Source organism: Heteronotia binoei, chromosome 21, assembly GCF_032191835.1.
Source record: "Heteronotia binoei isolate CCM8104 ecotype False Entrance Well chromosome 21, APGP_CSIRO_Hbin_v1, whole genome shotgun sequence".
NCBI classification, from domain to species: Eukaryota; Metazoa; Chordata; class Lepidosauria; order Squamata; family Gekkonidae; genus Heteronotia; species Heteronotia binoei.
The window spans coordinates 175310732-175558206 of NC_083243.1; the positions used below are offsets into that span (position 1 = coordinate 175310732).

Genomic DNA, 247475 nt, shown 5'->3' on the forward strand with positions numbered 1-247475 from the left:
AGAATGGAAAAACATCCAAAATTTTTCTCCATCAATAGTGTACCATTCAGTGTGATATTAAAAATACATCTTACCCAACCCTAAACCAGACCCCAATTTTAAACCGAAGATATGGGTGTCCTGAACTCTAACCCTAACCCTAACCCTTACCATGTGGGCCCATTCATTCTAATGAATCTCATAGGCTATAATGGAGAATGGAAAAACATCCAAAAATTTTTCCCATCAAGAGTATACCATTCAGTGTGATGTTAAAAATACATCTTACCCAACCCTAAAACCAACCCCAATATTCACCCAAACATAAGTGTGTCCTGCGCACTAACCCTAACTCTTACCATATGGGCCCATTCATTCTAATGAATCTCATAGGCTATAATGGAGAATGGAAAAACATCCAAAATTTTTCTCCATCTATAGTGTACCATTCAGTGTGATATTAAAAATACATCTTACCCCACCCTAAAGCAGACCCCAATTTTAAACCGAACATATGTGTGTCCTGAACTCTAACCCTAACCCTAACCCTTACCATATGTGCCCATTCATTCTAATGAATCTCATAGGCTATCATGGAGAATGGAAAAACATCCAAAGTTTTTCCCCATCAAGAGTGTACCATTCAGTGTGATATTAAAAATAGATCTTACCCAACCCTAAACCCAACCCCAATATTCACCCAAACATAAGTGTGTCCTGAACTCTAACCCTAACCCTTACCATATGGGCCCATTCATTCTAATGAATATCATAGGCTATAATGGAGAATGGAAAAACATCCAAAAAATTTTCCCATCAAGAGTATACCATTCAGTGTGATGTTAAAAATACATCTTACCCAACCCTAAACCCAACCCCAATATTCACCCAAACATAAGTGTGTCCTGAGCTCTAACCCTAACCCTAACCCTTACCATATGGGCCCATTCATTCTAATGAATCTCATAGACTATAATGGAGAATGGAAAAACATCCAAAATTTTTCTCCATCAATAGTGTACCATTCAGTGTGATATTAAAAATACATCTTACCCAACCCTAAACCAGACCCCAATTTTAAACCGAACATATGTGTGTCCTGAACTTTAACCCTAACCCTAACCCTTACCATATGGGCCCATTCATTCTAATGAATCTCATAGGCTGTAATGGAGAATGGAAAAACATCCAAAGTTTTTCCCCATCAAGAGTATACCATTCAGTGTTATGTTAAAAATACATCTTACCCAACCCTAAACCCAACCCCTATATTCACCCAAACATAAGTGTGCCCTGAACTCTAACCCTAACCCTTACCATATGGGCCCATTCATTCTAATGAATCTCATAGGCTATAATGGAGAATGGAAAAACATCCAAAAATTTTTCCCATCAAGAGTCTACCATTCAGTGTGATGTTAAACATACATCTTACCCAACCCTATACCCAACCCCAATATTCACCCAAACATAAGTGTGTCCTGAGCTCTAACCCTAACCCTAACCCTTACCATATGGGCCCATTCATTCTAATGAATCTCATAGGCTATAATGGAGAATGGAAAAACATCCAAAATTTTTCTCCATCTATAGTGTACCATTCAGTGTGATATTAAAAATACATCTTACCCAACCCTAAACCAGACCCCAATTTTAAACCGAACATATGTGTGTCCTGAACTTTAACCCTAACCCTAACCCTTACCATATGGGCCCATTCATTCTAATGAATCTCATAGGCTGTAATGGAGAATGGAAAAACATCCTAAGTTTTTCCCCATCAAGAGTATACCATTCAGTGTTATGTTAAAAATAGATCTTACCCAACCCTAAACCCAACCCCAATATTCACCCAAACATAAGTGTGTCCTGAACTCTAACCCTAACCCTTACCATATGGGCCCATTCATTCTAATGAATCTCATAGGCTATAATGGAGAATGGAAAAACATCCAAAAAATTTTCCCATCAAGAGTCTACCATTCAGTGTGATGTTAAAAATACATCTTACCCAACCCTAAACCCAACCCCAATATTCACCCAAACATAAGTGTGTCCTGAGCTCTAACCCTAACCCTACCCCTTACCATATGGGCCCATTCATTCTAATGAATCTCATAGGCTATAATGGAGAATGGAAAAACATCCAAAATTTTTCTCCATCAATAGTGTACCATTCAGTGTGATATTAAAAATACATCTTACCCAACCCTAAACCAGACCCCAATTTTAAACCGAACATATGGGTGTCCTGAACTCTAACGCTAACCCTAACCCTTACCATATGGGCCCATTCATTCTAATGAATCTCATAGGCTATAATGGAGAATGGAAAAACATCCAAAAATTTTTCCCATCAAGAGTCTACCATTCAGTGTGATGTTAAACATACATCTTACCCAACCCTAAACCCAACCCCAATATTCACCCAAACATAAGTGTGTCCTGAGCTCTAACCCTAACCCTAACCCTTACCATATGGGCCCATTCATTCTAATGAATCTCATAGGCTATAATGGAGAATGGAAAAACATCCAAAATTTTTCTCCATCTATAGTGTACCATTCAGTGTGATATTAAAAATACATCTTACCCAACCCTAAACCAGACCCCAATTTTAAACCGAACATATGTGTGTCCTGAACTTTAACCCTAACCCTAACCCTTACCATATGGGCCCATTCATTCTAATGAATCTCATAGGCTGTAATGGAGAATGGAAAAACATCCAAAGTTTTTCCCCATCAAGAGTGTACCATTCAGTGTGATATTAAAAATACATCTTACCCAACCCTAAACCCAACCCCAATATTCACCCAAACATAAGTGTGTCCTGAACTCTAACCCTAACCCTTACCATATGGGCCCATTCATTCTAATGAATCTCATAGGCTATCATGGAGAATGGAAAAACATCCAAAAAATTTTCCCATCAAGAGTATACCATTCAGTGTGATGTTAAAAATACATCTTACCCAACCCTAAACCCAACCCCAATATTCACCCAAACATAAGTGTGTCCTGAGCTCTAACCCTAACCCTAACCCTTACCATATGGGCCCATTCATTCTAATGAATCTCATAGGCTATAATGGAGAATGGAAAAACATCCAAAATTTTTCTCCATCAATAGTGTACCATTCAGTGTGATATTAAAAATACATCTTACCCAACCCTAAACCAGACCCCAATTTTAAACCGAACATATGGGTGTCCTGAACTCTAACGCTAACCCTAACCCTTACCATATGGGCCCATTCATTCTAATGAATCTCATAGGCTATAATGGAGAATGGAAAAACATCCAAAAATTTTTCCCATCAAGAGTCTACCATTCAGTGTGATGTTAAACATACATCTTACCCAACCCTAAACCCAACCCCAATATTCACCCAAACATAAGTGTGTCCTGAGCTCTAACCCTAACCCTAACCCTTACCATATGGGCCCATTCATTCTAATGAATCTCATAGGCTATAATAGAGAATGGAAAAACATCCAAAATTTTTCTCCATCTATAGTGTACCATTCAGTGTGATATTAAAAATACATCTTACCCAACCCTAAACCAGACCCCAATTTTAAACCGAACATATGTGTGTCCTGAACTTTAACCCTAACCCTAACCCTTACCATATGGGCCCATTCATTCTAATGAATCTCATAGGCTGTAATGGAGAATGGAAAAACATCCAAAGTTTTTCCCCATCAAGAGTGTACCATTCAGTGTGATATTAAAAATACATCTTACCCAACCCTAAACCCAACCCCAATATTCACCCAAACATAAGTGTGTCCTGAACTCTAACCCTAACCCTTACCATATGGGCCCATTCATTCTAATGAATCTCATAGGCTATAATGGAGAATGGAAAAACATCCAAAAATTTTTCCCATCAAGAGTATTCCATTCAGTGTGATGTTAAAAATACATCTTACCCAACCCTAAACCCAACCCCAATATTCACCCAAACATAAGTGTGTCCTGAGCTCTAACCCTAACCCTAACGCTTACCATATGGGCCCATTCATTCTAATGAATCTCATAGGCTATAATGGAGAATGGAAAAACATCCAAAATTTTTCTCCATCAATAGTGTACCATTCAGTGTGATATTAAAAATACATCTTACCCAACCCTAAACCAGACCCCAATTTTAAACCGAACATATGGGTGTCCTGAACTCTAACCCTAACCCTAACCCTTACCATATGGGCCCATTCATTCTAATGAATCTCATAGGCTATAATGGAGAATGGAAAAACATCCAAAAAATTTTCCCATCAAGAGTATACCATTCAGTGTGATGTTAAAAATACATCTTACCCAACCCTAAACCCAACCCCAATATTCACCGAAACATAAGTGTGTCCTGAGCTCTAACCCTAACCCTAACCCTTACCATATGGGCCCATTCATTCTAATGAATCTCATAGGCTATAATGGAGAATGGAAAAACATCCAAAATTTTTCGCCATCAAGAGTGTACCATTCAGTGTGATATTAAAAATACATCTTACCCAACCCTAAACCAGACCCCAATTTTAAACCGAACATATGTGTGTCCTGAACTCTAACCCTAACCCTAACCCTTACCATATGGGCCCATTCATTCTAATGAATCTCATAGGCTATAATGGAGAATGGAAAAACATCCAAAAAATTTTCCCATCAAGAGTATTCCATTCAGTGTGATGTTAAAAATACATCTTACCCAAGCCTAAACCAGACCCCAATTTTAAACCGAACATATGGGTGTCCTGAACTCTACCCCTAACCCTTACCATATGGGCCCATTCATTCTAATGAATCTCATAGGCTATAATGGAGAATGGAAAAACATCCAAAAATTTTTCCCATCAAGAGTATTCCATTCAGTGTGATGTTAAAAATACATCTTACCCAACCCTAAACCCAACCCCAATATTCACCCAAACATAAGTGTGTCCTGAGCTCTAACCCTAACCCTAACGCTTACCATATGGGCCCATTCATTCTAATGAATCTCATAGGCTATAATGGAGAATGGAAAAACATCCAAAATTTTTCTCCATCAATAGTGTACCATTCAGTGTGATATTAAAAATACATCTTACCCAACCCTAAACCAGACCCCAATTTTAAACCGAACATATGGGTGTCCTGAACTCTAACCCTAACCCTAACCCTTACCATATGGGCCCATTCATTCTAATGAATCTCATAGGCTATAATGGAGAATGGAAAAACATCCAGAAATTTTTCCCATCAAGAGTATACCATTCAGTGTGATGTTAAAAATACATCTTACCCAACCCTAAACCCAACCCCAATATTCACCCAAACATAAGTGTGTCCTGAGCTCTAACCCTAACCCTAACCCTTACCATATGGGCCCATTCATTCTAATGAATCTCATAGGCTATAATGGAGAATGGAAAAACATCCAAAATTTTTCGCCATCAAGAGTGTACCATTCAGTGTGATATTAAAAATACATCTTACCCAACCCTAAACCAGACCCCAATTTTAAACCGAACATATGTGTGTCCTGAACTCTAACCCTAACCCTAACCCTTACCATATGGGCCCATTCATTCTAATGAATCTCATAGGCTATAATGGAGAATGGAAAAACATCCAAAAAATTTTCCCATCAAGAGTATTCCATTCAGTGTGATGTTAAAAATACATCTTACCCAACCCTAAACCCAACCCCAATATTCACCCAAACATAAGTGTGTCCTGAGCTCTAACCCTAACCCTAACCCTTACCATATGGGCCCATTCATTCTAATGAATCTCATAGGCTATAATGGAGAATGGGAAAACATCCAAAAAATTTTCCCATCAAGAGTATACCATTCAGTGTGATGTTAAAAATACATCTTACCCAACCCTAAACCCAACCCCAATATTCACCCAAACATAAGTGTGTCCTGAGCTCTAACCCTAACCCTAACTCTTACCATATGGGCCCATTCATTCTAATGAATCTCATAGGCTATAATGGAGAATGGAAAAACATCCAAAATTTTTCTCCATCTATAGTGTACCATTCAGTGTGATATTAAAAATACATCTTACCCAATCCTAAACCCAACCCCAATATTCACCCAAATATAAGTGTGTCCTGAGCTCTAACCCTAACCCTAACCCTTACCATATGGGCCCATTCATTCTAATGAATCTCATAGGCTATAATGGAGAATGGAAAAACATCCAAAATTTTTCGCCATCAAGAGTGTACCATTCAGTGTGATATTAAAAATACATCTTATCCAACCCTAAACCCAACCCCAATATTCACACGAACATAAGTGTGTCCTGAACTCTAACCCTAACCCTAACCCTTACCATATGGGCCCATTCATTCTAATGAATCTCATAGGCTATAATGGAGAATGGAAAAACATCCAAAAAATTTTCCCATCAAGAGTATACCATTCAGTGTGATGTTAAAAATACATCTTACCCAACCCTAAACCCAACCCCAATATTCACCCAAACATAAGTGTGTCCTGAGCTCTAACCCTAACCCTAACCCTTACCATATGGGCCCATTCATTCTAATGAATCTCATAGGCTATAATGGAGAATGGGAAAACATCCAAAATTTTTCTCCATCAATAGTGTACCATTCAGTGTGATATTAAAAATACATCTTACCCAACCCTAAACCAGACCCCAATTTTAAACCGAACATATGGGTGTCCTGAACTCTAACCCTAATCCTAACCCTTACCATATGGGCCCATTCATTCTAATGAATCTCATAGGCTATAATGGAGAATGGAAAAACATCCAAAAATTTTTCCCATCAAGAGTATACCATTCAGTGTGATGTTAAAAATACATCTTACCCAACCCTAAACCCAACCCCAATATTCACCCAAACATAAGTGTGTCCTGAGCTCTAACCCTAACCCTAACTCTTACCATATGGGCCCATTCATTCTAATGAATCTCATAGGCTATAATGGAGAATGGAAAAACATCCAAAATTTTTCTCCATCTATAGTGTACCATTCAGTGTGATATTAAAAATACATCTTACCCAACCCTAAACCAGACCCCAATTTTAAACCGAACATATGTGTGTCCTGAACTCTAACCCTAACCCTAACCCTTACCATATGGGCCCATTCATTCTAATGAATCTCATAGGCTATAATGGAGAATAGAAAAACATCCAAAGTTTTTCCCCATCAAGAGTGTACCATTCAGTGTGATATTAAAAATAAATCTTACCCAACCCTAAACCCAACCCCAATATTCACCCAAACATAAGTGTGTCCTGAACTCTAACCCTAACCCTTACCATATGGGCCCATTCATTCTAATGAATCTCATAGGCTATAATGGAGAATGGAAAAACATCCAAAAAATTTTCCCATCAAGAGTATACCATTCAGTGTGATGTTAAAAATACATCTTACCCAATCCTAAACCCAACCCCAATATTCACCCAAATATAAGTGTGTCCTGAGCTCTAACCCTAACCCTAACCCTTACCATATGGGCCCATTCATTCTAATGAATCTCATAGGCTATAATGGAGAATGGAAAAACATCCAAAATTTTTCGCCATCAAGAGTGTACCATTCAGTGTGATATTAAAAATACATCTTATCCAACCCTAAACCCAACCCCAATATTCACACGAACATAAGTGTGTCCTGAACTCTAACCCTAACCCTAACCCTTACCATATGGGCCCATTCATTCTAATGAATATCATAGGCTATAATGTAGAATGGAAAAACATCCAAAAAAATTTCCCATCAAGAGTATACCATTCAGTGTGATGTTAAAAATACATCTTACCCAACCCTAAACCCAACCCCAATATTCACCCAAACATAAGTGTGCCCTGAACTCTAACCCTAACCCTTACCATATGGGCCCATTCATTCTAATGAATCTCATAGGCTATCATGGAGAATGGAAAAACATCCAAAAAATTTTCCCATCAAGAGTATACCATTCAGTGTGATGTTAAAAATACATCTTACCCAACCCTAAACCCAACCCCAATATTCACCCAAACATAAGTGTGTCCTGAGCTCTAACCCTAACCCTAACCCTTACCATATGGGCCCATTCATTCTAATGAATCTCATAGGCTATAATGGAGAATGGAAAAACATCCAAAATTTTTCTCCATCAATAGTGTACCATTCAGTGTGATATTAAAAATACATCTTACCCAAGCCTAAACCAGACCCCAATTTTAAACCGAACATATGGGTGTCCTGAACTCTACCCCTAACCCTTACCATATGGGCCCATTCATTCTAATGAATATCATAGGCTATAATGGAGAATGGAAAAACATCCAAAAAATTTTCCCATCAAGAGTATTCCATTCAGTGTGATGTTAAAAATACATCTTACCCAACCCTAAACCCAACCCCAATATTCACCCAAACATAAGTGTGTCCTGAGCTCTAACCCTAACCCTAACCCTTACCATATGGGCCCATTCATTCTAAGGAATCTCATAGGCTATAATGGAGAATGGAAAAACATCCAAAATTTTTCTCCATCAATAGTGTACCATTCAGTGTGATATTAAAAATACATCTTACCCAACCCTTAAACCGAAGATATGGGTGTCCTGAACTCTAACCCTAACCCTAACCCTTACCATATGGGCCCATTCATTCTAATGAATCTCATAGGCTATAATGGAGAATGGAAAAACATCCAAAAAATTTTCCCATCAAGAGTATACCATTCAGTGTGATGTTAAAAATACATCTTACCCAACCCTAAACCCAACCCCAATATTCACCCAAACATAAGTGTGTCCTGCGCTCTAACCCTAACTCTTACCATATGGGCCCATTCATTCTAATAAATCTCATAGGCTATAATGGAGAATGGAAAAACATCCAAAATTTTTCTCCATCTATAGTGTACCATTCAGTGTGATATTAAAAATACATCTTACCCCACCCTAAAGCAGACCCCAATTTTAAACCGAACATATGTGTGTCCTGAACTCTAACCCTAACCCTTACCATATGGGCCCATTCATTCTAATGAATCTCATAGGCTATAATGGAGAATGGAAAAACATCCAAAGTTTTTCCCCATCAAGAGTGTACCATTCAGTGTGATATTAAAAATAGATCTTACCCAACCCTAAACCCAACCCCAATATTCACCCAAACATAAGTGTGTCCTGAACTCTAACCCTAACGCTTACCATATGGGCCCATTCATTCTAATGAATATCATAGGCTATAATGGAGAATGGAAAAACATCCAAAGTTTTTCCCCATCAAGAGTGTACCATTCAGTGTGATATTAAAAATACATCTTACCCAACCCTAAACCCAACCCCAATATTCACCCAAACATAAGTGTGTCCTGAACTCTAACCCTAACCCTTACCATATGGGCCCATTCATTCTAATGAATCTCATAGGCTATAATGGAGAATGGAAAAACATCCAAAAAATTTTCCCATCAAGAGTATACCATTCAGTGTGATGTTAAAAATACATCTTACCCAACCCTAAACCCAACCCCAATATTCACACGAACATAAGTGTGTCCTGAGCTCTAACCCTAACCCTTACCATATGGGCCCATTCATTCTAATGAATCTCATAGGCTATAATGGAGAATGGAAAAACATCCAAAATTTTTCTCCATCAATAGTGTACCATTCAGTGTGATATTAAAAAATACATCTTACCCAACCCTAAACCAGACCCCAATTTTAAACCGAACATATGTGTGTCCTGAACTCTAACCCTAACCCTAACCCTTACCATATGGGCCCATTCATTCTAATGAATCTCATAGGCTATAATGGAGAATGGAAAAACATCCAAAATTTTTCTCCATCAAGAGTGTACCATTCAGTGTGATATTAAAAATACATCTTATCCAACCCTAAACCCAACCCCAATATTCACACGAACATAAGCATGGGGGGGAGGGAAATATCTACTGGGTACTCTATTATTCCCTATGAAGAACGATTTCCATAGAGAATAATGGGGAAATGATCCATGGGTATTGGGGGCTCTGGGAGGGGCTATTTTTTGAGGTAGAGGCACCAAAATTTTAGTATAGCATCTAGTGTCTCTCCTCAAAACACCTCCCAAGTTTCAAAGCGTTTGGGCCAGAGGGTCCAATTCTATGAGCCCCAAAAGATGGTGCCCCTATCCTTCATTATTTCTTATGGAAGAAAGTCATTTTAAAAAGTGTGCTGTCCCTTTAAATGTGATGGCCAGAACTCCCTTGGAGTTCAATTATGCTTGTCACACCCTTGTTCCTGGCTCTACCCCCAATGTCACCTGGCTCCACCCCCAAAGTTTCCCAGCTCTGCCCCCAAAGTCCCCAGATATTTCTTGAATTGGACTTGGCAACCCTAATCTATCGAGATAAGGCCCTGAAACCTACAAAAAATAGCTGGTTTCATATTGAGTGGAAGTGTCTAAAACAGTTTGCTATCAGACAGACACTTATGGAATACAGGCATGCTAACCCTTCAATTACTCTACAAGCTTTTTGTTTTTGGACAAAGTACACGCAAGAGTAAAGAAGAAGCTTGCCTCACTAATCAGCAAAAGCTAATCAGAGCTGCCAGAAATAATAGCCCAGGAAAAAATGTAATGCTGATTAAACAGACATTCTGCCCCAAGTAGAATGGAGGGATTATTGATAACTCAGAACTCTAGCACACCCACCTGGTGAAGGCGGAGCCTCTGAACAATTAAATACCCATATAATAATGAATATAAGGAATAAGAGCATGCTTTGCCCCCCCCAAAATTAAAATGTCTGAGGTAACTTTCTGTTAAAGTGCTGGCCACAGCATAGTGGGTGTATGCCCAAGCTGGCTAGCTAGGTAAGAGAAGTGACCTCTTAGAGGCGACTTGCTATAATAGATAAGTGAAGGAATGGTGTCATGGAATTTTACCAGGGAGAACTCTGCGAAGGAGGGATCTTGAAATCAGATAAGCCTGCTTGCTTGCCTGTTAAGAAAACTGTCTGTATGCAGAATGATTTTAACTCAGTCTTTGGGGCAGCCAAGCCCGACTGAGCTCTACTTTTGGTACCAGAAGTAAAATACCGCGCTTCATACCAGAAATTCTGTGCGGACCTCGTTATTTCTCTGCTACACTGGCTCCTGCCTTTAGCTCAATCAATGCAAGAGAAAAGCCTCCGTGAAGAAGCACAACGTTTGCAAGCAAGCCCCCTTCAGCCAGCAAACTTCAGCAAATAACTCTAGCAGACTCACCTGGCTCCTTAGCTCAATGAATACAAGAAAAGAGGGCTGGGAAGCACAAAATTTACAAGCAAGCCTCCTCCCCTTCAGCCAGCAAACTTTGGCAAATAACTCTAGCAGACTCACACAGGCCCGGTGCATGGGGTTCTGGCGCCTGAGGCAGAACCCCAATGCTCACCCACCCCCAACCCTGGGAGCAAACTAATCTTGTGTGCACTTTGCACGCACACAGTGTGATAACGTCACCCAGAGGTGACGTCATTGCGCCGGGCACTCAGCACATCCCCTGCTCAGCATTTACTGAGCTCAGAGCATGCTGGGCAGGGAAAGGCTAGTTCTTTCAGGGCTTTGGAGGATCAGGGGAGCTACCCCAATCCCTTAAAGCCCAGAAAGAACACTCGGCACCTTCCCCTGCCTAGCATGCTCCGAGTTTGTAGTGCACTGGGCAGGGGAAGCTGCATTCTTTCTTGGCTCTGAGAGATCGGGAGAGCTCCAACTCCTCAGAGCCGAGAAAGACTCAGGGACGGTGCAAGCAGGGACAGGGAGGGGGTGCCCGCCCCCCGTACCCACTGCGAGCTGGCACCCCAGGCGGTCACCTAGTTCGCCAACTTCCACACACTGGCCCTGGACTCACATGGGCACAGGAAAAGTCAGCAAAGACAAGGGAATTTTGGTAGCTCGGCCCTCTGCTCTCTGCGCTCCCAGGCAGCTCGAAAGGGCAAGAATAGGTGGGGGTAGGGAGTGGGGAGAGAAGAGAGCTGCAAGCAGGATTAAAGCCCTGGGTGGGCTGATTCAGGACGGCAGGTCATGTGCTTGACACCCCTGAGGTAGATAGATGTACTCCAGTGGATCTGCTACTGTACATACAGAGGTTCCTTCTTATTCTCTCTCACACACCTCCATTCTCTTCTTAACATACAAGGCATAATCCAATTGAAGTTAATCGCAGCTAAATTAGTCTTGTGGCTAATAGCCCAACCCTATGTACGTATGTTTATTTGGAAGTAAATTTTTAATGAGTTCCATGGGGTTTGCTCCATGAGAGAATGCATTAAATTTCTAATTGAAAGTCAATGGGATTTATTCTCAAGCAAGTGTGCATGGGATTATGGCATAAATCCCATCCTATTACTTTCAGTGGAATGTATTGGATTGTGCCCATTCTTTTTCTTCTCTTCAGCCACAATTACAAGTACTCCGCAGTACGTAGTTAATCTTAAATGTAGTAGTTTTTCTGGTTCTACCAATACTCCGTTCATGAATCCTCTATTAATTTAAGTCACGTTAAAAATGAGATATGCTGTTGTTTACAATGCTGCTGGAACTATAATCTTCAATAGATATAAGTAATACATTTGAGTAATGTAATTAAACAAACTTGCCCATATTTAATATCATAGACCAAGTGTGAACTATATTTAACGTTTCTGTCTCTTGTCTTCTTAATGCCTAAATATTAAGATGTCTTGTCTTCTTAATGCCTAAATATTAAGATGTCCTGGAAAATAACTGGACTACTGTCATTGCCATATTTTTAATGCTTCCATATATCATGGTCAGCAGATAAATGAGGCATGAGGAAGAAGAATATAGATGGCCTCAGGACTCAAGAGGAGCACAGGTTTCGCTAACATGGGTAACTAATCCAGAAGTAATTCCAGGTTTTGCATTCTTCCCTGTACTTCCTTCCGAGGTCGGTAAAATGAGTACCCAGCTTGCTGGGGGGGAAAGTGTAGATGACTGGGAAAGGCAATGGCAAACCACCCCGTAAAAAGTCTGCCGTGAAAACATTGTGAAAGCAACATCACCCCGGAGTCAGGAACGACTGGTGCTTGCACAGCGGACCTTTCCTTTTCCTGTACTTCAAATAAATAAATGAGTTGATGATAATGTTGGATTTATTAAGACTTATTCTTATATCATCTTAATCCCTCTCAAGCAGACACTGAAGAAATGAGATGTGAGAGAATTTCAAGTAAATACATGACTGGGAGCAGCAAATACACTTGCATTGGTGGCCATTTGAGGTAGATCCCTGTGGTTGAATGGACAAACTTCATGTTACATAAAGGAAGCCACAGCAATCATTTTTAAAATGAACTGCAGTTTAGGAATGGGGCAACTTTGAGCTGAGAATCCACAGGCAAGGGGAGATTGCTCCTGTCCCTTCCAGCCATTTTTCCCCCTGACAAGTCTCATCCCCACAGGGCTTACAGTTACCAAGTCCAATTCAAGAAATATCTGGGGACTTTGGGGGGTGGAGCCAGGATACTTTGGGGGTGGAGCCAGAAGACTTGGGGGCAGAGCCAGGAACAAGGGTGTGACAAGCATAGAGAGTTCTGGCCACCACATTTAAAGGGACAGCATATCTTTTTAAATTTCTTCCTTCCATAGGAAATAATGAAGGATAGGGGCATCTTCTTTTGGGGCTCATAGAATTGGACTCCCTGGTCCAATCGTTTTGAAACTTGGGGGGTACTTTGGGGAGAGGCACTAGATACTATACTGAAAATCTGGTGCCTCTACCTCAAAAAACAGCTCCCCCAGAGCCCCCGAAACCTCCAGATCAATTCCCCATTATACCCTATAAGAATCGATCTCCACATAGGGCTTAATGAAGTGCTCAGCAGACGTTTCCCTCCCCCCCCCCACCATTTCTGGCGACTCTGAAGCAAGGGATTGGCTTCTCTACTCACAAGTTGCTGCCAACTTCTTCAAAGTGACACAGACACACCATCCCAAGAGGAAGCCTTTCCAGCAAGCAGAGACTGAAGCCTCCGGAGGTGGAAAGGCACATGGTCCTCTGGGGGTGGGGCTTCCCCCCACCGGCCAGCTGACTGGCAGCAGGAAGGAGCCTGGGAAAGCGGAAGAACCCCCGCTGGGACCTGGGGATTGGCAAGCCTAACAGGGCTCCAGGTGAATCTTTGCAAGGAGAGCAGAAACACATTTCCAGTAGATCAATACTGGTTCCCATTGACAGGTGACTACTGTTTCACAATTGTAAGAGACTTCTTACCTGAGCAGAGGCATTCTATGTGCTGCTATTTCTCTTTTCCACTACCTAATGAGCTACTGGAAACCACACTATAAGTTCATTGCGTGATTGACCAAAACTCCTTCCAGATCCCAAGTTCACCCCATTATTTCGCCACGTTTCCCATGCCATTAAATTCAGTTACCAGCTTTCGAATCCTATCCAACACCAAGTCAATGATCTCCTTTCCGATGGTATAGTGTCCACGGGCATAGTTATTGGCAGCATCTTCCTTTCCAGTGATCAGTTGTTCTGGGTGGAAGAGCTGACGATACGTGCCAGTTCGAACCTCATCTAGAATTCATAATATACAATGGGTCAGCTTGCTTACATATTGACAGTCTCCTTTGTCTCATCATTTTGAAATTTGTCTTCTGATTTTCTGTATCTACAAGGACTGCCCTAGTTTGACCAAGGCCCACTAGGAATTGGGTTTTGTGGTTATGAACAACACAGCTCTGATATGAGAATTTCTCCAAGAGGTGTTGAGCATTCATAGATAACTTCCCAACACACATATACAGAGAATGGATACTTGGGCATGAACCAACACAATCAAAGTCACTGGAGAAAGCTATGAATGCAGCAGTACTTTCAAGTTGTTGTCCTCTATCTGTTGCTGTCACTTTGAGCCACACTTGTGGCATGCAGTAGTTAAAATTTATTTGTTTGGGAGGGGTTGCAAATACAGTAGAAGACAGAAACAGGATACAGGATGATCCTGACAGGCTGGAAAACCAGGCTAAAATGAATAACATGAATTTTAACAGGGATAAATATAAAGTTCTGCATTTAGGTAGGGAAAATCCAATGCATGGTCATAGGATGGGGAAGACTTGTCTTAGCAGCAGTATGTGCAAAAAAAGGATCTAGGGCTCTTAGTGGACCATACACTGAACATGAGTCAACAGTGTGATGTGGTGGCTAAAAAGGCAATGCATTTTGGGGCTGTATCAACAGAAGTATAGTGTCCAGATCACGTGAAGTAATGGTATTGCTTTACTCTGCTCTGGTAAGACCTCACCTGGAGTATTGTGTTCAGTTTTGGGCACCACATTTTAAGAAGGATATAGACAAGCTGGAACGGGTCCAGAGGAGGGCGACAAAGATGGTGAGAGGTCTGGAGACCAAGTTCCATGAAGAAAGGTTGAAGGAGCTGGGCATGTTTAGCCTGGAGAGGAGGAGGCTGAGAGGTGATATGATCACCATCTTCAAGTACTTGAAAGGCTGTCATCTAGAGGATGGTGTGGAATTGTTTTCTGTGGCCCCAGAAGGTAGGACCAGAATCAATGGGTTGAAATTAAATCAAAAGAGTTTCTGGCTCAACATTAGGAAGAACTTCCTGACGGTTGGAGCAGGTCCTCAGTGGACCAGGCTTCCTCAGGAGGTGGTGGGCTCTCCTTCTTTGGAGGTGTTTAAACAGAGGCTAGATGGCCATCTGACAGCAATGAGGATCCTGTGAATTTAGGGGCAGGTATTTGTGAGTTTCCTGCATTGTGCAGGGGGTTGGACTAGATGATCCTGGAGATCCCTTCCAACTCTATGGTTCTATAATTCTAACATAGAGCTCATAACAATATCAGATGGGTACCCTTCACCAAAATGGATGGTTTTCTTCACCACTGCTACACAAGTAACTTAAATCAGCCAGGTCCCATGTGGCCCAGATTCATTTATTGGCTTTCCAGTCCAGGAAAAACAGTTGCAGTACACATTATACTTCTCAAACCATGGATGCAACACTGCAAGAGGACCTGGTCCCGGTCTGGCTCTGAACCCGGGGAAATGTAGATGCCAGGAAAGTAATTGTTCCGGCAAACACACCAATTTACAGTTGGGATCTGAGAGCTCCGTTATATAATAGCATATAGTTGATACACAAGAGAACCAAAGGACACAGCAATTCTTCTCACGTGCTCAGAGAGACAATATACAACTGATGCATCGACTTTCACTAGGCAGATTTCATAAACCTGTTCATGTCTACATCATAAAAAGTATAGAGAAGGAATCTGGATTCTGAATCAACTGTGGCTTATAAGGTATAACTGAAGGAAATAATTGAGGGAAGCCTATACACAGTTCCCAGGTCAGGCCTGAACCCAGCTTAGTATAGTCTGAAGTGCTACCATTGGATAGTGTCTTTAAGGCACTGAGTTTCACTTTGGACGCTCTCAAATTTGTATGCATGCCCATACCTTCTATCAATTTTCTGTAGCATTGTGCTTTCAAGGGCTTCCCCCCTTAGAAAATGGGCATCATGGATTCCTAGAGCTTTTTTTATTTAGACAGATTGACTAGGGTTGCTAAGAAATATCTGGGGACTTTGGGGGGTGGAGCCAGGAGACTTTGAGGGTGAACCCAGGAGACATTAGGGGTGGAGCCAAGATCAAGGCTGTGACAAGCATCATTGAACTCCAAAGGGAGTTCTGGCCATCACATTTAAAGGGACCGCACACCTTTTCAATGCCTTCCTTCCATAGGAAATAATGAAGGATAGGGGCGCCTTCTTTTGGGGCTCATAGAATTGGACCCCCTAGTCCAATCGTTTTGAAACTTGGGGGATATTTTGGGGAGAGGCAATAGATGTTATACTGAAAATTTGGTGCCTCTACCTCAAAAAACAGCCCCTCCAGAGCCCCAGATACCCGCGGATCAATTCTCCATTATTTTCTATGGGAATAAATCTCCCTAGGGAATAATAGAGTTCCCAGCAGACATTTCCCTCCCCTCCCCCCGCTTTCTGACGACCCTGAAACGGGGGGAGGGCCTCCAAACCTGGGGATCCCCTGCCCCCATCTGGGGATTGGCAACCCTAAGATTGACACAGAGCTGGCATTAGACTGTCTGATGCACAGGCCCATAGCCAGAAAATTCTAGTTAGGGGAACCCACAGAAAAAAATTTGGGGTGGAGGGCCCCCCCTCTGGTGGCTCCTATCTCCCCACCACTCTGGCGGCCCTGCCCCCTCCACACGGCGTCTCCCCCTCCCTCCCACTCACCTGGTGAAGCAATATAGAGTGGGCTCCTGGGGCTCTTTCAAGACCTGCACTGAGGTCGGCAGTGCCTATGCCAGCTTTCTGGCGTACTCCGCATGTTCAGCACTGGGGCAGCCAGCGCTGAACTTGCTGAGTGCTCCGGAAAGCCAGCGTAGAGAACCACCGGCCTCCATGTGGCTTTTCCCGCCAATCACATGATTGGCGGGGGCGGGCACACTGAAAGAGCCTCAGGAGTCCACTCTATTGTTTCGCTGGGTTGGAGAATGGGTGGGTGGAAGGGGGGAGGTGTTGCATGGAGGGGAGCAGGGCTGCCAGAGCAGCGGGGAGATCGGGGCCGCCAGAAAAGTGGTGGCAGAGAGAGCAGGGGCTGGGGAAAATAGGGGACCCCTGGTGATGCAGCCTAACACATGCAGCTGATTGGGGGAGAAGGGGGAAACCACTGAAAAGCACCCAATTGTTAAGCATTTAGTATATTTTTCTATTTTTATCCCCAAAGCACCAAAATGACTTAAGCTATCTTTGAATTTAGATAAATATCCTACCAAGGTAGGTACACCAAGACCTTTCTCAGGACAGTCTCATCCCTCTCCTGTGTTGTGACACTCACCAATCACAGTAGGTTCTAGGTCTACAAAAACAGCCCTAGGCACGTGCTTCCCAGCTCCTGTTTCACTGAAGAAGGTATTAAAGGAGTCATCTCCACCTCCAATGGTTTTGTCACTGGGCATCTGCCCATCAGGCTGAATCCCATGCTCCAGACAGTACAGCTCCCAGCATGCATTGCCAATCTGCACACCAGCCTGGCCGACATGGACAGAAATGCACTCACGCTGGGAAAAGAAAGACAAATCAATCACTGTTTAGAAGTGACAACAATGACTAGATGTTACCACTTCTGCTCAGGTTTTGAGAGTAGCAGGCTTTGGTATTCTTTCTCAGGGCAAGAACAGAAGTCTCTTCCCCCAGTCTTAAAGGAGATGTGTGCCGCTCTCTCACAACAGATCATCCAAAATATAAGCATCAGACTACCTTCTTTTTCACAGCTTTTATAAACTGCCCCATTCCCAGTCTCATGCTTAATGGTAAAAAGAAGCCATATATCTGCTTTTAAATTATATGTACTTCATTTTCGTTATTGTATCACATTGGTATCCCATTCTACTTTCTTCAAGAAGCTCAGGATGGTATATATGGGATTATCCTGTTTTATTAATTATTTATTTTAAAGACCGTAAGCCTAAGCATATAAAATGGCCCTGTGTCCAGTGCACAGGAACTCATGGAGTCCTGCCATTGGTCCACCACTTTTACTACTGTCTGCTCTGACTGGCAGGTGAGTCCCCTGGATCTCAGACAGAGAAAGATCTGCACAGCAAACGCTCTGCTACTTAAATGGCTTTGAAGTCCATTTAATTAGACGTTCGTTGAAAAAGCCTGTGTGCGATACCGCAGCCAACATATACCATCCTTCTATAGCAGGGCAGTTATTTTCAGTGGCAGATATTAGATATTATGCTCAGAACTACCCTGAGAAGTAGTTCTGAGTTTGGGGAGGGATGGTGGCTCAGTGGTAGAGCATCTGCTTGGGAAGCAGAAGGCCCCAGGTTCAATCCCTGGCATCTCCAAAAAAAGGGTCCAGGCAAATAGGTGTGAAAAACCTCAGCTTGAGACCCTGGAAAGCTGCTTCCAATCAGGGGAGGGATGGTGGCTCAGTGGAAGAGCATCCGCTTGGGAAGCAGAAGGCCCCAGGTTCAATCCCTGGCATCTCCAAAAAAAGGGTCCAGGCAAATAGGTGTGAAAAACCTCAGCTTGAGACCCTGGAGAGCCGCTGCCAGTCTGAGTAGACAATACTGACTTTGATGGACCCAAGGTCTGATTCAGTATAAGGCAGCTTCCTATGTTCCTAAGTAGCAATTTGAATAAGGCCACTACATGTTTGGGAAGGGATCTGAATCCAGGCCTCGCTTGTCCAGTGCTAGCACTCTATTCACCATGCCACAAAGGCTTTTTTTTTTTTTTTTAAAAGCAATAACATTGACATATATTTATATGGTGGAGAGTATGCAAAGACTGTGAGCTTTTAGCATAGCAGGCATCCAGAGCTCCCTCAGACTATTTCAGTTCATACTGCATTAACATTGCCTATTCTTTAGAACTGAGGCTGAGTCAAATGGTGGACCAAGTTGAGGGAAAAACAACCATGTTCCCACCATCTTTACAGCTGATTCATTCCATTATATGTTGGTTCCCTCTTTTATATATCTCATATTCTGAAATACTCCCCGCCACAGATGTCTAAACACAGCAGCATTCGCAAAGGAAGGACATGGGGATGGCAAGAGGGAGAGATGGAACGGCATTGATGACTAGGAAGAGTTTAGCTCACTCTCTCCTTCAGGGTAGCTAACTAGTCCAGGCAAGACTCACCATCTTGCAGAAACTCTCTTCGACCCAGCAGCAATGAACTCAGAGAACGAAGGACAGGAACGGAGGTGCTTTGCTGTGGCTGTTTTTATAGTTTTCTAAAGCCCACCCCCATGCAAGTGAGGTCATTTGTTGTTAGAGACGGACACAGGGGGGGCCCTTTTCTGAATAGTTCTGAGCTACAGCCAAACTCAACATGCACCAACTGTGAAAGCAGAGCAAGCCCCCCCCCCTCCCCGAGTCCTTGGTTACACTAAACAAATCCATAAGCAGGACGCGATGTACATGTGTCTGTGTGCGTATTGCAGGATCCCCAAAAGAGTCGTGTGTGGCACAGAAATCTTGTTTAGCTAAGCTGACTAGAAAGCTAGTTCTGAGGTCAGGGGACTTTAAAATGAGGCACTGGATGTCTGGAAATGAGTTTCTCCATTATCTGCCATGATGCCAGCTGAGCAAGTTACAGTGGCAAAAAAGGTTAGAGGAGAGAATGAGGGCAAAGCAGGGAGGAGACTGGGCTGGTGAAGAGTGGTCTAGGCTCTCTGGGCAACCAATAAGGAGGAATGACTCAGCACTCCTGTATCCCAACAGTGTTGCCATGGTTGAAGCTTTGCTAAGTAGACCACAATGACCATTAAGCAAACAAGATGGAAACCAAGCCTGGGTGTGGGTCAGAGTCCTCTACTTAATGAATAACATCAGCTGTACTCCCCCTGTGCTGCCCTTGCAGGGGAAGGGATTATACCAGCATGGTCTCACGCCATAGTAATAGAGTGCCAGCCCCCCCCCCCCCCCCGCTCCTTTAGTAGGGTTCAAACTTTAGCTGGCAACAGTTGAGGGCCAGGTTTGCCGAGGCAATACTCAGAGCGGGTACATGGAGAAAACTGTTGTGACAGTCCCATTGTGGGGCACAACTCCTCTCCCTTGCTTATGTGTGTTGGGTGCACTTTTCTTCCAACCCAAACTGGGGGGTGCAGAGTCTCGCCTTCAGTGTCTTTGTCCTGATACAGAGTTCTGAGCAGAGCAGCATTAGACATAGGCAACTACAATATCTGTTATCTCCCTTGGCTGTTTGTACTCAGTGTCCCACTGTAGTGTAAAGTCCTAGGGAGGGTTCTATCAGTAAAGTACCATGGTGTGTGCATCATGGCTGCAAGCTGCATACCAGGCACCACTGCATGTCTTCTTGAAGGGGACAGTGTCCCGAGCATGGGGATGTGATCTTGGGGTGCTCCAGATATTGTTTTGGCCCCAGTGTCTGCCTGTTTGAGTGTCCTGGGGGCACCTTGCTTTGGAGCTGCTGCCATGAGAACCGCTCCTTGGAACATGAGGCAGCACATGTCCTCTCGAAGGGCAGAGTCCCCTGAACATGGGGTGTATAGATGGTGCTCTAGACCTTATTTTGGGGTTCAGAGCTTTCAAACTCTCCTCAGTGTTTTTGGTTGTATTAATGAAGAAGAAGGATTGAAGAAGAATTGCAGATTTATACCCCGCCCCTCTCTCTGAATCAGAGACTCAGAGCAGCTTACAATCTCCTTTAACTTCTCCCCCCACAACAGATACCCTGTGAGGTGGATGAGGCTGAGAGAGCTCTCACAGCAGCTGCCCTTCCAAGGACAGCCTCTGTGATAGCTATGGCTAACCCAAGGTCATTCCAGCAGGTGCAAATGGAGGAGTGGGGAATCAAACCTGGTTCTCCCAGATAAGAGTCCACGCACTTAACCACTACGCCAGACTGAATAAGTATGAATAAGTAACAAATAAAAAAACTGCAAAAAAGGAACCAACCAGCGTCCTACTAAAAAGCCAAATAAAAACCTGGCTCCTTTCCAGAACCACAAAAAACCCTATCCAAAAGTAAAAAAGGTTTATTGGCCTTTCTTCAACTGAGGCTGGCTCATCCCCACACATCTACTGGAATTTTATGGCCTCCAATTAGCTGACAGTCACTTTTGACTGAGAACAGACAGGCATTCTGGGGCGGCTGGGAGGTGTCTGGAATTGGGACGGCTCAAAAAGAGCTGTCCTGGAGCCTCCAGACAGTCCCCGGCGACGCGCCTCCACACGGGAAGGCACCCTAGAAGCTGGATTCCCTTTTTTCCCCTTTCTGGGGCAAGCGCTTGTGCACAGAAGCGCACCAGCGCTCTGATTGGATTCCTTAAAAAAAAACAGAACAGCTTGGGCCAACTTGGCAGTTCCACGCCGCCAAGTCGCCTCACTTATGCCCTTCCCCGTCCAGACAACGGGGGGAGGGGGGTGACTGACAGCTGGCTCAAATATTTGCTATCACTTTGGAAGTGGTAGCTTTTTGAGCCGGTCAAAGGAGCCTGGAGGGCGGGGTGAGGACAGGAGGAGGACAGCCGGCAGATGTTGCTGTCTGCACAGATTTTTTGGGTCGACTTCAGAGACGTCTCTGAGTCGACCCAAAGGGCAGGCCTGTAAGCAGCCTTCAAATCACATGAGACCTTATTCACAAGGATTGGTTCAAAGCCCTAGAGGAGAGGTGGGACTTTTAAGGATGCTTGCTATAGAGCCCTCCCCCCCAAATTGTTTGCAACCTTCTGCTGAAGAATCTCCATTGTCTTTCAAAGACTCAGCAGCTTAACAGCAAGTGCTGTTCCCTGCTAGGCTACGTGGCCAATTAGACATGCTTTGGTTGCACTGACAACAGGCAAGACAGCACAGAGCTAAGGAAGAACTGAGAACCCTTTTCAGCAGCAGTGATGGACTGATTGGAGCAGGGCAGAGAGAGATGCCTTCGAGGTTGCTGTTGAGAAACCAAGCTCATCTTGCCTCTGAGCCTAGGTTGCTGATGTTTTAGTTTCTGGAGATTGGTAGCAGATTTCAAAGATTAATCTCAGGAACAAGTCCAAGTGGTGTAATCCACTAGACCAGTGTTTCCCATTTGCAGGGTCGTGACCCAGTACCGGGCCATGGAAGCCTCAATATTGGGTCACCAGGGGTGGCTCAACAGCCCCCTCTCCCCTCCCCTCTCTATTCATCTTCGGCGCTGCATGCTGCGCCATGCTCCAGCCCCAGGCCCCCAAGCTGCCACCGCCTGTAGCACACAGAGAGCACTACAGACACTGCACGCTGGCCAGAAGCCCTCCCTTGTCCCTCTCGGATGTTCGGAAACATCAGAGAGGGCGGGGAAAGCTCCTGGCTGGCACACAGTCTCTGTATCGCTCCCTGAGCATCCTCAGCCCGGACCACGGGGAGAGAACCGGGCCACGGAGGCGAAAAGTTTGGGAAACCGTACACTAGACCATCCTGCCCAGAAAAGAGTCTTAGCACTGGCTGTCAATTGCACAAAACTGTCAGTTGCAGGCCCCATCCACAAAACTCATTGTGATCAGCAGTGGATCCAAGATGCCCACGAAGCCATGCCCAGAAGCAGAGCTCCAATACAGAGACTGCAAAGGAGCAGGGAAGAGCCTTTTGCCAGCATAGCCAGGAAAGCATAACAGATACAATGAATAGGCATTAGGGATGCCAGCCTCTAGGTAGAAGCTGGGCCCCCCCTAAAATTACAATTCATCTCCAGACTACATAGATCAATTCCCCTGGAGGAAGTGGATGCTTTGAAGGGTGGACTCTATTGCACCATGCCCCACTGAGGTCCCTCAACTCCTCAGGCTCCACCTTCTAAATCTCCAGCAGTTTCCCAAGCTGGACCTGGCAACCTGATCCCCCACCAGTGGCCAGGGGAACCTGGCAAACCTAATAGGCATGGAAGATGGGAGCAGTGGCTATAGGCACCAATCGAGGTCTTACTTCTCGCCACCTCACAATAGGGTTTGCCAAGTCCAACTCAAGAAATATCTGGGGACTTTGAGGGTGGAGGCAGAAGACTTTGGGGGTGGAGCCAGGAGCAAGGGTGTGACAAGCACAACTGAACTCCAAAGGGTGCTCTGGCAATCACATTTAATGGGACCGCACACCTTTTAAATGCTTTCCCTCAATTGGAAATAATGAAGGATAGCGGCACCTTCTTTTGGGGCTCATAGAATTGGACCCCCAGGTCCAATCTTTTTGAAACTTGGGGGTTATTTTGAGGAGTGTCAATAAAATGCTGTGCTGAAAATGTGGTGCCTCTACCTCAAAAAACAGCCCCCCCCAGAGCCCCAGATACCCATGGATCAATTCTCCATTATACCCTATGGGAATCAGTCTCCATAGGGAATAATGCAGTGTGCTGCAGGCATTTCCGTCTCCCCCCTCCCCCACACTTTCTGATGACCCTGAAGCTGGGGGAGGGCCTCCAAACCAGGGGATCCCCTGCCTCCAACTGGGGATTGGCAACCCCACCTCACAACTATGCAAGAAAAGTTCCAAAATGCCCCATCTGTTTAATCTAAGGGCACCTTCCTTACCATTATAAACAACGTTCTACCTGTGCTCCATAAGAACATGCTATCTTTGGCTCCTTCTTCAGGAGACGCAGGAAAGGAAGACATCATGCAAGTGGACCTTCTGTCATGTAAATACCCATGACTGAATACAGTCTAAAGATGCATACAAAAAATCCAACTTCTTTCATCTCTCCAGCAGGAAGTTTTTAATAATAATAATAATAACTTTTTATTTCTATCCCGCCCTCCCCGCCGAGGCAGGCTCAGGCCTGTGATAACTTGTTTTTGGGATAACTTTCTTCTTTACAACTGAATTCATGTAGCAGTTGGACTGAATCCCTGTTTTGCCATAACAGCTCACTGTGCCCTCCCCAAATACTCCAGTTTCTTGTTGGGAGGACTTAATAGAAAGTGCCTGTGAGATCTTTTGTATGCTGAGCTGCTAACACCCCCTGGTGGTAACATATTTGCTGCAACTTCAGGATAGCATGGCCTGGTAAACTCTTGACTACCCAGCTGCAGAATGAAGAATTCCTGGCGTCCCAAAGGGGGTAGAATGAACAGTACCACTTCTGAATGCAGGTGTGTGTGTGTGGGGGGGGAGGGTTAGAAACCCGCAGACAGCTCCCGTTTTAAAATGTGTGCTTTTAAAGTTGGGCAGGATGCAGGAAACAGAAAGCGCTTCAAGGGGAAGGGTCAGCAGGAGTTTCATCAGAGCACAGACCCTTCCCTTTGTTTTGCTTTTTTTCAGAGCAAGTAAAGTTGTGGAGAAACCAGACCCTGTAAGTGTGTGAGTGTGTGAGAGAGAGAGAGAGAGGCAGGGAGCAGGGGATTCCCTGGTTTGGAGGCCCTCCCCTCACTTTAGAAAGCTTTAGAAAGTGGGGGGGGGGGGGGCGGGAAGGAAATGTCTACTGGGCACTCTATTATTCCCTATGGAGAACGATTCCCATAAAGGATAATGGGGAATTGATCCATGGGTATCTGGGGCTCGGGGGGGGATGTTCTTTGAGGTAGAGGCACCAAATTTGCAGTATAGCATCTGATGCCTTTCCTCAAAACACCCTCCAAGTTTCAAAAGGATTGGACCAGGGGGCCAATTCTATGAGCCCCCAAAGAAGGTGCCCCTATCCTTCATTATTTCTAATGGAGGGAAGGCATTGAAAAGGTGTGCAGTCCCTTTCAATGTGATGGCCAGAACTCCCTTTGGAGTTCAATTGTACTTGTTCCAACCTTGCTCATGACTCCACCCCCAATGTCTTCTGGCTCCACCCCCAAAGTCTCCTGGCTCCACCCCCAAAGTCCTCAGATATTTCTTGAATTGGACTTGGCAGCCCTAAGGATTGAGAAGTTTATTGGAAGAAGTAGAAGACTGAAGATTTATACCACGCCCTTCTCTCTGAATCAGACACTCAGAGCAGCTTACAATTTCCTATATTTTCTCCCCCCACAACAGGCACCCTGTGAGGTGGGTGGGACTGAGAGGGCTCTCACAGCAGCTGCCCTTTCAAGGATAACATAGTGATAGCTAATCCAAGGCCATTCCAGCAGGTGCAAGTGGAGCAGTGGGGAATCAAACTGGTTCTCCCAGATAAGAATCCCTACACTAACCGCTACACCAAACTCCTTTCCTGGCTTCTGTTGAACAAAAAAGAACAGTCAACAACCAGCAAAGGAAAATGAAACTAAACTACAGCACATGCTTTTTGGCCCTAAGGGACCAGGGAAAAAAACCTAAATAATTCAAATAAGGGAACATCACCAAATTCACAACTTGTCATGATATAACATTTGTGAAAGCAAAAGAAAAACTTTCCTTGTTCAACATGCTTCTGGCACTTGGGGAGGGGGGTTAATTGCTGTAATGTCTTATTTCACTGTTATTCAGTTATTTTGTTTGTCTGCTTGGTTTATAGTTTTGTGAGCTGCACTGTGAATTATTTTTAAAGTTGATTCAGGTGGGCAACCGGGATGCTCTGAAGCAACAGAACAAAGACCAGTGGCACCTTTAAGACATGCCTTTATGCCCTGTTTTCTGATTGTCTGCTGTTTGGCCATGGTGCGCCACTGCTATGCCACTGAGCAATACCATCTGAAGGACCACTAACAGATTAACAGAAGAACTGACATCAATACAATCTGATCCGCCTATGTTAAAAAAAATCGTTCCATAGCACCAAATATCTAGTTTTAAACTGTTCATACATGTTTTTTTTATCATTTTAAAACTGTAATTCAAATTGTTTTTACCACGACTGTTAGCCACCCAGAGTCCGCTTGCGGAGTGGGTGACATATAAATCCAAATTAAATAAATAAAGTGTGAGACAGGATGCTGTTCTAGATGGACCATTGGTCTGATCCAGCAGGCTTCTTCTTCTGCTTCTTTTTTTTTGGGGGGGGGGTAGGGTTGCCAATCCCCAGATGGGGGTAGTTGCACTACTGTAGCATTTTTCACCAGCTTAATTCTCCAATCTGCCTTCAAGGGCAAGTCCAAGTGGAAAAAACGTTACAGGAATTTGATCTGGAGGTCAAGATGCCTTTTAAATTCACATCTCTTTCAACAATCTTCAGGAAAGAAATTGGCTGTTAAGCTTCTAGCAGCAGCTCTCACCTTTGTCTGCCATGCCTGACCTCTAGTCATAGTCGCAGAGTAAGAAAAAGAGTCGAGTTTGACACATATGGTCTGAATTTCCAATGGAAAACCACAATTGGCCATGTCACTGTGTGCACCAAGGGAGGGGCATCCTTCTACATCTGGATCTCTATAGTGCAAGGCATCAGACATCCAGCTACATTTATTTATTTGGCATATTTGTCTTCTGCTGTTTTCCCAAGGAGCTTGGATTGCTAACTTTTCTACCGACCCCGCTATTGTTTCTTTAGTATAGCAGCCTGACATGCCAATGAAGCTTTTTCCCATTCGTGCGTTAAATTTCTGTGTTTAGAAGTGCATGAGTGGGTGGAACTTAGGGCAGCGTTTTATTGTCACAACAGTACAGAGAGGTAGGTTGCACTGGGAGAAAGTCTTGAGCAAAAGATTTGAATCTGCTTCCTGCATCCATGCCAAGTCACTGTCTGACATTGGCACCTTAGGAAGAACTTGCTGGATGGCAATGGAAACTCAGTGTAGTTATAATATAGTGGGTTCGATGCATTGAAGAGATGAGGTGATGGTGATAATCAGCTCTTCATTAGATACAGCATGGTAGGTGCCTGCTCTACAAAGACTGGAGAACTGGGCCCACAGGGCCAACTATATACAACTATGGGATCTAGGCCTGCCAATCCCCAGGTCCCAGTGGGGCTTCTTCCACTTTCCCAGGCTCCTTCTCGCCCCCAGTCGGCTGGCCGGTGGGCGGGTGGAGGTGGGGAAGCCCCACCCCCACAGCCACCATGTGACTTTCTACCTCCGGAGGCTTCTTTCTCCGATTGAAAGGCTTCCTCTTGGGATGGCGTGTCTGTGTTACTTTGATGAAGTTGGCAGCAACTTGTGAGTAGATAAACCATTCCCTCGCTTCATAGTCACCAGAAACGGGGGCAGGGGAGAAGGGAGGGAAATATCTGCTGGGCACTTCAGTGTTCCCTATGTGGAGATCGATTCTCTTAGGGTATAATGAGGAATTTATCTGGAGGTATCAGGGGCTCTGGGGGGGGATGTTTTTTTGAGGTAGATGCACCAAATTTTCAGTATAGCAACTAGTGCCTCTCCCCAAAATACCCCCCAAGTTTCAAAACGATTGGACCAGGGGGTCCAATTCTATGAGCCCCAAAAGAAGGTGCCCCTATCCTTCATTATTTCCTATAGAAGGAAGGCATTTAAAAAGGTGTGCTGTCCCTTTAAATGTGATGGACAGAACTCCCTTGGAGTTCAATTATGCTTGTCACAGCCTTGCTTCTGGCTTCACCCCCAAAGTCCCAGATATTTCTTGAATTGGACTTGGCAACCCTAATGGGTTCCCACGCAAGCAGGTTATTGGATCATTCAAACCAGCAGGGGGCAGTGTTTGATGCAGGGCAGCAGGGATTTGGATCCTATTGCCTATTGTTCTCAAGTCCCCAAGCTCAGTCCTTCAGGCTCCATTAAGCCAGGCAGGAACACCATAGATATCTATATTAATTCACATACATAACAATAGTGACTGGTGGCATCCTAAGCAGAGACAGACCCTTCTCAATCTATTCAAGACAATGGGCTTAAAAGGGTTTCACTCTGTTTAAAATGGCACTGTAGATTAGTTTATACCAACACTACAAGCTACTGCAAACTTATTCATCTCAGCTCACCAGAAAACAGAACAGTAGCAGCATTAATACCATATAAATTTATTGTGTAATTGTAGTATTTTTATTATTGTCAATACCATGAACACATATTCCCAGCCATACTGTACATATGAACTATGTATTAGATCAACCCCAAGTTTAACAATATACTAATGCATATCCCCCTCCCCAGAGTTAGAAGACTAACCCAAGGGCAGGAAAAGCCCAAGAGTTCTTGTTTAAGGTCATAACCTAGCTGCTTTTAAAACGGCTCCGGTTACAGTAATTTATCACAAGGAATTTTTCAAGTAACTCTTAACATCAGCAAGGAGCCATTTCAAGTGTTCATACTCAACATGCAAATGAAAAACCCTGACTTTTTCCCTGCAGGCAAACTTGACAACTTTGGGGTTCTTTGCAGGTTAAAAAACTGGCACAGTCGTTTCACCAAGATGAAAACAGTATACACTTTTAACAGCCAAGGCTGTCTGGAAGATTTTCTGGGCGCAATAAAAACCGTATTCCTTACCTTTTCATGCCATGTGCTGTCGAAGGTTAGCAATTGATGTAATGTTTGTGGACTTCACAGAAACAGTTGCCTGACCACCAGGATACTGGATTAGATGGTCCTTTAGTACTGTTTTTACATAGTTCTAAGCCAGTGTGATGTAGCAGTTAAGAGCAACAAACTCTAATCTGGAGAACTGGGTTTGATTCCTCACGCCTCCACATAAAGCCAGCTGGGTGACCTGTAACCTTCAGTCACAGTTCTCAAGAACAGTTCTGGAAAGAGCTCTCTCAGCCCCACCTACCTCAGAGTGTGTAGGTTGTGGGGAGAAGAAGGAAAGGTGACTGTACACTGCTCTAAGACTCCTTCAGGTAGTGAAGGGCAAGGTATAAAACCAACTCTTCTGGAATTCTAATAAGCTGCAAAAGGGGCTATTAGTGGAGAGAAACCAACTCTTACAGTCTAGAACCTGAGCTAGTTCCTCTGCCACTTCTGCTACCATACAAAACATTTTTAGAAGCTATAGTATAGAGATAAGGGGGCTGAGAACCCGCAGTAGGTTTGAGGGATCTCAGTATTCCACAATGGCAAGTACTTAAAAGGCTAAAGTAAAACAATCCCGCCCCCCACCCTCCAAAAAAAGCCATTGGCAGGAGAAAGAAAAATAAAAACATTGTGGAAGTCTGTGAAAATGTGCTTACTTGTGTATTAGGAAAGATGACAGCCTAGTCCTGATAAGGCCAGCAACTATTCTCAAGGAGGCATTCAACGCAAGGCACAGGGTTATAAAACATTCCAGTTCTGCAGTTCAACTGTTCAGCTGGGCTAATCAAGCAGCCCATATGACGCTGTGGCAAAATTGCTTGCTGAGGAATGCTCTGCTGTGTCCAGGGCCTTGGGAAACCAGTGACGTTGTCCGTCGGTAGGCTTAACGGGACAAAACAGAGTGGAAGAGCTTTAATCTTTCCGCTCATAGACCAACACAGCCCAGCTAACTCTCATCAGCCATTTCCCTTGCTAAGTCAGTGCAAAACCTGGAGTGGATTCCTCCAGAACGGTTGCTACTTTGCACACCCTTTAAAACTGGCTAGAACGATAACATTCTTTTGTATGTATTTTAGCTCTTGTTTTTAATTGTTTTAACGGTGTGTGTTTTATTTATTTATTTATTTAATTCGATTTATATCCCGCCCTACCCCACCGAGGTGGGCTCAGGGCGGTTTACAATATAAAAACCAACAAAATCAATTTAAATACATTAATAATACATTAATAATTATAATTATACAATAAAATACATAAAATACATATAAAATATATAAAAACACATAAAGCTCACTTCAGTATGTACTATGCTACCTTCTTTAAGTCAATTCTTCAACATTCCAGTATTAAATAATCTGGTGTTCGAGATTGAGTGTTCAGGCATTCCGATAACAATTAATTGTATGCCAACTGGAAGTAGGGTTGCCAAGTCCAATTCAAGAAATATCTGGGGACTTTGGGGGTGGAGCCAGGAGACATTGGGGGCGGAGCCAGGAGCACAGGTGTGACAAGCAGAATTGAACTCCAAGGGAGCTCTGGCCATCACATTTAAAGGGACAGCACACCTTTTAAAATGCCTTCCTTCCATAGAAAATAATGAAGGATAGGGGCACCTTCTTTTGGGGCTCGTAGAATTGGACCCCCTGGTCCAATACTTTTGAAACTTGGGGGGTATTTTGGGAAGAGGCACTAGATTCTATACTGAAGATTTGGCACCTCTACCTCAAAAAACAGCCCCCCCAGAGCCCCCCGATACCCGCGGATCAATTCCCCATCATTCCTTATGGGAATTGTTCATGGAGGTGCATAATAGCTGTGGGGGTGGGGCTTCCCCCACCGGCCAGCTGGCTGGGGGAGGGGGGAAGCCTGTAAAACCGGGGGATCCCCCGCTGGGACCTGGGGATTGGGAAGCCTAACCGGAAGAGGGCTGTTTTGCAGGCCCTGCGGAACTGTTCAGGGCCCTCACCTCCTCCGGGAGCTGATTCCACCAACAAGGAGCTGCAATCGAGAAGGCCCTGTCTCTGGTCACTTTCAGACGTGTTTAGAGTGTGGTTTTATCATATACGTTTTAAATCGTTAGCGGTCTGGGTGACCCTTGAAAAGGCAGAAAGATGGAATAAATTTTTTTTTTAAATAAATAAGCATTAATCCACAAATTATAGGCCTCTCTCTAAACAAGCATCCAGCTGCTGTTCTGCTTCAACTGCAGTTGTCCTCTTACTTTCTGCTCCTGGTAGCAAAGGCATATGGACGAAAGTATCGCCTAGCCTTTTCTGGCAAAACCTAGAGAGGATCTCTGCTCCTACCCCTCAACACAGCCTCTATTTTCCCCAGATGTTTATCATTTCAGCAGGGTGCTTCTCAGTACAGGCAATAGAAGGTAGTGCTTCTACTCGCTTGTTAACTAAACAAAATTCTCTAGCTAATCAATCATTTCCTCATGGAGCCCTCCCCTTGAACTTGGCAGCCTGCCCAACCACTTCTTCTTTTCCCCAACAGCTGTGTGCTCGGGCCTCTCAGGCAGGCAGGGCTGGCGGAACGGGCATAGTTTCCTCCACCCAGCTAGGGGTGAATAGACTGATCACAGTACACTAGATTCTGCACATCTGTCAGCTATGGCCCGGGTGGTATAAATACACCCATCAGGGAGGAAGGTCATTTCCTGCAAGGTTCCCTTTGCTTATTCAGAACTGACTACAAACCCAGACATGCTTAAAATGGCTTTGCAGGTAAAGCTTTGAGTGGATGGCTACCTGAAAAGGAGCTTTGCGCAGCTAAAGAAGCTCACAGGCAACCTTACAGAGGAAGTGTTGTCAGTGAGTCCCTATTCCCCCTGCTCCACAGAAGCCGGTGAGCAATCGCCATCCAAGATCCACTTACCTCTGCATGCTGTTCAGCTCTTTGTGCAGCCTCCTGAACTGCCCTGCCTTGTAGTTTGTAGTTATGAAGCCACGGCAGCCTTTCCTCCCTGATATTGCCCTTTCTCTGAGATGGGGGGTGTGTGTGTGTGTGTTTCCGCCATCCACTGGTAAGTTACAGCTACCATGTGTCTCACCAGACTGCTTTGTCCTCTGATAAAAAGAAAAAGCATGATAAAATTCAAATATAGCACACACGGGTATACTCACAATGATGCTGCAATTTACCAATCAGGTATCACAGCCAGTGATGAATCCAAAAAAAGGTCTAAACTCCTTTTTGTATTATCAGTATAGCAAAGTTGCACCCACTGAATTCCTGACAGTCATACAGCTAGGGTTGCCAAGTCCAATTCAAGAAATATCTGGGGACTTTGGGGGTGGAGCCAGGAGACATTAGGGGTGGAGCCAAGATCAAGACTGTGACAAGCATAATTGAACTCCAAAGGGAGTTCTGGCCATCACATTTAAAGGGACGGCACACCTTTTCAATGCCTTCCTTCCATAGGAAATAATGAAGGATAGCGGCACCTTCTTTTGGGCTCATAGAATTGGACCCCCTGGTCCAATCTTTTTGAAACTTGGGGGGTATCTGGGGAGAGGCACTAGATGCTATACTGAAAATTTGGTGCCTCTACCCCCCCCCAAAGCCCCCCCCCAGAGCCCCAGATACCCGCGGATCAATTCTCCATGATTTTCTATGGGAATAAATCTCCATAGGGAATAATAGAGTTCCCAGCAGACATTTCCCTCCCCTCCCCCTGCTTTCTGATGACCCTGAAGCGGGAGGAGGGCCTCCAAACTGGGGGATCCCCTGCCCCCACCTGGGGATTGGCAACCCTACATACAGCGGGGATTGGCAACCCTACATACAGGATAATTGCCAGTGCCTTGAGACATTCCTCATGGGAATTGTATTGCCTAGCAAAACAACGCTGAAAATGTTTACTCTACATCCCTGGAATTTAGAGTAGATTACTTTTTCCTCTTCTTTTTGACAAGGCCCCTAGGTGAAGCTCTTTCCAGCACACAGTTGCAATGACAGGAAAAGCTGCAGTTGTTGCATTCCTCTTTCTTAGGTATTTCTGAAATGTGCAGGAGCCTCCCCCCTCCCCTAAAAGCTGACAACCATACAAGCATCCTTTACTGCAGTGCAACTCCTTCCCTCCAGATACACCAGCACTGGTAGAACCCCTCACCAGAGAATGCCATCAGGCAATGTAGAATGTATATTTTGTATCTACAGATTTGTTCGCTTTCCCCCGATACATGGTTACATGGTAAGATGCCTGAAATGGAACAGCAGTGAGAAGTGTGGGCAGGGCAGAATCAAGGACAGAGTCCCATTTAGGGTTGCCAATCCCCAGGTGCGAGCAGGGGACCCTCCCCCCGCTTCAGGGTCCTCAGAAAGCGGGGGAGGGGGAAGGGAAGTGTCTGCTGGGCATTCATTATTCCCTATGGTGACTGATTCCCATACGGAAAAATGGAGTATTGGTCTGCGAGTTTCTGGGGCTCTGGGGGGGCTGTTTTTTGAGGTAGAGGCGCCATATTTGCAGCACAGCATCCAATGTCTCTCCTCAAAACACACCCCATGATTGGACCCAGGGATCCAATTCTATGAGCCCCCCCCCAAAAAAGGTGCCCCTATCCTTCATTATTTCCAATGGAAGGAAGGCATTTTGGTGTGTGTTCCCTTTAAATGTGATGGTCAGAACTCCCTTTGGAGTTCAATGATGCTTGTCACAACCTTTCTCCTGGCTCCACCCCCAAAGCCCCCAGATATTTTTTGAATTGGACTTGGCAACCCAGGTCCAACTTCAGTCTGCAGCAATGTCCACTGTAGGCACATGAATGCAGCAGGCCTTTGCCTGGGGATGGTGCACAGAGGATGGCAGTCCACATCCTAAGTGTCAAGTTCCCTTGCCATTGTTTTCTTATTTCCAATGCGTATGCTTAGCTTTGTCTTGTCTCTGAGAAACCAAAAGTTACATGCCTCCTGAGAAAGAGCCTGGCACTCAAGGCCAGGGATATCTCTTGGTGTTTCACAGAATGCTTTGTAGTGTGAGAACGCTTGAATTGTAACAAATGCTTTTGAATTAATCTCTTGCAAAAAGGTGCTCATGTAACAGCCACTATGATAGTATATAACTAACCCATCTGAACCTGTATATCCAGTGTCACATTTTCCTGTCTTACAATAAACACTAATCCTGATAATTAGGGTTGCCAATCCCCAGGTGGGGGCAGGGGATCCCCCGGTCTGGAGACCCTCCCTCTGCTTCAGGGTCGTCAGAAAGCGGGGGGAGGGGAGGGAAATGTCTGCTGGGAACTCTTATTATTCCCATAGAAAATCATGGAGAATTGATCTGTGGATATCTGGGGCTCTGGGGGGGGGGGCTGTCTTTTGGGGTAGAGGCACCAAATTTTCAGTATAGCATCTAGTGCCTCTCCCCAAAATACCCCCAAGTTTCAAAAAGATTGGACCAGTGGGTCCAATTCTATGAGCCCCAAAAGAAGGTGCCCCATCCTTCATTATTTCCTATGGAAGGAAGGAATTGAAAAGGTGTGCTGTCCCTTTAAATGTGATGGCCAGAACTCTCTTTGGAATTCAATTATGCTTGATCTTGGCTCCACCCCTAATGTCTCCTGGCTCCACCCCCAAAGACCCAGATATTTCTTAAATTGGACTTGGCAACCCTACTGATAATGGAGAGTCGTTATTATTGAAGATGGAGCTAGACCTGACACTAAGTACAAAAGTAGTTATATCTAAGTGGTATTGGGCCTTTCCTATGTTCTATATGAACCAAGGATGTACTTAACGCACCAGAGAAGTCTGTGGTGATGGTGGGTAAGCTATCTTTAGGGAAACTTGCTCACCATTACTGATGTTTCCACTGATCAACCCCCTGCTTTAGAGAACACATATGGTGACATGTGGAATTGGCTCACAAATCACCACGACATTTCCTTGGCAATCTTTGGGATGAAAAGCATCATAAATCACATTCCTGTCGTCTATAACTTTGTTTAGATTTTTTAAAAGCAACTCTTCAGTTGCATGATTCTTAAAAAGACAAGTCCATGTTAAAACCAGAAATGGAATGGGCTTCTATGTGTTTAGACACATTCCTAGAGAACAAAAACTACTGGCAATTTTATTCCAAGTCTCTCTCTCCTTTCTTTCTCAGATTATAATTTTCTTGGCTATACCCTCACTGCTAAACATTACTATTTTTTCCTAGGCCTTCCCTGGTATCCTGATTTCTCTCAGATATGTTTTGATGGTTTTACAAGCACTTTTGCCCAGACTTCAACTCCCAGCATGTCCTCAGAGAAGCTACATTTCCTGCCATGCTTGATGCCCACAATTAACAAGCATTCCTTAAAGGGATATTGTGCTGTTTACAGACGTACTCCCTCTTTAACATCTCAAATAGGATAATTAATGACAAGATAAAATTATCAGAGATATCAAACAGCTTGCATATGAAAAAAGATTGTTAGAAGTCTATCAGTATTGAAAAAGAGGCAGCTAAAAAGATTTTATTTCATTATGTATTTATTTATAGTCCACCTGTTTCACCAAGGCTCAGAACGTATTACAGAATAAAGCAATCAGGGTCCAGTTTGGTGTAGTGGTTAAGTGTGTGGACTCTTATCTGGGAGACCCGGGTTTGATTCCCCGCTCCTCCACTTGCACCTGCTGGAATGGCCTTGGGTCAGCCATAGCTCTGGCAGAGGTTGTCCTTGAAAGGGCAGCTGCTGGGAGAGCCCCCTCCAGCCCCACCCACCTCACAGGGTGTCTGTTGTGGGGGAGGAAGGGAAAGGAGATTGTGAGCCGCTCTGAGACTCTTCGGAGTGGAGGGCGGGATAGAAATCCAATACCTTCTTCTTCTTCTTCCATAAAATGTCTTGGCATTGCATTTAAACAATGTAGCCTTGTAGCAATGACCATTTTGTTTCTCTGTTCAAAGGACTAGTTAGTAGAAGAGGATTGTCGAATCGAAGCTGGGAGATGTGTACTCATTTTACTTTATAGTCTGCTTTCCTCACTGAGACCACTCAGCCCATCAAAATAGTAAGTCCCATTCTACTCAGTGGGATTTACTTCTGAGGAAATACGCACAGGACTGAGTTGCATGGAAACATGAAGTTTTGACCCATCAAAATAATAAAGTTTGTCCCCCTCCTCTTCCTGTGGTCTGCTTGCCAGTCTTATAGTGAAATATTACTGCAAGAATAAACAAGTGTTTAAACAACTACTGAGTTTTAATTTCAGCTTGTTTTGTCAAATGCAGTGGTACTTATTAGATAGATATAGTTGTGGGGGGGGGGATGGTTGTAAATGCAGTTAAAGAATGATGCTGCAGCATGCTTCTGCACCCATATGAAGAAACACACAGAGGAAGTGGTTATGGTGATTACAGAACAATTGCGAGGGGAGGATTAACAGTTGTCTTTGGACTGAAGCAATTATGACACCTAAAAAGGAAAGTCTGCATGTCCACAGGACTGGGTTTATGAAGGTTTTCTGAAAGCATGCTTCATACATACATACACACACACACCCCAGTCGTTCCATATTTCTCCTCAGCACTACCTAGCTTAGAATTTCAGAGTAAGGAAAGCGGAAAAACTGGTGCCCAGCCCAGGGCAGGTAGAGCACAGCCCACATCTGGAATGCAGTTCCTGCATGGCTCAAAACATACAGGTCAGGGCAGCTTTAACTCTACCCTTGCCTAACTGCAGCTCCATAAACAATGGAGAGCATCTGCAGCCCCATAGGCAGAAAATGTTGGGGGGGGGGGGGCCCAGGGGATAAAATTTTTGGTGTGGGGGGCACAGGGCTTGGCTACTTCTTCCCTCCAGCAGCCAGCCTAGCCCCAGCAGCATAAGCTGCCAAACAGAGAAGGGGGTTCCCTTTCTTCCCCCCCCCCCCACTGTTAAACTGAACGGACTTGGGGTTTTCTTTTTTCAGAGGGTGGATGTTACTGTTTCCACTGAACTAACCACCAGAAGAATTTCAGGGGTGGGAGAGAACAATGAAGCCAGATGCCCAAGACTGGAGTTGGGGTGGAGGGGGTTGTCCAGTTCCCACCTGGGTTTAGGGTTGCCAATCCCCAGGTGGGGGCAGGGGATCCCCTGGTTTGGAGGCCTTCCCCCTTCTTCAGGGTCATCAGAAAGCGGGGGGTGGGAGGGAAATATCTGCCGGGCACTCCATTATTCCCTATGGAGAATGATTCCCATGGGGAATAATGGAGAATTGATTTATGGGTATCTGGGGCTCTGGGGAGGCTGTTATTTGAAGTAGAAGCACCAAATTGCAGCATAGCATCTGATGCCTCTCCTCAAAAGACCCTCCAAGTTTCAAAGGAATTGGACCAGGGGGTCCAATTCTATGAGTCCCAAAAGAAGGTGCCCTTATCCTTCATTATTTCTAATGGAGGGAAGGCATTTAAAAGGTGTGCTGTCCCTTTAAAGGTGATGGCCAGAACTCCCTTTGGAGTTCAATTATGCTTGTCATTCCCTTGCTCCTGGCCCCACCCCCCAAAGTCTCCTGGCTCCACCTCAAAGCCCCCAGATATTTCTTGAATTGGACTTGGCAACCCTATATGGCCTGGGAGGGCAGATAGGGCTCTCTCTCTCTTGCTCCCTCCCTCCCTTTTCCTCAGGTCCTGTTTCTGGCCGCATGCATTAGACTTACATATTGGAGGCCCTACAATGGAGGGGCCCTGCAGAGGGAAGGGAGATTTAACCAGAGTGGCCTTCCCCCCCCCCCCGGGCCCCACTGCAGCTACGGGCCTGAGCATCTGGGGACCCTTTTGTCCACCACTCTCTCTGGTGAATGAGTTTTGCCTTCTTGTGTAATTTAGCTAAAAACGAATCTATTTTTTTTTCCTTTACAGATTTCACTGGATATGGCTTTCCTGAGAATCTCCCTGGTGAGCTAGAGGGCTGGTGTGTGTGTGATACTCTGCCCACAAAACGAAATATAAGGTCCTATCTGTTCTAAAATATGTGACTGTGACAGGATGATTAACGTCAATTGGAACAGCTTCAAAAGTTTCTGAACCAAAATCTTTAATTAGGACTGCTCCAAGCACTTGAGCACTCTGGATCAAGGTCTCATACAACCCCCCCCCCCCCACACACACACACACCATGATTGCCACCCATTGTAAATCTTTTCCTGGTTCAAACAGAGCCATTGTGGTACAGCGGTCAGTGTTAGTCTAGGACTCGGGAGACAGAGTCAAAGACCAATATTGCTGGCACAAAACTTGGGTCAGTCACTAGCTCTCAGCCTAGCCTACCACACAGGGTTGTTGTGAGGATAAAATGGAGGACAGGAGAACAATATAAGCTTCTTTAGATTCCCACCGGACAAAGAGTTGAGGTATAAATGGAATAAAATATGTAAACAAGAAAACAGCTGAACACACAGAAATAGGGTTGCCAAGTCCAATTCAAGAAATATCTGGGGACTTTGGGGGTGGAGCCAGGAGACATTAGGGGTGGAGCCAAGATCAAGGCTGTGACAAGCATAATTGAACTCCAAAGGGAGTTCTGGCCATCACATTTTAAAGGGACGGCACGCCTTTTCAATTCCTTCCTTCCATAGGAAATAATGAAGGATAGGGGCACCTTCTTTTGGGGCTCATAGAATTGGACCCCCTGTTCCAATCTTTTTGAAACTTGGCGGGTATTTTGGGGAGAGACACTAGATGCTATACTGAAAATTTGGTGCCTCTACCCCAAAAAACAGCGCCCCCAGAGCCCCAGATACCCGTGGATCAATTCATCATGATTTTCTATGGGAATAAATCTGCATAGGGAATAACAGAGTTCCCAGCAGCCATATCCTTCCCTCCCCCCACCCCCGCTTTCTGATGGCCCTGAAGCGGGGGGGAGGGCCTCCAAACCGGGGGATCCCCTGCCCCCACCTGGGGATTGGCAACCCTACACAGAAACTAAACAGAGAGAAACTTGACCTGGCACAGAGATAATAGTGTGGGGGAAGGAACTTTTCTCTCTTAGTGTCTGATTCAAGCATTTGGCTGCTTTTAAAGATACAGGAGCAGAACCAGTATAAAATAATACACTCCTGGTGCTAGGGCACCAAGAGAACAATATTAGCAAATCTACTCAGAAGTAAGAGCCATTTTATTCAATGGGACTTACTTCCTGGAAAGGGTGCTTGGGACTGTCGTCCAGGCCACTGGGTGGAGTTGTCCATGTGGCTCCTCAGCAAGCTAGGCCCAAATTCAGGTGGGGCAGTTCTGAAGAGGTTTTCTGTTGCTGCCTCTTAATTCCCCTTGTCTTCATAGTTATACCAGGAGATTCTTCTAACTCTGGAAAGCTATCACTTTTTTACAGCTCTGCTGTTTTTAGCATCTACAGCTTTGCAAGAAACGCTGGGAGATACCAGCTAAGACTGGAAAATATCTCAAGACTCAAAATTCGTAGGGGGAAAATACAGAGCACCCTCACCATGGCAACTGCTCTTTAACTCTCTTTTACACACACACACAATATCCCACAGCTTCCAATTTGGGAGCTCTGGCCTGTGGTTTTCTTTTAGCACAGCTAGTCTTGGAAGCCCAAGAAACCTGTTCTTGCTGTTTCGATAAAAATGTCAACAGTCTTCAACTCCCACTATCTTGACTTCAGACCTTGCTTGTAAGATGATAAATCAGGGGAGGCTCCTTTCACAGGATGTCTTTTGCACAAAGACAGTGCCCCAAGGAAGTGCTACCTGTCCTAGCAGGCACATCTGAAAAGACCCAAGAGACAAGGCTCACGTGCCTAGACCTGTCATTTTCCACAGGCACAGCTCCTCTGCAGAAGTGCTAAGGAAGGGAGGGGCTTCTCTGGCACTGGGAATGAATGCTAGTCTTAGTGAAGAAGGAATTCTGCTCACAGTCATCGTGCCCTTTGCCCCTTTCTGCTTCCAGAGGGCTCCTGTATCTTGCACGGAGGGAAAGGTTCCACCGGGTGTGAGTTCTAACATCACTGCAGCACTTTGTGGAGGAAAACCCCACCTGGTAAAATCATTATTTCTATGCATTCCCCCAGCTGCTAGCAGATGTCGTTGCAGCAGTGCTGACTCCGAGTCAGGTCTCCCTCTCTTCTGATGTTGCTGCTCTCTGTGCACATCTAACAGTAGCTAAACTAGGCAGAACTAGAGTTTTATACAGCTGGATGGTAGGCATGTTTATTCAGACGTGTCCAACTGAGCTCAGTGACTCCCAAGGATACACGAGCTAGAAGGATACAGCTGGCACAGGAGTGTCGTCCAGGCTGCAGCAAGGGCACTCCGTCTGAGTGATTTTGGGGCTGTGGGCCAAAATCCAGGATGGACGAGAAGCCCCTTGTAAAGTACTGGGGTTGGTGCAGTAAGAGACCAGAGTCGGAGAGGGATTTCAGCAAGCTTTACTTCAGGAACACAAACACAGACTGAGCTCTATTCAAACCTCCCGCTCCTTTATACAATTCTTGCCCCCTTCTGATTGGACCTTAACTATGTACATGGATTGGCTATTTACAGAGGCCTAAGGGCCTATCAGGGTACCGTATGAGCCTAGATGTTGATTGGCTACTTATGTTTCAATCCTTCCCCTGATTGGGCACGCTTAGGCCTTCTCTGGAACCCTGGTGTGGAGTACAAGCTTGGCTTGTTCAGCTTCCCTCCAAAAGTAACAGTTCCCTCCAAAAGTAACAGTTCTCCCATTTGAGCCTAGGACACAACACCCCTGCTGCTGCTGCTGCTGCAAGGGAGCAGCCAGGTGGGAGAAGCCTTCCCCATACTGAGGCATTCACTCTCTCCAGCTCTCACCTAGCCCCTTCTGGCCCCCTGGAGCTCAATGTAAGCTTCCCATCCAGAGATAAGAGAAGACAGCACCCTGTCTCAGTCTCTCACTGACCTTATCCCCTGTCCCACCCCCAGCTGTAGGAATGGGCCCTGGCTCATTGGTGGAGCATCTTCTCGGCATGCAGGAGGCCCTAGGTTCCCTCTCTGGCATCTCCAGTTAAGAGATCAGACAGCAAGTGATGAGAAAGACCTCAGCCTGAGACTGTGGAGAGCTACTGCCAGATATTGACCTTGATGGACAGATCGTCTGATTCAGTATAAGGTAGATTCCTGTGTTCATGTGACAACTGATTGCTGGCCCCTGCCAGGCTAGCTGCTGCTGGTGACTCACTTGATGCCCACCCTCCTTGCTATGGCAGTGGCAGAGAGCTGCCCCTCCCCAGCACAGGGTTTGGGACAGCTACCCCCTATGCCCTATGGCTAAGGTTGTCCCTGACTTGTAAGTTGTCTAGTATTCCATTCTAGAAGTAACTCCAGTGTATTCCCCTCTTTTCTCTGGTGTTTTTGTCTTCTTTACTCACAGAAAAACACCATCATGCCGGGATCTCACCTTCTTTTCCATTCCTGGTGTGTGAGGGAAAAAAAGCAGCTTAATCCAAGATCATGGACCTTTCCAAGGACAAAGCTGGCTTTACTGTGAGCCTTTGTTTCAGCAGTACCAAGTCTAACCCAGAGTGATACACTTGTATCAGGGATGTAGCCCTCTTCTGGGAAGACATCTTTCACGTAGAGTTCTGCTCCTTACTGTTGTTCGTGACAGATGTGGAGATTGCTAGGAGACAGGCAGGGGTGAAAGCAACCTGGTTATTGGGCTGGTAGTCAGTACAAGCAAGAAAGTGGCTGAAGAGGTAACTCCTAACTTCTGCTTTGAGCCCCCCTCCCCCCGCAAGATACAGTACCAATTCGGAATTTAACACTGCAGTCCTATGCAGGTCTACACAGCATCCTACTAAAGTGTACCTAGTGGAGCTTACTCCCAAGAAAGTGTTCCTAGGATTACCCTTTCACTTTTGGTGATAGGGATAAGTCTGTTACAATTGGCTAGGGAGCTGGTGAGACCTGAGCCTGTGCTAGGATTGCTACCCTTTGCTGATATCGTCTGCTCTGTACCCGCACCCTTACATGGCTGCCAGAAATAACCAAGTGAAGATGCCTGTCTTAGAATGGAGCTGTGTGTGCGTTATGTGCTCTCAAGCTGCTGCTGAGTTATGGTGACCCTATGAATTAGGGTCCTCTAAAATGTCCAATAATTAACAGCCTTGTTCAGATCTTGCAATCTGAGGGCTGTGGCTTCCTTTATTGAGTCACTCTATTTCATGTTTGGTCTTCCTCTTTCCTTGCTGCCTTCAACTTACTAACCTACCCAGTGAGCCCTGTGGGACCAGAGTACTTATAGCCCCCGTTTAGTGACTTTAGACATGGGGCTACTGAAGTCGAAAACCCTGAAACTTTTTTATTTTTTTTCCTGAAATTAAGCTGCTAAAATATGTCTGGTATAAAAGCAGATAACTCTCACAGTAGGTTGATTAGATAGCCCTTTGGGAGGGTGGGGGAGAAACTTGGGTACCGTGTTGTGGGAAGAACTTTAGCAAGCTGCTTCTGATAAAAGCCGCTCCTACCAGTGTTCTCTCTAAGAAGCGAGTAGAGGTCGGAAAGCCCTGTCCTCCGTTGGCTTTCTCTGGCCACCCTACTGGGCAGCGCTTAGTCCGGCAATGAAAAAAAGTTTGAGTCATTAACTTAAATTGAAATCTAGGTTTTTTTTAATATGACCATATAAATTTAGAAAGAAGGTTTTGTTTGGCTTTGAATTCTGCAAAGTAATGCACATTGGGGCCAAGAATCCCAGCTACAAATACAAGTTGATGGGGTGTGAACTGGCAGAGACTGACCATGAGAGAGATCTTGGGGTCGTGGTAGATAATTCACTGAAAATGTCAAGACAGTGTGCGTTTGCAATAAAAAAGGCCCACGCCATGCTGGGAATTATTAGGAAGGGAATTGAAAACAAATCAGCCAGTATCATAATGCCCCTGTATAAATCGATGGTGCGGTCTCATTTGGAGTACTGTGTGCAGTTCTGGTCGCCGCACCTCAAAAAGGATATTATAGCATTGGAGAAAGTCCAGAGAAGGGCAACTAGAATGATTAAAGGGCTGGAGCACTTTCCCTATGAAGAAAGGTTGAAACGCTTGGGACTCTTTAGCTTGGAGAAACGTCGACTGCGGGGTGACATGATAGAGGTTTACAAGATAATGCATGGGATGGAGAAAGTAGAGAAAGAAGTACTTTTCTCCCTTTCTCACAATACAAGAACTTGTGGGCATTCGATGAAATTGCTGAGAAGACAGGTTAAAACGGATAAAAGGAAGTACTTCTTCACCCAAAGGGTGATTAACATGTGGAATTCACTGCCACAGGAGGTGGTGGCGGCCACAAGTATAGCCACCTTCAAGAAGGGTTTAGATAAAAATATGGAGCACAGGTCCATCAGTGGCTATTAGCCACAGTGTATGTGTGTATATAAAATTTTTTGCCACTGTGTGACACAGAGTGTTGGACTTGATGGGCCGTTGGCCTGATCCAACATGGCTTCTCTTATGTTCTTTAGATGAAATATAACACGGTAAGTTATAAAACAGAAATAGATATCTAGGGGATATCGTATTATTGACGCTTTTTATATACCGCGTAGAATATAAGTATAGTGAAAGATAATATATTTGAAATATGAATTGTAAATGCAAAACTACGATTTAATAGACTGTAAGAGTGCTCTTATTAATATCGTTTTATGTATATTACATGGATTTATTTTCTGTTGTTTACTTTGTTTAATGTTTGTGGATATTTTTAGAAAAAAATAATAAAAATTTAAGTATGAAAGAAAGAAAAAGTTTGCACTCCATTGTGGGACATGAAGTGTGTGTGTTCACTACAACGGACTGATAAGCTTCCCCCACTGGAATCCGTAATTTATCGTTCTGCATGCTTTCTAAGGGAAACCACCACCCCCCCCCCCCCATCCCATTCCCAGGTCTCCCCTGTAAACAATCACTAAAGGATTGGACTCGGCCAGTATTTAGGCTCGTCCTCCTCCACCGCGAGGCCCCGCCCCCTACTTTATAAAGCCGCTGCGGCAGAGTGGCTGGCAGCAAGCGCAGCTGCTTCTCACGGAGACTTCGTCGCCCCGACTCAGTGTGAGAGTCTGCCCCTGCTGCTCCCCACCATGGTAAGGGGAGAAAGGGACGGGGGGGGGAGCAGGGTGGGAGTGTGATATCTTGAGTGCCCCTTGGCTGTCACAGTAGCAAATTTGTCGGGAGCGAACTCCTCTTTAGCAGTCCGCGCGGTGGGTGGCTGCCCTGGCACGGCGTGTTCCTTTGGCAGCTCTTTGGCGCTGTTGGCCTGGGCAGTTCTTGGGCAGCCTTCTTCCTCCCCCGGGCCGTCGGACGCTTCCTACGAGTTCCGAGGCTGGCTAGCTGTGTGCTGCGTGACCTCGGGGGAGCAGGGGCCCACTCTCGGCCCTTCTCCGCACCCCCCCGCCCCCATCTCCCGCAAACATGGCGAGAGCACAGGCGAGCCTGTCTGCAAGGAGGAGTGCAATTGGCGAAGGTGCTGCGTAGCGCTCTGGAGACGGGAGTCTGCACTGCAGGGCACGTGAACGCTTTGGCAGGCGGGGTTGCGCTGCACGTGCGAGGGGAGCAGCAGAACAGGATAGGGCAGGGCCAGGCCTGGCCTTTACTCCCGCTGGAGTTGGCCTCTTGCCCGGATCCGCTCCTCTGCGCGCCTAGTCTCCCTACAGCCACGTTAGAGCGACGAGCAATGACAGCTGGCTTGGGGCGCGGGCTGGGAAGGAACGCCAGGCGGAGAACTGGAGAATCGAGGCTGGGCACCTTCTCGTGCCTCGAGCGCTCTCGGCGCCCCAGGAGATTGGAGGGCGAGCAGACTCGACTGGCAGCGCTCTGAGCAGCGCAGCGCCCTCGGCCGCTGTTCTGTTCTCTTTCCCCCCCCCCCTCCCCCAACAGTGCCACCCATCAGTGCTCATTTACTATGGGGGAGGTGGTTATTAATAGGCCGCTGGCAGGAAGAGAGAGAGAGTTGATCGAGGGCGCTTCGATGTGTCCCGCCGCCCCGCTTCCAAACCAAATCCCAGGGCTGGAAATAGCTGGGCCAGCGGCCGGGCTGCAGTCCAAAGTAGGTAATCGCATCTCCCGTCTCATCTCGGGGGAATCTTTGGACTTTGGGGGAGGGAGACCTATTTTTAGAGTTCCAGGCTGGGCTGGTGAATGTGCCGCGCCGGTGCCGCCCTCAAACCGACGGCGCCACCTCAAACGTTCCCCCGAGGCAAAGCCTTTGCCAACGTTTCCCGGTGAATTAGACTCGTTCTCCGGGCTTCAGGAGCCAACTCGCGAGGGTCACTGTGGTTTGGGAGTTCGGTGCGCTTCCTTGTGAAAGTGCCCTACGTTGAGGAGGTGCAGAAAGCGGAAGAGAGCCCCATTTTGCAATCGGGAACATGCACGCTTTAGGTGACGTCTTCTTCGAACTTCAAAAGGGGAAGTGCCAAAAGACACAGCAGCTCTGATGTCAGCGTCTCCATCTTCGGCCCTTGGAACGCCTTGAGGAGGGGGGGTAGACCTGGCTCGGCACTGTGGTGCATTTTCATGGGTTATATATGCTGTGCCAACAATAGTGTTCTGTCTTGTTCCTTTTTAAAAACATAGCTTTGATTAACTAACTTGCTCTCCAACCCCCCCCCCTCCCACACACACACACCTCAATCCCTGCAGTGAGTATCCTGTGCAGGTAGCTGAGCAGGGTATTCTAGTCTTGGTGAGCTGACAAAGCAAGAGAGAAACTAAGCCCTGCCCTGTCACTCCTGCTGAGGTGGAGGCAGCTGGGCTAATATGCCTTTCCTAAGTTCTCATAGAGGAGTTTAAAGGAGAAGTCCGAATGCTTTGTCATTACTGTCTGTATAGATACCAGAGCTCAGCCCTGGGGACATGGTTTTGAGTTTATTCAGTGCCCCCTTTCTCCCATCATTGATTTTGAAATCAGCTGCACATCTGGTGCAATGCCTGATTTCCCGGCTGGCTTCAGCTTTGACAACTCTCGTCTTGGAAATCTGGTGCTTGTTGTTAAGCCTATGCAGCGAGGGAACAGGGAGACTAGTTTTTCTTTCCTTCCTCCCACGTCAGGCAACAGTAGCCAAAGGGGAGGAGTTTAGCTCAGCAGACAACAGTTTGTTGGTTTTATACTAACCTTTGTGCACAGACAAAAAATCCAGTATATTCCTGCATTGGGGGGGGAGAACTGAAATTAACGGTGGCTGAACAGGGATTTGTTTGAACTAACAATATTTGACATTTATGAAGCACTTCGGAGTGCTCAGTACTTCAAATCTCAGTAGCCCTTATAGCAGCTGACGTGATAGGGACACACATATTTACACATCCGTGTCCTGTTTTGGCCTATTTATTTGCTTCACTGTGTTCTCTGCCCCCCCCCCCCATCAGATGGTGGTGACCATATAAACTAAGCTTGTTATTCACAGAACAACCAGCAAATTCCACAGAACAATCAGCACAGTCAACAACCATCTTCCTTTTCTTCACACCCCTTCCAACCCTCCCAGCAATTAACGCAGAACAATGGTCACATTCAACAGCCAGTTTCCTTATCACTACCCTTCCAGGAAGCCCCACCAAACAATGGGCACATCCACAAACCTATTGCCCTTTCACCACACCCCCTCCAGCCTAGAAATAGCAGCTCTCCAGCAGCCCTGGCCTCACTCAGTGCACAGCAGCCAAGAAGGTCAGAGCGCCTGCTCCGGCTGCAACGCCACTGAGGATGTTCTCCGCAGCCGAGAACGAAACGTCTGGAAGAAAAACTTTCTCCAGTAGAACATGGCACTTGAGCCCGAAAGATTCTACAAACCCTAATCTTGTTATTCCTGTTTGGCCCTTGCATCTGTTAAACGCTTTCATTATAGTATGCTAATTTGCTGCTCACCCTCTACCTATATGTATGGACTGGTAATTTCCATTTCACTGCATCTGAAGAAGTGTTCGTGCACACAAAAGCTAATATGTTGAATAAAACTTCGTTGGTCTTAAAGGTGCCACTGGAGTCAAATACTATAGGAACTGACTAGTGTTCAACATAACCATTCTCTACCTATAGAAAACTAATACTTGTTTAAAACATTTCTAGCTTGCCTCATTTCCTCCGACTCAAGGCAGCGTAGTAGGGTTCTGAGCATAACACTGGTTTCTCCTGACACTCAGTATGGAAGAAATCGTGTTGTGAGGTGGAAGAGTTCAGTCAAGTAAGCGATTTAAAGTATAGTTCAAACGGAGGCTTTCCACCTCTGTGAGAACTAGGTTTCATTTGTCAAGGCTGTAAGGATGGGCAGGGCAACCTCTTCCCACCTTAATTTCTTTCCTCCCCCACCAGTCCTAACATGCAGCTTTACTTTTGAGTCATAAACTCCCCAATCTGCCCATATTGCTCATTCTGAGGCACCACCTGATTCTTTCACTCTGGTGTGATATGGATAATTTACTAGTGCTGGAAGGGGAGACACATGGCCTCAGTCTGAATGAAAGCACAACATTGTATCTGCCCAGGCCAATACATCCTCTGCCTTGAGTGCTGGCGCAGCAAGAAGCTTGCTGCTTCCATGGGCTGGGTTGCCAAACAAGCTGTGTAGAACTGCAGAGAATTATCCGTCCTCCCTCTGACCCATCTGTGGTGGTGATGAATGACTGTCTACCTGTTGGATTAAGCTTACAAGTAAAAACTTTTGGAGGGTTCCCCCCCCCCCGTCTTATTAGCAATTCACCACTTGGTCACTTCTTACTACAGTCTGACTTATTTTATTTTAAATGTTTATATGTTGCCTTCTTCCCCTGATAAAAAGGGGCACGGTGGCATGATGTTCCCATATAACCACAACCCTCTTGTGAGAGGGTATGTTCGAGTCATTCATCCGGCATGAATTTCTTGACCCCACATCTGTTCATGGAAATGGTAAGCAGCTCAGTTAATTACTCCCACACCACTCCTGCCTAGCCTTGATAGTTATGCCGTTGGCTAAGTCCTCCTAATCATTCTGATCCCATGCTGATGCAGTGAACAGTGTAACAATACTGTTGCTGTTATACTGACTGACCCACAGGAACGTGGGAGGTGACAGTATGTAAGCACCATTTGGATTCTGATATCCTTGCCCCAGGGACAGGGCGGTGAGTAGGGTTGCTAAGTCTGAGTTAGAAAATTCCTGGAGATCTTTGGGGGGGGGGGCGGTGTGGATTTGGGAAGGGAGAGACCATGTTGAGTAATGCCAGAGTTCAAAGCGGCTGTTTTCTAAAGGAAAGTTTGTAGTTTGGCTATATCAGTTATAACTCTGGGAGATCTCCAGGGCCCACTTAGTGGTTGGCAACTGTTGAGAAGAATGATGCTCACATTTTGCCCTGATCTGCTTCCCTAGCTGGGGTAATATTCATGTGCCAAGGTATGTGTGGGCCTATGAAGCTTACTTTGTGGAGGCCTCTATGCATTTTTGTAACCTGCAGAGGCTGGGCATACTGAAAATGCTGTAGAACGTGTCCTTTGCAGTGAGTGGTGGAAATGCACAGACTGGCAATTCACATTAATTGTCTTCTGTAGCTTTTGTGTAAAAGATTCCTCAACGATGGCACTGCACGACTTCTTATTTTAGGTATTGCCACACTCTAGTGTCTGAAGTGGCCAGGTAATATGGAGTGAATAAATTGGGATAAAATCAAGGCTCCTGAACATCATGGTGCGTCTCTTGGCTTCTTTACCTCCCAAATCTTACTTCGCCGATACATGAAGATGTTGATTTTGAAGACCATCCTGTAACTACTTGCGGCTTGTCTGCCACAAGAAATGCATATTAGGGTTTGGGGGGGGGGGTTGGCACTCATGGAGCCTAGGATTGTATGTGTGTCGGTAGGTCTATGTCATAGGCAGGGCGGGGGTTTTTTTGTAGAAAAAGTCCAGCAGGCCCATTAGGCCACACCCCCTGCTGCCAAGCCAGCTGGAACTGCGTTTTCCTGCGTTCCTGCTTATAAAAAAAAAGTCCTGGTCATAGGGAAGCTTCTACTTCTCTTAGCCTGTACTGTTACCATTCCTCTCTCAGTGAACAGATTTGCATATGCAATATAGTACGCACTAGAGTGCCACTGTGAAATATTTCGGATTTCTGGAACAAAAGGCTGGCTGCTGCTGACATGGCAAATCCCCAGGACGTTTGACTGGGGCTTGGGCTGATAGCTTTGACAAAACTCCTCTCTCCGCTATGCAAATATGAACTGCCGCCCTGAGTCTGCTTGCGGAGAGGGCGGGATATAAATGTAAAGTAATAAATAAATAAACTGCCATGTATATATATTCTGTCAATGCTCATGACTTTGAATCCTCCTGTACTTTGCTGCCTCTGTAATCTCCTTTTTGCCAGAGAAAGTTCACCACTCTTCTCTTTCCACAGCGTGAGTGCATCTCAGTCCATGTCGGCCAGGCTGGTGTCCAGATGGGCAATACCTGCTGGGAGCTGTACTGTCTGGAGCATGGGATTCAGCCGGATGGGCAAATGCCAAGCGAGAAGACAATTGGGGGAGGGGATGACTCCTTCACCACCTTCTTCTGTGAAACTGGAGCTGGGAAACATGTGCCCCGCGCTGTCTTTGTAGACTTGGAACCGACTGTGATTGGTGAGCGCACAATACTTAGGGCGCAAGTCCCCAATATTTTTAAGCCTTCAGGCACCTTTGGAATTCTGATAGAGTAGTAGGTACAACTACAAAATGGCGGCTGCAGGAGGCGGAGCCAACCCTAAAGTGTCAGGAAATGAGGCTTTATATAGAACTAATATTCAGATAGAATCTCTGCTTAATAGGATGCCTTTTTAAAATTTGCATATTGTTTAAAAATATTTTTGCATACGCGCAGCTTATTTCTAGTCACGCAGTGGTGACAGTGGCTGTGAAAGCAGTGTTTTCAAAATCTGCACAGCCAGTCAGCAATCCTGCTGGGACCCACTTTCTAAAAAACACTTGACTGGCACCAGGAAAAGTTTTGGGAGGCGCCATGGTGCCTGGAGGCACCATGCTGGAGACACTGTTGTAGGGTCTGAGCCGTCTGTCTGGAACTTTGTTGCCCCCTTTATACACTAGTTGCAGTCTCCTCACTGGTCTCACTGAGACTTTGTATCCATTCCCTAGAAGAGTCAGACTTGGGGGAGGCCTTGTGTTAAAATGGGTTATGCATTTTAGTACACTGCGTATTGGCAGCTGGCACCCTCCAAGGCCAAAGTGGACACCATGAGTGATGCTGTTTAGTTTCCTGTTAACAGTCTAGCTAGAGGATTGTGAGAGAGCGGCACCTGTGGCAATGGGATTTGACAGCAAGCCAATGGGGTAGCTTGGACTGCTGTTTTCCATTAATGTCTCATTGTCTCCTATCAAAACTAACTACTGACCAAGGCTATACTTTCTTAATTTAACACGGTTAGCAAGGTGATGCCTGGTAAGGAATAGATGTTGAGAAGACTTTGACCTGTCGAATTCTGAACTGGTTGCACCTAGGCATGCCTTGCAGATATTGCTGTTACCCAGTATGAATTTAACCGAACACTCTCAACCAACAGTCTTCTGCAGTTAAACATGGCAGGGGAAGAGTAGCCATGGAAGGTGGAGTGCTCTTCAAGGAAGTTCATCTGCCCTTTTTGATCTTAAAGAAATCCTTGTTGTTAGATATACCCTAGATGCTTTGGTTGAATTCTCAACTTGCTTGCTCGGCCTAAGCCTCCGAATTTATCTACCACGCTGAACCTTTTTCTGGCATCCCACCTCCTTATTTCTTTTCCAGATGAGGTTCGTGCTGGAGCTTATCGTCAGCTTTTCCACCCAGAGCAGCTGATCACTGGAAAGGAAGATGCTGCCAACAACTATGCTCGTGGACACTACACCATTGGAAAGGAAATCATTGACTTGGTTTTGGACAGGATCCGGAAACTGGTATAAACGTGGGGGCAGGGGGTTTGGTCTCCCTTATGGGATTAGCAGATAGGCTGGGAATGGCTAATTCTGAACCTCAGTAATAATAATTTACTGCCACATCTGTCTGTTTTAGTATGTGGCAACTGGCAAGTAGCTTGACCACTCCCCATGCTGCTTCTCCATGTGTTCCGTTTCTTCGTTTCACGCCTCCTGTTAAACAAAGTTGAGCTTTAGAGCCTGCGTTAGAAGTTTGCAACCAAAGAATCAGCTGATTGCTTCAAGTCAGCATGCTCCCTGCCTTTACTACCTGGCCAGTGCTGCAATGAAAGTAGAAGCCACCATTGTAATAATCACCTGTCAAGGTCTAAACTAGTAATTTTCAAGCAATATATTTTAAGGAACTTCTTTCACGTGTATTCATCAGCTGATGAACACCTGCTTGCCATGCAAGCCAGTACGTTGTTGAGGACTTTTGCTGATTTGCTTCCTGACAATAACTCACAGTTCTTCCTGGACCTTTGTATAGTTTCTGCCCCCATTCCCTTTTCTACTTGGCTGCTCTTTTCTTCAGCTAAACCATTTCAGTTCAGTTAGATCACTGCTTTCTTCTAACCCGCTTTCTTTAACCAATCCCCCAGTAGTCTTTTCTGGCATTCTCATCAGCCAGTTTGGTGTAGTGGTTAGGTGTGCAGACTCTTATCTGGGAGAACCGGGTTTGATTCCCCACTCCTCCACTTGCACCTGCTGGCATGGCCTTGGGTCAGCCATAGCTCTGGCAGAGGTTGTCCTTGAAAGGGCAGCTGCTGTGAGAGCCCTCTCAGCCCTACCCACCTCACAGGGTGTCTGTTGTGGGGGAGGAAGAGAAAGGAGATTGTAGGCCGCTCTGAGCCTCTGTCCTTGAAAGGGCAGCTGCTGTGAGAGCCCTCTCCAGCCCCACCCACCTCACAGGGTGTCTGTTGTGGGGGAGGAAGGGGAAGGAGATTGTGAGCTGCTCTGAGACTCTTCGGAATGGAGGGTGGGATATAAATCCAGTATCTTCTTCTTCTTCTCTTACAAAAATAACCTGCTCTAATATTCAACACCTGAGCTTCCTCCAGCATCACCTTTCACCTCACTTACCTTTCCACAGTTTCTTTCTTGCCCCACTGTCTAACCTTCATCCTTCAGACTCCCAACCCCTGGGCTCTCCATGCATTCCTGAACTCAAGGACATCTTCCCAGTTCTCATCTATCCACCCTGTAGGTTATTTCAAACCCCCGTCAGATGGGCAGTGTTCCTTAAAACACTTCAGGTCATTACATTGGCTCAGCCAGTCAGCTTTATTGCCATCAGTCCAATGGAATCAAAATGAAATCCCGTCTTCTACAGGTGCAACCCACCTCCTGAAGTTCTCTGACCCAGAACTCCACAAGTCAAAAAATGTCATTTGTGTGTCGAGGCCTTGGAAGTGCTACTTCTAAAATAAGGCAACACATTATTTGTAAGCAGAATAAAAGGAAATCCTGTTACATTATGTACATTGGAGTTAGAGGAAGGAGAGGAATTGAAGGTCACTCCTCCAGAGCAAGTAACACATTCCCATTTCAAGGTTTCACAGCTACAAATGCAATATAAGTGATTGCACTGTCCTGGCTTTTAAGAGCTCTTAGATAGGACAGAAGCTCCATTCATAGTAACATGTGAAGTATGCAAATCAGATGAAATTTAAAGTTTATGGATGAATAAATACCTGATATGTGCCTAAATAATATATTGGTGTGCAAGCAGAAATTGTCCGGTATTCAGCAAAATTTTTCTTGGGGTCTTCAACAGGCTGACCAATGCACAGGGCTCCAAGGATTCTTGGTCTTTCATAGCTTTGGTGGAGGCACCGGCTCAGGGTTCACCTCTCTGCTGATGGAACGGCTTTCTGTTGACTATGGCAAGAAGTCAAAGCTGGAATTTGCCATCTACCCGGCTCCACAAGTCTCTACAGCTGTAGTAGAGCCCTACAACTCCATCCTCACCACGCACACCACCCTTGAGCACTCAGATTGTGCTTTCATGGTCGATAACGAAGCCATCTACGATATCTGCCGCAGGAACCTGGACATTGAACGCCCAACTTACACAAACCTCAACCGCCTCATCAGCCAAATTGTGTCCTCCATCACTGCCTCCCTACGATTTGACGGAGCTCTCAATGTAGACCTGACGGAGTTCCAGACCAACTTAGTGCCCTACCCACGCATCCACTTCCCTTTGGCCACGTATGCCCCAGTCATCTCTGCAGAAAAGGCCTATCATGAGCAGCTGTCTGTGGCTGAGATCACAAATTCATGTTTTGAGCCAGCCAATCAGATGGTGAAATGTGACCCCCGCCATGGCAAGTACATGGCATGCTGCCTCTTGTACCGGGGTGATGTCGTACCCAAGGATGTCAATGCTGCTATTGCAGCAATAAAGACCAAGCGCAGCATCCAGTTTGTGGACTGGTGTCCCACGGGCTTCAAGGTGGGCATCAACTACCAGCCCCCTACGGTGGTTCCTGGTGGAGACCTTGCCAAGGTGCAGCGGGCGGTGTGTATGCTGAGCAACACCACAGCCATAGCCGAGGCCTGGGCCCGCCTGGACCACAAGTTTGACCTGATGTATGCCAAGCGGGCCTTTGTCCACTGGTATGTGGGGGAAGGCATGGAAGAAGGAGAGTTCTCTGAGGCACGAGAAGACATGGCTGCCCTGGAGAAGGACTATGAAGAGGTGGGCATCGACTCCTATGAGGATGAAGATGAGGGAGAAGAGTAGCTGCAGGTGGCTTACATTGCCCAATGGACCCTCCTGTAATTAAATACTTAAAATAAAATCTTTTTGGTTTTAATCTGAATCCCTGTAGTGTGCTGTTTTTTTGGCTGCTCTTAATCTTCTAGCAGCACCACCTGCTGCTGACTGATCCTCCGTAAGGGGGCAGAAATGAAAGGGGAGCTGCTTTGATGGTGAGGATGACTTTTTGTGGAACGACGACTTTTACACAGTGCTTGTCTGTTCCGGCAGGGGAATGGGAAAGCGGGGGGTCAGATTCCCTCTTCACGTGACCGATGCCTAACACTGTTCAATGTTGTTCTTGGGGATCTGCCTGAACAGTGGGGGCATCTCAAGAGTGTATAGTGAGCTGCAGGAAAACACTCGTTTGTAGATAAAACCTGCTAGTATTGCTCCACAAAATCAGTTTATCCAGTGCTAAGAACATGGGTAAGGAGACATCAGCCTGGATTGTAAGAACTTAATTCCGTATCATAATAATATGCCAGCTTTGGAAAATCTTCAGTGGCTGGCCTGTGCCCATGAATGCGATGCCTGCAGAGTAACAGCTCGATGAACGACAGTTACGTGCAACACTGTTTTCAGTGTTAAGGAAACGATATAGTATGTATATATTTTCCTACCATAACTTGCTATATTGGTAAGCTGCTACTAAATGTTGGCATCGTTTCCCTTTCTCCAAAATCCTGTTTGTTTTAGCTGCGCGCCACATTTCTGAGGTAGATGTTAACATCTAATGCTGCTCAGTGAGTTTCACAGTTGAATAAGGATTTGATTCTGAATGTATTGCAGTATCCCAGTTTTCCCCCTTTGGGTATGCAACTGTGGTTTATAGGAGACAGCCTGCAAGCTCTGTTGAGACACAGTCCAGGCTGAGACCTGCTTAGCATCAATTACGTGACTATTTATGAACTCAGTAGAGATGGGCTTCCATATTGCCAAAACTGCCATTACAGGTTACAACATGCAAAGCAGAGGTACAACTTTCATCTGTACCATTCATGGAGAGTTTAGGTTTCTGGCTAAGGATCTGGAAAAGATATCAAGTTAAGCCTGTGTCTGCATGAAGCTCGCTCACTCTTTGAGTTCTTTTCCAGCCCCAGCCACCCCGCACAGCATCCCAGATGTTCCTATGTGTCTTGTGCGGTCTTCACGGCATGCTTTAGTTCTTATTTAAAGACACTGCCTTTTTGGTGTTTTTATTTAGGTGAGTAATCTTGGGCTGCAAGGAGCTTAAAAGAGAAGGATTCCCTTTGTGGTGAATTGGAGGAGTCCGCATGTCACAGAAGACCCTTAGGAAGATGGTGAACTGAATTAAAAGTGATTCAGATGGGTAGCTGTGTTGGTCTGAAGCAGCAGACCAAAGCTTGAGTCTCATGGCACCTTTAAGAAAAACAAAGTTTTATTCAAGGTATAAGTTTTTGGGTGCATGCACACATCAGAACTGAAGTACTGTGCATGCAAACAAAAGCGTATACCTGGAATAAAACTTTGTCGGTCTTAAAGCTGCCACTGGACTCAAACTTGGTTCTGATTTTCTGAATGAAGAGTGTCACTTCCCCCGTGCAACTTGTCAAAGCAACCATTTCCTGGTATTTCACAAGCTCTATTGATGGCAGAAGAAGAAAGTCAGTGGCGACACCCAACTTCATATACCAGTGCTAAATGAGGATTATGAAGACATTTCTAAACAAAGCCCCACCCTGTACCTGCCAGAGAGTTCTTTTTTTTTCTTTGTACACTCTACTGTAGGAAATTATTCAGTGCTTCTAATTATGGCTAATTATGGAGAGCCAGTTTGGTGTAGTGGTTAAGTGTGCGGACTCTTATCTGGGAGAACCGGGTTTGATTCCCCACTCCTCCACTTGCACCTGCTAGCATGGCCTTGGGTCAGCCATAGCTCTGGCAGAGGTTGTCCTCGAAAGGGCAGCTGCTGTGAGAGCCCTCTCCAGCCCCACCCACCTCACAGGGTGTCTGTTGTGGGGGAGGAAGGTAAAGGAGATTGTGAGCCGCTCTGAGACTCTTCGGAGTGGAGGGCGGGATAGAAATCCAATATCATCATCTTCTTCTTCTTCATGCTGTGCCTACATTGGTGACCTATCAGTGGACATCCCAGTCCGAGGTACTTCCGTATACTTCATGGTGGGAGAAGTAAGAGAATTTGCTAGTTTTACGTGGACTCATGAGACCCTTAATTTTTCTTCCTAATACTCCCTTTTCCATGCTTGTAAGTATGTATTAACCTTGAGCAGATAAAACTCTTAGTATAGGATGACACATCGGTGAATTTTGTGCCATATATACACAGATTAATACAAAGAGCATATTCTGTGAATCTTAGGTACAAACTTTTTTTTTTTGCAGAAGCTGAAACCTCCCATGCCAACTATTAGAAGCACTGAATAATTTCCTACAGTATTAGCAGATGACAAGTATAGACAGGGGGAAAAATAATTTATAAGGATTTGGCTCTTCTAGGCACAAAAAATAGAGGAGCCACCTGCTGTGGAACAGGAAAAGGCCAAACGAGAAGTCAGCGTTGAAAAAACATGGAGAAGCGACTCCACGGCTGTATTGTTTCTCTCTGCCCGACTGTAGGCTGCTGTTCTTTTATCTTGTTCAGAACAATGAGTTAACGTGTATGTATTGTGAAGACTTTATTCAATACGGAGGCATTGAGGACTTGCCTAAGCCTACAGGAATTGGGCACCAGCCCTTCCTTAGTAACCCACTAGGTACTGTAGTTGAATAAAAACTCACAACGGGTTATCTTCTCCCCACCCCTTTTCCATTGCTGCCATAATATATACCTCAGCAACCTTTCCATAGCCAGCTTCCACATACAAACTGAGCAGCCGTGACATCGTAAAATACTTGGGATGCATGCCAAGGCAACAGTGGCAATGACAGAAGAGCTCTAAGCAAGCTGCAAACAGTACCATAAGGTCCAAGAGCGGAGATGGGTCCACTGTAGGGAGTGCCTGGAAGATGGAAGCAAGCACAACACAGAATCCACTCCCAACGAGGACCTGCGCAAACATACAGGCCTTATCAAGTCTCTTCAAGAAGCAGCTTTTTTGCTGTCCATCTTCACCGCCCATTTTGTTGCCTTAGATGTGTGTGGTGTCCTGTCCAGGGGGAGCTGGCTGTATCTCTTCAAGAAGACTGATGACGTTGGCAATGTATGGACGCTCCTGGGGATTTACCACCAATGTAGAAGAGAGGAGATGTTCCAAGGCAGGTGAGTACCTGAAACTTGAGGTGCTTAGCATCAACTCCTCCTTGGACTGAGGGCAAGTTACGAACCCATATTGCTCCCTTCCCCAACTTACCTGGTATTCTGGGGCACGATGACATGGTTTTGAACAGCCAAGGCCACGCTGTCGCCCTTTTGGAAGATCATGTCATAAGGCCCCTCGCCAAACATCATGCAGTACAGAACACAACCTAAGGACTAAGATGCAGGGTGAAAGATTATGGAACAGAGCTTTGGCCCCAGAATGAGGATATACATTACTGGCACAAAGGTAGGATCTCCCACCCCCTTGAGAATTTGCTGGTTCTTACCCAGATGTCAGTACGTTCATCAATAACACATTCACGCTCAACAGTGAACAGCTCTGGTGCTCGGTATGAGATTGTGCAACGCTGGGCAGCCCAGTCCTGTGGAGTGGGGGGTGCAGGGAGAACAATCTTGAGACTCCAACAGAGCCACAGAAGAGCAAAGCTTTAGTCCCAACTCTGAACTGTTCCTGCAACTTTTGCAGGATGATAAGCAGCGGTAGTATATTTTTTTTAAAAAAAAAACTTTATATGGATAAAGCAAGCTTAAACAGAAAAGGACAGAAGAGACCCAAAGACAGGCCTATCTGAAAGAGTGAGATCTCAGGCTCCCTCCTTGTCCACAAGACTGTCAATTCAGAAAAATTCTGAAGACTTGAAATTATGGTTTGCAACTCGTTAATACAGTCTTGTCTTCAAAACATATGCTGCTGTTACTGTCTTACTGATAATTTGCCTTCTGTTGAAACCAAAACAACACTATAATGATGTATCTAGAAGGAAGGCAGAAGATACTGTAAACAGTTTCTTCTCTTGGAACTAGGCAGAAATCTGCATGGCATTTGAGACCCACCCCTGTGGTTAAGGGATGCAAGCATAAACAGCTGAAGGGAGCATACTAATAGGCAAAGTTGCCTTATAGACTATTGGTTCATCCAGTCCAGTACTGTCTTATTTCTTTATGGCAGAATCTCCTTTTATGTCTCAGGCAGAGCTTGTTCCCAGCCCTGACGGTCAAGATTGTTTGAACTGGAGAGCCTGGGACCTTCTCCATGCAAAGCATATGTTTTGCCACTGAGCTATGACCTCCTCCTCCTCTGAGATTTTCCACATTGCAGAACAAAGAACTGCACAGTGTCACATCTATCATGAGCACAAAGCATCTACCCATAGTGAACAGACTACCTGAATGCCTGCTGTTATAATTAATCTACTCTAGAAGGTGCCCCCCCCCATTTTTGTTGGAAAGAACCGTTCTGCCCTAAGATACAGCGTGCTTATCTTTTTACAATACGTCACTTGTACCTGAATAGCCATGGCCTCCCGGGAATTCCGCACCTCAATGCGTGCCTGATTCATGGAACCCAGGTCCATCAGCAATGGTTGGTCATCGTCATCAAGTAGAACATTTGTAGGTTTCAGATCTCTGGAAAGGGAAGTTAGGAAATGACTTATCAAAGTCTTCCTGGGGTCTCTGCCTGCTTTAAACTGAACCTCAAGTCTTTTGTGACCCCAACTTGGCCTTCCCCTATTAATAACACTAGCAGCGATACTCAGTGCCAACCCATGGTTCTTTACCTTTGTAAACTCCTCTTTGCAATGCCCTCACCGCAACATACAGTCAGTCACTCATCTCATCTCTTCTCCTTTCCTCTTCCACACACACACACAAGCTATTGTGTTCATGCGAACATCCCGCACAGAGTACCCGCACTCGGGCTTTCTCTGTAGTGGCTCCACACCTATGGAACCAGCTCCCGGAAGAAACGCGGGCCCTGCGGGACTTTGAACAGTTCCGCAGGGCCTGCAAGACCATCCTTTTTAGGGTGGCCTACACCGATTAAAGAGAGAGACTGCTAAGGAAATAAAAACTTACCATCGGTTTAATAGCACCAGGATGTCAATTGTATTAATTTTACTAATTTTATTAATTTTAGAATTTTAATTAATTTGTTAAATTAGTTATTACTTCGAACATTATTGTACTCAATGTATTAATTTAATGTTGTTAGCCGCCCTGAGCCTGCTTCGGCGAGGAGGGCGGGATACAAATAAAATGATGAATGAATGAATCCCAGGATTTTCATCGAGGTTAGGGATGTTAAGAAGGCTGGATCTGACATAAATGAGACCTTGTTGGGCTCGGCCATGTGTGTCATAAAATGTAATGCCAGGTAGCGGAGATGTAAACTTTATAAAGTGCACAGACAAACACAAAGATTTTTTTTTAAACTGAAAACATGCTTAAAACATTAGCACTCTTGCAATATTTTGTTTATTTAACAGTCTCTGGTAAGTGACACCACTTGGCTCTGAATTATTGCATCAAAATCTGGAGACAATGTCTGTGTTGTAGCAATACTGAGAATGCTGTTCAGATGTTGTTCAGTTGTATATCTGTAGGTTGTAGACCCAGTTCTGTGAGGCAGTGCAAGAATAGAGGACAGCAATGTATACTGGAAAATCCCCAGCCTCCACATCACTAGCCTCTTGTTATTCCTCATCTAAACAGTTCACGTAGTTTTCCTACTGAGAAAGATTGGATCATGAGGGCATGAATACAGTGAAAAGGAGGAGGGAACCCAATTGCTCCCAGGAGAGCCCTGGCAACAGAGAGAGAGAGAGAGAAGCAAGGTAAAGAACTCTTACTTACCTTGAATAAAACTGTGCTGGTCTGAAAGGTGCTTTTGGTATGTCTCCTGTGGGATTGAGGCAGCTGAACAAAACTGTGTCTCTCTCTTCCCCAAGGGAGGATGAGGGTGGAGGAGGAGCTTGGCTCTGTAGCTCTGCTGTGTGATTGAGAGAGCCTGGCACAGCTCCAGCTTTGATTGAGAGCACTCCAGCTGTGCCAGGCTATCTCAATCACACAATAGAAGGCAGCAAAGCTCACAGTAACACAAACTATTTAAATTATGCAATATAAACAATAATCCAAGAACAATGTATACCATATTTCACAAAGGTTCTACAAGAATTCCAGTAGGTATACAATCATAGCTAATGCATAATCCACTGCAGACTCGAAAGGCATGCACATATAATGGAATGCCTACTAAAATTAGTCAATTTCCAGGAAACTCTTGTTCCTTTCAGTAAACTGGTGTTGCACTTGATATGTAATCTAAATGGTCCCCACACACAAAATTAATGCGACGGATCGTTAACAGTACCATGCCATTTCCCAAAAGGCTTCTTCAGGCATGCATACTCTCAGGACACATTTCTCCACACTTCTCTGATGCTTCGAGTCATACAAATGCTGGTGTCGGTCAAACTTTGCTGCCTTCTATTTCGGGATTGCACGGTTTCCTCTTTTGTTGGTTTTATCTCAATCACACAGCAGAGCTACAGAGCCAAGCTCCTCCACTGGTTGAGACTCCTCCTCCCTCGGGTTAGAGGGAAAGAGCAAGGAGAGGCTGCTTTGTTTGGCTGCCTCAATCCCATGGAGGAAAAAAAATGGTAACAACAGAAGTAGGAGAGAGGGAGAAGGAAGCAGACCATAGCAGGCCACAAAGAAGCCCTCTGGGGGATGGATAAGGCCCACGGCCAGACATTTGACACCCCTGATCTAGCTTCTCACCTGTGTGCATAGCCCTTGTTATGGATGGCCTGCAGGCCCCGGCAGATACCATGAAGGATGGCAAGGATCCGCTCCTCAGGCATGAAGACACCTTTATCTCTCAGAACTTCAACTTCTTGCCAAAGGGTCCCTCTCTGTCAAAAGAAGCTTGGGTGACTGGGATTGCATACATTTTTCCAAAGTCCTTAAGGAAGTAGAAGATCACCTACTAGCAGACATTACCATCTGCCAAAGGCAGATTTAATATATGGAGGAGGCACAGGTCATACAATCCCCCTCTTTCAGAGATGTGAAAAAGAGTTGTTTTCCTACGCGTTGGCACCCTGCTCCTTCCCCCACCCCATTCCAATACCAATATGCGGCTGTATCCAGGACTTTCTTACACACTGTTGATGCTACCACTTTCCCCAGCACTCACCTTATAGAATGGTAACAGGAGCCAGGCCTCATGTTTGGATCCCCTCTCCACCATGGCATGCGCACACAGGGGCAGGATGTTGTGATGGTCAAAAAGCAGGTGCATCTCCACTTCGTGCATGGCCTCCTGGCGATCATCTTTGTCGTGGCATATGATGCGTTTGAGTGCATAGAAATGCCCATTATGCATTCCTTCTACAAGGTCCACATAGCTAAAGCCACTGTGTGGGGTGAAGGGAATGTCAAAAACAAAATGGACAGCTTGACAATAAAATAATTATTATAGTGGAAACTTACAGAATCCAGACAGCTTACTTTCCCATTCCTTATGCGCCTAATGAGTCAGCTAATAGTTAAAACAAAACCTCACAAAAACATTAAAAAAAACAATTGAAAGCAAAACTGAAATACATATTAAAGCACACAAAACAATTTTTTCCTTCCCCTTTATCCCTTCTCAGATGTTTGCTTACTGCCCCCGGTATGGATTTTTATGCCATCTTGAATTTTACAGAAGTTGTTTTATTGATTTTATTGTATTTATAGAATGATTAACTATATTTGTATATTAAATTGTGTTATGTAAATTGTATATCTATACGCTGTTGTCATCTGCTCTGAGCTGAGCTTGGGGAGAGCCGGATACAAATTTAATACATAAATAAAACACAGGGCAGGAAGGAGCCTGAGTGTTGTGGAACAAGGGCATGGCTCTTCTCTGCCCCTTAAGGGAGTTTTCAAAAATAGCTCAAAAGGATATTGCAATTTAACAGGCCTGTCAATAGCCAGGGAATTCAGTCTCGCACTGGATCTCTCTCTAGTCCGCTGGGGACAATGACTGTTTGACAAACCACCCCAGATCCTGAAACGTCATACTGTTTAAAAGAAAAAAAACTACCAGCCACTGTCAGACTCTTGTAACCATCAGATTCAAGATGCTGGGCTGCAAATATTGTTTGACAGCTCAGAACATTTTGCATATCAAAAAATTGATTTAAAGATGAAGAACTCTTTGCCAGAGCTGCTCAGGGAAAATGAGTAGCAGTAGGTTCGATTTCAGCCAAAGCAGGATTTGATGACACATCATGAATTAATTTTCTAATTGTAATGAATGACTTTGCAGTGGAATGAACTGCCCGGGCCAGTTGTGGCATCATTGCCTGTGGAAGGATCTGCAGCTCAATCCTATGCATGTTTACTTAGAAGTAATATTGAGTTTAGGAGGAAAGGCAGCATGGTATTGTCCAGTCTCATTAGATCCTGGAATGGAAACACCAAGAAAAAGTCTGCTTAGGAAGGCAATGGCAAACCACCTCTGCTTCTCACTTGCATTGAAAGCCTCCTGCTGGGATTCCCATAAGTCAGCTGCAACTTGATGGCACTTATGAGTAAGGACACTAGGAATAGGATTGTAACCTTAAGAGAAATATGAACAGCCATATGCTGGGGAAGGTTTCCCTACAGCAGACAGGATTAGATGATCCTTGAACTAAATCATTTATAATAAAACTCAATGTCCAAGACAAAATGTGTGAAAACCCAAATCTATACTCACCCCTCCCCAAGCCTATGGATTAAAAGATAACGTTTGTTATTGATGGTGATTGTTCCCCTGGAGCAGGTACACAGGGCATGGCCCATGATGGTTGCTTCAACATCCTTTAGGCTCTACAAAGGACAAGAGAGCAAACTGCAGAAATACAGAGATGGAAAGGACCAAAATGCATACTAGTCCAACCCTTTACCCCAAATATAGAATTGTTAAACCACCAACTTCCCCATACCAGTGTAAGGACATAAAAAGAACCCAAATGGACCAGATCGGTGGCCCATTTAGTCCACCATCCTGTTTCACACAGTCACCAACCAGTTGTCCTGGAGCACTGACAAACAGGTCACAGAAGTCAAGGTCTTCCCTAAATAAATAATATTACCTCTTAGCTCTGCTGTTCAGACGTTTACTGCCTCTGGATGTGGAAGCTGAATAACAACCTTGATTTCCTCACTCACTATAGGTGCTGATGTCTCAGCATGACCCCCACTTTACAAATGTTAATTAATTTAGTTGTATCTTTATATGGACTCCATGCTGCCCTAATGAATCTGCTTAACATGTCTCACGCGGTATTTTCCATAATTGGATTTTATGTTAATCCTACCTTGCTTATCTATTAACAGTACAGACTGGTTCTTAGACTGGCCTCCAACTTTCACCCACCCTTTTTCTGTTGCTTGAACTCTTATGTGTAAATATAGCTGCTTGAGATGGATACTTTCCAAGCATCTGATGAAGTCAGTTCTGAATTATGAAAGTTTATGCTGGAACAAATGTGTTTCTTAAGTGTATGTCACCTGGACCATTCAACAAAGACAGTTTAACAGGCAGCGTCCACAATACTGACACCGGCAGAGCAAACATTCTAGTTTTAGGTTCAAGTAAGTTGATCAAGCCACCAGTGAAGACAAACTCTCCACTGTCACTAGTGACTTGGCCTGATTGGGGATGGGGGACAGAAGGCTTGGATTTGTTTCCACCTCCAAATACAGCAATCAGTCAGATGATTAATAAAAGCACATTCTAAAAGCAAATGGCAAGGCTGTATGTTGATGGAGAACAGAACATGACTTCAGTCTCCCAGAATCTTATCACTAGTTACAATTGTTCTCGATGCCCTAGACCAAGAGGAGTAGAAAGGGAAAAGGCATTATTCATATGAGCAGGAGAAGGTGTGGGATCCCTCCTCTACCCAAGTGGAAATGTCTAACCCAGTCAGAGGTATACTGTTCTTTACCACTTTTCACAACAAAAATAAAGCTATAATGGCAGCATTTTTGTCAGCTTCCCAGAAACCTTGTAAGCTCCTTTTTAGATTAAGCACTGGTAAACACTAATGCTGGTAATATGAATCAGAGGTCCTAAAGGACATTCCACCCTTCCCCTCAGTGACAGTTGATAAATCATTTCACGGCTTCCCCACCACAGCAAAATAAAGCCACTTGCGGACCCTGTTAGGGAAAAGGATTATTATCAGACTCTCTGTACTTATCAAAGATTTCAGGTTTTCACGGCTGGTAACATCATTAGGGTTTGTGGAATCTTTCGGGCTCAAGTGCCGTGTTCTACTGGAGAAAGTTTTCCTTCCAGACGTTTCGTTCTCAGCTGCGGAGAACATCCTCAGTGGCGTTGCAGCCGGAGCAGGCGCTCTGACCTTCTTGCCCACTCAATGCACAGCAGCCAAGAAGGTCAGAGCGCCTGCTCCGGCTGCAACGCCACTGAGGATGTTCTCCGCAGCCGAGAACGAAACGTCTGGAAGGAAAACTTTCTCCAGTAGAACACGGCACTTGAGCCCGAAAGATTCTACAAACCCTAATCTCTGTACTTATTTTCAGAAAAACGGGCGAATCCCTTCCCTCTGATTCCAGATGTAGAAATATACTCTCTACACATGCGCAGAGGCACAGTCACTTGCAAAATATTATGTCATGCCCTCGCCCTTCCCCGAACTAAGTTCCGCCAGGTATTCGAGTTAGTTTCCGGGGCTGAACCCCGGGTCTAATGAAGGGAAAGCAGTGCCATGAAGGACCCCTCCAGCCTTGACCCCGCTCAAGCACCTCGAGGCAGGAATACGACCCTGCAACCTCTACTGCCCCGCCCACCTGCGGAGAAAGGCAACCGTGGGAGGGGAAAGCACTCACCCAGTCCCAGCCTTGATCAGAGGCGTGAAGCCTTCCTGGGGAGCGTCGACGCGACAAAACCTGCGCGTTCTGCCAGAAACGTCATTATTCTGCGTCGCTTGCGTGGCCCGTAGCCTGCTAACCGCGAAAGGTTGCCTAGCAACTGAGGAAAGGGGAAGGAAGAAAGGAAGGGGGATTGGAGCGTGGGAGATGATTGAATAGGAAGGATAGCGATGGAAGCATAGGTGGGGTGAGAGCAAGCAAGGGACAAAATGTTTTGGGTTAGATGAAATGTTGGGCTAGAATGAGGGAGAGTTAATTGACTCCGCTTCTGTGACTGTTTGTTTGTTTTAATATGTGCCACATCTAGGGTTGCCAAGTCCAATTCAAGAAATATCTGGGGACTTTGGGGGTGGAGCCAGGAGACAGTAGGGGTGGAGCCAAGATCAAGGCTGTGACAAGCATAAATGAACTCCAAGGGAGTTCTGGTCATCACATTTAAAGGGACCTTTTCAATTCCTTCCTTCCATAGGAAATAATGAAGGATAGGGGCACCTTCTTTTGGGGCTCATAGAATTGGACCCCCTGGTCCAATCTTTTTGAAACTTGGGAGGTATTTTAGGGAGAGGCACTAGATGCTATACTAAAAATTTGGTGCCTCTACCCCAAAAAACAGCCCCCCCCCAGAGCACCGGATACCCGCAGATCAATTCTCCATGATTTTCTATGGAAATAAATCTCCATAGGGAATAATGGAGTTCCCAGCAGACATTTCCCCCCCCTCCCTCCGCTTTCTGATGACCCTGAAGCTGGGGGAGGGTCTTCAAACCGGGGGATCCCCTGCCCCCACCTGGGGATTGGCAACCTAGCCACATCTCCACCAAAGAGGCGTTTACGATTATCGATGACAGATTCGCCAGAAGAGGGAGCCTGGTGGAATTGTTCTCCTTCTCTGGTCTCAGTGGCAATTCTGGATGTCTTAATGGGGCAGAAAGCCCATTTAGTGTTACACTAGTGGGGTAGTGGTTAAGTGTGCGGACTCTAATCTGGGAGAACCGGGTTTGGTTTCCCACTCCTTCACATGCAATTACTGGTATGACCTTGAGTCACTCATAACTCTCTCAGAGCTGTTCCTCTCAAGAGCAGTTCTCTAAGAGCTCTCTCAGCTCCACCTGTCTGCTGCGGGGAAGGGAAGGGAAAGGAGGTTGTAAACCACTCTAAGACTCCGAGTGAAGAGTGGGATATAAATCCAATCTCTTCTACTGCAAATTGTCATGAATATGGATGGGAATATATGGGACTCGTGCTGGTTTTGACTGAAAAGATGTTGGAGACTAGAAACAGTTTTCCTGATCTCTGAACTAAACGTGCCAGATAGGGAGTTCAAAACCCCAAAACAACAGCTTTGGTTAAGGACAAAAGAAAAAGTAACAGATGAATATGGGCTCTGACCTGGATGGCCTAGACTAGCCTGATCTTGGAAGCTAAGCAGGGTATTTGGATGAGAAACCACCGAGAAAGTCTAATATGAACCAAAACATTGTTGAGGTGTACTTCTTGCCAGGAGCTTAGTTTTCTTATACAGGAAAGCTAACTAGAAACAGAGGGCTTCTTAAGTGCATGCCTATACTGACTCAAGCCTGACCGGAATAATCCAGAACAAGATGATAATGCCAGGGTTTGGAGGCTCGGGACTGCTCCCGTCCCATAGACAGATTATTTCCCGCCAAGTCCAACTTTTCAATAAGTTTCTGGTGGTAGTGTTTGTGTTGTGGAACTCTCTCTCTTATTTAGACCTTAACACTCAACTAATAGTTCCTAAGCAATATAAAATAGCAATTAAAACCAATCCAACAGTAAAATAAAACCAGCAGTAAAAATTATATGCCAGTGATCAGCAGAAAGTGCCAGTTGAACAAATGAAATGCAAGGAGAATTATGTAAGACAGCAAAAATCCTTGGTAACAAGGGAACATGTTAATGATGCCTAATACTGGATAGGCAGAAGCTTAACACCAGATGAATGAGGACTGAGTTCAAGAGAGAAATTTATTTACTCAGAAGTAAGCCTTATGGTGTTCAGTGGGCTTATCCCTAAACAAATGTACATTTATTTATTATATCCTATTTCTAACCCAACCTCCCCACAAGTGGGCTTAGGGTGGGTAACAACAAGCAGCATACAAAAACAACATTGGAAAATAAAATTAAATAACAATTGAAATATATTAGGGTTTGTAGAATCTTTCGGGCTCAAGTGCTGTGTTCTACTGGAGAAAGTTTTTCTTCCAGACGTTTCGTTCTCAGCTGGAAGGAAAACTTTCTCCAGTAGAACACGGCACTTGAGCCCAAAAGATTCTACAAACCCTAATGATGATGCCAGCCGTGAAAACCTGAAATCTTTGATAATTGAGATATAAATTGAAATAGCAGTTAAAATGATCAAGTTGGTGACATAAAGTATCATCCCACATAAGACCCCACAGCTTGAAAAGGCTGATCAGATAGGATCGCTTCTGCATGATATTAATACCCTGTGGGCAAAGAGGGGGGGCATTTTGAGCAGGGAGGCCATATAATTATAGTTTGAGACATGAGGTTTTTTGGTATCCCTGGTTAAGAATGTAAGAGAAGCCATGTTGGATCAGGCCAATGGCCCATCCTCTCCAACACTCTGTGTCACACAGTGGCCAAAAAAACCAAGTGCCATCAAGAGGTCCATCAGTGGGGCTAGAAGCCCTCCCACTGTGTCCCCTCCCCAAGCACCAAGAATACAGAGACTGTCCCAGACAGAGAGTTCCAACAATATGCTGTGGCTAATAGCCACTGATGGACCTCTGGTTGGTCACCTTTGCCCAAAATACTTTACCTCAAAAGGTTGTTAAGAATATACAATGAAAAACTATAGGGCACTTTCAGTGTAATTCTGTGCAGAGTCACTGTCACTATTCTACAATATATATGTACAAAGAGCAAAAAGAATTTCCATTTTTACCTTCCCAAAAACACCAATCGGCAACTTGGATGAGGTCCAAATTCCTTAGAACATTTTATCCCCATTGTGAGGTAGCATAGAATGTCGCTATGCCAAGTGTGATTTAGCCCTGGCATGGATGTTACACTTGGCTGTGTATGGAATTCCTATAGCTGAATTAACATAGTCCCATCCCAGGTCTATTAAATCTCTACAGATGAGTTGCTGTAAGTTGAATCAGGACCAACGGGGGCCTTTGTACTTTTTAAAAAGCTAATGTTATTACCTTTTCAAATGATGTATGTGTGTTAAGTGCCCTCAAGTTGCTTTCAACGTTTTGTGACCCTATGAATTAATGACCTCCAAAATGTCCTGTCGTTAACTGAGGGTCATGGCTTCTTTGATTGAGTCAATCCACCTCGAGTTGGTACTTCCTCTTTTCCTGCTTCCTTCAGCTTTTCTTAGCATTACTGTCTTTTTCAATGAGTCATCTTCATTTTAGCTTCTAGTGAGCCATTTTAGTAAAGCCATTTTAGCTTCTAGTGAGAGTTCAGGCTTGATTTGAATGAGAACCTTTGGCAGCCCATGGCATCTATTTAAAAAAAAGTCTCTAATGCATTTCAAATGAGTCAGCTTTCTTCATTGTCCAACTTTCAACTCATGTATAGTAACAGGGAATACTATAGTATGAATTATCTTGATCTTGGTTCTTAGCAGCACATCCTTATGCTTAAGAATCTTTTCTGTCTTCATGGCTGACTTTCTCAGTCTTTTGATTTCTTTGTTGCAGTCTTCCTTTTAGTTGATGATGAAGCCAGGCAATAGAAAATCTTGAGCAATTTCAATTTTTTAATTGTCAACTGTAAAGTTGTGTAATTCCTCAGTAGTCATTTTGATGTTCAGCTGTAAACCTGCTTTGGCGCTTTCTGCTTCATCAGAAGTCTGAAATAATTTAAAGTCTTCACTATTTTCCACCAGTTATGTGATATCATTTGCATATCTCACTGTTAGTTCATTCCACTAGTTTTTACTCCAACTTTACCTAGAACTAATCCAGCTTTCTTTACAATGTTCTCTGCATATACATTTATATCTTCACTATATCTTCATATATATCTTCACTATTTTCCACCAGTTATGTGATATCATTTGCATATCTCACTGTTAGTTCATTCCACTAGTTTTTACTCCAACTTTACCTAGAACTAATCCAGCTTTCTTTACAATGTTCTCTGCATATACATTTAATTAATATTTTATTATGTGTACATATATCAACCTGTTTATACATCTCATATACATTTTGTTTTTTGTTTATTGTATTCTGCAAATCAAACTGAATACTAACAACAAATAAATAAATTCCTTCCTCTTTCTATTTCCTTTCTTTACCCGTTTCACCCGATCCCCCTACCACTTTTCCTTATTCTTGTTCTAATCCTAATTATATTATTTCTTTTTGTTTCCAAAACTTCTTTACTTTGTTCACATACTTACATCTTTACACACCTAATTTTTAAAACTTTAAACTATCTTCTCTTGTGCCTGCAAAAGAAAGCTGGACAGTTTACCTCCAAAACTGGGTGCTGCAGAAAAATCTCTACAGTCAGAGGTCTGGGGGGGCACACCCATCACCTCCTTGCTAATACATTTAACAGGAAAGGAAAGGTCCCCTGTGTAAGCACCAGTCGTTTCCGACTCTGGAGTGACGTTGCTCTCACAATGTTTTCATGGCAGACTTTTTATGGGGTGGTTTGCCATTGCGTTCCCCAGTCATCTACGCTTCCCCCTCCCCGCAGCAAACTGGGTACTCATTTTACCGACCTCAGAAGGATGGAAGGCTGAGTCAACCTTGAGCCGGCTACCTGAAAACCCAGCTTCCACCGGGGATCGAACTCAGGTCATGAGCAGAGCTTAGGACTGCAGTACTGCAGCTTTAACACTCTGCGCCACAGGGCTCAACGTTTAACAGACAGATAGATAAAATAGTTGGTAGAAAAAAAACAGCAGAAACTCAATTGCATATTTGGCCATACCCCCATACTGTGTTCCTGTGCATTTCTGCTAAAAAAAAAAAAAAGCCCTGGATAAAATACATTGTTGTAGAGAAGGTAGAGAAAGAAGTAGAGAAGGTACTTTTCTCCCTTTCTCACTATACAAAAACTCGTGGGCATTCAATGAAATTGCTGAGCAGTTGGGTTAGAACTGATAAAAAGGAAGTACTTCTTCACCCAAAGGGTGATTAACATGTGAAATTCACTGCCACAGGAGGTGGTGGTGGCTACAAGCATAGACAGCTTCAAGAGGGAATGGATAACCATATGGAGCAGAGTTCCATCAGTGACTATTAGCCACAGCTTATTGTTGGAACTCTCTGTCCGGGGCAGTGATGCTCTGTATTCTTGTGCTTGGGGTGGGAGGGCACAGTGGAAGGGCTTCTAGCCCCACTGGTGGACCTCTTGGTGACACTTGGGTTTTTTGGCCACCATGTGACACAGAGTGTTGGACTGGATGGGCCACTGGCCTGATCCAACATGGCTTCTCTTCTTATTATGTTGTCTGACACCTTTGCCAACTGGAAACTTCTGCTTTTCCATCTACTGTCCTAACAGTAACCTCTTGTCCAGAGTATAAGTTGCACATCAAAGTCAGATATTGTGGTATACCCATTTTCTTTTAAAACCAACTATACATTTTCATGATCTACACAGTCAAAAGCTCTGCAGTTATTGATGAAACTACAAGCTGATTTTCTTCTGAAATTCTATTGTATGGTCCAGTAACCAATGTAAATTTGCAATACAGCCTCTAGTGCCTATTCCTTTGTGAATCCAGCTTGAACATATGGCATTTCTCATTCCACATATGCTATAGTCTTTTTTGTAAGATTTTGGCCATGAGAATTTAACACAATGTTCTAATAGTTGCTCTGGTCTATGACATCTCCTTTTTTAGATTGCAATGTTTATTGAGGATTTCCAGTCTGTGGATCATAGTTTTGTTTTCCATATTTGTTGGCATATTCTTGTGGTGGACTCTGTTTCTGTGGGTTGAAATAGCTCTATTGATAGTCCATCTACTCCTGGTGATTTGTTTCTCTTAATTGCTTTGAGTGCACCTTTCACTTCACTTCATAAAATTGCAGGTTCTTCTTCAAAAGATTCTTTTTTTGAGCAAAGCTGTCATCTTTTCATATATTCTGTATGGTTCTTCCTTGTATTATTCCCAACTTTCATTTGTTTTGTCCTGTTCAGTTCCTAACCATGCTTTAAATTTCTCCTTGATTTCTTGTGGAACAGATCTCTTGTTAATCACATGAAATTTAGCACAATAATGAGAGTAGCATAAGTGGATAGGGTGTCATAATAGGATCTGGGAGCCGCAGATTTGAATTTCCACTCTGCCATAAAAGCTTGCTGGGTGACTTCGGGCCAGGCAGATAATTTCTGCATTTACTAGCTCCCTTCTTTTGTCATTTGTAGATCAGATAGTTTGATCTGTTGGGGCATTGGTACTTGGATAGTTCTACCTTGGGCAAAGGGATGGAATGAATGCGTCCCCCTCCCCCATTTCCTTAGACCTCTATTTCCTATAATTTGATTTACTGTAGAATTCTTCTGTGAAGAGGTCAGTGTCACAGGGCACATCTTTGTATAACAACACTCCTCACTCACCTGTGAGTATTTCCAGATAAAAGCACATCAAATAGCAGGGCTGGGAAAGACTTCTGTCCGCCACTCTAAATTCACAATTCTAGGCCAGATGAAGCAATAATCTGACTCAGAATAAAGCAGCTATATATGTGCCATAGAAGAGGAGCTATATCTCAGTGGTGGAGCATCTTCGTGGAGTGCAGAAGGTCTCAGGTTCAATCCCTGGCATCTTCAGTTGAACAGGCCAGGTAGTAGGCGATGTGAAAAGACTTCTAACAAACTGGTGAGCTGCTGTCACTCTGAGTAAGCAACATGGACTTGGGTGGGACAAGAGTCTGTTTAAGTAATTAGGCAGCCTTATGTATGTGTTCGGTATGGATTCTGACAGAGGTGATCTAAAGACAAAACATGCCCTGATTCTGGTAAATGCAGGATTGAGAGAGCAATAGGAGCAGAAATGTTGGGGAAATTGTGGGAAATCATACTCTTTGGGTTATTAAGTATGTGATCAACTAGAACAGGGGTGGCCAACAGTAGGTCTCCAGATGTTTTTTGTCTGCAGCTCCCATCAGCCCCAGCCAGCATGGCCAATGACTGAGGCTGATGGGAGTTGTAGGCAACAAACATCTGGAGCGCTACCGTTGGCCACCCCTGAACTAGAAGAAGTGATTGCAACAATCATTTTAAAATATCCAGATAGTACAAGAGACTAAACAAACAATCTTATCACTTTCCTCAGAGAGAAAATAAGCAGGATGGAAATGAACAAGGTCCTTTAATTGAACAACTTGTAAATTAAAACCATACTTAGCCATTTTAGAAATCACTTCCCAGAGAGGAGATTAATCTATATAATGAACTGCTTGGGTGACAGGAAAGAATTTGCAATCACAACCTTATGAGATGGTTTTACATGTAACGGAATCTGTTCTGGTACTAAATCCAGTGAAATCTAGAATATTTAAGGGAAGTCAGGTTAGTAGTATTGGAACTGACATGGTCCTTTGCTCCTGTAGCCTTTGTGGGTGGGTCAAGTCTTGCTCCAACAGGACCTTAAATCAATCCGTTTGGCTCAGCTGTTTTACTTGGCCACCGGTGAATAGTGGTCCACCGTCCTCTTCCTACAAAGGAGAATGAAAAACGAAAAATCCCTGACATCTTCCGCACAGTGCAATAAGATCCTCGTGCTTATTCATCATCAAGTGCGCCTTCCTTCTGTTTTCTTAATGAGCAGCTATTCGATCGCAAGGATACTGTTTGAGGGAGTCTATGTTTCTTATACCAGAAAAGGAAACTCTTTTCGCGTTTCTCCTCTCCGGATTTGGAGGCTGTTTTACTCTTAGGAGTTCCGGCCCCTGGGATGTTACCCCTTTCACGTTCCCCGTGACGCTTTTGTGTGTGCTCGTGTTTGCCTCCCCCATCACAGTGACGGTGCCCGAAAATGGGAAGACGCTCCGGGTTCTGCCCAGCAGCTGATCATGTGACGTCTCCCTCGGACGCCCTTCCCCGCGTTGAAGTTGCGGCCAGAGAAATGGGAGTGGAGCTGTGTGTCCTACTGCTGGTGTTGGGGGGTCTCCCGCTCCAGGTGAGGCCCAAAGGGAAATGAGGGAGGGGAATCCTGGAAGGAAGCAGCAGAGATGGCTACAGCCTTCCGTTACACGTTATTCCTGATGCACCCTCCCCACAAGCAAGTTAAATTTGGAGTTTGCGTTGGATCTCCGCTGTCAGATCACTGCAGAGTCGACCACCAATCCCATCCGAATATGCACGGGATTTCAGGGGCACGCAAGAAGGGGGAAAAGTGAAGGAAAGCAATCAAATCTATGTTTGTGGTAGGGCAGAGTTGATGTGGGAATGGCAAATTATGCACTGTGTAGGGTTGCCAATCCCCAGGTGGGGGCAGGGGATCCACCGGTTTGGAGACCCTCCCCCCGCTTCAGGGTCGTCAGAAAGCGGGGGGAGGGGAGGGGAATGTCTGCTGGGAACTCTGTTATTCCCTATGGAGATTTATTCCCATAGAAAATCATGGAGAATTGATCCGCGGGTATCTGGAGCTCTGAGGGGGCTGTTTTTTGGGGTAGAGGCACCAAATTTTCAGTATAGCATCTAGTGCCTCTCCCCAAAATACCCCCCAAATTTCTTTGAGCCCCAAAAGAAGGTGCTCCTATCCTTCATTATTTCCTATGGAAAGAAGGAATTGAAAAGGTGTGCCATCCCTTTAAATGTGATGCCCAAAACTCCCTTTGGAGTTCAATTATGCTTGTCACAGCCTTGATCTTGGCTCCACCCCTAATGTCTCCTGACTCCACCCCCAAAGTCCCCAGATATTTCTTGAATTGGACTTGGCAACCCTAGCACGGTGTGATTGAAGCAGATATTTGGGTGACTCCAGAATATGATTCAGCAAGAGGGTCCCAGGAAGCCAGTAAATCATTAAACCTGAGGGGGTGGTATCTTTGAGGCTGGATGGGGGAGTCAGGCCTTAGCCTGGGGTGTAACCCTGACTGGATACTTACCTTCGAATCTGAGAGATCTGAAGCAGGGTGGCATGAGCTTTCGTAAGTACTTCTGAGATAATGATTTACCTGTTCTTCGACTGTACTTGCCTGTCCTGAATGGCCCAAGTTAGCTGGTCTCATCAGATCTCAGAAGCTAAGGGAGACCACCAAGCAAGTCCAGGGTTGCTATGCAGAGTCAGGCAATGGCAAACCACCTCTGAATGTGTCCAGCCTTGAAAAGCCTACAGGGTCCCCATAAGTCTGCTGTGACTTGATGGCATTTCCACCGCCAGACTGTACTTAGTCTGTATTTGTAATCTGAATTCTGTGGTGTTGGTATTAGGTGTGCCATAAATCCTGGAGACCTGTACAAAAGGTCACACTGCAGAAAACGATCATGAGCAGTGTTCCCTCCAAGCTGAGTGCGTGTGAGCTAGCTCACAATTTTTTAGCCTCCAGCTCACACATTTTTGTCTCAGCTCAGGAAAAAATTGGGCCCTAGAGCAAACTAATTTATGCAGTAGCTCACCACTTTAATGCCGGTAGCTCACAAAGTAGAATTTTTGCTCCCAAGAGTCCACAGCTTAGAGGGAACATTGATTATGAGAACTGTCGATTTTGCTATCCGGGTATATTGGCCAAGAAAATAACATCTGTCGTTGTCTCCTGCTATGGTAGTTGGACAAGGGACACAATGCTCCTTTGCACCTATCAGCAAAGGCTAACAAAATGCAGCAGTTTAATATAATCATGCTTCCCCGCCCCCGAATACTAGGTCACTTCAGCAGCTCGCTCTTTCAGCATCGATTATGCCAATAACTGCTTCCTCAAGGATGGTGTTCCATTCCGCTACATCTCAGGCAGCATCCATTACTTCCGTATACCTCCCGGCTACTGGAAGGATCGGCTCCTCAAGATGTACATGAGTGGTCTTAATGCTGTGCAGGTGTAAGTGATCGGACAGGGATGGTGAGCTTTGTTGGGGTTAATTTTTGCTGTGGTGTAGTGGAGGCTAGAGACCCTAGATGACAGCCCATGGATGTCCCAACCTTTGTGGTGTAAAGTCCTTTTTGCAAATATCAGCCAGTCCTCCGAGCAGAGGAGCTAATGAACATATGAGCATATGAAGCTGCCTTATACTGAACCAGACCCTTAGTCCATCAAAGTCAGTATTGTCTTCTCAGACTGGCAGCGGCTCTCCAGGGTCTCAAGCTGAGGTTTTTCACACCTATTTGCCTGGACCCTTTTTTGGAGATGCCAGGGATTGAACCTGGGACCTTCTGCTTCCCAAGCAGATGCTCTGCCACTGAGCCACCGTCCCTCCCCATGTTTACTTGGCCCAAATACTGAAGGCCTGTCTGTCACTCTTCCATTTCAGCCCCTTATGAGCAAGAAGAGCACACTGCAGCTGGTAGCTGTAACGGACAATACAGAATGTGGAAAAAAGAGGGGACAGCATATACCAGGCAGTCCATACATACAACCCCCCTGCAATAAAAACAAAGCCTGTGCCTATCACAGCCCATCTTCTCTGTGAGACTGGGAGAATAACCTTTGCTCTTATCTCCAGTTTGAAAACTAGAGGAGAAAGATCTCTGTTCTCCTCCCCACCCCTGTAGTTATGTATTACTCATTAGGCTGAAAACCTTGGTGAATTGCAAAGAAGGAGTATTGGCAGCATTAGGGTTTGTAGAATCTTTCGGGCTCAAGTGCCGTGTTCTACTGGAGAAAGCTTTTCTTCCAGACGTTTCATTCTCAGCTGCGGAGAACATCCTCAGTGGCGTTGCAGCCGGAGCAGGCGCCACTGAGGATGTTCTCCGCAGCTGAGAACGAAACGTCTGGAAGAAAAGCTTTCTCCAGTAGAACACGGCACGTGAGCCCGTAAGATTCTACAAACCCTAATGATGTTACCAGCCGTGAAAACCTGAAATCTTTAAGTATTGGCAGCGTTTAGGTTTTGTGGCCACAGGTATGACAGATACCTCTCCTCCTTATGAACACGTATCTCATGGGAAGTATCCTTCCTGCCTTAGCCCCAGACTGAAATCTGTATTTTCACCCTTTAGCTATGTGCCCTGGAATTATCATGAGCCATTGCCTGGTATATACAACTTTGCTGGCGATAGAAACTTGGAGGGATTCCTGGACCTTGTGGCACAGTTAGGCCTGTTTGTGATCTTGCGACCCGGACCCTACATCTGTGCAGAATGGGAGATGGTAAGTGCTGAGCAAAATATCCAGAATGGTGGGGACCAGAATGCAGCATTTGAATGCAACCCCGCCCCCCCCTCGCAACATGGCTGCCCTGCCTTGTGTAAGTGCTTGATCATCCTATCCTCCTTTATTGGGTTTTCTTCTGTTTCATTGACCTGTCTTTCTCTAGTTTCCTTCCCTTCATATTTCCAGATTTTTGCTCTTTATACCGCTTGTCTTGTTGCTACCCATCGTCCTTCTGGAATCAGCTACTGCTGTAAACATTTAAACTCAAATCTATTTTTCCCCATCCTGGATTCTCACCTTGAGACTAGTGCCGCCAGTTCTAATTGATCAGGACAGGGGGGTGAAGCGACTACACATGGCAATGTTGTTTTACCCTCTCTCTTTCCTAGGGTGGCCTTCCTTTCTGGCTGCTAGCACAGCCAGATATTGTCCTGCGCACAACTGACCCAGGTAAGGCTGTAACCCTAACCAAGGTGCACTATGCCCACTCTGTTACTTAGACAGTTGGCTTGATGTCTTTATTGCAACGGCTGTGGTTTATTCACATCTAGCTTCTACTAGGCGGATGTTGCGTTAAGCAGAGAGAAAGTAAATCAACAAGAGCCATGCTGCGTGTGGGTGAGCTTAAGGTAAAAGTAGTCTTTATCTAGGGGTGCATTCACACTACACAGGATAATTGTTAGGGTTTGTAGAATCTTTCGGGCTCAAGTGCCGTGTTCTACTGGAGAAAGTTTTTCTTCCAGACGTTTCGTTCTCGGCTGCGGAGAACATCCTCAGTGGCGTTGCAGCCGGAGCAGGCGCTCTGATCTTCTTGGCTGCTGTGCATTGAGTGAGGCCAGGGCTGCTGGAGATGTGGCTGTGGATGTGCCCACCAAACAATGGGCACATCCACAAACCTATTGCCCTTTCACTACACTCCCTCCAGCCTAGAAATAGCAGCTCTCCAGCAGCCCTGGCCTCACTCAATGCACAGCAGCCAAAAAGGTCAGAGCGCCTGCTCCGGCTGCAACGCCACTGAGGATGTTCTCTGCAGCCGAGAACGAAACGTCTGGAAGAAAAACTTTCTCCAGTAGAACACGGCACTTGAACCCGAAAGATGCTACAAACCCTAATGATGTTACCAGCCGTGAAAACCTGAAATCCAGGATAATTGTGTTTTGCAACTGGATTTTTGCTATTCTTACACAGTAAAAAATCCATTTGCAAAACACATATGCAGTGTGAATGCATCCTAGTTGTCAGCACTTCAGGGAGGAGATATATTTGGATGAAAATACATTGTAAATTTCTAGAGCTCCACTCGAAGGGTTACTTAGTTAAAGGCTAAGATGGCAACTCCATCTTTGCTCACAACTTCCAGAACACAGACATAGAACTTCAGCCCTAAAACATCAAAAAACGTGTAACTGATTAGAGGCACATCTTCAAACCAATGCATTGATCAACCAATGACAATATTATATAATGGCCAAACGGACGCGGAACTCTTCTTTGTGTAACTGTGTCACTGCCTCCAACTCTGCCGTAGCGCTGTGTTGGAAACTGTGTAGGGGAGTTCCAGTTCTTAGCTAAATCCAGTTCTTAGCTAAATCCCTTTATACTCTCAGATTACTTGCAGGCTGTAGACACGTGGTTGGATGTCCTGTTGCCCAAGATCAAACCCCGTCTCTACCACAATGGAGGCAACATCATCAGTGTACAGGTGCGTATTTATTTATTTATTACTTTACATTTATATCCCGCCCTCTCCGCAAGCGGACTCAGGGCGGCTCACAACATCATAAAAACAATCAATTCAATAAAACATATAAAACCATAATTTACTTATCAATTTAAAACTATTAGCGCTGTCTCAGTCCAATCTAGGCGGTATTGACTTCTGCCTATGCTCGCCAGCATTCTGTGGGATGTCCGGTGGCAGCCCATTTTCAATCAACCACAAAAGCCTGTTTAAACAGTTCGGTCTTACACTGCAGATCCTGTTCAGTGCTGTCTCTAGTCTTAGTATCCTATTTCCGCTATGCTTCGGATGGGCACTCGGTATGAGGCTTCTACCAAACCGAGTCCTAAGTCGCTAACTACAGGAGCACAAATCGAGGCGATTGCACTAGAGCGAGTGTGCCCATGCAGCCTTCGGGTTAGCAGAAGAAGGAGGCTCCCTACTGCGTTGCCACTTCCATATTTTCTGTGGAAGGGATCGAGCCAACAAAGATGGTATTTCATCGGGAGGCTGTTCAATACTTGGATCATGTACAGCTGGTCTTGGCAGCACGCCTGTGACGGAAAGCAATGGGTTAACCATAAACTGAAGACGCACAGGGCTGCGTCAGGTGACCTGAGGGTGGGGGCAAAGTGCTCAGAGCTCTCAGGGAAGGAAAAGAAGTTGAGTGAGAAAAACTGCTGAGGCAGGAGGTCAGTCAAGTTGGTGTCTGACAGAGTTGGTGCCTGTCAGAAGTCTGTCAGTGTTGGGGCCTGACAGAGACTGAGTGGGTCAGTTCGTGCCTGACCGAGGCTGAGAGGACAGCTGATCCTGTGAAGGAGCTTGAGGCAGAGACGGGGAAGTCTTCCAGAGGCTGCAAGCTCGACCAAAACCAGCCAAGAGGGCTGTGTGTGTGTGAGTCAGTTAAGACCAGAATGGTCACAGACACCTAGAGACTACTCTGAAGATCTAGTGAGGAGGTTGAGGGAGTGGATGTGGGTCTGAGACACCAAGAAGGGCTGAGAGGAGAGACTCCAGTCGAGGGGTGAGACTTGACACATCAATCCCAAGAGGCCAGACCTTGGCTAGAGGTGGAGAGTGAGTTAAAGGGAAACTGTGAACTGTGTAACTGTGAGAGACTCAATAAAAGATAAAGTGAATGTAAAGCCTGAAACAACTGAACAACGTATTAGCCTGTGCAAATATCTCCCATATCCCCAAGTTAAGAACTTTGTGTTACAATAAATCTGTGGTTTAAGTTAAAGTTCTCAAGAGCCTATATTTTGTGGGAAGAACAAACAAAGCTGCTGTGGTCCCATCAAATAAACAAGTAAAACACCCCGAAGAGACTGAAAGAAAGAGGTCCAGAGAGGCCGTGAGGCGGGCGCTGCGATAACGCCCTAGGAGGCACTCTGACTCTCATCAGTCAACACAGAAGCATGTATGATATGTAGACAAAGCCTGAGGAGATACCACCGTTATGCCTTAAACCTCTTGCTTCACGCCTGGTTCAAGCTATTAAGCAGAGGAGACATTAGTAGTAGTAAAGCCCTTCAGACACGTAAGGGACCTGGGGATTTCAAGAATAGCCCACGTCCCTCTTTTGCAAAGAGCAATGATTTTATTTTTATTTTATTCCATGACTTATATCCCGCCCTTCCCATAAAATGGCTCAGGGCGTCTCACAGCAAACAATAAAACAGAGTTTAAAATATTATTACATATATAAACGTTTCAAAAATCAGAGCATTTAAAAACCTGAGCCTTAAAATCTTAACCTCACCTCTATACAGTATGATTCACAGAAGTCTAATAAGCTACATTTATCTCCCAGTCAGGCGTAGGCTAGCCGGAAGAGGGTTGTCTTACAGGCCCTGCGGAACTGAGCAACTGATGTGCCTAACTTGGTGACCTGCCTCTGATGTGAAAGAGAATGGGCACCGCTAATATTTGACAGAGGAGATATCCATGCAAAGGCATATTGGAGACCTGCTCTGTCAAGCAAGGCGAGGTGACTGAGCCACCACCATCCTTTAACGCCTGTTGTTTCTCAGGCAGGTGGAAAATGAATATGGGAGTTACTATGCCTGTGACTATGACTACCTTCGCCACTTGCTGTCTGTCTTTCGTGCTCACCTGGGAGAAGAAGTTTTGCTGTTCACCACTGATGGCCTCAAAGACCCTGAACTCCGGTGTGGGACTATACAGGGCCTGTATGCTACTGTGGACTTTGGACCAGGTAGTGGGAGGTGGGGCAATCTCTGACTGGATTGGCAGGAGTGAGGCAGGAATCTGTTTTGACTCTCATTTCTCTTCTCTTTCACAGGTGTCAACATGACACAGGCATTCAAACAGCAGCGACTGTATGAGCCAAAGGGGCCACTGGTGAGAGGGGCCTGCTCTTGCCAAGTGGGAGGATTGTACCCCATGTCTTCAGTCACACTCACTTTTCCCTTTGCAGTAGGGTTGCCAGCCTCCAGATGGGGCAACCCAAGAGAGAAGTCACTATAGACTGTGCAACAATAAATAACTCAAAGGGTTATAGTGACCAAAAATTTACTAAGTGTAATGTACTATAAACCTATAACTTCTATAGATGAACCATAGTTCATATTAACTCATCAACAATCACATAAGCAATCATAATGCAAGATATATTTCTACAAAAATACAGTACGAGGTAGAGTTCCAGCGTACTGGAGGTCGGCTTGATGTCCTGCTTCGAAGGCAACTCTAAACTCTTCCTCCTCCAATAATTTATAATAACATCTCCTTTAGTACATTTACAATTAGACACGAAAAGTCTTCATTCTCTGCTTATAAACTGGCACCAGCTCAAAAAACGGCCGTGAGCCTTTTGTAAGCAGAGAATGAAGACTTTTCGTGTCTAATCATAAATGTACTGAAGGAGATGTTATTATAAATTATCGGAGGAGGAAGAGTTTGGAGTTGCCTTCCATTTGGAATGTAGTTATATTACTGGAGTTGTCTCCATTGAAGAGGGGAATGTAGAGTTTACCTTTGCTGGAAGAAACTCCGAAGCTGGACATCAAGTCGACCTCCTGTACGTTGGAACTCTATCTCGTACTGTATTTTTGTAGAAATATATCTTGCATTGTGATTGCTTATGTGATTGTTGATGAGTTAATATGAACTATGGTTCACCTACAGAAGTTATAAGTTTGCACTACATTACACTTAGTAAATTTTTGGACACTATAACCCTTTGGGTTATTTATTGTTGCATAGCCTCCAGGTGGGGCCTGGAGATCTCCCACTTTTACGACTGATCTCCAGCTGGCAGACTTCAGCTCCCCTGGAGAAAATGGCTGCTTTGAAGGGTGGAGTCTATGGCATGTTACCATGCTGAGGCTCCTCCCCTTCCCAAATCCTGCCCTCTCCTAGACCCATCCCCAGAGTCCAACACAGACCTGGCAACTCTACTTTGCACCTGTCTCACCAAATAACTATCTGACCACATCGGGGCCAGTCCCTGCCTTATTTCCAGCTATATTTTCTTCCTGACCTCCACCTCCATGGGACACAATTCAAAAACACCCATAAAGGCCAAATCCTTGTTTGACCTAGTGCTTGCTTGGCTGGTGCTGGGACCACAAGAGTAACAATTCTGTGTTTGACAATTCAACCGCCTCCAAAGTCTCTGATTGATAATGAGTTTCTTATCTTCTTGAGTGAAAGCTAGTAGTGCCCGACCCATTTGGTGAGGACCTCTGCGGGCAGGCCTAGCTGGGAGGTGTTTATTTTTTTAGTGTTATAATTAGTTGTCACAATGCTTAGCCTGTTGTGGGCATTCATGAGATGAAGAGATTTTCCCCCACCCTCTGCAACTTAATTTCAGTACAGGGGAGACAGTAGCATTGCTGTTTCCCATCTTGCCAGGTGTTCCGTCACAAGTGCATTGAAAATGATCTATATACTACTTGTTTGTAGATATCTAATTCTGCCTTCCTCCTAGGTGAATTCTGAGTACTATACAGGCTGGCTGGATTACTGGGGTGAGCCGCACTCCACAAGCAGTGCTGAAGAGGTGGCTCAGGGCCTACAGAAGATTCTAGAAGTGGGAGCCAACGTCAACATGTAACCATGAGGTCATAGGGAAGAGGGGTTTGCTGGGCAGGGGAATACGGGGAGGGATGGTGGCTCAGTGGTAGAGCATCTGCTTGGGAAGCAGAAGGTCCCAGGTTCAATCCCTGGCATCTCCAAAAAAGGGTCCAAGCAAAAAGGTGTGAAAAACCTCAGCTTGAGACCCTGGAGAGCCACTGCCAGTCTGAGAAGACAATACTGACTTTGATGGACCAAAGGTCTGATTCAGTATAAGGCAGCTTCATATGTTCAATACAAGCATTGGAAGCAGTGGGGCTGGTTACACTCTAACCACCCATCTCTTGCCTTGCCCCTTCCCTCACATTCCTGTAGGAACAAGATAATTTTTACAGTGATATTTGATCTCCCTACAGGTATATGTTCCAGGGTGGCACCAATTTTGGTTACTGGAGTGGTGAGTTGAAGTCTTCCTAGGGTTGCTGTCAAAACTACAGAGGCCCAGCTTCTGGCCAGGGATTGGAACCATCCAGAGTGGGAAGGAAGAAGTCTAGCTGTCTGCTGTATCTTCATAGCCTTTTTTACCCAGGTGCTGATTATAAGAAGATATACAACCCCATCACTACTAGCTATGACTACGATGCACCCCTCTCAGAAGCTGGAGACCCTACTGCCAAGGTGTACGCTATTCGGTCTGTCATTGGGAAGGTAATAGTCCATCACACCAGTGGGTGGGAGGTGGTCCTACTTATTTGAAGAGGACTGTTGAGCTTAGCATTAGCCTGCAGCATTATTGAAGCATTGCTATATTTTCTTCCACCGTCTGGTAAGCCAGGACGCATGTTAGAATTTAGATCTACCCTATCCTCAATGCAGAATATTTACTGCCCGTGAAGATTAGGAGACATGGGTCAGTTCTGTTCATCATGGTTGCTGAGAATGGAGGAATAGGATGGGCTTGGTTTATTTCAGAACAGTAGATACGTCAACCATAAAGTGCTGCCAGGCTGAAAGAGGCATCCGGTTCCCCTCTTCCATCAGCCTGACCACGTGGATTTTATTTTATCTAGTTTCAGGCACTGCCTGCAGGACCAATGCCACCACCTACCCCGAAGGCTGCATATGGCTATGTGTCTCTGCCAAAGGTGAGTCAGGGCTGGAAGTGTGTTTTGTTCTTCCGCATACTCTTTCCAGCACCTGTGTTATCATTTACATGGGGCAGCCATGCAATCCTCAGTGTTCCATTCCTGGGGACCAGTGCACCCCCAGGATAGTATAACTAGAAAAATGGGGGTCTGCAGAGGGAGGGGGGAATCAGCAGAAATCACCAGCCCCTTTTCCAGAAACGCTATATGAACAAATGGTAAAGCAGGAGAGAAGACGAGTTCAAAGGAAAAGGTGGGAGATGCTGGGAAAGACAAGAACTTTTGTGAATGGTATAAAGGATATCCTGCAGTCACACGGAACATTATTTTATTCTTTCCTGTAGCGTGTAAACCTGCTGGATATTCTAGGTCTGCTCTCACCTGTCCAGCCCATCCGTACCCCTTCACCACTGACCTTTGAGGCTATGAGTCAGGTACGTGTAAGGCTAAAACCTGCCACAGCAAAAGACCCACATTTATTTCTACCAGTAGATATATGACTGACCATGGAGGATATAGTGGTTTGAGTGTTGTTCTACGATCTGGAGGATCTGAGCTTGAATCTCCATGGGATCTCACTGGATGACCCTCTTGTGCAGTTATTGTGAAGGTAAAATGGAGAGGAGAGTGAACAACTTGTTTTGGGCACCCACACAGGGTATAAATATCTAAACCTGAAGAAATGAGCGGTGACTTATATCTTGCCACAGATTTCGTTCCTCTTTTAAGGCGCTACTGGACTCTTGCTCTTTTCTACTGCTGCAGACAAGACTAATGCAGCTACCCACCTTGCTATGTTTCTCTTCTGCTCTGCATGTCAAACCCAAGATTGGTTTTCATTCTTTATTGCAGGCCCATGGCTTCATCCTTTACCGGACCCTCCTGCCACATGACATCATAGAGCCTGCCTTGCTTAGTGTCCCTAATGATGGAGTCCATGATCTTGCCTACATTCTACTCAATGGAGTAAGGTGGAGAGGGAAAGTGGTCGCTTGCTGAAGTTAAGAGCACAATCTTCCTGTAGCCCACGGCAACCTTACATGATGGGGCCAGAGGCTGCACAAGGACAGATTTTTTGCTTATAACTCAGTAAGGGCTTCACAGTTAAGACTGTCTGTTAATCCCATTCATTTACTCTCTTCAGCAATACAAAGGGACACTGGAACGGGACAAAGCGAGTGGAGTGAAGATGACTGGACAGGCTGGGGATGTTCTGGATCTGCTAGTGGAGAACATGGGTCGTATCAACTTTGGGGCCAATGTCAGTGACTTTAAGGTACATCTGAACAGTGGCACTAGGTCTGCTGTCTCATGGTTCACAGGAGGCATAACGGGTCGGGTTGGTGTGTGTTTAAAGTGATTTGAGTTGGAAGTTTGGCCCACACCATAAGAAAAAGAAGAAGATATTGGATTTATATCCCGCCCTCCACTCCAAAGAGTCCCAGAGCGGCTCACAATCTTCTTTACCTTCCTCCCCCACAACAGACACCCTGTGAGGTGGGTGGGGCTGGAGAGGGCTCTCACAGCAGCTGCCCTTTCAAGGACAACCTCTGCCAGAGCTCTGGCTGACCCAAGGCCATGCTAGCAGCTGCAAGTGGAGGAGTGGGGAATCAAACCCGGTTCTCCCAGATAAAAGTCCACACACTTAACCACTACACCAAACTGGCTCTCCATAAGAGCATAAGAACAAGAGAAGCCATGTTAGATCAGGTCAATGGCCCATCCAGTCCAACACTCTGTCACACAGTGGCAAATTTTTTATATATATATATATATACACACACACACACACACACACTGTGGCTAATAGCCACTGATGGACCTGTGCTCCATATTTTTATCTAAACCCCTCTTGAAGGTGGCTATGCCTGTAGCCGCCGCCACCTCCTGTGGCAGTGAATTCCACATGTTAATCACCCTTTGGGTGAAGAAGTACTTCCTTTTATCCGTTTTAACCTGTCTGCTCAGCAATTTCATCGAATGCCCACGAGTTCTTGTATTGTGAGAAAGGGAGAAAAGTACTTCTTTCTCTCTGAACATTGATCAGTAATGGGCAATGGGTAAGAATTAGCAACTAGAAGAGCAGGTCCCATTCTGTCTCTCCGTCTTCCTGCCCAGGGTCTGATCCACAACGTCACACTGGGAGCAGCCACTCTCAAGGACTGGTTCATTTACTCTCTGGACATAGATTCGGCAGTGGCACAAGCATGGCCCCCAGTTGCTCCAACAAGCAGGGCGACCACAGGGCCAGCTTTCTACACTGGAACCTTCACAACTCCTGGCATCAACTGGGACTCTTTTGTGAAGCTCCCCGGATGGACCAAGGTATTACAATCCTTAAGACTGAGTCCAGTTTTATGATTAGGTCATTCTGCTACTAAGCAGCCGTGGCATTTTTTTCCAGCTTGTTAATATTTCCTTCATATCACATTTTGTAAGTTATAGCTTCTTTACTACACGGACCATTTTGGTATTGTTCATACAATTTGTAGAGTTACACCGATTCTTCTCTGTTTGAAGGTGATCGAAACTAAAGAGGCCTCGCAGAATGCATCATTAAGCATGCTTAACAGCTGAAACGACCAAACAGAGGCTATTGTACTTCAGTCACATTATCAGAAGACAAGATTCATTGCAAAACACAACCATGCTAGGAAAAGCTGAAGGCAGCAATAAAAGACAACCCAACATAGAATCACAGAGTTGGAAGTTAACCCCCTGCACAATGCAGGAAATTCACAAGTACCTCCCTTCTACACACAAGATGGATTGACTCCGTCAAGGAAACCACAGCCCTCACTTTGCAGGGCCCAAGCAAATCTGTTAATAGAACATTTTCGAGGTCATTAATTCATAGGGTCACTAGAAGTCTCTCACACACATCCAATAGGACTTGGTTTAGAGAACATATGCTTAGGATGGTGGTGGTGGTGGTGTTGCTCTTGCCACAGCAGACCCTTCTAGCATATTTGGTTATGTAGCAACACAGAAGTGACCTTTTCTCTTACGAGAATGGTACTTCAGGATATCAGAGTCAACAGACGCAATCCTTACGAAATGCCCTTTTGTCTTTCTGCTTAGGGCCAGCTCTGGATCAACGGTTTCAACCTGGGCCGTTTCTGGCCAGCTCGTGGTTCCCAGCAAACCCTCTTTGTGCCTGGCTTGCTTCTCAATTCTTCAGCCCCCAATGTCATAACAGTTTTGGAATTGCAGGGAGCTCCACAGGAGCCTATCGTGCTCTTCCTTGACCGCCCCCTTTTTAATTCTACACGCAGCTTCAACAGGAAAGACATGGAGTAACAGGGACTACCGGCCAGTTGTAAACTGCCTTCCTATCCCTCTGAGATCTCAGTTTGTGCGCCTTTTAATTATTAAATGTAATATTAAATAACACATTGAATATACACTCTCCTTGCAGAGTCTGCAGTATCACTTTTCTCCTCCGTGCATAGGATGAAGGGACGAAGTATTAGACGGAGATCTATTGTGGAAAGCTATGTCAATCTTATGAACAGGAGAGTTGGTTTTAAATGCAGCATACTCATGTTTACTAAAGGCAAGATGGTGAAAAAAACATGAATCTGTGCTCAAGTGCTGGCATTAAACAGCAAACACTGGCCAAATTGAACCCTGAGAAGGAGAACACAGAGCCCTGACTTGGATAGTCCAGGAAAGCCTGATCTTGGAAGCTAAGCTGGGTAGACTCTAGCAGGTACTTGGATGGGAGATCTCCTGGGAACACCAGCAGTTCGGAGGTGGGGGCAGTTTTATTTAGCCACCTCCCTGAATATCTTCCAGGCCCCCAGTAGGGGTCAGTTACCAGAGGTCACCATGACTTCCAGGTACACACACACAAAGAAGGAAAACACAGGAAAAAAAGGACTACAGTTTTATTCTGACCCAAAACTCATGTTTTGCAATGTGCAAAGTGATAAGATTATAAAAACGCAACACGGCAAAAGAACCAGACTTCCAGCAGCCATCTTTTCAGTGACGTGATCACAGCGCATACATCCATAGGAAAATTGTCCTAATTTTACTGTATTTGGAGCTAACAGTAGGAAGTGGCTTTTCTTTCAAAACAGGACTTTTTCACATTGAAAAGGCTGCTTATGCGCCAACCTCAGGAAGGGCTTGTAACAGCACCCGATTTGAACTTGATGCCTCATGGAAGAACAGGCACCACTGATGAGTGGCAGTGGTTTTCTTAGTTAGCTTCTTCAGTGGAGGGGACGCAATGGAAACAGCTACTCAGTAAAGGCATGATAGCACGCTTCCTCCTCTCCCTGCAGCCTGAGCTAAGACTGGATAGTCTTCCCTTTCCGATGTGCTTGCAGACAGTTTGTTGAGCAGAAGGAGAAGTCCAGGTAATGGAAAGGAATACGGCCCAGCAGTGACTCACCGCACAACCAGCAGCGTCTGCAAATATTGAAAATCAATACGAGTATGTTGTCACGTTGCCAGATGATGTCAGAAAGACAACACTCTGCTACTGTACCTGGTATTGGTCATAGTCGCAGTGGAGTCTTTTAACTGGGCAGCAAGTCTCCTCTCCGCTGCCAGAGCTCGCTAAGAATGAACAAACCAACAATGAAGATAGAATGAGGCCCCAGGATTTCGTGTGTGTGTGGCACTACATCCCTTTCTAGACAGTGCAATATGAAACAAACCTATTTAGGAGGTCCCGGCCAACACTCAGACTTTAAGGGGACTCTGCCAAGGGGTTACAGGTCAGATTATGGGGGGGGGGGGGATTAATTGCTATTCTTTCAGAGTAGCAAACTGGCTGCAACTTTTCAAGGAGAATCCAAAAACAGATTTCGTCAGAAGACCTTTGGGCTGGACAACCCATTTTATTAAAATATTGCACTGCTAGGACAAGGGTGTAAGTCCTGGGGGGGGGGGGGAGGAAGAGGGGATCATCTTGCTCTACAATAATCATGAAGAATGTTTGTTTTAAGCTAGAAAAAAAGTTCCTTTGCTTGAAACAGAAATATATAGCATTTAGGTAAATAGGCAAAAGAAACTTTAGAACGAATATTGGAATGCTCCCTCTAAGCTGAGTGAGTGTGAGCTAGTTCACAGATTTTTAGCCTCCAGCTGACACATTTTTGTCTTGGCTCAGGAAGGATGACCCCAGAGCACAATAATTTATGCAGTAGCTCACAACTTTTATGCCAGTAGCTCACAACTTTAATACCAGTAGCTCACAAATTAGAATTTTTTTGCTCACTAGACTCTGCAGCTTAGAGGGAACATTGGAACTAATCTGTTGTGTAGCGTTTTTACTTGCTCAGTGATTTTTATTTAAAACTACTGACTACTTCTCTATTTAGCCCAAGCAACTTGGCTGCAAAGTCCTATTAACAATAAATATGGCACCGAAGTACAGAACTGGAAGTTCCAGATGCAGCCAGTTGATCATTAAAATGTTAGCATGGTGACAACTTTTGATATAAGCCCATTCAAAGAAAATATTCCAAGGCATACAAAGGCCAGCAACATACCTTCCAGACCATCTCTCAGAGGCCATTCTGAGTACAGGGGTAACAATCAAAGCCCAGAAATGGATTAAGGCAGAATGAGCTACAGAGAGATAGGGGATGGGGGAAGAAGAACTGCAAGGATGGTAATTAACATATGGCTAGTACATGAAAGAGTCCTGGGTTGTTAAGAGGCTTTAAAGGTAAATACCAACTCATTGCAATGAATCTGGAAGTAAACAGTGTGGAGGTGCCCTAAAATTGGTGTAATAGACACAAGGTTTGTGCCCATCAGAAGGCACACAGCTGCATTCTGTGCTAGTTGGAGCTTTTGAGGTATCTTGGGGTGGTCTGCTGTACAGATTACAGCAACGCGGATCAGTGTGGCTGAGTGAGTTGAGACTAGTAGGGACAATGAAAGAAGGCATTCCTGCTTACTGAAGTGTGGGCTTGGTTGGTGACATTACTGGATTAGTACAAATGTTAATTTTTTTAGAGCAGGGACAACAGGCTGCCTTGAGCTTGGTGTTCTGAATCACTTCCCAAAATAGCTCTGGTTGCCAAGGGAAAGCTCTGGAGGTAGGACAGGCCATCCTGGAGAACCACCTAGATTTAGGACAGGCCCTTTTTTTGGTAGCAGGTGTACGTAAGTGAGGAAAACAGACTTGCCTCCTTGGGATTAAGGCATATCCTAGCATGAGGATACAGTGGGTCCTCATAGAATTTGTTTGTTAAGACTATTAAGGAAAAGGATGTCTCTAAACGTGTGTACTCAGAAAAGTCTGGAAGATACAAAAATCACTGATAGTGCCTGACAGAAGGCAGCAAAGTGATGTCCGGTCCTTTGGCACAAGGAACACATACTGGAAATGTTGAAATCCAACTGTCATAAGAGGTGAGGACTACAGGATCTTTCACAAGGAGGCACCATCAGCTGGGCTGAGCTAATGGCAGCATGACAAGCCAGGAGGACAGAGAAATGCTTTCTGTTTGTGATGCCACAGCGCACTCTTTAGCTTTACACAGTTTGTAGGACAGCGCTTCTCTATAGTCAGCACCAACAGAAGATGCCTTTGTGTTACACAGCAGCCACTGCGTAAGCTACATTAGAAAGCTTTCGCTAGCAAGCTTTAGTGGATGGGAGTACTAAAACTGAGAAGACCATGCACTCAGCTGATGCCATCTGTTGAACCAGCCTTAGCAGAAAATAACCACATGCGATGGTTAGGCCCTCACCTTTTCACGGTCACTCAACAGGACAAAGCGCCTTTTTTCATCCTCCTCTTGCTTCAGCAGCAGCTGTGACTCTCGTTCTTCTTTCTCACGCTGTTTCCGTTGGGCCTTGTGTGCTCGGCGACGCTCAGCCTGCTTGGCTTCCATCTGAGCTGTTAGCGGTCCAGGCACCTACGGTCATACTGTAGATGTATACCAGGAGAGACAGGGCCAGGGCCCAGCCGCAGCCTCCAGGCAAGGAGTCCTTGAAAGGAGTGCAGTCTTCCTCTTGCCCTGGGCACACCGTCCCACCTCCCCTCCCTAGCAGCACGTTCTCTCTTCACAGCACGTTTCAGAACTGCACACAAAGTCATTCTCCGTTCAGAATGCCCACCAAGCAACAGTCTGATAAACAGAACTGAAGGATGTCTCTTGCACGAGGGCGTGAGGTACCAGAGCGACTATCCTCCAGTGGAAGAACCAAGTTGGAGGAAGGCTTCTGACTTGAGCCAAAAGGAAAGATGGGGTATAGATATGTCAAATAAACTTTGCTCAGTTTGAGAGGGGTAGGAACCACCCCATCATCTCAATTAACATAGGGTGGCTGTACTATAGAGTGAGGGAGGCAAGTCCCAAAGGGGAGGAAGTGAAAGCAGGAACACATTCCCCCTAGCCTCCTACTGGGTTCCCTTCTGAGCTGTGTCAGCAATGCCCCCCCCCCCCAAAAAAAAAAGAACCAGTAGTCAGGAGAGCAGGAAGGTGGCATCTCCAGGCCTGAGTCAATTGCCTACAACGCACAAGTTGTAGCTGTCCTCCCATTCAGGGAGACGGCTCCTTATCCCAGCACCTGCTGTTCCCTCCCACCTGCACTCAGGAGTCTCTTTTCACTCACCTGGGCTTGGATGTAATCATACTTTTCAGGTTGCTCGCCCATGAATCTACGGAACTCATTACGAGTTTGCTTGTCAGCAGACACGCAATATGGTGGCCGTTCTTGCTTGTCTCTACACAGGAGATACACAGGAGTGTTTCACTGGTGTGGATTGACCCCCCTCCAAGGAAAACTAAACAAAAGCGCATCACCATCCAAACACTTCCTTGCTTCCAGAACTGGACAAAATGGATGAGGGGGAAAAAGAAGCCAAGACCAATCTAGTCAGCCCCTAATTTGCTCTGGGAAGGGGAGGGGTGCACAAGAGCTTTCTACATTCCCATGGGAATGTAAGTAATTCTCAAGAGTCCTGGTCTTGAAACAAATCAGTGCTTCCTACATCTGAAAATTCTGGACTCACACAGTACATATGAACATATGAAGCTGCCTTATACTGAATCAGACCCTCGGTCCATCAAAGTCAGTATTGTCTTCTCAGACTGGCAGCGGCTCTCCAGGGTCTCAAGCAGAGGTTTTTCACACCTACTTGCCTGGACCCTTTTTTGGAGATACCGGGGATTGAACCTGGGACCTTCTGCTTCCCAAGCAGATACTCTACCAATGAGCCACACAGTACTTTGTGTTGCAGGGACTATAAACATGGTATTGCAGTGACAGGCGGTGGTTCAGTGGCAGAGCATCTACTTGGCATGCAGAATGTCTCTGGCATGTCCAGTTGAAAGGATCAGGTAGTAGATGATGTGAAAGATCTCTGTCTGAGACCCTGGAGAGCCACTGCCAGTCTGAGAAAATACTAACCTCTCTGGCATGTCCAGTTGAAAGGATCAGGTAATAAGTGATAGGTGATGTGAAAGACCTCTGTCTGAGACCCTGGAGAGCCACTGCCAGTCTGAGAAAATACTAACCTGGATGGACTACGGGTATAAGGCAGCTTCATGTGTGTTCATTAAAGCAGCTTACAGGCTGGGCAACTGAGCTGGGGGTGATGGCTAACCATAAGGAGGCATCTGCTGGCCGCCTGATAAAGTACCATCAGTCTGACATGCGGAAAGCAAGTTTGCTTGAGCATCTCTTTCTCCCTCCTCCACTCTCTCACGTGCTGGGCATTACCTGACAGCAGGGTCAGCCCCAGCCTGTAACAGCAAACGCACGACAGCACTCCTCCCCGCTGCTGCCGCCACATGCAAAAGGGTCCAGCCGTTCTCATCCAGGGGTGTACTGAGCCAACGGTACAGGTTGCTGCTGCAACACTCTTCTCCCTCCTGTGCTCCCCCATCAGCCATCCCCAAAAGGTGCTGCAGCGTCTTCAGGTCTCCCATCTTGCAGGCTGTGAACAAGACATCCTCCACGGGTATGCTGGGAGCTCCTGGCAAGGAGAGAGAGGAAGAAAGAATCCGGCATTAACCTTGTGAACCAGGAACAGCTACGGCTTCAGCCTTTCTACTGAGGGCCCACTGAGCTGCAAAGCACATCACAAAAAGTTGCATGATGTCAGGATAATCTCACTAGTAGCAGGGCTGGGCTGCAAACAGGAAACACGAGCCGAGTACCAGGATAGGCACTGCAGCAAGGAACAAGTCAAGTGCTGGAGTTATGGAGGAATTCTCTCTTCAAGCAAGTGATCCTGCCTTGCCCTCTTACTGCCTGTCGTTTAAATGAAGCCCAGCTCCCTTGCTCTACTAGCAGCAAATCCCTCGAAACAGCAACAAGGGGGGGGGGGGGGCAGCTTTATGGAGAATCGCACTCCAGCAGCTGCGACTGCACAACCAGAGGCTTGTGACCCACGCTATCTGAAAGAGATGAGATCTGCCAGTCCCGACCAGCAGTTCCTTCAGTAGGACAGGCTCCCAACCAAGACAGAGACCTAGGCGGGGATAAGTCTCCACAGGCCCCCTTTTTAGTTGAATAGGGCATGAGATGAAAGTACAAGCTAAGGGATCTCGGATGGTATGTATTTCAGGACACGGCCTTACCCTGAGGCTCCAAACATTCCTGGGATTCAGTTGACTCCTCTCTGTTCAACAATAAGGTCTTAGACACTTCAGCACCCCCGCAGGACTCTTGATTCAGGGGAGAGAGAGAATGTGGGGGGGAAATAAATCAACCACCTTGTTGGAACATTCTTTATCTGTATTTGTTGATCGTTTATCCTCCACCACCCCCCATTTTATATCTCAGTCCTGCCCCAATATAACCTAGAGGCTATACAGAAGCAATAACAGACGATGGCAGGCCCACTTTTCTATGCCTAAAGTAAAGGTAAAGGTAGTCAGTCCCCTGTGCAAGCACTGAGTTGTTACCGACCCACGGGGTGACGTCACATCATGACGTTTTCTTGCAGACTTTTTACAGGGTGGTTTGCCATTGCCTTCCCCAGTCATCTACACTTTCCCCCCAGCAAGCTGGGTACTCATTTTACCAGCCTTGGAAGGATGGAAGGCTACGAGTCAACCTTGAACTGGCTAATCGAACCCAGCTTCCGCCAGGATCAAACTCAGGTCATGAGCAGAGCTTGGACTGCAGCACTGCAGATTACCACTCTGTGCCACGGGGCTCTGTTTTCTATGCCTACCCCTACCCCATCCGTAACTGTGCAAAAAGCACCAATGGCATAATATCTGATGAGATCCAAAAGGGGGAGGGGAGGCTCTGCCCTTCCCCCACATAACAGGGTGATGGTGGACAGAGTGCTCTTCCTCTTTAACTAAAACAAAAAAGCAAAAAGATTTATATTCTGCTTTTTTGACACTTTTATTAATTTTACCATTCTATTTTAAACCAGGGATAATGTTGCCATTCGACATTTAAATTTATTTAATTATTAGGCTTTTTTGTTGGCTTGGTGCCGTATGAATAAACTGTACTGTAAATTTCTATTCTGCCCTACCCATAAATGGGCTCAGGGTGGATCACAAGTGAATATACCTAGAAAATACCGATCAGGGTGTTTTGGGGGATATTTTCAGGTCAGGTAAACTCAAGTGCACATCCCTACCTGGGACCTTGTGGTCAGAAACAGGTGCCAAAAAAAGGGCAGAAGCTGGGGTGCTCTGCCTTGAGCCCTTCAAGACAGGCAAACGGCCAGGTAACTGTCCCTCTAGAAAGGCTATGCACCTTATAACAACTTCATTACCCTCAAAGACCCACCTGTCAGGGCTTTTGTTTTTTTCCTTCTCGTCTTCCGATTCCGTTTTGGTGCCATTTCAAATTCACGCAAGTCCAAAGTACTCAGCGTAACCTCTGCAAACTCCAACTGATATGATGGACTTTCTTCCCCTTCTTTTTCTTTGTCGTCTTCTGACCTTGTGGGGGAAGCTAGGAAAGAAAGAGGCACAGCTCAGCTCATATTCTTACCTCTAAGGGAAGAACCCTGGGGACAAGGGCAAAACTATCACTTTACCACTTTCTGACAGGACCCAGGAAGCCCCGTGTGCCTCTCATCTGAGATAGCAGCCACTGCCTTGGCTTGATTCCTCTTCCTTCTCACAGCCTTCTTTCATAGAAAGCACCCCATGATTTGCTGCTCTCAGCAGCTGATGGTGGCTCTGCCACGCTAGAACTCAAAGAGTCAGAAAACAAAATGCTAACGGCATCCACATGGGACCAGGCACAACTAGAAGGGCACAGAAGGCAAGAGTTGAAGAAGAGTTGGTTTTATAGCCCACCCTTCACTACCGGAAGGAGTCTCAGAACAGCTTACAATCACTTTTCCTTCCTCTCCACTCAACAGATGCCCTGTGAGGTAGGCGGGGCGGAGAGAGCTCTGAGGGAGTTGCAACAGTCCCAAGGTCACCCAGCTGGCTTTATGTGGAGGAATGGGGAATCAAACCCAGTTCTCCAGAGTCTGCTGGTCTTAACCACTACACCACACTGGCTCAAAGACACCCTGCAGATTCCTGTAGCTACAAGATGATGCCTTCTAGCTCACCTTGACGTTGTGGAGATGGTTCTTCCCGATCAACTATTTTTCTCCAGGTCTTGCGAGCAGAGCCGATAAGATCTTCCACGGCTGTGTCCTTTCCTGTTCATGAACCAGAATGGTGATGTCACTCATGGGAAAATCTCTTGGTTCCAAATTAAAGTGTCAATTTTGGTTTAAAAGTGACATACTCCCCCCCCCAGCAGAAGTGCAGCAACACAATACACAATGGTAACATTCAAGAGGCATGGGGAAGCAGCCACAGTAAAGTGAGCAGAGCTAAAATTGAGCAAAGTATGGTTAGTGTCAGCAAATTAGTCTATGGAACCTTCAAAACAGTTTCAAGAACTATGGGGAGAATTTTGGGAAAAGAATCGTTCTATGCTCTTACGGAACAGGACCAGCAAGGCTATGAGTGAAAGGCAGTATCCTGGACTGCTAAAAGCCAGCAACAGAAACATCAGAGCTGGGAAGGAGAAGTCCAGTCTATCAATATGGATAAAAGCCATGCTTACCATACACTTGCAGACTGCTCAGAGCTTTGTGCACCCGCTGCACCTCATGGAAGGTAGCTCTCCGGGTGCTGAAAGGAATGCCTCGGATTCGGGGATCATTTTGCTGAAGAGGGCCATTTCTACTGCCAAAGAAGCGGGCTCGGTTGGCGCGAGGGGCACGGAGGAAGATGCACTCTGTGTCTTGTAAATGCCCTGCCCAGCTGGCCAACAGCTCCTGAATGTCCTGTACAAAACACAAATTCAGTTGATACTTTTGTGTGCACAAGACTGCCATCTACAGGCATGCCAGTGTAGCGTTTGGGCACTGCCACAAAAGCTATGGTCATCCAAATGCACAATCAGCCACCAGGAGGTCAGCTGTCCCATGAAACCCCTCAATACTCTCCTCCCCTGTCAATCCTGATTCTCAACCAGGTAAGGGAATATAAAACATTCCTATGTTCTAGAAGAGTCTCACGTGGTGATCAGTGAATCCTGCAAATAAAAATAGAATAGACAGACGATTGAAGATAGACAGACAGACAAAGTAGCCTACAAGCTGAGGACCCGCAAGGTCTCATTTTCCCCTCCCCCATTATTTCCTCTTTCCTACCCTGAAAGCCCCCAGTCCTTCTCCCCTTCCCACTCACCTGCCTTCTTAACTCCTTTCCATCCACCAGCCAACATACATCTGCCCCCACCTTCATTTTTCCTTCATTTGCCTTCCCCGAGAAAATTCTGCTTGATTTCAGTTTACTTGGGAGGGCGGGCAATATTGTAGTTGCCTAGCAATAGCCACTGAGGGTATTCTTTTCTTAAGACTACAGGGGCTGCTTCTATTATTGGAGGGAGGAGTATTGACCCCTCAATGCATATTTTTAGATTTCAGATTTTTCTGCAAACCTGGGACTTTTCTGATTTGCAGAAAGATCCATCTTGTCTGTCGATGGCTCCAATCTCCCGATTTAAGTATCCACAGATGTGGTCACACGAAAAATTAAATATATCAATGCCCCCTCTCTCTTCCTATTCATGCTGTTCTGCTATTGACAAGCCTCTGTTAAGACATATGAACATATGAAGCTGCCTTCTACTGAATCAGACCTTTGGTCCATCAAAGTCAGTATTGTCTTCTCAGACTGGCAGCAGCTCTCCGGGGTCTCAAGCTGAGGTTTTTCACACCTACTTGCCTGGACCCTTTTGAGTTGGAGATGCCAGGGACTGAACCTGGGACCTTCTGCTTCCCAAGCAGATGCTCTACCACTGAGCCACCGTCCCTCCCCTGCTCTCCAGGGTCTCAAGCTGAGGTTTTTCACACCTATTTGCCTGGACCCTTTTTTGGAGATGCCAGGGATTGAACCTGGGACCTTCTGCTTCCCAAGCAGATGCTCTACCACTGAGCCACAATCCCTCCCCTGCTCTCCAGGGTCTCAAGCTGAGGTTTTTCACACCTCTTTGCCTGGACCCTTTTTTGGAGATGCCAGGGATTGAACCTGGGACCTTCTGCTTCCCAAGCAGATGCTCTACCACTGAGCTACCGTCCCTCCCCTGCTCTCCAGGGCCTCAAGCTGAGGTTTTTCACACCTCTTTGCCTGGACCCTTTTTTGGAGATGCCAGAGATTGAACCTGGGACCTTCTGCTTCCCAAGCAGATGCTCTACCACTGAGCCACCATCCCTCCCCTGCTCTCCAGGGTCTCAAGCTGAGGTTTTTCACACCTCTTTGCCTGGACCCTTTTTTGGAGATGCCGGGGATTGAACCTGGGACCTTCCGCTTCCCAAGCAGATGCTCTACCACTGAGCCACCATCCCTCCCCTGCTCTCCAGGGTCTCAAGCTGAGGTTTTTCACACCTCTTTGCCTGGATCCTTTTTTGGAGATGCCAGGGATTGAACCTGGGACCTTCCGCTTCCCAAGCAGATGCTCTACCACTGAGCCACCGTCCCTCCCCTAATTGCCAAATAAGACTCAACTGTACACCTCTAATTTGGGAAGGCAACTGTAGCTCTCCGAGAAAAAGCAACCGTCGAAAGGATTTCCAGGTCACTGGAGCAGTCAAGCTGCTTCCACTGTGGGGGCTAATCTAGGGCTGCTTTAGTTACTGCACTCACCTTAAGCAAGGCAGACTCATTGTGGCGCCGTAGGGAAGCCCCAGCAGATTTTGGCATAGATCCCTGAGCATCCTGCACCCCTTGGGCTGTACCTCGGCGGGCTCGCACTGTGTACCTGTGGAAAGTCTTGTGCACCAATACTTCATTCCTGTGAAGAAACCAAAGGCAAGCCTGTGGTATAAAGCTAACGCCCAGGATGATAGTTCCGATTCAGAGTGAGCATAATCAAAGTGCACTTGGGTCCCATCTACAAGGAAAATATGACTCAGCAGCTCAGGGAGAGGGGCTGAGAAGCAGCCAACAATCCACACCCGTCTCCTCAGTTCTCCACCCCCATGTGAAGTGAGGGACCATAAAATGAACATGAATGCTGACCTGTAATCATAGCTTTTCAGGCCCACATTCGAAGGTAGATTCTGCAGCTCCAATAAGACCCTTCCCTCCTGGCATGAAGGGGCCCCAAGTGAAAGCCAGTCACTCTACCCATGGATTCTTACCCCTTAAAGACAGCCGCTGCAAAGTGTCCCCCACCAGCCATCAGGATAACCCAGGAAGTGCCTGGGCTTTGTCTCTGAAGGGAAGCCACGAGCTCTCCGGGTTCTCCCACACTGTCCTAGAGATACATAAGCCCTCAAGTCAGTGAAGTGTCATGGACTGAATGATGGGGGTTACGCTCAGCATGGCTAGAATACAGGAACTGGGGACAAGATGGGGGAGGATTTTATTGTTTATCTGGACCTGTGGAAGCTAACTCACATAATGGGTAAATTCTACAGGTCCCCGAACAGGAGACACAAGTGAACTTCGGCAATGTCAAGCATCCTGAAGGCTGCCCCTCTAAGCAAATTTTGGAAGTTGGGAAAACTGCCATTTATTTTAGCTTCTAATCCTGTGGACAAGGCAACTTCATTTTAAAATTTTTGTACCACACCCAGGGCCGGCTCGCCCACTAGGCAAACTAGGCAATTGCCTAAGGTGCCCGGAGTGAGGGAGCACAGAATTTACCCCCCTTCCCCAAGGCAAATGCCTCGTTTACCCCCACCCCGCCTCACTGCCACCTCTTTCTTTCTCCCCTCCCCTTCTGTGCCGTTGGGAAGGGGCGGTGAAGAACCACTTCCCAGCCTCTTTAAAGCACCCGCCCCCGGCCGATCACCTGTAAAACGCTGCTGCTGCCCCCTCCCTTCCCTTCTGCAGTGCTCTGCCCCTCCCCCATGCATTGTGAACAGCTAGAATCGGCCCATGCCTCTCAGCGTTCTGATTTTAAGGGTAGTGCCTCTCAGCAAGCCGATTCTAAGGGTAGGGTCGATTCTAGCAGTGCTGAGTGCGGGGGAGGGGGGGAGGTGGCGGAGCGCAGTGCCAGTGGAGAAGGGAACAGAAGAGGGGGCAGCAGCAGCAGTGTTTTACCACCAATCAGCTGATTGGCAGGGGAGCACGGCAGACAGCGTCTGCCTGGGGCGCCATGCACCTAGGGCCGACCCTGAGCACACCTATTGATTTTTTGGGAAACACATATATACACATACATACTCATGCTCTAAAAGCTCTAGGCGTTCTTCCAGAAAACAGATGATGAGACCATGCTGGGACAGCTAGATTGGCTGGTGACACATTTCAGATGAATGGACAGGGAAATGATCCAGCCAGATGAGTAAGACAACCGTGCAGGACTTGAGATACAATCTGGCGTGTTAAGCACCAAATGGTGTCGGTAGTCCAGGGTTTAGGAGCAATTCTAATTCACTAAGATTCTGACACTAAAGGTAAGGGTGCCAGAGAACAAGGTCTGGAAGTTATAGGGGTATATGATATGTGGGTGGAATACATGCAGCAGCAGAATCTGGAACACTTCCTTTGAAACCTGGCCACGATGTTGCTCTCTACTGGTATCTTGTCAGACAACTGGAAAAGCACTTTTACTGTTTGGGGATGGGCAGCTGGGTACTAAGTCAAGGAAAGGGAGACAGCAAGGAGGCCCCGCAGACTGACATGCCTTCGTAGTGTTCAGTACACAACGGTAGACTGAGAGGAGCTGGCCTTGGGAATTTCTGAACAGGACTCGCTGAGAACGTGGATAAGGTGACGTCCTCGGAGAGCTGCTCCTTCTGCCTTGGCAAGACAGGGAGTCAGGCTCGCTGTCTGAGTCAGGATCGCTGGAATCGGAACCCGAAATGCTAGAGACATCACCTGCGTATCAAGAAAGCAGCAGAAAATCACAAAGCTGCAGGGTTATGCTCCGAGATCTTACTTCCCGCCTGCACACCATAGGAAACAGAACCAGCTGCTGCACAGGGAGGAGAAGCCCAGTTCTATAAAGCTAGAAAAAACCCCCTATATGTAATAAAACAGATCAAGAGAGCAGCGAGTTAGAATTGCATATTCACCTCAAAAAGACTGAGCTTCTCTGGAGATACATCAGGCAGACAAACGCAAAATGAAAAGGTGTCGGGTGCTGCTACAATCTGCTGCATCTTGAAATGTTCCTGCGCGGTGAAATAAAAGTGTCCCGCAAACTAGCTAGCCGCTTTCACCTGCCCGCTTAGGAAACTCTCTGAAGCTGGCGCACAGAACCTTTTCTCTGACCCAGAATAGAGGGGCAGCTCCGCAGGACCACTAGCCATAGCAGCCTCAGTGCCCAGTCTGTCTCACCTGCTTGAGTCTTTGCCTCAAATTCTTCAGCCGTGAGCATCCGGTGTCCCAGCAGTCGCTGCTTTAGGTTAAAGCGATGCCAATCAAGGCGATAATGCTCGGTCTAAGCAGGAAAGAGGAGGGACAGAATGGGGGCCCATGAGAGCAGCTATAATGATGGGTTCAGTGTTTAATGTAACTAGTTCAATCCTAACTTGATTGCCAGCTACATGGGACAGATGACAGGCTTTTCACTGCACTGGGTAGGAAGTACCTGAAGCTTGGGTCAGGACACATAAAAGCATTCATATCAGCCAACATGGATGTTACAGCCCCCCAGAAAAGCCTGTGTTCCATAGTGTTCCAGGTCCAGGGAAATTCAAATTCAAATCCTTACTTTGCCAAGAAGCTCACTGGATTGTTGTGTAAGTGAAGAGAAGGAGGGGAGAACCATGCATGAGCTCTTGGAGGAAGGGCTGGCAAAAAGACAACTGTGGAGAAACGCCATTTTAGTCAGTGGTGGTGCTTCATATGGCAGGGGTCAGTAAATCCCTCAGCCGGCGTTGTAGCCTTCCCCTCACTCCCCCCCTCCCTTCCAGAGCCAAACCAACAACGCTAGGGGGAAAATCTCCTAGAGAGGCAGGAAGTGCTGTTGTTCCTTGCATGTGTTAGGCAGGAAGAGAAGCCAGATTTGAACTGGGGCTCGAGCGAGCATGTGGTGAGCAATGGAGGCTCCTGCCGGGGAGGCCCCCAGGCAGGCAGACTAAGTAAGTAATTCTCAAGACAGGACAAGTTTAGATCAGGGCCAGCAGGACGCGTTTATAAACACCTTTCCTTTGTCATGCTGTTTGCTGTGCTGTGCTGTGCTACTTTTTTAGATGCAACTGTTTTTGTTTTGTTTTTCTTTCCCTATCCTTTTCCCTTTTAAATAAATGTTTTTTCTGTTTAAAATGCTGGCAGTCAAACTCTGTACCACATAGATCCCCAAACCGCTTTAGACCACGCTGTTTTTGAGAAGGGGGCCCCGGGGAAGGGGGAAGGCATGCAGTTGGATAAGGTGCCAACCCTCCAGGGGTGCCCCAAAGATGCGCTGAGGTCTCTGTGAAACCCAAGTGCAGGGTGGCAGAGGACCTGGAGGCCTAGCCTCACAGCTGGAGAGGGGGATTGGGAGTCCTGTTCCTCTCAATCTGAACCCCGGGACTGAGCAGGTGGTGGCAGCGAGCCCAAGGGGCAGGAGGAGAAATAGCTCCCTCCAGGAGTTGGCGACTCCATAGGGAGCTGACGGGACCGGGCCTGAAGGCAGAATCGGGCCGGTTCCGTCACAACAACTCTCTTTACTTTAAATACGAAAGCAAAGATTCACATCACAAATGACCATCTTTGCAGTGATTCTAGGGACACGTAATCCCCGGGTTCCATCTGAGGGCAACAGACCACGATGCTTGATCTTCTGGCAACATAAACAAGCCATTTGACCAATCCTATTCCCACAAAACACAGCCTTCACAATCAAGCCCTGTCCACCTACTGCCTACCTGCTCCTCTCGACTGTCAAAGGATTTCAAGCAGGCAGAACAAAACATCCGGTCTGACACCTCCAAGACACCGCGTGATCGATCTGGACCATTAGTCACTGCAGCAAGCGTGATTGAAATAAGAAAAATGTCATTTGGTACTGAATATTGTCAGTGTGCGTGGAAGTTCTGCAGGTATGAGTGCCCTGATAAATGCAGCCCCCAGTAAAAGTTCTATGAAGACAAAAACTTCAGCAAGCCAGTTGAAACAGTTGTATTTGGTGTAAGGCAATAGAGTAGTAATAGTCAGTCCAGATAGTCAATACACAGTAAGTTCAGTCCATCCAAGTTAGCAGTACACAGTCACAGTCCAAGAGAGTAGTCTACACATACCAAGTCATCATCATCATCAATCAGTCCGACAGAGTAACAGCCTCTGATCAAAATAGCTCTCCACACCTCTGCACGTCCTCCGTATTCATCAACCCACAGAGAATGAGAGTTAGGCTCTCTGTTGATATAGTGCAGCTAGCCAATCATGTTACTCAATTCTTAACTAGCTGCACATGATTCTCACATGCATTTCATTAGCAGGTATAGTAGGAGTTACATAACAGTGCATCAGCACTTTTCCCCTTAAAGTGCCCAATGCTGTCAAATATAAAATAATATACATGCACCAAATATTTAGAGGGACTTGGGAAATACAGAAGTCGTGATACAAAACAAATATTCTACTAGTATTAGTTGTGGGTAATCCTTATCATAAGGGCTATGTCTGTGCCACATAACTGTTGTGAAGATAAAACAGAAGAGGGGAGAACTATGTACACCACCCAGAGCTCCTGGAAGGAAGGGTGGTATCAAAATACACTAAAATTAAAATTAAACCTTCAAAAGATGGCTGTTAGCTTCCTAAACACATTTTTTTTTCTTTTTGGAAAGCAAGTTTCTAGCTCTTTTACCTAAGACATGCTTCCAAGTGTGTAGGAAGCATGTTGGACTATGCCCTGCCAGCATCTTCTGAGTTATGCAAAGCAGAAGAATCACATTAAACAAACAAAAAAACTTAAGCAAATGTAATGATATTGAGGGTTCATGGAGTTTAGACTGCTTAGGTGCAGAATAGGAAATTAGACTTGTCAAGAGATTCTTACACATTTTATGGAAGGGAAATGGAAAAGCAAAGGGGCTGAGCTACCCCATTAACAGAACACAGAACAGTAAAAGTGATGTCCCATCTGAAAAGGAGAACCCATTCCAGTTTTCGGATGTTGATTAAGCTGAGAAAACAAATATTGGGTCTCCAAGAGTGCAATCCAGAGGGGGTGTGTGTGGAAACTCTTTTGGAAGCAGACGAGCCGGTATGTGGGCGCAGGAAGGGTTTGCGCCGATGTACGACCAGCGCCACCAGAGCGGAGGGGAGGTATGTGGGCGGCGGGGCTGCCTGAGTGGTGCCCCACCCAAGGGCGGCTGCGCCTGAGGGCTGCGCCTGAGCGCGGGCGGAAGTGAGGCGGAGCACGGTGTTCAGGCGGAGGAGGGGGTGGAGTTGGGGGTGTGGCCAGGCTTAGGCGGCTTCCTGAGCACTTTGGCCCATGGCACACACCCCCGAGAGGTGCAACTGTACACCCGCAAAAACAGCGGCGTGCCCCATAGGCACTCATTGAAACCGAAAACAAAGGTCGGCGCCGCCACGGTCGAAGCTCGCAAACCTCTTAGGAAGCGGCGTGATTGCCTCGCCAATCCCCTCGGGCTGACGAGCCCCCACCCCATCACCCAATCGCGGTCTCCCCCCTCCTAGAAATACTTCCGCTCTGGCCTCGCACGACTCAGTTGTTAGGGAAAGGATGGCAGAGTTTTGTGTGCGTAGGAAGGTGCCCCTGTATGAGTAGGTAGTAGAGTGCAACTCCAGAACACTGTGGTAAGAAACAAAACTCCAAAAGAGTCAAATAAACAGTTGTATTCAGGGTTAACACGTAGAAAGCAGTCTCAGGCAAGCCAATGGGTCATACACATCAAATCAGTCTGTCCAATATACAGTACCAATTCTATGTCCAAGTAGAGAAGTCAAAAGTCCAGTCCATACATCAATTCAGTAGCCATGCAATCCTCCAGAGTTTCAGTATATAAGCAATATGTTCCTCCTTCACTCACAACGTCCGTCTGCTCCTTCTCATCACCCACACCCACACTAGGCAAGGCTTTTTACTGATATAGTACAGCCATCCAATCATAACTCTGATTGTTACATTAGCTGCACCTGTGCTTCTCGTGACTCCTGTATAGCTTAGTTACATAACAAATGATTCAGCAGTTTTTAGTTCTCTTAAAGCAACTTAACACTGTCAAAGGAGCGCATGGCAGAAAGCTCTGCCGGCGAGCTCCCGGCCATACGGACTTAGAGTGAGGGGCAGGCAGGCACGTTGGTGACGGGTTTTGCACCTCGCCGTTGCTTTGACAGTGTCTTTGACTTGCGAGGGGGAGAGCGAGGTCGCTCCCCTGGGGCTAACTGCTCGCTTCCAGGTCTCCACAGGTTCCAGGCTCCTGGAGGCTCTGCATGCGAGGACTGTCACCCATGGCTGGGTAAGTTTCACTGCCCCCCCAGCCTCCCCCCGCTCCTCGCTCTTGGCCGCTCGGTGAGCGTCACTGGCACTTGAACCAGGCAGTGGGCTCCGGCAGGGGGCATTTGCTGACCTCGCTCCCCTGTGCTGCCGCCTGCTCCCTGCCCTTGGTCTGCCCTCTGCCGCGTTCCCAGCCCCTAGCAGGGCACGGTGTGTGTGTGTGGCGGCTGTCCTGTTGCGGGGAGGTGGGTCAGAGACTGTCCCTTTCAGAGAGTGCCCAGCTGAAACACAGCCAACTCTTCCTGCAGGTGCTCTTGATCTCTTATCTCCGTTTTGCAGGTGGGACTCCAACACAGAGGCTTCTGCGTGTGCTGCTCCACCGCCCCCCCCACTCCCTCAGCTGTTTCTGCCCACCACTTGGAATGGAGCCCCACCCATGGCGGGACTACCCAGCGCGCACCAGGGAGATTGTTGCTCTCTGTTCCAGAAAAATAAAGTCTGAGCTGTGCCCTCTGTTTCTCCTGCTTGGCATCTGCTGCACGTTCCCTGGGCAACCCCCCCCATCAGTGGCCTCTCTGAGGGAATGCCTGGGAGGGTGGGCAGACTTGGTTTGGGGGGGGGGAACGGTCCATGAGCCGCCACATTGCCCCCCGCATGGCTGGACAGGGGAGGGGAGTGCCACCCCTCAGCCTGCCCGGATTGACAGCCTACCCGACCCTACAGGGCTGTTGTGCGCAGGGCACTAAGGGGGGGTTGATGAAGTGGACTCAGAGTTCTGCAGCTGATGCACTCGCACTCTCAGTTCTGTGGCCCCCGGGGGAGGTGTTCCATGCACATGGCAGGAGGTATCAGGGCAACACATGGGGTCTCTGGGTGGGGGGGTGTCGGCTGCTGGGCTGCTCACTCCCAGACACACATTCCAGCCGCTGTCTTATGACAATAAGCTCCTGTACTTGGCACTTCCTGCCTGTCTGTCTGCCATTGGCAGAATCTTGGACAGTGGGAGGCAATCTGGAAACCATTGGTCCATACCCTGTCCCATCTTTATGCCCTTAGAAATAAATACCAGAAATTGCTACAGGGGTCACATCCTCTGATGACTCAGTGACAAGGCAAAGTCCATCCATTAAAGTTGCATTCTGGGAAGCCTCAAACAAAGACCATGTCTCAGCTGGCTGCATGATCTGAGGAGAAAGAGAACAAAACAGGAATCATCAAGAGTTGAGTGAGCAGAATTCTGAGAGAGCAGCAACAGCCAGGGTCAAGCCAAAGACAATACTAAGACACACCCCTCCACAGTAATGCGAAGAGCTTCACTAACCGAATTTCTGTTTGTAGCAATGTGACAGTGGGAGGCGCCACCTACATGTTACAAAGTCCTTGAGTTTATTGGAAAACAACAGAACTTTGTACCACACGTGTGATAGGAGTTTTGTGCCTCCCCAGCACACACAATTCCTTTTCTATTTGTGATCACACCAGTGGCACTTGCTTCTCTGGCCCAATTTCACATCCACAAACTGCCCCATGAGGTCACTAGTAGTTCCATTGCAAAAAAAAAAAAAAAAAAAATCACGTTATTTAATTTGCTACAGCTAAGATTCACAATAAAGTCAACAGAAACTCCAGTCTCTCTCCAGTTTGAGAGCCTGAAAATGGCAGGTGTATGGAGAGGCTAAAGCTACTTCCCCTTGCATTCTGTGTCACAGACAGTCAAGAGCCAGTGTGTATCTGCATGAGTGGTACAGAGGTCCTGTATTGCCCGCCTACAGACAGGAGGACTTTGTAACGTGCAGACAGAGAAAGAATGAGAAGAACAAGTCAGCCCACATTTCTACAGCAGCTGCTCTTTTGATGCTTCTTTTTGTGAAGCTGAACTTTTGTGAAGTTGAGGTTTCATAAGTTGTAAATTTCACACAACTACTTTTTTGTGTGTGATTCTATTTTTTACTGTGTATCTCACTTATTGTTCTGTGCCTTTTTGTGGAGTTAGCAACTTCTCAGGAAGCAAAGGGGCAAGTCCAGCAGAACTTTGCCAACTGTTATAGGGAGGAGTCCCTTCCACAAAAAGGCAATAACACCAGAGACTCTTAAACAATTATTCTTCTATGGGAGACCTAAAGATACCACACTAATTTTGTTCGGGTTTTCCACCCAGAAAGAAATAGACAAGACAAAAAGAAGGAGAAATATGATCATACATAATTACAAAGATAGATACGATTCCAGGTTGCAAGAGGGAACCCCGATCTGAAGATCTCGAAGACTACCACAGTAATCTGCTGGGCGCTTTCTGCCATAAGTGATCGTGAGCAAAAAGAAACCAACGCCAGAGGACAAGGAAACTTTTGACTCCCACGTTAAGCAACCTTAGAGGGGGTAGGGTTGCCAATCCCCAGGTGGTGGCAGGGGATCCCCCGGTTTGGAGACCCTCCCCCCGCTTTAGGGTAATCAGAAAGCGGGGGGAAGGGAGGGAAATGTCTGCTGGGAACTCTGTTATTCCCTATGAAGATTTATTCCCATAGAAAATAATGGAAAATTGATCCACGGGTGTCTGGGGCTCTGGGGGCCGTTTTTTGAGGTAGATGCACCAAAATTTCAGTATAGTATCCAGTGGCTCTCCCCAAAATACTCCCTAAGTTTCAAAAAGATTGGACTAGGGGGTCCAATTCTATGAGCCCCCAAAGAAGGTGCTCCTATCCTTCATTATTTCCTATGGAAGGAAGGCATTTAAAAGATGTGCCGTCCCTTGAAATGTGATGGCCAAAACTCCCTTTGGAGTTCAATTATGCTTGTCACACCCTTGCTCCTGGCTCCACCCCCAAAGTCTCCTGGCTCCACCCCCAAAGTCCCCAGATATTTCTTGAATTGGACTTGGCAACCCTAGGAGGGGGAGAGGGGAAAAAAAGAAGCTCCTCGATCCCCGCTAAAAGACCCGGCAGAAGAAATGCAAACTCAGCAGGCCCCACGGACTGGCCATTGTTGAACCAGGAAAGGAGGAGGCTACTCACAGCTCCCGGCGCTCGAGGCCACACACGACAACGTCAACACTGCGCGCCACTTCCTCCCCGCTGCAACCTCGTGCGTCATTTCCACCTCCCTCCCTGAGACGCCTCTTTTCTCCCGCAGAGCTTCCTCCCGCTGCTTCTTTCCCATTGGCCGTCCTTCATCCCACCTCCTCCCTCCATCCTGATTTCCGATTGGTCGGGGACACTTCCAGCCAGGGCGGGGGTGGGAGAAATGGAGGAGTGAGTGACAGTCCGGGAAGTCGCGGCGGCTGTATCCTGGGTCCAGTTACCGGGGTGACCGCAGAGGTGAGGAAGGCACATCGCCCGAGGGAGGAGGTCGTTATCCCACAGGACCCCCCCCCTCCGCCCCTTGTCTTTGCTCCCTCCGCTCCTTCCCCTCCTAAGTAAACAACCCCAGGGCCTCTCCCGCCCGCTCCAAACAAAACCTCCCCGCCCAGGGGGCGGCCGTCATTCACCGAGGCCCTTCCGCCGGTGACCGGCGCCGCATCCAGCCAGCTCGTTCTGATCATGGTCCGTAAGAAGAGGGTCATGACGGCCTTGGTCGACTGGCAGGCAGGGGGTCTGAAGGCTTTCCTCCCTCGACATGCCGCTTGAGCCCATTTCTTCAAAGAAGAAGGAGATATTGGATTTATATCCCGCCCTCCACTCCGAAGAGTCTCAGAGCGGCTCACAATCTCCTTTCCCTTCCTCCCCCACAACAGACACCCTGTGAGGTGGGTGGGGCTGAGAGGGCTCTCACAGCAGCTGCCCTTTCAAGGACAGGCTCAGAGCGGCTCACAATCTCCTTTCCCTTCCTCCCCCACAACAGACACCCTGTGAGGTGAGTGGGGCTGGAGAGGGCTCCCACAGCAGCTGCCCTTTCAAGGACAGAGGCTCAGAGCGGCCTACAATCTCCTTTATCTCCCTCCCCCACAACAGACACCCTATGAGGTGGGTGGGGCTGGAGAGGGCTCTCACAGCAGCTGCCCTTTCAAGGACAGAGGCTCAGAGCGGCCTACAATCTCCTTTATCTCCCTCCCCCACAACAGACACCCTATGAGGTGGGTGGGGCTGGAGAGGGCTCTCACAGCAGCTGCCCTTTTAAGGACAGAGGCTCAGAGCAGCCTACAATCTCCTTTACCTTCCTCCCCCACAACAGACACCCTGTGAGGTAGATGAAGATATTGGATTTATATCCCGCCCTCCACTCCGAAGAGTCTCAGAGCGGCTCACAATCTCCTTTACCTTCCTCCCCCACAACAGACACCCTGTGAGGTGGGTGGGGCTGGAGAAGGCTCTCACAGCAGCTGCCCTTTCAAGGACAGAGGCTCAAGAGTGGCTCACAATCTCCTTTCCCTTCCTCCCCCACAACAGACACCCTGTGAGGTAGGTGGGTGGGACTGGAGAGGGCTCAGAGCGGCCTACAATCTCCTTTACCTTCCTCCCCCACAACAGACACCCTGTGAGGTGGGTGGGGCTGGAGGGGGCTCTCACAGCAGCTGCCCTTTCAAGGACAATCTCTGCCAGAGCTATGGCTGACCCAAGGCCATTCCAGCAGGTGCAAGTGGAGGATTGGGGAATCCAACCCAGTTCTCCCAGATAAGAGTCTGCACAAAGAGGTACCAACTGTCACAGGATGCTTAGGATGCCCCTGCTGAGATCCTGGCATACTGTGCGTTCACTACGCCTTGAAACCCTTCCTCCCCCCACAAAATAGATTTCGCTTTGGTCCTCCAGATGCTGCAATTGGGAGAGAAAAGTCCAGCAGGGATCCGAAGCTAGAGCTACTGCGTTCCAGCTCCGATGTCCAAAGCAGAGCACCGACCTGGTGTCCCTGCAGCAGCGGCCACTGGCCGAACTGGTGAACGTATGTGTGTGTTTTACTCTGAGAGGGATTAATTTTGGCATGTTACAGGTACTGAGGCTTTTTGCCCTCTCTAAGAGTAGGGCTACATGCTTAGCGAAGCTGAATGTATTGCTGTGTGTAATTGGGAGCAGTTCCTACAATTCTGAGTGTCTAAATAAAGGACAATGCTATATTAAAGAAGGGTGTGCCTCTTTTATTTGCACACCTGGCAAGACCATTGCAGCTGTGTTCTGAGACCTGAGGGAAGGACCAATTTGTATGTTACAGAATCCTCAAACAGAAGGTAGATTGTGAATCACTGGGCCAATTTCTCATGGATCACCTTAGCACTGGCTTCATTATTTATTTAGAAAGCCCACCTTTTATTCTCAGTGGGGACCTGTTTGTGTTATACTGGCAGTGCCTTCCTAAGTGGAGTTAGACCCTTTTAAGTCTAATGAAGTTAATGGATACAGTAAAGTGTGACTCAGTTTAAGATGGAGCTATTGATCCATCAAGGTACTATTGATGTTCTTAAATAGAAGACAGCCATGTGCTTACATTGTAGTTTAAATCCCTGTTCTCTTTTGGCAGGTTACTGGATGATCTCGGACCAGGTTCAGCACTCAATTTAACCTATCTCATAGCTTAGATACCTAATGGGGAAAAAGAAAGGCTAATCAGGGGTGGCCAACGGTAGCTCTCCAGATGTTTTTTTGCCTACAACTCCCAACCAGCATGGCCAATGGCTGGGGCTGATGGGAGTTGTAGGCAAAAAAACATCTGGAGAGCTACCGTTGGCCACCCCTGATATAAATGAAGTAAGTAAGTAAAACAAGATTGCATACCTAGGATCACTTCATACAAATTAGCTGAATTGTAATTGTAAAGAGATTTAAAAATGCACAGTTGTTTTGTAAACTTAAAGTATATTAGTGGAGTGTAGAGATTCTGGTTTATTTTAAAAAGTAAAGCCGGTCTGGCAAGACTGAAGTCACCCCACTCCTGTTTGATTGTACAAAAACTGTTCATATCATACAGCTTTTTCAGCAGTGCTAGTTGTGGCCTTAGTCCTGTTTTTCTTCTACAAAATGGTCAGGTTGAATTTACCCCACAGCCCCAGATTTGGTGTCTGAGTCAGAATTTGTGTCCCAAGATGTCCGTCTTCCATTTTACTATCCTCTTTTGTTTTAGTTTCTCTTTTCATTTTGCTTTTTACAATTTTTTTTAATATTGTGTGATGAAATTGAAGGATGTTCTCTTTATGTTGCGTTTCTAGGATTTTAATATTGTATCTTTTACTGTTTCTGTAGTGATGTCTTGTAAAGGCAACTTGTAGCAACAGCCCAACCACATGAAGTGAATTTATTAATAATTCCAGAAAGGATGGGGGGGTCACATTGTTTGGAGAAATTGTTATATGTGTTGAGTTCATATTTTTTGCTGTTCGTGAAAATGAAACTAACTAGTGCAATCGTAAGCAGAGTTACTCCAGTCTTAGCCCTTCCTGTGTTGCTGTTCTTGCCATAGTAACAGTTTCTTGTTTTGGGGTGCGTTTTTTTGTCCTTATTCTACAATTGTACTATCCTAATTATTTTATTTTATTGCCTTTCTGCCATCTTATTCCCACCCAAGCCTGTCTGACCTGTTATTAATTAAACTAAGATGGAAGAGTTGTGACTTGCCCATTGTTTGCCTTTATTGGCTTTCAGCCATGCCTCATCATGTTATAGTCATGGCGCACGTGTGACCCTGGTGGAAGCCCAGCTCAGTGATACCATGGCTCACTTCGATACAGAGTACCAGCGGCTGGAGGCTTCATACAACGACTCTCCCCCTGGAGAAGAGGACTTGATGGTGCATGTTCCTGAGGGCAGCAAATGTGAGTAGAGCTGAGCTGTCAGGGCCTAACTACACATTACTATTTCTGGGTCCTATCAAACCTAGTGTTTTCAACATGAAACTCCCAGAGGTTGAAATATAAGCACACAGGGGAAGGAATGCTTGATTATAAATTGGACTGCGGAATAGGGGTATGCAGTATTTTCCCCTGTTTAGGTCTATTGGACCCAAAAAAGTTCAGGATTTCCAAAATATCCCAGATTGCAATATCAGCAATGTATTCAGATCCGGTTTTTTGAGTCCAATAGATGAGAGATGGGGGGGGGGGAATGGAAAAACAAACAAACCCAAGAGCTGCAAAGCTGCAGCAGTGGCTCCTGCCTCTCAGCTGTTTCCTGATCTTTTCTGCAGTCTCTTTCAACCAGTCTAGTTTAAAGGGACTGCAGAAGAAGGTGGGGGTAGCAATTGATAGGCAAGGAGCAGCCTCTCAGTTGTTTCCCCAGTCATTTCTGCAGGCCCTTTTACCCAGCCTGGTTTAAATGGACTGCAGAAAGTGTGTAGGGAGAGGGCAGCTGATAGGTAGGGAGCAATGTTCCAGCCTATCAGCTGTTTCCCCGATCTTTTCTGTAGTTCCCTTTAAACCAGCTCGTTCAGAAGAAGCAGCGGAGTGAAACAGCTGATAGGCGGGGAGCAGTCTTGCCACTTCTCAGCCATTTCCCTGATCTTCCTGTCTTGGATTTTTGCAGGGTTTTTTCCCGAAAAATCCTGGATACTTTTGAGGTGTCAAAATATACCCCCAAAGTACCAATAAGGCATTTTTCAAGTATAATTTTGTCTCAGGAAGACCCAAATGCATACCCTATTGTGAAATGTGGGAAGAGAGAGTATAAGCCCTTCTCCCAATGCCGTTTCCCAACCTGAAAGTTTCTGGGGAAACTTATGTCTACTTATGGCTATATACAAGTTTCTCCATTGGGGTTTTCTGGGAGTCCTTCAGGCTGAAAAAAGGGAGGGGAGAATTAAGCTGGCTGTCTTAATTGGTCCCATGTGCTTGAAGATTAAGGTTCTGCACAGAACCCCATGCATGAATCTGGTCTGACAGAACCTGGGGTAGATCTAGAAATAGCGTAGCATGTAATTACGCCCATAATCAGTGCCTGGCACTCTATAGAGTTCATTTGAAGTGCTAAAGGAGCCCGTATCTGAAGTAGAAATGTGGGTATTTGGTTTACATAGTGTCCAGAGACAGTGCACCTCCTATGCAACATGACCCTAAGTATATTTGTTCGGAATTAAGTTCCAATGAGTTCAATGGGACAGGCTGCTCATATAGCATGTGCAGATTACAGCCTTAAATGGTTTTCTAGTGACAGTGAGCCTGAATGGGGCAACAACATATTGTGCGACATATTATTCTAGTTCAAAGGTAGAAAAAAACCACAGCCTTGGGGTTCAGATTCTCTGGCTGTGGCTGGCATCTGCAGCATGACAAGATTCTGACAGTACCAGTCTGAGTTGCCCCTGTCCTGTGATCTTTACCCTTTCTCTGTCTTGCAGCTCCTTGGCACCACATTGAGAATCTGGATCTTTTTTTCTCTCGTATATCCTTCCCTAACAGATGGGCAACAGTGGGTTGGGTTTGGAGGTAGGGTTCAGTTGCAGCAAAGGTGAAAATGCCTTACCAATTTCCGTCTGACTCCATGACTTCTGAATAATGACCAACATAGTCCAGAGACATGAAATTTTAAAAAGTCATGTTTTAGTAAAAATATGGCAAGAACCTCTACAATGTCTGTTGAGAGTATGGGATTGGATTCCAGCAATAATTTTCACTACTGAAGGGTGGTTGATTGTTGCTAATTTTCCCCTCGTGCTGTTTCTGAGAATCCTCTGTTCCCCAGGATTTCAGACAAAACAATGGCCTGCAGCTGGAGGAAGGAGGCAAGATTGTTCCATTTCATGCTTGTCATTAGCAGATATTACTGCTGGAATTCTGCCCATAGTTTGCCAACAGCCTTTGGACAGCATGAAAATTTGACAGGTAAGAAGGCAGCAAAAGGAATATATAGAAGAGGCAAATTTTGATATTCTTTCCCTTGAGATTCCTAAGGCAGAAAAGTTAGATTTGAATCCAATAGCGCCCAGACCAACGAAAGATCCAAAGTAGAAAGTGGCTGGCTGCTGCTTCCTACTGTATTGTAACAGGCTGAACTAGAAAAAGAGGTCTGTATTAGCTGAAAGGATTCTTTGATGAAGCTGTGGCTGGTTCTGCGCCTTGGGTTCAAGTGGTTCTCCTTGACTGTGGTTTTCACGTCTATAACCTGCACCAAAAGAACGGCTTTACCTGCATGCTCATCAGTGAGATCTTTGAGTTAACGTGAGTATTCATTCTAGCCCTTTTCCTCTTCATGTTGTTTGTCAATGCAAGTCCCCATATTCCAATGGAGGTCGTAGTCCTGATTTATTTTCTCTTTCACTGCAATGTGAAACCTCTGTACTTTTTGTTTAACTTAATTTTTTATTTTTTAGGAACAAACAAAAATGAACGCATACACTTACTCACACAGTACATTGCCACAATTATATATACAGTTGTCTTTCATGGATGCAACATAAGCATAGACAGTTATTCATTGTCATTTACTTTGTCTATAACTATTTCTTTCTATTGTAGTAAAACAGAACTTTATTGCATAATAATAGTTTATATATACACTAGATTTTCATTTCTTTTTATCTAAGTTCTAGCTTTTCATTTTACAGCTAACGTTTCATTATCACAAACATACATTGCCTGATTCTGTCTCTTAATCATTCTCCACTTTAACCATTTAGTAGTTAGTTTTCAGCTTTATAGTCAAGGAATACACTCCATTTTCCTTGAAATTCTGGATTCAAGCTGTTATGTAAATAAGATGTTAGTTTTGCCATTGTCATATATTCAATTAATTTGTTTATTCAGTCCATCAATTCTAGACATTTTTGGCCTTTCATTTAAATGCAAACATTACGCTAGCTGCTATTTCCATATATTTGAATAGCTCACTGTGCATTCTTATAATATTGCTTGGTAAAATATTTTATAATTTTTTCCCCCGATCCATCGCAAGCTTAAATTTTAAAACCATGTTGGATCAGGCCAATGGCCCATCCCGTCCAACACTCTATCACATAGTCACCAAGAAAACCAGGTGCCAATCAGGAGGTCCATCAATGGGGCCAGGATACTAGAAGCCCTCCCACTGTTGCCCCCCCCCAGCACCAAGAATACAGAGCATTACTGCCCCAGACAGAGAGTTCCATCTATACCCTTTGGCTAATAGCCACTTGATGAACCTCTGTTCCATATGATTAACCAATCCCCCCTTGAAGCTGTCTATGCATGTAGACTTCCAACCTCCTGTGGAAGTGAATTCCATGTGTTAATCACCCTTTGTACTTCCTTTTATCAGTGCTAACCCGACTGCTCAGCAATTTCACTGAGTGTCCATGAGTTCTTGTATTGTGAGAAAGGGAGAAAAATACTTCTTTCTCTACCTTCTCTATCCCATTCATAATCTTGTAAACCTCTATCATGTCACTCTGCGGTCGATGTTTCTCCAAACGAAAGAGCCCCAAGCGTTTTACCCTTTCTTCATAGAGAAAGTGTTCTAGTTGCCCTTTTCTGGACTTTTTTCAGTGCTATAATATCTTTTTTTGAGGTGTGGTGACCTGAATTGTACACAGTACTCCAAATGATGCCATACTGTTGATTTATACAGGGGCATTATGATTCTGGCTGATTTGTCAATTCCATTCCTAATAATTTCCAGCATAGCGTTAGCCTTTTTTATTGCGGTTGCACACTATGTTGATATTTTCAGTGAGTTATCTGTCATGACTCCAAGATCTCTTTCTTGGTCAGTCTCCGACAGTTTGGACCCCCTCCACTTGTATTTATAGTTAGGATTTTTGGCCCCAATGTGCATTACTTTGCATTTGGCCATAATGAACCTCATTTGCCAGTCCCAGCCTCGACAGATCTTTTAAATATCTTTTGAGGACAAAAGGAGATTGAGGAAGAATCGCACTGCTACAGGACCAACCCTAAATCAGACTTTTCCCTGCAGCCGCTGTGGCCGGACCTGCCTGTCCCACATTGGTCTTGTCAGCCACCAGCGAGCCTGCAGCAAACGTGGACTATTGCACCCTTCTTAAATCTTCGTTCGCGAAGCCAAGCCGAGAGAGAGAGAGTATCTCTTCATGAATCTTTATCTAATATTGTCTTGCTTTATTACATGTCCACAATATATGATAAAATGTTGCACCTGTATATCGACAGTTCCAACATTTTCCCTTATAACTCTTATTAGTTTTTGCAATTCCTTTGAGTGCAATTTAGCGTCTTAAAACATTTAATACCAATTCTCCCTTTAAATTTGGGATTCAGTTAATTTAATTTTTTTAGCCCATAAATTTTCCCTCTGGCTTATAGAAATATCTCTCCAAACTTTTTCATCCATTTAATCATACACTCTTTCACTTGTTCTGTTTCGTATTGCAATAGCATTTTATACATTTTTCCTAATAAATGTTTTGAGTCTCCTGTAATTAGTTGTTCATAGGCTGTTTTTTTCCTTAAGTTACCTTCTTTTGCTATTCTTTATATTTGGATACTGTTTGGTAGTATATTAGCCAGTGGATGTTCTTTCCTTCATTTTGGACTTCTTGCCAAGATTTAATTTTCATTTGTCTTATCATATAATCGTTAATTATATGATCACCTTTGCCCCCCTAATAACTTGTGTCACAGTAAGTATTAATTGGAGATACCAATGGTGAAGTGGGTTGTCGAGCAGCCCAATCCTAACTCCCATGGTGGCTGGCCATGGTGCATGTGTGGTGGTGCTTGTCCACTTCCTAAGGGCTTAGTTCCACTCAAGGGTGGGGGGAAAGAAGAAGCGTAGCTCACCACAAGGGAGACCGTCACCATGGCAACTCTGCTGTAGTACGGGCGTGCGACTGAGGCGTTGGCAGAGGCAGTAGGAAGGGAGGGGCCTTCTTGGCCCCCCCAGATTGGCCAGTCCCAGCGCAGGTGCATGGCACATGACAGGGGTAGGGAGAAGCTGCCCTGGAGAGGCTGATCGCCTGTCCCTCCCTGCCCCCTGACAGAGAACTGTGCCAATCACAGGCAGATGGGCACAGTCAAAGGAGGGAAGTCCCACCGACGCAGGGAGGGGAAAGGAGTGAGGCTGAGCGTGCACAAGAGAGAAGCATGGTTCACTGCTGAGGTGGGGGAGGGGGGTGGGAAGGGGAAGTGCGGAGCTGCAGGATTGGCCAGTCCCAAGGCCGAGCCCACCCACTCTCAGAGACTCGTGCCAATGGCAGGCAGATGAATGGAGGCATGTGACCTCCCAGCCAGCTATAAACAAACAAGAAAGACATAGTGCAGAAATCTGCACGCAGAGACCCCAGGCAAAATGTTTGCATCGGAATGAGCAGACAGAGTCCCACAGGGAAGCCTTCCCCTGCCTGGACTTGGAGTCCCTTCAGACGCCCCCCACTACTTCGGGGAACTCCCCCCCCCCGGGGCAGCAGAAGGCAGAGTGTGAGACACCAGCCATGCTTCCGCTCCATTCACCCCCCACCCGCTGAGGGTTGTGCCGTGAGCATAACAGCCCTGTGGGGTTGGGCAGGCTGAGGTGCGGCCCCTGGCCTCCCTCCCTCTCATGAGATGAGTGGGACAAAGACCCCCCTCCTCCATCCAGCCTGGTGGCTCATAGCTCCATCCTCAAGAAACAAGCAAGCCTGCCCTCCAAGACAATCCCTCAGGAAGCCCACTGACAGAGTGGCACAGGGAGCAGGCAGCAGATTCCAAGCAGGAGAGATAAAGCAGGGCACAACTCAGATGTTATTGTGTTGGAACCGAGTGCAACAATATTTGAGGCACAACGAGGACAGTCCTGCAGGGCGTGAGGCTCCACTCAGGGAGGAGGGCATGAACAGCTGACTGAGTAGAGGGGGGGGGGGGGTTGAATCGCTGCCGATGGGAGCCTCTCTGGTGATTTCCCACCTGCGAAACAGACAGAGATCAAGAGCACCCGAAGGGGCTGCAGCGTGAGACTGTATTTCGTCCAGGGACTCTCTTAAAGGGGCAGTCTGTGACTCACCGCCCCACAGGCATTGGAGCAGCTGCCAGCCCCCCCCCCCCCACACACACACAGTGCCCTGCCAGGGGTGGGAATGAGGCAGCGGACAGACCAAGAGAGGGCCGCGGCAATTCCCCCCTGCCTGAGCTGCCCAGAGCAAGTGCTGGAGACACTGTCACACCGCCTGACCTCGACCAAGGGGAGGGGGAGGAGCTTTGGGGTGCACAGCCGCACTTGCCCATCCATGTTCAACCGCCCTTGCACGCTGAGCCTCCGGTGGCTGGGTACCTGTTGGGACTTGGAAATGACAGAGGTTAGCCACAGAGGAGAGACCTCGCTCTCCTCAAAAGTCAAAGAGCTCGCTCTGTACTGCCTAAGTGCCCTCGCTATGCACCGTCCACCAAAGTGCTGCGGCCCTAGCTCTGAGTCCGTGCGGCAGGGAACTCCATGGCAGATTCCCGTGCCACGCGCCCTAGCCTACCTAAAGAGTTGTGCGGGGCTGGAGCAGAAGCTTTTCTAGGAGATGGGGAGCAATGATTGGGTGATGGGAAGGGGGCTTGACCAGCCCGGGGCATGAGGGAATTGATGAGGCAATTACACGGCTCCCTAAGGAGTTTGCAAGCTGGTACAGTGGCGGCAGCAGACTTTGTTTTCTGTTTCACCAAGTGTCTATGGGGCATGCCAGCCTTTTCCGTGATGCAACTTTGTGCCTCGGGCGGGGGGGGCATGTCTGGTCCCAAAGTTCTTAGGAAGCCGACTAAGCCGAGGCACACCCCTGACTCTGCCCCCCCCCTCGAGCTGGCATATGCCTCTCTGCCGCTCTTCCACCTGCGCTTGGGCACAGGGCTGAGGCGCCGCTGCCCTGGAGCGGGGGCCTGCTCAAGTGGGCCCATACTAATGTAAGTCACCTCTACTCAAACGTAAGTGGACTTACGCTGTTGTAACTCCAACTTCCGTCAACATAGCAGTTAGTTTGCTCCCAAAGCACTTTCAGCCCCCCCTTAGGATTGTGCTGTTATTCTATTTTTAAATTTAAACCATTGTCACGGCTGGGGCCGGGTCAGGCAAAGTCCAGAGGCAGTCCGAGGTCTGTAGCCAGCAAGCAGGAGTGTCTGAGGTGCCAAATCCAAATCGCTGTGCAAGTATCGCAGGTCCGAGGTCCAGAAGCCGAGGTCAGGGAGTCCAGAAGTCAAAAGCCAAAGTCAGGGAGTCAGGAACCAAAGTCAAGCTGGAGTGGATGCTAGAACGTCAGGGAGATGACTAGTTGCTTCCACAAAGCCTCCTCCCAAAGCCCACAGCTATATAGCCCTCTGCTGGCTGTTGCCCATTTGGGCTAATTGCTGGCTCTGGGAGGCAGCCAGGATCCTGTTACAACTCAAGCATCCTTACTCTTAGGAGAGCCAGAATCCTCTCAAAACTCAGGACTCAGGGAGTGTCTTGCTTGTGAGCGTGCCGCCCTCCTCCGATCCCTGAGGTCCTGACGGAGGCGGTCACGCACACGAGCCACCCGAGAGGGCGAGGCAGGGGGGCTGGGATCTTCTTCAGCAGGAGGCAGGGGTACTGGTGCAGGTGGGAGGGGTACAGTTTCCTTGGCAGACTCGTCTTCCTCTGCAGGGTCCCCAGCACCCATGACAACCATGTTCTTTGTTATCCGCCCCTGAAAATATGACAGTCATCTTATTTTTGAATAGTTTTTAATTCCTAATCCATAAATAGTTGTGAATTCCTTCCTTTGTATCAGCTGTCACCAATTTAGTATTCCTTTCATTTGGATTTGTAATCCAATCTGAGATCCAAGCCAGTGTAGAAGCTTGGTGATATACTTTAATATTCAGTACTGCCATGCCTCTTCTTTTTTCTCATCTTGCAATATTTTAAATCTTATTCGTGGTTTCCTTCCATTTCATATAAAAGTGTTTATAATCTTCTGGGTTTTTTAAAAAAACCTTTTCATCTATATCCGTTGGTAGCATTTGGAACAAAACATCAACTTTGGTAAAATATTTGTTTTGATGGCAGAGATTCTTCCTAGCCATGAGATTTTCAATATTTCCCATCTTTGCAAATACTTGCCAGACTTTCTGGTAATTGTCTTTATAGATTTTTACTTTGTTCCGTTACATAGATACCTAGGTATTTTGTTGTTTTTTATTAGTAACAATACATCCTGTTGATTTCTGTATTTCTTCTTGTTCTTGTATCTAATAAGATTGTTTTGGTATTATTTTTGTTCCGTTTATATCCAAAGTTAATTCAAAATCTGGTAATTTGTTCCATTATATATTTCAAAGAAATGCTTGGTTTGTTACTTTACTATTATGAAAACATAATTGTACATCAGCAGAGTTTTTCATCTTGTATTCTTCCTTATCTTCCTTTATTCTGGTAATCCTATTACCTTGTCTGATTTTACTGGCCAATATTTTCATTGCCAGAATAAATAATAGCGGTGATATTGGGCAGCCTTGTTGGGTTCCCTTTGCTATTTCAGTTTTCCCTGATAAAGTACCATTTATTAAAATTCTGGCATGCTAATTGGTATAAATACTCTGAATTTAGTAAAATAATTTATTTCCGCAATTCATATTTTGTAGTACTTTTAATAAAAATGGCCAAAACACATCGTCAAAGGCTTTCTCTACATCCAGAAACAGAAATGCCATTTTTCTGCCTTTTCCTTTAGAATATTCAGTTGCATTCAGCAGATATCTGATGTTGTCCTTCATAATCTTTTTGGGACAAATACCATTTGATCTTCATGGATTTATTCTGGAATACACTTTCTTAGTCTCTCAACCATTATTGTTGTGGAAATCTTATAATCAACATTTAATAAAGAGATTGATCTATAAGATTGCGACAATAATAGATCATTCCCTTCTTTATGTAATAGAGTTATATTCACCTCTCACCAGGTTGGTGGTATTTATTTTCTCTCTTCTATTTCATTCATTGCTTTTTGAAGCAGCATTGTTAATGTATTTTCAAAGCATTTGTAGTATGTTGCTGTCAAACCATCACATCCTAGAGCTTTATCTTTTTAGTTTTTTTATAGGTTGATTGATTTCTTGTACTGTTATTACTTGGTTTAATATTTTAATGTGTTCATATGTATATCTTTTTAATGGTATATTAAGTAGACAGTTTTCCATTTCTTCCTCATCTATAGATTCTTCTTTGTAAAGATTTTTAAATATGTTTTTGTTCCATCCTTTCTGGTTCTGCATAACATTTGATTTCCTTTCCTAATTCTCTTTTCCATTTTTTTTCTTAAACAGTGTGCTAGATATCTTCTAGGTAGGACTGCCAAGCTCCCCAGCACAACACTCTAGGAATCACGGTAAAACTCTATGGTACCATAGAGTTTTATCGTGAGTCCTAGAGCTTCCCTGGCACAATGTTCCTGGCACCATTATGTCATCATGCAGGGCACGTTGCATGGCGACAGGGCTCTTTGGGGGTGGAGATCCCCCTCGGAGGCTTGCTTCCTGCAATGGCAGAGGGACTTGGCAACTCTACTTCCAGGTTTATTGGCAAAATAAAAATGTCTTTTTAAAAGATATTTTAATTTTTCTGCATTTCTTTTACTTCTAACAGATCCAATTGGTTCTTTAGTTGTTTCATCTCTTTCTGTTTGTTCTTGTTTTGTGTTCCTGTTCCATTCCAATAATTCCAACAACCTATTCCAACAATTATTTATTAATAATATTTTATATAAATGCTAAAGTTGATATTCACTATTCCTATATTTTATTATACCATCAAATCCCCCAAATACATCTGCTTATAAGATTATGTATATAACAACTAAATATACAACAAAAACCATACAGTTTTTAAAAAGAGTTTTCAAAATATATTTTCAAAATGTATTGATCAGAGATATATTTCTGGAAAAGTTGCATATCAGCCAGAAAGCAATCAATGACAATAAATAATTACTTATGCAAAAAAAAAAATTGTAACAATTTTCCAGCAGCTGGGAAATTTTTTATGTTCATTCAATCTCCCCTTTTTTTCAATCAATAGACAAAAATAATAAAAGTTTTCTATTTGAATTTCTGAGCAACTAGAGACAACTTTTTAAAACAGTTACAGTCTTCACTAGGGTGGCCATAATGTCTGAAGGCCAGCCAGGGACACCTTGGGGGGGGGGGAAGGCAGGAGTGCGCGCGCGCGAAGCGCGCGCGCCGCCGGAAACAGGAAGTGACGTCACTTCCGGCGACGTCACTTCCGGCGACGTCATACCACCGCCGGAAACAGGAAGTGACATCACTTCCTGTGACATCATTTCCCCCGCGCCACCTGCCGGAAACGGGAAGTGACATCACTTCCTGTGACATCATTTCCCCCGCGCCACCTGCCGGAAGCAGGAAGTGACATCACTTCCTGTGACATCATTTCCCCCAAATGGCATCATTTCCCCCAAATGCCACTGCCGGAAACAGGAAGTGACTTCACAGAACTTCCTGTGACGTCCCCAAAAATCCCCCAAATATCACCGCCGGAAACAATTTTGTTCTCAAATCCTGTATATACTTCATCAGTATATGGGATAAGGCACTTTCTCAACTGTGCTGCATAATGCAGCCTATTTATTTTGTCCTGTTGGCTCTGTTGGCTCTATCTGCGCCACCTTCATCACTTTCGGGGTGTGGATCCCCCAGTGGGGTGGGCTCCCGACTCCCTCCGCCGGCTGTTTCTGATAGCCCTGCGCCCCCTCTTTCATTTGATATGTGTCCCGTGCGGGTGCCACCCTCCTGCCGGGAGATGCCGCAAAATGAGCCCCCTTGAGGCTTATGGCGGCAGGGCTCGGGGGAAGCAAGCTAGACTGCTGTTCTTTTGAGGGGTTATAGAGTGTTTCGAGCCCCTCCCTGTGGCATTGGTCCCATCGTCGTGGGACCCAGGGGGCCGGCGCAGCAGCCTGCCGAAGCAGCCTGTCACTAATAACACAGGTCGAGATGCGGAAGTGACTGACAGGCTGCTTCAGCGGGCCGCTGCGCCGGCCCCCTGGGTCCCACAACGATGGGACCGATGCCACAGGGAGGGGCTCGAAACACTCTATAACCCCTCAAAAGAACAGCAGTCTAGCTTGCTTCCCCCGAGCCCTGCCGCCATAAGCCTCAAGGGGGCTCATTTTGCGGCATCTCCCGGCAGGAGGGTGGCACCCGCACGGGACACATATCAAATGAAAGAGGGGGCGCAGGGCTATCAGAAACAGCCGGCAGAGGGAGTCGGGAGCCCACCCCACTGGGGGATCCACACCCCGAAAGTGATGAAGGTGGCGCAGATAGAGCCAACAGAGCCAACAGGACAAAATAAATAGGCTGCATTATGCAGCACAGTTGAGAAAGTGCCTTATCCCATATACTGATGAAGTAAATACAGGATCTGAGAACAAAATTGCACCAGAAGACACAAACACAAAGCTCCCTTACACTGAATCAGTGCTTGGGTCCACCAAAGTCAGTATTGTCCACTCCAGTCACAAACACAAAGCTCCCTTACACTGAATCAGTGCTTGGGTCCACCAAAGTCAGTATTGTCACATAAGAACATAAGAGAAGCCCTGTTGGATCAGGCCAGTGGCCCATCCAGTCCAACACTCTGCGTCACATAAGAACATAAGAGAAGCCCTGTTGGATCAGGCCAGTGGCCCATCCAGTCCAACACTCTGCGTCACATAAGAACATAACAGAAGCCCTGTTGGATCAGGCCAGTGGCCCATCCAGTCCAACACTCTGCGTCACATAAGAACATAACAGAAGCCCTGTTGGATCAGGCCAGTGGCCCATCCAGTCCAACACTCTGCGTCACATAAGAACATAAGAGAAGCCCTGTTGGATCAGGCCAGTGGCCCATCCAGTCCAACACTCTGCGTCACATAAGAACATAAGAGAAGCCCTGTTGGATCAGGCCAGTGGCCCATCCAGTCCAACACTCTGCGTCACATAAGAACATAACAGAAGACCTGTTGGATCAGGCCAGTCCAACACTCTGCGCCCATCCAGTCCAACACTCTGCGTCACATAAGAACATAACAGAAGCCCTGTTGGATCAGGCCAGTGGCCCATCCAGTCCAACACTCTGTGTCACATAAGAGAAGCCCTGTTGCATCAGGCCAGTGGCCCCTCCAGTCCAACACTCTGCGCCACATAAGAACATAAGGAGGGAAGGAAGGGAGGAGGGAAGGGAGGAGGGAAGGGAAGGGAAGGGAAGGGAAGGGAAGGGAGGAAGGAAGGAAGGAAGGAAGGAAGGAAGGAAGGAAGGAAGGAAGGAAGGAAGGAAGGAAGGGAGGGAAGGGAGGGAAGGAAGAAAGAAAGAAAGGAAGGGAGGGAGGAGGGAGGGGAGGAGGGAGGGAAGGAAGGGAGGAGGGAAGGGAGGAGGGAAGGGAGGAGGGAAGGGAGGAGGGAAGGGAAGGGAAGGGAGGAAGGAAGGAAGGAAGGAAGGAAGGAAGGAAGGAAGGAAGGGAGGAAGGGAGGGAAGGAAGAAAGAAAGGAAGGAAGGGAGGAGGGAGGGAGGGAAGGAAGGAAGGGAAGGGAGGGAGGGAAGGAAGGGAGGGAAGGAAGGGAGGAAGAAAGGAAAGAAGGGAAGAGGGAGGGAAGAAAGGAAGGCCGCCCCCCCCCCCCCGCTTTCGGCCCCCTTACCTGCGGTGGCGGTCGGCGGCGAGTCGGGCGGCGGCGGCGGGTCGGGCGGCGGCGGCGGGTCCGGCGGCGGCGAGTCCAGCGGCGGGGGCGGCGGCGAGGCCAGGGAGGCGTCGGAGAGGCCTTCCTTGGCCGGCGCTGGTCCGGGAAGGCCTTCCAGAGGCTCTGGAAGGCCTTCCCGGACCAGCGCCGGGTGCTCCGCGGCCTCCCCGCGGCCTCCGCTGGTCGCTGGGGGCCTTCCAGACACTCTGGAAGGCCCCCAGCGACCAGCGGAGGCCGCGGGGAGGCCTTCGCTGGCCGGCGCTGGCCCGGGAAGGCCTTCCAGAGGCTCTGGAAGGCCTTCCCGGACCAGCGCCGGGTGCTCCGCGGCCTCCCCGCGGCCTCCGCTGGTCGCTGGGGGCCTTCCAGACACTCTGGAAGGCCCCCAGCGACCAGCGGAGGCCGCGGGGAGGCCTTCGCTGGCCGGCGCTGGCCCGGGAAGGCCTTCCAGAGGCTCTGGAAGGCCTTCCCGGACCAGCGCCGGGTGCTCCGCGGCCTCCCCGCGGCCTCCGCTGGTCGCTGGGGGCCTTCCAGACACTCTGGAAGGCCCCCAGCGACCAGCGGAGGCCGCGGGGAGGCCTTCGCTGGCCGGCGCTGGTCCGGGAAGGCCTTCCAGAGGCTCTGGAAGGCCTTCCCGGACCAGCGCCGGGTGCTCCGCGGCCTCCCCGCGGCCTCCGCTGGTCGCTGGGGGCCTTCCAGACACTCTGGAAGGCCCCCAGCGACCAGCGGAGGCCGCGGGGAGGCCTTCGCTGGCCGGCGCTGGCCCGGGAAGGCCTTCCAGAGGCTCTGGAAGGCCTTCCCGGACCAGCGCCGGGTGCTCCGCGGCCTCCCCGCGGCCTCCGCTGGTCGCTGGGGGCCTTCCAGACACTCTGGAAGGCCCCCAGCGACCAGCGGAGGCCGCGGGGAGGCCTTCGCTGGCCGGCGCTGGTCCGGGAAGGCCTTCCAGAGGCTCTGGAAGGCCTTCCCGGACCAGCGCCGGGTGCTCCGCGGCCTCCCCGCGGCCTCCGCTGGTCGCTGGGGGCCTTCCAGACACTCTGGAAGGCCCCCAGCGACCAGCGGAGGCCGCGGGGAGGCCTTCGCTGGCCGGCGCTGGCCCGGGAAGGCCTTCCAGAGGCTCTGGAAGGCCTTCCCGGACCAGCGCCGGGTGCTCCGCGGCCTCCCCGCGGCCTCCGCTGGTCGCTGGGGGCCTTCCAGACACTCTGGAAGGCCCCCAGCGACCAGCGGAGGCCGCGGGGAGGCCTTCGCTGGCCGGCGCTGGTCCGGGAAGGCCTTCCAGAGGCTCTGGAAGGCCTTCCCGGACCAGCGCCGGGTGCTCCGCGGCCTCCCCGCGGCCTCCGCTGGTCGCTGGGGGCCTTCCAGACACTCTGGAAGGCCCCCAGCGACCAGCGGAGGCCGCGGGGAGGCCTTCGCTGGCCGGCGCTGGCCCGGGAAGGCCTTCCAGAGGCTCTGGAAGGCCTTCCCGGACCAGCGCCGGGTGCTCCGCGGCCTCCCCGCGGCCTCCGCTGGTCGCTGGGGGCCTTCCAGACACTCTGGAAGGCCCCCAGCGACCAGCGGAGGCCGCGGGGAGGCCTTCGCTGGCCGGCGCTGGTCCGGGAAGGCCTTCCAGAGGCTCTGGAAGGCCTTCCCGGACCAGCGCCGGGTGCTCCGCGGCCTCCCCGCGGCCTCCGCTGGTCGCTGGGGGCCTTCCAGACACTCTGGAAGGCCCCCAGCGACCAGCGGAGGCCGCGGGGAGGCCTTCGCTGGCCGGCGCTGGCCCGGGAAGGCCTTCCAGAGGCTCTGGAAGGCCTTCCCGGACCAGCGCCGGGTGCTCCGCGGCCTCCCCGCGGCCTCCGCTGGTCGCTGGGGGCCTTCCAGACACTCTGGAAGGCCCCCAGCGACCAGCGGAGGCCGCGGAGAGGCCTCCCCCACCGCTGCCGGCCCCGCGCGCGGGCGGGGAAGGCGGGGAGTGAGGGAGGGAGCGTCCCTGCGCGTGCGCAGGGGCCCTGCGCAGGCGCAGGGACGCTCCCTCCCTCACTCCCCGCCTTCCCCGCCCGCGCCCGCGGCCCACCGGCTCCTGGGCTGCCTAAACCGGGACCTTTAATGGTCCCGGTATAGGGAGCCCGGGATCCGGGATTGGGTGGCCAGATCCGGGAATGTCCCGGGAGACCGGGACGGTCTGGCCACCCTAGTCTTCACTAAAAAATAGTTAAGCTACAGTCTTATCAATTTCAATCTTATCTAGCAGGTGGCAGCAAAACTTAATTATTTTGTTATTAGGTATTGGATTTGCTCTAAAAAGAAAGTGTGAAACATTAGTCTGAGACGTAGTCAGTATAAGAAAATTCTTAGTCAAGACTTATCTTGCAGCTCCAATTTTGACAGCTTTAAGTTCTTGTTGGTGAAGTATAATTCAATTAAGAGAGTGTAGCCTTTTAAATACAATTCGTTATCAAGAAGAAACAGAGCAAAGAAGTAGAAAGAATAAAACAAAGAATTAAAAACAGAATAAAAAATCATAAAATATGGAAGTGGTTTATTCCATCTTGGAGAAAAATAGGGAAATAAGGGGAAAATTGCAACGCCCAAAGACAAAACAAAGCAAACACAGAACAGTGGCAGTCTTCCAAATTAGTTACACATTATTTTAAATTCCAAAGTTAGCCACTGCTGGGAATGGAAAGGGAAAACAAAGGCTGTTTGTGTCTGATTGTAATTTATTTCCAGTTAGTTATATTAAGTTCTTTAGAGCACCAGAAGTTTGCTGATTGTATTTAGTCCAATTAAGGGTGAAAATAGTTACCTCAATAGAAGATAAATATTGTTTTTAGTAGTGAGCAAAAAATTTTGCTGGCACTCTCCAGTGTTGCCAAAAAGATAAAATAGCAGAGAGAGATTGTTTCAGTTCTTGATAGAAGCTTAATTCTGAAACTCTAGATATTAAGTTCCATTCGGTAATTATAAAAGTTATTTAAGGCAGGCAAACTTGCATAGTAATTCTCTGTACCCACCTGGAGATAGCCATGCTATAGGAGATAGGAGATTTTGAAGTCTGCTAATTAAAGGAGACCCCAAATCCCCCAATTTTCCATGGAGAGTTTGCTGGAGCCCCCCTTAATTGCAGAATGGGGAGGGGCTAGGGCTGTTTCCAACCCTGTCTGGCTTTTAAGTGCATGGTGCAGAGGAAGCAGGAGAACACATAATGCTCTCAGTCAGATGCCATCTTGCCAGCTGAAACCTCTGTAGTTTGACGAGAATGATTATCCCTGGGCCTTTTGCTGGCCGTGATGAGTTTCAAGCTGGTAGGAGGTGGAACGTTTTCTATTCTACGCAGTCAGTTAATGTCTGCTCTTCTTCTTACAGGCAGTTTATCTTTGTTGTGGCCTTCACCACATTCCTCATCAGCTGTGTTGACTATGACATCCTTTTTGCCAACAAGCTGGTGAATCACAGCCAGCATTCCGGTGACCCAGTTAAGGTGACCCTGCCGGATGCCTTCCTACCTCCCAGCGAGTGCAGTGCCAGGTAAAGCGGACAACCGCTCCCTCTGTCCGTATCCAGTAATGTTCTTGCTGATCGTGCTTCAGTTTTTAGATCCCAAAATCCAAAACTGGAAGGTCCTCTGTTTGTAAGCTGGCTATACTCCAGCAATTTTAAATGAGTGCTTCATAGCGGGAGGTGTTGTTTTTGTAAGGCAAGCGTAGCTGTCACTTACGTCAAGAACTGCTTTCATACTTTTGCAGTTGTCTTTAGCAGATCTGGACTCTTCAGTGTTAATTAATTACTTTCATGGGATTTCTATCCTGCCCTCCTCTGGAAGCAGGCCCACAGTGGGTTACAATGTGCCCACTGGGCAAACTAGGCAGTTGTCTAGGGCGCCGGCCTTCTGGGGGCACCAAATTGAGTGCCTCTGATGTGACTCGATGACATTGTCAGAGCAAGGTGGGCACCAGAAGTTAGTCTTGCCTAGGCTGCAAGACAGTCTAGAGCCGGGCCTGAATGTACCAATAAAACAGTAACAATTATACATAAACTCAGTACAATCGGGGAGGGACGGTGGCTCAGTGGTAGAGCATCTGCTTGGGAAGCAGAAGGTCCCAGGTTCAATCCCCGGCATCTCCAAAAAAGGGTCCAGGCAAATAGGCGTGAAAATCCTCAGCTTGAGACCCTGGAGAGCAGGGGAGGGACGGTGGCTCAGTGGTAGAGCATCTGCTTGGGAAGCAGAAGGTCCCAGGTTCAATCCCTGGCATCTCCAAAAAGGGTCCAGGCAAATAGGTGTGAAAATCCTCAGCTTGAGACCCTGGAGAGCAGGGGAGGGATGGTGGCTCAGTGGTAGAGCATCTGCTTGGGAAGCAGAAGGTCCCAGGTTCAATCCCCGGCATCTCCAAAAAAGGGTCCAGGCAAATAGGCGTGAAAATCCTCAGCTTGAGACCCTGGAGAGCAGGGGAGGGATGGTGGCTCAGTGGTAGAGCATCTGCTTGGGAAGCAGAAGGTCCCAGGTTCAATCCCTGGCATCTCCAAAAAGGGTCCAGGCAAATAGGTGTGAAAATCCTCAGCTTGAGACCCTGGAGAGCCGCTGCCAGTCTGAGAAGACAATACTGACTTTGATAGACTGAGGGTCTGATTCGGTATAAGGCAGCTTCATATGTTCATATGTTCAATCCAATACTACAGTTTCCGTGAAATAAATTTCAAACCATGAAATCCAGTTTAAAACCGTGATGGTGAATAATAATGTAACAATTTAACAGTGTCCCAGGTATATCCATCCACAGTTCAGAAAGGGCCAGCGTATCAGGTCTGTAGCTCATCAGGCAGTTGGTACAGTATACATAGGCTGATTAAAGCCGTCTGGTTCGGGCAGGGGAGGCTCACTGCAGCAGTGAGGCCTAGTGAAAAAGTTCCATTTTTCAGGTACTGGGGAATTGTAACGAGAGCCAGTTTGGTTAAGTGCAGACTCTAACCTGGGAGAACCAGGTTTGAATCCCCACTCCTTCACATGCTGAGTGACCTTGAGTCAGTCACAGTTCTTGAAAGAGCTGCTCTCTCAAAAGTAGTTCTGGAAAGAGTTCTCACAGCTCCATGTACCTTGCAGGGGCTCTGTTGTAGGGAGAGGAAGAGAAAGAAAATTGTAAGCTGCTCTGTGACTCTGAGTGAAGGGTGGAATATAAATCAAGTCTCCTCCTCCTCCTCCTCTTTATCTTTTTCACCTTCATCCCACAGGGCCCCGATCTCATTTGGTAGCATGTTCCACCTGGCCAGGGGTGGTGCTGGGTTTTTTGCTGCCCCAGGCCACTGCCCCCCTCCAAGTCCCCCATCCCTGCCCCCCCATCAGGGGTCTTAAAATGGGTGGGAGGTGGGGCTGCTTCTGCCACCTCCTCACTAGGCAGAAAAGTGGCAGAAGCAGCTGGTCTGCCTCCCCCCTCCCATTGAGAGACCTTCGCTGATCAGCTGATCGGTGGGGGTATTTTTATTTAGGGTTTGTAGAATCTTTCGGGCTCAAGTGCTGTGTTCTATTGGAGAAATTTTTTCTTCCAGACGTTTCGTTCTCAGCTGCGGAGAACATCCTCAGTGGCGTTGCAGCCGGCCTGCTCCGGCTGCAACGCCACTGAGGATGTTTTCCGCAGCTGAGAACGAAACGTCTGGAAGAAAAAATTTCTCCAATAGAACACGGCACTTGAGCCGGAAAGATTCTACAAACCCTAATGATGATGCCAGCCGTGAAAACCTGAAATCTTTGGTATTTTTATTTATTTATTTATTTTATTAGATTTATAGTCTGCCCTTTCCCATAGGTGGGCTCAGGGTGGATTACAAGCAGAAATAAATAACAATTAAAACCCAACAATAAAATAATAATAGAACAATATCAAAATGAGAAGCAAACAGCAAAACATAACATAGGTGGTGTGGGCACATTTTACAGATTAAGCCATATGTGTTGGCCCAAGATGTAACGATCAGATGGTAAGATAATAATCACTGTAAGATAATAAATCACGGTAGGGGAGGCCCAACAGATGGAATAAGCAATGACGTAAGGATGCCCGTTTGCCTCAACTGAAAGCCTGGCAGAACAGCTCCATCTTACAGGCCCTGCAGAATGGTAGTAAATCTGGTAGAGTCCGGGTCTCAGTCGGGAGCTGATTCCACCAGGTTGGGACCAGGGCCAAAAATGCCCTGGCCCTGGTCGAGGCAAGCCAGACATCCTTTCGACTGGGGGTGGTCAAAAGGTGTTGATTGGCTGATCACAATGATCTCTGGGGCTCAGATAGGGAGAGGCAGTTCCACAGGTATGTTGGTCCCAGGCCACATAAGGCTTTAAATGTCAGTACCAAAACCTTGAAGTGGATCTGGTACTCAAGTGGTAGCCAGTGCAATACAACATCGGCCGAATGCTTGCCTGTAAAGGCCGTTCAGTTAACAGCCATGCTGCCGCATTTTGTACCAGCTGGAGTTTCCAGATCAGCCCCAAGGGTAAGCCTGCATAGACCGAGTTATAGTAAGCTAATCTGGAAGTGACTGTTGCATGGATCACTGCAGCTAAGTCCTGGGGAGTCAGATAGGGCACTAGCTGTCTGACCTGCCAAAGGTAGTAGAAGGCAGATCACACAACTGCTGTGACCTGGGCCTCCATAGAAAGGGAGGCATCCAGTATCACTCCCAGACTCTTCACCTTCTGAGCTGACACAAGAGGTGCACTATCCAGGGTAGGGCATCGGATGCCCGATCGTAATCCCCCCAGCTCAGGTACAGGACCTCCGTCTTAGTTGGATTAAATTTCAGCCGGCTTAGTGGTAACCGTCCAGCCACGGCTTCTAATGCCCTGGTCAGGTGGTCTGGTGTGGAGTCTGAATGGCCGTCCATCGACAGATAGAGCTGGGTGTCATCTGCATACTGGTGACAACCCAGCCCAAAACCTTGAGCGATCTGGGCAAGGGGGTGCATATAGATCTTAAATATTGGCGAGAGAATAGCTTCCTGCAACACACATTCAAGTGGTTGCTGTTGGGAGGTCTGCTCTCCAATCGCCACCCTTTGTCCCCGACCACGGAGAAAGGACACTGTAAGGCAACCCCCTGAACTCCAATATCGGCAAGGCGGTCATTAGGTCATAATCGACCGTGTCAAACGCTGCCGAGAGATCTAAAAGCAACAGCAGCGCTGACCCACCATGATCCAGATGCCTTCTGAGGTCATCTGTGAGGGCAACCAGTACAATCTCTGTCCCATGACCAGGGTGGAAGCCGGACTGGAAGGGATTTAAATTACAGGGAAGGAGTTGCTGTGGCACTGTCTCTTTCATACACCCAATCCTGGGCATGTGAAAGAGGCAACGCAGTGCTTCTGCTCTGAGGCTGCCTTTCCTTGCAGGGGAGGCAGCCTGGGAGTGAGGCCAAACCTCCTCTTTTGTCCACCTGAGTCTTGGGCAGGTGAAAGTGGTGGCGCGGCACCTCTGCCTCACTCTGAGGCTGCCTTTCCTCCCAGGGGAGGCAGCCTGGGAGTGAGACCAAGCTGCTTCTTTTGTCCACCTGGGTCTTGGGCGGGCAGAAGGGGCAGTGAGGTACTGGGCAGTGTATGGGGAGGGGGTGCCTAGCAGCGACCCATAGGCCATGCAGCACTCTAGGCAGCTGGCTACATGGCCTACTCCCACATGCCAGCCATGCACCTGGTCAGAGCCAGAGCTGAAGAGGCTCTGGCCAGCAATAAGTGTGTGTCTTTTGGGCTTTCCTGAGTAGTAAAGGTGGGGTCTGATGCAACATTATTAATGTTTGCCAACATTTAAGCTATCAGTGCTTGTTGGATTTGTAGTGCACAAGTGAGGCCAAGGATATTTCAAGAAGTCTTTTATGATAAACTTTGTGTTCACTTAAATGGTATTGCCCCTGTTCACCTATTTTCAGACATCTAATCTAGTTGCTCTGGTGTTTTGAACCTTTTGCTAAAGCATTGAAATCATTGCCAGAGTTGTCTGACCTCTAGTAGTTGGAAAAGGGGTATTCTGAAACATATTTGCTCTAATGCTGCTATAATTCTCGCAACAGTTCCTCCGTCCTTTTTTGACTGTATCTGTCTTACAGGATTCAGGCCAATGGCTTTCTGCTCTCTATCCTGGTGATTGCAGGGGTCTTCTGGATCCATCGACTAATTAAGTTCATCTACAACATTTGCTGCTACTGGGAGATACACTCATTTTACATCAATGCTCTCAAGATTCCCATGGTAAACTGCTGAAATCTGAGGACTTATGGATATGTATGCACTCCAATTCAGTGCAAGTAAAAAAGGAGTGTTAACACTTCAGTGGAAAATCATGCCTCTGGTTACTAGATATTGGAGGCTGATAACAGATTAGTATTATTTGCAGTATACTGCTTTTACAAGCTTTTTACATGTATATAATTAGCTGCTGTTGGAGACAAAATGCTGAATTTGCCAAACTTTATTTTGATCCAGTAAGGCAATTCTTATTTTTTCCCCCCAATGTTCTCAGCAATAAGAAAATAGTAAAGATTGCTACTTCCTTCCTTTCTTTTAGTGCTCCTATCGCATTATGTTAGTGTTAGCTTTCTTGCTGTCTCTCACTGAGCTTCTCCAGAGCTGTGCACTGCTTCTGGTTTGGTGCCACTGCCAGTCCCATAGAGCTCAGACTTATCCGTGGGCCCTGTTGGCTCATGACTTGCTGGGTTGGGTAGCAGGGCTGGTATGCTATGCAGTTGCCATGCCTAGATTTGCGAGCGTCTGTTCTTGGTTTCCTGCCCAACAGAGTCAAAAGCTAAATCGCTGCATTCTTCTCTCCCAAGATTTGAGAGTGTTTCGATCCACCCTTTTTTTTTTTAGATCCACACTACAAATTGGGAAATCGTGAAGTAAAAAAGACGATATGAATGACCAGAGTAGGAAAGATCCCCAAGTGCCTCTAGGTCCGGGATACAGAGTCTTCCCTGTAGCCGTCTTCCTTAATGCATATTAATTTCTCTTAATGACCGAGAATTTGCATGTGCTCTTGATGGTGTCCAAGCCCTACAATTCATGTTACCTTAGAAACCTCTGGCTGAGAGGTAGATATAAGTCTTTAAATACGTTAAACGAAATAATGACCTTTCACAAAGCTAAACTTTTATTTTCTTTTTTCAGTTTGAGCCTGTCGCTTGCTTTCTGTTTTTACCACACTTTTAAACATCTGCAAGAAATTGTATGCTACTCAACCTTCTGTGAAGTTATGGAGAACTGGGAAAAAGGGAGAAGATACTATGTTTCATATAAGCATTAGGGCAGGGTCCCCAACCCCCAGGTCGTGGACCAGTACCGGTCCGGTCTGTTAGCAACCGGTCCATGAGTTGTATAATTATTTCATTATATATGACAATGTAGTAATAAGAAGAAGACATTGGATTTATATCCTACCCTATACTCTGAATCTCAGAGCAGCTCACAATCTCCTTTATCTTCTTCCCCCGCAACAGACACCCTGTGAGATAGGTGGGGCTGAGAGAGCTCTTCCAGAAGCTGCCCTTTCAAGGACAGAGGCTCAGAGCGGCCTACAATCTCCTTTAACTTCCTCCCCCACAACAGACACCCTGTGAGGTGGGTGGGGCTGGAGAGGGCTCACAGCAGCTGCCCTTTCAAAGACAGAGGCTCAGAGCAGCCTACAATCTCCTTTACCTTCCTCCCCCACAACAGACACCCTGTGAGGTGGGTGGGGCTGGAGACGGCTCTCACAGCAGCTGCCCTTTCAAGGACAAAGGCTCAGAGCGGCCTACAATCTCCTTTACCTTCCTCCCCCACAACAGACACCCTGTGAGGTGGGTGAGGCTGGAGAGGGCTCAGAGCGGCCTACAATCACCTTTCCCTTCCTCCCCCACAACAGACACCCTGTGAGGTGGGTGGGGCTGGAGAGGGCTCTCACAGCAGTTGCCCTTTCAAGGACAGAGAGCGGCTTACAATCTCCTTTCCCTTCCTCCCCCACAACGGACACCCTGTGAGGTGGGTGGGGCTGGAGAGGGCTGTCGCAGCAGCTGCCTTTTCAAGGACAGAGGCTCAGAGCGGCTCACAGTCTCCTTTACCTTCCGCCCCCACAACAGACACTCTGTGAGGTGGGTGGGGCTGGAGAGGGCTCTCCCAGCAGCTGCCCTTTCAAGGACAGAGGCTCAGAGTGGCTCACAGTCTCCTTTACCTTCCGCCCCCACGACAGACACTCTGTGAGGTGGGTGGGGCTGGAGAGGGCTCTCCCAGCAGCTGCCCTTTCAAGGACAACCTCTGCAAGAGCTATGACTGACCCAAGGCCATTCCAGCAGGTGCAAGTGAAGGAGCGGGGAATCAAACCCGGTTCTCCCAGTTAAGAGTCTGCACACTTAGCCGCTACACCAAAATAAAGTGCAAAATTGTATCATCCCAAAACCATTGCCCCCTCCTCTTCCCGGTCCATGGAAAAATTGCCTTCTACAAAACCAGTCCCTGGTGTCAAAAATGTTGGGGACCACTGCATTAGGGAATGGCACTGCACAGAAGCGAGGACCAGCTATGGAGTGGTACATAGAGGACAGAGGAGAAGGATGGGTGATTGATGAATCATATGCAGGAGCCCAGATGTTTGTTCTGCACAAGTCTTGCTGGTATTGCTGGGGCTGAAGAAACCCGGCAGGGAGGAAGGGTGCAAATAAAATTTGTTGTTGTTGTTGTTGTAGCTGCCTTTCCATTGGTGGTGTTAATCGCACCTTCCCTCTCTGCCCCGCAGTCCAGTTTGCCCTACTACACGTGGCAGGAGGTGCAGGCACGAATCGTGCAAATCCAGAAGGAACACCAGATCTGCATCCACAAGAAGGAGCTCACAGAGCTGGACGTCTACCACCGCATCCTGCGTTTCAAGAACTACATGGTGGCCATGGTGAACAAGTCGCTGCTTCCCGTGCGCTTCCACCTGCCTCTGCTGGGTGATACGGTCTTCTATACACGTGGCCTCAAGTACAACTTTGAACTGATCTTCTTTTGGGGCCCTGGCTCACTCTTTGAGAATGAGTGGAGTCTCAAGGCTGAGTATAAACGGGGCAGCAACCGCCTAGAGCTAGCTGAGAAGCTGGGCACTCGCATCCTGTGGATTGGCATTGCTAACTTCCTGTTGTGCCCACTTATCCTCATCTGGCAAATTCTCTACGCTTTCTTCAGCTACACCGAGATTCTCAAGCGAGAGCCGGGCAGCTTGGGTGCCCGCTGCTGGTCTCTCTATGGCCGTTGCTACCTGCGGCACTTCAACGAACTGGACCATGAGTTGCACTCACGCCTCAGCAAGGGCTACAAGCCAGCTTCCAAGTACATGAACTGCTTCATTTCGCCCCTGTTCACCATCGTGGCAAAGAATGTGGCCTTCTTCGCCGGCTCCATCCTTGCTGTCCTCATTGCACTGACAATTTACGACGAGGATGTGCTTGCTGTGGAGCACGTCCTCACTACAGTTACAATTCTGGGCGTGGCTGTTACAGTTTGCAGGTGAGCTTGGCTGCAGATGAATGTCCTGGTGGCAGAGGTCTTTGTGCTTTGAAGGCATTGCTAGGATGGTGCTGGTGGTGGTTGCTATGAGAAGCACCCAACCGGATAGTTGACAGGTGGGAGCTAAAAGCTTTCTGCTGACTAAAAGTGCATCAGAGTGCAAAAGCTGTTTAACTCTGTCCAACACTAATGAGGTTGCTAGGATACCAGCTGACCGTGCTGCTCTTTTCCCTCTTTAGCAATAAATGATAAGGCACTTCCAAGGTTCATGAGCCTGAAACTTGATTCTGCCTATGACTTTCATGGGCAGGTGAGCCTTTCCCTGGTTCCATAATCTCACTGTTTGTGGTTAAAAGTCATTTTTACTGTGACATCTGTACTGTGTGGGGCTGGGGGATATCACAAAGTAACTTTAAATTCTACCCCCAGGATCAAGTGGAGCAGAGCTTTTTTTTTTTGTGTTAAACAATTTTTATTAGTAACATATGGTAGCAAAACTATATCTACATCTTATAAAGACTTAAAAAAAGAAAAATTCTTCTACCCCATATCTTACTTTTCCCCCACCCCTCCCCCCGTTACTTGACCCCCGCCAGTGTTATTTACTTAAAAAAAACAAATATTAAAGGTACCCTTAACTATTAAAAAACCAAAAGTTATATTCTTATTTTTAAAACGTAATCATTATCAAAGATTGTCCAGTGTCCTTTTATTTTCCACTCTTTTTCTGCGTATCTTCTGAACTTCTTCCACTCCAACTTAAAGAGCTCCAAATCATAGTCTCTTAATTTTCTTGTTAATTTGTCCGTTTCACTCCATGACACTTTTATAAAGTGGAGCAGAGCTTCTATCTATCCATAAATGAGGTCACAGGGTGATCTAGGGGAATAGGCTGGGGGAGACCGCAAACAGCATATGTAAGATGGTTGGACCAGAGAAAACAGTTACCTATCCACATTTGAAATCATTAGCGGACCTCGGAACTAGAAGAAACCCACATAACTGTGCTATATTGGGGCGGGGAGCCTCCCCTGCAGATTAATGACCTCTGTCTCCCAAGTGTAGCTTTGTTGTATGTAGATCTTTTTTTTATGTAAACCTGTCATTTTATATATCATGGTAATATCGACCTGTTGCTGTCGTGACCTTAGACTGACACAGCATTCCGGGAACTAACCTATCAGTTTCACAGGAATCCGGGCTCTTAAGAATATCGATAGTATTGCTTCATCTGTAAAGAACTGCGGTAATTTCCTTTTTGATGAACAGTTCTTCCAAATGAATTAAAAGGCTATGAATCACACCAGAATATAAACAGATTAAGAAATGCCTAGAATTGTTTTGTCATGTTCCATGGTGAATTAATTTGGATGAAGCTGTGACCAGTATCAGCCAGTATCATAATCAGCCAGTATCATAATGCCCCTGTATAAATCGATGGTGCGGTCTCATTTGGAGTACTGTGTGCAGTTCTGGTCGCCGCACCTCAAAAAGGATATTATAGCATTAGAGAAGGTGCAGAGAAGGGCAACTAGAATGATTAAAGGGCTGGAGCACTTTCCCTATGAAGAAAGGTTGAAACGCTTGGGACTCTTTAGCTTGGAGAAACGTCGACTGCGGGGTGACATGATAGAGGTTTACAAGATAATGCATGGAATGGAGAAAGTAGAGAAAGAAGTACTTTTCTCCCTTTCTCACAATACAAGAACTCGTGGGCATTCGATGAAATTGCTGAGCAGACAGGTTAAAACGGATAAAAGGAAGTACTTCTTCACCCAAAGGGTGATTAACATGTGGAATTCACTGCCACAGGAGGTGGTGGTGGCCACAAGTATAGCCACCTTCAAGAGGGGTTTAGATAAAAATATGGAGCACAGGTCCATCAGTGGCTATTAGCCACGGTGTATGTGTGTGTATATAACATTTTTTGCCACTGTGTGACACAGAGGGTTGGACTTGATGGGCCGTTGGCCTGATCCAACATGGCTTCTCTTATGTTCTTATGACCGTTCTCTGTCCGGACCTCCAAAGGTCTCTTGTCGGTATTCTCATCTGCAGGTGCCTCCTTTCATAAGGAGGAAACCTTGGAGCCAAAAGTTAGTCAGCCTGAGCATCTATGCCTTGAGCGTGTGCTACCTTTGCCCATAAGTTGCATGTCTCCTGCTTCCTGTATTGGGGAAGATGCTCTCCTTGACGTGTTTTCCATATCCTGTCTGCCCCGCAGATCCTTCATCCCAGACCAGCACTTGGTATTTTGCCCAGAGCAGCTGCTTCGTGTGATTCTAGCACATATCCACTACATGCCTGACCACTGGCAGGGCAACGCTCACCGATATGAGACCCGGGATGAGTTTGCACAGCTCTTCCAGTATAAGGCGGTGAGGCAGGGTGATTGGTAGGTGGGAGGGAATTGTGTCAAGGCTGTCCCAGGACTGGCTAGAGATTGAGTCCCAGTAGATCTTGTCCTCAGGTTCCACGCTCCTCCCCCTCTAATTGGAATATATGAACATATGAAGCTGCCTTATACTGAATCAGACCCTGGGTCCATCAAAGTCAGTATTGTCTACTCAGACTGGCAGCGGCTCTCCAGGGTCTCAAGCTGAGGTTTTTCACACCTATTTGCCTGGACCCTTTTTTGGAGATGCCGGGGATTGAACCTGGGACCTTCTGCTTCCCAAGCAGATGCTCTACCACTGAGCCACCGTCCCTCCTACATATGAAGCTGCCTTCTACTGAATCAGACCCTTGGTCCATCAAAGTCAGTCTTGTCTACTCAGCCTGGCAGCGGCTCTCCAGGGTCTCAAGCTGAGGTTTTTCACACCTATTTGCCTGGACCCTTTTTTGGAGATGCCGGGGATTGAACCTGGGACCTTCTGCTTCCCAAGCAGATGCTCTACCACTGAGCCACCATCCCTCCCCATCCCAGAGCCTGTGGGTCAAAGACAGGAAAAAGTAAATGATGCTATCCTTAGTTACTCCTGGAGTCCTGACTTCTTTCATGGTCCATGAGACTGTGTTGATGGTAATACCCAGCTGTGGCAATGACTTGTATTCAGTGGCTTTTTTCTTCCACCCTCAAGGTGTTTATTCTGGAAGAGCTGCTCAGCCCCATTGTGACCCCCTTGATCCTCATCTTCTGTCTGAGACCCAAAGCTCTGGAGATCATTGACTTCTTCCGCAACTTCACCGTGGAGGTGGTGGGCGTGGGGGACACTTGCTCCTTTGCCCAAATGGATGTGCGACAACATGGACACCCTGCAGTAGGTCACAGCAAGATTAAGAGCATTTGGGGTGAAGCGGGGATCTCACAGAAAGCCATTTGTTTGTTTGACTTCTTGGATGTGATGAAGCTTTCTACATTGGAGGGAGGGTTGTGTGCGTGTGTGCGGGCCATGGTGACCTCTGGTGACTGACCTCTCCTTGAAGCCTGGAGGATATTCTAGGAAGCCTAGAGGATATTCAGCCTAGAGGATATTCCGGGAGGTTGCTGAATAAAGCCTGCCTCCAGCTCCCGACTGCTGGCATTTCAAGGAGGTCTCCCATCCAAGTACTTGCCAGAGTCAGCCCTGCTTAGCTTCTGAGATCTGATGAGATCAGGCTTGCCTGGGCTACCCAGGTCAAGGCCAATGTGATGTAACTTTCATATTTGCGCTGATTCAATGAAAACATGACAGATGGCTGCTGCCGTCTCTCAAGCCAACCTTGAAGAGACTGGGTTGATGGGAGGTGCTGTGTGTATTTTTCTGAAAAACTGAAACCAATGTAAACATTACACCCAGGCATTTGCACTGAGATTTCAAATTCTCTAGATTGCATTATACCGCTCAAAGATTCATTTCTTTCAAAAAGGGAACGGCTTGATACTGGAAAAAGGAATGACTGGAATGGATGTTTAAATGCGGCAGTCAATTAACAAGGAAGCACGATCTACCTGGACAGAAGCCAAAGTTCCTTTTGCGCTCCTCAGTCTGCGTTTTTCTGTTCAGAATTTTGATGCCCAGTCATTGCTTTTAACCAGGCACCTAAACCTAGCTACTTTCCAATGCTGTTTTAATGGGACAAGAATATTCTGTGAGGTTGTACCCTATTCTTAAATCTCAGTTTATAGTATTATTGATTCTGATTATATGAGCATATGAAGCTGCCTTCTACTGAATCAGACCCTCGGTCCATCAAAGTCAGTATTGTCTACTCAGACTGGCAGCGGCTCTCCAGGGTCTCAAGCTGAGGTTTTTCACACCTACTTGCCTGGACTTTTTTTTGGAGATGCCAGGGATTGAACCCGGGACCTTCTGCTTCCCAAGCAGATGTTCTACCACTGAGCCACTGTCCCTCCCGATTGATTTCTGATCAGAAGCAGTGAGAGGAATCTGTGTTGGTCCTGAAGTTTTGGACGATTGAGTGTTGCAGTGTGTTTATAGCCCTTTGTCTGTGTGTATTTAGCAGTGAGTGTCGGCAGTTGTATATGAATGGAGGTGTCAGATGAAGAGGAGGGCTGGGGGGTGTACACAGTAATAACCTGTAGCTTTGGGTCTCTGTGTTTTGCAGTGGATGTCAGCTGGGAAGACGGAGGCCTCCATTTACCAGCAAGCTGAGGATGGCAAGACAGAACTATCCCTCATGCACTTTGCTATCACCAACCCACACTGGCAACCACCACGGGAGAGTACAGCCTTCATTGGCCTGCTCAAGGAACGTGTGCACCGTGACAGCAGCCTGGCGCTGGCTCAGCAAGCTGTCCTTCCTGACAATGCACTCTTCACTTCCATTCAGTCCCTGCAGTCAGAATCAGAGGTGCCTGGCACAAAGTGGGAGGGAACTGGTGGGTGGCGTAATGGGGCTTAACCCTGGTTATCGTGCGTGAGAGAAGCGGAATGACGAGTGAGCGTTCTCAGATGTGCCTCTTTGTGTCCTGCTCTGAGTAAAGAGGGCTGATGCCTCGGCGATCAATGGGGAAATTTGCATCCCAAAGCACAGAATACTGCGATAGCTTCCCCGCTGTGACCTAATAGCGGTGCCCTTCATTTTTTCACAAATGTTGCCAAATCTGTCTCTTTTTCCCCCTCCTTAGCAGGCCTGCCATTCCTTCTTTAACCTTGGCTCTCCTAAATCGCGTGAAGTCTCCAGCCTCCCTCCCGCATCATTTATTATGATACTTATTTCTTAACATTATTTATGGGCACTAACAAGCTCATTCCCACTGAATTCTTTGGCTTCCTTTAGATTTTGGTAACAAGCCTCCTTACCCATTCAGCTGCAGCACCTCCTTCTCCTAGAGTTGCTGTTTAGAAGGTATTAGAATACTGAAGATACGCTAGCTAGCGTCCAAGCTTTGGAGGGCATTGGATACATTATTCCAGAGGCAAAGTTGAAGCATGCTTGTGGTGGTAGAGCATTGCAGATGATGGTAGAAGGGCCCCTGTGTTTCTGCCTGAGTCATGCTCTCTTGCTCTCCTTTTCTCTTTCTGCAGCCACACAGCCTGATTGCCAATGTGATTGCAGGCTCCTCAGTTCTGGGTTACCAAGGAGTCCGCGATGCACAGGCCTCACGGCATCTTTCCGCTGTTTCCGAGGTGGCCTCTGCTCTGCGTTCTTTCTCTCCCCATCAGTCTGCTCAGCCAACCCATGGGAGTTCCCAGATTGAGGGCCCTCAATTCCGAGGCCCTAGCACAATGACAGGCTCTGGGTAAGGAAATGCATGGAGTAAGGACTAAGAACTGGACCAAAAAAGGTCAAACTTAGAACAGCTGGAGTGCTTTCTGATAGCTCAGCGCAGGCAAGTACGCCGGGGTGAGGAAGGGGGAACAGGCGGCTGAGCTCCTAGAAGGAGGCCTACTTCACACACGCACTCCTCCTTCACAGGTGTACATGAATGTGGGAGGGAGGGGAACCATCTCTTCTATTTGCACACTTTTTAAAAAGTCCCATTCCTTCAAGGAGCTCAGAGCGGCATACATTGTTCTCCCTTATCTTTTTATTCTCACAATAACCCTGTGAAATAGGTCAGGCTCAGAGAGAGGAAGTTTCATGGCTAATAATTTCAAGATGAGAGCAGCCAGGTAGGGTGCATTCTCTTCTGAGCCCACCTTCCCTTGCAAGGGACAGTGGGCTCGGAGGAGAGCACACACCAACACCCCGTCTGCAACCTGAGAAGCTGAGAGCAGCAGGTTTGGGGGGGGGGGGGGTACCTGTGGCACTCTCTTAGGCCAGTGGCACCCTAGGCGGCCACCTACCTCACCTACTGCCATGCGCCGGCCATGAAAGCATCATCGTAAAACAAGTCTTATCTCTTGTGGCCACCCAGCTTGGCTCAGATGCTGATAGAGCAGGGCTTCTATAGCAGATCTTCACCGGTAGGCAGGTTCAAATGGATGAAGGTGCTCAGTAAAGTACCCTGATCTGAGTCCACTTGAATTAACGGCACTTTGAATTGGGCCCACAAGTGAATTAGCAGCCCCTGGAGCCCTTTAGGATTGATGCTGTGTATGTCCTGTAATTTGTTTGCCTGCGGTCTTCTTGTTGCCCTTTTTAATAATCAAAGCCAGTGGTACTGTGACTTGCAGTGTCAGGTCTGAGCTAGACTTGCTAGGGAGCCAGTACATTCAGGGTACTGGGCTGGGGAGGAGGTTTCTTCTGAACCTGGCCAGTTTTGACTATCACGGCATTACTCTTTTTCTCTGTTGTGACTGCAGGGCTGATGCTCGAACAGCTAGCTCCGGCAGCAGTGCCTGGGAGGGTCAACTCCAGAGCCTGATCCTTTCAGAGTACGCCTCTACAGAGATGAGTCTGCATGCACTCTACATGCATGAGGTGAGCTGGATCCAGAAAAACAGGCATGCCTTGGTGTTGGGATGTAGCAGTTAATGTAAATGTATATACTAAAGTACAAGGATCTGAATTATCCCTTCTTGAAGAGGACTAGGTGACGGACAGAGCAGCGTGCTATTAGGCTGATAAAAATGATAAGAAGAGTCTTCACACTGGTTCTACTAAAACTATCAGTGTATTTACAAATATTTACAGATAAGTGCAGTATAATTACAATCCAGAGCTCCAAAGTGCTACGCCAGACAATCATCAATAAAGAGAGAGAAAGTAACCTTGCTAGTTAGCACTTTTATAGCTCAGCCCACCAATCAGCAAATATGCTGACTCACTGTGACTGCAGGCAATTACCGGGCATTGCATCAGCCAGTCCTGTGATCACAGTCACATGACCTCATCACTTTGTCAGTAGATGACAGTAGATGATCTAAGATGCAGTAACTTCTAAGCTACACAGTTACTGACACTAGGAGGGACCCATACATGCTAATCCTTCCACTATAAGGTCCTAGTGAGTTTGGGCATAGTTCTAGCTTGCGTATTAGCTCACCACTGTTGCTCCCTGTTACTCAGTTACATAAGCAGCATGCCCAGCTGGAGCTTGAGCGACACTTGTGGCATCGGCGGGAAAGTGACGAGAGTGGTGAAAGCGCCCAGGAAGAATCCGAAGCTCACCGGAGCACCCCAAGTAGCACAATTCCTCGGTCTGCCAGCTATCCTTTTGCCACGCCTCGCCAGATTGGAGAGGAGACGGCTGCTCTACAAGTGAGCTTTCAGCGCCGATATGGTGGTGTCTCAGGTAAATATAAGCAGCTCTAGAAACATACTGATGCCAGTTATTGGCTCATTTCAGCACATAAGCCCTACAGAGGCTGGGAAGCCCAATTCATGGTAGGAAAGAGCCTGGTTTCTTGCGTATGCTGTCTGTACCAAGGAGCAGTGTTCCCTCTAAGCTGAGTTAGGGTGAGCTAGCTCAGTGTTTTTTTAGCTTTTGGCTCACAGTTTTTTGTCTTAGCTCAGGAAGGATGACCCCGGAGCAAACCAATTTATACAGTAGCCAAATTGCTCGCTCACAACTTTAATGACGGTAGCTCACAAAGTTGAATTTTTGCTCCATAGTTTAGAGGGAGCATTGCCAAAGAGGTGCTCCACAGCCCCTTGACAACATGTCTGTTCTCACACAGAATTCCCGTCACTGCCCAGCCGTGATGGAAGTAAGTGGGCACAATATGTTTAGCATAAAGGTTAGCTTGGGTACAGGAGTAGTGCTGTCAGCTTGAAGGGCTAAAAAAACCCTTTTGCCCTTCTGTCGCAGCCACAGTTGCGGGAGGTGCTATTTGTTGTGAAGTAAATCTTACTGCTTTACAGTTTCTCTAAACTGGAAGGTGGGATATCGCTTAATTGTCGTGGTAGGAGAGGAAGATGGGGATCCAAGGTCAAAAACTAGAGCGGTTGTGAGAGATTTTATTTCTGCTTACATTACTGCAGCCCAGCTAGCTCAGATTGGTGGGTAGCAGCAGGGATAGAGTGGACTAGTAACATGAAGCAGATTTATGAGCAGGTAACTGCTGCCACCTCCTGTTTCTTTTCCTGTTTGTCCCCAGACCCTGGTATGATGCACAGGGCCCCGTCACATTTTGCTCGGATGCCACTTGGAGGCTGGGCTGAGGATGGCCAGCCTGCTCGACACCCAGAACCTGTCCCGGAGGAGAGCTCGGAAGATGAGTTGCCACCTCAGGTACACAAGGTACTGCTTGGTTCATACTTTGGCATTGGCCAGGGGTGGGTTGTGTGGACTGTGAAGCAACAAGAATCTTGAGGTGCCTTTTTTCCTCTTAAGTAGGTGATAAACATCAGTGTATTGCTATCACCAGGGATATTTGATCAGGAATTGCTTTGTGATTATCTAGATTGACATTTATGCACTCTTCCACAGTCTTATGAGATGAATCAAGCTTCTTCAGCTGTCTAGCTGAAATGCCTCTTTTCAGAAAGTACATGGTCTTGTTGAGGTAGGAGAAAAAGGGGCAAGTCTAGGGAGGAAGGATGAGCAGCTGTGTCATTCTTGGTTTCAGAGGCTTCAGTAGGGAGACCGTATGCAAACAAGGCCAAGGCATCTTTGCCATTTTCAGCTTAGAAGATGCACCCACCCAGTGATTAAAATGAGCTTTGGGGGCTCCTGTGCTGCCTTCGTTGGTTTTTGGGTCTAAGCAGATAAACATTAAGAGCAGAGCCCTCAGTGGTGGTGCAGCAAATGTGGAATGCCCTTCTCTCAGTTATTTGCATGGTGTTATCTTTAGTGCCATGTGAATGCATATTTATTTGCTTAAGCACTTTGTTGATTTCCCTGCGCGCCCCCCCCCCCCCAATCTTTCTGTATGTAGCTCAGAGACCATTAATCCACTGGTTCATTTTTGAAATGGTGACTAATGTATAATTATATCTCAGCTGTGTTTTGACCTGAGTTATTGGTTTAACTTCCAGTAGCTTTTGCAGCTGTTTGTTTTTATTCATCATGCTTGGCTTATCGATGTAACTTGAATTTAATGTTAATTAGAAGCTGCCTGAACAACCATCTAGTTGAAAGATAGGGCATGAGAAATAAATTGGAATTAATTTTTTAAAATTTAGAAAAGAATTTCACTAGATGCAGCTTTGTTTACCCTTGCATGGCAAACCAAAAGGTCCTCTTCTCTGAAGCTGTTCAAAGGAGCTGTGCCCTCCTTTATATCTGGCTACAGTGGACTTCAACAGGATTGTTCTCCAGTGGTCCTGATAGTGGGTCAGTCCTTACTACTGGGAATGCAGCTCCTCCTCTTCCAGGATAGGGCCGGCTCAAACTTGATCCTGGAGGGGCGGGGCTTATCCCCTGGTTTCCCAGTCTTAGAGCCAGTTTGGTGTAATGGTTAAATGTGCGGACTCTTATCTGGGAGAACCAGGTTTGATTCCCCACTCCTCCACTTGCAGCTGCTGGAATGGCCTTGGGTTAGCCATAGCTCTGGCAGAGGTTGTCCTTGAAAGGGCAGCTGCTGTGAGAGCCCTCTCAGTCCCACCCACCTCACAGGATGTCTGTTGTGGGGGGAGAAGATATAGGAGATTGTAAGCCGCTCTGATTCAGGGAGAAGGGCAGGGTGTAAATCTGCAATTCTTCTTCTTATCGGCCCTGCGTTGGAAGCAGGATGTGTCGGCTTGAGCTCTGTTGAGCTCGAAGATCCTGATAAGAAGAAAGAAATTGAGGCGACCAGGGAACCAGACAGGCACTGAAGCCTCTCTGATATCTCATTCTTTGCTGCAACAGCCGGCTGCATGGCTCCTTTGACACTGAAACCACAGGCTGGCCCCTCAGTGGGCTTGGAGCTTCACTGACTCCCGCTTTTGCCACCAGTATCTCTCCTGGCTGGTTCCTTCATGATCCCACACTTGTGGAGATTCAAAAGATAGTGGCAGAGTCAGCGCAGTCTCTGGAACTGCGTCGCCTAGGCACGTTAGCCCAGAAGGCTGAGACCTCATCAATCCCATGTAGATAATTTATTCAGATTCGGTGGAGGTCCAAGGCTGCATCCTGCGAACAAGGTGCTAGCCCAGAAGGCTGAGACCTCATCAATCCCGTGTAGATGATTTATTCAGATTCGATGGAGGTCCAAGGCTGCAGCCTGCGAACAAGATGCTAGCCCAGAAGGCTGAGACCTCATCAATCCCATGTAGATGATTTATTCAGATTCGATGGAGGTCCAAGGCTGCAGCCTGCAAGGTGCTAGCCCAGAAGGCTGAGACCTCATCAATCCGGGTTTAGATTATTTATTTGGAGCCGGTGGACGTCCAAGCTGGATGCACCCTTCAAATAAGGTAGGGTTGTGCCCTGGGCACTGATCCAGCATTTTTCCTTTTCTTCTGCCTGGGCCCCAGTGTTACTCATTTGTAAAGGGAACCTGGTGGGCAAATGGCTAAGAAAAAGTTCTCCCTCCCTTCCTTCTGGTGAGGTTGGGAGCCGGAGGTTTGTTGTTTCCCCTGGGTAATGAGGCCCCATTGTTCCCCTCAGGCTGCAGGCCTTCAGGGAGAAAAAAGGAGGGAAAGGCAACCATTTTAGGAGCTGCGTTATACTGAATCAGCCCCTGGGTCCTAGAGGGAGTAAGGCTTCAGGCTGAGGAATTGCTTTCACTTTCAGTTACGGCCCAGAGACTCAACATGGAGGACTCGGCATTCTGACTGAATTCTAACTGCCAGATTCCCATTCATCCAGTAATGATACTCAGTTTGAGAGCTAAACCATGGATATTTCAGGGGAAGGTTCCAAAGCCAATAATCCTCATGGCTGTAGATTGAATCAGGAAGGATTCTTGAGACCTTTGGAAAAAGTGCTCAAAGACAGAGTCAGACTCAAAGCCCAAGAAATGGGGCAGAGATGAGGGTGTGGGTAAATTCTTTAACCCATTTTTAAAAGAGAGAGAGAGTTGAACAAAACAAATTACAGGCCCCCCACGAGATTGCAGTCCTCTGTTTAGTGACCGAAAAGGGGGTTCTGAGTCCTCAGCCTTCTCTTCTGTTAAAGAAGAAGTTGAATTATATGAGGAAGAGGCAGAGGTTTTGCCTACTGCCCTAGTAGCCAGGCTGTTTCCCCAGGAGCTTTATATTAGACTCTCATTGAAGTCTTGGCAACCCTGGGTCTTTCTTATACCCAAAATGGGATAATAGATGAGGATTCTTTGTTTTTCAAGGGCTCTGATAAAATCACTGCCAAAGTCACAGAATAAATTCACCTTGGGTGCCTCTATCAGCCGGGGTTTTACTCAATGATGAAGCCGGATGGGATCAGCCAGCACAACCTGAGGCTAAATCTTTTTTTTGCTAAGTTTTATTCTCTCATACCAGGAGCTTCCAAGAAATCCAGACTTCCAGCAGTGATTGATCCTATCAGTTGTTTTGTATCCTTCTCAGTGCCCCTCATGGGCATAAATGCTGTGCCAAAGGACAGAACAGGTCCTTCAGAGGGTCCCTGAGAAACTTTGGGAAATCCCTGTAGTGACTCGGTCACATGTTTTCCCTTCACTAGAGCAGACCTGACCAATGTGAACAGCACCAGATACTGGGATGCTGTCCCAGCAACAAGAGCTAACGTAGCAACAGTCTCTTTCAATGGTGCTAACAATTTTTTTGTTGATTTTTTTTTTGTTAGATGTGAACCCAGGCCAGGCTACAGCAAACCCTTTAAAGGGAAGTGGCAGCACAAATCCAGAGAGAATAGGTCATTATTTTCCTTCTTCGGCAAACAGGGGAGTGGCCACCTTGGCAGCCTGTAGTTCCTTTCCTTCTCTGGAAGTTATTTGTAAGGCAGCCACATGGAAGTTAATTCATTCCTTTACCAGGCATTACAGGATAGATAAGCTGGTCTCAGCAGAGGTTGTTTTCAGGAGCATGCTGTCTGCCTGTGGAAGCTGCTAAACCCGCCCTGGGATGCACTGCTTTGTTATGTCCCATTAGTAAGGACTGACCCACTACCAGGACCACCGGACAACAGAAGCTTTGTTTCACTTCCCGTGAAGCTTCTTTCTTGGTCATCTTGGAGTGGAGTGGGTCAATCCTACCCACTCTTTGACGTAGGGCAGCTTCCAAGTATGGACGATTTGCTCAAGATCTGTCTAGGTTCAGACAGATCATTATGCTGCATTTCCCCCCCCCCCCTGCAAGTTTCTTCTTCCTGAGAGCAGGGTTCTCTGTTTTTTCTGGGTTCCTTTTAGAGCTCCCCTAATGTAGGTCTTTGACTGCAGAGAGGTAGTCTGATATAGGAAAACCTTTTTTGGGGGGGGGAGTATGTTTTTTTCCTTCCCTGTTTTAAATAGTGGAGATGGGAGGCAAGGCTTGGATATGACTGGGAAACTGGGGATAAGCCCCTCCCCTCCAGGATCAAGCCGGCCCTATCCTGGAAGAGGAGGAGCTACATTCCTAGGGCTGGCCCGACACCCTGGGGCACCCTAGGCAGAGAGCGGCGGTGGGGGTGGGCAGGCGACGGCAGCCAGGAGGGGGCTAGTGGCAGCAGCGGTGGGGAGGGGGGCAAGCTAAGTGCTTGCCTGGGGCACCAGAGTGGGGGGTGAGAGCCCAATTTTCCGCCCCTCGGCCTCTTGGAGCCCCAGGCAACCACCTAGTTTGCCTAGCGGGAGGGCCGACCCTGTACATTCCCAGTAGTAAGGACTGACCCACTACCAGGACCACCGAGAAAGAAGTTTCACGGTAAGTGAAGCAAAGCGTCCGTTTACAGATGCCACATATTCATGAAAGAAAAAAACATTCCTTTAAAAAATTAAGTGAAAAAGTGAGAATTTCCAGTAGGCTAATTTTATCTAATACTGGATTTGAAGCAGCATGTATACAGACCTTTTAATTCCCCCCCCCTTCAGAATAACTGCTTGTCTCTTTGCAACCCCCAACAGGTGTAGCTTTGAAGGCTGAAGAACTTACGGGTGTTCCAGACTCCGGGCCCATCTTGGCTGGTGTGACATTGGGTTACTCTGCCCAGCAAGCCATGGGTTGCCCAAGTGTCTGCGTCTTGGACATCAGCACCAGAGGGGGAAAGGTGTGAGGTCAACAGTGCCTTTGTGGTAGATGGAACTCTATCCAGACATGTATCATGCCAGTGACACTCTAGCTGTGCATAGGCTGGATGTGTGTGTGTGATTCCATTTATACGTCCGTGTCTGCATACGTGTTGCATACATGTCGTCCATGTTGGAGAATCATCCAAGACCAGCACAGAAAGCTATGGAGCACATAAAACAACAAGGAGATTGGCAGGTGCTCACCCTGCCTGAAACGTTCCAGGGTGGAGGAGGACCTGCTCTATGGGCCCCAGTCAAAGGCAGGAACAGCTGTATCATTGTCCAGACCGTAATACAATTAAAGATGCAATCAGGAGAGCGATTTGGACTCAGGAAAAGAAGGGCTCTGAGAGATTATTTTTGTAGCAGAAATGGGGCACAGATTTCCGTCAGTGGCAGAGTTTGCTTTAGTTAAAACTCGGCAGAAAAATGTGTGTATCTCTTCCCTCCGAATCCCAGTCAGAAGGAGAATCCCTGAAGTTTCACCACCGCCCTTTCCCTCTACAGGAGCAGCCTTCCTATGGGTGTGATGGGTTCCACTCTGCTTGGAACATCATAGAGTTCATGTGAATGGCTGGTCTTTCTTACAGTATCAAAGCACAGGCGTACCAGGGTAATGCTCTTAGCAGGGTAGATTGAGCCAGTTCCTGAAATAATATCTATGTTTACCAAAGAACACCTTGCACAAGAACCCTGTTCTCCAGAATGGAGCTTTATTCTGTTCTGAAGAAGTACGTTGCTCTTACTTTGTTCATCTTGCTAGGGCATAAAATGGAGTGTGAGGCTCTGTGCCCTGTTGTATCTTAGTGTGAAGGGGAAGAAGACAGTATTAGTCTGCTCTTCATATTTTCACTTAACTGCTTCCCAGTACCTTAATAGGGTTCCTCTGCCAATGAATGTTACCCCTTTTTGTGTGGGTGCTTTGATGAAAAAAAAATATCCAGCTGTCATGAAAGTGCCAGCAAGAAAAGGGATCTTACATGCCAAAAAATTAAAATAAAACTTGTCAGTATCTATGGACTAAGAAAAAAGCAGACTTCAAATTCTCATGAAGGGAGATGGACCACCACTCTGACTGAAATATTTTTTGTGTGTAACGGAGGTTCGATTAGTTTCACAATAATTACATTTGATCCACTGCCTTTGTACATGTTTTTATGTACTACCTGTCCCAGCACAGTGGCATGCAACCTTCTCCTTGGCATAGCAAAGTTCAGGTGAAATGCTTTCTGAACAGCCTGTAAACAGCATTATATCCATGGAGGGTGTGGTAAAATTCAGCCAATCCGATGCATTAGTCAATGCTAGCTGTCTTTCACAGCTACAGGCTACCACAGTCCTGACGAAACCTGTAATTTAACTGCTCCTATTGTCTTGACCTGAACTTTGAACCCTTTTTACAATAGCTGCTGCCCCTCCCACAGCTGCTTACCAAACCACAAGCTGTTTTGTGTGGGACAAGGGATTTGCTGCTATAGATTAAAAGTAATATAGAAACACAGGTGTCTTTGCTGTAGTCAGGGCACAAGGCTGACTTTTAAAACAGCAGTACTTCTCGTTTGGGATTCAGGACTTCTGGGTTCCTGGAGATTGATTTCAGTTGCTAGTTTTCTGCATCTCAACAGGAGCCTCGCTTCATGGTGTGATTCCTTTCTACTTCTAGTAGTACCTTAAAGATGAGATCCTTGGTGTTTTTAGGGTGGGTGTGAGAGTGTAAAGGTGCTCCAGATTGTTCTGAGAGACACTTCAGGTGAAAAGTTTAAGAATGTAAAAAGATTCCTACTGGATCAGATCAGTGGTCCAGCATTCTGTTTCATACAGTGGCCAACCAGATGCCGTGGAGGCCCAACAAATGGCATAGGTTGCTAGGGCTGTGGGTTCTTCCTTGCCCACACTTCCTTACTGGAGTATCCTGGAGTATTTCCCTATGCACACATTTCATTTGGACCCCAGAAAAGAAGTAGCTTAGCTTCTCAGAATGTAGCCTTGATCTGTGCTGGTCATGATCTACAGAGCACCTGCCCTGGGCAATGATTACCTTGCTCATTCCCAGTGGAAGCACTTATAGCAGGGGTGGCCAACGGCTGGGGCTGATGGGAGTTGTAGGCAAAAAAGCTACCGCTGGCCACCCCTGACTTATAGCCTTGGACTAGCAATGATAAAAGGGAACATTTTGTCCAAAAATGTGGCGTGGGGTTTGCCAGCTGCCCTGTATTGTACTTGTCTTTGTCCCCTCTGCGTGTGCATGGCACAGCCACCTTGCTGCCTTCTGTTTGCGGCACTAGAAAGGCTGGGCGGTGACTCTGTATGTGGAGCAAGTTGGTTTGTAAAGCAGAACTTGCACCTAGCATGCTGTATCTGCTGATTAAAGAGGGGCATTCTGTTTCCTAGTGATTCTGGGCGTGTTTGTCAACTTGTTTTTCTTTGTTTCTGGAAGCATCATGACATGCTACCTGTACAAGTTAAATTGCAGGATCCTGAAAAGCCCACCTAATGTTTTATGATGTTGCTGCAGATTGTACAGTCTCTAGATTACCCATGGGGAATGGGTACATGTTCTTATATGGGCTACATCCCATTTCATTGAGGTTTTAGGATCTGTAGGGGTGTCAAACTCATCTGTTATGAGGGACAGGTCTGACGTAAATGTTACTTTGTGGGGCCAGGCCATGCGCATCATAAACTGTAATGCCAGGTAGCAGAGATATAAACTTTATAAAGGATACAGACAAACACAATTAAAGATATTTTTAAATTTAAAATACAAACATGCTTAAAACTCTTGCGGTGTTTTGTTTAAAGGGAAAGGCAGGGAATAGTGGGATTTGAAAACGTGGTTTTTAAAATAAAGCGTCAAGAAAAAGCACAAAGATCACAGCAGAAACTAAAAATACAAAATGCTTTGCGTCTAGGAAAACATGAAATGGCTGAGCATTGCAAGCTCCCCCTCCCCCACACTGTACACTCAGATTGGCAATGGTTCTCCAGTGTAATATCCCCCTTTGACTGTGAATTCTGGGATTAGAGTACTCACTAGGCTCCAGTTCTCAGGTCCATTCAGCAGAGACAAGCTGGTTCAAAGTATCAATCCTTTATTTGTAAGGACACAGCTCCAGGAAGCAACAGTTTCAGCTGGCCATAGAAACAATGGAAAGTAAAATGATCTCCACACCACTGAAACACATTACAGCACAGACACAGTTGCAAGGGAAATGAGGAATGGATTTTCCATTAAGGTCTCTTATCTGGGTGTAGCAACCTTAATGGAAAATCCATTCTACATTTTCTTTGCAAGCCCAGAAGAGCTTCCTGAAGCCGGCAAAGACAAGGCAAAAGGAGCTGGGAACTTTGCAGCCTTAGAGCAAAAAGTGAGGATGGGGAAGAAAAGAGCCACAAGCCTGATGAAAGCCCTGGGCAGGCTGGTTGTGGCCCACACACTGGACATTTGACACCCCTGATCTAATGTATCAGTTCTGGGCACCAAAAGAGCTTTTGATTTATGTGATTTCTGAAAAGACAGCACTAAATACATTCAGAAAGATTCAGGTGGGTAGCCATGTTGATCTGAAGCAGCAGAACGAAGTTTGAATCAACTGGCACCTTTAAGGCCAACAAAGTGTGCACACTGAAATAAATGTTTGAAGAAGTGTGCGCACATGAAAGCTTATATTTTGAATAAAATTCCCTTGGTCTTAAAGCGCCATGCCACTGGACTTAGTACATTCAGAAGTGAGCATCACTGAACTTTTGGGACCTTGAACTGTACACAGCTAAATATTGGTCCAACTCTATTTTCAATATTTTATTTAGGAGCAGAGATTTTTTATATAATACTTTGAAGAGTGAGAGATTTGTAAGTGTTTGGAGAAATGGGTGTTGAAGAACTCTAGTTATGGGAACTCTTGACTAGGCTGTCTTACCTGGTCCTCAGTTCCATCTATAATATGAAGCACTGGTCTGCTATGCTTAAACCACATAAGGTACTGAGTATCAGAGGCCACAGAAAAGGGGAAAAGCCTGATACATTTAATTGTATACAAGTCAATTAAAATGTTAGGAGTAAAGCCCGTTGTGAAGAAAAATACAACAGGCTCTAGTAGGAGGCTCTGGGCGAGTGCCCCCCCTTACTATCTCCCCACCCACCCAAGTGAAGGCATTGACTTCCCCCCACCTCAAGGGGAGCTGATCTCTGCCACCTAGAGGGCAGTTGTAATTCTGAGTGATCTCCATTCCTCACCTGGAGATTGGCAGCAGTGGTTCCCAAGGAGGAAATGGAATTGTACCTGTCTGAGGTCTCATACCTCCTCAAACCCCACCCTCTCTAGGCCCCATCCCTTAAATCTCCAGGAATTTCCCAACCTGGAATGAGCAACCCTATCTCCTTCCCTTTATATGTCCCTCTGACTTCAGCTTTCCATCACCTCCCCCTCCCTGCAGCCTCTACATAGGAAAAGCAGTCTTTCTCTACTGTGTGTGTGTGTGGGGGGGGAACCAAAGCAGCTTACATCATTCTCCCTCCCCTTTGATTTCAACAACAACCCTATGAGGCAGGTTAGGCTGGAAGTGTGCAACTGTTCCAAAATCATCCAGTCAGCTTCCACAGCAAGAACTTGGGTCTGGCAGACCCTGTTCTGAAACCCTAACTCCTATGCCATCCTCAAACCCCACCACAGAATTTCCAGGGATTTTCCACCAATCTGGAAAGGTATCACTAAAGGCCTCTAGGTGTTTGCCCCCCCCCCACTTGCTGTCTTCCCACACACCCAAGGGAAGGCATTCACTCCCCCACCACCTCCAGACAACATCTCTCTACACATTCTGGAGAAAATAACTGATTTGGAGGGTGGACTGTACGGCATTATATTCCCCTCTCCCTTTCCTGACAAAATTAGTGATGGGCTTGAAGAAAACACTCCCAGTGGGGCCTGGCCTCCCTGGCTATTTCTGTGGCCTCTGGAGGCTGCATGTGCTGGGAGGCCTTTTGTGAGGCCACAGTAGCTCTGCAACCCTTTCTGAGGCTGGTTGACATAGAGGACACAGAGAAGAGTTGGAGATCTGGCTGTTTCTGAGGTATCACAGCTTTTGGCAGTGTGTTCAACATTCCTGGGCCTGCAGTAGGTGAGGGCAGGGGAGTCAGCCAATGGGAGGCCAGAAATGGTGATCAACATGTAATGGGCCAATAATGTGTTCCCACAGTAACTGCCAGAACTAAGGTTGGTTGCATTTTCTGACAATCAGCTTTGCTGGCTAGCAACAGCCACTCAGGCAGAAGAGAGGAGCAGACTCAACCGATGGCACACAAGTACTCTTGATTGTTTGATGGGCCAAAGGTTGATACCCCACTGTCCCACCGAGCCACAACCAATCAGGATGATCAGGTTTGCCACCACGACAGGAGAATTATTACTAAAAGATATGGTGCAAGCAGTACAGTGCAATTAGTGGAAACAATCAATATACAGTGAACTATGACAATCAGGAAAGTATAAGAACTGATGGTCTGCTGGCCAATTAAGATACCATTTCACTATCTTCTCCCGGAATTGTTTTGGTTGCAATCCCATTGAAGAATGGTCTTGTACGGTTGTTGTAGACTGCCTAGAAACGATAAAAGTCAAAACATTTTCATGTATGATGCAACATCTAAGTGGGCTTATTTACAGGAACAAGAATTACAATTTGTATCAGCCAATGATAGAGCGGAAAGGGGGGGCATTTAAATAATATCTGTAATATCAAGTAGAAACCAATTAGTAGAAACCCACGTACAAAGAAAAAAACACGGATGCAGTGAAAAGTGGTTAAAAAAGCTCACACTTAGAATTCCAAAAATTACCTGTGATCCAGTTTTGAGAAGGCAAATCTGCAGCATGGGAATATATAGGTATTATTAGTGACAGTGAGGGGTACTGTGTTTGTATTGTCCAGAAACAATTTCCTATTTAAGCACAAGTCAGGGCTAACAGCAGTTGATTCTTGGTGTAGTTAAGCTGTGCAGGGCCAACAGCAAAAGTCCTCCTGCGCTGGGAGTTAAGGATGGCACACATGGGGCTATGCCACAGCCCTATGAGGTAGGTTAGGTAAAGACAGACTAGTCCAAATCCATATTTTCACCGTTGAATAGGATAATGAATCCTGGCTGGTTTTCAACCCTAGAGTTAAGAACGTAAGAAGCCATGTTGGATCAGGCCAATGGTCCATCCAGTCCCACGCTCTGTTGGTGCATTCACAGTACACTGGCAGCCCAGTCCTAACTTCCATGGCGGTTGGCCATGGCGTGATTGAGGCACCGCTCATCCACTTCCTAAGGGCTTAGGTCCGCTCGCATAGCTCACCGCATGTGGAAAAAGCATAGCTCGCCACATGTGGCACTGTCACCATAGCAACTCCGCTGGAGTGCTCTCCTGGCGCATAGCCATGGCAGAGGCAGCAGGAGGGGAGGGCCATCCCAGGCCCCCGGATTGGCCAGTCCTGGTGCAGGCGCATGGCACATGACAGTCGGGGTGGAGATAGGCACCCCCGGAGAGGCTGACCTCCTGCCCCTCCCAGCCCCCAGACAGAGAAGTGTGCCAATCACAAGACACATGGAGAGAAGTCCTGCGTGCAAGCAAGAAGCCTGGCTCACTGCTGAGGTGGGGAGAGGGAAGGGGAAGTGTGGAGCTGCAGAACTGGCAAATCCCATGGCTGCACCCACCCATTGTCAGAGATCGGTGCCAATGGCAGGCAGAAAGGCAGAGGCATGCACTCCCTGGTGAGCCACAAATAAACAGGAAGCACAAAGTGCAGGAGTCTGCTGCCAAACACACCAGCTGGAATGTGTGTACAGGAACGAGCAGGCAGAGTCCCAGCATGCCACCAAGTCCTGCAGGCAGCCTCCCCCCCAACACAGAGACCCTCCGTGTCACCCTCCGTTTCACGAGGCTGGTGTGGAAGCTTTTCTAGGAGATGTAGAGCAGCAACTGGGTGTTGGGGAGGGGGTTCACCCAGCTTGCGGCGAGAGGGGGTTGGTGAGGCAATTACACGGCTCCTTAAGTGGTTTGCAAGCTTGCGGCAGACCTTATTTTCTGTTCCAACGAGTGTCTATGCGATACGCCAGCATTTTCCTTGCCGTAACTTTACACCTCTCACGGGAGGCATTCCTGGGCTAAAAGGTCTTAGGGAGTTAACTAACGCTGGCCACGCCCCTGGGGCTGCCCCCTCCTGCACCAGCATTGCTTCCTCCACACCAGTTCTGCCACAGGCAGGGCGGGGCGCTGCTCCGCTGGCAGCCATGGGCGGGCATATGCTGAGGTGTCCAAAAACGGCTGCAAGTCCCATTTGCGCTGGCGTGAAGGGAGTTAGAGCGGCGCAACTTGGACTTCTACCGATGTAGCAGTTAGTTTACTTCTAAAGCATTTTCGCCCCCCCTCCCCTTGGGATTGCGCTGTTAATAATGCATTTTACATCTGGATTTTTGCTATTCTTACACAGTAAAATTCAGATGCATAACACATTATATAGTGTAGTGTGAACGCACAATGTGTCACACAGTGGCCAAAAACCAGGTGCCATCAGGAAGTTCACCAGCAGGGCCAGAACTGCAGAAATCCTCCTCCTGTTGCCCCCAAACACCAAGAATACAAAGCATCACTGCCCCAGATATAGTGTTCCATCTACATGTTGTGGCTTATAGCCGCTGATGGACCTCTGATCCATATGTTTATCCAACCCCTCTTGAAGCTTTCTAGGCTAGTAACCTCCGCCACTTCCTGAGGCAGTGAATCCCACGTGGGTGAAGAAGTACTTCTTTTTATCTGTTCTAAGTTTGGGGAGGGACGGTGGCTCAGTGGTAGAGCATCTGCTTGGGAAGCAGAAGGTCCCAGGTTCAATCCCTGGCATCTCCAAAAAAGGGTCCAGGCAAAGAGGTATGAAAAACCTCAGCTTGAGACTTTGGAGAGCCGTTGCCAGTCTGAGAAGACAATACTGACTTTGATGGACCAAAGGTCTGATTCAGTATAAGGCAGCTTCATAAGCCTACAGCTCATTAATTTCATTGACTGCCCACCAGTTCTTGTATTGGGAGAAAAGTACTTCTTCCTTTACCTTCTCTATCCCATGCATAATATAATATAGTGGGTTCAATGCAAGGAGGCGACAACGTTGCAGTGATCACAGCTCTCTTTATTAGTTACTGCATGGTAATGGCTGAACTAGAAGACAGCACAACTGGGCCAATGAGGCAACTATATACAGTTCAAGGTTCCCACGCTAGGACGCCATTGGATCATTCAAAGCAGCAGGGGACCCGTGATTGGAGCAGGGCAGCAGGGATTTGGATCCTGCTGCCCATTGTTCCTGAGTCCTGAAGCTCAGTCTTAAAGGCTCCAATGAGCCAGGCAGAACACTTGCAAATCATAACATTAGTCCACATACACAACATTCCTCCCCCCACCAAGTTTGCAAGTCTTAGCATCCTGGAGGTAGGCAGGCTTGCAGTGCTCCCGCATGGATCACCGGAGTGGGCGGAGGAGGGGTCGCCGATTCAGGCGTAGCGAGGGGAGGGGCCAGTGATGCTAGAGTTTTGGCCAGTGACTCAGAGTCCTAGTGGCCACCAGCTCGATCCTGGGGGTGGAAGCCGGGGCCTCGGATCCAGCCAGCTCGGTCGGTGGAGGTGGCGAAACGGCTGGCTGATTGTTGGGGCTGTAGTCCCTGACCTCATCTACTGGAGCCGTGCGTGACCTCAGGTGATTGATGTGCCGCCTAAGGGTGGACCTGCCATCTGTGTTCACCTCATACAAGACCAACCCTAAAACCCTGGCGACCATGGCCAGGATCCAGGCTGGGCTGCCCCCAAAGATCCTTGCGTAGACCAAGTCCCCCGTATCAAACCCGTGGGGCACCCGGAGCGCCTCCAGCAGCTCCTGTAGGTCCAGGGCTCGGTCCAGGTGCAACTGGTCCAAAAGGGTAGACAACCGCCGGCCCATTAAGATTTCCACCGGACTACAGCCAGTCGTGGTGCAGGGGATAACATGCTGGGCCAAGAGAAACTCGGCAAGACGGACCTCCCAGTCCCCATAGATAATGCGGTGGAGCGATTCCTTAGTCGTCCACACCATCCTTTCTGCCTGGCCATTCGTGGCTGGGTGAAAGGGGGCTGACCTGGTGTGTCTTATCAGGTTCTGGGCACAAAAGTCTTGGAACCCACCCAACATGAAAGCCATCCTATTGTCTGAAATGAGGGTGTCTGGCAGGCCGTGCGTAGTGAAAACCCGATGGAGGGCTCCGATGGCGGCTTGGGAAGAAGTTGACACCACAAGGACCACTTCCAGCCACTTGGAGTGTGAGTCCACGATTAGGAAGAAAGTCTACCCCTAGAAGGGCCTCACAAAATCCAGATGCAGGAGGGACCACGGGTTGCGGGTGGACTCCCAATGTTGTGCGGGGGCGAGAGGTGCTGCTGGTCAGGTCTTCTGGCAGGATTGGCAATGGGCAACCCAAGACTCAATCACATCATCAATCCCGGGCCACCACACATAGCTGTGGTCTCATGCAGCACGGTTAGGACTTGCTGATGCAGGGCTGGGGGCACCACCACCCTACTCTCCCACAGAAGGCACCCCTTGTGGAGAAAGTTCATCCCGGCGGGACGTGTAAGATGTAAAATCCGGGTCCATCCGACTGGTGGGCCATCCCCTCCATGCCCAGTCCAAAACGCAGGAGAGGATCTGGTCCTTGGACGACAGGCAAGCAATGTCCTTAGCATGAACTGGCTGGTCCGGGAGGGACTCAAAGAGGAGGATCTGGTGCGCTGGGGCAGGGGCAGGGTCCCCCAATGGCAGCAGCAGGCAGCTCAGGGCATCCGCGTGACCCATCGCCTTTCCTGGCTGGTACTGGAGAGCGTACTGGTACCTGGCCGGGAAGATGGACCACCACAGGACCTGGGGCAGTCGGGGGTGAATAGTCCGAGCAAAGGTTTATGGTCCATCAGGAAGGACCAGCCATAGAGGTAATCATGAAATTTTTTACCCCCGCCACTATTGCCAGACCCTCTTTGTCAATTTGCACGTAGTTGCGCTCCAGTTTTTGCAAAGTCCTTGAGTAATAAGCCACTGGGACATCACGGCCATCTGGCAGCAGATGGGCCAAGATGGCACCCACCCCACAGGGAGAAGCGCAGGCCAAGACGACAGGCAGCCACTTGTCAAAGTGTGCCAGTAAGCTATTTGAAGTTAGAAGGTCCCTTACTGCCTAGAAGACAGCGGCTTGCAGGTGGCCTCAAACCTAGGGAGCCCTCTTGTCCAGAAACCGGTGAAGGGGCTCGGCCATGGCCGCCTTGTGGGGAGGAAGGCATGGTAGAAATTCAAGAGGCTGAGAAATGCTTGTAGCTCTGCCTTGTTGGTGGGGGCCGGTGCGTCGCGGATGGCCCAGATCTTGTCTTGCGCTGGGTGGATCCCGCTGGCGTCCACTGTGTAGCCCAGAAAGTCAGTTTTTGGGACCTCCAGAAGGCTCTTTTCCCTCTTTACCATCAGCCCGGCTGAGTCGAAACGCTGGAGCACTGCATGGAGACGGAAGGCGAACTCCTCCTCTATGGCTGCGGCAATCAGCACATTGTTGAAGAACGGCTGGACCCCGGGGATGCCTTTTAAAAGAGAGTCCATCAAGTTCTGAAAGATCCCCGGGGCCACGCTGACCCCGAACTGGAGGTGGTTGACTCAGAAAGCACCCTGGTGCGTCACGATTGTTTGGGCCTCGGCCATGGCGGCGTCCGCTGGAAGCTGCTGGTACGCCTGGGCCAGGTCCAATTTCCCAAAAATCTTGGCCCAAGCTAGTGAAGCAAGCACATGGCTGACCACAGGGACCAGGTAGGCATGGTCAGGCAAGGCCCTATTTGTTGTGCATTTGTAGTCTGCATAGATGCGGATGCTGCCGTTCGGCTTCACTGGGGTAAGGATGGAGGTCTCCCAGCATGCGTTGGAGACCGGCTCTAAGACCCCTCATGCCACGAGGCAATCCAGTTCCTCCTCAATGGTAGGTTTAAGTGCAAAGGGGATGTGCCGGGCCTTCAGCCTTATGGGCTGTATGGTGGGGTTCAGCTGCAGGGATACCGGAGGGCCGGTGTAAATCCCCAGGGTTCCATTGAATACAGCTGGAAATTCCCCGCAAATGTGCTGAAATCCATGCTTGCAGGGGCCTGGTGGACGCCGGTTACCCAAATCCCTAAAGGATCGAACCAAGACTGTCCCAATAAACTACAGAGGGCCTTGTTGACGACTAGCAATGGCAGGGTCCCCTCCTACTGTCCATATTTTACCCTGAAGAACCCGACCCTTGTATGGCAAGCTCCTCTTTCTGGAAGTCCCGAACAATTACCAGAGAGGGATATAGGCAGGGCCCCCCTGAGGTGCGGGTCCAGTCTAAGGGTAGGGCAGATTCTAACCATGCTCAGTGCGCGCAGGGGGCGGAGGGCAGAATGCGGCGCCACCACAGATGGGAAGGGCGGCAGCAGCATTTTACTGTCCATCAGCTGATCGGTAGGGGGGGCGCGACAGGTGGCGAGGGAGCAGCGTTATACTGCCTATCAGCTGATCGTGGAGGGGCAGCAGTGTTTTACTGGTGATCAGCTGATCAGCGGTGGTGGGCAGCTTTAAAGAGGCCTGGAAGCCTCTTGTGACATCATTCTGGGCTTCATGCCCCCGCCCCACCTAAAAATTTATCTGCTTCCCCCCCACACCATTTTTTTTCTGGCTACGGGCCTGCCTTAATCGTTTTAGTTGCCCTTTTCTGCACTTTTCCCAATGCAATAATATTTTTTTTTGAGGTACGGTGACAAGAACTGTACACAGTATTGCAAACGACACAGCACTATAGATTTATAAAAAGGTAAAGGTGGTCCCCCTGTGCAAGCACCAGTCGTTTTCGACTCTGGGGTGACGTTGCTTTCACGTTTTCACCGCAGATTCTTTACGGCGTGGTTTGCCATTGCCTTCCCCAGTCATTTATTTATACATAGGCTTCATTATGCAGGGTGAAGGCGATTTGTTTTGAATCCCCTTCATCATATTCCCTGGCATAGCATTTATCTTTTTTATTGCAGTCCCGCACTGAGTCGACCTTTTCAATGAGTTATCTAACAGGACTCCAAGATCTCTCTCCTGGTCAGTTATGGCTAGCGGGACCCCATCAACTTATATTTATAGCTGGAATTTTGGCTCCATTGTGCATTACTTTGCACTTGCCCATGTTGAACCTAATTTGCTACAGCTGTTGCCTACTCGGCCAGCTTCGACAGATCCCTCCCTAGCGCCTCACAGTCCTTCCTGGTTCTCACAGCCCGAACAATTTAGTGCCATCTGCAGCCTTAGCCACTTCACTGCTAACTCCCAATGCCAACTGATTAATGAACAGCAGAAGGGCGGGGGTCAGGCCTCAGCATAGGGTTGCCAATTCCCAGGTGGGAGCAGGGGACCCCCGGTTTGGAGGCCCTCCCCCTGCTTCAGGGTCATCAGAAAGTGGGGGGAGGGGAGGGAAATGTCTGCTGGGAACTGTATTATTCCCTTTGGAGATTTATTCTCATAGAAAATAATGGATAATTGATCCGCGGGTATCTGGGGCTCTGGGGGGGCTGTTTTTTGAGGTAGAGGCACCAAATTTTCAGTAGAGCATCTAGTGCCTCTCCCCAAAATACCCCCAAGTTTCAAAAAGATTGGACCAGGGCGTCCAATTCTATGAGCCCCAAAAGAAGGTGCCCCTATCCTTCATTATTTCCTATGGAAGGAAGGCATTGAAAAGGTGTGCCGTCCCTTTAAATGTGATGGCCAGAACTTCCTTCCGAGTTCAATTATGCTTGTCACAGCCTTGATCTTGGCTCCGCCCCTAATGTCTCCTGGCTCCACCCCCAAAGTCCCCAGATATTTCTTAAATTGGACTTGGCAACCCTACCTCAGCAACCTGTAGGGTAGCCAATCCCCAGGTGGGGGCAGGGGATCCCCCGGTTTGGAGGGCCCCCCCCCGCTTCAGCGTCGTCAAAAAGCGGGGGGAGGGGAGGGAAATGTCTGCTGGAAACTCTGTTATTCCCTATGGAGATTTATTCCCATAGAAAATCATGGAGAATTGATCCGCGGGTATCTGGGGCTCTGGGGGGGCGGCTGTTTTTCGGGGTAGAAGCACCAATTTTTCAGTATAGCATCTAGTGCCTCCCCCCAAAATACCCACCAAGTTTCAAATAGATTGGATCAGGGGGTACAATTCTATGAGCCCCCAAATAAGGTGCCCCTATCCTTCATTATTTCCTAGGGAAGGAAGGAATTGAAAAGGTGTGCCGTCCCTTTCAATGTGATAGCCAGAACTCCCTTTGGAGTTCAATTATGCTCGTCACAGCCTTGATCTTGGCTCCACCCCCAAAGTCTCCTGGCTCCACCCCCAAAGTCCCCTGGCGCCACCCCCAAAGTCCCCTGGCACCACCCCAAAGTCTCCTGGCTCCACCCCCAAAGTCCCCTGGCGCCACCCCCAAAGTCCCCTGGCTCCACCCCCAACGTCCCCAGATATTTCTTAAATTGGACTTGGCAACCCTAGCAACTCGTAGGCTGGGTTGTGGCCAGAGTTGGAACAATCAACGCCGAGCCTGCGGGCGCTGGGACCGAGGAAGAGTCCGAGAAAACGGTCGGCGCTAGGACCCGGCGACCGGGGATGTGGTAGGGCCCGCGGTGGCTCCAGGCGCGCTGCTCCTTTGTCGGGGCGCGCCTTGTTGCGCTGGCCGAGCAACTGAAGGTTGGAAGGGACGCGAGCAGGCAAGTGAGCGTTAGTCGTGCCCTGGCCGAGCAAGGGGCTGGCGGGTGACAGCGGAGGAGAGGGAGGGCAGAGGCCTGGCTGCTGGTGCAGGAGCCAGGACGGAAAGGCAGAGCGCCGCCCCGCCGCCCTCCTCCATGCTGTTGTCCTCAGGTGCCAACCAGCTGTCTGGCTCCTCCTCGGCGTGGGGCCAGGAAAGGCTCCTCTCCATTTCGGGTTGATAATGGCTCCTCTGTTGTGCCCGCCCCTCCACCCCAGAAGCTCCTCGGTGGGATTGAGTCCGTCATCTCCTTTTGCACCCAACAGTTTGTCCTGATTCAGCTGCAGGGCAGAGAGCGATGGGATCCCCTTTCCTTCCCACGCCGCCCGTGGCGGGCCAGCAAAAGGCCAGGCTGAATACAAAAGCCACATCGCTATTTATTTATTTGTGAAAGAAACCAGTATGTGAAGAACACGTGCAGCGATTGGTGCATGCCGGGGCTGTCACTATGTGGACAGTGTCAGGAGCTTAGGGTTGGTCTGGTCTGGTCTCTCGATTTAGCCTCACAGTCCTTGAAGAAGGGCCCTTTGGGCATGTCCCTGCCTTCTTCTCAGTAATAATTCACCGCTTGGGAGAGGGCATGTAGAATAGTTAACCTGAAAAGGTTCTTGGGAAGATGGAGGAGAGGAGATTGCCAAGGACTGCGTAATAGCCTGGCGATGGTTTAACTGCTTTAATGCCCTGCGTCTGAAAGGACAGAGCAGAACAGTGTGAGGCTTAGAGGAAGGCAGGAAAATATCAGCAGTCTTTTTCTGCATAAGTGAAAAATCTTTAATTTAGCAGGGAGAATTGTGATCCTGAAAGGGCAAGAGAAAAAAAGTGGTTAGTTGTCTGCAGTCCAGTATAAAGAATAAACTGGTGAGGTGTAAATAATCACAGGAGGTGGGGGGGAAACTAAAAAGTTACTTAGAACTTGTGGGACTCATTGCTGTGGGATTACCCAACATCATTGGCATGCCTAGGTTAAAAAAAAACCCATGACAAATGCTCTAATAATGCCTGCGTAATGGAATGACCCCCAAGATTATAGAGCTTTATAAAAATTGTAGCGCTACATGGAACTGCTTGGCTATGTGGTTCTTTGCCAGGCGGGAGGACCATTCATTTTTCATCGGCCTACTTATTCCAGAGCCATTTGCCATATGCAGAGACTTGCTTGCAACACAGAAAGTGTCTGCAGAGAAAATAACACCCACAGATTTTAGGGAAAGCAAAAAAAAAAAAACCTCCCCGTAGCTGCTAGCAAACCTGGCCTAGTGAGACATTCCTGTATGACCCCAAATGCTGTGAAAAGCTAGGCCCTGAATATGCATAAAATCCATCCATATAGTCTACTCTGAGAAAATGTTACCAGGACTCAGCTCCTCTGTACCCCTGCTGTACTTGTGGTTTTCTGGAAGCATTTTTGTTGAGGCATTTTTATTGAGGTGGGAAGAAAACGCAAGGTCTGATGTCTGCTCCAGGGGAAAGTGTAAATATCAGCAGCCTGGTTCTCCGTGCCCAGCCTTTTGCCATTGCACTGGTTAGTAGCAGGTGATGTGGAAGAAAGGGTGCCAAGCAATCTTGCTAGCCTTATTAGATCTCCCCCCCCCCTTTTTTTTTTTTTTTGCTGAAGTATCTCTCTCAGCCTCTTCTTGTGGGTAGGGTATTGGCTAGAAGGACAAACAGGATCTTGAGCTAGATGGTCATATTTATGGTCACATAGGTCAGTGTGTATGATGTTCCTATGTGCACATCTACATTTGGTGCCTAAAGACATGGGGGCATGATGAGCCTGTATATTCTTATTTGCATACTTTGGCGCAGAGGTGCTCCCCAGATTTCATTTCTTTCATCAATGTTTTTGCAGCTCTTCAACCGGCAGGATGTTGGCGCTACAAAGCTACTGTGAGGGGAATGAGTCTCTGACCCGAGCATGGGCTCAGCAGGGGTTTCACCCCTGTTTCTACTTCACACTGGTGCCTGCAGTACTGCTCAGCATCTGTCTCCTGTTAGGTGCTCTGCAGTATGTCTGTTACGCCCGGTTCAGTCGCACCATGGAGCCAAAGTATATTCCACGTTCCCGCCTGTACTACATACAAGTCCTCTTCTCCCTGCTACTTGCGCTGCTGCCCTTTGTTGATTTGCTGTGGCAAGCATTGGGCATGCGGCAACTCCATGGTTATGTGGTGCTATATGCCTGCCTTTCCGCTGTGAGCTGGGCCAGTTCAGTTGGGCTGCTGCACTTGGAACGCACCAGGGTGATGGTGCAGGACCGAATCCGAGGCCATGGAGCTATCCTGCTCTTCTTCTGGGCACTGGCTTTTGCTGCTGAGAACCTGGCCTTCGTCTCATGGAACAGCCCTCTCTGGTGGTGGGGCTTAGAAAACACCAACCAAAAGGTAAGTCAGCGGGAAGTTTAGAGAGGAGACCAGAATCATGCTGCCTGTCTGGTGCTGTAGTACAGGAACTTTGCACTGTGTGCATGGGAGACACACCACTGCACTAAAAACAAGGCATTCCCACGCAGATTGCACTGTTTGTGCTAGCCTGGCTGTGGTCTTCATCAGGCAAGTGCATGGGAAGAGGATCACCATGGTCTGAAGGACCCAGCAAAGATAAAAGAGGCGGAAGCATCTCATCTGGTCTCCTGAACAGGCATCCAAGTGGGAGTTGGAGAAAGAGTTGTGAACCAGTGCACGAGTGCGGTGAAGATTCTCTTACCAGTGATAATAAAAACATTTCCCAAGGAAAACTACAGATAATCTAGATCAAATCAAATCAAATTTTATTCTTATATCCCGCCCTCCCCCGCCAAAAGGCGGGCTCAGGGCGGCTCACAGACATGGCGTGCCATGATTTAGTTAAAACAGATAAACAATACTTTAAATATGGTACAGTTACATAAATTAATTAAAATAAATAAAAATAGGTGCTATAAATTCTATCAATCCCAGTTACATCGTATCATACATCAGTTTCAATTATACATAAGATGGCTAAAGTTGCAATAATTTAATCAGTTCGGTCTGGTCCTAATTCAAATGCGAGCTGAAAAAGAGAGGTTTTGCAAGCCCTGCGGAACTGGTTCAGGTCCCGCAGGGCTCGCACCCCCTCTGGAAGTTGGTTCCACCAACGAGGGGCCATTAATGAAAAGGCTTGCTCCCGTGTTATCTTCAGTCTGGCCTCTCTTGGCCCAGGGATTTGTAGGAGGTTTTGGGAGCTCGATCTCAACGCTCTCCTGGGGATATAGATGAGATCCAGCTGTGGGTAAATGGAGAAGAAGCCTTTAGAAGTTGCAGGACCATCCGGAAGTCAGCAGGTGAGGCTTTACTTGCCATGGGGATTCAGTGATTGGAAAAGCCTGACCTGCTGATTTTCTGTCTGTCATGCAGAACTTAAACACACAGAGCCTCTGTCCATGAGAAAGGGTCGACCTCAGTGTGGTGGGCATTCCAATATATATCCGTGTTATCTGTGAGCAAAGAGAAATCTTCAACTACTCCATGGAAGCTCTGTTGCCTTGCCAAACAGAAACAAGCATCCCAGCCTTTCCACTGGGCCCAGCTGTCATCCTTGTCCTGGTCTGGATGATTTTGAAATAGGAAGGAGGGAGTCTAGTCTACAGTTTTTAGAGAAAACAACCTAGGGAAGAAGTTGATAGAATGGTGCAAGCATGCACTAGCTGCTGCTGCTGTTTGCAGGTGCCTGATGGTGCTTATCTTTTTTCCTCCCCGCCTGCTCTGTTCAGCACACTTTTGCTGAGTCACTGTGGGCAAGAGAAGGGCATGTGTGTGTGTGTTTATGCATGCATACTTACATATGCACTCAAGGGAAGATACTGTTTTGCTGAGTCATTTCAGCAGGACTTTTGCCAATGTCTTGGCACAAGGCCCTGGCTAAAACGTTTTCTAGCAATAAGTCTGAGATTTCCAATTTCCTTACACGGATAATCCGTTCACCTGGCCTCCTTGAAGCAAGATGGAAGAACTGATCCCATCCCACAGATTCTTTTAAGATATTACATTTTTATCTCACCCTTTATTTATTTAAAGAACGTGTGTGCTCCTTCTGCAGAACCTGCTCATGGTAGCTCACGTCTAACACAATAAAAACCAAACACGCCAGTTAAAAATGACAGCTTAATAAGAAGAGGTTAGAAAGGCCAAGATGTAAGAACATAATCAATCGTCAAAGGAATTTAGAGCGGCATACCTGGTTTCCCATGTGAGGTAGGCTGAAGGAGTGTGTGACCCAAGGTTACACAACGAACTTCATGGCAAAGTGGACGTTTTCCCCATTTGTAATCTGAAACTCTAAATATGACACCACGGGGGTTCTCATCTAGGTAAGCGATCAGGGAACACAATTCCTCTATGCCAACAAATAAAAATGCCCAAAGGCAGGACTTTTTTTGTAGAAAAAGTCCAGCAGAACTCATTTACATATTAGGCCAGACTCCCCTGATGTCACCATTGTTTTGCACAGGGTTTTTTTTGTAGAAAAAGCTCATCAGGAACTCGTCTGCATATTAGGCCACCCCCACCCACCCCGACACCAAGCCAGCCGGAACCGCATTCCTGTGTGTTCCTGCTCAAAAAAAGCCCTGCACAAAGGGTGCTTTTGACCCTGCATTTGGTGTAAGAAGATGGGTATAACTTTTGGAAAATCTAATGGGGTGGGATTCTGTCAGCATTGTGCTACACCCTCTCATTTCAAATATTTGATGTATGAATTAATTTCCCACTGCTTCCAGCCCTGCTTTATGGTCTCTTTCCCTCTCCTCAATCTAAAGAACAAATGGCTTGACTTTATGTAATTATGCCCTTGTAGTCATTTGCAATCTATTATCACAACTACTGAGGTCCTCTTTCTCTTGCCAAGACCCAAGACCTCTAGGCACATTGGCTGCCTGTTGGTGCAGTCTAGAAGGATCCAGTATATGTAGCCGGCACTGAGAATCTGAGGGTCTTCAGCGTCATCCAGCTCTGTTTGTTTCCAGGCACTATGGAACTGATTTTATATTAAAATATTTTAATTCCGTTTTTCAGTACAAAGCCGTCACCAAGCTTCCCCAGTTTTATCTGTGATGGGTGGTAGAGTCTGGATACTGATGAGTTGCTGACAGTTTGTTAAAATATTTCAGGAACTCCAAAACCCCTTTTGTAAGGTTTTTTAAAATTAATTTTTAATTACCCCAGACAAAAAGAAATATAACAAAAGATTGTAACCAGTGTTCCCTCTAAGCTGAGTTAGCATGAGCTAGCTGGCAGTTTTTTAGCCTCCAGCTGACACATTTTTGTCTTAGCTCAGAAAGGATGGCCCCAGAGCAAGCTAATTTATGCAGTAGCCAAATCGCTTGCTCGCAACTTTAATGCTAGTAGCTCACAAAGCAGAATTTTTGCTCACAAGACTCTGAACAGAGAAAAAAAAATCCCCCTTACTAGGGAGCTGCAGCACTGTCCAAAACCCAAACAGGAAGTCCTCTAAAAAAAAAAATTGTAATGTCCTCAATCCACTAGATTTCTGAAAATGGGCATTTATCCTTCCAGTGTTGTAATAGTCTTTTAGCAACAGTAAGGGCATAGAGGGTCCGTTTTATTTGACCATCAGTCTCAAGGAGACAGGCAAATAGTTTAAAAGTATGTAAACATTCTGAAAATATCAATGAATATTGTAACACAAAACTGATATGAGTAATTATTTGCTCTCCAAAAGACAATAACTGGAGAGGCCCAAAGCATATGTTTAAGAGACATGGTGTTGTATACAGCTCCCACAGTTAGACACTTCTTCATGTGTTTGTTTGTCTGGTTTTTTGCATCTGACCTTCGATCAACTCCCCCAGGTGCAGTTCAGTCTGTGGTTACTACGCTACATCTGCACTCTCACGCTCTTCACCTTAGGGATGAAGGCGCCTGGGCTGCCCCGGAAGCCCTATATGCTGCTGATTAATGAAGATGAACGTGACGTGGAAAACAGACAGGTGGGCTTCTGTTTCCCTAAAAGCCTGTTCTATGTCTGTCTCTTTTATGCTTACCAGCAGGATGGCGTGGGAGCCAAGAGCATCCCTTTGTAAGGAACAGGAATTTTTTGTTTTCTCCCTAACTGCCGTTTTGAAGAAGGCCCTACAGTTGCCAGAGGAAGGCGTGTCAAAAGTCTAGGATGGACTCTAAATCCGGAGCGTGCATTGCAGCTGACAGATATGCCTCTAAAAATTGCCTCTAGTTTGCAAGGGATGCACGCCCCGCCAATTAATCTGTGGCTCTCCCACATGAATCAACATGTCCTACCAGTATTTGTGTGTAGTAAGGGTGTGGAGGACTACCACACAGGCCATTTTTGCAACATCATGGCAGCGACTAGTACGTGCTCTAGTTCTCAGATCTGGAGCAGAAAAAAAGATGGTGGCCTGTGCTGTACTATTTTTGCACATGGAGTCCTCCAGCTTTTCTCTCTCACGTAACCCGTTCCAATTCCTGGGGAAATAATTCCTGTCGTCAGTGGAGCTCCACTGACAGAAGACACCGAAGGAACTGGTTCCCTCCCTTCCCTCTCCAGCCCTTCTGCTTGTATGATTGTTTTTGCAGGCAGCTCTTGCAACCTCAGGAACAAACGTCTTCTGAGCTGAAAGAGATATAGCAGTGGATTGGAAGAGAATGCAGTGAAATCAGTGCGTGGATGATAGGGTGAAGGCCAGCATGTGGTCAGGGATGCCACCCATAGTCTAAAGGGAGGGTGTGGCTTAGTAGTAGAGCATATGGTTGGCACGCAGAAGGGGCCAGGAATTAGATTAGTCCCTGGCATCCCCAGGTGAACAGATCACAAGCAGAAGGGCAGAGGCAGTAGAATCTTCACTGGAGATCCTAGAGTGCTGCTGCCAGAAGAACACATGGACTAAGGGCCTGGTCTGGGGTGAGGTTGCTCAGAAACTCCTGTTGCCAGCCTCAGTTAGGAGAGGGCTAGCAACAGTGGGAATTAGAGGAGGACAAACAGGCAGCATGCTGTAGGAAGAATTCTCTAAAGGGGTGGGGCAAGCAGTACAGAAACTGGCTGATAAAGCCAGTCTAGGAATGCAACGCTTGCTGAGAGATGCAATCAAATTATGTTGAGACGCAACTTTCTGGCAGCTCTCCCCTTTTATATAGGTTTCTGGGAACAGCAACATAATTCAGATCTGTTGCAGTTATTTTTTGTTGTTGTTGTTCAGTCGCACAGTCAAGTCCGACTCTTTGTGACCCCATGGACAAAGTCACGCCAGGCCCTCCTGTCTTCCACCATTCTCCGAAGTCTGCTCAAATCCGTGTTTGTTACATCAGTAACGCTGTCCAGCCATCTCATCTTTTGCCGTCGCCTTCTCCTTTTGCCTTCTGTCTTTCCCAGCAGTTATTGCTGGTATAATATACTGAATACTTAAAATGAACAGTTATAGTGCTGATAGTATTATTTATTAACGGCACTGGATTTGACAGAACAAAATTGGAGTGTAGTGGCACCTTTTTAAGACCAACAAAGTTTTATTCAAGGTATAAGCTTTATTTGTGTGGATTTGACTGTTGTTGTTTTTTTTAAGTTATTGTAGCCAAGGCATGAAAGAAGGGCAACATACCGTAATTTGAGCTAGATGTTAATCTGATAGGCTAATATCTAATGAAGGGGATTTTAAGTATGGGCTAAAGCTGAAAATAGTTGAACATTAATTGTTAGAGACTTTCTTATATCAATGATAAAATCCAGCAGATGTGAATGATCCCCGGCAGGTGGCAGTGTGGCTCTCTGCTGGATTGTGCATTGATTAACCCTTTCAAAGAGGTTGAGGCAGTCCTGTGTTTCCGTGTGAGGCTTCCCTCCAGTCTTCCTTTCCTACTAGACTGATACCTTTACCGGCTTGGACAGTAACCAGCCAACAGGTCACACTGGTGTGAACAGGCTAATTCACTGCTGGGAGTTGGGGACTGTCCCAGGATGCTTTTATAAAGCTTGAATTCTGCATTCAAGCAATCTAGTTTCTGTGCTTAGAAAGAGCGTGTTCATCTCAATATTATAGAAAAATAAAACAGTTTCACATTTTCTCATTATACATAATTCTTCATGGAAGCTCCCTAGGGCCATCTGCCTGACCCCTGTTGGAAGCTGTGTACATTAATTAGTGTCTTAACGGACATTGGAGCAAATCTTACAATGGTAATGATGCTAACCGATGGAGTCAGCAATTCCATGTTAGAAGCCTGGCCAGACTTACAACTCTTCAGTAGTTTTTTCCTTGCACCTGTATAGTTTTAAATACCTGATGGCCTCAAGGTTATTAGTTTCATAAAGTATATTTAAAAGAATCTGGTACTTACAACCTGATTTCTTAATATAGGCTAGGCATTACTAATAAGAAAGATGATCAGCATATATAAACAAGTGTTTTTCCAGGATAATTTGACCATCATAGTAAGCATTGATTGTTGAATGTGCCTTAAAATGGAATCAACTATTTCCATATCTTGAAATAGTTTGAGAATGTTGGGCGAGTGTGGAGTCTCCATGGTTCCAGTGCTGGGGATTATTCTACTTCATGTGGTAGGAGCTGGAGACTGTGTACTCTGCATAAGTCCAAATGTTGGAAGGGGTTTTATAGACCATCTAGTCCAACCCCCTTCTCAGTTCAGGAATCTAAAGCTAGAGTATTCCTGATACATGGCTGTCTAGCTTTGACATGGAAGCCTCCACTAAAGTAGGGCCTCCCCATTGGTTCCAATGTTGGATGGCTCTCGCAATTAGCAGGTTACTCTTAATGTTCAACTGAAACCTACCATGTTGTACCTTAATCTGGTCTCACCTTCAGGATCAGCAAAGAATAAGTCTTTGCCCTCTTCCATTAACACCCTATAGATGTTTTAAGAGCAGGACCACATCTCTTTCTAGTCTTCGTTTCTCCGGGCTAATATACTCAGTTCCTTCATCCTTCCCTTGCAGGAGTTGTTTTTGGACCACTGGTGAACTTGTTGCCCTTATCTAGGCCTGCTCCAATTTGTCTATATCTTTCTTGGGCGTTTTCACACTGACCTTCAAGTGGCGCGACCACCCTCTTCACACCGGAGGATCTGCGCGGATTTCGCACAAGAAGCGCCGGCGCACCCAAAAGAGCCGGCAACTTCCGTCGCGAAACCCGCTCAAACGGAAACCGCCAAGAAGCAGGAAAACGTTTGAGCGGCTTTTGCGACGGAAGTCGCCGGCTCTTTTGGGTGCGCCGGCGCTTCTTGTGCGAAATCCGCGCAGATCCTCCGGTGTGAAGAGGGTGGTCGCGCCACTTGAAGGTCAGTGCGAAAACGCCCACAGTATTCCAGACATGAGGTCTGACCAACATGGAACAGAATGGAACTATTAACATCTTGTGACTTGGAATTGTACTTAATACAGCCTACAATCATATTAACACTACTTGCAGTGGCATCACACTGACAACTCACATTTAGCTTGTGACAGAATGCAATCTCAGGATCTTTTGCCCAAGAACTACTGCCAAGCCAGTTATTCCCAATTCTATATATCTGCATTTAACTTCTTGATTAAATGCAGATGATCAGATCTTTTGTTGTTTAGCCAGTGCTCTCGTTCATTCCTCCACCTTCTGAAAATATGGCACCAGGAGTTTCTTTTTTTTTTCTTTTTTTTTAATTTCAATTTTATTGTTAAAAAAAAGTTACAAACAAGAACTTAAATAACGCTTATACAAAAGTTATATCAAAGTTGCACCAGGAGTTTCTTGAACATCCCACAGTTAGTGGACTTGTCTCCCAGGAGATGTCGGGGAGGGACGGTGGCTCAGTGGTAGAGCATCTGCTTGGGAAGCAGAAGGTCCCAGGTTCAATCCCCGGCATCTCCCAAAAAGGGTCCAGGCAAGTAGGCGTGAAAATCCTCCGCTTGAGACCCTGGAGAGCTGCTGCCAGTCTGAGAAGACAATACTGACTTTGATGGACCAAAGGTCTGATTCAGTATAAGGCAGCTTCATATGTTCATATGTCAGGATAGTTTTTGCCTTCCTGGATCATCTGTAAATTTTCTGTACACATTCTTTCTTTGGTTCAGCAATAAACTCCAACCACAATAATGTTCTTTCTAGTCTTTCCATTTATTTTTACCAAATCCTCCCTACAAGGCAGCCTGTTCATAGTCTTGGATTTCCATGCAGATGTCCACATGTGAGATAAATGGTACTCTTGCATTTAATCTTGTCAAACATTTTATATTGTTCACTTACTACATTCTAGCCACAGGAGTTCTCTACAAGTCTCAGTTCAAGTTCATCTTCTTTATATCCTGTACTTTGAGCATTACTGAATGGATATCAAGTTGAGTCCAGCACAAAAGCTTGTGGAAGATATTTTGTCGGATTCCCCCTCATTGCTTTGTACTTAATAAATTTTGTTTGCAAGGCTACCTGGGGAAGGTGGGGAAAAGATGTGCACTGCTAACTACTTCCACAAGCTTTCCCACTGGATCCAATCTATCAAAAGCCATGACTATTATGCTTTAAGATCTGTCTTGTTATTTTGTTATGTGCTTTCTAGATGACCTACAATTCCCCTAGTTCCTTCTGTAATACCTAGGTCTCTCTATATATTTGAATGTATATTTGGCCTCATGTCTCCATCCGCCACAGAATTCAGGTTAAAGCCTTCCTTATGTTATCAAAGATTTCAGGTTTTCACGGCTGGTAACATCATTAGGGTTTGTAGAATCTTTCGGGCTCAAGTGCCGTGTTCTACTGGAGAAAGTTTTCCTTCCAGACGTTTCGTTCTCGGCTGCGGAGAACATCCTTATGTGTCTGGCTTTTTCCAAATGTATTTTTTTCCTAGTCTTTATAAAGTGTACTCCATCTCTTGCCGGTAGTTCTTAATTAGACTAGTAGCGCCAGAAATTATACCTGTCTTAAGGTACAATTTCTGTAGCCATTCTGAGGCATTCTTCTCTCTTTATAGCTCTCTACTTTTTTACAGGAAAACTTCACAAGACTACCATCTAAACTCCAAGGTCTTACACTTCTTTCCTAGAGCCTCTTAGTACAGTACAATAACTGTGCTTAACCACATCATTCTCACATGGATGAACAGGACAAGATAATGTCAGTGGACTTGAGAAATCTTGGGAACTTGTTTGTCACAGCCTGAATCCAGGTACTGGGAAGAGCTCACATGCTAACCAGTCTGGTTGGCACACAGTTACTAGGGACTCACCAACCACCACCACCCTTCTTGCAGAATGTGGTTAAATCACCTCTGGCCTTGAGGGGCTGAGAGTCTTCTTCCCCATGTAGCATAGCTGTTCTCTCGCAGGAACACCCCTAAAAGCAGTTTCTGAGTTCAAGTGGTTCAGAACATCTTCTGATTCCGCTGCTCCCACAAGAGCTCTCTTCCAATTAATTCCCTCCCCTTCACCCTTGAACGTTTCTTCCCCCTGTTGTCTCTGCTTCTGTAGTCCTAACCCATAGCACACATTACATACAGGTTGCCACCACAGATACCTCACTGGCCATCTTCTGTCTTGTTCCCATCTACCATTGCTTCTTCCTTATTCCACTTCTTGCATGAAGATTGCCAGAAATATCTGTGATGCCCAGGGGTCGTTTTGTAGAAAAATAGGTGGTGGAGCTCATCCAGGGGTTGTTATGCAGCTGCATATACTATTCAATGGACAAGGAGGTGGAACTCTCAGAAAGTAGGAGGTGGAACTCTCAGAAAGGTTCAGGAGCTGTGCTCCTATGAGCTCCCACTGAATCCGAGGCCTGGTGATGCCTTTTAACTTGAAGCAAAGGCACTTACTTGAATTATGACATTATTAAATAATGATGGAAAGCAAGTCAAAGGATCCGGTTGCCTTATCTTGTTTCTACACTCACACAGTTACTTAACTCACATAAATCCTACCTCTAAAAAGAAGATGCTTTGATGCTAATTATAATATTATCACCAGGGTCTTTTCACAAAGCAAGCTTGTACGCCAGTTCTAAATATATAGCTCTCACAAAGACTCCACCCTCCCGGCCTAGCCAATCACAGTGGGACCTAGCTCATAAATAGGTCATAAAACAGGATGTGTGAGCTGCTATGGTGATTGAACAATGGGTAGTGAATAGGGAAGAAAAAGGGAATTTAGGGTTTTGGTGGTAGCAGAGACCTATTCTGCCTTGAAACCTTTGACATTAATTATTTCTTGTCAGGTTAAAAACCTGAGCTGTAGCTTTTAGATTAAACCCTTTAAGCCTAGTTTATATCTAGGTCTTAGTTATATTGGTGTTTCTCAGCTGCTACAGCAGCACTGAGAAGATGGAAGATGTAAGTAGCTATAGGGTAACCTCTTCAGCCTGGATACCCTGCCCAATTGGAAAGGTGTTGAGTTCCTGGCCATTTCCGTTCATGTTTTCCCAACTTATCCTATTCCCTGGGCCTCATGCCTTTCTTACTCAATTTCTGTGAGTGTGCTTTGCTTCCCTATCCAGCTGTGTTTCACTCTTTGCTGTGAAGCCCCTATATTCCCTGTTGCAGTCTCTGCCCAATTCCTGCCTCAGCCCTGCTCCCATATGTCAGCTGTTATCTTTGCTCAGATACTGTATCAGAGAGGCTGTTTGTCTCCTTCCCCCATGACAAGACAAGTGGAACAATTTCAGTCCCCCTGACCTAAAGTTCCTCCTCACTTCCATTTTTTGTTCACTTACTTCCATTTTTGCTTCTCAGCCTCTGCTTCCAGATGATAGAGAGGATCACTCCACTTGGAAGGATTTGGGTCGGAAGATTCGCCTGCTTTCCCTATATCTCTGGCCAAAGGGGAACTGCCTGCTACAGTGCCTGGTGGTATTCTGCCTGACACTTATGGGGATGGAGCGTGTTGTCAATGTTTTTGTGCCTATCTATTACAAGAAGATTGGTAAGTAGTGGATGAATTGTTTCCAAGGCAGCATAGCGCTGCTCCAGAATGTGTTAACAGAGAACATGGGACAAATGAGCTGCTTCCACAAGGAAGGTTTGTTCTGGTTTGGCATCTAAACCAGAGCAGGATAGTTTATTTGTTTAGACTTACATCTTGCCCTCCCAGTGAGATGGGCTCAGGTTGTCTTACAGGTCATGTAGTATCATGAGGGAAACAAATACTGGGTAAAAAACAATAATCGGACTTAAAATTCATACAATTTAAAATAAAGTTCAAACAGAGAATAGAATGGAAGTTACCATTATGGTAACACACCAGTTGAAACCCTCTGGGCAGTGTTGCGGGATGTTGAGCTACTGACCACTAGGCCGAGCTGACAGTAGGGGAGGCCAAAGATGGAGATTAGGATGTCCGCTGCCTCCACTGAAAGCCCAGCGGAACAGCTCCATTTTACAGGCCTTGCAGAATTGCCGTAGATCCCGCGGGGCCCTGTTCTCAGATGGGAGCTTGTTCCACCAGGCTAGGCCAAGGCTGAGAAAGCCCTGGCCTTAGCTGAGGCCAGTCAGATATCTTTTGGGCCAGGGATAACCAGAAAGGTGTTGATCGCCCGGTCGCAAAGCTCTGTGGGGCACGTACAGGAAAAAATGGTCCTTGAGGTATGCCGAGATACGCAGATATTATTTTAGAGCATCCGCATGATGCTGTCTCCTAATTGTCTGCTTTCTGTGATCTCCCCTGCTTTGGTGCCCTGTTTCCCCAACCTGGTTCGATGTGATCTTTTGGGAAATATCACAGCTAAGGTGTGTTTTGTATACTGTGTGAATGGGAAGGTATGTATTTTTGTAAATCCCACCTTCATTGGCACCGTTTTTCTTGATTCAGCTTCCTGTGGTTCCCAGTTCCTACTATCGCAGGAAGGCTTTAAAGAAAGAAATCAGTAATTGACATATTGCAGTAATATTATAACAATATTTGTGGAAGTCCTTTTGAATTCCTCAGCTTTTATGGAAAGATAAGCCCTCTAGCCCTTTTTATTGTAGAAATATGCCCTCTTCCCTTATATCCCCTGGATGAAAGCAGGTAGAGAAGTACATTTTTAATATATGAAAGCTTGGTATTCAGAGGAATTAGTAGATAGATTATAATAATGCTGTAGCAATATGTCAGTTGCTAATTTTTAAATCTTGGAACAGCCTTCTTATAGCACAGGGGGTGGGGGAGAGAATGATAGCCACAGGAGGCTGAGGCAAGTTAAGTTACAAAAACTGGCGTGTGAATGCTTCGGCACTACTGCAAATTCCTCCGTATCCAAGCACGGCTGCTTGCAGATGGTAGCTCTCATGTCCACGCTGAAAAATTGTCACCATGTGGAAACAGCCATGGTTGGGTTTTTCATGCGGAGGCATCCTTGGAGTTCCAGATTCCCTGGGGAGTGATGGAGAGAACTGGAATCATATTCTCTGTTTTAACCAGTTTTTTAATTGGCCACGAGAGGGTGCCCTTACACAGACACTGGCGGAGTGCAGAGGACGGAAAAGGAGCCATCTGGGATAATCCCAGCATTATTTCCTCCCGAGTTGCTGTTTACAGTGTACCCACGGAATGCTTTGATACTAGTTGCATATCTCAGGAAGCTGCAGTCAGCTCAATGTGGCCTGTATCCACAACAAACCCTGTGTTTTGGTATATTAGCTTAGCAGCATGTGCCAGAATGGTACATGCACATCTTGTGTGAAGAGGCCCTTCAACAGTCTCATTCACAAGTGTCAGCAGCTGCCTGGTACATTACGTGCCTGTTGGGAACTGTGACTTGGAACAGCTAGCACAGTATAGTGGACTTCTAATGGTGGCATGGGTGGGGCACCAGGCCCTGGCCAGAGATGGAGATATCGCGTGGAGAGCCAGTTTGGTGTATTGGTTAAGTGTGCGGACTCTTATCTGGAAGAACCGGGTTTGATTCCCCACTCTTCCACTTGCACCTGCCTTGGGTCCACCATAGCTCTGTCAGGTTGTCCTTGAAAGGGCAGCTGCTGTGAGAGCCCTCTCCTCCCCACCCACCTCACAGGGTGTCTGTTGTGGGGGAGGAAGGGAAAGGAGATTGTGAGCGGCTCTGAGACTCTTCGGAGTGGAGGGCGGGATATAAATCCAATATCTTCATCTACCTCACAGGGTGTCTGTTGTGGGGGAGGAAGGGAAAGGAGATTGTGAGCGGCTCTGAGACTCTTCGGAGTGGAGGGCGGGATATAAATCCAATATCTTCATCCACCTCACAGGGTGTCTGTTGTGGGGGAGGAAGGGAAAGGAGATTGTGAGCCGCTCTGAGACTCTTCGGAGTGGAGGGTGGGATATAAATCCAATATCTTCTTCTTCTTCTTGTCTTATTACATGACACACAGAGGCAGTGGCATCGACTGTCCCCCCCGCCCACCCCTTGATTCTTCCCAAATGGTTCCTTTCCTTAGTGCTTTAATGTGGCTGCCCACACGGAGGGGAGAGTTGGCTGCCCTGGGAGTGTGCACGGCATGTATTCTGGGGAGAGAGAGCCAGGGATCAAGAGAATGCAGGGCTGCTGGGTACTTCGTCTCTCCTGCCATGTTGCTCCCTGTGCCGGAGAAGCCTCTTGTATTGTTTATCCATTCCACATGTTATAAAGAAAGACTTGGTACCCTGGGGTAGTGCAATTCTTGACTGTTTAGGTACCTTCCAAACAGACTGAGGAGCGAGAGGGGTTTGCATAGCTTGCTCCGTGGTATGCTGGTTTCCACCATCTGCATGAAGTGCATAGCGGCTTGAATTGTCACCCTTCGGCAAAGACCTCCTCCGAACTGTCCAAGACCCGGTGCCCCCCCTTGTTCCCTTATCCTCCTCCTGTATGGACCCCCTCTGGGCACTCTCCCTCCTCCCTCAGATCCCTGCTATGTCCAACTTGTGCGCTTGGAACACCTTCCCAAAACCCTCTCTTCTCCTGTCTGGATTGTATGTAATAATGCTCAGATGATTTCATTCCCTGCTGAATCTGCAAAGTCAGAGCGAGCTTCTTCAATGGCATTGCTTCTTTTCCTTGTAGCCAGCTCACGGGAGGATGCGGTAGCCCTCAGAGATCTCCCCGTTGCTTGTCCAAGGTCTTCTGTCCTGAGCCTTACTGTGACCTCTCATCCCATTTTGTCCTAGCTCAATGCTGTGTTCAGATCCTAGGGGAGGAGAGGCAGCCTGCAGGGGGGGGCCCTCCCCTTGTTTTTCAGAAGCTGCTGGTGTGTGCCAGGTTCCCATGCCCCAGTGGGCGGTACGAGTGCCAGCTCAGAGCAGCTATTGAGAGGTGTTTGAATAGGGAAGGATGGACTCTGGACCTGCCTTTCAGCCCTGACTTTTAGACTTTACAAAAGAGTCATTTCAGGCGGGAGGAGTGGAATTGCGAACTGCATGCAAAATTGCTCAATGGGAATGGAGCTGGGAGTGAGGGATGTTCTGTCCTACATGCTAAGCAGATGCTGGGCAGAGAGATCCCTCATGATCCTACCTGGGGAAGGCTACACCCTCTATGTCTTAAGCAGATGGCTTGTTCCACCCCTACCCCACCCCCCAGTCTAGGCAGTTCTGGCTGCTGTTTCTGTCTGTCTTGTGGTTCAGAGGTCAAATTTCCTCCAGGGTGAGGAGGGGTTAAGAACACCAGTAGCCATCTTGGGTCAGACAAATGATTCGTCTAGTTCAGCATCCTGTCTTTGTCAGCAGGAGAGGCTTATGAATACTAAGCATCTGACAATCCTAGGTGTAATATTCTTGAAAGTGCAAACTATACTTCCTCACGTCGTGGCCAGTAGCTACCAATGACCTCCCTATCCTTTCAAAAAAGGTCATTGATACTGCTGGCCATGACTACAGCCTGTAGTAGTGAGTTCTCTAGATCAGTTACTGGGCAAGAGTTCTTCAGCTACCTGTTAGTTTCCCTAGAGAAAATCCACCTGTGCCATTTAAGTTGGTAAGTCTAGGTGAATGCTATTGGGATCTAGGGATCTGGGGCCGATTAGCTTATAGATCAGTTCTTCTAGGTCTGAACCTGCAAGGGAGTGTCTCAGTAGCCCTCTTTGCCTTACTTTGTCAGGCTGCATATTTCCCAGATGCTGTTGTGCACCTGATGTTTTTTTTACAGCAAAGCCCTGGTCTTACCAATTTTAAGCACTGCGCTGGAGAGCAGGTATCCTGTTTGCTGTACTTGCTTCCCGGTCCGTGTCTCTGCTGAGCCAGTGAGTACGGCACGAACACCAAAAGCCCACGAGAGCATTGTCCTGCTTTCGACTCTCTCCTCTTTGTTTTTGTCCCACACCCCATAAGGAGTTGCGGTGATGGGAAGTTGGAATTTAGATCCAGGATACATTCTGGAAGATCTGAGTTGAAGTCCCCACCTCTCCATGGGCTCGTTTTGTGGACTCTGGTGATTTCCTGTCATTTAACCTCCATTCCCCATACTGAAAATTGGGAATAACGGTGATCTACCTCACTATGTTGGTGACAAGCGAACAAGCTCAATACGAGGTTACAGAGTGTACAGTGTCAGTGATCTAGAGTGGTGGATGTTATTGCACAGTCTCCTGCCCTCACAGGATGGCTACGTTCCCCTCCCCCACCGCCTCAAGAGCATCCTTTTTCTTTTCTTTTTTTACCTGTGCTTGGGAACAGGGCAGATTAACACCCTCCATCATGTACTGGGTAAAGTAAGATAGGATGGAGGAGGGGGGATCTTCTCCCCCCCCCCCCAATAGGAGAAATGAAAGGCAAGACAGAGGCACTCCCAGAAGGGGTCACCCACCCTGCCAGTTAGGATTACCCAGCAAAGTGCCGCTGGCGGGGAATAAACAAGGAGCCTTTGTGTGCCTTGCCTGGTCTCGCAGCAGCCTAGCAGGGGATTGGATGTGTGTGTGTATGTGTGTGTGTAATCTTTGCTGCTGTGTGGTTCCTTGAAAGAACAAAGGAAGCAAGGAGACTCCAATGGGTATTTCTCTGATCAATGAAAGGGTGGGCTTCTGGGACAGGATGGGTATGAAGTATGCATAATGGCAAGGGGGAACTGTCAGAGGAGGGGCTTGCTTAAGGAGAGTAGGATCTGGCCCACGGAGAGGCCTGGTGGAGCTTGAAAAGGGGATCCGAGGCCACTGTTCAGAGATCGCAGGTTTTGGAGACCGACCGGCAGGGGGCCAGTTCCACCCCCCTGAGCTGTTGTGCCAGCTTAACGATTGCCTTCCATAAATGATGATGACATGTGCCTCACAGATGCTGCAAGGTCCATTATCAGATCTTCCCAGCCTTTTGAAAATGGAGTCAGCATGGTACAGTGGCTAGTGTGTCAGGCTAGGAACTGAGGAACCCTGAGTTCAAATTCACACTCAGCTGTGAAGGTCTCTAGGGTTTCCTTGGAGGCAATCACTTTCACTCAGCCTGACCTGCCTCTTAAGTTCAGTGAGAGGGCAAAACTGGAAAGAGAACCATGTCTGTGTTGAGCATGGCAGAAGGGTGTGATGAAAAGTGTGCTAGGTAAATAGAAGCAGCAGCTGTGAGGGGGTCGCAACTTGGATAAAGGCCACTAAGCAGGATGAGATGGAGGTTAGCTTTGCCTTTCAAAACCACCTCCCCTGGGCTTTTGTTAGCCTGCAAGAGAAGGCTACAGACATCTTTTTGTTATTATTATTATTATTATTACCTTTAATTTGTTTCCTGCCCTCTCCGCAAGCGGACTCTGGGTAGCTAACACTCAGTTCAAACCTTCAAACGATAAGTACAATTAAACAGTTCAAAACTTCAAACAGTAAGTACTGTTAAAACATTTTAAAAACATTTTATGGTGCTGTTAAGCACCTGGGTGGGATTGTCCTTTACTAACAGTGAACCCGTAGTGGTTCCAGTTTCTCAATAGTATAGAGCGGCAGTCCCCTCCCAGTTTAGGTGCCAAAGGCGTGTCGAAATAACTTGGTTTTGCAGGCCCTGCAGAATTGAGAAAGGTCCTGCAGGGCCTTTATGGCCTCTGGGAGTGCATTCCATATTTCAGGTGCTGCCACTGAGAAGGCCCTGGTCCGTGTAGAGCACAGCCTGGCCTCCCTTGGTCTGGGGATGGACAATAGATGTTGTGTCCCTGAACGCAGTGCTCTCTGGGGAACATGTGGAGAAAGGCGGTCCTGAAGATGGACAGGCCCCTGATCATACAGGGCTTTAAACACCTTGAAACGGACTCAGAACACAATAGGTAGCCAGTGCAGTTCTCTCAGCACTGGCTGAATGTGCTCCCATCGAGGGAGCCCCATTAACAGCCGCGCTGCTGCGTTCTGCACTAGCTGCAGGTTCTGAGTCGGGGTCAAGGGTAGCCCCATGTAGAGAGCATTACAGTGATCGATTCTTGAGGTGACCGTGGCATGGATCACCATTGCTAGGTCATTGTGTTCCAGGAAAGGGGCCGACTGCCGAGCCTGCTGGAGATGGAAAAAGGCGGATTTGGCAGTGGCTGCAACCTGAGCCTCCATTGTCAAAGAAGACTCAAGAAGCACTCCCAAGCTCTTGACCTTAGGGGCTGATATTTTCATCATCGCATCCAGCCCCTCTCCTCAAAACAGTCCCCAAGTTTCAAAAAGATTGGACCAGGGGGTCCAATTCTATAAACCCCAAAAGAAGGTACCCCTATCCTTCATTATTTCAAAATGGAGGGAAGGCATTTTAAAGGTGTGTGGTTCCTTTAAATGTAATGGCCAGAACTCCCTTTGGAGTTCAATCGTGCTTGTCACACCCTTGCTCTTGGCTCCACCCTCAAAGTCTCCTGACTCCGCCCTCAAACCCCCAGATATTTCTTGAGTCAGACCTGGCAACCCTAACACAGGACCGCGGGAGAGACACATTGAGGACCCTAACCTGTGTACTCCGTAATATCAGGTTATTTGCTCTGACTGGCAGCAGCTCTTCATGGTCTTGGTCAGAGTCTTTCAGTGACTATTTCTTGGTTATTGCACAGCAGTAGCGGAAGAGGCTGGTAACCGTTTTCGCACACAGCTCACCTCGCAGTCGCAATCCTGTTCCCTCCGCAGCGTCCGGTCGGATTTCCCGCCATCCGCGCCGGAGTTACAGGAAGTGCCGCGGCTTTTGCGTAGCAAACGTAAACTGGGTTTTAGCGGTTTACGTTTGCTACGCAAAAGCTGCGGCACTTCCTGTAACTTCGGCGCGGATGGTGGGAAATCCGAACCAGACGCTGCGGAGGGAACAGGATTGCGACTGCGAGGTAAGCTGTGTGCGAAAAGTATCTTTTAAACTGGAGAAGCAGGTATTGAACAAGGGGGCCTTCTGCGTGCAAGACAGGTGTCATACCACTGAGCCACGGTTACCCCGTTGGATGTGGTTTTGGATTAAGGTTTAAAATGGTGTTTTTGATTGCCAGAAGGCAAAAGTTCCACATAGTTCTAGCATGCTTGCTTTTCAGCCCTGTTCCTTTTGCTACCCATGTACAGCTTCAAGGCTGTGCAGGATTGGTCACTGGGAAGGCTGGGATCTAAACAGGCAGGGAGTATCTGGAAGAGATACAGATGAGATGTTGGAGGTGCTCTCCTGCTGCTTACCAGCCTCTTCTGCTACTGCTGTGCAATAACCAAGAAATAGTCACTGTTTTACTGTGAGCAGTTTCTTCCATGTTACTTCACCACACGCGTTGACTGTATTTTCACAGTCTGTTTTTAAAAGGTTTCCTTTTCGTCATTGTGGGGGCTCACTAACTTTTGTGAGTACATCTCCGAGTGGTTTTTTGTATTTCATGAAAGTGACATTGTCCCTGAAGAGAAACTTTAGAGAGATTCAAGGAAGCTAGAAGGAGAGCTCAGGGTCTCATCAGCTGTGAGAATGCAGCTGAGGGTGGTGAGTTGGTAATAGAGGTGTGAGTCTGATGAGACGAAAGTGGCTCACAATAGGATTTGCTGGGGGGAAAGTGTCCCTTGTATTCACTCTTGTCTCCTGTTCCCAGTTTGGAGAGCCAGTTTGGTGTAGTGGTGAAGTGTGCCGACTCTTATCTGGGAGAACCGGGTTGGATTCCCCATGCCTCCACTTGCACCTGCTGGAATGGCCTTGGGTCAGCCATAGCTCTGGCAGAGGTTGTCCTTGAAAGGGCAGCTGCTGTGAGAGCCCTCTCCAGCCCCACCCACCTCACAGGGTGTCTGTTGTGGGGGAGGAAGGGAAAGGAGATTGTGAGCCGCTCTGAGACTCTTTGGAGTGGAGGGCGGGATATAAATCCAATATCTTAATCTACCTCACAGGGTGTCTGTGGGGGGGGGAAGGTAATGGAGATTGTGAGCCGCTCTGAGACTCTTCGGAGTGGAGGGTGGGATATAAATCCAATATCTTCTTCTTCCCCAGTGAATGAGCTTACAGAAGGGGTTAGTTGGCACACGCTGGTCCGGACTGTTTTCGTCTTCTCATCCCTCAAGTTCCTCCAGGGGGGAGGTGCTGGTGAGTTGGTGTCCATGCACTCACATCTGTGCATTTCTTTCTCCATCCTCTATATCTGTTTGCGCTTTCTCACCATTTCTAACCTTCCTGCCCCCTATAAAGAAGGCAGTAATTTTCCTTTGATCCAAACCTGTCTCTCTGTTGCCTCTGCCCCACTCCGACCCAAGAAAAAAAGGCTTCTTAGTCCCTCTAGTCCAGCCTCATAGTTTTAAGGAAGGACCAATAAGTGAGCCTCTACATCTAGTGAACCCCTACATCCCCTTTGCCAAGCTACACCACAGTGAGGTTCATCTCTGAGGCACCTGGCTGCAAACGTTGCTTTCAGCTAGTATTTACAGCCTTCTCCCAATCTGTGATTTTTGTCAGAATGCTTCACCCCACTCTGGAAGAAGACATAATTTTGTGTGTGTGCGTGAGTCAACACACATGGTCATACAGTACATGTTAGAATCTGAGAGCAAGCTTTATGACCTGCATGTGAGCTCATATACATTTTAAGCCATTTTATAACAAGTCACACCATTGGTCCCTTTAGCTCAGTCGTGCTTAGCCAAGAACTTTCTCAGCACCTGCTGTCTGAGAGCCTCTAAGCTAGAGTTGCCAGAGATTGAACTTGGAACCTTCTGCATGCAAATCATGTGCTAGGCCACAGAGCCACAGCCCCTCTTAGAATCGTAGAGTTCAAATGGACCTCCAGGGTCATCTAGTCCAGTCCCTGGCACAGTGCAGGAAATTCACAAATACTTCCCCACACACATCCCCAGTGACACGCCCAGGAGATGGCAAGAAAACCTTCCAGGATCCTGTCAGTTTCATGTCCTAGGAGTATGTACCCCTTCCTGTGAGCTTCATGCATTAGGAGCATGCTTTAGGACTCTGTGGAGGGGAGTAGGTGATTTCTACCCTGTGGAGGAGAGTTTGCTCACCTTTGTGCTTGGTAGCTAGGACTGGCCATATGACTAGGCGGGATAAAGAGGACCACCTCAGGCAGATTTTTGGACACCGATGAAGAGCAACAAATTGTCATGGATTTAATTTACTGTAGTAAAGTATAGTATAGCGATGGCGTGGGAGGGAAGGAGGAGGATTTGTGTATTCTGACCTGATACCAAAATATCTGTCCCTAGTGGGGCTAATGCCCATCACCCCATTTGTTCTTTTGCACAGAACCCCTTCCTGGTGAGGAGGCATGGCTGGAACAGTGAAATTCAGAATCAGCCCTGTTTGTGCTCTAGAGACTGTTAAGCTTTCTGGGTCATTCTCAAAAGTCTTAGGGGCCGTTTCCCATCTCTCTGTAGATTCCATTCATGGTGGGAATGGGACTGATTTCCATCTGAAATGCATAACGTACTCTTCCCCTCTGCAGGCTCTACTGGCTTCGTTAGCAACTTGCGCACCTTCCTCTGGATCCGGGTGCAGCAGTTTACCAACCGTGAAGTCCAAGTGAAGCTCTTCAGGCACCTTCACGGTCTGTCCCTTCGCTGGCACCTGGGGCGCAAGACGGGCGAGGTGTTGCGCAGTGTCGACAGGGGCACTAGCAGCATCAACAACCTGCTCAGGTACACGCACGCATCCGTCTGACGGAGCGTCCCATTAATCGTGGGCTGGTGATTTGGAGCTACGTGCAACCGTGCATTCTCTTGCTGGCTCTGGGTGGTGGTGGTGGTGACAGGGACTTGCTTATCATGTGTCCTGACTCTCCCCGTCCTCCTATCCTGCAGCTACATCGTCTTCAGCATCTTCCCCACTATAGCTGATATCATCATTGCTATTGTGTATTTCACTTCACTCTTCAGCGCCTGGTTTGGCCTCATCATCTTCGTCTGTATGGTCCTATATCTCAGTGAGTGTTTGGTGGAGATGGAAGGGAGGGGGTTAAATGGGGGGAGGTTGCCGCTGCTACCCTTGCCTGGGTAAAGAATGCATATGGACCATCTTCAGCTCTCTTATTTGCCTAGGGGCGTTTTCGCACTCACCTTCAGCCGGCGCGACCCCCCTCTTCACCGCGCAGGATCTGCGCGGATTTCGCACTAAATGCCGTGGAGCAGCCGGAAGAGCCGGAAACTCCCGTCGCAAAAGCCGCGCAAACGGAAACTGCTTTTTGGCGGTTTACGTTTGAGCGGCTTTCGCGCCGGGAGCTTCCGGCTGCTCCGCGGCATTTAGTGCGAAATCCGCGCAGATCCTGCGCGGTGAAGAGGGGGGTCGCGCCGGCTGAAGGTGAGTGCGAAAACGCCCCTAGTGTTTGGGGCTCTTGCCCTAGGTAGATAATCACATTAAGGGTGGGGAGAAGCAGTAGTGTTTTGGAGTATGATACGCTGGCATTCTGTTGTGCATTTGTGGATGGTTAAAATCGTGAAGACTGAGGACTCGTGAGAAAGATGTTACGCGTTTGGTGGGGGAAGGTGTGCGTGTCACTTTTGTGCCTAGGAAACTGTTCCCAATAATGTAATACAAAGGAATGGTATCATTTATAGCACTATATCCTTGTACAAATTGCAGCTTTTTGTTTCCAAATATGCCCAAGTTAGTAAAAAGCTTCCGTTCATGTGTGTCTTGCCCCCAAAAGCTGCAATTCAGACACAACTTGTAAAATATACCAGTGCCAGTGAAGTAGTTGTACCAGAGTTAGTGTGGAATGTTGGTTATCAAATTGCCACTCTGTCACGGGATTCTTTGCTCGGAACTTCATTCCCAGGCGTGTGGGGGCCTAGTACATATTGGGACCATGGAGAGAAACATGGCCCATTGAGGAAATGCATGTGTACTAATAGGCTACGTGCAGGTTTCCCCAGTGGATCAAAAGCTGCTTCCCTGGACCTTTCAGGTCAACAAAATGACTCATGGGGTAGATGAAAGCTTAAGCTTCCTCTCCCTGCATATTTCAGTCCCATCCAAATCGGGCCTCCATGTACTTGGGAATGGACTTCCAAGCTTGGACCTCCCAGCACACATTTGGTTGGCAGGATCGGCGGGGAGGGAAGACAGTCTACTCTACCTCACAGGCTTGTTGTGATGATAGAATGGGTGGGGGTCACCCCAAACTCCTTGGAGAATGGGTGGAATAAAAATCAAATAAATGAATACCTGAATTGTATTACCTCTGGAGGTTAAAGATTTTTAGAGATGTTTTTAATTGATGGAAATGTCATGCAGATTCAGCAAATTTTATCCTGTATGATGGAATTCAGGCTTCGTGGACAGAAATCGAAGGGATTGTTTTTAAATAACTGGTGCAAATCTAAAATCCGAAGCACTCATCTTACTTTTTGAGTTATTTGAGAAATGGTTTTTAAGGAGATACTGAATTATTGTTGCAGTCTTTTAGCCGCTGTTAAAACTTTGCAAGGATCATCATTGGAATATCACATCAGACCCGGAGATTTGGCTAATTAGAATCAAGGGTTCAGATCCTATGAGTCAGTTGTGTGCATGCTTCAGCCACACAGTGTGCTTCCTTCGTTGCTGGAACTTCCGCATGCGTGGTCCTATTGATAACTGTTGGGAAATGTGGTTTAAAATTCAGAGGTGAGGAAGTTGCAATAAATGGAGATGAGACTTAAGTTTATCAAAACAAATAAAGTTTACTATAAAACATCAGGAAAAGGTATTCAGGATAAAAGAAATAAAACTTAGCATTCTAGCATGGCTATCTGTGACTTATCCGCTACATGGCTACTTTACAACCCTTTGTTAGCTGGTTTCTTGTACCAAGAGACAGGAAGACAGGCAATTCACCTTGCATATGAGATTAAAGGAGTTTCACACACAAGGTGCCAACTGACCAATACAGTGTTTGCATTCCCCCCCCCCCCTTTAGAAGAAACCCAGTTGGGTTTAAGGTACAATACATCACATCCTCTTTTAGGTAAACAACAACAGTTAACTCTATAATGTCTGAAATGCAATTAACTTGAATTCCTACAATAACCATTAATCTTGTGTGAAAGGAGGTTTTAGCAGAAGAGGAAGCATTCTTCGTGGCAGCGACTATCTAGCATGCTTGGAACTTCTTCATAGGATCCAATTCTAGGTAGTTTGAATAGTTTACGTGGCAGCCAGCTGAGAAAGTGATCTTTATTCCTTTTGTGTTGGAATATTCAGTGTAATAATTATAAGGCTAAAATACAGTCGTTTCCCATTATAATAAATAAATTAGACTGTGTTTTGTATTTGGGGAAGTGATTGTTCAGGGGCTTCCTTGTATTACATGCATCTCTGATTCATGAACAAGGTAAATCATGCAAAATAAGAAAACTTGCTTAATTGGAATAATGTGTAGAGGTCTCACTAGAGCAGGGGTACTCAACCTTTTTAAATAGGGGGCCAGTTCACTATCCCTCAGACTGTTGGAGGGCTGGACTGCCGTTACTGTACAAGGCCGCAGGCCGTCAGTTCTCCGTCTTCTGCATCTCTCTCCCTTCCCCACACCACACACCCCGGCCTGGGAACTCACCTCACCTCGGTATCACCTCACACTCTGACTCCGCCGCCTCAGCCCAGTGCCGGAAGTGTGCGTTGCTAACGCAAGTTTAGGTCGAATGTCACTTCCGGTCTGATTTTGCCATAACCCGGCGGGCCGCATAAACGTCCTCAGCGGGCCGCATCTGGCCCGCGGGCCGTAGGTTGAGGACCCCTGCACTAGAGAATACTTCTTGGCATGGAATTTAGATTACTGTGGCTCAGGTGTTTTTATAAATACTGATCATGAGTCTATACGGGGAAGAAGAGATGTTTCCGCTTCGGCTTCGTGAGTTTGTCGGTTGCTGCAACGACTCTCTCTTTTCACGCAGCCCTGACCATCGCAATCACTGAGTGGCGGACAAAATATCGCCGTGAAATGAACACTCTTGACAACAGTGCTAAATCTCGAGCTCTTGATTCGCTTCTCAACTTTGAGACGGTATTCAGAAGCCACATGGAGGCTATTGGGGAGGGAGAGAAGAGGTGGGACAGGTTGGTGCTTGGATGAGGTCTGCCTATTGGGTATGAGCTAAGCCCCAGAGTCAGTTAATGGCTCTCATTGTGCAGGGGAGCTGGATGGTGCTGGTTTTAAATGGGGAAAATCCACGCTAGTTACTGACGTGTCCTTGGTATTGTGGTTTGTTGCAGGTGAAGTATTTCAATGCAGAGAATTACGAGGCTAACCGCTTCAATGATGCCATCCTCAAATACCAGGTAGGGCGGGACTCTTGGTCAGGCTTCCCCCCCTTGGCAGTGAGAGTGATGATACTTTTCTTTTGAATGGCCCTTCTCTTCGGGGCGCAACATGCACGTGCGCACACACATGGCAGTTTGGAGGTTGGAGGACCGAGAATGACCTTACCCCTGCAATTCCTGTAGAGAAAAACCACTACGAATAAACGTATGGAAGGGCAACTCTGGGTCCAAACGGACCTGATAGCAAGCAGTGGGGAGCCTGCGTGGCCCCAAGGAATTTAATTTAATTTTTTCTATTTATACCCTACCCTATTCTGCAAGCGGGCTCAGGGCCGCTTACAATATTAAAAACTTTACAGCAAGGTTAAATCAACCTCATCCAAGTTAAACAATATCATAATTACAAAATTATCAAATTAGATCAAAACCATGATCGACGTCATTGGCAAGTCATAAAGCCGCATATAGGCTGGTAGTATTCAGCATAACTTGAACACCTAGGTAGTAAGGTGCTAGGGAAAGCGATGACTTCAGGGGACACCTGCTGGATCAATTAAAAGCCTTGGATAAGTCCCGCAGGGCCTGGATCTCCAACGGGAGCTCATTCCACCAGGTAGGGGCCAGGACCAAAAAGGCCTTGGCCCTTGTTGAAGCCAGTCAGGCATCCTTAGGACCAAATATCACAAGAAGACATTGTGCAGCTGACCTCCGAGCCCGGGGAGGCTCGTATGGGGAGAGGTAGTCTCAGAGATATGCAGACCCCAGGCCATAAAGGGCCTTAAAGGTAAGGACCAACACCTTGAAACAGATCTGGTGCTTGAGAGGTAGCCAGTGCAGTTTGCGCAGCACCGGGTGCATCCACGCCCAGAAAGGCCTCAATACTAATAACTGGCCTTCAGCATTCTGCACCTGCTGGAGTTTCTGGAGCAGGGTCAAGGGTCGCCCCATGTAGAGAGAGTTACAATAGTTTAATCTAATTCCCTAACACTAGCCTATTATGGTCTCAAGCTGACAGTGAATAGGATCAGCAACTCAAATTTAGTGCCTACAAGTACTAAATGCAACCAAAACTGCACTTCAAGTTGAAGAGGAAGTTGGACAGACTCCCTGTCATCAATATGGACAAAGGGAAGACTCTTTATAGTCTAGGACACCTTTCGATATTAGTAGGAGAGGTGCTGCACCTAGAGTGATTCTTTGATCCACCAATTTGATGGTGTGTGAGACTGGAACTTACAGTATGTGGGAACCCTGTATGACTGATATAGGTTACCTTGCCGTGAGAGAGGGTAGTAGGGTTCCCAACCCCCCGCCCTGCCGGGGGACCCCTGAATTAGGAGCCTTTCCCCCCGATCTCCAAGAACATGGAAGCGGGAGGGGTGGTGGGGGGAAAAGGCGTGGCCTCCCTTCGCGAGGTGCATGCTGGGACTCGTAGTCCTTGCATCCTCCGGCTGCTACAGGCCTTTCCTCGGGGAGTTTGGCCGGCGGAGGGGAGGGAGCTCCGCCCCCAGAGGACCATGTGTGTTTCTACCTCCGGAGGCTTCAGTCTCTGATTGAAAGGCTTCCTCTTGGGATGGGGTGTCTGTGTTACTTTGAAAAAGTTGGCAACAACTCATGAGTAGAGAGGCCGATCCCCCTTCAGTGTTGCCAGAAATGGGGGGGGGGGGAAGTCTGCTGAGTACTTCATTATTCTCTTATGTGGAGATCGATTCTCATAGGGTATAATGGGGAATTGATCTGGAGGTTTTGAGGGCTCTGGGGGCGCTGTTTTTTGAGGTAGAGGCACCAAATTTTCAGTATAGTATCTAGTGACTCTCTCCAAAGTATCCGCCAAGTTTCAAAACGATTGGACCATGGGGTCCAATTCTATGAGCCCCCAAAGAAGGTGCCTCTATCCATTATTTCCTATGGAAGGAAGACATTTAAAAAGGTGTGCGGTCCCTTTAAATGTGATGGCCAGAACTCCCTTGGAGTTCAATTATGCTTATCACACCCTTGTTCCTGGCTCCGCCCCGATGTCTTCTGGCTCCACCGCCAAAGTCTCCTGGCTCCACCCCCAAAGTCCCCAGATATTTCTTGAATTGGACTTGGCAACCCTAGAGGGTAGGCACCTAATTTCCAATATTTAATGCAATATTCTATAGAGGACAGAGGGGTGGAGAACTTACTACGTATTCTGTGTAAGCTGCTGAGCTGCTCTGATAGTGCTTGGGTGGTCCTCTTTCTCCTCTCTTGGCAGGGAGCAGAATGGAAAGTCAACGCATCTCTGGGATTCTTGAATCAGACCCAGAACTTGGTGATCAGTGCGGGGCTGCTGGTCGGCTCCTTACTCTGTGCCAACTATGTGTTTGTGAAGAAGCTCCAGGTAAGTTTGTGCCTGCTGTAGACACCGTTGATCCAAGCAGCTCTGACTACAGGGGACCCACAAGCTAATCTAGTCTGCATGCCACACATGCCCTGTGGAGGCCGCAGCAAGTAGGCCAGCTTATCACATGGACCTGGCCCTCATTGTTTGGCGAGTTTCCTCAACACTGCCAGCCTTGTCCATGTAATCAGGCAGCGACTTGGAAATTCTTCATGCGGTGGGGCTAAATGTATATGGAGAACCACTTTATGTGGTGTTGTGCCTGCCAGGCAGAATCTGTTTCCATTGCACCCCGGGCCCACATATCAGCCCTGAATCTCTTTATAGGATAAACTCCTGCAACATATGGACACACACATTTGTCAGCATGTAGTACCCATCAGTAGCCTTAAGATATCTGCAGTGTGTCCCAATTAGAAATGCAAATGAGAAAGATCCTCTGACAAGGTTGGAGGGGATGAAACAGTTTGCAGCATAAAAGCCACAAGGAAAGGAAAGGTAAGGAAAGCTGCCAGATTAAACTGTGAGAAGATGAGACTCTGTGTGTGTGTGTGTAAAAGCTTTGTTGATTCTGAGGCCTCTTCACAAAGGCTAATAAGTGTTAACTGAGTTCAGCAATGATTGTAGACTGAAACCACACTATGGATAATGGGCATCCAAGGGAGTAGAAGATTAAAACAGAAACAGATTGGCAAACTGGCCTTTTTTGAGAACAAAAGCAATCACAAACAAGAGCAAAGACTGGAAAAGGCTTGTCACTAATTAAAGAGATCTGAGGGCAGTGGGGGAAACCTCACCAAATGGGAGCTGGTTTCCACCAACATCAGAGGAAGAGACCAACGGGCTTAGAGTTGGTATTCCAGATGTGAAAACACACATTCCCACACATTGGAATCCAAATGTGGGGGAGGGGATAACAAGATGAAGGAGATCTAAAGGAGACTTCCAGAAGAAATATCAGTGGAGGAGGTAAAAGAGAGGCGCAGTATAAAAAATAAGATGTGGGACTTTTCTTCTTAGATTAAGGCAGAATGGCTAACTGTAAATTACAGGAAAACAAAACACAGTAAAATTCTTTCCTTCCAGGGCTTTATTTTGTAACAGGAACTCCTTTGTATATTAGGCCATATACCCTTGAGGTAGCCAGTCCTCCTGGAGCTTACAGTAGGCCCTGGAATAAGAGCCGTGTAAGCTCTTGGAGGATTGGCTACATCAGGGGTGTGTGGCCTAATTTGAAAAGGAGTTCCTGTTACAAAAAAAGCCTTCCTTCCTTCCTCCCTCCCCTTCCCTCCCTCCCACTCAGAAATGTTCTCCTTTCCCTCTATTTTGTCCTCACAACAAAACTATCAGGTGGGTTAAACTAATTGGCCAAAATCTAAACAACATTCCTGAAGAGTTTAAATTGTTTAATTGTAAAGGCCAGATTTGCACTGCTAAGTTCAAGTGAATGGGAACTGGAAGAACTGTGAGTTGAAACCAGAGATATTAAAGGAAGAATGTGTGAAAATTATTTCCATAGTCAAAAGAAATTAAAAACCTTGGTGGATGACTCATGAAACTCTTAAAACTGTTAAAGATAGATGAGTAGCAAAAGTAAAAGGTGAAAGAAACAGAATCAGAAGTTTAAATGCAGCATTCCATTGACTGGTATGTAGAGACAGCGAGCTACTGTAATATCCAAAACTCTGCTATCTATCTAATCTATCTAATCTATTTTATCTATCTAATCTATTTTATCTATCTAATCTATTTTATCTATCTATCTATCTATCTATCTATCTATCTATCTATCTATCTATCTATCTATCTGTCTGTCTGTCTGTCTGTCTGTCTGTCTGTCTGTCTGTCTGTCTGTCTGTCTGTCTGTCTGTCTGTCTGTCTGTCTATCTATCTATCTGTCTATCTATCTATCTGTCTATCTATCTATCTGTCTATCTGTCTGTCTATCTTATCTGTCTATCTTGTCTATCTGTCTGTCTGTCTGTCTGTCTGTCTGTCTAATCTGTCTGTCTGTCTGTCTGTCTATCCTGCCTGTCTATCCTGTCCATCCTGTCCATCCAGTCCATCCATCCAGTCCATCCATCCATCCATCCATCCATCCATCCATCCATCCATCCATCCATCATTTTATTTTGGATGGTCTCATGAGAGAGTTTTCAAAGTATGAGATGATCAGAAGTGGTTTACTATTGCTTTCTGCACAGTACTAATCAGGATTAGCTGAAGTTTCACTTCACTGCCTTTGTTAATGATAGATCCTCTGCCAGTGTTACCTTCAACTATTGCTCCTGGCCAATAGCTACCTTTCAAAGATTTCTCCATCCCCATCACCACTGGAACTGTCTGTTCTCTTCTGCTGATGTGGCTGTTCGTTCATGAAAGGGGTCGGTGCATCTTAGTCTGGTGTCTCGGCTGTGGCCATTCTGCCTTGAGTGACTCTGCTAGGAATTTAACCTCTTGGAAGAGTCTGCTCCTTATGGTATTGCTCTCAGCTTCGCTGACACATACAACCCCCCTTGAAAACATTAAGGTGTTCATCCAAGAGGGGTACTCCCTAGATAGCTACTGTTAATTCAAAAGGTAATGACAGCCTCCCTAAAAGTGTTATGTCCAATACTAAAAAGCATTTTTTGTGTGTAACTTGTATGTGAAAATAAGATGACCCTCTCATTTTTTTTTTTGATGGCATAGCTGGGGGAAAAAATCCCTAGTCTTGCATTCTAGGAAATTCTATATTACCACCAGCATCACAGATCATCTAGTATAACCGTGTGGGTATCTACCTTTTCCCAGGAGGCACTAACAATCGCTAGCGGGAAGGATTTCTGTCTCATGCACACAGTGCTCCGTAGCTGCTTTCTGCTTTATATGGGAGAGAGATATGAAGATAAGTCAGTCACTCAGCCAGCCAGCCAGTCAGTCTCTCTCTCTCTCTCCGCCTCCCCCCTTCCCTCCCCCCCTTTTGCTTTTCCTTTTTTGGAGAGGAAGGAAGGGGGAGGAAAGAGCGAGAAAACAAAGCTGGAGTGCCATGGCAGTTTTAAGACCAGCAATGTTTTATTCTAGGTTTAAGCTCTTGTGTGCAGGCATACTTCTTCAGAGGGAGGATGGATGGAGTCTTCTGACAAGCACAATGTACATTGAGGAAATTATTTTGGTTTATTCTGAAAAGTTGTGATTTTTTTTTTAAAAAAAGACTGGATTTCTCTGTTCCTATCTGGATTTATTTTCTTTCAGAAAAGGATTAGGAATTAGAACACTTGGGTTGGTCCTTATATCTTGGTGAGTTTCTGATGCCAAATGATAATAGCACACGTTGGTAACGAGACAGGAAAACTAGCTCTCAGTTTAGTCCAGGAAGATGCATTGTCTTGAGCTTTGTTATCGATTGCAATTCAGGAGTCCCTCTTTCTAATCTCCCTTTGAAATTCCTTTGTAAGAGCACTGCTCCTCTTACTGGGAGAGCCAGTTTGGTGTAGTGGTTAAGTGCACGGACTCTTATCTGGGAGAACCGGGTTTGATTCCCCACTCCTCCACTTGCACCTGCTGGAATGGCCTTGGGTCAGCCATAGCTCTGGCAAAGGTTGTCCTTGAAAGGGCAGCTGCTGTGAGAGCCCTCCCCAGCCCCACCCACCTCACAGGGTGTCTGTTGTGGGGGAGGAAGGGAAAGGAGATTGTAGGCCGCTCTGAGACTCTTCGGAGTGGAGGGCGGGATATAAATCCAATATCATCATCATCTTCTTCTTCTTCTTCTTCTTCTTCTTCTTCTTCTTCTTCTTCTTCTTCTTCTTCTTCTTCTTCTTCTTCTTCTTCTTCTTCTTCTTCTTCTTCTTCTTCTTCTTCTTCTTCTTCTTCTTCTTCTTCTTCTTCTTCTTCTTCTTCTTCTTCTTCTTCTTCTTATGTCAGCAACTGAATGCTGTGGTTTCTAATGTCAGACTTATGTCCATTTATTCTTTGCATCCTCTTGGACTGAATCCTCCTGGATGGAATTGAGATCTAGGTTTCTTGTCTCATTACCAGTGCTGTTATCTCCATGCCTACTACCCGTCTTCATATCACACCTAATCCAATCATTCACCTATAATTCCGGTCAACATCTGAAATCACTTTTACAAAGTTTATATCCCTGGTACCTTGTATTACATTTTATGGCATGCATGGCCTGGCTGAACAAAGTGACATTTATGTCAGATCTGGCCCTCGTAACAATTGAGGTTGACACCTCTGTCCTATCCCATGTGATTTGGTGGCAGAGGGAAGTACAACTTTCTTTGGGCGATATTATCTGTTTTTGCAAAATCTGGACATTGAGGCTGCAATTTGGAAAGGCTGATATGATGGAGAAGGGGTCCTATAGTCTAGAGCTAGGGTTGCCAAGTCCTCACTGGCTGCCAGCGGGGGACTTTTTTTTTTTGCATCATCATGAACTGACGCATCATGCCAGGTTTGCTGTGTGGGGATGCTCTAGGAAATCATGGAAAATTCTATGGTTTCACACAGACACTCTAGCAATTTTGGAAGGGAACTCTATGGTATCATTTTTTTTTCCTGTGCTGTACATACAGTAGATCTGCAGGTGATTGGCGTATGTTGATGGCTTCACACAGAGGTCAAGGATTTCTTCTCCCTCAACTCATATTTCAATGAAAGAACTGGGCAAGGGGAAGAAAAGCTGTTCTCTTTCCCTCTCAGTACTACAGCTCTCATTTAGTCCTCTGTGTTAAGGGGTAAGGGAGTCTGAAGTACAAGGTCATTCAAAGACTGAGCACTGTCTGTCTTACATAGGGTAGATAACATAAGCATTTCCATGTTCTGTCACAGGGAGGCACCCTCACTTTGGCTCTGACCCATTCTTATTTTGGAGAGCCAGTTTGGTGTAGTGGTTAAGTGCGTGGACTCTTATCTGGGAGAACCGGGTTTGATTCCCCACTCCTCCACTTGCGCCTGCTGGAATGGCCTTGGGTCAGCCATAGCTCTCGCAGAGGTTGTCCTTGAAAGGGCAGCTGCTGTGAGAGCCCTCTCCAGCCCCACCCACCTCACAGGGTGTCTGTTGTGGGGCAGGAAGGTAAAGGAGATTGTGAGCCGCTCTGAGACTCTGTCCTTGAAAGGGCAGCTGCTGTGAGAGCCCTCTCCAGCCCCACCCACCTCACAGGGTGTCTGTTGTGGGGGAGGAAGGTAAAGGAGATTGTGAGCCACTCTGAGACTCTTTGGAGTGGAGGGCAGGATAGAAATCCAATATCTTCATCTTCTTCTTCTTCTTCATCTCTGTTTTCTTTAGGTGGGCGATTATGTTCTCTTTGCCACATATATTATCCAGCTGTACACGCCATTGAACTGGTTTGGCACCTACTACAGGTAACCTTGTAGGGAGTCTATTTTGTACTGTATTTTGGAATAGCAGTATGGGTGATATAAAATAAGAATGTTTTATGACCTTTCGGACACCAGCACAGATACAGACTGGGATGGTTAAGTGTTGGTTGTGAGAACAAACATCTTGATCCAAGTACTGCCACCCTGAAGTTCCATTGTGCCATAAGATGACAGTGGGTCAAACAAGAAGAAAGGAGAACAATTGATACAAAGACTGGGAGTTTATTTTAAAACAATCAAGCCAATCAAAGAGCTGGGACTATTTAGCCTGAGGGAAAAGAAATGATGCTTTACAAATGTATCATAAGTAAGAATGGACAAACTTGTCTGTGGTAAAAGATTATGAAATGAAAACAAATGAATATCTGTGTCAATTAATACTTTTCCTATGACTTATTTAAGTTATTAATTTTTAAAGTTTGTTAAACTCTCGACTAAAAGCTGTTAACATTGGTTACCAAAGTGAGCAAGCTTTTATCACAGTAGTATGACAATTAAAATAGCACAATGAACCTCTTTTGGCCAGTGTAAAATGGAGCTGCTGTTTAAAAACCACAAGGAGTTCATCAAAAGTTATATAAACACATATAGGGCAAGTATATATATTGCGGTAGAAACCATTAAAATCTATAAAAAATATTAATTAGCTAAAACCAGAATAAAACAATTTTTTTTAAAGAGGAACATTTTTCCCAGTGACAAAGTCAACAAATTTGGCATCAGGTGAATGGCTAAGAAGATAGAATTTGAGATACCATGACAGTATAAGTCCTTACTTAGAGCAAAATATTGGATGGAGATCTTAGCTGTCCAGCAAGCTTGTATGGGAACAGGCAGTCCCCTCAGGCACCCAAGTCTGAGACTGGTTAGGACCATAAACGGAAGAACCAGCAATACAAATATATGCTCAGAAATGAACTGGGTCTCAGTGTTCTTTCAACAATTATGAGATATGCTCCCTTTAATCGGTTCCTGTTGGTAGTCATGCTGCTGCATTTTAAACCTGCTGAGGTTTCTGAACAGTCTTTAAAGGCGGCCCATGTCTAAAAAGGATGCTTGTAAATTAGAAGGCAGATCATAAATGCTGTGGGAGCAGTGAACGCCAATAAATTTAAAAGTGTGCCAGATACATTTCTGAATGAAATGAAGAACAGAAGAGAAAGGATGTATGTAATGAAATATGCATTGAATATGCTGTATAAATATATTAAAACATGACATCCAGAGTAGTAGAAATATGCAGATGGTTCAGTGATAGAGGAACGTTGCTATGGTCATTCAGCAATTTTGTCTTCAAGGTGAGACAAAATTGTCTCACCTTGAAGACAAAAATTTTCCCCCAGATGGTTTTGAAAAATATTGATACTTATTAAGTTCAGTATAGAATTAATTTCTCAAAAGCAGAGTAAGCAATTGTACATTGGTGGTTATTACACAAGTTGTCTCCTACTTTTTTCTAGGCAAAGCTATTCTCACTGCTGTGTAGATTGTTCTGGTGTGCATATTTTACTGCTTTAATAATGGAGAACAACCAGAAAACAACCTTGGGTCTAGAAAGTTATGTGCAGGCTTGGAAACTGAGCCCTGCCTTGGCCATTGTAGATTAGTTTTCTGGAAAGGGTTTATTTTTTCCTCTAAGGTTTTTGCCTTGCCCTCCCACTGCTAAAGCGTCAGAGATGGATTCAAATGAGGTGTGATACCATTTAGTGTGAACATGTGTTAAAGATTTAGAAGCATTTGCTGGTGGAGGAAGCATGACAGATGGGGTTTGCTTTCATGCCTGAGCTCTAATTGATTGCCATATTTGATGTGTGAATACATAGCTTTCCCACTCCCTTCTCCTTCCTTGCTAGTGAGGGAATGGGATAGCTCCCTTACCCGCTCCACCTGGTCGTCAGTGCTGCACTAGAGGCTCTGTTTTCCTTTTCAGAATGATCCAGTCTTCATTTGTTGACATGGAAAACATGTTTGAACTCTTCAATGAGGAGCAAGAGGTAGGTATAAGTTATGTCCACTTTGCAGCAAGTTGGCTATTCTCCCTCTTCCTCCAAGAAGGGGAGGGGTGCCCTCTGTCTGTCAGATCAGTTATCTGTCTCTCATCCAGTATGTATCATTTATCTAATAGCAATGGGTAGCACTCCCATGTGAGTCTGAAAACCTTTTGGGGGAGTGGCACTTACCCTTGGTTACGACTTAAATAAGAAAAGAACAAAAAAAACGAGGTATGAGTTAAAAAGCACAACAAGTAGTCAGGGACATATGCATGCAGATAGTCAGTGAAAAACCCTCGCAAGCTAAAATGCCACATGAAGATGTCAAAAAAGTAGGAGATTGTCCAAATACAAGGGAACATCAGGAGGTGGTGCAAAGGGACTAAATAAACTGCATGGTTTGTGGGGAGAGATGGTTAGGCAAGGGAGACCGAAAAGCCAGAGACATTGGTCTACTGGACAAGGTGCAGAGAGAAAAGACCCGTGGCAAGAGGGTAGAAAGCAGGGATGGGATTTCCCTCTACCCCATGAATCATTGCAAGTCTCCTTTTTGTACAGTGGAATGCCAGACATTTAAGAGTTCTTTGGGGATGACCCCAACCTGTACTCTTTGTCTGGACTGGGAACTGGAGTTGGCTATGTTATGTCCCTCGTCCCTTCTACTCAGCCTCTGAAACTGAAAGGCAGCTGTTTGTCAACAAAAGGAACTTTCTCTTCACGTAATTAATCCCTCTTTATGTAATTAATCTGTGCAACTCATACCTTCAGGATTCTGTGACAGGGTCAGAATTGTCTTTTAAAGAACATGACTATATGTATGGTAGGTGGCCGCTTGTTTTCATATAAAATGTCTCTCTGAGTTTCCACATAGTGTCTCTCTGAGTACCACAGTATCTAAGGTAAAGTGGGGAGACTGTTTATTAGGTGCCTTGGACTTGTCTCTGGAGCTAAGCCTCTGCAGGCTGTGATTTCTGCAGCTGGAGAGATTAACCCTCTCCAGATCAGCATCTTCCCCCCTTCTGGGTAGAATTGGACACATCGTGGTTTATCTTAGCTAGCTGGACAACATGTGATTTTACATTTTTGTTAACTGGCAGGTGACAGATGAGCCAGGTGCTCCGGATCTTCGGTTTGTATCTGGACGTGTGGAATTTGAGAACATTCACTTCGGATATGTGGATGGGTAAGATGGGAGGTACAGTAGCAGTAGATATATGGAGTGAGTCTGTAAATGAAAGGTGAAGTGAGAGGCAGAAGGAACACATGCCACTTGCAAAGGAAGTTGTGAATCCATGAGTGTGAGAGGTTGGTGTGAGGTGTATGGTGATCAGTCTGAATAACCTTCTCTTACTAAAGCTGCCCCAATAGAAGTCTGCAAGTGAGATGAAGGGCATTATGTCTTTCAGTTCCACTGTTCTGGAGCCATTAGAAATGGGACAGGATGGCGTGTTACCTTGAAAGAAATTGTGGGTCCAGTGAATGCAGTGCTCAGATACAATCATTTCCCTTACTCATTCACGTAGATGCCCCATGGAACACCCTTACCCACTGTTTAGCATGTATTCAGGTTGCATTGGAAGAAAAGACCAATATAAGCAGTCCAGCTTCGTGAGAAGGGCACCTACCTGTGCTCCTTTGCAGTTTTATGAATTCCACCATGCCGTTATCTGATGCATAACATGCAATAGGGTTGGTGTCCACACTATTTGGAGAGGCGGGGAAGATGAGGCAATGGGTGGAATAAGGTACAGGTGACTTCAGCAGGATGGTGAAAGACTTGAGAGGTGGCTTATTTCCTTTTGTGTGCTCTCCCCTTCAGGAGTGAAATCCTGCATGATGTTTCTTTCACAGTGATGCCTGGACAAACTTTAGCACTGGTAAGGAAAGAAATGAGAGCTCCCACAGAACGGCCCTTGGCAGGGACTTCTCCGTCATCCTTTAGGCCGTATCCATCCTGACACCACCTCTCCCTTGTCTACAGGTCGGAGCATCTGGCTCAGGAAAAAGTACCATCATTCGTCTGCTGTTCCGTTTCTATGACTTGTGGGGAGGCTGCATCCGAATTGATGGGCAGGATATTTCCAAGGTAATGAGGCTGTTACATTGAGGAAATAGGAGCCTGGCAAGTGAAGTGCTGAATAGAGGATTGTCCATCTAAGAACAATGAATGTAGATGAAGTTACATGTGGAGGGTGGAATGAAACTGTATCTAGTTTGGTGAGTGGTTAAGGGAGCCAGTTTGGTGTAGTGGTTAAGTGTGCGGACTCTTATCTGGGAAAACCGGGTTTGATTCCCCACTCCTCCATTTGCACCTGCTGGAATGGCCTTGGGTCAGCCATAGCTCTGGCAGAGGTTGTCCTTGAAAGGGCAGCTGCTGTGAGAGCCCTCTCCAGCCCCACCCACCTCACAGGGTGTCTGTTGTGGGGGAGGAAGGTAAAGGAGATTGTGAGCCGCTCTGAGACTCTTCGGAGTGGAGGGCGGGATATAAATCCAATATCTTCATCTACCTCACAGGGTGTCTGTTGTGAGGGAGGAAGGTTAAGGAGATTGTGAGCCACTCTGAGACTCTGTCCTTGAAAGGGCAGCTGCTGTGAGAGCCCTCTCAGCCCCACCCACCTCACAGGGTGTCTGTTGTGGGGGAGGAAGGGAAAGGAGATTGTAGGCCGCTCTGAGCCTCTGTCCTTGAAAGGGCAGCTGCTGGGAGAGCCCTCTCCAGCCCCACCCACCTCACAGGGTGTCTGTTGTGGGGGAGGAAGAGAGCCAGTTTGGTGTAGTGGTTAAGTGTGCGGACTCTTATCTGGGAGAACCGGGTTTGATTCCCCGCTCCTCCACTTGCACCTGCTGGAATGGCCTTGGGTCAGCCATAGCTCTGGCAGAGGTTGTCCTTGAAAGGGCAGCTGCTGGGAGAGCCCTCTCCAGCCCCACCCACCTCACAGGGTGTTTGTTGTGGGGGAGGAAGGTAAAGGAGATTGTGAGCCGCTCTGAGACTCTTCGGAGTGGAGGGCGGGATATAAATCCAGTATCATCATCTTCTTTTTCTAAAGGGAAAAGGTTTCTTGTAAGAAGCTGGTATCAATGGAGTCAAGGTATCCAGCCAGTAGAAAAGGCTAAAGGATTTTTTGAGTAGCCTTGCAATGAAGTCTTGGTATACCTAGGCGATCCCTGTACTTGCTAGGTACCCATCAAGGGATGGCTGTCTTGGCTGTGCCCTGTTAAGTTAGCTTTCCAGGGACATCTGACTGGGCAGTGATGGGCAAAATACCATACTAAATATACCATTGTTCTAGTCTGTCAAGGCAATTTACATTCTCAACAAGAAGCAAATTATAGGAAGGAGGAGATTTTATGATGGACCTAGGGTTCGATGGGTGGGAACGCATCTGGATCCATGAGAGACACACTAGGTTCTGAAATAGCTTTGGGTATTCACTGAGGAAGAGCTAAGATAAGTGGAAAGAGTAGAATGTGCAAATAGGAGAAAACATCCAAAACTACTTCTAGAGAAAATAGAATTGGACATTGAAAGATTCTGGGTCATGCAGAAGGTTTAGAAAAGGAACCAAGAGCTCAGAATTAAAGGAACATTCCTGGGCACCTGAGAAACCAAACCACTTTAATAAGAGCTTAGGGGTGCTCGCGGAGCCTTTGTTAACAATGGAGGCCCAGGTAGCAGTCACTGCCAAATCTATATTTTTTCATTTTAGGCGGATAAGACAGTTGGTTCTGTACCTGGAGCGTAACAACTTGGCAACAGTGATCCATGCTATGGTCACCTCGAGAATAGACTACTGTAATGCCCTCTACATGGGGCTGCCCTTGACTCAACTTCAGAGACTGCAACTGGTGCAAAACGCAACAGCCAGATTGTTATTGGAGCTACCTTTATGGGAGCACATCCAACCTGTGCTGGAAAAGTTACACTGGTTGCCTGTGGCTTTCCGGATTCGTTTCAAGGTGCTGGTCTGGTCATAACCGTTAAAGCCCTATATGGCCTGGGACCTGTCTACCTTTGGGACCGCCTCTCCCCATATGTGCCTCAGAGAGCACTACATTCAGATTCCCAGACTGAAAGAAGTTTGATTGTCCACCACTAGAGCCAGAGCATTTTCGACAATAGCCCCCGCTCTGTGGAATGCCCTCCCCGAAAACTTCAGGGCCCTGTGGGACCTGCCACAGTTCTGCCAGGTCCGTTTAAGCTTGCCTTCAACAGTTAAGGGGAGGTAGCAAATGTCCCACAGCACTGACAACCCCACTGGACAAATATCTCTCGGCTTGACTTCGCAAACGAAGATTTAAGAAAGGTGCAGTAGTCCACATCTGCTGCAGGCTCGCTGGTAGCTTACAAGACCAATGCGGGACAGGCAGGTCCGGCCATAGTGGCGGCAGGGAAAAGTCTGATTTGGGGTTGGTGCTGTAGCAGTGCGATTCTTCCTCAATCTCCTTTTGTCCTCAAGACCAGCTATGCGTGCATTCTCAAAGGAAGAGACAGCCTTGTGGATATTTAGGAAATATTTAGGATATTTAGGAAATATTTAGGATATTTAGGAAATTAACGTGCATCTTGGATTTTATGGTTGAAATGTGTGGAATTGATTTTACTGTATATTGTTTATATACAGGCAGGTCCGGCCATAGTGGCGGCAGGGAAAAGTCTGATTTGGGGTTGGTGCTGTAGCAGTGCGATTCTTCCTCAATCTCCTTTTGTCCTCAAGACCAGCTATGCGTGCATTCTCAAAGGAAGAGACAGCCTTGTGGATATTTAGGAAATATTTAGGATATTTAGGAAATATTTAGGATATTTAGGAAATTAACGTGCATCTTGGATTTTATGGTTGAAATGTGTGGAATTGATTTTACTGTATATTGTTTTTAATATTCTATGTGGTTTTAAACTGTTGTTAGCCACCCTGAGCCCGTTAGGGGAGGGCGGGATATACATTTGATAAAATAAAAATAAATAAATGGGAGGAAATTCACCAGTGTGATGTGCCTTCTGGTAAGGAGGTAGGGGTCTTGCAACATTTCACATCCGTCCTCTGGTGGTTCTGGGAGTGGGGCAGAGTATGAGGTGATAACACTTTAATGCATTCACACATGTATCCAAGCAGAAGATCTTGGGCTTTGTGGGTCAGAGGCACGAAGCTGTACAGGATGATGCCACTGCTGTGACCTTTGTCAGAAACTAGTGGACAACTTTGTGTGCCTGTGTCTGAACAAATGTTCTCAGGACTTCTGCTGCCCTCCCCCCCCCCACAGCTGCTTAATTGCTGCTTCATGTTTGCTGCCCCCAGCAAAGCAGAGATGTGTGATTCCATTTAAGGATGGATGAAAGGCTTATGTTGGGGGAGGCACAGCTGCAGGGTGCCTCTATCCCTCCCCGGCCACCCAAGCTCACTGAAGAAGAGACTATAAGGATATCTGGAAGAGAGATTCCTAGGTGCCCATCTGGGTGCCAGGATTTTCTAGGGGTCTGGGAGAAGACTGAAGGGGAGCTGCTCCTTTCATGTCTGTTCCAGCTGTTGGTTGTCTCCTCTTTGAATATGTGTTGTTCCACCCACTCACCCCCTAGCTTTTTTTGTATCCATTTTGCTTATTCCGCTGTGTCCCGTATACCTAGTTATTGTATTAGAATGTCCAGTAAGCAAAGTGGGAAGAGCTGCATTAGATGGCACTTGGCTTTGGCTGGAGACAGTCTGCTGTTCTTAGGAGAGGTGGAAGTGCCTTGAAAGAGGCTGCCTGTAGTTAGTGTTCCCTCTAAACTGAGTTGGCATGAGCTAGCTCACAGATTTTTAGCCTCCAGCTCACACATTTTTGTCTTAGCTCAGGAAGGATGACCCCAGAGCACACTAATTTATGCTGTAGCTCACAACTTTGGTGCCAGTAGTTCACAAAGTAGCATTTTTGCTCACAAGACTCTGCAGCTTAGAGGGAACATTGCCTGTGGTGTACACATACATTTGTTTTATCCTACTCCCACCAAACTGGAGAGCCAGTTTGGTGTAGTGGTTAAGTGTGCGGACTCTTATCTGGGAGAACCGGGTTTGATTCCCCACTCCTCCACTTGCACCTGATGGCATGGCCTTGGGTCAGCCATAGCTCTGGCAGAGGTTGTCCTTGAAAGGGCAGCTGCTGTGAGAGCCCTCTCCAGCCCCACCCACCTCACAGGGTGTCTGTTGTGGGGGAGGAAGGTAAAGGAGATTGTGAGCCACTCTGAGACTCTGTCCTTGAAAGGGCAGCTGCTGTGAGAGCCCTCTCCAGCCCCACCCACCTCACAGGGTGTCTGTTGTGGGGGAGGAAGGTAAAGGAGATTGTAAGCCGCTCTGAGCCTCTGTCCTTGAAAGGGCAGCTGCTGTGAGAGCCCTCTCCAGCCCCACCCACCTCACAGGGTATCTGTTGTGGGGGAGGAAGGGAAAGGAGATTGTAGGCCGCTCTGAGCCTCTGTCCTTGAAAGGGCAGCTGCTGTGAGAGCCCTCTCCAGCCCCACCCACCTCACAGGGTGTCTGTTGTGGGGGAGGAAGGGAAAGGAGATTGTGAGCCGCTCTGAGACTCTTCGGAGTGGAGGGCGGGATATAAATCCAATATCTTCTTCTTCTTCTTCTTTGGTCAAACCTTTCATATTTTTCAAATACTACAAAATCTACTCATCCTGTTTGCCAGGGAAGACAATAAGGGAAATGAAAGCAGTGATTCCTCTTTCAAAGTGCCTTTAACTCTTGGGTGAGTGGGGGAAGACTATAATCTGTCTCCATGCTTTTTGTCCTTCTTTCTTCCCCAATATGCCAAGAAATTGAATCAGACTGATAGAAAGTGTTTGAGGATATAATGGCAATCAGCAAGATGTATGTTACGGAATGGATCCCTGTGATGAAAAATATTAGGCTCTGATGCTCTCCAGGTGTCCAAGCAGACCCGATAGCCAAAACACTGTGCCTTCTCTGGGGATTTAGCCTTGTTTTTTTACTCTGAGGATTTGCCTCTACTGTCAGGCAAAATGGTGGTTGCTCAGAGAACCAGTATCCTCCTGGCAACTTCACATGCTAAACTCCCTATAAGGCTAAGGTAGCCCTATTGTGTTTTGAAACACCACTTCTGTTCCAGAACAGTCTCGTAATGCAACTCCCTTTTTCTCTCACCACTCTGACCCTTCATCTCCCTTTGCCTACAGGTGAAGCAGACCTCACTGCGTGCTTTCATTGGTGTGGTGCCCCAGGATATTGTTCTCTTCAATGACACCATTCGTGAAAACATCCGCTATGGGCGTATTGATGCCACCAATGAAGAGGTGACGGAGGCGGCGATGACCGCTAACATCCACGAGCGTATTATTTCCTTCCCCGATGGTAAGAACTATTCCCCATCTCTGGCTCGGCCACCTAGTATGCCTTTCTATGTGAGCTGTTAGAAAAACTTGGTAATGATATTTCAACCTGGTAATTAATATCCGGACATGCTAGAAGTCTTTTTTTCCTCATCCAAACCCAAGTATCTGTCACCCTCTTTTATCCTGTCCTCCCCCCTTCGAGTCAATGAAACTATTTTTATTGGGCTTTCAGGGCAGCATGAATTATGAAAGGTTCTGCTCAAATTAACTAACTAAAAAGGCTTGTTCTATAAATGAACAAGGCCTGCGACAGTCCAGCCTCCCTTTACACACAGACACCCTGCCTCAACCCAGTAGGAGCTTGAATGCTAGAGGTTTCAGCCAGTGGGATGTAGGATTAGCCCTTGAGACTATGTTCAGAGATTTCCCATCCTTTCTATTCCATATGTTTTTTTCTGCATGGCCAACAGAGTTGAATATTGGCAGAAACGTCTGTGGATATGTCAAATTTATTTTGTGATAGACCTGGAAGATGGGAGTCAAATATTATAGGTGGCCAAAGATTGATAGCACCCTTGTCCAGATGATAGGAGTCTCGGACTGGTGCCTATGTGGCTGCTGCTCTTAGCATTGCATTTTTCATCAATGGCTGCTGGTTCTTGGCAGGTTATGACACGCAAGTTGGTGAGCGAGGTCTGAAGCTGAGTGGTGGGGAAAAGCAGCGAGTCGCTATTGCCCGCACCATCTTGAAGAATCCTAGAATCATCCTCTTTGATGAGGTAAGGAAGATGAACACGTTTACTTGCCTGCCGGTTCCTAAGGCCAGCTGTTGGGTGCCCTTTCCCTCTCCTATACATCTTCTCCTGGTCTTGCAATCGAGATCCTGAAAAGGACTGGGGTGAGGGCGACATTGGGCTTCCCTGATCTTCGTTATTTCCAGCGATGGCAGCAACACGAAGAGTGTGTCTCAGCAGGGTACTAATATAGCAGGTTCGTCAGTGGGCCAGAAGATTGTCACTGACAGCATCAGAGTCCATGATCTTCAGTTCTATCACTATGCCTGAATTTTACAGGCGACGTCAGCGCTGGACACGAAGACTGAGAGAAGCATCCACACATGCCTGGCCAAAGTGTGCGCAAACCGCACCACCATTCTTGTGGCTCACAGGTAAAGACTTCTGGGATGTACCCTGTCACTGGAGCTGTGTACTCAAGAGTTTCAACAGTTAAAGGGGATGCTTCGCTTAGGGGAGGGGCATGGCTGAATGACAAAGCCTCTGCTTGGAATGCAAAAGGTCCCAGGTTCAACCCTTGACATCTCCAGTTAAAAGGATCTAATAACAGGTGATGCGAAAGGCCTCAACCTGAGACCCTGGAGAGCTGCTACCAGACGCTGACCTGGATGGACTGATGGTCTGATTTACTGTAAGGCAGCTTCATGCGTCCAGCTTGTGAGATGATCAACTAAGCTCAAGGGTTCCCTCTCTGATATGTTGGGATCACACTGGTCAGATTTTAAGAAAAAATGTGACTGCTTAGAGGTGCCCTTTAAATAAAGGCAAGCTCTTGTATGTTCATGCGGGAAGGATCTAAGATCCTCTGATTTAAGTGTTCTGCTCTGATGAATTGATGTGTTCCATCAGTGGTTCCATCAGTAACTGGGAGGTTCTGTTTTGCTGCCATTAATAGCCATTGGGAAGCATTTTCCACTGATGTGTAGAATCTCTTTTTATAGTCATATAAGCCAGTGGGCCCTGCCACATTTTGTGTCTCTAGAACCCAGTCTGCCAAAGGAAACCATGTTGCCTATCAAGCAGAACCCTGCTGTCCACTGATGTTTCAAACTCCTTGGACTGTCACATCTGTCAGGGATGAATATAGCGTCAAGTGGTATATGGATTAGACAAACTGATCGGCGGGACCTTTCCCAGGCACGGGAAAGGCAGCAGCTGCTCCCGGATGCCCTCCCATGCAATTTAAATTGCCCTCGAGGGAGTGGGCGGCCCCCTACCCTCTCAGCCTAGGGTGCCAGCAAGCCTAGCACTGCCCCTGTTAGTTGCTTCAGGAGAACCTGTCACTGGGGCTTCCTTGGGCTTATGTAGCGGCTGAGCTGGTTATCCGTGTTCCCAGCAAGGTGCTCACTCCCCTCCATGGCCATATTGACCATGAAGTGAATGGGAGCTGCAGATGTTGGGAAAGGAGACTGCTGCACAAAGCCCAAGGTTGTATCTGAATGCCACATCTTCTCATGGTTTCAAGGTGCATTTTATTCTGTCCAGATGTACTAAGATGACTAAAGGGGCGGGACAGGAAGAGAACTTATGCAGCAGTTTTCTGTATGGGTGAGAGCTCTCTAGGCCTAGTGAGGAGCCCTGATGCAGGTAGGGCCGGTGGATGGCAGAGAGATCATTGTGTTTTGCCCTTTTGGTAACAGCCTCAGTGACAGCTCTTTCTTTGTAGATTGTCCACCGTGATTAAGGCTGATCATATCCTGGTCCTCAAGAATGGCCGAGTGGTGGAGCGAGGAAGGTAAACCGTTGTTCCTGCTTAAGGCTGCGTGTCCTTTCAGCTGCTCTCCCCACTTAAAATTCTGCATCTCATCAAGAAAAACCGAATTCTGTAGGTTGTTTAAATTATGCAATATGAGACATTTATTTTACATACTCCAGTTTGAGTAATCATGAGGTAGGAAGACATACCAGGCAGAACATTGACGCTGCTCACTTGATTTTGATAAATCTTAATTTCCCGTCTGGTTTATAAGACTTCAGCTAGCCTTTCCTATATACTCTCCTGCATATCTGTGCCACCTGAAGCAGTAAAATTGTGCTTTAAAAATTAAAAGTCCTTTTTTGCTGCACAGAGATCCAGATGTATGCTGTAACTATGGTCAGAGAACCAACATCACCCTCTTTTTCTTTTTATGTACTGTCACCAAATGGCAGCCTATACACAGATCTGCTTAGGCACCTCGTAACACAGCTGTAAACGAAGACTAATATGGGGAGAAAGGAGAATAGATAAGTTGCAGGTTTCCCATTGCTCATCTAATCACTTCATACAGAAAAGGAATGCAAAAGTACAATATACCTGTCAGATGTAGGATTATCCTTCTATAGACCCTTTGCAATTAACTCTGTCTATCTATTAGGCATGAAGAGCTGATGGAAAAGGACGGCCTGTACAGTAATATGTGGCAACAACAAGGTAGTGATTATGGAAGCCTTTCGGAGGCAGAGAGCAAGTACAGCGATGTATCGCAAGCACCCTCCATAAAGAGTGGAACAAGCGGTGCATCAAAAGCAAGCTCCGCAAAGAGCGCAGCGACTGCTGCATCAAATGCAAGCTCCGCAAAGAGCGCAGCGACCACTGCATCAAATGCAAGCTCCGCAAAGAGCACAGCGACCGCCGCATCAAATGCAAGCTCCGCAAAGAGCGCAGCGACCGCCGCATCAAATGCAAGCTCCGCAAAGAGCACAGCAACCGCTGCATCAAAAGCAAGCAGCATGAAGACTGTCAGTGAGGAGTCAAAGGGAGGTAGCAGCAAGAGGAGCTCCGCCAATGCTTCAACAGTGACAAGCAGCAAGACCGACACCAACATTACCACCAGCTCTGAGGATTAACCAGGATCTAGAAAGGAGTTGCTGAATGAGAAAGCAGCAGCTCTCGCCCCTGCAGGTCATGGCTTGAAACCAAAGAAGCAGCCGTCCCTTCTGTCAGAATAACTTGTGAACATTTACAGCGTGGTGGTTACACTCCCAAGCCATAGAGTTGATCCACCAAGGAAGTGTTTAGGGAATCCAAACTTGGGGAGTGCTGGGCCCCCATGTACACTGTGGAGTGCCTTTGGCACTGGAGCAGCATACAGCAGGTGTGGTATCCCTTGCAGTGCTGTGAATGATCTAAGTGTAGTGTCAGTGATTGGCAAAGGGCAGGCTGGAACTGGATAGATCCCAATGGTTTCCAGTGCCACTCTGCCTTAACTGTGCTCACTGTCGTCTTTCCTTGCAAAGATGAGCGAGATGGAGTGAGAAGGCAGAGAGTGATATGTATGTGTTGGCAGTGCCGGGTGGATATAAAATGAAAAGAGGAGCTTGGGACACGGCTATATTTTTGTAGCTTCTGATCTTGAGAAGTCTGTTTTAATATTAATAAACTTCCAGTGTTTTCAGATTCATCCGTAGATTCAGTGTTATCTGTCTAAAAGAAGGTAGTGGTGACGGCTACCAGGATTGGGGGTCCTTTCCTGCCTTCATGCAGGTAAAAGGGCAGCAATTCTCAAGCTAGAGGTTTCAGCTCAGGTCAAATGACGTTGGATCGTTGGACCGAAAGGATATGTGCACTACTTGTTTACATCTCAGCTTGTGTAGAATTAAGATGAAAGGAGGCAGGCGTCACCAATAATTCATAGTAGCTGCAAGAACGACAGAGGCCTGTTCATCCTTCCACACTTTATCCAGGTATGCGGTTCTGTTTGGTAGCTTAATGGGAGTGGGCTCCAGAAGGCCCCTGAGGTGGCAGCGGCTTCTGTTGTCATAAGGTCATTAATTCCCAGTGCATCCTTGACTGATGAGCCAAATTGATATTAGTTAGGACTCCATTATATAGAACACCATCACTGTGTATGGAATAGATCCGTAGAATGGAAAGACTTGCTTTCCCAAGCAGGACTCTGGAGAACACACACATTTTCTAAATACTGTGGAATTCCCTTGTTTACCTAGCAGGAAAGCAGGCAGTGAAGGGTTAAGCATACCCTCCAGACAAAGTCAAGGCTATTTCCAGATTATTGCCAGCACCTTCTAAGGAGAGGGAGTCTTTCATTTTCAGGGCATGCAGAGTAAACCTGGGAAAACAAGTTCCTAGGTAACAGTAAGCCACACCTCCTACAATGAGAACATGGAGAGCCAAGTCCTGGACTATGAAGGCAGAGGTATCTTTCAGCTTGGAGTGGACAATGGTCCACATTGAGGGGAACAAAAAAACAACAAAACTGGGACACACAAAGAAATGAGGCAGAGATGGGCAAAGAAGAAAATAATCTAGAACGGGTGGCCAAACTGTGGCTCAGGAGCCGCATGTGACTCTTTCACACATATTGTGTGGCTCTAAAAGCCCCCACAGCCCCATTGGCTGGCTTGGAAAAGGCATTTGTCTCTTTAAATCGCTTCACCAAGCCAGCCAGTGGCTTGGCGAAGGCATTTAAAGTTGCTTTCTTTCACCTCTCCCCCATCTATTTGCCTTCCTTCCTTCCATGTCTTGCGGCTTTCAAACATCTGATCATGTCTTGCAGCTCTCAAACATCTGACATGAATTCTATGTGGCTCTTACATTAAGCAAGTTTGGCCACCCCCAGCCTAGAGCACTCTTTCATGTGTAAGTAGACAACACAGGTGGCTGTGCCTGAACTGATACATGACCAGAATGTGACGTCACTGTAAACCCAGCTTTCCATTTCAGGTCATTGGGCAGAAGCACAGGTAATACCACAGGATTAAGTACCTAGTGACTTATGGATCCAAGAGGCTACTGTTTATTTGGGCTGTATTTGCAACTTCATATTTGTTCTAAGAAACTAAAAGAACAGTTGCTAGGTATTTGGTGCCTTTGTAATGTGTGGAACAGAGCATCTTCTGCATCCCACACAGCTCCTGGATGGCATTCATACCTGTAACTTACATGAGACTATGGAATGTGATGTTTTAAATGACATGTTCTGTCATTTTGTACAAAGCTGGTGATTTTGGCCCCTAAATCATTTGCTGTCTGAGATGGGAGGAAGGAGGCCACTCAGTTCCATTTCCAATATGGGAAAACTGAAACTGAGAGGCACTGACATCTCCAAGGTCTTGGTGATCCTGTGGGTGATCCCTTCTAGCACAGAAATGCTGGAGTGTACTAAGCACTGAATTCCCATTCACATCACTGAGCAGGCACATCTCCAACAAAAAGCACTCATGGTGAGCATAAGTCCTTCATAATGTGTGAACTGGCCTGAGAGACTGAACCAAACTGGATGTCATGGCAGAGTGGGAATCGGAATCCAGTCTCCACAGTTGTAATCCCAGTTTTCTAGTCGCCACAGTACATTTGTTTCTGTGTAGTGTCTTTGAGACTAGTTTTTAGCACCTCTGTGGAGAAATCCCTGTATACTTTACACAGGAAAACGAGGTCTAAGACTAACCTTATTCTTCACCTCGGGTACTATAAGCACAACACTGGGCCATGGCCTTTGTTCATCCTTGCCCTGAGTCCCACAACCTCCCGTGAAGGCCCTGTCTCTACAAGCAGAAAGGCATGTTTCCTGGTGACCCTTGTTGCCACACCAAGTGGGATTTTGCCCTTTTATTCCTTCCCACTCCAGGAAAGTGCCTTGACAATAAACAGCAACGGAAATGCAGAAACCAGTAACAGTGGTCCTTTATTCAAGGGGCTGGTTGTCTTAACAGAGTGTTTCTCCCTATCTTTCTCACCAGAGAGCACTTTGGGTAGAGACATAGAAAAAAAGAGTGAAGCACAACACCACACTTGCAGAGAAATTGTCATATGCAGGGCAGCAGCAGCTCCATTTGGCCCTCCCACGCTTCTATGGTGCCCTGCCCTACTCGCCTAGCATTGGTTGCAAATTCTATTGTTTTTCTGTCCTACATATCACGGCTGTATTCCAATTGCTGACCACTGATCTGTCTAATGTTATATATTTCAACAGGATGCAAGAGCAGGCTTGCTACACCCGGCTTCTCCTTTGGCTCTGGCATTTTGAAAGTCCACTGCAGTTCAGCAGTTCACTGAGGCTGCCTTAACCTACCACATCAGGCTTTTCAATGAGCTGCTATAGCAGATAACTCCACCCATTTCCCTTGAAGCCATGAACCTCTTTGGGGGGGGGAAGAGGGGAAAGGGTCCATAGGTAGAGAACAAGTGGAGAGACTCATGGCAGTGCCCATCCGCCTCAGTCGTCCTCCTCCCGCAGCTGTTGATGCCTGCTCTGATACCACAACATGGTGGGCAAATTTTGACAGCCTTGATAGCGACGCTGACGCTCCTCCTCACCCAGAGGCGGTACAGAATGGCAAGGTGCTCCCGCTAATGTGACGTTGAGCAGCTGGGCTGAGGTGCCAGAGGCCAAGACTGCCGACCAAGGGCCCACCTGAAGTAAAAGAGAGAAAGTTTCACCAGGCAAAAGATCACTATTGGGATTTTCACAAACATTAAAATAGAAGTTAGAGAGAGAACATTATCTCAGTAATCTTAAATTAGGTAAGACTGAAGGGGCGTTAAAGCTACCGCACGTTCTTAAATTTTGAATTGGGTCCAGCAATGCGTGAGAAGAAAGGAAAATGTACTTGGTGCAGTTCCACTTGTGCAAGCAGTAGTACAACAGCTACAGGAACATATAGTGCTTTAATATAATTGTTAATGAAAGAACAATGTTATGGAGCAAAGGGCTGTACAACAGTCTTCACATTATTTCGTTTAATTTGGTTTTAAAACTTTTCAGTACCTTGCGCTATGCCTTGTTCATTCGGAAGACAGTGGGGATACAATCATTTTAACTTAATACAAGTAGACATTGAGGAATAATTTTAGCAGTCTGCCTGAACAGTGTCTATTATGCATGTAGATCAAACACTACGAGTGAGCACATGGGATCAAACACTATAAGTGAATTGCCCTTATTATTGCCCTTATTTGATGACCTTAAATTTGAATATCACTTAAGTGACTTCAAATTATACAATTTTTTTCTCTAGTGGCAGAAGTCTAGTTTTGGACAAGAAAATTATCTAGAAGGATATACTAGCAATGGAACGCAACTTCCCTAGTGAAGGAGCCACAATTCCCATTTTTAAAAAATATACTTTGCTAAAGCAACTTTTCCACATGTGTTTACATTCTTGTTTTCTTTGTCATTCCATGTCAAATAGCTGAATAATAGATCTGAGTACACTACCAATGTCAGCTCTGTGGCCATTCATCAAGTCCAATGCCTACTATGGATGGCCAGCTTCAGTATGCCACATTATTCTATATTGCTGCTCAACTGAGGGAGAGTTCTCCATGCGTTTTTCTGTTGGCCAAAACGAACCTGGCTGCAAGGTGGAGCAACTGGAGGATGGTTGGATTTACGGGGAATTGAAACGTGCACTGAACTTGCTGCATAATTGGCCAAACATTTCTTTCCTTGAGTCACTGATACATTCCAAGTGCCTCTTTTCCCTGCTCCCCTCTCTCCAATTTGTTTCATCCTGTTTTGTCTCCCAGAACTGGGAGAAACCAGCATCCCTTTAAAGCCCTATATGGCTTGGGACCTGTCTACCTGAAGGACCGTCTCTCCCCGCATGTTCCCCAGAGAGTACTGAGGTCGGGATCACAAAACTTCCTTACTGTCCCTGGGCCGAAAGAAGCCCGCTTGAAAGCCACAAGAGAAAGGGCCTTCTCTGTTGTGGCCCCTACATGGTGGAATCAGCTACCGGAAGAGGTGAGGGCCCTGCAGGACCTTGTTCAGTTCCGCAGGGCCTGTAAAACAACCCTCTTCCGGTTAGCCTACACCTAGCTTGAGAATTTTAATGCAACCTGCCAGATCTCTGTATATATTGGAATATTTATTAATTTTTATGGTTTTATCTGTTTTAAAGTTATTCCCTTACATGTTTAAATATTGTTTAATTTATGTTGGATCTAATGCTGGAAGCCGCCCTGAGCCACTTGTGGGAAGGGCGGGATATAAATTCTAAATAAAATAAATAAATAAATGGTGATGCCTCATTCACTAAAATCTGCCTCTTTGCACTCACCTGTTGCTAGTACTCACCTGCCTACCAAGGTAATGCTAGTACTTTAAAAGAGGTTTCACTATTTGGCTTTTTGCTTGCAGCTAGTATGGGGATAACTTGCTCTATAACCTCCTTGTCTACAAAGCTGTGGCTCTCGTAACCTCTGTTCTGCAGCTCTGCACATTGTGGTACTTACTGGCAAGATATGCTGGAGAAGACACTGGTCAGGCTGCAGCCCTGCCCAGAACTCAGCAAAAGCTGATCCACCACTGGTGGCAATGCCACGCACAAGCACCACATTGGGATGATGCCGTGATGCCCGCAGCTTCTTTGCCAATGGTTCTGGATAGCTCTGGTCAAGAAAGAGGAGGACCCTGCGTGCACTGCAGCTTTCCAAATCAGCTAGGAGCTCAGAGATGGGATACCGCTCCTTAGGATCAGCCTGTGGGGAGAGGAGGACAGCTCATTAGCATCTGCCCCTTTGTGACAGCTCCCCCCCTTCACTACTGTACAGTTCAGAGATCAAGAGAATTCCACTGCCCAAGAGTTAAAAGGAATGGATTAAGCAGGAAATGGCAAGCCAGGGCCAGAAGCCACTGCAACACGGGGGGGTTGTTTTCTCCCTGCAGGCACACATGAAAGAAGTGGACGGGCCTTTGAAGGGAGCAGATGAGAGGGCTGAAGTCCCCACCTGCAGTTCTGTCAGCATCTCTGCTTCCACCAGTTGAGCTGGCCAGGACATGCTAGGACAGGTGGTGAGATCCCCTCCACATCCCTTCCTGTGCACGAGTGGCTCAGTTCAGTTTCTACTACCAGCCAATCAAAGCCTGAACACTTTCAGATGGCCAAATACAGGGGTCTTTTGGATTCAGCAAGGGCTCCTCACAGACTTAAATAGAGAGAGGTGAGTTGAACTTGGCTTGGTGATTAACAGCCAATAAGAATGGATTTCTGTCTACTAATGTGAACTGAGATGTTTTATCATGAGAACAGAGGTTCAGAGGCTGGTGCCAGTGGAGTTAGGCCTTTATGCCCTTGGGAGAGCCAATTCTGGAAGGTTAATTTGATCTCCCTGGATAACTTCCCTGTTTCCAGTCCCAATCTGCCCCTCAGACCTGACTCACAATGCCATTATGGTTGGCATCCCACAGCAGTATGGTGCCATCGCTGGCTGCTGGGCTGTTGAGGTAGAGCACCAGTGAGTCGGCACAGTGCAGGCTCCGGCAGACCAAGGCTAGGTGCGAGCGAATTGCCAGCTTCTCTGTGGCTGGGTGCACATCACCCATCTCCATGGCTGCTGCCCAGGAAAGAAGAGGGAAGAGGCTGCTGACTTCAAATCCCATCGGTCTGTCTCTACACTTCTCTAGCAATCCCATCCTCTACGCTATACCATCCTCCCAAGAACACACCGAGACACTCCACTCTATTATCTTGTAAACCTCTTATCATGTCACCCCGCAGTCGACGTTTTTCTTTAGCTTGGAGAAACGTCGACTGCGGGGTGACATGATAGAGGTTTACAAGATAATGCATGGGATGGAGAAGAGTAGAGAAAGAGGTACTTTTCTCCCTTTCTCACAATACAAGAACTCGTGGGCATTCGATGAAATTGCTCAGCAGACAGGTTAAAACGGATAAAAGGAAGTACTTCTTCACCCAAAGGGTGATTAACATGTGGAATTCACTGCCACAGGAGCTGGTGGCGGCCACAAGCATGGCCACCTTCAAGAGGGGTTTAGATAAAAATATGGAGCAGAGGTCCATCAGTGGCTATTAGCCAGTGTGTGTGTGTGTATATATAAAAAATTTTTGCCACTGTGTGACACAGAGTGTTGGACTGGATGGGCCATTGGCCTGATCCAACATGGCTTCTCTTATGTTCTTATGGGAAGGGACTAATTTGGGACAAGGTGGGAATTTTGCTAGGCTCTTAGTGGTCTACCCTGTAACAGCCCCATAGGGCTTTTCTTTTTCTGTCCATTACCTATAGGCTGATTATAATTAGGGATAAAATCAAAGGCATGCAACATTAAAGGCTGCATGAGAGCTGGCATGGTGTAATGGTGAGAGTGTCGGACTAGGATCCAGGAGAACTGAGTTCATAACACCAAACTGCCACGGACGCTCCCTTGGTGACCTTGGGCCAGTCGTGTACACTCAGCCTAACCTACTGCTCAGGGTTCTTATGAGGATAAAAAGGAATGGGTCCCCACTGGGGAGAAAAGTAGGCATAAATAAAGTAAACAAATAAATGCTTATGCTTTCGCAGATGGGGGCAACGTGGTAGGATGTGACTCTGGAATGGAAGACTGTTTTCAGAAGGTTGGCAAGAACAGAGCGAATAGTTGTTGAGACCCAAATGATCACAGGCTCTGAAGAGTTGCCCTTGGAAAAGACACCCTTTTAAGAAACCAGGAGGCTTCAAACCCTGGTAGCAGGACTGCTCTCTTCCATGGATACCTGATGTCTGCCCCTCACTTGCAAAGAAGGCCTTGATGTGCTCTTGGCGGAAGCCGTTCCTTCGAAGCATCTGGTAGAAGAGCAACAGGTTGTGAGCATGATGTGGGTAGGTGACCTGCTCCTGCCAACCACCTAGGAGGGAAACACTGTCAAGCGCTCAGAAAATGGGAGGGGAGGAGACAGCAGTTTCTGCCAAAGCTCAACAAGGAAGGTATAGCCAAGCACCACTAACCCTGTGTGCTAGGAGAAAGAGCCACCCCTTTTAAACTCCTGCCTCGTGAAACAAAGCAGCTGACATTTGGACTGAGATCAGATTCTCCCTAATCCAAAACATTTGGTGAGGTCCCTGCAGAAAAGGCTTGGATCCCTTTCCCCACCTAGGAGTGTGTCCCTCCTAGCAGCCCCAAGTGCTATTCTGAAAGTCACACCTGTTATCAGCACGGCATGATCGCATGTCTGATACAAGCGGCACGACTTATACATTGGAAGCTGCTGCCGATGGCACCGCCGGGTATTCTTGTTGAGCTCGCAATAGGCGACTGTGGAACTGGAGCTGATGAGGGGCAGAGGCTGAGGGCATGGGCTGAATCCACGGAGGTCTGTGCAAGGAAAGATGTGAAAGAAGGCATCAGGGACATTGGGGGTCAAGGAATAGCTTTGTGAGTGGGAGTACAGCAAGTCAATAACAAGACTGTGAGATAGGGTTGCCAAGTCCAATTTAAGAAATATCTGGGGACTTTGGGGGTGGGGCCAGGAGACATTAGGGGTGGAGCCAAGATCAAGGCTGTGACAAGCATAATTGAACTCGAAAGGGAGTTCTGGCCATCACATTTAAAGGGACGGCACACCTTTTCAATGCCTTCCTTCCACAGGAAATAATGAAGGATACGGGCACCTTCTTTTGGGGCTCATAGAATTTGCCCCCCTGGTCCAATTTTTCTGAAACTTGGGGGGTATTTTGGGGAGAGGCACTAGATTCTATACTGAAAATTTGGTGCCTCTACCTCAAAAAACAGCCCCCCCCAGAGCCCCAGATACCCGCGGATCAATTCTCTATTATTTTCTATGGGAATAAATCTCCCTAGGGAATAAAAGAGTTCCCAGCAGACATTTCCCTCCTCTCCCCCCGCTTTCTGATGACCCTGAAGCGGGGGGAGGGCCTCCAAACCAGGGTATCCCCTGCCCCCACCTGGGGATTGGCAGCCCTACTGTGAGAACAGCACCATCTCCCCAACACCTATGCCCAGCTTATCCTGTGATCCTCCCTGAATGTAATGTTTCTGTCGCCTGCACTGATAGCCTTCTACCATGATATTCGCAGAACCTGAAAGCAAATATCTAGTTGGCTGCTGCCACTTCCTTCCTTGCAGCCACATTTTGGTGGCACCTCAGAAAAGAGCTGCTGTGGCTTATGTTAGCAGAAACGACCGTTTAAGGTGACGTCCGAAAGCAGCATGAATGCACCCACCCATGCAGTGTAGCTTTTGTGGATGTTTAGGGTCCTGTGCCACAACCACCAAAGGCAGGAAATGGATCTCACAGAGCCCAACAGGTGGATCCTCACGACGAACACGATCTGCTGACCGCTGGCTCCGTCCTTTGCTCCGTCCTGGCCTGCGCTTCAGCTGGTTCTCACAGCGACTCCTCTGGGCAGGCGTCAAGCACTCATAACTCCCTGCAGGAATAAAAACAAACCTCTGGAATAAAACAGAGAACCTCCACAGGTAGTTTGCCACAAAAGAGCACACACAGCCAGGACAGGTGAAATATGCCAGAGCTATACCAATTCCCAGTGCTACTTTTTCAACAGCAAAAAGAACATTTCACTTGCAATGTCACCGTTCCCTTTACCAAACATTATATGACCACATACGAGAACAAGGTTTCATCCTGCCCCCATTGTCCTTTGGCCCTCTTTAGGCAAAAAAAAATGTAACGCAAATAAATTCAGACATTCAAAATGTTTTAACTGAAATAGAACAAAATCAGCAATAAGAATCCTCAGCACGGAGATAGTACTGCAGCATACTATTATTACATTATCAGCTGTGCAAAACGACAGACCCAAACACTTCCTACTCTTGCCCTCCGAGTAAAAGGAAAGATAAACAGGTTATACAATCACATTTTCTGAAACTATATACAATTGTTCATCATAAAGGACAAAGAACTGTGTCAAGGAATGAGCCAGGATAGCTGAAAGTGTCCTATGCAGTGACCCATTACCAAATCAGGGCTGGACACGGACAGAAATCACTTGTCTTTATCCTTTTTTGATTGCTTGGCAGCTAACTCCAAGTCTAGATCCTTTAAACTCTCCCTTGCATGTTGGCAGTATCTTTGTACTTTGGTGACAGCCAGTGTGGTGTACTAGTTACAGTACTGGACTTCGATTTGGGAGACACCCATCTGAATTCCCACTTTGCCAGGGAAGCTTTTTGGGTGACCCTGGAGTACCTGTGGTGACCTTTTGGGTACCTGTGGAGGTTCTCAACCTAACCTAGCTCACAGGGTTACTGTGAGGATACAGTGAAAGACAGGAGAATGATATAAGTCCCATTGGAACCCCACTGGGGAGAGAAGTGTGATATAAATGGAAGTAAATAAAAGAAACAAATAACATGTCTTTCAATAGGCCAAAAAATATAATTAAACGGAACATTAAATTACTGGTAACTAACTAGTGGTTTGTTTGTCATAACTAGCATTGATTCAATAAATCAGTTAGGCTAATTAAGATTACGAAGCTACCAGTTAACTGTGCAGCAGATTTTTTAAAATTAATGTTTAAACTATCATATTTTAATATAAAAATTCAACATACATTTTGGGTGGCAGGTGCCATCTGATAGGAGGCTTTCTGTCTTCTCTCACAACTGAATGGACCCTTGGACTAAGATAGTGTAACATATATATATGAACTACATTTCTTCAGAAATATTTTTATTTACGTATATACACATTGCAATCCTATGCAGTTACTCCAATCTAAGTGCATTGGCTTAAGATGGAGTAACTCTATATAAGATTGCACTATTCATATAAGTAGTCAATGATTAAAGCTGAAATTATTACGGTATTTCACTATACTTTCATTAACTCAGTGACAACCCAGCAACAGAGAAGGCAACTGGGCAAAAAGTAACCAGTGGTTCACTCAAAAGACAAGTGCTAAGGGTTAAGCAATCTAGAAGTCATGCTTTGCAGCCAGAAAACATTATCCCCCAAACACGGAGTGTACGGTGTTGGTACGCTTACCTGGCACAGAAGGAAATGCATCCTACCCATACTCACCAAACTAGGATTAATAACTCTCATTTCAAACAGGTTCTGGGGCTGGAACCAGGCTTCATATAAACCCTCAAATTACAATGCCGGCCTGTCAGTGATTGTCATGCTGAGCACTAAAGATCTCAGCGAGAAACTCTGCCTTGTGGTAGCTTCCATTACTGTTTCCATGTCAATCTCTCCTTGCAGCACTATATCTTCCCCCAGTTCCTTCCCAGTGGTGGCCTCCTATTCTGCCTTCCTCATCCTCTCGAGCATTCAGTTATCATAATGTTAGAATACAGAGCCCAACTAAGCACAGCGGAGTGTTCCCATCAGGGTCAGGACCAGTAGGAGCCTTGACCTGTCTCCTGCAAAGCAGCTCTACTTTCACCTCCATCTTCATAGTCTGAGCAACCTCTGCAAAAACTAGGAGAGGGTTGTCACAAGCATGAGGCTATTAATTAGGGATAGTGCCCTCTCTCCCTACAGAGCTTCTTGATGGAAGGAGATACTGTGGGAGCCTGAACAGCCTCTGCTATATTTGCCATTGCTGGGGAAAGGGTTTGTTTGAAGGGCAGAGGGGAGGAATACTAGAGAAAGTTAGGTTAGCTTCTTTGACTGTTCTTGGGGAAGCATATTTCATGGACACATAGGATCAGAATGAATCTCGGAGGCAACCAGTCAATCCAGCCTTTCCAAGACAAAGTCAGCATATCAACCCCATCCTGCAGATCCAATGATCCAGACCAGAAGGTGGCACAAATCAGAGAACAAGGAAGTGCTCCTCCAAGGCACCCGTGAAGCAGATTGCTTCAGATCTCAAAAATAACATGTGACAAATGAAGAAGAAGAAGAAGATATTGGATTTATATCCCGCCCTCCACTCCAAAGAGTCTCAGAGCGGCTCACAATCTCCTTTACCTTCCTCCCCCACAACAGACACCCTGTGAGGTGGGTGGGGCTAAGAGAGCTCTTACAGGAGCTGCCCTTTCAAGGACAACCTCTGCCAGAGCTATGGCTGACCCAAGGCCATTCCAGCAGGTGCAAGTGGAGGAGTGGGGAATCAAACCCGGTTCTCCCAGATAAGAGTCCGCACACTTAACCACTACACCAAACTGGCAGCCCTAAGCAATGAAACACTTCCTAGCCAGTCTTGTCTTGGGCAAAAATCCCTTTGCAAACCTCAAATATGGTCATAAGTGAACTGTAGTTGCAAGCAGATTCAGGTGGGTAGCCATGATGGTCTGAAGCAGCAGAACAAAGTGTGAGCCCAGTGGCACCTTTAAGACCAACAAAGTTTAATTCAAGGTATGTACTTTCATGTGCAAGCACACTTCTTCAGATACAGTGAAACAGAATTCCCCCAACCATTACATATAGTCAGAGTCAAGATGCGTATGCACTAGGTGATTATAGCTGAGCTTGGATTAAGGTGGCTGTGATGACGGTAAATTAGCAAACAAATACAAGAGTTAGTTATTTTAGTGCAAAGGAACTTCAGAAACAGATTTGAATGGGGGACTGGTATTACAGCACTCAGAACAACAGAACCCCCAGGGCTTAACAGAGATACTGGCTTCATATCTCAATACACATGCTAAATCACTCAGTTCTCACTTATACCCAGAAATCAAATGTTGTTAGTCTTCAAGGTGCCACATGACTAAAACTCAGTTCTCACATCTGTTGTTAACTCCTTTATTATCTGTATGCCAATTTGCTGCCATTTACGTGATTTACCTGATGTGTTATTCCAATCTTAGCTGTATTTATTACTCAGCTATCATTCACAGATCCTACCAGCTACCTTAATCTAATCTCAACTATAATCACCCAATACTTATACATCTTGACTCTAACTGGCCCTTCTTGACAAGCACACCCCCCCATACGTAATGGTCGAGGAAATTCTGTTTCACGGTATCAGAGGAAGTGTATTTGCGCACAAAAGCTCATACCTTGAATAAAACTTTGTTAGTCTTAAAAGCTGCCACGGGGCTGAAACTCTGTACTCAAAAGATACTGGGCTCTTGGGTCCACTCCAACCAACTCCCATCAGAAACAAATAGCTTTCAGCCCAAAGCATTTCATACCCAGAAAAGGTTGCAAACACTTTGAAGAGGGGATCTGGTCAAGAATATCAGGAGAGAAACCAGGGTTAAAGCTGACTGGTGAACAAACCGCCAGTCATTTTGTGCAGAAAGGATGCTTTGCCAGCAGAAGACCAAAGGGTATAGTAATAGGAACATTAGATGTGGGAAAGAGAATGCCTCAAGGCTTAATCTTTAAATATTAGAAGTGCTGCTGGGCCTTAGACAGGAATTGACCTCATAATTTACCATTTTAAAACAATTATTTTGAGCCCCAAGGCCATGCCTTCAGATAATGAGTACCTGCAATGAAGTGGCCAATTCCTTTAATTGGGGGGGGGGGGGGAGTCCAGTCCCTTTCAACTGAGGCTTCATGGGGAGCTGCTTGCCAAGGGGTGTTATTTACCCCCATGCCACGAAAAGCTTATATTGGCCATTCCCGCACATTAAGCCTCTCTTAAAGGGCCGTTTTCTCCAGGGCTACTGGCAACTCTACTCAGAGGTGAAGGACACGGGACAACTACTCTGCATATGCCCCAATCCGCTGGGCTTGAGTGACAGCAGAGAGCTCCGAAGGGCATGAAGAGGGACCAGACTGCAGCGGGAACATGCCAAGTGAATTTGTTCGGCGGCGGAGAAAGAGGGGGCGCTTGGTCTGGAGTAAGCGCGCGCGTGTAAATGCTCCCGGGCCAGTACTTTGCACTCACCCAGGTAGAAGCGGTCACGGCTCCGGCATCGGCGTGGGCTCACGTTGAAGTCAATATAGAAGAGGAGGAGCGGATGGCCGAAGCTGGCGCCGGGGCTGGGGTCCAGCACTAGGACTGCATCGTGCGCCGGAAGAGCGGCGCCGGCAGGGCGCTGGGAAGCCGCGCTCTGGTTGAGGCTGGGCACCACCAGCGCTCCGCCGGGCCTGTCTCCCCAGCCGTCGGGCAAGAGGGCTCGCACCTTGTGGCCCGGCTGCGTGGGCTCCGAGACGTAGACGGCGGGCCCCGGCCCTTGCGAGAGCCGCGCCAGCCGCTGGCACTGCGGCAGCGGCAAGAGCCCGCCGCGCTCCGGACACGGCGCCACCGCCACGTGCCGCAACGCCGCAGCTGCCCAGCGGGCCACGCGGGCTTCGGAGAAGCGGCTCCCCGACGGGGCGGCCGCGCAGGACCAAGCCAGGGAGGCAGCCGCCAGCGCCAACAGCAGTGGGGCCATGGGGCTGCTGGAGCCTGCGCCCCGCCGCAGCTTCGAGCTTTCTGCCTGGCCAGCGGGACTTTAGTCCCCGCCCTGTCCCGAGAAGAGGAGGCTGCGTGTGCAAGGCGGCGACCGGGAAGGGGGGTGGGTGGGGGGGAGGCTCGCCAGGCTTTGGCGTCCTTCCCAGCCCCACGTGCCCGTTTTAACGCTCCCGGGGTGCCCCTTCTGAGCGAACACACTCTCTCCTCCCCCACCCGGGCGGCCTATTCTTGCACTGGTCGAGGCTCGTCTGTTCTCCACGTGGAGAAGACTCTGGGGCAGCCCTTTGCCAAGCGCGGTTGGGGGCCCCGGGGCCACATTCAAAAGGCGCCAGAGATTGGCGGAAGAAGGAAAGGCAGCGGGGCGCTTCTTTGGACACGTGCTCTAAGCGGCCTTGCGAAACGGGCGATAAACGAACAGCAGCCGCGGCCCTTTTAAAAGCTTTCCATCTCTTTTGCTCGTTTTTAGACTTCTCTTTGGTTTTCGCATGGTACAGAGCCACTCGTTCCAGTGCAATGCAAAACCCAAAGAAATTTCCAAGTCACTGACCGAGCCAGGGGGAGATGAAGTGCCGCGGAAGTCGGAAGGTTAAGGGAGGACTTCCCACCTCCCCTTTTTGCCGGGACGTCGCTTGCACACGCTGCAAGTTTGCGCGTTAGACACTAGGCCGTGGCTGGGATCTTGGGCCAATGGGCGGCCTACCTACCTACCCGACCCATGACCTCAAGGATTCTCTTTACGTAGTAATTTCCCCCATACCAAATGTTCATCCAAACTACCAATTGTCTCCATGAAATTGCTCCGAAACGAAAAACCTTTCTGCCTCACAGGAACGGCGGGAAGAGCAGGGGGGGGGGGGGGAGGTTTGTGTCACCTTCTAGGCTGGTGTGCATCGACGGTCACGAATTGGAGGCCTGAGAGTGAGCTTGAACCGTGGTAACGCATATTGGAGGGTACAGAGAGAGTTAGCAGTAGCACCTCGACAGCAATCCAGACTTGACTGTCAACCGCACCCTTCGCCCGCCTGCTCTTGTTGCAACCTGTGCCAACACGTGGGAAGGGGGGTTGCTAGGGTTGCCAATCCCCAGGTGGGGGCAGGGGATCCCCCGGTTTAGAGCGCCCCCCCCCCCCCCCGCTTCAGGGTTGTCAGAAAGCAGGGGAGAGGGGAGGGAAATGTCTGCTGGAAACACTATTATTCCTTATAGAGATTTATTCCCATAGGAAATCATGGTGAATTGGTATCTGGGGCTCAGGGGGGACTGTTTTTTAGGCTAGAGGCACCAAATTTTCAGTATAGTATCTAGTGCCTCTCCCCAAAATACCCCCCAAGTTTCAAAAAGATTGGACCAGGGGGTCCAATTCTATGAGCCCCAAAAGGTGCTCCTATCCTTCATTATTTCCTATGGAAGGAAGGCATTGAAAAGGTGTGCCGTCCCTTTAAATGTGATGGCCAGAACTCCCTTTGGAGTTCAATTATGCTTGTCACACCCTTGCTCCTAGCTCCGCCCCAGTGTCTCCTGGCTCCGCCCCAGTGTCTCCTGGCTCCACCCCCAAAGTCCCCAGATATTTCTTGAATTGGACTTGGCAACCCTAGGGGGTGCGAGGTGTCAAAGGCGACTGGCACTCTGACCCTACCTTGTGCGCTTGTCAGTACATAGCTATGCCATCACTTGCTAGCAGGGCGTCGCTCAAATTTCTAAAATGAGACTTGCAGCCTTATGAACCTGTCTAGGGGTGCATTCACACTACACTAAATAATGTGTTTTGCAACTGGATTTTTACTATTCTCACACAGTAAAAATCCAGTTGCAAAATGCATTATTTAGTGTAGTGTGAACGCACCCTAGGAGCCGCATCTTCGAGCCGATCGCCTTCTAATCCCACCCAGACTATGGCGGCAGCTCCATCCTTGCTCCCGGTTTCATCCCACAGTACAACTTCCTTCAGAAGAGCCGTAAATTCCTGACCCACTCGCTGGTTCTACACATTAAAGAACTTTGTGCAATCGTATGGGTTTACGTGCACGGCAAAAGGCTCCGATCCAGTTGCTTAAAAAGACAGCCATCTTTTAAAAACAACAGGATCGAGGCCTTTGCCGTGTAGACACGCACCTATATGTTATGAATGTCGTGTGTAGAACCCGCGAGTCGGCTAAAGCTGCAATAGCGGTGGTAGTTGGAACTGCTTAACAGAGTACAACCCGCACTCCGCACATGCTCAGATGCATTACCGTAATATGCATGGGCAGAAGACCACGCGCGCCCCCACGCACCTGGCCCATCAACTAAAGAGAATGAACCGCGGCGACATGAGGGATTAAAAGGGGGTGAGTGGGGATCCTTAGCTAGACAGCGGTGGAGAGCGTCTCAGTCGGCTCTCGCCTTCAAAGGGCCACTGGAACGCGGGATTGAATTTCAATCAGAATATCTGATTGGGGAAAAAAGACTAAAGAGCCGCCGCCCCCCTCATCGCAACTCTGGGCTAATTGGTTTATTGCAAGGTGCCATGAACTTTCCGCCGACAAACACAAGAAACCAGTTCGCATCTAAAGTTCCCTGCCGCTCTTTTGCCTTTTCACAGCTAGAGATTACCGCGGCCATCTTCCGAATAATTGAATGTTTGCCTCGCTATTTAAATAGTGATTAGGGGAGGTTCTCGAGAGCCCTATTCGGACTCGTTTAGCGTCCCATTCATCAGGACGCTGTTGGTATCCCCTTTGTCTTAAATTCTCACTTTGTTGTGCACTAGGCAACCTAAATCCATCACGCTTCGCCATATTTTCCATCCAGGTATCTGACAAAACACCTGTCAGCCTTCTAGACGCTTATAACAAGACACCACCCAGACCATTTTTTACAAATAGGGGGAGGGGGGGATCATTTCATCTCCATGAATGCTGTTCCTACAATTTCAGCAATGCACCTGACCATTTTTCACCTCCCTAAATTCCTCCAGTTATAGGACAGCATCAGTGGGTAGGAACAATGTACTCTAGGTGAAGGTACCGGTTCACCACCTCCCAGGTGAAGCAAGCGCAGCTTCATCAGGAAGTGGGGGGGGGGGGGCCCAAAAAGTTCATCAAGCCTGCAACATAGATGCAAACCCACCACCTCACATAGCTTTCAATCATCTTCAAAACCGAATCCAAATAATTTGTGCTAGAGCAAGAAAAGCTGGAAGGCAGATTCAGCTCTGCTTATGAAAAGGCTGCAGGCCTTCGAAGCAGAACAGCGTTTTGTCTGCCTTTTAGGTCACAGGGGTTCAGTGCAGCAAGTGTTGTGGAGGTGACAAGCGGATGATAGGCCTGATCAAAACATGACTGCTAGAAATCTTGCTGAAGCCTTGTAGTGGAATCATTTCACAGCCAGTACCTTTATTGTTCCAAGTCCCCTTTCTGCTAGTGGCCTACTGGGGTAAGCCCTTTTGTCCCTCATATACCACCCCCACTCCCCAGACCACTTCATGTTAGTCAATCCAAAGATATGGGTTTCCTCTCCACTACTCCTGTAGAGCACACAAAGCGTGGACAGCTATTTTGAGACTCAATACAATATGTACTCCATCTCCAAGATGTCAGCCTCTTGCACACCGCTTCCAGCCTGTTCTGGAGATACCAGGGATCGAGTCTGGGAATCTCAGCATGCAACCCTATGCCCTACCACTGAGCCACAGGCTCCATTGCTCCCACAAATTCATTTTTTTTTAAAAAAAACAATGTATACTACATTTATGCATGCACCTAAATTATCTGTAAGCATATTACCTAAAACTGAAATGCATGAAGTGGCTTGCAGGCTGTTAGTAAACAGGCACCAGGCATGTGTTAGCAGAGAAGAGCAGCAGTTAATGAAGTGCCCCCCCCTCCCCGGCTGGAAACATTCGCACTCAGACCTAAAGCCACCAAATATCTATAGCACGTTTGAAATGTACAAAGTACTTTACCTGTATCACCAAAATTCTTACAACAGCCCTGCATGATAGGCCAGTAGTATTATCTCCACCTTTTAGATGCAGAATAGCAGCTTGTCTAAGGCCTTTGTAGGTTTATTTGATTTGAGAACTTGGTTCACCTCCTCAGCCATTAGCCTTCAGATGCTCTTACCCCAAAGATGGGAGACTTAGCTGATTTACAGAATTTAACTAATTCCCTGCTTAAGAAAACAACAAAACTGAAGTCAGTAGGCTTGTGACTGTATTTGACCCCAAATCTTTCTTCTTTAATTCATTTATAGTATTATACCATGCCTTTTGCCCCTACAGCTGCTTACACTGATCTCATCTCCATTTTACCGTATTTCACAACACCCCTGGGAAGTGGATTAGGCTTATATTCAGAACAGTTTCAACTCAAGCTGGTTTACCACGAGTAATAACTCTCCCAGACAACTTCCATTTTGCCTCACCTCTGTGGATAACTGACTGCAAATCTGCATGAAGTATTTCAAAGTGGTCATGTTAGTTAAATCTCCAGAATATAATTCTAGACAGCAACCTTGAAGTATCATGCAAGAACCCCAAACATAGGATCTGGCTTTATAGATCACATTATTCAGACCATGATTCCTTGTACCTTAGCAGCAGCAGCAAAACCAGGTTTTTAAAAAAACGCATGCTTGGCTTTAGAGAGAGATGTCTCATCACTGTTAAAGGTAGAAAGAAAAGCACATACGAGGCTGCAAAACTTCACAGCTTCCCTTAATGCTTTACCCCACAGAAAAGGGGCTAGTTAGGGTATTATTTTCATAACCTACACATACAAGAATGTGTAGGATTTCCACAGAAGGAAATCTGCAAGTTGAAATGTAGTAAGGGAAGTAATAGGGGATTGCTCCTCATCAAGCAGCTTCTTCATGTGGCAGTTGCCTGTTTATATATCCCTCAGCAATAAACAAAGCATCCCCACTATTCCTTTACCTATACAAGTCTCTACCTATTCCCAGACATCTGTGGCCAGAGCATTGCAGGCATGGAATGCCTCTGTATGTTTTAAGCCAGATCTCTGCAACTCACCAGCCATATACTGTGGACTGCTATGTACCTGGCAACCTATGTTTATAATCCTTTTCAAGTCTAGGGAGCCATTAAAAATGAGACGTCTTTCATGTTCTCGGTAGGCTGCTTGACATGGTTGATGGCTGTTTGTCTTGGTGGTCACAAGTTGCGCATGAATGCTTTTGGCCAAGGTCATTTTCTGACTATCCTGATAGTTAAGCTATGCTGCGTGACAGCTGCTGAGGCCATATCCCTGAACCCACTTGCTCCATTATCACATCACTGCTGCAGTATTATTCTTTCAAAATTACACACCACTTTGGTTCAACTACCTCCCTTTCCTCCCAACTCCAATGAGCTAGGCTCAGTCTTCCCTTAAAGCAGATTGGAAGGACGGACTTTGTAATTCAGAAGTGACAGGGACTTTTCTTAATCCAACTAACTATTCCTGTAGCAAAGGCACAAAGAAGTGTATCCATTCACAGTTCAGTTCTAATGGGGGCAGCGGGGCTCAGGGTGCTCAGCCTGCCTCTTCTTAATTAAACCACTTTTGAAAACAAAAATCAATCATAAAATACCTCTCTTTGTAAAGAATAAACTTCCCAAAGGGAGAGTTAAATGTAATATTAAAGGCTACACATAATCTCTTAAAACTGAATGGCAACCATCCATTTCACACACAGAACCACAGACTAATTTCTGAGGTTACAATCTGGCAATGTCTTGTTTTGTAAGGATTATGGTGGGCTTCTTACTGACAGGCACAAGGATACAATAGTGATTATACCCCAGGATCATCTGCTGTCATCATCTTATGTTCTGTACTGTGTTCAGTTTACAATATACTTCCAAACACTGTTTTTGCAAGAGATGGAAAATAAATATTTCATCCAGCAATTGCCTGCACTTACTTCTGAAAAGCCTTTTTACCACTTAAGAATGTATCACTTAAGAAAAAGAATGTACCTCACCCTTCCTCTAAATGATGCTGCTTAGCATTTGTGCTACCTAGCCCTGTGGCGCAGAGTGGTAAAGCTGCAGTACTGCAGTCGGAGCCCTCTGCTCATGACCTGAGTTCGATCCCCGGCGGAAGCTGGGTTTTCAGGTAGCCGGCTCGAGGTTGACTCAGCCTTCCATCCTTCTGAGGTCAGTAAAATGAGTACCCAGCTTGCTGGGGGAAAAGTGTAGATGATTGGGGAAGGCAATGGCAAACCACCCCGTAGAAAGTCTGCCGCGAAAACGTTGTGAAAGCAACATTACCCCAGAGTCGAAAACAACTGGTGCTTGCACAGGGGACTACCTTTACAGCATTTGTGCACATGTGTATAGAGACTCAAATAGAAACTTGACCCTCATCTCTAAGCTGTGCAAAAGGGAGGCTTCTGTGGATGAGTTTCCTTCACATCCACTTAAGTCACAAACTACTATCTTTTATTTACTACTATTTGGTATGTGTGGTAGATTCAGGGGGGGAAATCAGGCATTCCAAAATAAGAAACTTGACATTTCACCGATTTAAATCCATTCACCTTGGATCAAGTTACCCCTGAGCAACATAAGAGAAATATGACTTTGAAAGAAACAACCCCGTATCAACTGCTGAACTGTTTGCTAGAGAAACCCCAGGCTGAGCATTTCCATCCCACCACATTCAAGGATGGCTGATCTTGAATGGCAAAGGTGACAGAGAGAGAAAGAGAACTAACTTGTGTGTGCAAATTTATTGACTTCCACCAGCTCTTCTACATTGCCCCTTTCCTTGCTCCAACCTCAAGCAATCCAACAAAGCGCAGAACACCGGATGGCGAGGTGCCCCTGCAGACCGCAGCAGGAGAGAGACGCCCACCGGTACTACAGTGAAGAGGGCTGTGAAAGACGAGAGTGCCTGCCTGAAGCGAACATCAGACAAGAGATGAGCAGGCAGCCGGACATCCAAATGGTCACTGAGGTATGGGCACCACACCTGGAGCCAGCCAACTGCACGACATGCAGTGTAAAGAAGCTAGCCATCTACTGAAAGTGAGCGGTTCCCTGCCCCTATCACTACAGGGCTATTAACCAGCTACTGCGAGGCTGATCTTTGGCAGATTTTGCAAGAGGAGGCTAAGCAGCGCAGTCCCGGCAATGGGCTGGCAGCCACGGTGAAGGCAGGACACGCCATCGTCTCCCAGCAGGGAAGAGCTGCACAGGCCATTCAGGGTCTCACACTGCATTGTGCTTCCCGTTACCTGAATACTCCTGCTGCTGAAACAGCTAAGTGTGCAAGTGTCAGAAAATCGGTACAACAAAAGTGTTGGGAAGACCATTCGCCCCTTGAAATAGATATGAAGACTGAAACCCAGCACCAAGTACGAAGTGGGAACCCCTCACTGTCAAAGCATTTGGCACCACCTGCTGTCCAACCATGGGACTACCACAGGGGAAAGAGACAGACCACTTGTATGGCGTCTCCAAACCCCTCAAACATCCCAAACTCAGTAAGTCTGAGGTCTAGCTCAACCAATGCCGATGATTCCTGCCAGTCCATCCTTTTCCGCTGCTGTGGTTCCGGTGGAGGGGCTGCTATCCCAAGGCTACAATTTCCTCCTTGATCCAGGGGCAGAAATGCTGCTGCCGTCTGCCCCTAAAGACTTAACACGATCACAGTGCGACAGGATAACTTCATTGTGGCTAACGATACTCTAGGAGGGCAGAGGTGCAGCCTTTGGTCAGTTGTTAGTAGCCCTGAGGGAGCAGCAGGAGATGATAACCCCTGCAAATATAGAAGAAGAGCCATTGTGGCAAAGAAGAATTCTCATGCTGACAGGCACTCTTTGCACTCAGGAAATGCAGCAGTTGGACGGCTTTGCGCTTCGAGCCTAGAGCAGAAACAAGTGAAGGAAGAGAACAGCCAGAATGAGACTGAATTTTCACCCCTCCCACTAGAACAAACCAACAGAAACTTATGCCACACATACAAGCTCACAGCTTTCCAACGCCGTCCTTAGTAAGTCCGCGGAACTACCACTCCTGCAGTTCTGCACTCATAATAGCTAAATTTCCTTGATTCCTAAAATTCTTGCCAAGCCATTACAGCGAATAGCTAGAGACCCCTATCCTCAACAAATTGGTCTATATTCCCTTCTAAAATGCACCCTTGCGGCTAAGAGGTTACAGCTTCCCACAGTGAAAGCAACTGAAGAGCTCAGGTAGATTCTCTCCTATACTGGTGCATGGCAATTCATTTTGTTATAACATTCACAAAAAGAATGGCATTTACCTCAGCAAGGCTAAAATCCTACCCAGAAGAGCCAGTTTGGTGTAGTGGTTAAGTGTGTGGACTCTTATCTGGGACAACCGGGTTTGATTCCCCACTCCTCCATTTGCACCTGCTGGAATGGCCTTGGGTTAGCCATAGCCCTGGCAGAGGTTGTCCTTGAAAGGGCAGCTGCTGTGAGAGCCCTCTCAGCCCTACCCACCTCACAGGGTGTCTGTTGTGGGGGAGGAAGATAAAGGAGATTGTGAGCCTCTCTGAGACTCTTCGGAGTGGAGGGCAGGATATAAATCCAATATCTTCTTCTTCTTCTTCTATCAGCCTAAGGTACTGCTGGGAGAAGACCCAAAGGAGGCAGAACTATGGCTTCTTGTTTAGCTCCAGTATGTAGATTAGCTTAGCCTTGGATGCCTTTGCAAGGACCCCATGCACTCTCCTCACAGCAAAGCCTCCATCAATACTCTGAGATTGTGACCACGACCAGAGGGGCCAATCCAAGGGCAACCCTCAATTCACTCACCTGTTGTTGCTGCTGCTGCTGCTGCCGCCGGTATTCCTCCTCGCTAGCTGAAAGGGCCTGAGCCAGTGCCAGATCTTCCTCCTCCTGGGTGCTGTGGCAGACAGAAATTGGATGACTCAGACATGCTGTGCAATTAGGATTCCTCCCCCAGCTCCCTGGCACATTAATCTCAATATAGGGAACACACACTACAGCTAGAAACGGCACACATGCTGGGCGATCTGTCTTCAGAACCTCCTAGATCTGGGAGGTGACAGGATCAAGGCTGCTATGTGTATGTGTGTGGTGCGGGGAGGCAGAAAACCATGGGAAAAAACTGGCTTCACAGTGATGGTAAGGAGGGGAGGGAAAGGCAGCTGCGGCAGGAGAATCTGCCTAAAACCAAGGCGTCTGCCAAAACCAAGGAAACTGATGAAACCCTTGTCCATTTCAAAGCCGCTGTGGCTGTTTTTTAAGGCAAAAAAATACACATCAAGAGATTTAATCAACCATGGATCCCCAGCAACATCAATACGTTGCTCCTTGGCTCGCTCATGCAAGGAAGCAGAGGTGAAATGCAAAAGCCCTCCCCTGCTCTTTCTGCCACAGAAGTAATACGCATATGAAGCTTGCTGATCACAGACCCAGGAGACCTCACGAGGCATAATAAGAGAACTGGCCCTTCAGTGCCAAGAGACACTCAGTGAACTAGGGGCAGCATAAATCATACTGTGGTTCAAGCAGGTTTGGGTTGGGCAGCTCCCTCCTCACTGTGCCAGACTGCCCCACACAAGCGGATTCCAAGCACTCAATGAGGACCTACAGTCAGGTGGTCTCTTAAAGGTAACTGCCACTGTGCTGTACCTGCGGGACTGCGGTTGGGTGGACACTGTCTCTGCAAGCGACATCTCCAAGGCTCGTTGCAGTGCTTCCTCCTCACTCTGAAACAGCACAAAACCAGAGTCCTGCTAACAGAGTCAGCCTGGTCATCTTTTACTGCCTGCAGGGCTCTGTGGATTCCAAGAATTTGGATAGGGGTTTTTCTTGCTACCCTTAGAGCCAACAATAAATTACGCACATTAGTGAATTCTGCATCAAGGTAATTTGCATTTTTGGAACATGCTAATAGGAGAGGGCAAAAAGAGAGATAACACAGCAGAAAATACCCTTGTTAGGAGAGATAAACTCAGTTCCTCTTTACCCCAGTTCCCTCCGGAAGCTGACAATCTGTTTTCTTTTCTGGTTCAAATCAAATTCTTCTCTTTTGTTTCATTCAGCACTTGAGGTTATAATGATTATCTTTGGAGGTAGCAGGTCCACATTGGACCCTGAGCATACTTCCTGGTTTTTCAGGTTGCTATTTTAAGCCAAGAAATGCGCATCTTTGCTAATTCTGGTTCTTTTTAGCTTCCATTCCATTTTCTGATTTTTTTTTTCCTCCCTGAAGATTCTAAAGAATTTGGAGCTGGGATGTGCTTCATCTTTGTAAAGCAGCTTTGTAAAGCACAGAGTGGTAAGCTGCAGTACTGCAAGTTCTGCTCATGACCTGAGTTTGATCCTGGCAGAAGCTGGGCTCAGGTAGCTGGCTCAAGGTTGATTCAGCCTTCCTTCTTTCTGAGGTTGGTAAACTGAGTACACAGCTTGTTAGGGGTAAAGTGTAAATGTCTGGGGCAGGCAATAGCAAACCACCCCATAAAAAGTCTGCTATGAAAACGTTGTGATGCAATGTCACCCCAGAGTTGGAAATGACTGGTGCTTGCACAGGAGACTACCTTTACCTTTATTGTATTCTTAAGTGAGATGCAATGATAACCGTCCATTCTGCAGGATGAGCATGGAGGATGCTTTTCAGTGCCAATGGCATGTTGAGAAAGAAGAAACTTTTGAGTGTCCAGTGTGTGGACCACCACTTACCAGACCATTCTGTAGGTCAACAGACAGAGGAGAAGTACTTTGGGGCTGGGGGGCTCTTGCTGTCTCACCGGCTCTGCATGCAAAGGAGAGAAGAGGGGTCAACTAGTACAAATCATCTACACACCCAATGGAGAGGAACTCTCTGGAATGAGTGGCCTTACATGGCACAAAGCAAGGTCCACATTCATGTTCCTGAGAAGTCACTGGGCTCTGTGATATTTTTGTGCCTCAGAGGCATAAGGCTGGACGGAAAGGAAATCTAGCTTTACAACACACGCGTGCCATGGTAAGTCATTGTCAGAAAAGCCATAGCTAAACATTAGGGAAGGGAAATGATAGGGATCATTAGTGTTATGGTAGCTCCTGAGAATACTATAAGCTATAGGTGAAAGAAGAACCTAGGGAAGACATTGTCTTTTGTGCCCTGTCTGTTGGCTATCTAGAGAAACTGCATAAAACAGGCTGCTGGACCACTGGTCTGATCCAGCAGGGGTCTTCTTATGTTTAAGAAGGCAGGGCAGGGAAAGGTGGTTGTTTTGATACCTGCTAGGGGTTGGTGGACTTCCAACAGACCTCTTGGCCCCACTGCTGGATGCAGTGCACTCAGGTGCTTTGGTTGACTTTTGAGCTCTGTCAATGGCTGCATGCCTGCAGGAGTAAACACAGCCCTCAGGAACTCAGTAGGAACAACAACACCCTCATTACTGCACAAAACCCTTCCTGTCATCAGCCTTCACTGAAGTAGCTCTCCGCCAACACCTGTGCTTCCTCTCAACTCATCTCAGCTGTAGATGCAGCCAGCTGGGCAAGTGCCAAAGATGTTTACAACATTAGAGGAAGAACATGCTTTGTCTACCAATCCCATAATGCTTTAACAAAGCAGTCTAAACAATCATGGATGGAGAAAAAAAGTGTATAAACACAAGTCCCCGAAGATGTGCACTAAGATTGCACTCCTAGAACTGGCACAGATGCACAGCCAACCAAACAGCGTTTACCCAGGACATCCCCAGTTCTGCCTTTACCCTGCCTTGGAGAGTGGATGCCCAGCCCCAGTGCAGTCATGATCCAGGGGGTGTCGGTGCTTGAGGCAAAAGTTGCCGCGACATTGGTCACAAACAACCTTCATCATCTCCCGTTGCTTGCAGCCAGGCCGCTGACACTTGTTGGTGAAGATCTAGGTAGACAAGAGGCAGTTGTGACTGATGGAGAGCCGAGAAACAAAAAGTACCAGCCTGCTTTGCACCGAAAGAAGCCTCCCAGTCCAAGGGATGGAAAATGACCCTAGCATACACACTATTCTTAATCTTGCATTTTGAACCCACCTGGTTCTAATCCAGCTCTTAGGCAACAGACATTATAGCCTCAGAGAACTCTGCTGATACCTCCGTTTTGACACATAACTCTTTCCTGCTGTCGCAGCTTTTTCAATGCCCCCCCCCCCCCCAATTTTGGGCTGATCACATCTCTGTCACACTACCGCTGATAGGATCCCTCATCGTTTGGATCGAGGCCATGCTCTGCACTGTTCATGAGAGACGTTCTAGAGTCCACTGGGGATTGGCTGCAATCAACCAACTGCCCTCACTCAACATGAGGAACCTCACCCTGGCAGACGACTCAGGCTTTGGATGCACCTGATTTTGGTGGGCTCAAAGCAAAGTCCCACCACAGGCCGTTACTTCCTACCTTGCGCTTTCGCTGAGCCGGGTCCGATTTGCAATCCTGGTCTATGTGTGCGCCCACCACAATATCAGGCATCTCTCCTCGCTTCACAGGAATGGGCGTGCTGCAGAGTGGGCACACAGGAACCTGCACATCCTGAGCACAGAACAGAGGTTGAGCTGATGCTCAAGGGGCAGTCTCTTCAACCATTCAGTATATGCAGTTCCCTAGTGAGCTCAGTTGCTCCCAAACAATCAGTCCCAACAAGAAGTCTTCCAGAATATGCTTCAGCTCCGACTTTGAGAAGCCTCAGAGGGAAGTGAGCTCCAAAGTTTTAAAACATCTACTAAAAAAAGCCTTTGTGCACTCCATTCTTTTATGGAGTTGATGCACAGATAAAATTCAGGTGATATGGGAGTTAATAATTTTCTTATTTTAGGTCTACTTTGCTCAAATCTTATGCTTGATTTAAAAAAAAAAAAAAAAAAACAGTTAAGCTAAGCTGGGCTTGCCATCACTCTCACCAGGATTCAGCTTCTATTACCTGCCTGACATCCAGTCCCCTGCCAGAGCTCAGATCACAAGGCCTGTGTCATACAGGAAGGAAAGGATGTAGAGATGGCACCAAAGCCCAAGTCTTCAGCTGCTCTCCCCAAAAGTCTCAAACACCACGTCAGAGGAAGATTTAAAAAAAAAAAGACCCTTGAGAAAGGGGACTAGGAACCTCATGATGAACAGCAAAAGACGATAAGACACAATATCTTCGATTGATTTCCAGGCACAGGTTAATATTCAAGGAAACAGCAATTTCACATTCAAGTTAAGAAACACCTTGGCAAGTGGCCAGGAACTCACAACAGCTAGGGGCATAGCAAAGCAGCCACCTTCCCAGCCCTGTTCACGAAACAGAGAAGCTGTAGAAAGGGCAGTGATGGGCAAGGGAATCAACAGGATTAGATTTTCTGAGGAAGAGATTGACCATTACAGACATAATGTAATCTTACACTATTTTATTCCAGCCACTATTTTCTTCCTAAGAACTTAATAGACACATAATAGACACTGGGGTTTTTTCTAACCATTTTCCACCAACTTCCACGGCCATGGAACCAGTTTGTAAATTATTGCGCTCATGCCCCCAATGATACATCCCTATATTAACTAGCAATCCTGATGAACTTGAAGTCAAACCTATTCAGGTTGTCTTGGGTTGCTCTGGTATTGAAGTCAAGTTGTATTTGGCTTCCTGTTTTTAATCTGCCTGTAATGGGAGTTATACCAAACCTAATTTGACTGCTTTTTTCACAAAGTAAAAAATGTCTGCTGGATCTGTACCAGAATTACTCCTTTGAAATTCATTCAAATAAACAGCACAAGATTGAGCTTTTATTACCTCAAACTATTTCAGTACTCAAATTCATTGCTCAGATAGCAAGTAAAATATGAGCGACTTTGTTAGTAAAGTAGGTAGCAAATTATTGTGGCATGCAGACAGTGAATGAGCCTCCAGTTGGAAAATTTCTGGGTTCTCCAGGCTGCACTTCACCTGTTAGTAGTTCCACTTTGTGGTTCTCAACCAATGGTGGTTGAAAAGCATTTCTTCACAGTAATCACCACCTCGGCACAGGTGATGCTTCCACAGGTTAAGCGAGCCATTAAGAGTGCAAGGTCCATCAAAAAAGTCCTGGGATCTAATTGCCTTCATGAGTCTCAAAAAGCAGACCAACCTAGCTGATTCCTTCCACAGAGAGGGCACACAATGGCCTTCAAAGCTAATAATCTGCCATATCTGGTCCATCTAGCTTAGTGTCTACCCTGACTGCCAGCAGCTCTCCAGGAACTTAGGCAGAGATCTTTAACATCATCTGCTACCCAATCTTTAACTGAAGAAGCCATAGATTCTGGGAGCTTCTGTATACCAAACAAGATGCTCTATCATTCCGCTATATAGCCTCTCTTCACCATAGGTTGGATCCCACTTAATAATTCCAACTACTGCATGTTAGGGTGATTTTCACCAATTCTTCTTTCCTGCTGCAGGTCTCTGACTCCCCCTTCACAGCAGCATTTCATGGGGCATCGAGGGATGCTGTGGCAGAGAAAGTCAGTAATTTGGGTGGGGGGGTCCCAGCCCATGTCAATAGGGACTGCTTCAGACCACTGACAAAGAGTATTGCATCTCATGGGCTATTTGTCATCTGGGACAGTTCCGTGGTTATCATAAAGACGACAAACTCCTGAGTTTGCCCTATTTTAAACCTAAAGATCTCGCCTCCCCTACTAGAAATAAAAAGGTAAAGATAGTTTCCCTGTGACTTCCCTAAAACTGCAAGCAAACAGCTTCCTCCACAGCAGAATGGGAACAATGTATTTCATAAATGCTGGATGAAGTCTACTGCGACCCAAATATCCAAGCCCAAGTCCTTCCTCTTTCAGTTTCACTTACCTTTTTGTAAGCTGAAGTGCAGTTGTGATTGGCATAGGCAACATGGTTGGTGCAGAATAGCTCCCCGCAAGCATCACATTTCAAGGGAAGAAAGTCTGGGAGCATGAAAGGACAGGATGACACATGAGATGAAGCTGTAACAGTTTCCCATGCAACCCTCTAACAGACAATCCAGGTAGTCTACCAGGTGTCATAATAATGGAATTGCTGGATTTCCTTTATTTTAAGGCATGTGCCTTGTTTCAGTTCCTAAGAACTTAACAGACACATAGGAAAATATTCAGATATAATTATCCATAGCTCTCAGATAGCTGAAGCTTGTTTTAGAAGAAGAAGATATTGGATTTATATCCCGCCCTCCACTCCGAAGAGTCTCAGAGCGGCTCACAATCTCCTTTACCTTCCTCCCCCACAACAGACACCCTGTGAGGTGGGTGGGGCTGAGAGGACTCTCACAGCAGCTGCCCTTTCAAGGACAACCTCTGCCAGGGCTATGGCTGACCCAAGGCCATGCTAGCAGGTGCAAGTGGAGGAGTGGGGAATCAAACCCGGTTTTACCAGAATGTTCTTTGTAGGTTTTCCCTCTTTGTATTCAGTTTTTACTGCAGTTCAAAGGATATCAAATCCAGTGTAGGATAGATAACAGATCTTCTCAACCACCAGAACCTGGGAAGTCTTCCCATGGCAAGTCCTACAAAGCTCTACACACAAGGAGCCTCAGATACTTCAGGCCTCCTTTGCCCCCTGCTACAAATCACTTAAGTTCCCAGTACTGAGAAGAAACAAAAGAATCCTCGTTCCAAGTCTCCACTTCCCCCAGTACACAACTGGAATTAGATGTCAGCAGCCCTGATTCTCCCCCTGCCTTCCTTAGAAGTTGACGGGTGCTGCCTGCTACACCAGTGTATTACCTAAAAGCTCACCCTCCCCTCCATCCGCGCCGCCCAGGAGAAAGCAAGCCCAGGGGTCCACGGGACATGTTACCAACAGAGATTCTCACCGAGCTGCTTGCAAGACGGTTCCGAGCAGTGAGCACCTAAATCAGGGAACTCCATGGCGCTACTTGTGGAGACTGGATCCGGGGAGGAAGGATCCTACCTGTAGGGTAGAAAACAGAGAGAGCAAGAGATTAGAGCCCGGGGAAAGAAAATGTCACCACGTCAGGCGGAGATGCAACTGCACCCGCAGGGAGGGGAGAAGGAAGGGGAGGAGCTTCAACACCTATGGGTGACTGAGAAACTATTGCAAGGGTGCACCGCAGCACCCAAGAGAAGAAATAAGGTGAAGGACAATGACATTCTTGGTGAAAGATACACAGAAGGATGAGTAAAGTCACGAAACCGGAGGCGCAAGTAAGGAAGAATCAGAACCCAAAACAGGAGCTAAGCTCCGCCTTCTCTGCTGCAAACAAGGAAACCTGAGCCGGCTCCACCCCACCCACTTCCGCTCCTGGGCTCGATGACGTCATCCAGCTACGACCACATGAACTAGCCCTCGAGGGGTTCAATGGGTAGCCTTGCTCGCCGTGCTTCCCGTTGCCACTACCCCATGCCGCGGCGCAGAGAAGGCGCCTCCCTTGCCTTTAGTCCGACGGCATTCTGGGAAATGTAGTGTGAGGAGAGGCTTAGCCTGCACAGAGATCAGCCGGCCTCAGAGCTGTGTTTAACAAAGCAGGAGTCAAGTGGCGACTTTAAGACCAACCCATTTTTTTTTTTAATTTAGAACGTAAGCTTTCGTGTGCTCTTAAGCGCACTTCATCAGACGAGGAATCCAGCACAGTGAGCAGAGCCATACATAGCTGGTAGGCTGTGCTTCAGACCAACATAGGGTTGCCAAGTCGAATTTAAGAAATATCTGGGGACTTTGGGGGTGGAGCCAGGAGACTTTGGGGATGGAGCCAGGAGACATTAGGGGTGGTGCTAAGATCAAGGCTGTGACAAGCATCATTGAACTCCAAAGGGAGTTCTGGCCATCACATTTCGAGGGACGGCACACCTTTTTCAATGCCTTCCTTCCATAGGAAATAATGGATAGGGGCACCTTCTTTGGGGGCTCATAGAATTGGACCCCCTGGTCCAAACTTTTTGAAACTTGGGGGGTATTTTGGGGAGAGGCACTAGATGCTATACTGAAAATTTGGTGCCTCTACCCCCCAAAACAGCCCCCCCTAGAGCCCCAGATACCCGCGGATCGATTCTCCATGATTTTCTATGGGAATAAATCTCCATAGGGAATCATGAGTTCCCAGTAGACATTTCCCTCCCCTCCCCCCGCTTTCTGACGACCCTGAAGCGGGGGGGGGGAGGGCCTCCAAACCGGGGGATCCCCTGCCCCCACCTGGGGATTGGCAACCCGAGACCAACACGGCTGCCCGCTTGGATCCATCAGAGCTGTTTAGTTTATTTGTTTTCTTGCCTCTAGGGGGCGTTGTAGGCTAGCCATTCTAGAAGCGGGATGGAGCGATGCATGACGGGGCTTGTAGTCTTCAGGTTGGGTGTTCCCCGCCCTTTTCATTGGCAGAGCATAGCCGAAGCATTTCTATCACAGACTCCGTTCGTGGGGGTGATGCGCACGCTCTAGAAACCGCGGCACGCGGTGTTCTGGCCCCGCCTTTGGGCGGAAGTGTCTCCGTGGTAACGGCGGGCGGTTCGGGACGGAGGGGGCCAAGTCACCGCCCGCCTCCCTCGGAGCCGGTAAGTTAGGAGGGGCTTTCGTGACTCTGATCCTTTGCGGGAACCTCGTGTTTCTCTTGCCCTTCTTTCTTATCAGGGCAATGAAGTCCCGGTAAAGGGTGAACCTGCCCTACCCCCGAGCAAGGGTAAAGTGAGGGGCGGTGGCCACGATGTTGGGGGGAATCTGGTAAGGATGCCAGCCTCCAGGTGGGACCTGGGGATCCCCCGGGATTGTAGCTCGTCTCCAGACCACAGAGGTCGGTTCTCCTGGGGAAAATAGATGCTCTGAGGCATTGTATCCCACTCTATGGCAGGATTGGATCTATATGGTTTTTTTGGGGGGGGGGCAAAATTTAAAAATGACGCCCCCTTTTGGGCCATTCTATCTTTTTTATTTATTTATTTATGATTTATATCCCACCCTTCCCACCAAGGTGGCTCAGGGCGGCTTACAACAGGTAAATCTTATGGTCCCATTGCATACAATGGACTCCATACCCAATTTGGTGCCCCCCCTGTGGGCGCCCAAGGGCACGCACCCCCTCTGCCCCCCCCCCCACTTCCTAGATCCAGCCCTGCTCTATGGCATTGTATCCCACTGAGGTCCCTCAGCTCTCTAGGCTCCATCCCCAATTCTCCAGGTCAGGAGTTTCCCATCTTGGGTCTTGCAATATCCCCCACTATTGGGTCTTGGGTCTTGCAACATCCCCCACTATTGGCTCTAAACAGCCTGGGCATACTTGGAAGACTCTGATACCAGGAGCAGTCCTGTCCCCCCCGTCCCCCCGGCCAGTGTTGTCATGTTCACTGAATGGCCCCCTTCGTCCTGAACCTGTGAGCGCTCTCCTCCGAGGATTAAAAAGTAGCATTCCTGTATCATGAATTCGGGTGTGTTATAGATCACGTTTGTGTCGATTGTGAACAGTCCCTGATCAGGTTCGAGTAGGGGAAACGTGAGAAGGATTTCTGACCTCGGTGATGTCGTAGTGGGGAGTTGGGATCCGTGATTTACGGATATATCTCTGTTTTGCCTGTCTTAGTGTCTAGTCTCAGGCCCAGGTATAGAGTCTTCAGACCTGCCAGGCTGGCAAAGAGTGAATGAGCCACCCCACGTGATAACTGTGTTTGTGTGTGGAAGGACATGCAAAGTTGTCCTGCCCATGGCGGCTGTTTCACCTTATTCTGCTTTTCCGTCACTTTTGTTGTGCATGGTGTCCATCAGCTGTGAGGCATTTTGTTTTGGAAATCTTTGTTATAATGACCCGACAGATTATGGTTGGGATGGCCTCCCACTGAATTTTATTGAGGTATGTCTGCAAACTACCTGAATTTTCTGACCTGGACTTCGGTTATCGTTCTTCTGGTGTGTAGCGATTGCAGTGTGATCACTGCCACGGCTATTCCAACATTTACTTAGTACTAGCACCACACCTGGTGCTGTGAAGGAACATGGAAATGATGTAACCCTTGCCCAGAGGGTTCACGTTACACAAAATGCACAGGAAGGGGGCTTTTGAATGGATACGAAAGGTGGTAGAAAGTGCGCTGGAATGGTTTTTGGAAAACTTTGCAGATATGGATCTTGAGGCAGGATTTAAAAGAGGAAGATATCCTGACAGACTGTTCTGACTGGAGATTCATTTTAAGCATAGGGAATTGTATGGAAAAAAAATGAATGGGAGGAGGAGAAAAAGGAGGGCTATAAGCTTTCAAGAAAGAAAGCGTATGGGGGATGTAAGGTAGAGGGGGATGAGGCAGCAAACAAAAGTAGTTAAACTACTGTAAACCCATTATAAGTAGGGCTTAGAGGTGGGAGCGGCTTAAAAGCAAGGTTTTGATGTCAGAAGGGATGAGAGTCATGGGGAGAAATGAGTATAGAAAAAAAGGGGCAGTAGTTCAGATGAACAGGCAGCAGTGCAGAGAAAGATAGCTTGTATGCATTATTAGACAGATGCAGCTGTGTGGAAGTTACGTTGCTGGGTTTGGTGTACACTTAGCCAAGCTGGTGAGGGACTTCATAACCAGCTAGCTGTATTAGAAAGTGTCCTCTGTTTTACCAATTTCCTTCAATCGTGAAAACTTTCCTCCTTTTGCTCGTTTTCGGCCGTAGAATTCTCTACAATTAAGCTTGTCTGTTTGCTAATTCTGTGTTCGTGCAGTAATGCTGAATCCCCTGTTTTGTTGCAGATGACAAGTTGAGTCCTGTTTAGCATTTCACATTCAGGTATTTGCTTTTCAACAGGGCTTCTACAAAAAAAGCCCACCAGGAACTCATTTGCATATTAGATAACACCTCCTGACATCACCATTGTTCCACACAGGGCTTTTTTGTAGAAAAAACCAGCAGGAACTCATTTTTATATTAGGTTACACCCCCTGACACCAAACCAGCCCAAACTGCGTTCTTGCTCAAAAAAAGCCTGGCTTTCCAAGATTAATTTATGAAGCAGTATGTTTCTCATATTTTGTTAGTGCTTATAGTCAGAAGCCACAGCACACTCTTGGTGGATTTCATGTATTGTAGCTGTTGCCGCATTCCATGTTTCAACCTTGACAGTGCCTGTTATCTTGCTTCTAGTAGCATAACCTACTGAAAAATTAAAAAAAAAATCAGTGACATCCTTCTATAATCAATCAATAATAATAATAAGCAATCGATCAATAATAAATTAATCTATCTGTCCATCTATCTAGGTTTAGGGCAGCAATGGTTTCTTTTCACTGGCTGGCACCCTTCCACCCTCGCCCTTTTGTATATTCTCTTTGTTCCCTCCCCCCTGCCTAGAAACTGGCCGGGAAGTCCAGAACTGGGAGAAACATGTGTAGGACACCATCTCAGACTTTTACCTCGGTTTCCAATCTGTATCGTATTTGCACTGAATTTTAAACGTTGTGTATATTTTGTTTTTATGGCATCATCCCCCCCTTGTACATCACCCAGCGCCTGGTGCACGCTGGGATAGGTCAATCAGCAAGCTGAAATCATCACCATCATCATTATCAGCTTGTTTTAAAGCCCAATCCAAAGATCCTGGTACCAGTGCGTTGGTGATAGAAGTGCTAGTATTGCTAGTCAGAATCCCATGGCTGAACAGCTGGAGGAAGAATTTTTTTAAGCCTCATCCAGGTGTGAAGACCACAGCAATTGCACTAGAGCCCTTAGGAACCTTGCTATCACCCATCAGTCATAGAGTGCTATGGCCTGGGGTTTACATACAGTTTTGGAGGGCTGTGATTGGCACCAGATTTAGCCAGTGCCTGGGCTTGGGAATTTGGAAGTGTGTTGTGGGAATTTTTATTTTCATGTTGCATGCTTTCAGTGGGAGAGAAATACTACCAGAGCTATCATTGGTGTGGTGGTACTGGTGGGGGGAGGCTTCGGATGTGAACCAAATTCTCTTGCATCTCTAGTATACCACTGAGTCCACCCATTTGGGTACTGCAGTTGCAATCCCTGGCACTGACATATCTTCAGGCTATAGCAGCATAGGGTTTTCTCACCATCCAAAGCTTAGGGCCAGGGATTGCTGACCTGATAGATTACTTTTGCTTCTGGTTTAATGAAATGTACAAAGCACGTTTCTTAACGCTTTTTAGCACAATGTCGACATTTTCTGGAGGCATTTCTAGTGGGAAACGAGGAAAAGTAACAAGACAACAGAAACAACAAATGGAACCGAAACTCTCTAGAAAAGAAACGGCAGCTTTATTGTTTCAGCCGCTTTCAATTTTTAAAGAGCTGTCGGCTGCCTATTGCTCGATCCTTTCGTTAGAATTGGGCAGTTCTGAAAATTACAGTGCTTGTGGTCGGAACACTCCTTAAAGAGCTCTCGTCTGTGAGTAATGAGAACTGCCTTTCTGTCATCTTGAATCTAATTCATGCACTGCTGTTATGATTAAGAGGGCATCTGCGAGGCTTGGGCGAGAAGTGATCTTTTTGTCAAGAAAGTAGAGCAGTTGTTCTATAGTGGCTCAGTTTGGGAAGTAGGAATTGAAATTTTCAGGGGTCACCGACCATGATATATTGTCATAGTTTTAATATAATCACCACTGTATACTTTTGCTGGTATTTGGCAGTGGGGCCATATTTGCACTAGCACTATATTTTAAGGGAGTCATGTGCTGAAACATCCATCTTGCTCTATTTCTTTGGTCCTCTATTATTTGTGCCAGATAGGGAGATCAGGTATGATGGGGTTCTGTGACTTTGATCTATAGAAATCATTTGGATTTATGAGTGTATGGTATTAGAGCATTTTCCTGATGGCTAAATAAAGAAGGTGGGAAATTAGGAGCTAGAAAGACCAGTATGCAAAGTACATTAAATTGCATTTGGACTGAACTTTTGAAGAGACCTTTTCATTATCTCTCTATCAGGCCCTGATGCCCAGTAGATAGGTAAAGATGATCTAATTCAGGTCTCTTCATCATTAGTAGGAGATTTCTGGTTCACATTCCTCTTCTAACTCTTGGTCTGCTGCAAGTTGCTCTTTAAATTTGCTTTGTGAGCCGATGTAGCTATCATCTGTAACCGGCGCGCCAAGGTTAATTATTTTTGTCGATATTTGTTTAGCATGCTAGCTACTAGATTGTGACTATCTGCCTAATGCAGTTTCTTAACTTTCTGGTATATGTCAAAGTGGTCATTAATATACTTTTGAGATAGATCTCCGAATACGTTTAGTGAAGTTAACTGTTTGTCTCTTATTCAAGAGTACTACAATGAGAATGTAAAGCCAGTCAACAACCATGAGGCCTGAAAGTAAAAATACTCCCTCCAGATATCACATTTAATTTAAGAAATATTGAGTCTACATAATGTTTGCTTTTTAAATATATGTCCTCATAGGGGCATTCAAAGCCGCTTGCAGTGCATAACACTAAAACAATGTAAGGCTATGTTAACTATAAAAATAACATTAAAAACAGCAAGAAGGCTCAAAATGATAAAAACTATAGCACAAAAAACTTCAGCCTATAGCCCAGAAAGCAGCAAACCATTGGTTTGGATAAACAAAATAGTCTTTGTCTGGAGCCTAAATGATGCCAAAGATGGTACCAAGCCACACATTCATTCATTTTTGGGTAGTCATTATGTCCTTGATAAAGTTTACTTCGCCTTGCTTTTTTCCACATATGTGCTCAAGTGCACAAAGAGTGGAAGTATGCATTACATATAGTTACCAGACAATTTAATTTGCCCTCACCCCTTTTCCATGTGCATTCATTGGGACTTTTAAAAAAATTAGTTGTACAGCATAGAGAGAGGGACTCTTTCTGTTTTAAGTGTCCCTAGTGGGCATAAAAGCCGTGCAGGGATGGCATCTTTCAACAGGAAAACAGCAGGAGAGGAAATGATTAAAGAGCCCCTCTTTTTCCCTTCCACTGTGCTGTTCTCCTCCCTACAGAAGGTGGCTAACTGATCACAGAAATACACATAAGATGTACTTTTGTCCAAGTGCATCCAGAAAGTGGATACATTCATCAAGCCCACAGAAATCTGTCAAGAAGCAGCTGTAGTAGATGCCAGTATGTTTTATTTCTCAGTTTTTTTGTTTTGGGATGAAGTGGCAATAGTAGCATTATGCCAGTCATCTAACAGGTAAATAAGTATGTAGAATATTGGATGTTACTGAAAAGCATTTTCAGAAGCATAACAAGCAAGGCGATGCCTTTTATTGGGCCAGCTTTGCATCCCTTCCTCTGTAGTACTAAAATAATAAGAATGGCTAAACCAGAAGTCTGCTTATTCTCTGGACACGAGGAGAGTGTTGTAGAAGTTGATGAGTTCTTTTCCTTAGGACACTGGGGAAGCTTAGGTAGAAATAGTGCTGGACAGAATTAAATGGGCTCTGAAAAATTTAGTCTTGTTGCTCATGTTAGGTTCTGGCTCCGCAAAACAGATTGAGATTAGTTTTCCTAAAGGTCTTTTTTTCCTTCCCACTCCATACTTTTTAGTATCTAGCTCGATGAAGAGTTCTGGTGAATTTGAATGTTTTGGTTGGTCTTAATAAAAGATGATTATATAATCTTGTTTTGGGATTTTACTGAGGAATAGTATCTGGAAGACACAAGTAGCGTGTTTGCAAAAGGAAACTCTATGCTGCCGCTTGCTAGTAGCTCCGTGTAGTCTTTGTTTTTGCCCTAATCTGTGTGTAGAGGTTAGATGTCACTACACATTGGAATGTGTTGTTGGGTGTAGATTGGGTAATCTAATACATGCCACTGTATCATGTGCCATTTTCTGAAATGGAACACAGCAGTTCAATAGCTAGATGGGCATTGGAGAAAAGTTTCTTCAGCAGTAGATAAATGTTGCCGTTTATCTGTTGGCTTTTAGGTAAACCCTTGCCTGATAAATCCTGAGAAGTTTAGAAGGGCAGAGGATGTTTTCCAGGTTAGTCCTGCAGGCTTGTGTGTTATGTTGATCTGTGAAACTGCACAAGTACATGCTCCAGCACAGAGCCAGAAGAGCAGACAAAGTCCTGTTCTGGAACATTAAGGAGTGTTGATTGTTCTAGCACAGAGGCCGTTTACCTTGGGATGTCGTGGAAGTTGCTTGCGATCGTTCTTTTCCTCTTTGCTGGCCAAAGCTCTGATGGTGGGAGCTTTTTGTTAACTCATGGATGAGGTGTTTTTAGTAGATTCTGTCTAGGACTGTCTGGAAGAGCATACCATACAGTATCTTGTCTCAGTTTTGATACCTTTGAATCCCTTTGCTGGGTCATACGGAATCAGCATTGTTTCCGGTAACCTAATTAGCTTATCTCATGAACATTCTGCTATGGAACTGGCCTTCCTTTTTAGAACAGCTGTAGTTTTTAATGACTGTGCAAACTCTCTTCTGTTTATGGAAATATAGATCATTTTCTTTTTTTCTGCCTGGGACCTTGAAAACCAGCTTCTAGAAGAAAATGGATGTAAAGACTGCTCTATGGGTCAGTTTGTATCTAAGGTCTTATATTTACTTTCAGGTGCTTTGTGTATGTATACTCATCTTCTCCTTACAAT

The 247475-nt window shown here is 46.8% G+C and overlaps 9 protein-coding genes across 14 annotated transcripts; 4 read left to right on the forward strand and 5 right to left on the reverse strand.

Moving 5' to 3' along the window:
• Positions 1-14350: 14350 nt before the first annotated feature.
• On the reverse strand, positions 14351-19807 carry LOC132589713 (tubulin alpha chain-like). The gene is made up of 3 exons (XM_060262440.1): positions 19670-19807; positions 17850-18072; positions 14351-14538 (listed from the first exon to the last, which is right to left on the reverse strand). The coding sequence occupies exons 1-3, from the start codon at positions 19670-19672 to the stop codon at positions 14351-14353; spliced, it is 414 nt and encodes a 137-aa protein (XP_060118423.1). The 5' UTR covers positions 19673-19807.
• Positions 19808-43710: 23903 nt separating this feature from the next.
• LOC132589227 (tubulin alpha-4A chain) lies at positions 43711-53509 on the forward strand. Its single transcript, XM_060261923.1, has 4 exons — positions 43711-43852; positions 49136-49358; positions 50515-50663; positions 52459-53509. Exons 1-4 carry the CDS (start codon positions 43850-43852, stop codon positions 53428-53430), a joined length of 1347 nt encoding a protein of 448 aa, XP_060117906.1. The 5' UTR covers positions 43711-43849; the 3' UTR covers positions 53431-53509.
• Positions 53510-56087: 2578 nt separating this feature from the next.
• STK16 (serine/threonine kinase 16) lies at positions 56088-62427 on the reverse strand. 2 transcript variants are annotated; one of them, XM_060262284.1, is made up of 7 exons: positions 62280-62427; positions 60726-60945; positions 60308-60441; positions 58033-58153; positions 57013-57108; positions 56778-56899; positions 56088-56700 (listed from the first exon to the last, which is right to left on the reverse strand). In XM_060262284.1, exons 1-7 carry the CDS (start codon positions 62363-62365, stop codon positions 56556-56558), a joined length of 924 nt encoding a protein of 307 aa, XP_060118267.1. In that variant the 5' UTR covers positions 62366-62427; the 3' UTR covers positions 56088-56555. The 2 variants fall into 2 exon arrangements, with proteins under 2 accessions (XP_060118267.1, XP_060118268.1); XM_060262285.1 differs by having other exon boundaries at positions 56088-56694; positions 62280-62425.
• A 10099-nt stretch (positions 62428-72526) lies between these two features.
• On the forward strand, positions 72527-86054 carry GLB1L (galactosidase beta 1 like). The gene is made up of 16 exons (XM_060262296.1): positions 72527-72611; positions 74300-74472; positions 75591-75741; positions 76134-76194; positions 77352-77446; positions 79502-79682; positions 79770-79828; positions 81420-81541; positions 81922-81962; positions 82095-82213; positions 82576-82650; positions 82995-83084; positions 83503-83616; positions 83795-83926; positions 84769-84975; positions 85732-86054. Exons 1-16 carry the CDS (start codon positions 72558-72560, stop codon positions 85948-85950), a joined length of 1893 nt encoding a protein of 630 aa, XP_060118279.1. The 5' UTR covers positions 72527-72557; the 3' UTR covers positions 85951-86054.
• A 471-nt stretch (positions 86055-86525) lies between these two features.
• Positions 86526-104646, reverse strand: ANKZF1 (ankyrin repeat and zinc finger peptidyl tRNA hydrolase 1). The gene is made up of 15 exons (XM_060261080.1): positions 104525-104646; positions 100919-101016; positions 99405-99507; positions 98749-98942; positions 97256-97371; positions 96759-96906; positions 94672-94894; positions 94166-94258; positions 93385-93552; positions 92211-92297; positions 91348-91603; positions 90238-90349; positions 89370-89537; positions 87149-87219; positions 86526-87069 (listed from the first exon to the last, which is right to left on the reverse strand). Exons 1-15 carry the CDS (start codon positions 104637-104639, stop codon positions 86949-86951), a joined length of 2073 nt encoding a protein of 690 aa, XP_060117063.1. The 5' UTR covers positions 104640-104646; the 3' UTR covers positions 86526-86948.
• A 3599-nt stretch (positions 104647-108245) lies between these two features.
• Positions 108246-150611, forward strand: ATG9A (autophagy related 9A). 3 transcript variants are annotated; one of them, XM_060261623.1, is made up of 15 exons: positions 108246-108327; positions 110046-110194; positions 111712-111754; positions 112466-112531; positions 126305-126466; positions 131023-131164; positions 133680-134428; positions 136653-136806; positions 137509-137688; positions 138977-139222; positions 139900-140114; positions 141121-141238; positions 141827-142052; positions 142858-143000; positions 147679-150611. In XM_060261623.1, the coding sequence occupies exons 2-15, from the start codon at positions 110092-110094 to the stop codon at positions 147682-147684; spliced, it is 2553 nt and encodes an 850-aa protein (XP_060117606.1). In that variant the 5' UTR covers positions 108246-108327; positions 110046-110091; the 3' UTR covers positions 147685-150611. The 3 variants fall into 3 exon arrangements, with proteins under 3 accessions (XP_060117606.1, XP_060117607.1, XP_060117605.1); XM_060261624.1 differs by lacking the exon at positions 108246-108327 and having other exon boundaries at positions 109956-110194; positions 142858-142991; XM_060261622.1 differs by lacking the exon at positions 108246-108327 and having other exon boundaries at positions 109957-110194; positions 111712-111755; positions 112467-112531.
• Positions 150612-163462: 12851 nt separating this feature from the next.
• On the forward strand, positions 163463-209388 carry ABCB6 (ATP binding cassette subfamily B member 6 (Langereis blood group)). Its single transcript, XM_060262173.1, has 19 exons — positions 163463-164028; positions 167475-167612; positions 174349-174538; positions 182915-183007; positions 184374-184566; positions 184729-184850; positions 187798-187907; positions 188117-188182; positions 190404-190529; positions 195805-195881; positions 197830-197893; positions 198988-199073; positions 199710-199767; positions 199872-199976; positions 205056-205230; positions 205878-205990; positions 206285-206379; positions 207672-207740; positions 208363-209388. Exons 1-19 carry the CDS (start codon positions 163513-163515, stop codon positions 208832-208834), a joined length of 2868 nt encoding a protein of 955 aa, XP_060118156.1. The 5' UTR covers positions 163463-163512; the 3' UTR covers positions 208835-209388.
• Positions 209389-211607: 2219 nt separating this feature from the next.
• On the reverse strand, positions 211608-223077 carry LOC132589913 (uncharacterized). Of its 2 annotated transcripts, none has more exons than XM_060262699.1 (7): positions 222516-223077; positions 217917-218123; positions 216877-217047; positions 216449-216580; positions 215113-215282; positions 214185-214430; positions 211608-212361 (listed from the first exon to the last, which is right to left on the reverse strand). In XM_060262699.1, the coding sequence occupies exons 1-7, from the start codon at positions 223003-223005 to the stop codon at positions 212164-212166; spliced, it is 1614 nt and encodes a 537-aa protein (XP_060118682.1). In that variant the 5' UTR covers positions 223006-223077; the 3' UTR covers positions 211608-212163. The 2 variants fall into 2 exon arrangements, with proteins under 2 accessions (XP_060118682.1, XP_060118681.1); XM_060262698.1 differs by having other exon boundaries at positions 215113-215285; positions 222516-223076.
• A 6644-nt stretch (positions 223078-229721) lies between these two features.
• On the reverse strand, positions 229722-239262 carry ZFAND2B (zinc finger AN1-type containing 2B). Of its 2 annotated transcripts, none has more exons than XM_060261078.1 (10): positions 239163-239262; positions 238793-238890; positions 237793-237887; positions 235371-235502; positions 234707-234858; positions 234225-234329; positions 233682-233754; positions 232632-232708; positions 231789-231879; positions 229722-230873 (listed from the first exon to the last, which is right to left on the reverse strand). In XM_060261078.1, exons 2-10 carry the CDS (start codon positions 238845-238847, stop codon positions 230835-230837), a joined length of 819 nt encoding a protein of 272 aa, XP_060117061.1. In that variant the 5' UTR covers positions 238848-238890; positions 239163-239262; the 3' UTR covers positions 229722-230834. The 2 variants fall into 2 exon arrangements, with proteins under 2 accessions (XP_060117061.1, XP_060117060.1); XM_060261077.1 differs by having other exon boundaries at positions 239014-239234.
• Between the last annotated feature and the right edge of the window lie 8213 nt (positions 239263-247475).

Coding starts and splice junctions, on each gene's coding strand:
- LOC132589713 (XM_060262440.1), bottom strand. Junction 14,539..17,849: donor CCTAGAACCTACTGTGATTG/GTGAGTGTCACA, acceptor TATGAATTCTAG/ATGAGGTTCGAACTGGCACG.
- LOC132589227 (XM_060261923.1), top strand. Junction 49,359..50,514: donor CTTGGAACCGACTGTGATTG/GTGAGCGCACAA, acceptor TTTCTTTTCCAG/ATGAGGTTCGTGCTGGAGCT. Junction 50,664..52,458: donor TGGACAGGATCCGGAAACTG/GTATAAACGTGG, acceptor GGTCTTCAACAG/GCTGACCAATGCACAGGGCT.
- STK16 (XM_060262284.1), bottom strand. CDS start 62,365: ATGGGCCATGCCCTGTGTACCTGCTCCAGGGGAACAATCACCATCAAT. Junction 58,154..60,307: donor AACAAGGGCTATGCACACAG/GTGAGAAGCTAG, acceptor TTCCCTTTCCAG/AGATCTGAAACCTACAAATG. Junction 56,900..57,012: donor ATGAACGTACTGACATCTGG/GTAAGAACCAGC, acceptor CCTGCATCTTAG/TCCTTAGGTTGTGTTCTGTA.
- GLB1L (XM_060262296.1), top strand. CDS start 72,558: ATGGGAGTGGAGCTGTGTGTCCTACTGCTGGTGTTGGGGGGTCTCCCG. Junction 81,542..81,921: donor GTGGGAGCCAACGTCAACAT/GTAACCATGAGG, acceptor ATCTCCCTACAG/GTATATGTTCCAGGGTGGCA. Junction 83,617..83,794: donor CCTACATTCTACTCAATGGA/GTAAGGTGGAGA, acceptor TACTCTCTTCAG/CAATACAAAGGGACACTGGA.
- ANKZF1 (XM_060261080.1), bottom strand. CDS start 104,639: ATGCAGCCAGCTGAGACATGGTCTTTGTTTGAGGCTTCCCAGAATGCA. Junction 101,017..104,524: donor GACCCCTGTAGCAATTTCTG/GTATTTATTTCT, acceptor CGCTTGCTGCAG/TGACTAATGGTCCAGATCGA. Junction 94,259..94,671: donor GAGCAGTCTGCAAGTGTATG/GTAAGCATGGCT, acceptor GTTCATGAACAG/GAAAGGACACAGCCGTGGAA.
- ATG9A (XM_060261623.1), top strand. CDS start 110,092: ATGGCTCACTTCGATACAGAGTACCAGCGGCTGGAGGCTTCATACAAC. Junction 111,755..112,465: donor CTGGATCTTTTTTTCTCTCG/TATATCCTTCCC, acceptor CTGTGGTTTTCA/CGTCTATAACCTGCACCAAA. Junction 134,429..136,652: donor GTGGCTGTTACAGTTTGCAG/GTGAGCTTGGCT, acceptor TCTGCCCCGCAG/ATCCTTCATCCCAGACCAGC.
- ABCB6 (XM_060262173.1), top strand. CDS start 163,513: ATGTTGGCGCTACAAAGCTACTGTGAGGGGAATGAGTCTCTGACCCGA. Junction 188,183..190,403: donor ATGCCATCCTCAAATACCAG/GTAGGGCGGGAC, acceptor CTCTCTTGGCAG/GGAGCAGAATGGAAAGTCAA. Junction 205,231..205,877: donor TATTATTTCCTTCCCCGATG/GTAAGAACTATT, acceptor GGTTCTTGGCAG/GTTATGACACGCAAGTTGGT.
- LOC132589913 (XM_060262698.1), bottom strand. CDS start 223,005: ATGGCCCCACTGCTGTTGGCGCTGGCGGCTGCCTCCCTGGCTTGGTCC. Junction 218,124..222,515: donor CCGTGACCGCTTCTACCTGG/GTGAGTGCAAAG, acceptor TTATTCCTGCAG/GGAGTTATGAGTGCTTGACG. Junction 214,431..215,112: donor ATGCCAACCATAATGGCATT/GTGAGTCAGGTC, acceptor CTCTCCCCACAG/GCTGATCCTAAGGAGCGGTA.
- ZFAND2B (XM_060261078.1), bottom strand. CDS start 238,847: ATGGAGTTCCCTGATTTAGGTGCTCACTGCTCGGAACCGTCTTGCAAG. Junction 235,503..237,792: donor GCACTTCAGCTTACAAAAAG/GTAAGTGAAACT, acceptor TTCTGTGCTCAG/GATGTGCAGGTTCCTGTGTG. Junction 232,709..233,681: donor TTGACCTACAGAATGGTCTG/GTAAGTGGTGGT, acceptor GTGCTGTTTCAG/AGTGAGGAGGAAGCACTGCA.